At 48.8% G+C, this 285,506-nt stretch overlaps 4 protein-coding genes across 9 annotated transcripts in view; all 4 read right to left on the reverse strand.

The window, feature by feature from the left end:
• Positions 1 to 5,985: 5,985 nt before the first annotated feature.
• On the reverse strand, positions 5,986 to 184,249 carry PDE4B (phosphodiesterase 4B). 5 transcript variants are annotated; one of them, XM_066555724.1, is made up of 17 exons: positions 183,962 to 184,249; positions 162,892 to 163,000; positions 161,032 to 161,282; positions 66,393 to 66,587; positions 64,533 to 64,569; positions 64,375 to 64,445; positions 59,824 to 59,873; positions 33,360 to 33,472; positions 18,303 to 18,396; positions 14,748 to 14,926; positions 14,278 to 14,376; positions 13,981 to 14,145; positions 13,646 to 13,745; positions 12,769 to 12,923; positions 12,551 to 12,673; positions 10,947 to 11,129; positions 5,986 to 8,010 (listed from the first exon to the last, which is right to left on the reverse strand). In XM_066555724.1, the coding sequence occupies exons 2-17, from the start codon at positions 162,931 to 162,933 to the stop codon at positions 7,645 to 7,647; spliced, it is 2,223 nt and encodes a 740-aa protein (XP_066411821.1). In that variant the 5' UTR covers positions 162,934 to 163,000; positions 183,962 to 184,249; the 3' UTR covers positions 5,986 to 7,644. The 5 variants fall into 5 exon arrangements, with proteins under 5 accessions (XP_066411821.1, XP_066411822.1, XP_066411824.1 ...); XM_066555725.1 differs by lacking the exons at positions 161,032 to 161,282; positions 162,892 to 163,000; positions 183,962 to 184,249 and adding an exon at positions 145,108 to 145,445; XM_066555727.1 differs by lacking the exons at positions 161,032 to 161,282; positions 162,892 to 163,000; positions 183,962 to 184,249 and adding an exon at positions 93,202 to 93,463.
• Positions 184,250 to 195,101: 10,852 nt separating this feature from the next.
• On the reverse strand, positions 195,102 to 222,193 carry LEPR (leptin receptor). The gene is made up of 18 exons (XM_066555627.1): positions 222,138 to 222,193; positions 219,798 to 220,091; positions 218,698 to 218,815; positions 214,182 to 214,387; positions 211,377 to 211,522; positions 210,379 to 210,523; positions 208,168 to 208,464; positions 206,323 to 206,437; positions 203,998 to 204,197; positions 202,291 to 202,442; positions 201,516 to 201,675; positions 201,352 to 201,434; positions 200,573 to 200,789; positions 199,667 to 199,849; positions 199,053 to 199,148; positions 198,575 to 198,677; positions 197,805 to 197,880; positions 195,102 to 196,765 (listed from the first exon to the last, which is right to left on the reverse strand). Exons 1-18 carry the CDS (start codon positions 222,175 to 222,177, stop codon positions 196,016 to 196,018), a joined length of 3,381 nt encoding a protein of 1,126 aa, XP_066411724.1. The 5' UTR covers positions 222,178 to 222,193; the 3' UTR covers positions 195,102 to 196,015.
• Positions 222,194 to 238,041: 15,848 nt separating this feature from the next.
• On the reverse strand, positions 238,042 to 242,966 carry LEPROT (leptin receptor overlapping transcript). The gene is made up of 4 exons (XM_066555397.1): positions 242,892 to 242,966; positions 242,596 to 242,671; positions 241,629 to 241,815; positions 238,042 to 240,436 (listed from the first exon to the last, which is right to left on the reverse strand). The coding sequence occupies exons 1-4, from the start codon at positions 242,905 to 242,907 to the stop codon at positions 240,320 to 240,322; spliced, it is 396 nt and encodes a 131-aa protein (XP_066411494.1). The 5' UTR covers positions 242,908 to 242,966; the 3' UTR covers positions 238,042 to 240,319.
• Positions 242,967 to 244,045: 1,079 nt separating this feature from the next.
• DNAJC6 (DnaJ heat shock protein family (Hsp40) member C6) overlaps positions 244,046 to 285,506 on the reverse strand; it is a 42,375-nt gene continuing 914 nt past the window's right edge. The window contains exons 1-20 of one of the 2 annotated variants that reach the window (XM_066555359.1): positions 277,365 to 277,548; positions 265,680 to 265,830; positions 264,884 to 264,933; positions 264,642 to 264,790; positions 261,099 to 261,221; positions 259,002 to 259,135; positions 257,585 to 257,779; positions 256,754 to 256,871; positions 256,131 to 256,210; positions 255,766 to 255,959; positions 255,588 to 255,668; positions 254,478 to 254,960; positions 252,493 to 252,645; positions 251,655 to 251,723; positions 250,910 to 251,044; positions 248,977 to 249,234; positions 248,374 to 248,519; positions 247,150 to 247,326; positions 246,172 to 246,273; positions 244,046 to 245,160 (exon numbers count right to left, since the gene is read on the reverse strand). In XM_066555359.1, coding sequence (XP_066411456.1) covers positions 246,172 to 246,273; positions 247,150 to 247,326; positions 248,374 to 248,519; positions 248,977 to 249,234; positions 250,910 to 251,044; positions 251,655 to 251,723; positions 252,493 to 252,645; positions 254,478 to 254,960; positions 255,588 to 255,668; positions 255,766 to 255,959; positions 256,131 to 256,210; positions 256,754 to 256,871; positions 257,585 to 257,779; positions 259,002 to 259,135; positions 261,099 to 261,221; positions 264,642 to 264,790; positions 264,884 to 264,933; positions 265,680 to 265,830; positions 277,365 to 277,548 — 2,982 coding nt within the window. In that variant the 3' untranslated portion in view covers positions 244,046 to 245,160. Of the gene's footprint in view, positions 246,274 to 247,149; positions 247,327 to 248,373; positions 248,520 to 248,976; positions 249,235 to 250,909; positions 251,045 to 251,654; positions 251,724 to 252,492; positions 252,646 to 254,477; positions 254,961 to 255,587; positions 255,669 to 255,765; positions 255,960 to 256,130; positions 256,211 to 256,753; positions 256,872 to 257,584; positions 257,780 to 259,001; positions 259,136 to 261,098; positions 261,222 to 264,641; positions 264,791 to 264,883; positions 264,934 to 265,679; positions 265,831 to 277,364; positions 277,549 to 285,506 lie in introns of those variants that run through there. The other variant, XM_066555360.1, reaches the window with a different exon arrangement.

Genomic DNA, 285,506 nt, shown 5'->3' on the forward strand with positions numbered 1-285,506 from the left:
GAACCCACAAAGCTGCTCCTGGAACGGGCTCTTCCCATAAAACAGGTGGCACAGGGAGAGCCTGGAGCATTCCCGTGTCCCTGGGGAGGGGGGCAGCTGCCGCCAAACCCCTCTTCCCGAGGCAAAGCCGATGTTCCCAATGCTGGAATTCGCCTTCCCAACGCCCCCCAGCCCCGCTGAGCCACCTCAAGGACAATTCCCACGAAAAGCCCTGGAAATCTCCAGCAGCTCCCGAAGGAGAGGCGTGAGGAGCTGCCGGCAACAGATGAAGTCAAGGGCCTGAAGATTTAAAAAAAAAAAAAAACAAAACAAATAGAAGCGGCAGCAAATAGCAAATGAGTCACGGCGAGCAGAGCATTCATTCCTCATCTGCGGGCAGAGTCAGCCGCGGCTCCATGTGACAGCAGCGCCCGAGGAGCCGCCCGGGCCCGCACCGCGCCGGGATTTGCTAAATAAAACCCCGATCCTCAGCACGGCCCGGCCCCGGCAAATCCCCGGCGTTAACGGCAGCCAGGGATGGTGGCAGCGCCCCTCAGGATGGGCCGGGATCGGCCCCGCGGGATGGAGCTCCCGGGCAGTTCAGCCTTTGCCTCTTCCCTGTAAAACCGGGGGCACAGGGGACAAGGGCAGGGACACCTCCCACTGTCCCAGGCTGCTCCAGCCTGGCCTTGGGCACTGCCAGGGATCCAGGGCAGCCACAGCTGCTCTGGGCACCTGTGCCAGGGCCTCACCATCCCCACAGCCAGAATTCCCAATATCCCATCTAAACCTTCCCATTTTCAGCTTAAATCCATTCCCTGTGCCCTGTCTCTCCAGGCCTTGTCCCCAGTTCCTCTCCAGCTCTCCTGGAGCACCTTTAGGCCATACAAGGGGCTCTGAGCTCTCCCTGGAGCCGATTTCCAGGATTCCTTCCTCAAAGGATCTCCCTAGCAGGGAATGAGGCTCTGAGAGGGGAAAACCTCCAGGAGCAGCTGAACCCGACCCTCCACAAGCTCAGGAGGGCACAGAGGGGATCAATCCATCCCCCAGGTCCTGAAAACCCAATGGCACCACCGAGATTCCCAGGTGCCACCCCCGGGAGGCTGAACCCCACGAGGCTGCACCCCAAACACTCCCGGGCAGCCCCACCTTGTGCTGTGGGCAACCAAAGCATTTCATGGGCATCCAGAGTGTCCCAGCAGGAGCAGGGCTGGAGAATCCATGGGAACAGCCCCTGCCAGGGGTGGGAAATCCATGGGAACAGCCCCCGCCAGGGGTGGGAAATCCATGGGAACAGCCCCTGCCAGGGGTGGGAAATCCACGGGAACAGCCCCTGCCAGGGGTGGGAAATCCACGGGAACAGCCCCTGCCAGCCCCCAGCTCATGCCAGGGGGGCAGCTGCTCCCAGCTCAGCCCCTTCCTTCCATGAATCCTCGGTTTTCCCAGGCACAGAGAGCACAGAGCTGCTCCCAGGAGGACACAGGGATGTGGGAATGAGCCCCCACCCCGGGGCACAGCAGGGAGAGGAGGAGACCTGGATGGGGCTGGAGAACAGCACTGGGAAAAAGAAATTTCTGATGGAGGCACTCACTGCACATGCTGGATTCCTGCTCCAATCCCCACCACAACCAGGCCCAGGAACACCCACTCACCATCAGCCCCCAAAATCCCAAAGGAAGGTCCCTGCATCCCCCTCAAGGGATCCCACCTCGCTCTGCTCCTGCTCTCCCTCCCGAGCTCCAGGATCGCCCCTGGCCCCACCCTCAGCCCTGATAACAGGGGCAGATCCGGGCAATCAGCACCGCCCCCGATGGGCACCAGGTGCAGCTGCCCCGGCTGCTCCACAATGTTGATAATTAATTAATCTTTAATTTTTTGGGGCAAAAAAAGGCGTTCAGGAGCACTGGCAAAGCCCTCATGCAGGGCTGGGGGCTGCAGCCAGCACCCCCATTTCACACCATGTGCCTCACCCGAAATGTTATTGAGCCCATCTTGGGTTTGATCCCTGGCAGCACCAGCCTGGAATGTGCCTTAGGTGGGGATGGATCCGTGCCCCTCTGCCCCCAGCCTGCTGCAGGAGCTCATCCACCAGTAAAATTTCACAGCTGTGTAAAGAAACCCAGAGAAACAAATTCTGCCCTGACATAATCCAGAGCTTCAGAAATGCCAGTGGAGTCTTTCATTAAATTAAAATTTAAGGGGTCTTTGGGTATTGCCCTGGAGTGTCTGCCTCCAGCTGTGTGGGATTCCAGCTGTGCCCGGCTCCAGCTGTGCCGCCCGCTCCGTGTGAGCCCCGCAGGGCCCGGCCCGGCCCCGCCGTGTCCCCGGGGCAGAACATTCCCCATTCCCGGGGCTCTGGAGCGTCCCGCGCCCTGCGCAGCGCCCGGAGCTCGGCAGATGGAGCTGTGCAGCTGCGCAGGGCCGGGCCGGGCCGGACAGATGTGCAGGGGCCGGACAGACGTGCAGGGGCAGGACGGGGCCGGACAGATGTGCCGGCACCCCGCGCTCCCCTGGTCCTGCGGTGCCCCCCGAGCCCAAGCGGGCCGAGCTCTGCTGTCCCCCGTGTCCCCAGCAGTGCGGGACGGAGGTGGGGACGGTGCCACTCCAGGGTGGCAGAAACGCCCTCAACAGAGCGGGACATTGGGCACCAGGCTCGGGCAGGGAGACCTTGGGAGTGGCAATTCTTGGCTTTGGGCTCCTTGTGTCACCCCAAAAGGGACATTGGGGAGAGCCAAAACACCCAACCCAGCTTAAACCCCATCAGCAGAGCCACAACCTGCCTGTGCTCCCTGGCCAGCCCCGTGTCCCCGCAGTGTCCCCAGTGCCAGGCTGGCAGTGCCACCTCCCCTCCCTGGGGGCCCTCCGCCCCGCTCCAGCCCCGATAAAATCCGGGCTTTGTGCCTGCCCCCGGCTCCTTCCTGTTTTTCACTGCACAACTGTCAGAGAAACTTCCCATTTTCACTTCTCCTTTCTCACCCGCTGCAGTCCCAGGTGAACTCTGCTCCAGGGGCACCCAAATCCCCTCGGCTGGCAAAGAACTCGCGGCACTGTGCAGATCCTTGTGGCTGGATCAGGACCTGGGAATGCTCCATCCCAAACAGAGGGACACCAGGGACAGAAAGATATGGAATCACTGAGGCTGGAAATGCCCTCTGAGGCCACCGCTGAGCATGTCCCCAAGTGCCACATCCTCATGGACTTTAAATCCCTGCAGGGATGGGGACCCAGCACTGCCCTGGGAGCTGTTCCCATGCCTGGCCACCCTTCCCATGGAGAGATTTTCCCAAATATCCAACCTGAGGCCATTTTGTCCTGTCCCTGGTTCTGGCTCTGGCTCTGTCACACATTGCTGGTGAGCCACATTCATCCCCAGCTCCCAGGGAATGGGGAGAGAAAAGGACCTGGAATTCCAGCTGCACCCCCAGGAGAGCAGGCTGAGCTGGGAAAAAGCAGCAGGGCTGGTTTATTATTTTATTTCTCTGCATCACAGTCTCTGTGAACAACGGTGACCTCGGGTCAGAAGTTTCCTGGCAGTGGCAGGGGCTCTGTGGGACCCTTGTCCCCCCACCCTGGGAAGGGCTGGATCTGCTCCCACTGCTCATCCCTGGGATTGATGCCCTGGGTGGGTTTAGGGTTGGTGGAAATCCCCTGAAATCCCAGCTCCATGGCCTCAGTGGGAAATGATGTCCTTGGGGACAAGGCCAGCTGTCACTCAGGGGCTCTGGGTGACATCTGTGGTTAATGGTGGCAGCACGGGGGGGACGGATCCGTGTGCATCCCTGTGCATCCCTGTCCCAGGACGGTGCAGAGCCCGAGCTGGGGTCCCTCCCCTTCCACCCCGCACACACCAGGAGCTGCTGGGAGCCCCTGGAAGTGGCCTGGGGACCACCAGGGAGGGGGAGCAGCCCCACCGGCTCCGCTCCGGAGCAGCCACATCCCTGCTCCACCCTCCCATGCCGAAGGAACCCGCGCCAATCCAGCTCTGGATGTGAGGGTGGTGCAGCAGAGCCACGGGGAATCCTCATCCCCCGAGGAACGGAGGACACCGAGCCCGCCAATGTCCCCGGCTGGGATTTCCCCCCTAAAAACAGAGGGAAAGCAGAAGGGTCCGGGTGGGTTTTCCCGGCTGCTGCTGCGGGGAGGGAGCGGGGAGAGGCGGCTCCTCCAGCTCCAGGGTGCCTGGATCCCGAGGAAGCTGCCTGGCAGAACTAGGTCAGGAAGGGACGGGAATGAGGAGAGCAGGGGCTGGGGGGGAGCGCGGACAGAGCCCCGGGCACCCACCCTGGCACCCCCTGCCCTGGCCCAGCCTCACCTGCAGCCCCGGCACAGCTGCTCTCTCCCGGCCCTGTGCTTTCCCCCAGCAGTGCCGGTGCTTTTCCAGCCCCATCATCCCTTTCCCGTCCCTTTCCCATCCCTGCACATCCCTGGGAGCCGCGGGCAGGACACGGCTGCCACAGCCCAGGGATGTGGGAAGGAAGAGTTGGGGTGAAGGGGGGATGGTTTAAATTGAAAGAGTAGAGATTTAGATGGGATGTTGGGAATTAGGAATTGTTCCTGTGAGGGTGGGCAGGCCCTGGCATAGAATTCCCAGAGCAGCTGTGGCTGCCCCTGGATCCCTGGCAGTGCCCAGGGCCAGGTTGGACACTGGGGCTGGAGCAGCCTGGGACAGTGGGAGGTGTCCCTGCCATGGCAGGGCTGGCACTGGGTGGGATTCAAGGTCCTTCCAACCCAAACCAGTTCTGGGATTCTCCTAACTGAGAAAGACAAATCACTACGGGCCCTTCAAGGAGTTTCTACCAGGGAATTTTCACCAAGGAGTTTCAGAGGTTCAAACCCCGGGGAAATTCCCCCAGGATCCACGGGCTGGAGCCCCTTCTGCTGGGACAGCAGGGGTGTGACAGGAGGTGGCCCGGCCCCACGGAGTGCTGGCTGGGAATGCAGGATGAGATCCACGCTCGTTTTCCCGTGACTTCACTCGGAGGCAGCGGATCCAGGGAAAGGCAGCGGAGCCCCAGGGGACACGGCCGGTGTCACCCGCGGCGGGGGCGGCAGCGCGGCCCCGCTCTCCTGCCCTGGCACCGGATGTTTTTTACTGGAAAGTCGCTTGTTTTGGGTCAGGCCGGGACATGAAAGCTCCCGCGGGCCGGGCCAGCGCTTCCTGTCTGCGCTGCCTTCCTGTCGCCTGCGCTGCCACGGCCACAAAGGAAGGACGAGGTCCCGGCGTGCCAGGGACGGTGCCCGTGCCCCCGGGAACGCTGCTGTGCCCGTCCTGAGGAACGGCTCCACCAGGGCCACGGGAATGCAGGCTCTGGGGCTGGGGATGGGAGGGCCTGGGTTTGGAACATGGGGACTCTGGGTTTGGGACATGGAAGGGTTCTGGGTTTAGGGCATGGAAGGTTCTGGGTTTAGGACATTGGAGGTTCTGGGTTTTGGATGTTGGAGGCTCTGGGTTTAGGACATTGGAGGTTCTGGGTTTAGGACATTAGAGGTTCTGGGTTTAGGACATTGGAGGTTCTGGGTTTAGGACATTGGAGGTTCTGGGTTTAGGACATTGGAGGTTGTGGGTTTCAGCCACGGAAGGATTTTGCATTTTGGCAACAGAAAGGTTCCGAGTTTTGGCTGTAGGAAGGTTCTGGGATTGAGCCATGGGAAGTCCTGGGTTTAGGACATGGAGGTTCTGGGTTTCAGCCATTGGAGGGAGGGTTTGGGGTTTTGGCTCCAGGAGGGTTCTGGGTCTCAGCTATGAAAGATTCTGGGGTATGGCCACAGGAGGGTCCTGAGCTTTGGTCAAAGGAAAAGGATTTCAGCTGTGGGAGGCTCTGAATTTCAGCTGGGAAACATCTTGGATTTTGGGTGTGGGAGGTTTTGAATTTTGGCCAAAGGAAGGTTCTGGATTTTAGCCCCAGGAGGGTTCTGGGTTTGGAGGGTGCCATTTTCTGTCCCCTGAGCAGTGGTGACACAGCCCACGCTGTCGTGTTGACAAAAGTCCCCCCCGAGAGCCGCAGGCTGGGTCATGCTTTCATTTATTCACTTCATATAAAAATCTCTTTAAGAATGCGTCTGAACACAATATAGAATACTATAACATACATAGTGTGAAACTTTGGGGAACAATAAAATAACCACCTGGAACAATGCAGTGTTCAACAGACAAACAAACCCATTGATCATGCACAACTGTGCTATTGTCATGAACTAATTAGTCACGAGTTGGACCAAAAAGCTTGAAACATATTTTACAAACTGAGATTGACACCGCTCACGATGCCGGACAAGCTTTGTCAGAGGAAGTTTCACAGCACAATTATTACATCAGTTCACATTTTTGTTTTGTCATAGAGATTCACATTGGGTTGTTCAGAAATTGGAACATTGTGACATTGAAAAGCCGGCCCGGGCGCGGGGAATTCTTTGTTCGGTTCCCCCTCTCTGCGTTCCTGGCAAATTCCCAAATTCGCTGCCCTGGGATGCGGAGTCCCCTCCCCACGGGCGGCTGCCACCCGAATGCCCTTCCTGGGTTGTGTCTGTCTCTTCAGCTATGTTCAGGTTCTTGGACTTTATGCAATACAAAAGGTTACAAGAAAAAAAGGCAACTCTTATTCCGAGTTTTCTACCCCATTAACATCGCCGCCGACAGGCGATGCTAATTCATATAAATTAATAACTTACAAAACATTACAGTATGTACAGTAGGTAATAAATACACTGTTATAAACAGTAATGGAGGTGGTAGAGCTCGAGGCAGTGCAGGAGGAGGAGGATGGTGGACCTAAACCTAGAGAACGTGGACGAGAGGCCAGAGAAACACAAATATCTGAGCGTGCAAATTCCAGGGAGCTGCCGAGGGGGAAGGCATGTCACACACTGCCTTGCCACGCTTACTCAGGGGTGGACTGAGCTGTGCCAGGGAAAAAAAACCTGCCCTCTGTCCTGCTCACCACAAACCCAAACCCCGGGGAGGAAAAAGATTCCCGCTGTTCCCAGCAAGGGAACGGTGCCCGACGGCACCGAGTGACTCCCAAGGGGTCACCGGGGGGATTAAGAACACACTGAAGGTGCAGTAATGCAAAGCAGAGGGTTTCCCCTTCTGTTTAGTCTGTCAAAGTGATTAACTGCAATAAAGTGACAGGTATTGCCCACGAAAAAAAAGGAAGACTGCTTCTGGTAACAGGAAGAATCCAAAACGTAGCCGTCAATTCCGAAACACCTTGTGTCGCTTTTGAACTACCAAGCTCCGTGTGTTGAATTAAGAGACTCTTGAAAAGACATGAAAGTGTTTACAAAGAAGGCACACAGGTCTGCAGACAGGTGGACAGGTTGGATATGAGTTATTGATCAGTAGTTTCTATCAGTCTAACTGGTATAAACTCCAAAACTAACAGTATAAAATCTCTCAGTTGTGTGTCAGCGCCGCCTCGGCCCGACCCAAGCCAGCTCCAGGACAACGCGGTGCTCTCGGCTGACGAGGCTCAAACCACAACGCAAATCACCCGTGCATTTCCTGAGCAATCACTCCCTACCCCATCTGTAACCCTGACTCCAATCTCAAGTAGCTGGAGGATCTGCCAGCCCCGTGGCAGAGGCTCAGCCCCGGCTGCGGAGGCTGTCGGAGACCGCTCGCAAGCTCCGCAAGTGTTTAAAAGCCACTCCCGCGGGGCCAGGCCATTATGTGTCCACAGGAGATGTGTCTTCTGTCACAATCTCGATGGTGGCCTCCCTCTGGGGCTCCTCCCCCCCGGGCTGGGCCACGCAGAGCGTCTCTGTATTGCTGAAGTAGCCGAGGCTCTCGCCGTCCTTCTCGGGCCCGTCCGAATCCTCCTCCTCCAGCGTCAGTTCAAACTGGAACTTCTCCATCAGGCCCTGGCAGTCCTGGCCCCGCTCCTCCAGGGGAGGGGATGGGCTCTGAGGTATCATGCTCTGGTACCAGTTCCTGTTGTCCTCCAGAGTGTCCAGGATGTCCTGGGCGTCGGGCTGCACCAGGTCAGCCCACGTCTCCCAGAGAGGATGGACGATGTAGTCGATGAATCCCACCTGGAAAACAAAGGGACACACACACTTAGGGCAAGGGAATAACCTGCAAAAGGTGGATGTCTGAAAAGTTCATATTATATTGGTTTTACAAGCAAAACACCAGGAGCAAGTCCCCAAACCAGCACAGCCTAAGGATCACATTATCACACCCAATTATCTGATACCCAGAGCTGCACCCGCACATTGTTGGGTTGGGCTGATGTCTTGTCCAAAACCAAACCTTGGAGGAAGTTTCACTAAAAGCAGGAGCCAGCAGGAAATTCAGGGGACAGAGCCCTGGGCTGATCCCCCAGTGTGGGCAGCGGAAAAGGAGAGGGGGAATCCTGCTCCTCTGCCCTGCTCAGGTGAGGCCCCACCTGCAGAGCTGTCCCAGCCCTGGGGCCAACATCAGCAGCACCTGGAGCTGCTGGAGAGAGCCCAGAGGAACCCACGGGGCTGCTGCAGGGCTGGAGCCCCTCTGGAGCCAGGCTGGGACACCTGGGGGTGCTCACCTGGAGAGGAGAAGGATCCAGGGAGAGCTCAGAGCCCCTGGCAGGGCCTGGAGGGGCTCCAGGAGAGCTGCAGAGGGACTGGGGACAAGGATGGAGGAATGGCTAGATGGATGCTGGGAAGGAATTGTTCCCTGTGAGGGTGCTGAGACCCTGGAATAGAATTCCCAGATTTGCTGTGCCTGCCCCTGGATCCCTGGCAGTGTCCAAGGCCAGGTTTGGAGCAGCCTGGGACAGTGGAAGTTGTCCCTGCCATGGAGCTGGAACTGGATGGGGCCCTCAGCCCTGAGTCTGCTCCTCTCAGACAGAATTCCCAGGTGACTGGGAACAAGGCTGGTGCATTTATAGTGTTATCCCAAGATTCCCACACGACTGACAGCTGGCAATACTCCAGTGCTCCCAAGGGGAGCAGCCTTTATGGTCTGAAGTTCCAACATTGGGTGCATTTTCCTGTGGGGAGCAGTTTGTGCCTATCCCAAACCTTCCACGATCCTGCACTTTCAACATTCCCATTTTCCTTCTCCCCAAGCAACCCCACGAGAGATTTCCTCCTCGGGAGGAGCGCAGCCAGCGGGGCTGCTCATCCCGGGAATGCTGCCTGGCCCCCGTGGGGTGACGTTGCAGGGCTGGAAAGAGTGAGGGATGCTCAGCCCTTCCGCTGAGCTCAGCCCTGCCGCGCTCCTCTGACTCAGGGAGGAACCGCGTCCAGGATGGAGCCGGCGGAACGGCCAGAAAAGGGATTGGAATTCTTCCCTCTTGGCAGAGCCCGTCCCGCCCCACGGCTTTGTGTGGAGCAGGGAAAAGGCTCTCCCAGGAGCCGGGCTCCAGGAGCAGATGTTTGCTTTGGAAATGGCTCCCGGCTCCCTCAGACACAACAGGATGTCAATAGCACCGTGAGCATCCAATTGGAACGGGCCGGGGAGGCAGCTCCAGCAGAAAGGTGATGAAAAGTTCCTGTTGCACTGGGAAAAAAAGGGTTTGGGATGGTTGGAAGCCAAAATGTCCCAGGGCTCCACGGCGCCGATGGGTAAAAATCAGCACTTGTTAATCATCGTTTCTTTAAAATCGTTGTTTCTTTAAAATTGTTGTTTCTTTAAAATCATCGTTTCTTTAAAATCATTGTTTCAGGTCTCCTCTAAAAGCATCCCAAATCATGGAATAATTGGCCACGTGGCTCTGTGCTGAGCCTAAAATATTGAGAGGGCATCTCAAGCTTTGAAATATTTGCATATTATTTTCTAATCTACTCCTTGTTTCCCTCCAGCACGGACACTTTGCTTCCCTTTCTGCTTTGCCATTCCATGTTGGCCATCTTGTATAATTCCTGTCTTTTCTGCACAGCAAAAATGTCATTTGGAAACCTCCAGCACGAACACGCCACCTCCCTTTCTCCTTTGCCATTTCATGATGGACATTTTGTGCAATTCCTGTCTTTTTTTGCACGGCACAAATGGCATTTTGAGGCCTCTGGGAAGTGCAGATGTGAAGCAAGGAATGAACTGGAGCTCACATGTGGAGCACATGGGCAAGCCTGGCTGAAGGATTCATTTCTTGTTAGGTTAAGAAACCAAACAGATTTTTCCAACAAAATCACCACGCGGTTGAGCGAATAATTTTGAAAGCACTTGGCCGAGCCCAAGAGGACATTTGGAAATAATTATCATCAATTTTGTTACTTATTCAAGCTGAAAAACCTCAGTGATGACTTGCTGGAGTCATTCAAAAACAACAACCAAGACAGCATTATATAAAGGTTGGAATCTGTTTGGACAAACATAAATTCCTGGTTTCATTCCAGATTATCCAGGAGAAATTTTATGGCCTGTGCTACACAGGTCAGAACAAAATCTGACCTTGAAACCATTTTATGAATCAGAACTAGGGACGAGCCAGTTCATCCCCCCCACAAAAAAAGAGGCAAATCCAGCTCCTTTTAAGTTTTGCAGGGACATAAATGAATATTTCTGGGATTCACCCTGCACAGGGCAGCTCGAGAAGCCTCTAACTCAACTGCACACGAGCAGTGCAGAATTGTCCTGGATAACGAGAGACAGCCAGAGTTTTTCAGGGTGCTGAGGGGGATCTCAGGTGGGAGAAGCCCCCAGTCCTGCAGATCAGTGGGGTGAGCAGGGTGTGAGGGCAGGACAGGCTGGTGAGGGTGGGCAGAGCAGAACTGCCCTCTCCAGCCTGGGGAACAAAAGGACCCAAGGCCCTCTGGAAACTGGGACACGAGCAGGGGACGAGGAGATGCCCAGGGGGATGGAGAGGAACTGGAAGAGCCTCCCCAGCCTGTGAGAGCCCCAGGCAGAGCTGGATGTCAGGGTGATCAGAAGGCACGCTCTGAACCGCTGGCTCCTCTCCCAGTTGTGCTGCAGGAGCAGCTGAGCTCTGTCTGTGCTTTGAAATGCCAAGCTCAGGCAGGGAAAGCTGCAGCTCAGGGCCAGTTACCTGGGATTTTTCCACGGAGGCCGTGTGTTTGTCACACATGGGGCTGATTTCCATGCCTCTCTCCCTCTCCTTGTCTCCCTGCTGGAAGAACTCCTCCATGATCCTGTCTGTCCACTGCCGGTAGAGCTCCAGGGACTTGGTGGGATTACTCAGGTCTGCACAATGCACCATGTTCCGGAGAACCTGCAATTACAGCCACCAGGAAACTCATAGCATCAGCTGCAAAAACAGGAGGGTTTCGGGCTGGATCTGCAGAGCATTGCACCAGAAGAGTCTCTGATTATGAAACAGACCATAAAAACATCAGAAACATTGCATGGCAGCACGTTAAAGAGCTGGAGCTGCTGGAGAGAGCCCAGAGGAACCCATGGGGCTGCTGCAGGGCTGGAGCCCCTCTGGAGCCAGGCTGGGACACCTGGGGGTGCTCACCTGGAGAGGAGAAGGATCCAGGGAGAGCTCAGAGCCCCTGGCAGGGCCTGAAGGGGCTCCAGGAGAGCTGCAGAGGGACTGGGGACAGGGATGGAGGGACAGGACACAGGGAATGGCTCCCAGTGCCAGAGGGCAGGGATGGATGGGACATTGGGAATTGGGAATTGTTCCTGGCAGGGTGGGCAGGCCCTGGCACAGGTGCCCAGAGCAGCTGGGGCTGCCCCTGGATCCATGGAATGTCCAAGGCCAGGCTGGACATTGGGGCTGGGAGCACCTGGGACAGTGGAAGGTGTTGGGTGGGATGGAATGAATTTAAAGTCACTCCCAACCCGAACCTGTCTGGAATTCTGTGATTCCCTCTCCACGGATGAGCTGAGCTGCCCCAGCCCCAAAGCCAGACGTGCTCTCTGGTGCTCACACAGCCCAGGCCTCACACCTGGAGCAGCTGTGCAAGCGTCAATGACATCACACAGGTTTGTTTGGGGATCCAGCTGCTTCCCACCATTCAAAATCCACTTCCATGCTCTGAGGGAAAGAGGTGAAATGCTCCCACTTTATGGAATGAGTAATATCCCTTCCACACACGCACAGAACAGGCCTGACTAAGTGGCCACAAGGATTCAGGCAGCACCAGTGTTTGAAATAAAAAATTTACAGAGTTTTCCCAGGAGCCTGCTCTTAAGGAGTTGGTCATCAAAGTGAGAGCAGAGCAGGATGTATCTTGTCCTGCTCACTGCACAGCCCTGTTCCAGCACTTTCTGGTCACTTCTGTAAACCAAGGATTAAATTATTGAGGGAACAGACTGTACAGCAGTAACTCCAGCTCACTCTGAGGTGCTTCAGATGTGAAGTTCTGAATGAAATTCTTGCAGTGTTGTAACAGGAGAAACAAATGGGAGAAAGCAGCTAGGAAATCTAGGAGCCCTCAAAACTTGACCAAACAAGAATGTGCCACGTTTGTAGTTCCAAGTGTTAAAAAATCCTAATTCTGGGTTAAGCACCTAAAAAATAACACCTAAAAAATATGGGACCGCCTTGTGCTTCTATTTAGAAGGAAACGACTGCTGAGAATTCAGCTTCTCTATGTGCTTGATTACAAAGCCACAGCAAAAGCAGGAGTGTGGCTTCCTCGTCCTGGCCAGAGCACCCAAACCCAGGGAATTTGGCTGCCTCACCTGTATTCTGTCCGTGTAGTTGTCCAGAAGCAGAACTCCTGAACTGGTCACCTTCTTCGTTTCCACCATAGTCTTCAGATCAGCCAACAGACTCATGTGCTTGGACATATCAGTGGCCAACACCTTTCCAGAATGGAGAGAAAAACAGGATTTCAGGAGGGGAAGCCACAAAAAACCGACCATTTTTGGTTGAGAAGAGGAGGAGGGAGTGGCCATACCATGTCAATCACCATCTTCCTGAGGGTCTGGCGCTGCTTCTTGGTCAGGTTCTGGAAGATGTCACAGTGCTCCTCCTGGAGCAGTTTGAAGCCCACGGCCAGGTGGTGGTTCTCCAGCACGGATTCATCGTTGTACATCAGGGCCAGCTCGGAATCTGGGGAAGGAATGCCAAGTGTGGGACTCCAGGCTGGGAAATGTGGGGTTTCCAACAGCCAGCAGGAGCTTGTTTGGGGCACTGAGAGGTTTTAGTGGGGGGAAGTTTCTTTTCCCATCCCTGGAAGGGTTCAGGGCCAGGCAGGATGGGGTTTGGAGCAGTCTGGTCCAGGGGAAGGTGTCCCTGTCCATGGGATACTGGATGATTTTAGGAATCTGGGATTCTTTTTAGCTCCATGAGTGCCAGCCCCAGCACTCCACAGCCTTTGCTCAGTCCCAGTGACAAAATAATGCTCAGCTGACTCAGTTACAAGTCACTGGCAACAGAATCCTGCAAAAATCCTTCCCAAAACACAACAATCCCCATATTTTGGAATCCAGATCCGTGCTCAGCCTGTGGCAGAACACAACACAAAGGCCAATATTTGGCTTTCTGGTTGTCAATAGCAATAGGATTATTTCTCTTATCTTAATGGTAAAGTTTGCACTCAGGGCTGGCAGAATTATTATGTGCTAGCAAGTAGTAAATATTGACTTTACAAATTGTGCTACAATGGTTCCCTTTGTCAGGCATTGCATTTTAATTCCTGCTCGAGCCCAAAATGTCTCAGTCCTCTACTGCATGAGAGGGCATCACAGCCTGCAAGCTGTCATTTGTGGCAGGTAAAAAGCATTCCCGTTGCTTTCAGGGTGGAATTCGGAGAGATTCAGAACAAAACTCACTTGTGTTAATCAGGAATTGATTGGAGACCCCGGGGTGATCCACATCATGGATTGCAGCTGCAAAAATGGCAGCGAGGATTTCCAGATCCGTGAAGACAGCCTAGGATGGAGCAACAGGAGCCTGTCAGAGGGGTTTTACCTCTCAGCAGCTGGGGAAGCTGATTGAGGGGAACAAATTGTGCTGTTTCAATTGGTTTTCTGGGACAAGGCCCTGCGGGAAGGTGAAACAGAGATCCCACATGCCGAGATTTCCTAAGGATGGGGGCGAAGGGAGCGCCCGGAAGAGCCACCAGTGCCCACCCCACGTTGAAAGGCGAGCCAAGCAGGGCACTCACATCCAGGGCAGGGGTGGAGAGCAGCACATGGGTGGACTGGGCCACATCAGCAGCGTGCAGGCTGTTGTGGTAGGCCACGTCTGAGTGGTAGTGGTCCTCCAGGGTCATCATGTACGTCACGAACGTGTCCGACGAGATCTTGAAGGTTTTCAGCAGGTCCCGCTCCTGAGGGAGCAGAGCACAAACACACCCAGCTGAGTGGCAGCTCAGGCTGGAGCAGGCAGGGAAGCAGAGGGGAGCTGGACAGGAGAAAAGGGCTGGAAGCAGCAGGGAAGCCTGCCCTGCAGGAACACCCACCTGGAATATGGCGTACATGATGCAGGTGAGCGGCCGGTTGTGGGAGTACCTGGCCACGTTGAAGATGTTGAGGCCCCACTTATTCAGGTCTTCCAGCTCCTTTGGAGAGCACCAAAAAAAATAATGGTTTGAATGGTTTTCCTGGCAATTCTGCATTTCCCCAAAAAGTTCACAACTATGCAAATGTAATGGTGATTTGAATTATGTAAGTGCTGAACGTGTGAGGTTAACGAACACAGAGTAACTGTGAAGGGCTGATTTGTGTTTCATAATTGCTCTCCTCAGCCTGCACCACCTTTTTTCCTTTTTATTTTAGGGCTACTTGCATGTATTTTTAAATACAAAACATGCTCTTGAGGCTACCATTAATTACAGCATTTCTAATGGCCACGTCACTTCAGGGATACTAATTCCAAGGAAAGGAACAATCCATTTCCAGATGCTCCCAGAAGAGCAGGAATCTCCCCTACCTTGGCCAGGTGATCTTCCTTCTCTGTCTTCACCCCAAACCGTGAGATGCTGGTGTTGTTCAAGCTCGAGCTGTGCATTAGTTTCTTCACCCCGCTGATCTGTGTCATGAGCTGCTGTTTTTTCTTCTTCTCCCTGTCCTTCTGGGTGGGAGAAGGGATCTCCACATCGTTCTGTTTGTCTGCAACAGAGCAGGGGGAAATGAGTCAGCACAACGTGAGCTCCCAGCACATCCCCCAGAATCAGCCCTCGAGCTGCTGCCTCTGCTCCCCACTTCAACCCCAGGGGGTTTTCTCATTTTGGGATCCAAAAATTAAAAAAAAAAAAAAGAAAATCCAGTCACAAAAGCTCTGGTTGCTCTCTTGTAGCCACTGTGTGGTTTGGGGACACTGGACATGTCCAGGGATGTCTCTCTGTGCATGGATGTGGCACTTGGGGACATGGATTAGTGCTGGGAATGGTTGGACCCCATGATCTCCAACCTAAATGATTCTGTGATTTTTCCATGCCTGAAAGGCACCAGGTTCTCCTTGGGGATAAACCACAATTAATTTTATTCCCTATTTGCAGGAAAATAAAAGATATGTTCAAACAACACATTTTTTTCCTGAATAAGGTAAAACCACATCTATTTTCCCTGCTTTCACTTTTTAGGGTGAATATATCCCCTTCTCTTAAAACCAATAACAAATGGGTGTCGCTGATTCATTAAAGATTTTTCCCTTACAAATATCTATGGAATAACATTCAAAGCACAGACTGAATTTCCATTGCCATCCTCAGGGATAATCACAATTTTATTGCACATGAAGAGGGCCCAAACCTGGCTGTGGAGATGTATTTAGCAAATAAATAAATCTTAAAACCACGTGATATTCACTGCCCTACAGCTGATTTATAAAAGCACAGATCCAGTGGCTCATGACTTCCATCCAAACCATTTCTCATGGATTGTACCCCAACCTCTGAGCACCTTGAGGAGCTCCAGAGGGATGAGGCCTCCAGACAGGACTGACTTTTGCCTGGGTTTAATGAAACCCCTGTGAAACCCCCAGCAGCAGCAGCAGCAGCAGCAGCAATTAGGAAAGGAGCCATTATTCACAGTACAGCCGGGCTGACATCAGAGGGTGTTCCCTCGATTTTGCTGAACCACCGAAGGACTTTCCTCCCCATAATCTCCTTAGCAGTGACTAAGGCAGCATCAAATGGCCACTCTGGAGCATAAATCCCTGATTTGTGGCATCAGTGTCCCCGCGGGGGTGGCAGTGGCCCTCGGGAGGAGCTGTGACCCACGGGCAGTGGGATGGTCCCTCTGAGTGCCGGAGCCTCTGCTGCTCCTCTCTGACCTCCCCAGCCCTGTCCTTGCTGGGAATGCAGGGCTGGACTCCCTGCTCCTTCTTGGAGCCTTCCCAGACCATTTCATCACGGAATTACAGAACGAGTTGGGATGGGAGGGAGCTTAAGGATCCTCTGGTTCCACCCGTGCCAGGGCAGGGACACCTCCACTGTCCCAGGCTCTCCAGCCTGGCCCTGGGCACTGCCAGGGGTGTTGGGCACCCTGTGCCAGGGCCTCATCCCCTCCACAGGGAGGAATTCCTGCCCAACATCCCATCCAGCCCTGCCCTCTGGCAGTGGGCAGACATTCCCTGTGTCCTGTCCCTCCTTGCCCTGATAAAATCAAAAGGTTGAATGAAGTCACATGATCTGGGTTTAATATCTCTGAATTATCCCCACCTTTGGAGGTAAATTAGTGTCCTACCCACACATTTCTTTTTGTTTGTTCAACCTCCTCACTTGCAGACTCCTGTTATTTTGGGTGTACATTTAATTTAATTAAATTTTAGGAAGGAAAAAACTAATTTATAAAACCCATACCAGCACGACTTCCTGAAACAATCCTTTTAAAAGCTTCTCTCATTTTTCTTTTGCAGATGAGCAATCAGGCTGCAATCTGGCCCAATCTGGAGAGCCCGTCCCCCTCAGCAGTGCCAGGCCCTGAGTGGCCTCACAGGGGGATGTCACTGTCACCAGGCACAGGAATGGACAGAGCCTCGTCCAGCCCTGCCAGGGGACATGGAGCTGCCTCAGCATGGGATAGCAGGAATTCAGACCTGGAGCTGCTGGAGAGAGCCCAGAGCAGGCCCTGGAGCTGCTGCAGGGCTGGAGCCCCTCTGGAGCCAGGCTGGGACACCTGGGGGTGCTCACCTGGACAGGAGAAGGATCCAGGGAGAGCTCAGAGCCCCTGGCAGGGCCTGAAGGGGCTCCAGGAGAGCTGCAGAGGGACTGGGGACAGGGGATGGAGGGACAGGACACAGGGAATGGATTTAAGGTGGAAATGGGAAGGTTTAGATGGGATATTGGGAAGAAATTCCCGGCTGGGAGGGTGGGCAGGCCCTGGAATATAATTTGCCCCTGGATCTCTGGAAGTGTCCAAGGCCAGGTTGGATGGGGCTTGGAGGAAGGACAGTGGAAGGTGTCCCTGCCTTGGCAGTGAATGATCCTTATGGTTCTCCCCACCCCAAACCAGTCTGGAATCCCATGAATAAAACAACCCCAGCAGCAGCTCTGGCTCATCAGTCCCTGCTGGGATTCAGGCTCCATTAACCTGAGCGTTTGTGGGGTTTAGTTTTGGTTGCCACATTGGCAATTCCTGCTCCACACTCACGTGGCTGCTGGGCAGAGCTGCCCACCAGCCAAATCCCTGGATTAGCCCCTTTGTGCATCCCAATCCAGCTCCATTCCCTGCTCGAGTTCACGCTCTGGGTTCAGCTGAGCAATAAAATCAATGCATCCCCACAAAGCAGCTCCCAACTTCCATGGATTATTAATGCTGTCGAGTGTCCTAAATGCAGGCAGCAGTTCCAGCTGCAGCTGGATATTGGAATCACTTTAAAACCCTTAATGGGAATAATTATGTGTCACACAGGGAACGCATTCCGGCCGTTCCAGCCTCGGGGCATGAGTCCCCAGCACCCACAGCACTCAGCCTTTGGAGCTGCTGGATTCAGGGATGTCCATAAATATGAGGCTCCTCATTTTAGAAGCAAATGGTCACAAATCCTGAAGCTGCTTCCTGAGAAAATCCCATTTGTCCTAATAAACGTTGACAAAGAGGAGTCATTCATGTATGTGGAGCTGTGAGCTCACACAGAATGAATGAAATGCAAAATATTCCCTCTTTTTTTCTGACCTCTTGCGCCAAATGAGCAGATTTACACAAAGGAACGGATAAGATTTTGAGGATGATTTAATCTGAGCCTCATCTCCGAGGGGAAGGTGCAGCTGAAGGAGGCAGTGGCTGCAGCTGGCCCTGGGTGACTTTGTCCTTTCCATAAGGTCACCACAAAACCCCAGCGTTGCATAAGGCAGCCACCACCAGCAGCCTCCCAAAACCTACCGAGGCTCGGGAAGGAATTCCTCCCATCCAAACACCACTCTCCCCCTCCCTGCAGCCCTTTGAAAGCGAAAACCCAAAGAGGGAAGCTGTGAATGGGGGCAATGGGGCTGCCCTTAACCCTTGCCCAGCCCCAGACACCAGCTGGGGACGCATTCCTTACCCAGGAAGGTGTTGGAAATGTACTCGGACACTTGGTTGCCGGAGCGGCTCATCTCGGACAGGTGGGTGAGCTCCCGGTTCAGCATCCTCTTGAACTGCGAGGGGGAGAGCACAGGAAAATGGCATTTTTATGGAATCCTCTCCCAGACCCGCGTTAGCACGGGAGACTCCCCCAGCAGGCAGAATTCCGGGGATATTTGGGATGGAGTCGGCGACAGATGGTTTCATTTCCACCCTGCTCGGCATCTCCGTGACTGGGTATTTCTTTTCAGCCCACGGAATAAATTTTCCTCTAAAGATGCTCATTAGTTGCTACCGTCACAAACGAGGAGAGAACGTTTCACACAAACCTCTCTGAAAGCTCAGATTTTTATCTCAGGTTGAGATTCCCCATCCCTAAACCTTCTTTTGTTCTGGATTTTCTAAATTTGCTCTTTTTGTATTAAAAGGCTGCATATCCAGAGGAGAAATATGCCCTAAATCTGAAGATCATACAGCAAAATGTGGGATTCAGGCATGATTCCCTTGGATATTCATGCTGTGATCCTGCTGATTTTATAATCCAACATTTTCACTGCTGCATCATTTTAACCTGCAACACCGAATTCCCCCAAAAAAATGACATCCATGGACTCTGCATGCACACTACACACATGATTAGCCAAAACACACAGAAATCAGCATTTTTAAAGCATATTTTCCTCACGGAGGCTTTCTCAGAGCAATACAGCACAAAAAAAAAAAAAAAAGCAGCCGTTAATAATTCGGTAATTAGCAATCCTTCAGGAATTAAACCCACCTTAATGTAACCCCAAGACACAGATAACAAATAATTGGCTTCAGGCATTTTGGAAAGCTCCTGGCAAGCCAGCACAAATCCTCCCGGAGAAATCGCCGCTCCGACGGGAGAGGAGCCTTTCCCAGTCCCAAAAATTCAGCGTTCATCCGAGGCAGAGATCCCGCAGGCAGCGGCAGCCGCTAATCCCAGCGTAAGCCGAGGCTGGCGGCGCATCCTCCGGGCTGCCCGTGGGTGGATGCGCCCGCCCGGCAGCGAGGGCTGGGATCCGGGAATGCACAAAGGAGCGGGGATGGAGGGATGGATGGAGGGATGGATGGAGGGATGGATGGATGGATGGAGGGATGGATGGGCACGGGGATGGATGGAGGGATGGATGGAGGGATGGATGGGCACGGGGATCCAGGATGGTGCTGCTCGCTCAGCTCCTGGAGGGGCTCCCCGCTCCGCAGGAGCCCGGCTCAGCTGAGCCGCGCCTGGGAGGGGATGCTGCTTTAGCCAGCCCCACTAACACAGCCATGTTTTATGGGAAAATTAAAATGGAGGAAGCTCCGGGAATATTTAAATAAAGGAAAAAGCAAGCAGCAGTCTCCTCTCCATTCCTGCTTTGCTTTAATCCTATTCCCTACAGGGACTTTCAAAACATTCCCAGCTGGATTTTTAAAAGCGTTTTTCACATTTTCACTGTGATTGGGTTTTTCCTCCTCTGTGGTAAAGGGCAAAATGCAGCAACGCAGCAAAATGACCCTTTACAGACTGAAATACCCTTCAGATAAGGGTATAAAAAATAACCACCTTAAATCTGTAACTGCAATTCATAAATTCATACATTCATTCTTAAAAGCACGCATCTGTCGTGTTTCTGCCCAAGGCAGGGGGAGGAACGAGATGAGCTTTAAGGTCCTTCCCAACCCCAGCCATTCTGTGATTCACAATCCAGATTTCAATATTTAATCAGTTCTGCAGTTTTTGTTTCAAACACCCAAGCAATGCCTTCAGGAGGAAGCTGGAGCCGTCCTTGACACGGAACCCAGAGAAAATCCCCTTGTGCTGCGCTCCCAGCACGGGATCAGCGGGATGTGCAGCTCTCCCGCTGCTCAGGACGTCCTTGGCGCGATTGTGCTGGGAATGCAGCACATGCCAGAGGCCAGGATTCCCAAAATAAAAGGGCCATCTTTGCTGTGAAAGCCTCTCCCGTCTCCAGCTGCCTCCCCAGCCCCTCCTGGGGTGGTGGCACGAGGCTGCCCCGCGTGCTGAGGCACACGTGAGGCGTGGGCACAGCCCAAAATCCTGGTCCTGCTCCCTCTGACAGCCCAGGCTGGGCAAGGCACAGCTCCAGAACCTCCAGATGGGATTCCAGCCCAACCTTTGGCCATGTGGAGCAGAGGAAGATGTGACCCATCTGCTCCTCTCCTGAAATGCAGGATTGGCAGAGGTGGGAAGCTGACGGCACCTCCCTTTCACCTGTGCAGCCCAAAGGTGAGGTGTGACCTGCTGGGACAATGCCACCTCTGTCCCTGCTGTCCCCTCCCACAGCAGCCTGCCAGTGCCACAGAAACAGGGAATGCTGGAATGGCTTGGGTTGGAAAGAGCCTTAAATCCCACCCAGGGCCACCCCTGCCATGGCAGGGACACCTCCCACTGTCCCAGGCTGCTCCAGCCTGGCCTTGGGCACTGCCAGGGATCCAGGGGCAGCCCCAGCTGCTCTGGGCACCTGTGCCAGGGCCTACCCACCCTCCCAGCCAGGAATTCCTTCCCAATATCCCATCCAATCCCACTCTCACCATCACACTGTGAGACCTCACATCCCAGGTGAAACAAGCAGCTTAAATCCTGTCCCATGGGATACAGGAAGGAGAGGGATGTGGAGGTTGGCATCCCATGGGATATGGACAGAAATGGGATGTGGAGGTTGGCATCCCATGAATACAGGAAGGATTGGGATGTGAAGGGTTCTGGCTGCCCAGGAACACACCCCACAGCACTGTGCCATGGATTTTGTCCCACAGGGTCCCCACTCCACCTCCTGCCAAGCACGAGGGACAAAACCCTTTTGAAGCTGGCCCGAAAAGGCTCGGGGAAGAGCAGGAGGGGCAGCAGGGGTGGGAGCTGGGGCAGGAAGGAGCCCTGACCCCATCTCTCCTGCCAGTGACGTCCGAGCAGGGCAGCAGCGGCAGCAGCATCGGGACACGTGAGCCCTCCCTGCCACAGCCTGACAGCCCAGCATGTGCTGCAACATTTCCCTGCAGCCCGGCCCCCATCGGCACCAGGAAATCGCCGTCAGCAGATGATGATCACACGAACCACCTCTCATCTCTGGGGTTTCCTCACAATGGCCCCTTTCAGGCCAACGAGCCCGAGCGCTGCTGGACAAACAGCTGATAAAAATGTCTTTACCTCACAAGTGGCCTCACAGAGCACAAAGGGCGGCCGCTGCCTTCCCACAGAGGCACACAGTAATTAAGTGGCCGCCACAAGGTCACCCGAGGCATCTGCAGCAGGGAAAAATCCTCGGGATTCTCGTATCCCATCTGGAAGCAGGAATCTGCCCCCCACAGCCTTAATCTCCCTCACTTTTCCAGCCCTTTAATCAGCAGCGTTTATAAACACGGGCAGCAGAACCACAGCACAGTGAGGGTCAAACCCAGCTCAGCTTCCCGGAGCTCTGGGAATTCCCACAGGATTTGCAAACTTTATTGGGATTTATTATCACCCCAGCGATGCTGGCACCTAAGCAGGATTTACTTTATCACATCCCCCCCTTCCAAAACCGCCGGGGCAGCCCGGCTGTTCCGCTGCTCGTGGCGGGTTTTTGGGATTTCTCCCCGATGCCGGGAGCGGCGCTGCTTCCCGGGAATGGCTCCGCATGGAGCAGGCAGGCGGCTGCCCCTGCAGGGATCAGTGCCTCGTGTCATGTGCGACCTCCCCGGAGCAATCCCCACCTTAAATCCGTGCGACAGCCACGGGGAAAACAAACAGATTGCAGGGAGCGAGGAGAAAATTCCAACTGGAGCAAACCCGGGGATCGGGGCTTTGGAGAGCGCCGCCCGCAATTACGGTACCGCGGCAGCACGCGGTAATTACGGTAATGCCCATTGCGGCACGGGGTCGCGCGGCTGTTTTCATCAATTTTCCTAATTAATAATCATCCCCGCGCCTTTTCCAAAGGAAGTTAGCACTGATAAACTCACCAAGAGATGGGAATTAGGAGTGTAGGGATGAGGAGGGGATGCTCACCCCAAATCCGGGGGGTTTCCCTTAAATAGGAGAAAATCAGGAAAAGCTCAGTTGCTCCCTTCCCTCCACCCCAAACTCCGGCCACAGGACCATGCAATTAACACCTTTAACGGATGGAAGGAATGCAGCTAACACCAATAAGATGAAGCCCAGGTGCCATTTTCCATATCCAAGGGCACAGCAAACATTCCCAACTGGAATGGTCTGGAAGCACCCGGAGCCCCAGCATCGTGTGGAGCTTTCCTGTTTTGCCTGCTCTGAAGCAACTGCAGAACTCATCTGCACCAAATTAAGTCTCCCAGAACTGAATCACTCTTGGATTACCAGCAGTGACCCTACTCCATGCATCCTCTGCTCCAGGGAATCACAGCTCCCTCCCAGCCCTGCGTGCGGGTGGGAATTTCCCTGATTTCCAGTGGCAAAGTTCACTCCCAGCTCCCTCCTGCTGCCCACAGCAAACCCTCCCTGCTCAGGGCTCCTCCCCACCTGAAGTCCTTTGCTGAGCTCTGGTTCCAGGCACAGAAATCCTGGGAGAGGGGTCCTGGCAGGGTGGTGACGTTGGCACCAAGGGCATGGAGCCACTCGGCAGCTGCCCTGTCACCCCTTCCTAACCAGATGTGCTCCATTTTTATGCAGAGGAAGAAAAAATGGCCTAATTTATGATTGAATTTGACAGATCGAGGGGGCCAACCATGTTGGGGGGTTCAGGGTGACCCTACCATGACCTTCCAGGGCCTGAAGGGGCTCCAGGAGAGCTGGAGAGGGACTGGGGCCAAGGCCTGGAGGGACAGGACACAGGCAATGGCTGGAAGCTGAAAGTGGGAAGAGTTAGGTGGATATTGGGAAGGAATTCCTGGCTGGGAGGGTGGGCAGGCCCTGGGATGGGATTCCCAGAGCAGCTGCGGCTGCCCTTGGATCCCTGGCAGTGCCCAAGGCCAGGCTGGACACTGGGGCTGGAGCAGCCTGGGACGGTGGGATGAGATGGGCTTTGAGACTCCTCCCAACCCAAACCAGTCTGGGATTCCGTGATATGACCCCGATGGGGACTGGGAAAACCCCACTGATGATTTAGTGTGGAAATTCCCACTTTTCTGGCTCTTTATGGAAAGAACAACTCTGTTCCCCTCCTGGGGAGGGCCCTGAAGAAGCACCCAGAGCCCAGCCAGTCCCACAGTGACTCCAGGGATGGATCCTGCTGCAATTCCTGCTCCTGTCCCCTCTGGAGTTTGGAGAGGTGCTCCTGGCGAAGCACAGGGAGAAGAATAAAGACAGGAGCGGGGATCTGCTGCTGATGGAAATCCTTTGAAGTCGATCTAGCCCGGCTGGGGCTCCCCGAGGCCAGGAGTCCTTATGCAAAGAGGCCGCTTAAACGCAGCAGGAGCCGTCCGCAGGAGCTGAGGGCGATTTGCAGATAAAAGAGCAGCTCGGATGCAGGAGAGGCTCTGCAGAGAGGGATCCTGCCCCGCACTTTGAAGGAGGAATCTCGCTGCGCATCTCCAGTGTTTACAAACTCTGTTCCCGACCCACCCTTGTGACGCAGAGCTCCCATGCCCGAGACATCCCCAGAACAAAAGGGTTCGTGGGCTCAGGGTGACTTTCGCTGAGGCAGCCGGGCTGAACCCTCCCCGCTTAATTACCCGGGTAATTAGTGCAATCAGACCTTGGTGGGACTGCGTGGAGCGGCTCTTTTCCCGGGAAGAGCCGCCCCTCACCTGCCCGAGCCCCGTCAGAAATGGTTTACACACAGGAGGGAAATTACTCATCCGAGCCATCGGCAGCGGGGCAGACAGGGAGGGGGGAACGCTTCTGTCTGGGATGGGGATGGAGGCGACACTCCACTCCAGGTTAAAACAAATGGCATTAATGCCACCCCGCCGAAGGGATATTTGTAATTTGCCCAACTCTTTCTTCCTGACACCTCATTCCTCCAAACCAAACTGCTGGATTTTGGAATTGAGGCGCATTTCTTCGAAGGTTTGGAAGCCAAGAGTTAAAATTCCTGTCTTGGAGCAGCAGCAACTCCGCTTATCTGTGTTTTCCTGCTGTTACATCACTTACAGAAAGGACCGTGGCAAACAGATTTGCAGCTGTCCTTGTTACTTCATAATTCCCATCGATTTTCCTTGCTAGGTACTCCGTGGAGAATGATGGGAGGTGCATTTAATGCTTAAACAAGAAAAAAAAAAAACCAAACCGAAAAACACGAGCCTGTTTCACACCAAACAGCACAAAAGGAGAAAGTTTTCAGCCCTATTTCAGTGCCTGGAGAAAAGTGGAATGGTTGCAGTCAACTATCAGTCATTAAAAAAATCAAATTTCTTTTGCAGCTCTTTCTAGTTCTTATTTCCTAAAACAATATCACGTTTAATGCGCTAGAAACTCTTTTTAATGAGATACAAAGTACTATTTGTTTTTTGGGTTTTTTTTGTTTTCCCTTCAGCTGATTTTGGAAACCCAAAAGTAAACACAGGCTTATGAAATCTCCAATTTCACATCAAAGCAGCCTTGATTTATAGAGATGTTCAAAGGAAGACTTTAAAGGAGCAACATCATGACCAACTTGTTGGCCTGATGTTATTAGAATAATTTAGAAATCCACAATGTAAATGTTGATAAATAAATAGCAGGTTGCCATAAATCAGCATGTGGCTGCTCATGAAAGCGAGAACATCTATCTGATGTAGACAGAACAATATTCAGATTTTCCTCCCGTGAAGTTTAGCATTTCTGAGAGCGGCAGAACCTCCCTTGGGTGGGACGGGATTTACGCAACACGGGGCTTTAAAAAAGTGATGAATTGGGAGCTGGAGCTGAGCGTTTGCAGCACTGGGGCATTTCCAGCTCGTTTCCAGCCAAATGAGACTCGAAATATGCAAATTGCTCCGAATGCCGGAAAGGAAAAGCTCCCTGCAGGAGCCTTGCCCAAGGAGAGCGCCGGGGGTTCGCGCTGCTCCGCAGCCAGACTGGATTGCTCCATTCCCGAGAACTCCGGGTGTTACTCAGCGCTGAGGCAGGAAAATCCCCTCGGCCGCCGCGGGGAAGGGCTCGGGTCATGGAGAAAGCAGCGCTGAGCTTCCCTGAAAATCCGTGTGTGTCATGTGTGGGATGGGGCTGGCACCTGGAGAAATCCCCGAGTGCCCTGCGGGGCCGGATCTGCTCCTGCCTACTCCCGGAGCCCCTGATCCCAGTCCTGGAGAGTCCAACAGCACTGCCCTGGATCCCATCCATGGATCCCAGTCCTGGAGAGTCCAACACCACTGCTCTGGATCCCCATCCATGGATCCCAGTCCTGGAGAGTCCAACAGCACTGCCCTGGATCCCATCCATGGATCCCAGTCCTGGAGAGTCCAACAGCACTGCCCCGGATCCCAATCCATGGATCCCAGTCCTGCAGTGTCCAACAGCACTGCCCTGGATCCAACTCACGCATTCCAGTCTCAATATTCCAACACCCCTGGCCTGGATCCCATCCATGGATCCCAGTCCTGGAGAATCCAACAGCACTGCCCTGGATCCCATCCATGGATCCCAGTCCTGGAGAGTCCAACAGCACTGCCCTGGATCCCATCCATGGATCCCAGTCCTGGACTATCTAACATCACTGCCCTAGATCCCACTCTCAAGATTCCAGCACCCTGCCCAAATACTTGGGCTGGGTTTCCCTTTGGATTGATGTGAAATAGCAGGACTGGCAGGGTTTAGGATTCCAGAGAAGCCCACACTGGTTTGGGTTGGAAGGGACCTGGAGAATCGTCTCCTTCCACCCCTTCCACCATCCCAGCTGCTCCAGGCCCTGCCCAGCCTGGCCTTGGACAGTTATTTCTCGCTGTGTGATGGCACAGAGGACAGATTGCTGCTCTCCTTGGGTGGAAGAACCCCAGCAGGGAGGTCTGGCCCAGTCTGAAGCTCTGGGATCCTTTGAGTTTCTGCTCCATCCAAAATGCTTTCCCAATATCCAGAACAGATCTCTCCTACCCAATTGTTTTGGCAGCTACATCTGGAGTGTACAGCTCATCTGGTTGGCTTTTGTATGGATTTCCTCTCTCTCCCCCACTGAAAGGTGCATTTTATAGCACAAATGGCTCTGCTGGGAGGAAGAAGCACACAAAAGGCACATCCCAGGCCAGGGATGACTCCCCAGACCTGTCCCACCTTTCCCAGAGCCGCACGGTCAGTGCCCGCACCAATTCCTCATCCCAGCACTGCTTTTATTCTTCCCCCTCGGGAGAGGTGAGTAAACAAAAGCAGAAACAGGCCCAAACACTGGCTCTGCAGTGTCATTTGTAGACTTCTACCAGCTGGAAGAACGTTGGATGTGCGGAGAGCAAAAGGAGACTGAGGAGGAAGGGGAGCTGCTGAGAAGCAGCAGCACAGACCTCCAGCAGCTCCTTTGCTGCCACCAAGGTGATTAAAGGAAGCCCTGACAACATCTGTGGGCCCAGAGAGTGCTGCAGGAGCTGCAGATCTCAGCCCCAAATCTTGTGTCAGTCACACCCTTGCAAACCACAGCGGGGCCTGGGTGCCAGAGGAAGGCAAGCGACTGCGTCAGGAGAGCCACAAACCCGAGAGCCTCCCCTGGCTCACAGAGCCAGCCCTGCTTCTCTGGGAATCTGGGCTGGGATAACCTAGATTATACCCTCAATCACAGAAAACACCCCCAAAATAACAACTAACAGAGCATTTGTCATTGAACAAGAGAGCAATGCAATTAAACATGGGATTTTGCTAATCGTATGAAGCAGCAATTTAAATTTAATTTAAATCTGAATCAAGCTCTGCAGTCATCATTTAGGCAAATCCAGCTGGGGTTTTACCTGAGTAGGAGAACAGGCTTTGGAAAATTCAAATAACTTTGTGCCCTGAGAAGACTTTTCCAAGATGCCTGTGTTGGAAAAAAAAAAAAATTCTGGCAAATTTGAATCAACAGAAGTTTGTTTTCTTCAGAAAACACGGGATAAAGAGGAAGTCCTGGGAAGAGGGCACTGAAAATCCAGGGAATAAGTTGGTGTAGCTCAGCATCCCCCCAAAAATGTGGCAGCTGGTCCTGCCAAAATGAAAATGAGCCTAATGCAAGCATCAGACCCATACAGAAGGCACTAATTAATGGAGATAAAATTAAATGAAAACTCCTTCTCACACAGAGATAGGCAAATGCTCCTCAGAATCCTTTTGCTGCCGTTGGCCCAGCTGTGCTAAACCAGCAGCAAGGTGAGGCACTTCTGGTTTGTTTGCTTTAAGCCAGGCTTTAATCGGGGGAAGCTCTCCCTCTCAGAGCTCTGAGGGTGAATCTCCATCCCAAACCCTCTCCACAGCTTGTCCTGCCTTTGATAACTCGACATCCTTCAATTCATTTCACTCCATGCAAATATTTGGATCAGCCCCGTGGAACACAACTGGGGAGAAAATGAGGAGTTTGGAGTCAGGCTGTGCACAGAATCACTCCAGACCAGGATGAGGATCAGCACTGCCCTGCAATCCTTCTCAGCTCCCTCATCCCGAGTGATGCTGCTCCTCTGGGATGTCACCAGCATCCTTCACTCCAGAAGGGACCCTGCTCCCCACACTTAGTCACTCTCCAGTGCTGCCCTCAGCTCGTGATTCATTTTGAACCTGCCTTTGAGCTATTATTTATTTAAGCCCCACCCTGACGTGTTATAACGTAAAAGTCTGAGAATGCTGAACTTATAAAACCTCATCACTTCCCAGGAACACCAGGACTGGGTAAAGGACATGCCAAAGGCCCTGGGCACAGTTGTGGCTCAGAGGATGGGTGACATCTCCCCAAAAGGCTCCTGGGGAGAAGGATTTGAACCGAAATCCTACTGCCAAAGCCCTGATCTCTGCACCAGCAGTGGCCAAGGGATCCCCCTTGGATGGGTTTTCCCCACATTTTCCACAACATCCCAGAAGATGGGAAAGCACCCAGCACTCAAAATCCCTTTGCTCCAGGAGGGTATCCCAGATGGTGACCCTGTCTCCTAATCCCCACACATCCCACAGCCAATGCTGCAGCCTTCCAATATTTCAATTTTTAGAATATCTGAAGCAGTTTAACCAAGATATCGGGACAGACAGCCCAGAGGGCTGGCGAGGACGACATAATCACATTATTAATTATGTATGGCCCCGATATTCCACCCTGCTTTTGGGGCATATTTGACACCCCCAGAATGATTTACTTTAGAGGGCGATAAGCACGGGAGGAGGACACAGAGACAGCCACCCTAAAGTCCATTTCTGATGGTGATGAGACCGACACGCAGGAGCTGACTGGGACCCAGCTCCCCAGCTCCCGAGGGGATTCCAGCCTGGGTCAGGGCCAGCACCCAGCGCTGCTCCCTCCTGATCCAGCAGCTTTCCCTGGCAGGTCCCTCCTGCTCACCCCTCCGAGCGCCGGTGTTGCAAACCCCGCTCCCGCAGCGCCGGAGGAGCGCGGCGCGCTGTCCTCTAGCGCAAGGACATCCCAACACGGACAAACCCCGACAGATCCCCCCCGGCCGGGGGCAACACCCCAAACCCAGCCAGAGGCAGCTCCTACCTCCTGCAGCATGCCGACGGCGCGGGGTCCTGCTCGGCAGCGCGGCTGCCCGGCCAGGGAAGGGTTAAAGAGCGACGTCAAAGCGGCGCGGGGTGCGCGGGGCGCTGCGGGAGCGGCGCTGCGGGAGCGCGGCCAGCGCGGCCCCGAACCCCGGGAATGCCGGCACCGCGCGGGGCTCAGGGATTCATCCCGCCTTGCAAAAACAGGAGACCTGGAAGCGTCTTTGTTCCGCCGGCTGCCGCAGCGAACAAACCTCTCTTTGTGCGGCGATTAAACAAAGGAAGTTCCAGCGCAAAGCCAGGGGAAGACTAAACAGCTCGGCACCACTTAAGGGAAACATCACGTAGGAAGGGGACAGGGCCGGGGGCTGCCGGGCTGGCCGCGGGGAGGGGACGCTGTGCAGCCCGGCACATCCACCGCTGGCACCGGCAGTTTACATTGGTGGCCAGATGTTTATTTAGCCACCCTCTCCCCAAAGCGAGGTGCGGCCTTGCTCCGCTTCTCTGCCCGAAATGCCCTTTGAAATCCGAGCAAAACGAGATCGGCTGTGTTTATCTTGCGGCTCGCAAGCGAGAGAGGAACACGGAGCAGTTGTGCTGCTGTCCCGGGCCGCTAGCTGGACAAGGCTGGAGTTATCCAGCACTTGGGAATAACAGAAACATCTTTAAGAGTTGCAGTAAGAGAGTTTAAGGATTTGCAAGGAAGAGTCCTCCAAGTAACAGTTTGGGTAGAGTCAAGGGGGTTTGCAAAGTCATGAGAGGACACCACTCACGCTCTGCCTATTTACACTTGGAATATCCCTAGAGAGCAGAAATTCTGTTCTCTGGGCTCAGTGGACTGCACAAAGCTCTGAATTAAGGTCTAATTTAAGGAGAGGCAGGGGTTCAGCTCAGGTCCATGCAGGTATCTCTGTTTGGGCTGCACGGACAGGCAGCACTGCAGGAACAATCCATGCTCTCCATCCCTCCGTTTTATGAGGTGATGGCCCCATAAAACCCTGGAGCTGGCAAGGCCAGCATTTCAGCTGGGAAAAAGACCCGCTCCTTCTGATGATCCAGGGGATGCACTGAGCACATCCTGCCCCAGATCCCAAATTAGGGACTAGAGCAGGTCCCATCTGCAGCAAAGTGAGGCTAAGGACAGCTGCCTAATGCCAGGACAGAAAACAGCCCCTTTTTTATCATCACTGACTCACAAACCCTTCTGACACAGCAGCTGCCTGAGCTGGGAGCTGGACATGGTGATAGATGCAGGAAAAATTGAGTATATGTGTAGGAATAATGTAAATAAGGGTGGCTGGGTCTCTCAAGCAGCACTGAGTGCCTGCAGAGCTCCTTCCAGGTTATTTTGTGTCAGTGCAAAGCTGCAGGGCCCTATCAGCTCCCCGCAGAAGACGTTAGGAAATTCAGTGTTAGGAAAACAACCTCCCTTCATAGCAGCTGCAAACAGGTATTTTTGCAGGTTATTTTTTTTTTTTCCTCTAAACTAGAAAGACAAGAGCGCCGTGCACGGTTAGTTCTGCAGAGAGCCCGGGCTGGTCTGCCTGGAAACGCCTCGGTGCCAGCATCAGAGGGAGCAGCGTTCCCTGTTTGCCAGCGTCCCGCGGGATCCCTGCGGGTGGCACTGCAGGCTCCCCGGGCTCGCCGCTGCCAGCCCAGCCCCGCGAGCTCAGCCGCTCATTCCCCCGCTCCTGCTGCCGCTAACTCCCGCCTAAACGAGCAATACGCACATGTTTGGAGCGCTGCCTTCCGAACCCCATCAGCTCAAAGCCCGGCTGCCGTCCCGCATGGCTCTTCCCCTTCCGCCGCCTCCTTTTTTTTTTATTTTTGCCGCAGCGCTCCTGAGAATCCCCCTGCGCGCACGGATGCCGAGAGCCTCCCTCTCTGCCTCTCTCGGCGCTGTTGTTGCAACTCTGGATTTTCTAAACTACGTCTGTCAGGAAGGAGACAGGAAATTCGAGTCACACTTGCAACAGCTGTGCCATGCCTACTATCAGGCTCAAATGACGTAGTTTGGCTGGGGTGGCGCGGGGCCAGGAACTGGCGAGAGCGGAGGTCAGGAAGATAGGTCAGTGTTTATTCTGCTGCTGCGCTTGGGAGCATGCCGAGCCGATTTGCTTTCTTCCTATCTAGACTGTTTCTCTTTCCGTTTTTTCTTTAATAATGCGCAGCCCAAGCATCCTGTTTTCAAAACATCTGCCGGCTCTGCCGTTCGCCGGTGACAAATGGAGATGCCTCGGAGCGGAGCTGGCGCTGGGACGGGATGCTCGGAGCGGGGCACGCCGGCTGCAGCCTCCGCCCGGAGATGCAGGAGCGACCCCGCACTGCCACGCTCCGCTCCTCGTCTGCCACCAAACGCCCCAAAAAGCCGCAAATGCCCCGAATCGTCAGGCACTGAAACCAAGCTTTCCAAGCCGTGATTTGTGACAATGTTTACAGCTCCACAGCAAAGGCAGCCGAGGTGTGAGGCCATTTTATGCTCCTCTTTCACAGCTGAAAACTGTGAGACTGGAAGTTGACCAAAAAAGCGCAGACATTTCAGAAACGGGTTATGAAAGAACAAAGTTTCAGGAAGTTTTTCTCGAGCCAGCTGCAAGCCATCTGCACCCCGAGTAATCGCAACTTTGAAGTGCTACAAAAGCAATTTAGTTTCACCTTCACGAGGCCAGATTTGTCAGTCAGAGAAAAAAAAAAAAAAGTAACCTCAAATTGAAGGGCACCGTGTTCACACTGGAGGTGCAGCCTGAACCCTCCTCAACTTTCATCCAGGGTTCCCTCAACACAAACTCAAACGAATAAAATAATATTTCTTTCTAGAAAGCTTGGACTATAAAACTTTTACTGCTTCCTTTGCCCCTGCACATCGTGGTAATCACTACCAGAAGAGGAAGCTGAAACAACACTGGATTTCTTTGCTCAACTTTTTCCCATTAATTCAGTTTCTGATTCAGCATTTCTGATTGCAGTCATTTCCAATTACGAAAAAAAAATAAACAAAAAACAAACCAACAGATCGGGTGGTGTAGAATTGGGTTTAAAACCATCGTAACTGGGCAAGGACGTGGATGCGACGGGCGCTGGGTTGGGAATTTGTGTGTGTGACAACCCCAGTGGGCACGGCGGGGCTGGAAGCGCTGTCCGGGAGCCCTGGAAGGGGAAGGCGCGGGCCGGGAGCTGCCAGGCGGTGCCCGGGGCTGTGCCCGGGGCTGTGCCCGGGGCTGTGCCCGGGGCTGTGCCCGGCTCCTGCAGCCGCGGGCCCGGGCGGGGAGAGCCGCGAGGGACGGGCGGGCTCCGGGAGATGCTGGAGCGGAGCTGGGCTCAGGAGGGCTGGAGCACCAACTCCCAAAAGTTGCTCAGAACTCGCGTTTTGCTCTGTGCTGCCTGTCAGGGTACTCGTGGTACTCTGCTCTTCCCCTGCTCCCCTGACTTTAAGCGCCACGGACTTTTCTTGCTTTACTTGAGCACTTTATTCTGTGCAGAGAACATCACAACTCGCCTCTGGCTCCTAGGAAAGCTGCGCGGAGCAGCAGCCCCCGGAGCTGATTCCCTGTCACCATCCCTGCCTGCCCACCCTCACCATGTGCTGCCAAGCGGTGCCAGCCCCACGCATTAAAATCAAATTAAAACGTCATCGAAAGCCAAAACAGCCGTAAAATACCGGAGCCACAATGTTTACAGTTCGCCGTTATTATTATTAAGCAATGAAGTTAATTGACTTCTGGCGTGGTGATTTGCTAAATGCGGGCTTTTGCAGAGTGTTCCTGCTCATATCGGCTCCAAGGGGCCGGCGCTAATTGAAACCTCTTTAATTTTCGGAAATGAGCCTGCGGCAGCGATAGGGCTCTCCACGATACCCCGGATCGCGCCCCCAAGACTATCCCGGATCTCTCCCCGCTCCATCCTCCATCCCGGATCCATCCCGGATGGCTCTCCCCGCTCCATCCTGGATCGCTCTCCCCGCTCCATCCCGGATCCCCTCTGGATCGCTCTCCCCGATCCATCCCGGATCCCCTCTGGATCGCTCTCCCCGATCCATCCCGGATCCCTCTCCCCGATCCATCCCGGATCCATCCCGGATCGCTCTCCCCGATCCATCCCGGATCCATCCCGGATCGCTCTCTCCGATCCATCCCCGCTCCATCCCGGATCGTTCTCCCCGCTCCATCCAGGATCCACCCTGGATCGCTCTCCCCGATCCATCCCGGATCCATCCCGGATCGCTCTCCCCGATCCATCCCGGATCCATCCCGGATCGCTCTCTCCGATCCATCCCCGCTCCATCCCGGATCGCTCCCCACGCCACCCGCCGCGAGTTCTCCCTGCACGCGTCTCCGCGGGGGAACGCGCGCCGCCTTCACCGCAACTAACTCGGAGCTGCTGTCCTGGACAGACGCGAGGAGGGGTCGGGATCAGACTCAGAGCCCCGCTCCTCTGGGCACCCCCGTCCCGCATGCCCCTCCCGCATCCCGGTGCCGCACGTGGGCTCACCTTGTTGGATGCCATCTCGCTGACGGAGCGGTAGGTTTGGATGGTCTCCAGCTGATCCAGGCACCAGTCGAGCTCCTCCAGCGTCTCCATGGCCAGCTTCTGGTAGGGCTCCTCTGCGAAGAGGCACACGGACATGTAGTCGGGCTGGCGCTGCGGCCGCCTCTCCATGGCGGGGCGGCCCGAGCCGCCGCCAGCGCTGCCGGAGGTGCCGCTCCGCTCCCTCATCACGCGGCCGCCGCTGCGCTGCCCCGGCCGCCGCCAGCGAGTCCCCGCCCGCCGCCGGCCCCGGCCCCGGCCCCCGCCCCGGCCCGCCCCGGCCCGGCCCCCGCCGCTCGGGGGAACCGAGCGCCCCCCGGGCAGGGCAGGGCTGCGGCTCGGGGAGCGTCACCGCGGCCCCCCCGCCCCGGCTGCCGCGGGGATCGGCCTCCCCCGCCGCCCGCGGGATGCTGCTCCTGCTCCTGAGCCGGCCCCGCTCCCCGCAGCAGCCACAGCCGCTCCCCGACAGCCCTGAACCCCAAGAGTTCTGTTCCCCAGCAGCCTGCTCTCCATTAATTAGTCCTGCGTCCCATCAGCCCTGCTCTCCAAGAGTTCTCCTCCCCATCAGCCTGCATCCCATCAGCCCTGCTCCCCAACAGCCCTGAACCCCAAGAGTTCTCCTTCCCAGCCTGCTCCCCGACAGCCCTGAACCCCAAGAGTTCTCCTTCCCATCAGCCTGCTCCCCATTAATTAGTCCTGCATCCCCCATCAGCCCTGCTCTCCAAGAGTTCTCTTCCCCAGCAGCCTGCTCCCCATTAATTAGTCCTGCATCCCATCAGCCCTGCTCTCCAAGAGTTCTCTTCCCAACCTCCCTGCTCCCCAACCCTGCCTGCTTCTGCTCCCAAACCCCTCCAGCCCTGCTCTTTAACCACACCAAGTCTCACTCCCCACTAGCTCTGCTCCCCAGCCCTGCCCGGTCCCATTCCCCACTCCTGACCCCATTCCCCACTCCTGGCCCTGCTCCCTGTCCCTCCTGACTCCCCAGCTCTGCTGGCTTTGTCCCCATCAGCTCCCCTGCTCCCCAGCAGAGCCTGCACCCCAAGCCCACCGTCCCTGCTCCCTGAGCTCTCCTGCTCCTGCCAGCAGGACCCGACACTCCCCAGCAGCTCTGGGGTAAAAGTTGAGGTTTCCACAAGCGGATACAGTGAATCATAAAATCTCCCCATGAATGTAACTGCTTCTCATAATCCCGGTAACATATGCTCATCCCATAAATCTGTCAGAGCTAATGGATTCAGCGTTCCTACCGGCAGGTACCAGTGACATCACAGGGCAGGATTGCTCAGACACACTCAGGAGCTGAGCCAGAGCTCCAGCCCGGTCCCCCTGCCCTCCCTGCCTCGTGTCCCTCGTGTCCCAGTGTCCCAGTGTCCCCAGGGGAAGGAGCTGCACCCCGTGCTGGTGTCTCTTCCCAAGGACAGATCCCCTCTGTCATTCACCACATCAATAAAGCAGCACTGGAGAGGGACCTTCCATTAAATGATTGAGAATAAACAGAAAATAAACCCTGCCAAAGGTAACTCAGCAATAAACCCGGCACAGACACCTTTGAAAGGTTTGGTGAACCCAAATCTTTGTGGCATTGGAAGTTAATGGGGTTTTTTTCTGTGCCTGCAGAGCTCCAAACATTCAAAGTTCTCTCATTCCTGCCTAATCACAAAGCAGGTGAAAATAGCCAAAATCACACAAAGCTCAGTGTATTTTCCTTTCTCCCATGAGAAATTCCCATTCCCACTGAGGGAATTTCTCCCATTCCCTCTCAACTATTTCTTTTCCTGTAAACTAGTTGACCCAGAGGGATCAAATCACTTGTTGCAGAAAATCACTTGTTGCAGAAAACAACATTGATATCAATCAACTTGGGATTGATAAAACCAGCACAGGTAAAATAAGTTTAGGAAGAGCAAAAACCCCATCTCAGCCAAACTAAACCCCACATGTTTAAATAAAATCCTGTCTTCTCCTGCTCTGAGACTCCTCAGGAAGCACAGCCATGGCATGTGTGCATTCCTGGAGGAGGAGAAGGAACAGGTTCACAGGGACTCTGACACCAGACCCTAATTTTAGCCTTTTGGGGGATTTCCAGCCTTGCCCAGGTCTGCAGGACCCGCTGCCGCTGTCTCTTCACTTCCAAACTTCACCTCAGAAAGAGCCATCAGGGAAGGCAGGACCAAGAACAGAAATCTGCTCTTGATATTGAAGGACTCCTATTCCCCAGAGCTGATATTCAGGATATTCCTTTACTCTGTAATCTGAGTCTAATGTAATAAAAGGGGGGAAAAAAAACACTAAAACAAGCAAAACTGTATTAGGGATATCGAGGTGAATTAGGAACTTGAGGGTTTAGGGGGTTTGGCTGTAAGTATTTTATATTTATTTTTGGGTTTCAGAAGATGAGCTAAATAAAGAGTGACTATTTTACACATTGGCAATGTTCTCTGGAATTTTTAGCAGGGCGCATCAGGACCCTCCTTCCCTCGGTTTCTGCCTCCCTGCTTCATCCCTGGGAGGTTTCCTGGAGGAATCCTGGGAGCAGCAGGGATCCCTCCATGGTTTACTCATGTAGAACACTGTCACTTGCCTAAGCCTCTGCACTGAAACCATTGAGAGACCAATGGGTTCACGATTTAAACTCAGTTATTTTGAAAACGGCCCCCTGAGATACCTCCAGTCATTTCAACAGCAAAGACACAATAAAGTGAGAGCAAACAGCTCCTGCTAAGGATCATTTCAAGGGGAAAACTATGAGTTCTGCTGCTGTTCCAGGGCGGAAGTGGATTTTAAAAAGCACCATTCACATTTTTCTTTCAGAATTTGCATTTTTCCTGACACTGGCCAGCCGGCCCACAGCTCCCTCTGGTCTTGGCACCCAGCGAGCTGCAGCACCTGCATCCCTGTGCAGCTCTTCTTGGTGTTTTTGGCTTTTGACTCATCCCAATCTTTTATTTTTCACTCATTTTCTCACGTAAGCAGCCTGGTGAAGCGATGCCTGCTGGGTGTGTGCCCTCGGGCTCCTCCTGCCTGCCCTCCGTGGTCGCCGGGCAGTCATTTCTGAACCAGCTGCCTTTGCCGGGGCAGGAGGGACGTCACAGGCACCGCATTCCCGCTCATTTCACGGAATCACACAGGCCAGTCAAGAAGAGCCACTGTCCTGGCCCACAGCAGGAAGAGGGCCCAGCTCAGCCCTTCTTAGAAACTCAAAACTGTCCCTGGAGCCACCGAGTGACGCAGTCTGAGCCCATCACCCCGGAAACCCCAGCTCTTATCAAACTGGCCCTCCTTGGCTGCGTGCAACTGCACGAACTCCCTCTGATGAACTTGGAGATATTTACCAATAAATTGTGAAAGCAGAGGCTACAGTCCCACTCCTAAGGCTAAATTTGCTTTTAAAACCAGCATGTGAAATTAAAATATACCCTCCAAGTCCCCCGTGAAATATTTTAAGATCCACAGCTACCCCAGAATAACAGCCAGATATAGAATCCATTAGGAGTTGCTCTTCTACCAATCTAAAAACTTTGTGTGGGAATGATCTTAAAATAACAAATATTTTCTGGCTTTCCTCATATTTAATATTCATGGATACCAGAGAATGGTTTGGGTTGGGTGGGAACTTAAATCCCATCCAGTTCCACCCACAGGCAGGGACACCTTCCACTGTCCCAGGGTGCTCCAACCCTGTCCAACCTGGCCTTGGAGACTTCCAAGAATCCAGGGGCAGCCACAACTTCTGTGTGAAATCCATTCCAGGGCCTCACATGGGAAAATTCCTTCCCAATATCCCATCTAATTCCATTCTCTAGCAGTGGGAGCCATTCCCTGTGTCCTGTCCCTCCATCCCTTGTCTCCAGTCCCTCCCCAGCTCTCTCGGAGCCACTTGGGGCCCTGGCAGGGGCTCTCAAGAGCCTTCTCTTGTCCTGACTGGCCACCCCCAGCTCTCCCAGCCTGGCTCCAGAGCAGAGGACAGGGATGAAGTGCCCTGGGATCCTCTCCCTGAGTGGTATCTGCTGTTGCTACAGTGACTCCCACAAACAGTAAACACAAGTTTAGATGCTCCATGAGTTGTTCTTTCCCTGAACCCAACGTGAGCATCCCACTGACATCAGCAGAGCAACTCCCCCTGCCAGAAACTGTCCCAAAGGCCGGGCAGTGGCTGACCTCCATCACCTTCCTGGTACAGCTGAGGCACATGGGCACTTTGGAAACACTGCTGCCATTTCGGGATCGGGGCTCCTGGAACACTTGAGGATGCATCTTCAACCATCTCACATTTCAGTTTATATTTGGGGGTTGCATAAGCCAAACCCATAAATGACAGCGGTGCTTTGGTCATGTTTGCTGGGGTGAAATCATTGCTGACACAGAACAGGGAAGTGAGGAACAACAATAGGAGTTTCAGTTTTTGAATCCTACCCGGTGTTTGCGCAGGAGGGCTGGGGCTGGTGGCTCTCCAGCAGGAACTGAGGTGACATTTCCTCACAAGACCTGAGCTGCTGCCAGTCCCTCCGAGGACAGAGGCAGCCCTCGCCTCGTGCTTCTCCGCTGGCACTGGGAATGCTCCAACGTCCTGAAATGCAGCACCTTTCCAGTGCCAGGATTCTGCAAAAACTGCATTTTTGGTAGGTTTTGCCAACTGTTCCTTTGCCAGATCTGCAAGGTGATGGAACACATGGAATCTCTCACTGCAGAGGTGACTTAGCAGCCCCTTTTTAGAGGCTTTTTCCCACTTACTGACATTTCTGTGCTCTCTTTTTCTCACACAATTGTTTAGGTTGGAAAATCCTTCTCAGACTATCCAGTCCAACCATTCCCAGCACTGCTAAGGTCATCACTGACCCACATCCCCAGCTGCCACATCCACAGGGATTTTAAACCCCTCCAGGGATGGGAAGTCCTGGGCAGCTGTGCCAGGGCTGGAGAACCCTTTCCAGGAAGGAATTTCCCCAAATATCCAATCCAAACCTCCCTGGCCCAGTCTGAGGCCGTTCCCTCTGCTCCTGTCCCTGTGCCCTGGAGCAGAGCCCGACCCCCCCAGCTGTGCCCTCCTGGCAGGAGCTGTGCAGAGCCACAAGGGCCCCTGAGCCTCCTTTGCTCCAGGCTCAGCCCCTGCCCAGCTGCCTCAGGGATTCTGCAGCCCCTGCCCAGCTCCCTCAGGGATTCTGCAGCCCCTGCCCGGCTCCCTCAGGGATTCTGCAGCCCCTGCCCAGCTCCCTCAGAGATTCTGCAGCCCCTGCCCAGCTCCCTCAGGGATTCTCCAGCCCCTGCTCAGCTCCCTCAGATGCTCCAGACCCTTCCCCAGCTCTGTTCCCTGCCCTGGACATGCTCCAGCCCCTCAATGTCGTTTATGTCATGAGGGGCCCAAAAGTGGACCGAGGATTTGAGGTGTGGCCTCACCAGTGCTTGGTACAGGGGGAAAGGTGAGAGCTGCTCATCAAGATGGACTTGAGGCCTTTTTTCACTCTTGAAAACTTGGAAAGTGAAAGGTTTTGGGGAATATCCTCTTTTCTGGGAGTAGTTCCGTGTAAGGACAAGCACACATTTCATCCATGTCACAGATGGGAAGGGGGTTAATGGGACAAACTCTCACCCTTAGCTCCCCCCAAACCCCATCTGTGCCATCCTTCTCCCAGCAGAGCTCCTGGCCCCTCGGGGCCTGCAGGGATCTGAGCACGAGGCCAACATTATCTGCAGCTGCAGAGTTCCTCTCTTCCCCCACAAACTGTCCCCATCATGTCCCCAAGTGCCACAGCAAGGCAGGAGGGATTGGTTGCTTTGCCCTCGACTGACGCAGGAGATGAACCGAGCCAGGAAACACTTTGAAAAGAGATCCAAATGCCAAAATTTCAAGTGGGGTTTATTTTCTCTCTCCTGATTCCCTCATGATTCTCTCTTGTCACCCCAGTCCTGATAAATAAAAGCATTAGGACTTCTTCTGGAGGGAAGGGCAAAGGCCGTAAAGCCTCAACAGTTTTAAGACCAAAACACCACATCCCAACCAGGTGAATTAAAAAACTTGGGGAGCAGTTGCAGTTCTCTTTCCAGCTGCCAAAAACCTCAGCTTTCCATAATCCAGGAGGAATATTCCCAGTGGGATTGAGTTGTGAGCAGATTGTCCAATCTGGTGGACAAGAAATGTTGAAGACAAGTATTTGCCAACATCCTTTCAAACTCAGCTCCCCTTAACTGTTAAAGATCAAATTGTGGGCTTGCTGTACTGGTAAAAGTCTCCATTTCTACTTCTGCAAGGAAAAAGAATTCCTTCTGCTGGATCACAACTTTCCTTGTAAACCTTGGGAATGTGGAGCTTAAGACTTAAAAAAAACCCCTAAAAACTCTGATAGACTCTGCCAAAAATTCCAAGAGGAACTTTCACATGGAAGGTTAAAAGCAGCTTCCAGCAGTTTTCCCGACTTTACTCAGTCTATCCATCCTGTTCCACATGTTTACAGTGCCATAAGACATCTTCTAAGTTATTTACTCTTCATTTCATCCTGGCTGCAATAAATTGGGACTATTTATAAAGTTCTTCAGTGTTTGGGGCCGTCCTTCCCAGCCCAAGCTCCAGCTGCCTTTGAAGCAACAACAGCTGAGACTCGAGGTCACCAAAGTAATTTTCCAGCGATTCCAACTGATTTAATAAAATATTATCACTCTATCTAAACCTTACCTCAACAATTTGGACTCAGGATAAAATCTGTTCCTCTAAAAGGAAAATAAATAAGAGCAGTTGCTCCCTTTTGCCTGGGAAAAGTTTTGATGCTGGATTTATTCCCAAATCCAGGGTGTACAACATGGCACTGAAATGTTCCCCTAATGTTGGACAAGCTGGTAAAATTCCACAAAACCTAAAGCAGACAAACACTCATAAACCCCCAAAGATGAAAATCCAAGTGTTACAGGGGGAAATGGTTCCTTCCCTCCAGGAGTGACAGGGAATTGGGTGAAGAGGGAGCAGATTTGGGAACCTGAGCTCCTCCTCCACGGCTCTTGGGTGAGATGAGGATTTTGGAGTCCTGGTGGACATGAATGGCCAGGTGGAAATGTTCATCCTGGTGCATGAAAACTCTGCTGTAGGAAAAGTCTGACAGCACAGTCCCAGACCCCCAACTGCAAAATAAACTAAGGATACAATTTTAAAATGTCCCTAATTCCCAGGTGAAGCCATAGGGCACAAGCCCAGAGTTTGCAGTCATCAGAGGACCTCAAACCAGCCCACTTTTAATTATTCTCTGTTTATGATAGATTATCCCAATTGTTGTCATTACTGCAGATGACACAAAAGATTGGGGAGAGCAGGCAGATGCTGGAGTAGATCATATGGATGGCAGATGATTATTTGGGAGCTGATAGAGCTCATTAATGTCACTGAAGGCCTCATTTGCATCCCTCACTCCTTGGCTGCTCATGACTAAGAGCTCGTGTGGGGGGAAGGTGGGAGAGGGCCCCTGTGGGGGACAGTCCATCCCAACTGATCCAGCAGCTGATCCCACCTGGGCTTAGCTGGGAACTGTGGGATCTTAACTCCTGGGGCAGGGGAGGGGGCAGGAAAAGGGAGGAGGGAGAAGAGGGAGAAGAGAAAGGGAAGGAGAAGGAAATGGAAAAGAGATGGGGAGAGAAAGAGAAAGAGTAGAAGGAGAAAGAGGAGAAAATGAGAAGGAGAAGAAAGAAGAAGGAGAAAGAAGGAGAAGGAGAAGGAGAAGGAGAAGGAGAAGGAGAAGGAGAAGGAGAAGGAGAAGGAGAAGGAGAAGGAGAAGGAGAAGGAGAAGGAGAAGGAGAAGGAGAAGGAGAAGGAGAAAGAAGGAGAAGGAGAAGGAGAAAGAAGGAGAAGGAGAAGGAGAAGGAGAAGGAGAAGGAGAAGGAGAAGGAGAAGGAGAAGGAGAAGGAGAAGGAGAAGGAGAAGGAGAAGGAGAAGGAGAAGGAGAAGGAGAAGGAGAAGGAGAAGGAGAAGGAGAAGGAGAAGGAGAAGGGTGCTCTGAGTGATTTACCAAGGCACTCACATGGCCATGGCTCAGATAAAAGTCCCACAGATCCCTCTCGTGCCCCCCAAAAAAATGGCTATTTCACCTCCCCAGCACAAGGTTCATTAGCAGGAATATCACCAGACATTAATTACTAACCAGTGTCAGAAAATGGCTATTTCAGCCCCACAACATGCGGTTCATTAGCAGGAATACTGCCCCACGTTAATTACTCCCAGTGCCTAGCATCACTCTAAAACCCCAGAGCATGTTGAGTAAAACAGGTTTATCAACAAAGGACGTGCCAGAACTTGATGGAAAAGGGCCCTGTGCAGGCTGGGAGCCGTTCACCCTTTGCCTTCCCTAATGGAGCTGTGGTTGCTCACAGATCGTGTGGACATGTTTACATATTTATCCCTCACAATGCTGAGGGAATAACTGACACCGGGTGATTTATTTGTTTAATGTATCCTGTTAGTGATTCTGAGAGCTATTTCCTTGAATTAAAGCATTGTTCTACCAGATCCAGAAAATATTCCTGTGGAAATCCTTCTGTTGGACAGATTTGGAAATTCACATGGAAAACAATCAAAGGCACAGAGCACAACCCCTGGGATTCACTTCAAATCTGCAATGAATTGTCCAAATCTTACAGCACCACCTCCCAAACTACAAGCACTGAAAAAATCCTGTAATTACAAGTTTCTTTTATAGATCTGATGCCTTGTGCAGGCTGGCCTAGAAGAAAGGCTGGACAGAGTTCCAGAATAAAGCAGGGATTCATTCAAAGCATCTCCTCCATGGATGCACCTTGGGCAGCACCAGAGCCCAGCCAGGGCTGCACCCAAGATGAACCAAAATGGCCCCAAAATGCACGGCCGGGCACGGGCTCTGTCCCTGGGATCAGTTCTGCTCCATTTGCACCTTGCAGTTCATTGTCCCATTCCAGCTTTAGCCCCTGCAGTCCCACCCTGCTTGTTTTTCTCTCTCCAGCCCACGGGGTTTGTGCTCTGGGGCTGAGATTTGGATCCTTTGTCCTTGGTGCCCAGCTGGAGCAGGAATTGTTTTGTGTCCCTGCTCTGTGCACAGAGCTCAGCATCCCCTGATGTGAGCCCAGCCCCACACACTAAAGCAGCACAGAGTCTGAAAAACAGAAAAGCTGAGCTCTGAGGCATCAGATCCCGCATGCACCTTCCAATACCCAGGGAATCTATGAACAGATTTTTTTCCTGAGCACAAGAGCCACATGAGCACCTGAGGAAGGTGTGATTGGAAAGCAGGTGTGATTGGAAAGGTGTGACTGGAAAGCAAGCTGCATCCAGCAGCACCCCCAGCCCCACTCTCTGCCATTCCCAACGCGCTCCCTCCTGCAGCTCCTACGGACACTCACGCTCCCGACCCGCCGGAGCATGGGGCTGGAATGAGGAGCGAGCAAAATCCATGGGAACCACGGAGCCACCAGCTGCACTGCCCCTCCTCCCCACCCTAATTATATCTTTTGCAAAGATAAGTGCAGATGTGCTAAGAAAGGCTCAGAGCCCCAGCGCCCGCGGAACAGGTGGAGCCACGACGCTCTTGAGCAACTCCCCAACAAATGGCCAAGCCTGCCCTTCTCCCCTCGTCGTATTTTTGGGACTCCAGTCCGACCAGTCACTCGAGCTGTCCCCTCTCAGGTTTCTCACACCTGCAGCCTCCCTCCGGCGTGCAGGGGAGGTGGCAGGGAGAGGAAGGGCTCTTTGTTGGCTGTGGAGTGGGGCCAGCGGGTGCCCGAGCTCGGCAGGAGCTGGGGACGCTGCAGCCAGAGCGGGCACGGGCACTGCATGCAAATGAGCACAGAGTTGTCTCACAGTTATTCTTTCAACAAAAAAGCACTTTGGAAATGTAGATTTTTTCCTCTGCTAGCCAGAGTTAATACATGAGATGGGGGCAGAAAGGCCTGGGAAGTGAAATCCCTGCAGAGAGAGGAACGGGATGAACTGGCAAAGCCACTGGCAGGAGGTCACTGAGGAGGTGGCACTGGAGGAGATCCAGCTGTGGGGAACGAGGATGAAATCCTAACAGGGGCTCCAAAGCTCCAGGAACAATGGGGCCTGTATTCAGGCTGGGTTCAGAGATGAGAGGGGAAGATAGAGACAAAAAAATGAAGTGAAAGCTTTCCACTGCTAATTGCGAAAAATGCCAGGAAATGAGTGAGCTGGAGCTGCCAGGAATAATGTGGGAGACTGAAATGGGGGATGAGGGTTTGACATCAGCTACAGCCTCTGGCAAAATACAGCCAAGATTTTGGGGGGCATTTTTATTCTCTTTTCTCTTTTCCAAACAACAGGGAGCAGGAAAAAGGAACTTTTTGGTTGGACTGCTGAGGAGCCTGGCATTCTAAGTTCCCTAATTAAAGACAGGTCCTTTCTGGGACACACCATTCCAGCTGCTGGGAAAACTCAGCCCCAAGAAAAACGGCTCCAGAGCTGCTGAAGACGTCATGGCAGTGATTAAGCAGCGCTCGCCAAGAACATCCAGGACACATCCAGGTTCAAACTGGAAGATTCTGGGAAGCAGGAGGAGATGTCTCACCAAGACAAGGCACAGGGAATGAAAAGGAGAAGGAAAAACCTCCTGGTTGCAGGGAATGCCACAAAAATGGTTGCAAGAAGGAAGAAGCCCAAGCTTCTGTCAGCACGGGGAATGAAAAGGAGAAAGGAGAACCTCCTGTCTGCAGGGAATGCCACAAAACCAAAGGGCTGCAGCATCCCAAGAAGGAAGAAGGCCCAGCTGGGAAGCAGAGGCTCCCAGCGAGGGGAGGCATTGCTGCAGTGTGACTCGGCTGGGCCAGAGGGGCAGCAGAGCCGGGCAGCCCCTCAGTGCCATAGTAGCAGTGATGTTTCTGAGTCAACAGCCCTGAGCCCTGAGCCCTGGGCCAGCTGCGGGTAACCCGAGCAGGACCCTGAGCCTGCAGAAATGTCACTGCCACTGCCTGGGGGCCCAGCTGGGCTATCTTTAGCCAGCCCCAGTTAATCACCTAAGCTCCCTGCACTGCAGTGGAAAGTGGCTGGGAGCTCCAAGGGGTGATCCTGGTCTATTCTCAGTACCCTGGGATGGGCTGAATCACCCTCCGGAGGTGCTGCCACTCTCTGCTCACTGCTCCCCTCTGCCCCAGGCACAGGAAGGGACCCCCAGAGGTCACCTCCCACCCACAGTGGGACCATCCCAGCTGAGCAGCAGCACCAGCAGCTGCAGGGCGCTGTTGGACACCCCACAGCCCCCCTGTCATCAGCCACCAGCAGCCTTCACCCCAGCCTGGCAGCCTGCTGTCCTGCCATCCCCAGCCCTGCCAGCAGCTGCCATGTGGGAACGCTGTGGGAAATGGTGCCCAAGGGCTCCCTGCACACCCACCCACGGCCCTCCTTGTCCCCAGGGCCAGGCCACCCTCCAGCCCTTGGAGGAGGAGGTGGGGCCTTTCCAACACAACTTGCTTTGGCAAGTCTGCATCCACCATTCCCAGTCTTCTTTCTTGTCTTTCATGTGTTTGGAAATAGACTCCAGAGGAAAACGTCAGTGACCTCTCACCGATGGGAAGAGTCTGAGCAGTCCACAGTTCCCCTAATCTGCTCCACCCTTCTCAAAGATGCGCCTTTTCCCTGTTATCACCTTCCTAAGCACCACAGTTTTCATGGGCGACTCACATTGACCTCACAGCTTTTCCAGCCTGATCCTTGTCCAATGATGTGGGCCTGGACACCTCCACCTCCTCTAAGCTGTCCCCAACTGGCTGCTCCCTCCTTGTCCTCCATCCCTTATCTTCCCAGGCAGGCTGGGGGATGAAGACTGAGACAAAAAAATGCTGACTATTTTGGTCTTTCTTGTACCATTACCATTAGGCTGTTTCACCCATGGATCAACACTTTTTTCTGTATTTTCTTTCCCTGCTCCATACCCCCACTGGGGTCCCCTCACCGCTCACAGCTCCATCAGCCTTTGGTCATGCCCCAAGTTTTCCATGCCTCCCTTGTTCCCAGTGTTTCTCACTCTTTGCCTGCTCCTTTCTTGCATTTCGACTCTCTGAGAAGCTCCTTGCTTCACCGAGTTGCCCTCCACTGGAATTCCTGATCTTCCTGCACAACAGGATGGTTTGCTCCCGAGCTTTTCTTCAAAAAGCAGCCATCACTTAAGACTGGTCTATAATTTTTAGGTGGCTGAAGTGGGATGAAATGAATCTTATGACAATGACAGTCTTGAGGGCAAGCAGGACTGGAAGGCCTGGGCAGCAAACAGAGGAGCTCGTGCAGAGCCCTGGTGCTGGCCAGTCCCAGTTTGATCCCAGTTGCTGTGACCCACCCTGGGGTGAGCAGCAGGACCTCAGCCACGGGGGCCCCATGCTGTTTGGGAGCAGAAATGAAGCATTTCCAGGGAGCTGATCCCAGAGGTCAGCCTGGAGCGGGAGCCAAGCCAGAGGAAGCCGGTTAGGGCAGAACTGGACAAACCTGCAGAGTCCTGACTGTACCCACCAGCACTGGTTGGGGTTGGTGGATCACCACCCAGGTCATGAGAATCGGGTCACCGAGGCCACCAGCACGGGCCACTGACTGTTAGAGGAGCCAGGACTGCAATTAGTGCACAGCCCGTGACTGGGGTTCGCTATCTCCAGAGCTGGGGAAGCCCCTGGGTTTGGCCAGGCCTGGTGGGAATGGTGCTTCCCATTGGAGCCAGCCCTTCAGGGCCATCAGCCAGGGGCCCTGGGGTGGGCAGCAGGGCAGTGCCAACAGCATCACCCCCTCCAGGAGAGGATGGGGATGCTGCTTCTGGCAGAGGAGGATGACATGGAAGAGGAAACAGAAGCTGGGAAAAGCACTGGGATAAGCCAGCAGCTGGATCCAAAACCAGAAGCTCTGAACTGATGGAGGAGACACTGTAGTTTTTCAGAGAGACCCTGGGATAGCCCCAGAGATACCTTAAAAACAAACTGAAAAAGACAAAGATGTGGCTACTCAAGTATTGTCTTTCCAAGATCCCAAATGTTGCTGGGAGTGAAGGAGCTGAGCTTCGATGGGCATGACAGAAGATGTTTCACCAGGAATCATCATTCCCACACAATAAACAACACTAACATCTCCAACAGAGCATTGGGAACTCTTGGAAAGCAGCAGCTAATAAAAAGTCTTGCTCCTGAATTAAACCCAAAAAGCACTTTTATATCCATTTTGTGTGTTTTAATGAGTCGGATTGTACGTCAGCCCTGCAAAGCTCAGCTTTGAAGATGCTGCAGGAAGAGATGAAAGCTCCAGATTCCCAAAGCCCAGCTCCACTGCACCTTTCTCATGACAATGAGCTGCAAAAACGAGGCGTGAACACCAAGAACACCTAAAGGTGGCTGATAGAAGTTGATGAAGCTTCCCAGAGAGGTAATTTCTGATGTGGAGATAAGCCTAAAGGTTTAATCTGAAATGCTAACGAAGAAGGAAAACTGGAGACATTCTGAGGAGGGATTTCAGGAGATAGCATCTCCTGTAGGGTGGGATGGTTTTACCACAGGGCAATCCCGTTTCCCAGTGTCCTTCCCCCCGCAGGGAACAATGCAGCCGAGGTGCCACAAATCAGAGGGGTAAGTGACAGTGCTTTTATGGTGCCAAATGGAAGTAACGAAATGCAGGAAGCATCCTGTCAGATGTCACTTAGCAGCGCTATCACTGGGGAATCTGGGAACGGGATTTGCCTGCATAGTAGGAATTCCTCGGTCCTCCGAGAGGGAGAAGCAGAAATGGCAAGAGAGGCGGAATCTAATCTTGGCCTGTTGAATGAATGAAGGATTCCACAGTTCCAACTTTATCTCAGCGTTTGGCACATTATCCTTTCACTGACCACGTCGATTCCTCCTTGCCCGGGGGATTCTTGCCTTAATCACAAGACAGGAGGAGAAACAGGAAGCAAGAGAGGAATTCTCCAACTCAGGGTCTAACAGAGAGTGCAGGAGGTGGACGGTGCGTCAAGGGAGGGAGCTGCAAGGAGAACACTGGGAATGATTTCATAGGGAATGTAACACACTTTGAACGCATTGAAGACAGAATTTCCAAGGTCACGATGGATTTTTACATTAAGTGAAGCTCTGTCACAGCTTTGCTCCCCACGGTCCTCAAAGAGCAGTGAGAAGAGCCCAGGGAGCTGCAGGCTGGAGATGCCCATTGGTTTGGATGGGAGGGAAGCCTCCACCCAGCCCCAGAGCTGAGCCTGAGGATTTCAAATCCAATCCCGATTTCCTGCAAATCACACTGTGATTCTGTTTCTCTAACTAAATGAGGCCAGGCTGGGTCACAGCAAGCACATTTTACTGTGTGAGCAGAAGTGTTTTCTTCAAGCACACGTGAGTGCAGGAGTGTGAGAAAGCCCTGGAAAACTCAGGATATGATGATGCAACGACCTCGGTACCCACCTAGGATTTACCTGGGCACTGCATTATCTCACTTGCTACATGTGGGAGAGCGCTGGGGAGCTCACACGTGCGGGGAAACCAACTTGGATCCTGGAAGCAACATCCTTGTGCTAACGAGGTGCTCCACCTAAACTAATTAGCCCTGCCTTTCAACAGCCTTAATTAGGTGGGGCACCATCCTGGGCTGTTGTGGCTGGACGGCTTCCGGTTCTGGAGCTGGCTCAGCCACAGCCGGGCCCGGGATTCCTACCGGGAGCTGGCTGTGCTGGAGAGGGGCCTGCTTGTGCCAGCCCCCAGGCTCTCCCCGTCCCAAACTCCCTCCATCCTCGCATCTGTGCACAAACACCTCCTGCACCCCTGCAGGCGCCCCAAAACCTCCTCCTCTGAAACCTCGAGCTGACTTTCACAAGAGGCCCACGGCACGGAAGGAACTCCCCAGCCAGACCACACAGCAACGCTCTCAGCTCAACCAGAGGAAAAAACAACCTCAGAGTCTGAGAGATGCACAGGATTAACTGTGCTCTGTGTCACCGTTTCACAAGAAATTGGCAAACCACGGGCAGAAAGGTCCTCGCTTGGATCTGCCCCCAAATCCAGGTGCTGCTTTCATCCCCAGACCCATCTGGAGCCACTAAATCAGGTTTTAACCTGGACATAATAAAACTTCTGGTCTAAAGAGTCTGTCAAGAGTGAAAGTCTTTTGTGGTGAAATAGATCCTGGAGTAGGAAAAGGAGGAGGAACCTCAGGGAAGAATCCTGGAAGTTCAAAGCACAATCCTGGATCTACCTGAAAAGCTCCACTTGGCCACTGGCATTGGATGCAAAGACAAAGTTTATTAATAATCCTTAGCTCTTCATGGGGAAAGTTACTCAGAAATGTTATAAACAAGGAGTAGAGCAAGGCTGCCCACGTCACCTGAGCCACATAGAACAGGCCACTGGTTAAATGTTAGACCTGCTTAAATCAGGTTCATTGGCTCCTGGGAAGGTTCAAAGGTCACAATTTAAGACTAAATTTGCCTCTATTTCCTTTTAATTTAATTTCCTGATGTTTCTCAATATGAAAGTTAAGAATGTGGTTTCAGGAAGCATCCCAGCCATAATCCATAGGAATTCTTTATGACACACAGCACCCTTTGTGTCCCCATGCCTTGCTCGAGACATGGAAAGACAGGTCACAAAGTCACCCCTTACATTCTGAATGAGCATTTCCATTATATTAATTATAAAATATAACAAAATGGTGTTTTTATCATGGCTAAATGCAATTACTTGAAAGCATTATCCTTTAGGATGCCAGCTTAAAAACCTGCTTTAGTTTGGAATTTTAATCTGTTTTCCTCCAATAGGTATTTTATGTACCCAAGGGGAAACGTCAACCCCGTCGATTCACCTCAGCTGAACTTGGTGCCCTTGGTTTGCCTCTCACCAAAATGCCTGGGACTGTCATCCCCCAGCTGAAATCCAGGGATATCTGCAGGGAGCAGAGTCACCCAAGAATGCAGAATGTTGCAAAAAATGGCCCGTTTGGAGCAATTGGGATGCGAAGCGAAGCCGTGAGTCAGCGCTATTGGCGGATCTGCGATTGCAGCGTGGGACACGGCGCGAGCCCGGGGAGCAGAACCAGCACACAGAACCTGGACAACCTCCATTTCCTAATCCACAATCCTCCAGCTTTTAAAAACGCAGGATATTTCACATGTCAGCTGGGTGCTGGCTCCCCAAAACACCCAGGTTTTGTCCATCCCCACACCATAACTCTGATTTTGGGGTGAGCCTCAAGCCCCAGACTCAAACTCCTCAGTGGCTGAGAGCAGAGCTGAAACTTCCCCGTGCTAATCCTGGGTATTCATCTCCCTCCTGCACAGCTTGTGACTCACTGGCCTCTCTGTTTCCCCAAGTGCACGTAGAACTTTTGGAATAATGTGCTGAAAATCACGGAGTGAGTCCCACGGGGAACGGGGTGGGGAGGAAGAGGGAGATGGCAGGAGCCTACAGAGCAGCATCATTTGTTTTGACAGCTTTTAATGTTCCATATTAAACCCTGCACGTGCTCATCTCCACCTGGGAGCTGAGGCCAGCACACCCTGGCTCTTTAAAAGGTGTGTTTAGGACATGGCACCACATTTCCACTGAAATTATCAGGGAAACAACATCAGATTCACTCCCTGGTTATCCATAATCAGAATTTGATATTATAGAACACCAGATATTAATTTATTTGTAAGTTTTTTTCTAGATCTGGACTACTTTAGCCAAATTCTGAGTCCTGTATGACAACATTCCTTAAACCTGGGGTCAGTCCTGACCCAAATCAAGTTTTTTACTCCACAGAGATGCCTGGAAGTGGCAGATGGGGACAAACATGACCCAGTAATGACAGGCAGACTTGAAAGTGTAACCACTCCCCAAATGGCTGCAGCTGGCAGACCTGAGGACAGCCTTTCACTCTCAAAAACCATTTGATTAAAGCCCTCAAAATACAGTGATTTAAGCACCTCAATCTGAGTTCAAAGAAATCAAAATGTCAGCACTAAAAGCACCTCTTAGTAACAATTCCAGTTTAAATATCAGATTGAATGGACATGGAAATGGAAATGTTCCTCACTGAAGGTCAGCTATGGCTCAGCCTGCTGGGGATTATTCCAGGGCTTACTTTTCCTGCTCTAAGTTTTATACTCCAAGGCATTTTCCAGAATTTCTTACATTTAGCAGCATAAGAGGCACCTGGTGTCAGGCTTGGCCAAGGTCTCTGTGCTGTCACTCACACTGTCAGGAATTCTGTGCAGGAAATTCAGCACAATTCCCAGAGTTTTGCTGAATTTCAGGCTGATTTCCCCACGTGACTCCCCACTCGAGGCAATGTGCACCAGGAGCTGTTCTAGCAGCACTCAGAGCCACATTTGGAAGTGTCACAAAAGAGGGAGCAGCTGCTGCTGGAAAATGTGGTGTGAGCAGCATCTCTGCCTGAGTCCCTCCTTCCTGACCTAGAGAGGGTGAGGAGCAACTTTTTGGCTTTTACCTGCACGGGATGATCCCACTGGAAGGGGAGGGAAATACTGAAAAGCTGTGTGCAGTAGAGCTGAAACCCAGGAAGCTGCAACAGGAAATTTGGGAAATACCCTCCCCAAGGAGCTGGAATTCAGGTGGGGGCCCAGCAGCATTTGAGGAGGAGCCAGGTGGGGATCCTGTCCTATGAAGCCTAAACCAGAAACACTCCAGTTCAACTGGAAACTTCTCCCTGGAGTTCTCTTCTTCAAGAGGATCTTTGGGAAGAAAAGGGAGGAAAGCATTTCACAGCTGTCAAATGCCAGCAAAGTCCATTTCCAACAAACCCTGCACTTGTGTGTGTTTATTCTTGGAATTCTCTTAGCAGGACTGGCCCCACGCTGTGCTCAGTGACAATCCCCACAGAACAGACGTTATCCCACATCCTCTTGGGCTGTCCCAGACCAGCACAAATGCTCCCAGCATGGATCCAAACGTCCTGTTCTCGAGTCAGCTACAGCAGGGACACGATTTTGGGTCACTTCTTGTAAAATCTGTACAAGGAATGAGGCGGGGAGGGAGGGAAGAGGCTCAGGAAAACAGGCTGGCTTTTCCACTTCCCAGAACTCTCCCCTGGTTTTTTCAGAGAACACAAAGATTGCTCTGATCAACTCCTGCTTTTGTCAGCCTAATATCTGGTATTTAAAGAAAAAGACATTGCTTGTAAAATGTGACATTTCAGAAGCATTTTGGTATGAAGTGCTAAGCCTGACAAACCTCCCTAAACACAGGCTTGAGGCACGAAAGGTCTGACTGGATTGCACCCACTTGGAATGGAAACATTGGGGTGTCTGGAATATGCTCCAGGGGCCCTGGCAAGCTGCAGCCAGAGCCTCTCTCCAAGTGCTTGGAACCTGGAGCCTCTGAGGTCCAGGGAAAAAGTCTGCTTCAGAAAGCTTTTGAAGAGTGTGAAGGTGTGGTGGAGGAGTTTAGCATGCACAGATGATTAATTTGCTCCTGGAAAGGGAGATTTCTGACAGCAGGATATTTATACTGGAAGAGCTACATTAAAATGCACAGTCCCTTTAAAATTCAATTTAACCATGGAGTTCTTTAGCACTGAATAATGATCTTGGATCCCAGCAAACCTTGGGTCAGATCCTGCTCCTGGCTCATGTTTGTCACCTCCAGAGGCGCAGTCCTGATTACAAAATCAAAAGATATTAATTGTCAAATCAACACCCTGCAGGATTTTGGAGGGTTTTTTTAATTCTGAATTCCTAAAATGATTCTGAGCTCCAACACACAGCAAAGCCAATCAATGCTACCTTTGGATGTGAGAACATATCCCACAGGGAGAGGTGTATGTAAATAGTTTTTAAAGGCTACTGCTTAAAACATTTAAATGTTGGTAATCATACATATTTACAGTGAACTCAGTGAACTTTGAATAAACTGACAGGTTTGATTAATAACCATAAATAATTAGCAGCTGTTTCCTTTCTGTCAAAAAAGGTATTGCAATTATAGCATCCTTAAGGCTGTCATTTACAGGCACTTCTTGGAGCAAATATTACAATGAAATGTTTCATTAACTCTTAGTGTAACATTCCTCCCCGCTTGCACAATGATGGTTACATTAATTAGCACACCTTGCTCGGCTACAGAAATCATTTTCAGTGCATCAGGAGATGAAACTGGTGATAAAAGCAGAACATTTCTGGGTGATTTGAACATCGAAACGATCAATATGTTCTTTATTCAGTGTCACTGTTTGGCAACTGCTGAGCGTGAATCAGAATGGATGTAATTCCATATGGAATAGAGGGAAAAGTTCCAGAGCAACCTTTTGCTTCCTCTTTTGATTTTTAAAGCTCTGAAAGTTATAATCTTTGTAATTGTTATTTTGTAATTGTAGAGTTAAGTTTGGTGAGCAGACTGTCCCTGCAGAGGACAGGAAAGTCCAATTCTGTCCTTCAGGAACAGCCCTTTCCCCTCTTTATATCCCACTCCAACCTGGAATCAACCCCTGCTCCCACCAAGACTAACAAATATAAAAAAAATATTTGGGAATTCCTGCCCGACTACCGACCAAAGGATTTGGCTGCTGAGAATCAGAACACAGTGTTCGAAACACTCTTTAAAACACAAGAAGAAAGCAACTTGCACTGGGAATCAGGTCCTGCAGAAGGAGCAAGGTTTGGCCTTTGGGGCTGGCTGTGGGATTTGAGCAGAGCATTCCCCTGGGAATGTCTCCACAGGGATTCTGGATGCAGCTTCTCCCATGGTGTGTCCAGGACAGAATGCTCTGCACTGAGAAACTTCCCCAGAGCTGTGGGGCCGAGCTGCTGCCGGGGGCTTTGGGGAGGCCACTGCAGCTCCCAGTGCCTGGCAAGGCTGTGACATGGAAGCGGAAAGGACTCAACCACGGGACAATGTTCATCCCCGAGGCACGCACACTCTGTGCCCTGCGACCTAAAAAAATAACCCGGCCTGCCAGAGGTTTGGTTTGGGTGGTTTTGTTTGGTTTGGGCTGTTTTTCCCTCTGATCCAGGACACAGCTCTCATTCTCATCTGGAACTGATTCAGGGTGCCGAGGAGTGTGCTGTCAAAACCTCCCCCAGCAGCCCTGATGGTTGTGTGCAGCAAACAAAGGAGACACAGATTTTATCAGCGCTGATATCAGCGATGGCAGAGCCCAATTGTCTCCGCAGGGCCCTTGCACAATGCAGCGGGACAGGAGCTGGGAACGGGACCTGACCTGGCCCCAAAGACCAGAGCCGGACAGGGACACAGCGGGACCTGACCTGGCCCCAAAGAGCAGAGCCAGCCAAGGACACAGCGGGACCTGACCTGGCCCCAAAGAGCAGAGCTGGACAGGGACACAGCGGGACCTGACCTGGCCCCAAAGAGCAGAGCCAGCCAGGGACACAGCGGGACCTGACCTGGCCCCAAAGAGCAGAGCTGGACAGGGACACAGCAGGACCTGACCAGGCCCCAAAGAGCAGAGCCAGCCAGGGACACAGCGGGACCGTGCCACCCCGAGGTCCCTTCCCCGCCACCGCGGGGCTGCAGCTGCCTGGGTCACTCGGAAGGAAGGCACCCATCAGATAAAGGCCTTTGATAACCCGGCTGGATCGATGGTTTATCCTACCTAGCTGAGTGTGGGCTCATCGGTGAAATGCCAACCTGACCAAAACCCCAGAGTTTGGCTCTGTGACCCCTCCAAAACTCATTGCTGCTGCTGTTAGAGCAGCCCTGCTCCTCCTGGCAAGGCAGAGCTGCTGCTCCCTGGCTGCCTGAGGATGCCATCTACGTGTGTCCTCAGGGCTCAGCTCCCACTAATGCCTCAGGATTTGGCTTTCATGGGTTTTATAGTTTTAGCTTTTTAAAACAAAATATTTTTCAGATCCGGTGCCGCTTTAGCACTCTAAAGCTCCACAGCCTATCAGCTGCTGTTCCCCCATTTTATTCAGCCAGAACCATTCCTCTCTAGGCCTGAAACTCGAGGGCACCTCACTGTCTCAGGCCCTGAGAGGTCCCTGTGAGATTTACTGTAAACAACAGTGAACTGTGGGGAGCAAACTGAGAGCAAATGACTTCATTAGCTGAAGCTGTAAGTGGAGGATTAACCCCATATGTAAATGGACCAAACTTATAAAAGTGTGAAAAACTGGTGACCATTGCCCAGCCCATCTTGGGTGTAGCCCTGAGAGGCTTTTCACTGCCCAAGGTGTGCCCACTGAATGAGGGCCTCCAATAAATACCTGCTTTCATTCTCTTTAATTTCCTCTAGCTTCTGTTTCAGGTAGCCACTCCAAGGCACCACCAGCCCCTCGGGAGCCTGTCCAGAGCCACTCCCGATGGGAAAAAGGGAGCAGAGGTGCCTCCATCCCTGGGTATCTCTGCATGGCTGTCCCGGGCAGGCTCGGGAATGCAGCAGGCAGCGGGAATGCTCAGGGAGTCCCGCACACTCGGGGCTGCAGGAGGCAGCTGGCCCCGGGGAGTGACAGGCTCCTGATGGCAGCAGCACGTGGAGCATCTTCATGTGACATCCACAGGTGGGGCGGAGGGGAAAACAGTTTTTATCCGTTGCTATGGAGTCATGATTAGCTTGTGTGTCTTCAGAGCCTGCCGAGGAGAAATGAAGGCTATTTTCTTATATAGATGTCATGAAATCAACCCTGGCAGAATTTCGGGAGTCAAAGGCTAAGCAGGTTTGCCTGAATGCCTCCTGTCACTTGATACACAAATAAATCTAGCCAGGGGACCTGAAACAAGTGTCACTTGTCAGCCAGAGCCAAGCACAAAAATGACTTTTTAGTCTCGTTTAGAGCTGTTTATGCACACAGCAACACAACAAACGTGCGTTCAATAAAACACAGCAATTATCCTCACCCAAAATGAGCCTTAGAAAATGAAGCAAAAAACCACCCTTATTGCAAAGGGTGACTTCAGAAGAAACTTTTCCCTTATTCTCTCCAAATGCTAAAAGCAAACCTGATGTTCTTCTTTTAAAATGTGTCTGCCTCTAGCTCTTTGGCACAGGTTTGCTGCTGGGAGGGCCGGCAATCTATTTAATGACTGCATTGACGTCAATAGCATAACTGAAATACTTACTAAGATGCATGAGTCCAACTTTCGGGGGGTGTGTTCGAGGCAGGCGGGCGCAACACGCGGAACGGACTCGCGGCAGGAATGAACTCCCCCCGGAGAGCCGGGAAGAGCCCCGGGATGGCCCCGGGATGGCCGGAGCCGCCTCAGCCCCGCTGGGAAATTCGCCTTGAAACGCTCTTTTAAGCTGACGAGCGGCAAGAATGGCCTCGGCGCTCAGCAGCCCGCGTTCAGGCGCGTCATTGAGCTCATTATCTACCTGATTTCTCACACGGTTTTGGTTCGTTTCTGAATGATCTGCATCGTGCCTGCGCCGCATCCTTTAAAAATATTATCTGTAGGTGCTCACAAGCCTCCATTGTGCATGCAGGCAGTGACTCGGGCTCAGCTGCTCAGGAACTCGTGGTTCCTCTGCACTCCTGTAAAAGCCCAAAGCACCACAGACATTTGACTTTTACAGTCGCTCTCCAAATCAAAAGGTCAGATCTTCAGCCAAACTCCCGGCAAAGAAACAGAATTTCAAAGCGAATCCACTGCTCCGTGTGTGCCCAGAGCCATTTCTGCCCGTGCCAAGCAGAGCAGGATGGCGCAAGAGCAGCAGCTCCGTGCTAATTATTCGGGATACAGAGATATTCGTAACCCAGAGCTCACTTGGATGCACAAGGTTCCCTGGCTCCTACGAAAACTTGAGGCTGTCAGCAGCACGAGCATTATCCAGTCTTTGTTTATGCTTTACACAAAGGTTCGTGCACGAGTCTGTGTACGTCCTACACCCACAGGAAAAATGAAAGAGTACGAGTTTGGAGGTCGTGTAAAGGCATGTGAGAGGAGCAGGCAAACGTGCCGAGGTACAGGAAAGCAGAGCTAAGGCAAAAGGAAGAAAAACACCGACCCTTCCCTCCCATCCCCGGAGAGGAATTTGAACAAAGCTTTAATCCCCTGAGCCCTGAAATGCTGCAGGTGACATATCCCAAAGGGCAGCACCCCACGAGCCTGGGGCTGCGGCAGATCAGCAATATTGTGCCATTAATTAATTGTGAGGAGAATGCCTATCATTAATTGTGAGAACTGCCTATCGTTAATTGTGAGGAGAACTGTCATTAGTGAGTGCTGAGCGTATCCAAGGGGATTTTGAGAAGAGTCTCTGCAAATCCCTCACAGTCAGGGGAAAAAGTCGGTGCTGTTTGATCCACAGCTCTGTGCTTTGCTCCTGTCACCACTGGTGACATTAAATGTGGCAGTGGATCAACCAGGAATGGGAAAACACTGCCCATCCCAGCACTGATGGTGTGGGAGCAAAACAGTTTGGGAGAAGTTTGTACCAAATTTGTGGAAGAATGAGAGGCTTGGACTGTGAAAGGTAATTTAATTCAGAGGGAATAAGGGTCACTGAAGGGAATAAACATGGAAGAAAGAACAAAACCAAGCAGGAAAAGCCAGACCTGCTGCTGGCTAAAGGTGTTATTGGTTGAATCATTGGGTAGGAACTGCAGACCTTTCACTGGGGCCAGGGGAGGGGAGAGCTGGAGGGAGAAGGGAAGGCTCTGATCGATTCCTGAGCCCAAGGTGGCACAAAGGTCACCCAGAGTAACTGTGGCAGAGGCCACACTCAGCAGAAACAAAGGGGGACAGGAGAAAGAAACCTCAGGAGAAGGAGCCCTCAGGGACATTGTGACACCGCGTCTCTCATTGTTCCTGTAAGCCAGAGCTGGCTGAGCCCCGGCCCTGCACAGCTGCTGGGGATGCCACACACCACAGGAACCCCACAGCACTCCCATCATCCTGCCCAGCTCATTAAGGACCGATGGGCTTTTGCTATGGCTTTGTATTTCCATGTTATGGTTTCTCAGTTAATTCATAAAAGTGGTTTGGTGCGTTCCTGTGAGCTGCAGTTATAACAAAATAACAGGAAAAATCTGCCAGATTTACTTCAGCTGATACCAAGGACAAAACACAGGATGTTCAATCCATATTGCCCTTCCTTCTCTGGCTGTGCTTGCAAGGTTAAGAAAGCTCTGAAATACACAGTGACACCAGCAGTGCCTTTCAAAGCCCTTTGTCCCAGGAAAAACCCGGCCAAAAGTTTTTCTGCTTAAAGAAAATGAAAGCAAAAAAAGAATTTCCTCATTTCACCACAGCTCATTTATTCCACCACGGGCCTGGGTCCTCAGTGATGCAACACCAGCAACAGATTTGGCTGTTGTTGCTTGGAAAATCCTGGAATATTCCAGCTGGAGTAAACAGCTGGCGTGTATTCCTTGCAGTGCAAATGCTGGATGTAATTTGCCTCCCTCCGGGGTAATTTTATTAATGCAGCCTCGTTTGCTTTAAGCCCTGAGTTCTGTATTTCTCAGAACAGGATATAAATCACCCCATTAATGACAAATCAAAGGAGACATCCACAAGATGCTCACAGTGATGTCAGTGGCTTGTGGTAAAGCAGTGAATCAACGGGCGACACTGGAGAGTTAAAATCAAATTCCAAGCTTCAACAAATCTCGTGAATCTAAACCCAGTCCATTCCAAATACAGTCTTTTATCTAGAGAGATATGAAGCAGCCTGGTCCCAATCAAAACACGACTGCTTCCTTCTGCAAAACCTTCAGGAAAAACACTCTGCATCCTCTCAGCCGCTGGCACAGAACTGGAAGGGTTCTGATAGGAAAACCTCTCCTTCAGTTCATCATTTCCAAAGCAGAAACCATCAACGGGGGAAAAAAGGTGAAAACACTGAAAAAGTTCCTTACAAATCTCTGTTCTTGCTGAATTAAATGGAAACTTCCTTAGAAAGTCAAGGGTTGTGATTGTTTTCTGCTGCTTGGAAAGGAAGTCAGTGTGACAGTGGCTGTGAAGAGGCAGAGGAAGGCAATGACCTGAATTTAGCCAAGAACCCCAGGATTTTCTACCAATAATGCCAATATTGTCTGGTTTATGTAGGAAATCACACAATTGCCTATTAATCTCAAAAATGCATCTCCTTCTTACCTACAAAGTGTCACAATTTATCACAGCTGCAATGACCCAACTCATTTTTAAAAATTTTACTTGAAGATTTCACCTAAAAGCAGCTAAGATTCATTGTTAAAAACCTATTTACTTGAGGGACCACAAATCCAACCTTTACAAGGTAACACAACACTTGCTCTACAGTTCTGTGTGTCTTCATTACTAAGAATTACTAATGAACACTTCATTACTAAAGGAATTTTCATATATTCCCAGCATTAGAAGCTTGGATCAGCTAAAAAGTACCAAGTGTCCTACAGCTCTCATTGGAAATAGTGTAGAAAAATATGCCCAAAGTGTTAAAAAGTTGAGAGCAATTTTTTTCCACAGAAAGTGTTAAGAAAACAAACCTAAAAATTCCTGGAAGGGCATTCTCTTCTCATTATTAGATTGTCTAACTTACATAAACAGATCCATTGAAGGCCTAGGAAATTTTCCATGGGTTTTTTTGGTTGTTTTTTCACACAGGCACAAATTCAAAGCTTTGCTAGACCCAGCCTTAGATCAGGTGATGAGTTGCATTCCTGCTGGCTGTGACAGAAAGGGAAGGAGTTTAAGATTGTGGTGTCCAGTTTTGTTTCTGAATCAGAGGTTTCCATCTCCCATTAACAAGTTTGGAAGAACCTAACCTGGAAGTGTCCAGGACTCTGTGTGTCCCCTGAGAATAAATAACACACAGCAGGAGAGGAAATGATAGTTATCCAGGCTTCACATGCTGTGAAAATTAAGCTTTATTAGTCCCTCCAAGCATGCAATTATTGGAAGGGCTGAGATTAAACCTTACAAATGGGCACTGATCCAAATCTTATCTCCTTCTCTGCGGAGCAACCTTTGAATTAGTGCAAGTAGGGCCAGCTCTGATCCTGAGCAGGGTTCTACAGACCCTGAGCCTGGCTAAACCCAGGTGTCAAAGCAAATAAACCTGTCCTAAGTAATCAGCTTCTGCTGCTCACCCTCATCCTTCCCCCTGCCTGAGCAGCCCTCACAGTGCTGCCCACCCCACCTTGCCCTGGCACCCCCTTCCCAGCAGGAAGCCAAGGAAGTCTCACCCAGGAAAGGTTTGAGTACACAGATCACATGGAGACAAACTGAAATCAACAGAATAAAAAAAAGACCCAGCTGTGCCTGAGCCTGTTCAAGGCTCGTGGGCTGGGGCTTGTCCAGGCCTGTGCTCCCAGGGACTCACAAGAACAGCAGCCACTGTGGCCATGACTATCAAACCAAAATCATGTTCATCTCCTGTGCTAATACACCAGCAGAAACCCCAAACCAAACCATTAAAATAACAATATTTGGAGCCTGGTAGTTCTCTCCTGTGAGTTTTGCAGGAGGAGCTCAGACCTGCACCGGGGAAGGGGCAGGAGAGCAGCTGTGAGCAGAACTGGGCAATAAATGTTGTGTGCCCTTGGCCTGGCAGCCCATCCCCAAATCCCACACATACCTTGCAGGTTCACTCTGGAGACAGGTGGCTGACTCGTGGCTGGAGATCTCCTAGGAGGGAAAAAGAATTCTCTGTCAGGAGGTGGGATTTTATCTTTCCAAACCCTGTCAGCTCCCTCAGTTAAAAATCCTTTTCCTTTCTCCCAAAAAGCCCCGAACGCTTCACAAAGATTTGTTGAGCAGCATTGACAGATCTGTTAGGAAAAGCCAGAGATGGCTGCTCCCTGCCTGCTCCGCAGGCTGGAAATGAGGAGAAATGTGTCCCATCCCATGCTGCCTTCGCAACTTCGTGCTCAAAATATGCCTGAAGGCAGCAAGGGCCAGGCTCTGGGGTTCTCCCAGGGCCAAGGCCTTTTCCCATAAAGCTTTTCCCTACGGAGTCTGGAATGGACCCTGAAGTGATGTCAAACTGCTGCAAGGCAATGCCACAGGTAAGGTCAGCAATGTGCCTTTAAACCCTCCAGTTAACACTGGAATGCTCCTGAAGTGAGGAAGAGGATGCTGCAGTCACTACTGTTTAGCTTTGGGACAGCTGAAGGACACTTCCTGGACTCTGAGCAACAACCTCAGCAGCAGTTCCTAGATTTTGGAGGGGCCAAAAGCTATTTGAAAAAAAATTGATTCAAGTCAAGCCAACAGGGTCTGACTGGAAAAAGGTGCAGATTCTCTCCAAATGTCCACACAGCTCCCTGTGAGACTTGCCAAACAAAACTGTTACTTTTTCAAGCTGAAACTGTCATCAGAGACTTGTTTTCTGAAGGAGTTAAAAAGAGTTGACACCAAAATCAAGACACTTCAGTTTGGATTGACTAAAGTCCTTCAGGCTGACCAAAAATGAAACTTCGGGCTTCTGCTTCTCTAAAGTTTCAGTTCCATTTTAACTAAAGTCAGATTTCCCCACACTCTCCCTTCGCCAACCTCCTTCCTAACCCCAAATTTCGGAGCCAGCCACTGAACTGCAACATCCATTATTCGCCAGCTCCCCTTTGAAGCTGGAATCAAAGCAGGCAGAGCAGCTCAATTGTGCTGCAATTGTAGCTCCGGGGGGTTCTTCAGAAGTGCTCCGGGAAGGCCTCGCTGCCCAGGTGAGGTCTGGAGCGCAATTCCAGCCCTGCTTCCAGCCCTCCGCAGCCCGCTCCGCCAGGAGCCTCCCTGGCATCCAAAGGCTGTTCTGGCAGGATGTGCAGCTCCCGGGCTCTCTGAAGGGTTCAGCACAGGGCACACGCGCTGGGCGCTCAATTCCCTGCAAATGTGCCCCGACCTGCCTCTGCTGAGCCTTTGAAAAGCCAAATCTCGAAATCTCTAAAAAACAGAAACTCCCCGACAGGGACAGCACGCCGCGGCTGCAGAGCTCCCGGAGCGGAGGGATCCGAGCCCAGGGATCTCCAAGCCCTGAGCTGCACAGACATGCCTTTGGGGGGTGGGGAGGGACCAGCCGCTGCTCCCTGCGCTATTCCCCGCTCCAGAGCCATCCTCAGATCCATGGGCCCATCCTGTTGTGCGGGCAGGCAGCGATGGGAGATGGGAGCTCCGACAGCGCTGTCCTTCCTCGGGCAGCCCCGCGCTGCAGCGGCTGCCGCTGCCCGCTCCTTCCCTCCCGCCGCAGGGCATCGCACCGAGCTGGCTCCGGATGCTTCCCGACCGCGTCCTGGGCTGCAATTGCCAAACTCCGCCACTCCAAAGCCATTAATCATCCTCTCCTCTTTTCCAATCAGGAAACTGCCTCAAGAACCCTGACGTTAAAGTCCAAAAAATATGACTGCCAGTTGTTTTTTTTCCTGCAGGCCTTAACATTCATACTTTCCAGCAAATATGTGGGACAGCATCCTCTTTTTCCTTGCTTGGGCCAGGAGGGGTGGAGGAGGAGGAGGAAAAAAGGGAGAAGAGGAGAAGAAGGGGTAAAGGAAAGCTGAGATTCTCATGATCCCCAGAGCAGAAGTTTAAGTAAAATGTCACATATCATGAGACAGATGATAAAATCATGAGCTGGCAGCATGGCTGCAACCCAGCAGAACTCTTTGGAAACTGTGCAGGAAGCTCCACGGCACCTGGAAGCACATTCTGCCATGGACTGGGATGTTTGGCATGGGAGGGTTTAAAAATTTAATGACTTTTACTTTGGCCAAGCAAACACTTTATACCTCAATCAAATCTGGGAATGTTCTCCAAAGGACACTGTAAGATGCCTGTGTGTCCTACAGGTTACACCCTCGCTTCCTTCCGACCCTGTCCAATTTCAGATTCTTCATTAGGAACTGCCAAAATGCCCGAGCTTTCCAAAAAAGCAAAGCTTAAAAAAAAAAAAAGGAATATTTGAGCCATCTGGGTTTTTATTAACCTCCACCTTGGAATGCGGCGGTTCCTTCCCATCAAAATTTGCCGACAGGAATCAATAGGAGGGAAAACCTCACGCCTGGATAAAATGCTGGGCTTTACATAAAATAAAGACCCTGAGCTCGTGGTGGGCACCAGGTGATGCCACTCACACCTGGCGTGCAGTGAGCCCGTGGCGTCCCACTGCGGACATTCCTGCACCTCATCCTTCCCTTCTGGAGCCAGTGAAGGATCAGTGGGATGGGTGGGTGCACAGCAGACCTCGCCAGGAATGAGTGATGATGGCTTGAGGCTGAACAGCTCTCTGGGGCCCAGCAGGCCAGAGGCTGACGATGACTGGCTCAGTATAAATAGCCAAGGGGAAATGGTGGTTCCGGACAAAGGCCTAAAAAGGAGTTTGTTTGGTTACTCCTGTTCAGCAGGTAGGAAAAACAACATCCTCCTCCTGAGTGCATCACCTTCCTCCTTCAGAGCAATCAGTGTCAAAGGAAGTGATGTGGGATTCATTTCTCTGGGCAGCTCTCTCACAGCTGAGCTCCAGGATGCTGCTTCTGGGAAATCCTTGCTGTTCCCAGAGGCCCAGGTTTGGGGTGCTCCCCTTGACATCTGCCCTTTGGCCATGAACAGCTCATGTGAGATAAGCTTTGTTGGGTAGAGCCTGGTGCTGATAACACCAGCTTTGGGGGTTTGATCCCTCTGTGGGCCAATTAAGAGTTGGACTTAATTCTGCTGGATCCCTTCCAAATGAAACAATTCTGGCATTATTATTGCTCTGTGAAGCAGTGGTGGAAATGCAGGGCAGGACCATTATGGAATGCCTGGGATAGCCAAGGTGGCCACACAACAAAGAACATGGAATTGTTTCGGTTGATAAAGACCTCTGAGATCACCAAGTCCAACCCAGCACTGCCAAGGCCAGCACTGACCCGTGTCCCCTGGTGCCACACCCACAGGGATTTTGAATCCCTCCAGGGATGGGCACTTCACCCCTGCCCCAGGCAGCTGTGCCAGGGCTGGGAAACCCTTTCTGTGAAGAAACTCTTCCTGATATTCAAATAAACCTCCCCTGGCCCAGCCTGGGGCCGTTCCCTCTGCTCCTGTCCCTGTTCCCTGGAGCAGAGCCCGACCCCCCTGGCTGTGCCCTCCTGGCAGGAGCTGTGCAGAGCCACAAGGGCCCCCTGAGCCTCCTTTGCTCCAAGGTGAGCCCCTGCCCAGCTCCCTCAGCCTCTCCTGGGGCTCCAGATCCTTCCTCAGATCCGTTTCCTTATCCCTCTCCAACCCCTCAGTGTGTTTTTTTGTGGTGTGGGGCCCCAAAATGCCCCCATGATTCATAGTGGACATTGCACAAGATGAAACACAATGCCTGCTCCTCAGGGAGGACCGGAGGGATGAGGGGATGAAGGGATGAGGGGATGAGGAGGGTGAGGAGATGAGGGAATGAAGGGATGAAAGGATGAGGGAATGAGGGGATGAGGCTCAGTTAGGGGATGAGGGCATGAAGGGATAAGGGGACGAAGAGATGAAGAGATGAGGGGATGAGGGGATGAGAGGACAAGGCGGTGAGGGAATGAGGGGTGAGGGAATGAAGCGATGAGAGAATGAGGGGATGAGGGGATGGACACCATGAGGGGATGAGGGGACGAGAGGATGAGGCGATGAGGGAATGAAGTGATGAGAGCATATGGAGATGGATGCCATGAGGGTATGAGAGGACGAGACAGTGAGGGAATGAGGGATGAGGGAATGGAGTGATGAGAGCATGAGGGGAGGAACGCCATGAGGGGATGAGGGGACAAGAGGACGAGGCAGTGAGGGAATGAAGGGTGAGGGAATGGAGCGATGAGAGCATGAGAGGACGAGGTGATGAGGGGAGGAACGCCATAAGGGGATGGACGCCATGAGTGGATGAGGGGACAAGAGGACGAGGCGGTGAGGGAATGAAGGGTGAGGGAACGGAGCGATGAGAGCATGAGGGGATGAGGGGATGAGGGGAGGGCCGCCATGAGGGGAGGGCAGACGGCGCCCCCTGGCGTCGCGCGCAAACCGCGGGAGCCGTGAGGCCATGGCGGAGCCTGAGGCACCGCGGCCGCCGCTCCCCGGGCCCGCCGCTCCCCGGGCCCCGCCGCTCCCCGGGCCCCGCCGCTCCCCGGGCCCCGCCGCTCCCCGGGCCCCGCCGGCTCCTCCTGTGTACGGAAGGAGCTTAAAAAGCCAGGCTTACTTGTTGGAGGTGCCTTGTAAATTGGTGAGAAGCGTGAAGTTGTTCCTCACGCTTCTTAGGCTGGCCAGCACCTGAGGGAGACAAAACCGCAGGTGTCACCTTCTCCGCTTTAATACTTTGGAAAAACTATTTTAGAGGCCAATATGCCACCAACTCACCTGGGCAAAAGGTGTGACAATCAGGTCGTCGCCATGCCTAAGGAAAAACGGAGAAAAATGTATAAATTTCTGTACAAATTTACCTTCAAACAGAGTGAAATTCACCTCAGGGAAGGAGCGTTTTCCTGAGGGGGTTTTCCTCATGAACGTACCCACGCAGCATTTAGTTAACACCACATAAAAGCTTGTTCCTAATGGAAAGGTCACCGTGTATATCCAAAACAACCGTCTGCAGCGAGCATTCGGACTGGGAACGCCAGGCAATAAAAGCCAGGAAATTCAAAAGTTAAGGCTCATGCTTGCACCGCGGTGGAAAAAAACCAACCGTAGTGGCGCGGGGAAAGGTCACCTTTGAATTTCCTGGCTTTTGTTGATCTCTGTCGCAGTCTCTAACCTTGTTCAGACGCCGGGTTTTGTCTGGCTGTTTTCATCACGGAAGATTTGAGCAGAAGTTGTGAGCAAAATATACCAGCAATAAGAGGGATTTTTTTTTCTTTTTGCCTTTTTTTTCCTTTTTTTTTGGTATTAGTTATGGCACTTGAGCATGTATGAAACATTCTGTATGATGGACCTAACTGAGAGATGGCAGGGTATAGAATCATTGAAAGGTTTGGCTTGGGAGGGAGCTTAAAGCCCATCCAGTCCCACCCCTGCCACGGGCAGGGACATCTTCCAGTACCCCAGGTGGATCCAAACTCCACCCAGCCTGGCCTTGGACATTTCCAGGAATCCAGAGGCAGCCACAGCTGCTCTGGGCACCCTCCCAGCCAGGAATTCCTTCCCAATATCCACCTAAATCTACCTGCTTTCAGCTTAAATCCATTCCCCCATGTCCTGTCCCTCCATCCCTTGTCCCAAGTACCGCTCCTGCTCTCTTGGAGCCCCTTTAGGCACTCTGAGAAGCAACATTTTGGTCAACTCTATTCTTAATCCCATAATTAATAACAGGATGTACTGAGCAAGGGCAGCAGAACCAGATCCAGGCTGCCACAGGACCCTCTGGAGAGTTCTCCACCAGTGCTGGACCCCTCCAAAGAGGAATTCTCCCTGCTGTGCTGCCAGAGGTCATCCCCTCATCCTCACTCGGGTATCAGCGCTATTAAGTCTAATTAAAATTGTCTCCACACTCATGGAGACTCTGTCCCAAGTGCTAACAGAGCCTCGATGCCCACAGTGAGTGGACACTTCAGCTTCAGACAGCCATGAATTTGGGGGAAATGATGGGATTCCCCCACCCCTGCACACTGCTGGGAATTGTTACAACCCACCGTTTACACGAAACACTATTTGCATAATTTGGAGTTTCCTTCAATAAATATTTACTCAGTTTTAACTCAGCAGGAATATTTTCTCGCAGAATTCTCGTGGATCTGGCTAATATTCAGATTTCCATTTCGTGACAAAACTTTCGCAACAGCTCAACTTTGTTTAACGAGCACTTTTTTTATAGCTGAATGGCCACTTCAAAACTTCAACATGTGCCTTTCAAAATAAGGGGCTGGGAATCCGGGACACTCTGTGGGTATTGATCCTCTCAAGCTCAGCCATCCATCTCGTTTTCTAGGGAACAGCCCCAAAACAGGATGGGGAACAGCAATACTGTATATAAAAGTACAGCACAACTTCTCTGTTATTCCAGGATAGGGCTTTGAAAGCTCTTCTGCTAAATTCTGGAGAAAATGAGAATATTTGAGGGATGGGATGGGATGGGAGAGGATGTTGGATCAGCACCCGTTTTGTGCATTCCAGCTGTGAAATGTGCCAAAACCACCCATAAGCTCCTCTTAACAGAGCTCTGAGGGTTAGCGCAGCACAGAGAGCTCTAGGAGAGCGTAGAGCAGGAGCTGAATTGGTGCTTACTGTTCGCTCGGGAGGGAGGAGTTCCTGGACATGGTCTTTGGTGAGAGGTCATAGTCGCTGTCGGACCTGTAGAGGAACGACTCCCGGCGCTGGCTGTGGCCCGGGAACGTGGTGTGCAGGACGAGTCCCGACGAGGAGCTGGCCTGCGGGTCCAGCGGGCTGCGCCCCGGCGACGGGCCATTCTCCACATCGAAGCTGCGAACGGAACACACACCGCGTGTCACACGCTGCCACAAGAGGGCTCGCAGGGCACCTCAGCGCGGCCCACACCGTGTCACCTCAGCACGGCTCTCTGCCACCGTGTCACCTCAGCGTGGTTCCCACCGTGTCACCTCAGCGTGGCTCTCTGCCACCGCGTCACCTCAGCGTGGTTCCCACCGTGTCACCTCAGCACAGCTCACTGCATCACCTCAGCGTGGCTCCCACCGTGCCACTGGCTGTGGCCATCAGAGCCACTCACCGGCCCATTTCCCTTGAGTGCAAGGAGGACCCTGCGTGGCCAGAACCATTGACCCCGGAGGCTCCTGTGCTGGCTGCCTCTGCTCATGCTGCCTTCAGCACGGATGTCTCACAGCTCAGCACAGCTCTCAGCACGAGCACACAGCAGCTGAAGAGGGCAGGGATAGATCAGAGATGATGGAGAATCCATCCCTGGCAGGCCCTGGCACAGGTGCCCAGAGCAGCTGTGGCTGCCCCTGGATCCCTGGCAGTGCCCCAGGCCAGGCTGGAGATGGCTTGTAGCACCTGGGACAGTGGGAGGTGTCCCTGCTATGGCAGGTGATGGAATGGGATGGGCTTTAAGTTCCCTTCCAGCCCAAACCATTCCAGGATTCCATTATTCTAAACACCCCACTCCACCCTCAATGCCTTTTGCACAAGCCCTGGGGTTCAATTTGCCAAACCTCACTCCAAATCTTATGAGCACAACAGGAACTAAAGGCACCACAATGTAACAACACTCTCCAGCCCAGCCCTGTCCCCATCTGCTCCGAAGCCAAACTTTTGAAACCCTGGAAGATTTGCAAGCACTTGGCAGTTGTGGGAGCTGGATGCCCAAACCATGTTTTTAGCCATTCAAGGTATCGGTTCAGTGAATTTTAAACAGCTGTGCTGTAAAATGAAGGGCTGTTTAAAAACAAAAAAAAAAAGCACAAAACTTTTTGTCACCTTTTCCATTTTACACCCACTCTCTTGTGTTTTCATAGCTTGGCTGCTGTGACCCGTGGCTGAAGTCACCCTGGCCACTCCAGCAATGACACCCCTCGTAAATGCTGAAAATGAGCAGGTTGGCTCCTTTGGGCCTGATAGAAACACCAGATGTGTGACCATGGCCCAGAAAGCCAAGTGAGGTACAGCCATGCTCAGGAGGAATTTCCTTGCCTTTGGAAGTCAGGTTTTGCCTCTTGCAGTAGCAGCTGAGTGCTTGCTCCAGCACCTCATCCCATGCTGGCTGCTGTCCCACCAGGACACCAGGCTGTGGTTCCTGCTGTGCCTTTCTCCATCCCTCCACTCCTTAATCCAGAAGATTCCCTGAGCACAGTGGCAGGGAAGACCCCAGCTCTCCCTCCTCTCTGCAGAGACAGCTTTAACTGCGGCAGGAGGAGCACATGAAGTATTAACGCCTGAACTTGCCTGAATCCTGCAAGTTTTCCAGATTTCTACATCACTGATGAACTGCTGCTGTGGTGAGAAGCCTCCACAGCCAATGCCCAGCTGGAACACCATGGCTGTTCCAGCTCCTGCTGCCCGTGTTCCCCGTTCCAGCACCTGGAATGCTGCCGTACGGATCACGTGGTTAGTCCAACCGAAAAGTGCTTTTATTCCTTTCCTCAAGTTCAATGTGCAGCCACACCAGTGTTCCTCAGACTCCTTTTCCTTGGCCTTCATCCAGCACTCAGCCACCCATGTGCTCAGCCAGAAGTTAACAGAAAATTCCCCAAAAAGGAACTGATCCCAGAGTTTGGAGTTACCTCTGCCAGGAGCGAACAGGCACTCCCAGAGGTACAGCCTGTGAGCAAGATCCTCAAACTCAGGAATTACTCTGCTGTCACTGCTTTTTAATACGTACAAGAACTGGAATATGGGAAAATATTCCCCTTGGATGATCCAGTGTTGGGAAAATGTGACCCGAGATGCGCAGAGCAAGAGTTTAACCTTGTGTTTGTCACCAGTTGCTCCTGGTTTGCACAACACCCACCTGGAACTGTGTCCTGGTACCAAAAGTATCCCTCAAACAAACACTTGCTGGAATTAGTAAGAACTGCAATGGGATTGTAAAGTTGCCCTCTCAGAGCTGCATTTCCCACTATTTTTTTTTCTATTGGAACTTAACTGCTGAGCTCTGCTGGAAAAACTTCATCACTGTGTTCAGAACACTGCACACACTGTGAGATCCTCTCCAAAGTTTGCACACCCCATCAGCTTTGTCCAAGTGGAAAAAAAGCTGCATTTGCCTACTGAAAGATAAGGATGGCAGGGTACAAAGCACAAAAAACCCCAAAATTTCCTTTCTAGTTTATCCCCAAGTAACAGCACTCACAGCAAGACACCCCATTTGCGATAGAAATTGTGTTATCTAATCATATGGGCCAGAAATTTGATATCTAAGGCCCCTATAAATCTTTCATAAATCTCTGTCTCCATAAGAGATCTCTCTAGGACATGTGGGAGCTGCCAGCATTCCCTGCCTGCCTCCAGCCTGTGTTATCAGATCTACTGACCAACATTTCCCAGTGCTGGACACTCCCCACCAAGGGATTCCAGGGAACTGAGCCCTGCCAGAGTCCAACAGGCTCCAGAGGAGGAAAGGTGACAGCAGCACCAGAAGAGCTGCCCAGGGCAGTGGTGGAGTCTCCATTCCTGGAGGGGTTTAAAGCCGTGCAAATGTGGCACCTGGAGACATAGAGGTGGGAATGGATGGATTTGATAATCTTGGAGATCTTTCCCCAGTGATTCCACCATCCCAGTGGGATGGGCCCTAGCCCAGGTGTCACAGGCATCTTTTATGAAAAAGCCTTTCCTTAGGATTTCCCTTCCTGAGAAGCTGAGAGGCCTCAGGAACAAAATGCGAACAATGGTTATCTGCTGCTGTGGAATGCAACAGGTGGGTCTGGGATTGGGTTGTTTCTGATTAATGTGGTTGTTTCTGATTAATGGCCAATCACAGTCCAGCTGTCCAGACTGTCTTGGTCAGTCACAAGCCTTTGTTATCATTCCTTTTCTATTCTTAGCTGGCCTTCTGATGAAATCCTTTCTTCTATTCTTTTAGTATGGTTTTAATATAATATATATCATAAAATAATAAATCAAACCTTCTGAAATATGGAGTCAACATTCTCATCTCTTCCCTCATCCTAAGACTCCTGCAAACACCATCACACCCAGGCAGTGCTGTCTCTCAGCAGTGTGGGGCTGGGAAGGAAGGTGGCCTTGCCCGGGATGTCTCTGTGTGCTCCCCGTGCCGGCTCTCGGGGGATGCAGGAGCAGGGAAGGAAGGTGGCCTTGCCCGGGATGTCTCTGTGCGCTCCCCGTGCCGGCTCTCGGGGGATGCAGGAGCAGGGAAGGAAGGTGGCCTTGCCCGGGATGTCTCTGTGCGCTCCCCGTGCCGGCTCTCGGGGGATGCAGGAGCAGGGAAGGAAGGTGGCCTTGCCCGGGATGTCTCTGTGCGCTCCCCGTGCCGGCTCTCGGGGGATGCAGGAGCAGGGAAGGAAGGTGGCCTTGCCCGGGATGTCTCTGTGCGCTCCCCGTGCCGGCTCTCGGGGGATGCAGGAGCAGGGAAGGAAGGTGGCCTTGCCCGGGATGTCTCTGTGCGCTCCCCGTGCCGGCTCTCGGGGGATGCAGGAGCAGGGAAGGAAGGTGGCCTTGCCCGGGATGTCTCTGTGCGCTCCCCGTGCCGGCTCTCGGGGGATGCAGGAGCAGGGTGCGCAGAGCGGGGAGCAGCGGCCGCTCAGCACCGCTCCCCCACGGGCCGCGGGGCAGCTGCAGCTCCGCTCCCCGATCTCTCCGCATCCCAAAGAAGCCAGGATCTCAGGGAAGCGAGAGGAAGGAGACGGCAGGTGGCAGGAGTTAGCTGCGAGCGGGCACCGGCCCCGGACCTGTGCAAAGCTGCGCCTGAGCCGCGGTAATGAGCAGACAACGGCGAGCCAGGAGAAATCATTGCAAAACACAGCGAGGCTTCGTGAGTCACTGTGCAAACAAAGAGAATTCATAACAGCAACCCCCAGCTGCTCAAATGCTGCAGTGTTACTGTAACAACTACAGGATCAGAGAGCCTCCCGAGATGGAAGCGACTTGCAGGGACCATCGATCCAACTGCAGGCCCTGCACAGACCCCCAGCATTCCCACCCTGGGCACCCCTGGCACCACTGTCCAAGCTCTCCTGGAGCTGCTCTGGCAGCCTCGGGGCCGGGACCATTCCCTGGGGGAAAAACCTTGCCCAAAATCCAAGCTAAACCTCCCCTGACCCAGCTCCAGCCGCTCTCTGGGATCCTGTTGGTGGTAACAGAGAATAAATTGGTGCCTGTCCCTCCACTGCCCCTCGGGAGGAGCTGCAGACCCTGGCGAGGCTCCCCTCAGCCTCCTCCAGGAGGAAGAAGCCCAGTGCCCTCGGCTGTTCCTCCTATTTCCACTCCAGACCCTTCACCAGGTTCAGGAACTGATGTCCCTGGACTGGCATTGCCCACCAGTAGTCTTGGAATGTGGCAAAATTTGGCACAAGGATTGAGAAACAGGAATGCACCACATTTTGGATGTAATTCAGAGTCATTCGAGTCGTCATTGCCAGTCAAGTGGTTTCCATGAGAGCTGCACAGCCCCACAGTTTGCTCTGGAGTATGAAACACAAACACATTCCAGCCCAGCAGACCAGGCAAGCTCGAGGATTTTTGTTTATGTTGGGAATTAACACTTTTCCTGAGGATGATAGCACTGACTCTCAAGAAGGTTCACCATCTGCTTTGCCTTCCCAGAGTCATTCCTGAGGACATTACTCCCCATATCCTAACTACAGTACCACCTTCATGATATCAAATGTTTCCAAAATATTTCCAGAGGTTTGGGCAGGCTTTGTTAATTATAGAGCTCCTTTTTGGGATTGCTGAGTCTCACCAAGACATCCCTCAGGATTCTTAGAACCACGAGCAAGGAAAAATGCTGTTCCTTGCACTGCCTGGCCGCTCTCTAACACTGTGCACCTGTTCCCCATTATCTGAACAGCTTGCTGCTTTTCCTAAATAATCTCCCATGTGGAAAGGGCTGTGCTTGAAACCATCAGTACTTAATGGCCCAGGATGGGACACACGGAACCAAGCACAGCCCTGGCAGGGGCACAGGGCTCCCTGGGGTGACAGCTCACAGCTCCGCAGGCACTACTGACCTTCTTCCCCTCCAGACCTTCTCCCACTTAGGGAAAACACTGTTACTCTTAGGAACAAACCCCTTAGAAGTTCAAACCCCTCTGCTGGGTTTGTCCCTCATGTGGCTCCTGACTTTTTTATCCAGGTGTGGCCCCACCTGCAGAGCTGCCTCCAGCCCTGGGTCCAAAATCAGGAGGACCTGAAGCTGCTGGATAGAGTCCAGAGAAAGCCCCAGAATTGTTCCAGGCCTGGAGCCAGGCTGGGACACCTGGGGGTGCTCACCTGGACAGGAGAAGGATCCAGGGAGAGCTCAGAGCCCCTGGCAGGGCCTGGAGGGGCTCCAGGAGAGCTGGAGAGGGACTGGGGACAAGGATGGAGGGACAGGACACAGGGAATGGCTCCCAGTGCCAGAGGGCAGGGATGGATGGGACATTGGGAACTGGGAATTGTTCCCTGGGAGGGTGGGCAGGCCTGGGATAGAATTCCCAGATTTGCTGTGGCTGCCCCTGGATCCCTGGCAGTGCCCAAGGCCAGGTTGGACACTGGGGATGGAGCACCTGGGACAGGGGAAGGTGTCCCTGCCATGGCAGGGGTGGGATGAGATGACTTTTAAGGTGCCACAGAAGCCAACCTGGTCTGTGGTTCCGTGATGCCACAATCTCCAGAGCTCAGTGTCCCCACTCCAAGGCAGCAGCCCCTGCAGCCCCTCCCTGTGCTGTCACAGCTGCCTGGCACAGGAGCCCGGCAGCACTGACTGAAGTGTTTGTAACAGAAGCTGTCAGCTGCTGCTAAACACATCATTAAGCCTCTGCATGTATCCAAAAGCAAAAATATGTGTTTACTTGACTTTGTAATCTCTGAATAAAGAAGTTCAAGGCCAGGTCGGACAGGCCTTGGAGCAAACTGGGCTGGTGGGAGGTGTCCCTGCCCTGGCAGGGGGTGGCACTGGATGATCTTTAAGTTCCTTTCAACCCAAACCATTCTGTGACTTTAATTCACTCTGTTCCTGTTCTCTGCTCAGTGGGTACAACAGAGACAGAACAACCAGAGCCCCTGCCCTGCTCACAGCCAGAGCCCAAAACAGACCTGAGAGTTGCTGCTGCTCCCTCTGCAACCCAAACCCACCTTCAGCAGAGCCCCGAGGGAAAAATGAGTCCCCAGAGCCCTCCCAGCCCTCAGAACCCATCCAGCAGCACCCTGGGGAGGCTCCTGGTTTGCACAGCAAATGTCAGTGATTGTATCCAGCACCGTGCTGCATTGGAGCAGCCACCAGGAGATAGCTGGAAAAGTACAGCAGGAGGTAAAAATGAGTTTGGATTCTCTCTTAGCACAAAGGGTTCCAAAAAACCTAATCCTTTTAATGTTTACTACAGATAAGCAGCTCGACATTATCCTGTAACAAGTGAACATCATGGGGCTGTTTTAAGTCCCCCAGAGAAGGAATCCTGAGCGCTAAAATCCAGTTGTTATTTTTCCAAATGTACATCCTGGGCTATTTTATACTCTTCCAATTGTTCTCTGCCACTAATCTCTGGAAAATGCAAGGCACAGTCAAACAAAGCAGACACCCCACCTGTATTTTTACTTCCAGAGCTTGGAAAGACATATGGATGTGAGTGTGATCATTCCCAACATGGGCAGCAATGCCATTTCCTAAGGGATTTTTCCTCCTGAAAACATTCCAGCTGACAACTGATGGAGCAGTTGCTTCCCTTCCATCCCAGCTGAGGCATACCAAGGTATGAGTGGCACAGGGTGCCCAGAGCAGCTGTGGCTGCCCCTGGATCCCTGGCAGTGCCCAAGGCCAGGCTGGAGCAGCCTGGCACAGTGGAAGATGTTCCTGCCCATGCCCAGGATGAGCCTGAAGGTCCCTGCCAGGGCAGACTCTCCCAGGGCTCTGTGGAGCCGCTCCCTGTGCAGCACCGACAGCTCTGCTCACCCTCCAGGCGTTTCTGCCCAGCACCTCCAGGCACCCACAGCTCACCAGCACCACATCTCCAGCACCAGCTGTGCTTCTGCTGCATGAAGAACACAGCTGAGTCTCCCCAGGGGGAACAATGCCCCTTTTCCCTGTGGGAAGGGCTGGATGGTTTGTGGCTGGTGGGGCAGGTGGCACAGGGACAGCACGGCGCTCCAGAGCTGGATTTTGGCAGCAGCTGCTCCGTGACACGCTGCTGTCCCACGGCACAGATGTTTCCATTCCAGCCACAGGGCAGCGTTTGCCCCAGCCTGGCCTGGCTGCTCTGCTCTGTTCAGTGTCACTTCAGCTTTCCCAGCTTTCCCAGCTCCAGCCAAGCCCTGTAGCATTTCTCAGACCGTCTCTCCCAATCCACAGCACACGGATGTTGGAGGCTGCCTGCGGTGGCCTGGCTCATGTGACAGGGACGCTGGTGTCTTCTGCTGGGGCTCCAGGACACCCTCCAACCCTTCTGGACAAGCCTTGATCCCTGCCCAGAACCAGCGTGGGGGGGATAATTCCACCCAGCAAGTGGGAACACGGGCTCCAGCCCTGTCTTTCCCCCACTGGGCCATTACTGGCAGCAGAAGGGGAATTCCAGTCCTATATTCCATCTTTTATTGATGCATCTTCAAGGATCTCCTACCCCTCTAAAGTGCAATCTGCACTTAACTCCCTTCCCAGAGCCAAGCCTTCAGCAGGGCTCTCCAGGGTCCCTGCACAAATGCCCTGTGCTCCCAGCACACAGGAAGCATTCCCGGATCCGCACAGAGCTGGAGCAGCAGGAGGCTGCTGGCCAGAGCCAGGCTTGATTCCATCCTGCCCTTAAACAGAGATCCTGGCACGGCTCCAGAGGCACTTCTGCCTTTCCAAGCAGGGGGGAAGCTCTGAGCTGCTTCATTCCGGCCGGCCCCATGGCACAGAGCTCCTCTCATCTGCTGTCAACCGCACAGGAGACAGGAACAAAGTGACAACCGTGGTGACAACTTACAGACACCACAGAGTTTCCATTTCACCTGAGCTGAACAGGCAGCCTTTGAGGTGGAAGATTTACACATTTCCTGCACTAATCTTTTAAATTCCCCCAGCCCTTCCATGGTATCCAAAACTCCAGCAATGGGTGCGTGGAAAGCTGCTGTGCTCGGAAATGCATCCAGCCTTTCCACTTGATTCATGGAATAATTATTTGACCTGGTTTTTGGATTTATCTCCATAATTGGGATCCGTGGAGCCTGTCAGTAAAAAGACAGTGAAATGTCCTAAGATGGTATTCAGATCTTTAAATCCTTTGGAGACTCGGCCTTTAACAATAATTAATCCAGCTGGGTACATTTCAGCAAAATTTTCCTTGCTTCACATCTCTCAAATGCCTGCACTCCCCATCCTCCCTATCCACAGGAAAGGACTCTGTGATAGCAAATGTCAGAGCCCAGGGATGTGATTCCAAGGGCAATCTTTTCAGAGCTCTCATTGATCATTTCAGGGCCAGCAGGAGCTCAGTGCAAAGGTTGCGTCATCCAACTCACGAGCATCTGCCACCTGCTGCTGTTTGAGGGGAAAAGCTGAGGGATGGAAAGTCCTGGCCCTTTGGCACAAAGGGTTTGCTCTGTCTGAGGGGTTTGGCATTGGGGATCACAGCCATGGCTGGGAATGGCACCTGCTGTTCCCCACACAGGGGTGTCACAAGTGCCTGAGGAAAAGGCCACCAGAGGAAATCACCGAAGGACAACACTGGTGTAAAAACAAGAGGGGATAAAATGGACAGGAATAATCTGAGGTTGGAAATCAGAGGGAAATCTGTGCCTCGAGAGCAGCCAGAGCACTGAACAGCTTCCCTGTGGGAGTGATGGGGGTAAACACCAACTTGATGTTATTCCTGGTGGAATTAATAGTGTAACTTATGAAACATTGCTCCGGGGAGATCCCTAAAGGCCATTCCAGGGCCTAGAAGGCCTCCAGGAGAGCTGGAGAGGGACTTGGGATAAGGAATTGTTCCTGGCAGGGTGGGCAGGCCCTGGCACAGGTGCCCAGAGCAGCTGTGGCTGCCCCTGGATCCCTGCAGTGCCCAAGGCCAGGCTGGACACTGGGGATGGAGCACCTGGGACAGGGGAGGTGTCCCTGCCATGGCAGGAACGAGATGAGCTTTAAGATCCCTTCCAATGCAAACCATTCCATGATCCCACAATTCTGTGAAATGCCCAGCCCAGCTCGTGCAGGCAGAGCCAGGGAATACAAAGCCTGCCAGCCCAGACTGTATTTCCATAAATTTGCATTTTTTCCCAAGGCCAGTGAGGCGGAAGGGACAGCTCTGCCTGCCCACACTGCCTCCCCTCCTCCTCGGGCAGCTGCAAAACAAAAGGGGGGAAAAGAGGGTCAAGTTAAACCCCAGATTTTAATTTTCTGCTGTTAAATCACATGGTCTGCAATGAGCTTTAATCACTCAGGACAGCAAACTGGATTTAGCAGAAGGAAAATCTTCTCCAGCGTGGAGGGAAGTCAGAGGTGGTGAGCAGCAAGAACAAAACCTTTTAAAGGAATGATTGTGAGGCCAAAAATCCAGGCAGGACAAAACTCCTGCAGCACATTTCATGTGGTTTGTGCCAAATGGTGGGGTCAGGCAGCAAATCAAACCCTCTTGGGATGATTTCCCTGATGTGAAAACAGATAGAGTGCTGCTGGCACCCAAAATATCATTTAATAACACTGTTAATGTTCCCTAGACCTGCAAATCCTCTCCAGACCTGCTCCAGGGCTCATTTTGATCTTCCTTAATTAATGATCCCTTAGAAGCTCTGTTTCATGTTGCAAATCACTTGCTGGAATCACTGTTTTGGAGTCACTTCCTCCAAACCATAAAGCTTTTCAAAAGAAATAAGAGATGTGGGGGCACTGAGCAAAATCAGCCCAAAACTAAAATCTGAAACAAGTCATCAAGTCCAGGAGCATCAAACAACACAACAAAGCAGCCACAGCCACTTGGAAATTTGGGATAAATACAAGCAGAGCACTTGGTACGATTAATTAATGCTTAATTACACAGAAGGTGAAGTTTGCAGTGTGAGTAAGCACAAATGTGTGGGCCTGGCACAAAATCATTGTATCTGATTGCAGTTACAGCTTCATGCCCAAGCTAATGAGAATTGAGCCCCCCTGGGTGTTTTGGGCTATTGATAAAGGGTATTGATAAAGGGTATTGATAAAGGGGTTGACCTGAGCTCATGGAGAATGAATAGGCAGAGACAATCGATGGCCAAAGTGGATCCATTTAAAAATATTGACTCACTGTGTGGAAACATTTGGGGTGCTGAGACCTGTGCAGAGCAGGCACTGAGGGGTTACTCCCATGGGGGAGAAGAGATGTTGGAGTTCACTGATGGAACACAGGAGAGAAAATACCTGGAATTAGGGAGAAGCTGATTAAAACACCTGAAACTGGTAAAGAGCTGCTGGGAACACCTGAAACTGGTGAGGAGCTGATTAAAACACCTGAAATTAGTGAGTATTTAGTGAAAACACCTGGAATTAGTGAGGAGCTGATAAAAACCACCTGAAACTGCTGAGGAGCTGCTGGGAACACCTGAAACTGGTGAGGAGCTGATTAAAACATCTGAAATTAGTGAGGAGCTGATGAAAACACCTGAAATTAGTGAGGAGCTGATTAAAACACCTGAAATTATGAGGAGCTGATGAAAACACCTGAAATTATGAGGAGTGGATAAAAACACCTGAATTTATGAGGAGCTGACAGAAACACCTGAACTGATGAGGAGCTGCTGGAATAGGTGGTGCCAGACCTTTCAGTGGTGCCACAAGCACAATGGCCGTACATTAAAACACAAATTGCACCTGAACATGGGGAAGAACTTCTTTGCACTCAGGGTGGCAGAGCACTGGAGCAGCTGCCCAGGGAGGTCCCAGAGCTTCTCTCTGGGGATATTCCAAGCCCACCTGGATGTGTCCCTGTGTCACAGCTCTGGGTGACCCTGCCTCCAGCAGGAATCCGTCTCCTTTTGTCCTTCTCGGGCCAGCCCTGGGTTCCCAGGTCAGGAGGTGTTTGTGGCACTGTGTGGATGCTCCTGGGGCTGGCTGCTGGCCCTGACAGCCTCTGGGAGCCATCAGCATGCAGAGCCAGGGTGAGAAGCAAACAGGGGGATTGTCCTGATAGCCCTCAGCCAGAGCCCAGCATGACACTGTCTATTAATACCCCGGTGTCACCCTGCAGAACAGCTGACCCAGGGGACAGCAAATGCCACACAGATAGCCAGGGCCTGCTGGTGATCATGTGAGGAGCAAACAAGATAAGGAGAGGACAACAAAAGCCTCGTGTCAAAGCTGAGCACTCAGCCAGAACAGTTGGGCTGTGCCTTGTGCCAAGGTGCTGCTGTGTTTGGGCAAGGGGGGCTGTGCAGGGCTCAGGGCAGCAGGGAGGGGAGCAGCGTGTGCCAGCCTGGGGAGCTGGGCACGACTCACCCTGCTCAGGTCAGAGGTTTATTGCTGCTCACAACACAGCCATGATGGCTGGGTGTTCTCTGGGATTGAACCTAAACCCAGCAGTGCTTCTCTGAGTGCTGTTAACTCACCGCTCACAAACCCAAATTCTGGCTAAATTGGTACCTGCAGTGAGCAAAGGCATGATGAACCCCAACCCTTCTCCATGATGGGGAAGCACAAAGCCACAGAGAGAGCCTGAGAATGTAACCATGGCCACACTGGTGGCTCTGGTCCCCTGTGACCGTCCTGGGGTGGCAGAGAGGCAGCAGTGCCACCTCAGGCACACGTGCTGAGGGCAGCTCTGGCGGAGCAAAGCTCCCTCCAGCAGCAAGACCTGAAAGCTGCGTGCCTCTGAACCATCCAGAGCTGGCCTAACTCCTAAAGCACAGCAAATCTGTGAGTAGAAAACACAGCCCAGCTCCTGCTTGAGTGGAATGGCTGAGTTAATAAACCCTGGTGCTTCATCCCAGCAGCTCCTGCAGAGCTCCTTGCCACAATCATCTCAATGGATCCCTGCTCCTGAACCTCTTCCCAGCTCAATGGGGCCATTGAAGCCCAGAATAGCTGGACTGCCTGTGCTGCATCCTCACAAGAGGATGAGACTCTTGCTGCAGTCTAAGAAAGAAAAATCACTTAGCACAAATCAGCTCTTTTAAAACCACTGATTAAATAGATATTCACGAGGCAGAGCACAATGGTTTGGATGGAGCCATTGCAACCCATTACACAGCTCCTCATTCATGCCCAGGAGAGCTTTTCCTTTGCTTCTCTAATAACAGGAGAGAAAAAGAAGCCACAGGAAAGATATTAAATTGCATAAAAATAGGTGACAGGCAAATTTACAAACTTGGAGAAGCAGAGAGAGACAGGATTTGGGCTGGCAGTCCTGCTGGGAGCCTGGAGCCCTGCAGCACCAGCCTAAGAAACTCCAGCTCTTCTGAAGGGGGGATGGACGCCAAAGTTTATTGAAGGGTGACATGAGGGGCTGGTCAATACTCAGAAACTCCATCTCTGACTCTGTAAAGATCCAAGGAGCTGCTGCAGGGCTGGAGCCAGGCTGGGACACCTGGGGGTGCTCACCTGGAGAGGAGAAGGCTCCAGGCAGAGCTCAGAGCCCCTGGCAGGGCCTGGAGGGGCTCCAGGAGAGCTGCAGAGGGACTGGGGACAAGGATGGAGGGACAGGACACAGGGAATGGCTCCCAGTGCCAGAGGGCAGGGATGGATGGGACATTGGGAACTGGGAATTGTTCCTGGCAGGGTGGGCAGGGGCTGGAATAGAATTCCCGGATTTGGAATGTTCCCCCTGCCTGTGGACCCCTGCAGCCCCAGCCCCTCCCAGCCTGGATGAAGAACTGACCTTTGTCAGCCTCACACAATTCCTCCTCCACAGCTGCTGTGCTGCCAGGTCAGATCTTATGCAAGGTGACAATTTCTTAGAGCTTTGACAATTTCCTGTGTCTCCTCAGGAAAACGTGGTATTTTTTTTTTCCTTGCCAGAACCCACTTTTTAACACTCTTAATCTGAAATAAACCCATCAAATTCCATCTGTCATCAGCTGGGCTTTCATTCCTGGAGTTAAACTGGTCTGGGAGAGCTGCAGTGAGGGCAGAGTTTAATGGAATAATTCTTACACTGCACAATTTGGATGCAGCAAAGCAAAAGGGGGTCAGCTTGTTCTTCCAGCCTCCACTCCAAACAATTTAATGTCTTTATGGATGAAAAATGTCAGAGCTTTTTGTGATCTGAGGGAAACTGGGACATCCAATACAGCCCCACTTCAAGCCTTCACTCACACACCTCAATTCCTTCAGCCAATATTTATTCTCTGGATTTTCCAGAGTTCTTTCATGCACTTAAATGGTGAGATACAGACAGAGCCTCTCCTTCAGTGCCACTGTGCTCCAGCAAATCTCTGTTCTCGGGAGTGTCCCTGAGTGCCAAGAGCTGGGATCCGGCTGCTCCCTCTGGTTCCAGTGTTCCCCAGCCCTGCCGAGGTGCTCCCAGGGGCCTGGAGAATTTATCCAGCACCAGGACTGAGCTGGGATCACACAGAACCGTGGCTCGGGGCCACCAGGAAAGGTTTGTTCAGGAGAACAAGAAGATTTTGGTGCCAATGCAGTCTCAGACCAAAGTGAGTCCCTCACGGAGCCTCTGTGCGCGCTCAGCCTTTCCCGGCCCCGCTTTGCAAGGCTCGGCTCAGCTGCCACAGCCCGGGATTTTCCCTGGCGTCAGCCTGGAGTGAAATCATTCCCGATCCCTGTGAAGTCACCCGCCCCAATGCCCCGGGGCTGTGGGGAGCCGGGAAGCGCTGACTGCGGGAATTCTTCTTTAGCTGACCCAGGGATGAGCTGTAGAAATTCCTGCCTGCGCTTCCTCGGCTGCCTTGGGATCACCCCCCGCGGGTTTCCGGGCAGAGTTTGTTCAGGCTCAGCCTGCCCCGTTCCCATCCCCTGATCCCGCCCAGCCCGAGGCTCAGCCGAGGCCAAGGAATGTTCCAGGGGTTCCTGGAGCTGGGCACAGGTGGGCAGGGGACACCGAGCCACTGATCCCACGGCTGGCAGGAGGGACTCACAGAGGGAATGGTTCCCAGAAATCAGGAGTGGGGACCAGGGACTTTGAGACCACGGGGATGGGATGGCTCCCTCCTTACCCACCTGGGATACTGGGAACGTTTCTTCAGGGAAAGGTTCTCCAGCCCTGGCACAGCTGCCCAGGGCAGGGTGGAGTCCCCATCCGTGAAGGGATTAAAAATCCCTGGGGATGTGGAACCTGGGGATGCAGGGCAAGGTTGGACTCGATGGTCTGAGAGGGCTTTTCCACCCTAAACCACTCCATGATCCTACATGATCTTGGGGGTGAAAGAAAGTCTGATTTGAAAGAGCCAATAGGAGCTCGAGTGATGCACCTGAGACAGACCCATCCCATCACCACCTTCAGATTCTGAATTAATCTCTCCTTCCAAACTCATTGCCAAGCCATCTTCAAATGGTCTCTTCCTAAGGGAGTGATAAAAATTGACCAGCAAAATCAAAACAGAGCACAGAATAAAGATTAGAGCCAAATTATCCACGATCAGTGTAAGAATAATAGACTTCCCTAGGATAACTGGGCACTGAAATGTGATTTAGAGCTTTCCAAGAGCTCTGCCAGCTCACCCTCCATGTGACTTTTGGAACATGCAGGCTGTGATGAGTTTATAGCACAGTTCTGAGATTATAAATCCAAGGGTGTGGCTTTTAGCTCTTTTATTGGGGATTGAAACTAAGAAATATTTATCCTACCCTTCAGCAAAGCACGAGTGGAGCCTGTCAGGAGCCAGATCCCCACTTCCCTGCTTTCAGCTCTCCTGGATGCCACGGAGCGGGATCCTGATTCCACTGAGCATGGGGCAGAGGATCTGCTTCCCACAGAGTGGAAAGGGACACTCTGGGCTGGGAATGTGCTCCAGAGCTCCAGGGGCTGTGGGTGGCACCAGGAGCACCCCCAGCTCCCGTTCCTGAAGCCTCAGAGGGTTTCACACCCACTTTCCTCTCTGTTTTAGGACACAGGGTTTGCCACAATCTCCCGTCCCTTCTGGGATGGGCAGGCACGGGCAGTGTGGCTGTTCTTGGGAACCAGGAGAGCTGGGGGAGGGCAGCTCTGCCTCCCTGGATCTCCTCACCCCTCCCTGGGATCAGCCAGCGTTTGGGAGGCATGAGGACAACTCCAACAGCTCCAGATCCAGCCCTTCTCCCACCCAGCAAGCCGGGAACTCCCACATGGAATTCCCCTCCTGCCAGCTTCCAAGGCCAGATGATTTCATCCCAAACATTTGTTTATCAACTTCCAAAGCCGTAAACGAGGAGTGAAACAGTTTCACAAAAAAAAAAAAAAAAAAAAGGTGAAGTTTGTGCAAATCCATCCCTGCTAAAGCCAAACAACACAAACATAACCAAGGGAAGATCGAATCTCTCCCTTCTCCTCACATTAAATCATTCCTAGGATTTCATTTGAAAATCCAGGAATGTGCTGCGAAGATTTTGTAATTACAAACCAATAAGAGAAACCATCCAGGAGGAATAATTACATAATTCCTAGCTGAACTGGCTGCTCAGAAGAATTCACAGCCTGGAAAGAGCTGTAATAAATAGCTCCTCATCTCCTGGCTGCTGCTGCAGCTGATGAGTCACGGCTGTTCCCGGGATGGATCCCAGAATATCCTGCTCCTGTGTGTGCTGCATGGACAATCAGCCAGCAGGGAACAGCTCTGGGGCAGCACTGATGTGGCCCTGCCATACAAACACAACTGGGCAATGTTTTACTGCCTGTGGGGAATGGGAATATTTCACTGGGATTCAGGGAATGGGGCACGCCTGGCCTGGAGGGCTCTGCTGCCATCCCAAGGATTGGCACAGCCTAAACTGACCCCAGGGGCTTTCGGGGAATGAGTCCCAATCCCACACTTCTGTCCTGGCAGCAGAGGAGATCCTCCTGCAGTAAAACCATCGAGAGAGAGAAAAACAGCCAAGGGATCAGGAAAACATAAGGGAACAGGTCCAGAGATGGGATTAAAGGAAGAGACTGTCGAGGCTGGGAGAGCTGGGAATGCCCAGCCTGGAGAGGAGAAGGATCCAGGGAGAGCTCAGAGCCCCTGGCAGGGCCTGAAGGGGCTCCAGGAGAGCTGCAGAGGGACTGGGGACAGGGATGGAGGGACAGGACACAGGGAATGGCTCCCAGTGCCAGAGGGCAGGGATGGACGGGACATTGGGAATTGGGAATTGTTCCCTGGGAGGGTGGGCAGGCCTGGGATGGAATTCCCAGATTTGCTGTGGCTGCCCCTGGATCCCTGGCAGTGCCCAAGGCCAGTTGGATGGGTTTGGAGCAGCCTGGGACAGGGGAAGGGGTCCCTGCCAAGGGTGTCCCTCCATCAGGGGTGGAACTAAGGGATTTTTAAGGTCCTTTCCAACCCAAACCAGTCTGGGATTCTATGATAATGCACAAGGAGAGGGGTTTTTATTCATCCCAAAATGAAACCTGGGATGTTCTCAGTGTTGTTTGCAGGGAGTGTGCTGGGAGGTGAAGGCAGCAGCTGCACTTTGAGATGTGCATAAACACCAGGAGATGAAAGAGCAGAACCTGTTTGGAAATGAGGTTGTGACGTCAGGTGGGGAAAGGCCTTTCTCAGCCCTGTCATTCTGTCAGTCTCCCCCACCTGGGGATCTGTCCTACAATTCCCAAGGAATCCTGATATTCCCTGAGAGTGGCAAACACACCTTGGTGTGCCACAGAAGGCCAGAGAACACATGCAGGTACCTGATAGCTGATTACACAGGTATAGGGATTTTAATTGCATTATGGAATCCCAGAATGATTTGGGTTGGGAGGGACCTTAGAAATCATCCCATTCCAGCCCTGCCATGGCAGGGACACCTCCCACTATCCCAGGTGCTCCCAGCCCTGCCCAGCCTGGCCTGGGCACTGCCAGGGATCCAGGGGCAGCCACAGCAAATCTGGGAATTCCATCCCAGACCCTGCCCACCCTGCCAGGAACAATTCCCAATTCCCAATGTCCCATCCATCCCTGCCCTCTGGCACTGGGAGCCATTCCCTGTGTCCTGTCCCTCCATCCCCTGTCCCCAGTCCCTCTGCAGCTCTTCTGGAGCCCCTTCAGGCCCTGCCAGGGGCTCTGAGCTCTCCCTGGATCCTTCTCCTGTCCAGGTGAGCACCCCCAGGTGTCCCAGCCTGGCTCCAGAGGGGCTCCAGCCCTGCAGCAGCCCCATGGGTTCCTCTGGGCTCTCTCCAGCAGCTCCAGGTGCTGCTGATGTTGGCCCCAGGGCTGGGGCAGCTCTGCAGGTGGGGCCTCACCTGGGAGGGCTCCTGCAGGTGCCCCCAGCCCTGCCCCGTGCTGGACCTGCCTCGTTTGCTGCTCCCAGCCCCGAGCTCCTGAGCTGCTCTGCCTTCCCTGGGCACCGCGGCTGCTGCTCCACACGGCCCTGCCCAGATTTCCACTTTATTTCTCACCTTATTCCCAGCACTTCTGGCTTCATCCTCACCTCACCTTCCCTGCTACCCACATCCAGCCCTTCCCAGCTCCCTCTCCTTCTCCAACAGCAAACCAAGGGTTTATTTCTCATTTCTCCAACATTCCCACCCCAGGAACCCCCCTCATCCCCCTGCAGATCGGAATCCCTCCCAGCTGGGTGACCCCAGCTCCTGAAGCTCCTGTCCTGGTGGCATCCCATGGATGCTGTCCTGGTGGGAGCCCATGGACACTGTCCTGGTGGGATCCCATGGATGCCTGTCCTAGTGGGATCCCATGGATGCCTGTCCTGGTGGCATCCCATGGACGCTGTCCTGGTGGGATCCCATAGATGCTGTCCTGGTGGCATCCCATGGATGCCTGTCCTGGTGGGATCCCATGGATGCCTTTCCTGGTGGGATCCCATGGATGCCTGTCCTGGTGGGATCCCATGGATGCCTTTCCTGGTGGGATCCCATGGACGCTGTCCTGGTGGGATCCCATGGATGCCTGTCCTGGTGGGATCCCATGGATGCTGTCCTGGTGGGATCCATGGATGCTCCTCATGGATTGCCCACTCCCATCCCCAGGTCCTGCCCCAGCTCCCCTGATGGGAGCCTCAGTTTGAGAGCTCCAAGTTGTATTTTGTGCTCTCCCAAAAGCCATAAATATCCTGTCAGTCAAAGGCAGCTCCTGCCCCATTCCCTGCCTCCAGGAAGGATCCCACCCATTCCATGCTGTGCTTGGCTCCTGCTGGGGCTTCCCAACGTGGCCCAAAACCCTGGAATCCAGAAGCTCCAGATTCCCCTTGGAATCTGCTGCTTCCAATGGGGCAAATCTGCTTTTCTGGCAGCTATCCATGGCAAAGGTTAATCCTGTGGGAACAAGAATCCCAGCACTACCTGGGCATCTTTTCCAGCCGTGTTTGCTTTTCCCAGTCCTATGTTTTTTCTGTATTCCTACCCAAAAAACCATCAAATAATGCAATAATGCCAGGAGTTTACATCATCAACCTATCATGTTTCATCCATGGCTCCTAACAATATTTTATAAGGGAATCCAACCCTTTGGATTAATTCACCTCACCTCCCATTTCACCAGCAAACCTACACCTATGGCCTCCATCTCAGAAAACAGGGATAAACATCAGGCTGGAATATCCTGGAGCTTGCAGGGAACACAGAGCTTCATTCCCTCACACTGAGTGGGAGCACAGCCCGGGATGTTTCCTAGAATCCCCCAGTCCCTGTGATCCAGCAGCTCCCTGGGGAGCAAAGGGACCTGGAAGGGAATTGCCCTAATCCCAAATTCCACATTTGCCATCTGTATTACAACCCCAAATTTCCTGCTGATATCCAATCCAGGCAAACCTAAACAGCCAGAAAATGAAATGTGGGAATCTTCCATCAGAAAAGTGGGAATTTTCATGAAGTTTCTGTGGTAACCACCACAGAATTAGGTTTAGTCTTGCTGTTGCTCGTTACCGGAATTGTTCAAGTTTATTTGGAATTAACGTGGAAATACAAACACCTGAGGGAACACAGCACCCTAAAACTTCCCACTGCAACCCCAGGGATGATTCCAGAGCCGGGCCAAGCTCTCCCTGCTTGGGATGGAATCTGCCTGGAAAGGTCCTGGAGAAACAGAGTTAATTTCAGGATAAACCCAGGAGCTGATTTGGGATAAACCTTGGAGCTGATTTGGGATAAACTCGGGAGCTGATTTTGAGATAAACCCGGGATCTGATTTTGGGATAAACTCAGGACCTGATTTGGGATAAACCCTGGAGCTGATTTTGAGATAAACCCGGGATCTGATTTTGGGATAAACCCTGGAGCTGATTTTGGGATAAACCCTGGAGCTGATTTGGAATAAACCCTGGAGCTGATTTGGGATAAACCCTGGAGCTGATTTTGGGATAACCCCGGGATCTGATTTTGGGATAAACTCAGGACCTGATTTGGAATAAACCCGGGATCTGATTTTGGGATAAACCTGGGATCTGATTTTGGGATAACCCGACGGTGAAGCCGCCGTGCCCCAGCCCCAGCTGCTCTTTCTGAGCCCAGCAGCCCCCAGGCTCTGCTTTGTTTTGTTTTCTCTCTGCAAAGGCTCCATTTCCCACCTGGCAGGAGAGCCCAGGGCTGGCCAGGAGCAGCCTCTTCCCAAGGAAGCACCCGTGGGTGCTCAGGGATGCTCCTTTGGAAGGGAATCCAGGCGTGGCTGGGAGCCCCTTCAGCATTCCCAAGGGACCCTGAGGGGCGCCAGGAGCCCCCTGGGCTGTGGGAGGTGTCCCTGTCCCAGGATGAGCTTTGGGGTCACTGCCAGGCCACACCACTCCAGGACTCTGGAATGCCTGCCCGTGCTTTCAGCCCAGCCAGGGGCATCCAGTGGCTTTGCAGAGCTCTCCTGATCCTCTCCCTGCTCTCCACCCTCTGTATCCCAGTTTTGCCCCTCGTCACCAGGGTGAATAAACTTGGGGGTTTAATTTTCCATAGTGCTGCAGAGAGTGAAGATAATTTGATTTATCTCCACACGATTTTTCCCCTTTCCTGCCGTGTCCTGAGACCTCATCCCGGCCACGTTTCCCCCACTAATTCCGATTTTCCCAGCATTTCCCACTCCCGTGCCCCGCGGGGGCTGAGGAGATGCTGTCCTGTGCTCAGAGAGGTTCGGATGAGCTGGGACAATCCCTGAAAAGCCCCGGGATCTGTGGGATGAGGGCTCCCGGCAGGAATCCATCAGCTCGGTGTCACGGGCTGCTTCCCGCCGAGCTCCTCTGCAGCATTCCCACATTGAGACAATTAACACGTTTTTCCCAGGCTCTTCCTTCCAACAAAAAGCTAAAAAAAGCGAAACTGCTCTGAAAGGCTCGCAGGCATTTTCTGCCCTAGAATTTAGAGTTACATAAAAAAAAATGAGACTTACAAATCAGAGTTTACATTAAAAAAGCAACAAAAGCACTCAAGTTATTGGAGCTGGGGAGAAGCAGACCCTATAAAATGATGAACAGACCCTATAAAATGATTATTAAACCCCTTTTAAAGCCAAGCAATAATTTCGTCACTTGAAAATTTGCTTTTTTTCTCGCCGGAAAAAAACCGAAAACTCCAGCACGAAGGAGCGGCGTTAGCACTTGACCGCATCCCTGATGCGGCTGCTGTTAATTGTGCCGGACCGGGGCGATTCCCCGGGCGCCGGGGAGGTTTTTGGGAGCAGCCCGGGGCTGGAGCGCAGCCAGGGCAGGGCTGGGATGCGCGGATGCTCCCATTCCGCCGCTCCATTGACGTCAGCGGGAGCTTTCAAAGCAGCCCCGCACGTCTGAACTGGGCGAGCAGAGGCTGCAAAACCGGGCGGCTCCTCCAGCAGCCGCGCAGCGAGGGCTCTCGGCTCTCTCTCCCTCCCGAACCTTTTGCCGCTTTGTTCGCCTCTCTTCACACCCTCCATCGAGTTTTTAAATCGATCAAAACGCGATTAAAATGAGCAGCGAGGGTCAGCCCAGCCGCCTCAGCCTCAGCCCCTGGGATGAGAGGATTTTCAAGGCTCTTTCCAGCCCACACCAGGCTGGGATTCTGTGATAAAGTGAAGCAAGACAATGCAAGGGCTGTGAAGGACACTTTGAGTGCTTCCAAAGGGGATGGAATGGCTCTTTGCACTGGAGCTCACACGGTTTAGGGGATGATTTTCCAGCCCTCATTAAAAAGAACATTTCATAGTGCATGGAATGAAGGTGCTCTGAGATACAAGCTGGGCTCGACCCTTCCAGCTCAGGATATTCTGTGATTCCAGGATTCCGTGATTCCCTGATTCCATTATTCCACCATTCCATGATTCCATGATTCCATGATTCTATTATTCCATTATTGCACCATTCCATGATTCCATGATTCTATTATTCCATTATTTCACCATTCTAAGCTCCAGAATCTTTCTTTCTGTAGTGGCTGCCCTCAGCACGAGCAGCAAAGGCATTCCCTGTCTGGTCCCAGAGCTCAATCCCTCTGCCAGAGCCCCAAATCCCCAGGGAAGAGGGATGATGCTGATGATGATGATGATGGGTTTGGGGTTGCAGTTTGGAGGGAAAGGCTTTTAATCACACCTGGGTTCCTTTGAGAAGTCCTGAGGAGGCTCCTGTGGGGGCCAGGACGGGGAAAAGCACCAGAAAATCCTTTGTTTAGTTCTTAAGATTAAACTTGGGCTGAGCTTTGGGCCTGGGGAGCAGAGGGAACTCCCAACATCCACCTGCCCTGCTCTCTGTTGGGAAGGGAACTCAGACTCAGGGGGCACCTGGATTTATCCTGTGCAGAAGAACCTGAGCACAGTGCCTGGGAGAGTGGCCCAGCCCTGGAAAAGCTCTTCCATTATTCCCACCTTCCAAGGGGATAAATTGCAGGGGCCTGGCCCAGCTGCTCTCAGGATGGCAGAGCTGCAAACCACAAGCTGTGGGGCTGTGTTCAAACAGCACAATTCAATGAACTTTGGGATTCTTTGTGCATGACAAACTCCAGGTCAGCAGGAAGCCCAAATTTCCCTTATTAAATTTTGTTTCTTTCTGCTGGAAAGAAGAAAAGAAACCCCTTTTCCATCGTGGTGCTCACTGAGTGCCTGAGATTGGCTAATCTGTCAGGGAATTGGAGCTAAAAGAAATCCATATCCCAGTTATTAGCCCCCAGAGAAGAGGGTTAGGAAAGAAATCCTGATCAGGCTTTCAGAACAGGAATCTCATTCCTAAGCCTGCTAAGATGTGAGAGTGGAAAAAGCCCCAGAAGTTCTTAGAAATGCTGAGAGCTGAGCTTGCATTCACAGGATCCTGGAATGATTCAGGCTGGAAAAGGCCTCAAGGATCATCCCAGTGCCACCCCTGCCATGGCAGGGACACCTCCCACTGTCCCAGAGCTGCCAGGGATCCAGGGGCAGCCACAGCAAATCTGGGAATTCTATCCCAGGCCTGCCCACCCTGCCAGGAACAATTCCCAGTTCCCAATGTCCCATCCATCCCTGCCCTCTGGCAGTGGGAGCCATTCCCTGTGTCCTGTCCCTCCATCCTTGTCCCCAGTCCCTCTGCAGCTCTCCTGGAGCCCCTCCAGGCCCTGCCAGGGGCTCTGAGCTCTCCCTGGATCCTTCTCCTGTCCAGGTGAGCCCCCCCAGGTGTCCCAGCCTGGCTCCAGCCCTGCAGCAGCTCCGGAGCCTCCTCTGGAGTTGTTTCAGCAGCTCCAATTCCTCCAGGAGTCACAGGAACCCAGGGAAAGCTGTCCTGGCTTTTCCTGCCCCTCCCTGGCTGTCACCTGTCCCAAGGGATGCTCACTGGGGACACCAGCCCAGGCTGGGGAGCAGCTCCTCCACCCCAAGGGGTCTCTGCAGCCAGGGGGGACTCAGACTGAGCCCCTTGGACAAGGCAAGGAGCAGGAGGAGGAAGAGGAGGAGGAGGAGGAATAGCCTGGAAAAGCAGCTGTGTGTGCATGGCAGGCACAGATGTCCAGGAACTCGGCTGAAAAGTTTTCCCATGCCAGTGAATCTCCCCAGATTCTTTCCCTGGAAATGAAGGTAATGAATGGAAATATGGAAATGTAAATACGTCAGGGGCAGCCTCCAACTCTCATCTCCTGCCTTGCAAAAGCAGCGGGAAAACACAGCCAGGAACAACTTGAAAAGACCCAGCCTGAGGAGAAGGGAAAGGTCACTGAATACCAATAATTAAACACCAGCCCCTTGCTCCCCAGAGCCCCTCCACACCCAGCTCCCCCCAGCCGAAGGCTGCCAATTAAACCCCATCACTGGCTCCCCAGCTCCCTCCCAGACAGGCATTGTCTCTGCTGCAGACACAGCCAGAGCTCTTTGTGCTTCCTCCAGGCTCTTGTGAGAGCAGGAGAAATATTTGGCCTCTCCTTTTCTAAATTGTGCCTACAGATTTCAGAGTTCTGTCTCTCAAATCTACCTGCTGCATATAAATCATTGCTTTGTTGGAAATCCTGCCTATTTATAGGAGGCTGTGGAATTAATCCGTCAGGAGAACCAAAATGGCTTAAGATCCAGCTGAAATCCATGGAAATAAGGTGGCTGGAAGTTTAACCCACAGATCTGGAGAGTGTTAATTCCCAGAGCAAACCTTGAGCATTTTGAAAGTCAATACAAAAATAAAAGTGGAATTTGTCCACGAAATGAGGGGGAAATCGGGCTCTGCTCCCAGGGAACAGAGACAGAACAAGAGGACACAGCTTCAAGTTGTCCCAGAGGAGGTTTAGATTGGATATGTGGGAAAATTTCTTCCTTTCCAGCCCTGGCACAGCTGCCCAGAGCAGGGGTGGAGTCCCCACCCCTGGAGGGATTTAAAGGCCCTGTGGATGTGGCACTTGGGGACACACTTGGGTGGCCTTGGCAGTGCTGGGGGACTCGGTGGTCTCAGGGGGCTTCTCCAACCCCAGTCATTCCATGATTATGGTACCATGGAAAGCCCCTCCAGCCTCTCAGCCAAGTGCCACAGCTCAGCCTGAACCAGGGAGCAGAGGGAGCCAAGGTCAGGGTGGCTCCTGGTCCCGTGGTTATCACTGCGCTGATAAATCTGTTTATATCCCAACACAAAGATACTCCTGCCACTCCAGCTGCTATCTGGGAGCTGTGGCCTCTCCAAGATTCCTGAGCTGTCAGAAATCCTGGGATTTGTTCCCACCACTTCCCCTCAGGACAGAGTTTCTGCTCCCCCCCTTGCCCAAGCTCAGCCTCTGCAGCTCCAGTGTCAGGCCTGAGTTTGGGCCATCCCTGTGAACGAGCGAGAATTCCCACATTGCTCCAGCAGGAACTGCTGTGCTGGTGCAATCCCAGCTTCCATTTCCCCAAAATGAGTTCCAAGCCCCACTCCCACCCCGGGCACAGAGCAGAGCCCTCCCCTTGCAGCCCAAAGCAGCAGTGACCGAGGTCCCACACTGCCCACGAGGGATGGAAGGCAGCAGCTCCTCTCCTGGACTGGGGGAGAGAATGTGGAAGATAAAGGTCATCCATGGAATCATGGAAAGGTTTGGGAAACTGAAAGTTCATCTCATCCCACCACTGCCATGGGCAGGACTCCTTCCCCCAGGCCAGGGGGGAAGATCCAGTTCAGAATTTCCTTTTGGATGATGGAAAAAAGGAGGGAGAAGCTCCAAAGAAGCCCAAAATTTATTCCAGAGGGAAGGAATCCCTGAAGACATTTCAATCAGGAATTAGTGAGTCTCACCCCCCGTGTGGGCTCTGAACAGCAGTCAGGAGCTTACACAGGTCTGGTTTAGCAAGGCTCAGCCTGACTCAAGCTAGGCCAGGATGGGGTGAAGAAGAACTGGCTTTGTTTTCACCTGGGCACAGGTGGAAGGAATTTTCTTGGGATAACTTTATCCCTTCCTTCATAAATACACCCTGCCAAGGCTCCCTTTGAGCTGCACAGTTTCCATCACCTGAAACCTCCCTGGCTGATCCCATGGCTCTGATCTGTCCCAATCCCACCCCTGACCATCTCCCCTGGTGGGACTCGGGGCTGCTCAGGGTTTGTTTCAGCTCCTACAGCTAAAATGATTTCTGTTCTCCTGCAGCCACAGAAATGGGGTTCTCCTTTCTCCAAAGGAAATGCATTTTTCCATCACTTCCTGAGCTCTTTGAGTGTTAATTTTATAATTTTATCCATAATTAATGCACAGAATCTCTCCCCTTCCCTTCATTTGTAAATCTGGCAAATCAACACTTCCCACCCAATATTTCTCTTTCTTGGCTTATTCGGGCTCCTCCTCAGGAGGAACTTCCCAAAACAAAGGAACAACTGCCCTGGCTAAACCTCAAGGGGAAGCCATGGGAAAAATCCCAAGATTGGTTGGGTTAGATTGGGTGTCAGGAAGAAATGCTGGGAAGGAATTCCTCCCTGTGAGGCCCTGGGATGGATTTCCCAGGGCCTCTGTGGGTCCCTGGAAGTGTCCAAGGCCAGCTCGGAGCAGCCTGGGATGGTGGAAGGTGTCCCTGGATGGAATGAGATGATCTCCAACCCAACCCATTCCAGGATTCCATAGTTTTAATACAGGCCCTGCATTCTTCCTCTTCTCCAAGCATTCCCCTTCCTGTTCTCTGATCCCAGGAACTGCACATGAGAGGAGCAGGATGTGCTCTGGAGAAGCCAACACTCCCCAGCACCATTCCAAGGCCCAAAGCCTTGGATATTTCTATATATTTGTTTATATTTTATTTATAGATTTATATATCAGGTGATATTTTAATTCCTATATACAAATATTGACCTGTAGGTTGATCCCAGAGCCACAGTTAAACGATTAAAAACCATAATGAGATTACAGAGAATAAATTCTGTGTAAACCCAGAATATTTGTGTGTAGGTGAGACCACAGAACGCAGGATTTGAAGAAGCAGAATATAAAATTATCTCTAGATTCCCACAGATTCCATAGACTATCCACCCTGGAAGACCACATGGACCACAGCAGCCAAAGACTCCGGCCCTGAACTCCACCAGTGGATCTTTACTCATAAAATGAGGTTTTGGTGCCGTATCCCAGCCCCAAGCTGGGAAATGCCTCTGGGATTCCCCTGGGCTCTCCCTGTCCCCCTGCCCTGGCCCAGCAGAGGCAGCAGCAGCTGCTCCATCTGCTCATTAAAACGCAACAGGGAGAAGGTGCCGAGGTGGCACCATGGAATCGCTCCAGCGAGGGACGTTTTAGGGACTCGTTAATCTTTAAAGGAAAATTGAGGTTCATCAACACCTGAGAAGGAAAATAAACCAGGACAATGGGAAATTTTCCATCTTTTCCCCACCCTGTCCCCACAGTCCCGCTCGGAGGCGTCACGGGGGTGCCTCAGATCAAACTCTGAGCAGGGAAGATCAGAGAAGGAAATATTCAGCAAACCCACAGCTCCAAGAACCCCCTTATCCATGTTCCCATCCAGCAGCTGCTTCTCAGCCTGGAAAAGTCCTGATTTCCAAGCTTTTGTGCCCACCAGAAGTGCTGTGATCCGGACAAACCCTTGGCATACTCACCAAATCCACGAATGGCGGCGATTGGGTAAAATATTAATATTTAACATCTTCCCAGCTGATCCTTCTCCTCTATCATCCAAAAAGAGTCAGGACATGTCCTGCCAATTCCCAACTTGGGTCCCTCTGGAGGTGGCTCAGTGGCACGGAGATGTTTCCAGGAGTTTTTATTCTTTGGGATTACATGGCAACTCCCCTTGCAGGTGGATGCCACTTTCCAGAGGAATGCAAATGCCTTGGCAAGCAAAAAGTGGGGGTGCCTGTGGAACAGCCTCTATGGACTCCCAAATTTCTTCATTTCTAGCAGGAGAAAGAAAAAATAAATCTATTTCTGGCACCCCCCCCTTTGACTGCAGCCTCCTGCTCTCATTTGTAAAATCCCTTCCAACGATCCTGAGACAGCGGGGGGGAAAAAGCCTTTTCCGAGCTGCAGCAACATCCCCTTTTTGCCGTTCCTCCTTTCCAGGTCACATCCCTCCTTCCTCCGGAGCCGAGGCAAAGTTTTGTGACGCTGCAGAAGCCCCGCCGGCGGGGCCCTCCCGCGGAGCATCCACCGGGATGAGGTCGGGGCTGCAGCAGGGACGCGGCTCCAGCCGCGGGGTTACGGGGCGGGATCGGGCGGCAAAAGGCCTGGAATGTCCATCCCGCCCGGCAGGAAGGGCAGGAGAGGCGCCGGCTCCCTGCCAGGGGTCACCGCCAGCAGAGAGGGGAGTGCCCCGCGCTGCTGTCCCTCCTCTGTCCCCGCTGTCACCCGGGCGCGGGGCTGCGCCGCCCAGCCCCGTCCATCCCCATCCAGGTGCTGCTCCTGCGGGAAAAGCGCGGAGCCGGGACCGCGCCAGCCGCAGCCTCGCCCCGCGCGGCGCCGCCGGGTTTCTGAGCGTGTGTGTGCCTCTCTGTCTCTGCATAAAATGGAATTTTACAAGATTTACAAGATCTAAATCCCGCCGCTCCACATCAAACCCGACGCGGCTCCCTGGTGCAGCGAGACGTCAGGGGTGGGTGGGAGATGGGGCCGCATCCGCCCGGGAGCGGTTCCCGAAATTCCGGCCCCCCCCGCGCCCCCGCCGGAGCCGGGAGGGGACCCGGGGACAAAGGGAGGGCTGGGAGAGCCGGGGATGGAGGGATGGAGGGATGGAGGGGCGGAGGGATGGAGGGATGGAGGGATGGAGGGATGGAGGGATGGATGGATGGAGGGATGGATGGATGGGAAGGAAGCCGCGCTGGATCGGGAATGCTGGCAGGGCTCTGCCCCACCCGCACCTTGCGGGGGTGACAAAGGGGACCCGATGGCGCCTCCTCCCCTCGGGAAGGACAAAGTTCGGCGGCACCGGACGCGCAGCAGGCACCGGAACATTCTCCCTTCCCCGGGTTCGTTTGTTTGTTTGTTCTCCCCCTGAAGTCTCCAAACGTTTCACCTTGACAACCACAGGAAGGGATTTTATCCATCAGCTGGAATCGAAGGTGTCGGGAAAGGGGGATAAAGGGGATTTTTACAGCTGATGGATTTGTACAGGTGATGGATAAATGGCATTTTATAGATGATGGATAAATGGGATTTCTAGAGGTGATGGATAAATTTCATCAGCCATCAGTGATCCACAACATTCCCTATTCCCAAAGCAGCAGGAGGGGACAGCAGGGACAGAGCAGGGGTCACCCCACAGATCTCAGAGGATCCACAATTCAAGCCCCCCTCCCTGCAGTAAACTCCAAGTTGGAAAGGCAGAACGAGGAGCTGTTTCAGCAATTAAGATGCCAAATCCAATTTAAAAATCCAGGGAAGGGGGAGAGTGGCAGTGTCATTCCATCCCCACTCAGACTCCCCAGCTGCTCTGACACACTCAAAGCTCAGGAAAAGCTTTTCCAGACTGGGAAAACTGTGTGGTTCTCTCCTCTGACTGGGAGATGAGACATAAATCCTTATTTTTATTCTATTGACGTTACTGATAAAAGGATTTAACAAATCTATAAAAATAGGGGCAAATCAAAGGTATAAGGGAAAGATCAGGAGGGAGCATGGATGATCATTATTCCAAAACTTTGCACCTCTCCTTGGCTTTGCTCCATCTCCACTTTGGTTTGGCAGGAGACAGTCTTATTCACAGGGGTGAAGAATTTTGTGTAAACCATGGAATTCTGCTTCTTATCCATGAAAAAGGTGCCCAGTATCCATGGGTGGAGGTAAATAGACAGATACACAGACAGGTCCAAATAATGGAATCATGGAATGGTTTGGGATGGAAGGGACCTTAAACCCACGGAATCATGGAATGGTTTGGGATGGAAGGGACCTTAAACCCACGGAATCATGGAATGGTTTGGGATGGAAGGGACCTTAAATCCATGGAATCATAGAATGGTTTGGGATGGAAGGGACCTTAAACCCACGGAATCACAGAATGGTTTGGGATGGAAGGGACCTTAAATCCCACCCCATTCCATGGCAGGGACACCTCCCACTGTCCCAGGCGCTCCAAGTCCCAATGTCCAGCCTGGCCTTGGGCACTGCCAGGGATCCAGGGGCAGCCACAGCTGCTCTGGGAATTCTATTCCAGGGCCTTCCAACTCTCCCAGCCAGGAATTCCTTCCCAATTTCCTCTCTAATTCCACTCTCTGGCAGTGGGAAGCCATTCCCTGTGTCCTGTCCCTCCACCTTCCATGCCTGGAAACCCCCACCCTGTGGAATGAACATCTGCACATTCTCCTCATTGTTCTTGGGGAAAAAGCCAGAATGAATTCTCTGCTAATTATGGAGCAGCCACTTCCATGAGCTGTTGGTTTTTCCAACCCCAACATGCTGAGTTTGTGCCTTTTCCCTCCCTATTCCCATTTTTCTGGCGTCTCCCTTCACAATCCAGCCTTTCCCAGCATCCCAAATTTGACAGGGGGAATTGCAGGGAGCGGGGCAGTAATCACAGGGTGCTGGCTGGGAAGGAGAATAATCATTCCCTGGCATTTTCCTCCTGGAGTTTCTTAGACAGTTCAGTAATTATCCCGAGTGAAAACCCAGGAATTGCAGGATCAACAGGACAGAAATGAATAAAATCCCAGGGCTGGGATCAGAACCCACTGGGCCTCCCTCCCTCCCACTCCCAAATCCCCAAATTGTTCATTTGGATCTCCAGACTCCATGTATTTATTAATTAGCCTTTGCAAGCCGTGCTAACGAGGAGCCTCCTCCCACTGGGCCATCCTGGCAGCCCCAACACTGATGCTCCTCCAGGGAAACTTCAAACATTTCCTGAAAAATCACAGAGAAACCGGAAAAGCAGCCCAGAATGGGGCTTTTTTTCCACATCTTTCAGCAAAGTTACATAAGGCAGCCTCTGCTCTCCTGCTGAAACTCTCCAGGCCCCCAGCGCTCGGGCACCTTCATTCCCTCAGTCAGCAGGGAAGGCTCAGGAATGTTCCCTGTCCTCACAGCAGCCTGAAAAACACCAGCGGATATTTTGGGAATTTCGAGACAAACCAGAAGCACAGAATACAAAAATAAGTTTATTCCGTGCTCTGTCTTCCCAGATTAAAGACCTCCACTGATGTAATATTGGGGTTTTCACCCCAGATAAAGAAATGGGGTTTCACCCCAGATAAAGAAATCCTAAATATGTTTTCAGGGATATTTTTCTTCCCCCTCATTGCTAATTATGGAATAATCAGGATAACACACAACCACCCCAGCTGATCACTAAAAACCACCCCAAAAGGAGCTTCCCCCACGCTGCTCCTGGCATTTCATTGTCTGTTTTTCTCCACAGCATCGACCCTTTCTCAGATATTGAAATTCCTGGGGTTTCTGCCCCTCTGGGGAGCACAAAGCCATTTATGGGTTTGGGAAGGCTGCAACTGCTGGGGCTCCTGAGCAGCTTTCCATTCATCCCTCCTTGCTGGCCACGCTGATTGAGGATGATGAAATCCTGATCTGCAATTCTAATTCCCTTCTTTTTCCTGAACAGGCTGCCCAAGAGCTCCAGGAATTATTTTACCAACCCTCACAATAAACACCATTCTCCATGAAGTCCTGAACAATGCACCTATTTCAGATCCCAAAACACAGACCCACTCACAATAATTAGCTCACAAACCCCAATTTTCAGATCAGCTATTTTTCTTCAGAAATTGGGGAATTCTATCCAGCAAATAATGAGCTGTACCAACAGCAGGGGGGCTTGAAACCTTGAAACCTGCAGCAGAATTGGTGTGCCAGGTGCTGCATTGTTAAATCATGGAATCCTGGAATGGTTTGGGTGGGAAGGGAACTTAAAGCCCATCCAGTGCCACATTCCAGGGACACTTCCACTGCCCCAGGTGCTCCCAGCCCCAGTGTCCAGCCTGGCCTTGGGCACTGCCAGGGGTCCAGGGGCAGCCACAGCAAATCTGGGAATTCTATTCCAGGGCCTCACCTCCCTCCCAGCCAGGAAATCCTTCCCAATCTCCCATCTAAATTCCCCCTTTTCCAGCTTCCAGCCATGCCCTGTGTCCTGTCCCTCCATCCCTGTCCCCAGTCCCTCTGCAGCTCTCCTGGAGCCCCTCCAGGCCCTGCCAGGGGCTCTGAGCTCTCCCTGGATCCTTCTCCTGTCCAGGTGAGCACCCCCAGGTGTCCCAGCCTGGCTCCAGAGGGGCTCCAGCCCTGCAGCAGCTCCAGGGCCTCCTCTGGACTCATTCCAGAAAATTCCCCTCAGTTTCCAGAGATCTCAATAAAAACTCTCAGGAAATGGCACAAGCACTCGACGTTTTCCAAAAATGGGATCCCTAAAAGTCATTTTCCAGCAGGACTCTGCCATTTCTGAAGTCCTGCTCTGAACCCACCCCAACCTGTGCTCCACAAATCCAGCCCCAAAGTGCCCCCAGGAGCTTTCACCTTCCCCGGGCAGACACCTCCAGCTCCATGCTTCCCACCAACACTGCCCTTCCCAGCTTCCCATGAACAGAATCCCATTTTCCAGCAGGTAATGCTCTGTCCCAGAAATCCAGAGTGGAAGAGGAGGAGTTCCCAAGCAAACCCTGCACCCAGAGGGGCCAAACTGGGAGCCAGAGCCACCAGACTGGGGTGGGGGGAGCGGGACAGAGGCAGGGAAAGCTGTACCAGGAGCAGAGGGAAGGAAAACACGGGGAAAAAAGAAGGAAAATCATCTCATCCCTGAGAAGTTCCTGAAGAGTTTCCAACAGAATGACTCAACAGCGGCAGCTGCTCCGTGCAGAGGGGTCTGGGGCTCGCTGAGCTGGCAATTAATGAATGTTTGGATCTATTTTCCATCAACACCAGCTCTGCTGACATCCTTCCAGCACAGGCTGATGGAGCACAGGGAACCCAGGGCTGGGAATGAGCAGCTCCCATCAGATTCCCAGGTCCCCATCTGGATTAAATCCTGACCTCCTGTTTTATTGCACCTTCAGGGAGCTGGAATTTTATGTTCCACTTTGGCTCCTTCCAGCCTCTGGAGCTTTCACAGTTTGAGGAGAAGCTGCTGCAGGGATGTGGGCTCCCAGCATGGAAGGGATTCCAGGAGCAGAAACCACCACAAACTTTGGGCCTCAAATGACCTTTCTTTGGTGCTCCACACCTTTGGAACGCAGACATTCCCTCAGGGAGGGAAGCAGCAGTGCTGGCTGTTCCCTGGATGAAATGAGGTGAAAGAACAGGGGGAAGGAAAGTGCTGGAATTCATGGAGCCACTGAGGTTGGAAATGCCCTTCAAGGCCATCGAGTCCCAGCTCTGCCCAAGCCCTGCCTTGTCCCCAGCCCAGAGCACTCAGTGTCACCTCCAGGAATTCCCTGGACACCTCTGGGATGGGGACTCCAGCCCTTTCCAAGGCCTGACCACCCTTTCCATGGAAAAACTCCTGCTGATGTCCACCCTGACCCTCCCTCCAGGCCGTTCCCTCTGCTCCTGTCCCTGTTCCCTGGAGCAGAGCCCGACCCCCCGGCTGTGCCCTCCTGTCAGGAGCTGTGCAGAGCCACAAGGGCCCCCTGAGCCTCCTTTGCTCCAGCTGCAAACTCCCTGTGGATCAGGACCCCTGTGGGCATGCTGATGATCTGGGATGAGCCATCTCTCCTATCCAGCATCCTGAGGCTTCCTGAGCTCTCCAAGCTCTGACTGCAGGTCCCTCTCCACCAGGGAACCCCTCTGGAGAAGCCAAAGGAATGCCCAGTGTGGAATTCTCGTCCCTCTTCCAGGCCAGGAGGGAAGCTGAGACCCTGGATGCTCCTGGATGAGTACGAAACGCCCACATGGCATTTCCAGCCCACAGCATCCAGAGCTGGACTTGGATCCAGACCCTGGCACAAAGATCTGGATCTCCAGCCATGGAACAAGGAGCAGGATGGGGGAGGGAAGGCCCTGAGCATCCCAAACCTTCCTGGTTTCCCTGCGCCTCCTCCACTGTGCTGATTTATCCGGGAATAAAATCTCTACCTCTGGAATAGGTCACAATATTATGACTTATAACCCCCACAGTTTTTTCTTCCCTGTCTCCAAGCCCTGAAGCTGCAGCTCTCCAGAGCTTTCCCATCTCCTGGAAAGGAGCAGGGCTGGAATTTTTACACATTTTGTGTTAAAACAAGCAGCTGACAATTCGGGAGCGCCACTTAAGGAGCGATTTCCTGCCAGGAGCCAGGGAAAGCAGCACTTTCCTCGGATTGCTCCTTTCTCCTCTCCCCTAATGCTCATTCCCAGCACCCCTCAAGTTCCTTGGAGCACAAATCCATCTGCATGGAAATGCTGTACAATGTTTCTCAGAGTTTGTGGCAGGGAGGAAGCCCCTCCTGGGGCAGCCAGGGAAGTTTAATCCCTGTTTTCCACAGGTTTCCCCACCATGGCCATGGTGAATTCCCAGGTGAATCCCAGGAGGAGAAGATCCCAGATCTTTGCAGATGGCCATCAGCAGCTCCTGAAGGCTGTCACCACTGTCCCATCTCCAGGTGTCCCATCCAAAGAAAACCCGGGAACACAAGGAGCCTTGGGGCAGGACAGATGGAAGGGACAGGACAGACCTAATCCTAAAGTCAATCCTAGGGTCAATCCTAAGCAATCCTCAGGACAATGCTCTTCATCCTCCTTCAGCAAACTCTCCAGCCCTGGATTTTCACTCCAAAACAGTTCCTAAACCCTGAAAAGTTGGGAATCTTCAACTTCCCAAATCCCTAAAGGAGCAAAAATATTGGAAAACCAATGAACCTTGGGATTCAGTTTCCCAGATCCTTTGGGTGATGAGGTTGGATGAGGCTGGATCAGGCTGGATGAGGTTGGAGGGGTTGGATGAGGTTGGATGAGGATGGATGAGGTTGGAGGGGTTGGATGAGGCTGGATGAGGTTGGATGAGGTTGGAGGGGTTGGATGAGGCTGGATGAGGTTGGATGAGATTGGATGAGGTTGGATGAGGTTGGATGAGATTGGATGAGGTTGGATGAGACTGGATGAGGTTGGATGAGGTTGGATGAGGCTGGATGAGGCTGGATGAGGTTGGAGGGGTTGGATGAGATTGGATGAGGCTGGATGAGGCTGGATGAGGTTGGATGAGGCTGGATGAGGTTGGATGAGATTGGATGAGGTTGGATGAGGTTGGATGAGATTGGATGAGGTTGGATGAGACTGGATGAGGTTGGATGAGGTTGGATGAGGCTGGATGAGGCTGGATGAGGTTGGAGGGGTTGGATGAGATTGGATGAGGCTGGATGAGGCTGGATGAGGTTGGATGAGGCTGGATGAGGTTGGATGAGATTGGATGAGGTTGGATGAGGTTGGATGAGATTGGATGAGGTTGGATGAGACTGGATGAGGTTGGATGAGGTTGGATGAGGCTGGATGAGGCTGGATGAGGTTGGAGGGGTTGGATGAGATTGGATGAGGCTGGATGAGACTGGATGAGGTTGGATGAGGTTGGATGAGGCTGGATGAGGCTGGATGAGGTTGGATGAGGCTGGATGAGGCTGGATGAGGTCGGAGCCTCCTGGGCTGGTGGGAGGTGTCCTGCCCATGGAATGTCAACTGTGAGGTGCCTCCCATCCAAATCTGGCTGGAATCCTGAGATCATTGCTTGACACACTGAAGCTCCCCTATCAATTCCAAATTAACTCCCCTTGACAGTGGGAGAATTTATTTGTGGGGAATTTTGGAAAGAATTTGAGATGGGATTTTTGAGTTCTTTTTTTTTTTTTTTTAATATTTTTTATTTTTATATAGGTAGGAAGGGTGAGTTTGGTTTCTATTGTTATAGTATGGTTTAAAAGGTTTTTAGACTTCTTGTTATACTATTTTTAAGGATTTATTGACTAATAAAATACTGTTAATAAGGATATTGATGTTTTTAACTTAATTTTTAAATATTTTGTTTTATGGACTTATGTTATAGTGTAAGTTTTTTTTTGGTCAATTATTCTATGATATATAAACTTATAGTATTGTATTTTAATTTTTTGTTTATTTTTGTAACTATTTTATTTTTTATATTTTAAACTTTAAAATTTTAAACTTTTAAAATTTAGTTTAATGTAGTTTTGTATTAAATGATAAATTTACATTTTTGTTTTTAATACTTAAGTTTAGAAGTTTTTTCTGAAGTTTTAGATTAAATCTTGTGTTTAATTTTAAGCTTTGGTTTACCGGCTAAAAGCTTTGAGAGTATTTTGCATTTTGGATTCTAACAGACAGCAGTTATTTTTCCATGGAAAACAACTCCCATTCCAACCCCCAGCAGCACATTAATATTCCTTTCTCCCTGCACTCAGCCAAGCCAGGAGATTTTGGCATGCTGCAAACTGTGAACATTGACAACAGCACTAATTTTTAAATAATTTGGGAAGAGTGGAAGTGCCAGAACGTTTCCCAGAGTTAACCGCACGCAGTTAAGCTGAGCTTTGTTATGCAGAGCCTGGTAGGGAAAAACAGAGCCTTGGAGCTGCTCCGTTGGGAATAAAAGTGGATATTCCTTCAAATTCCACCTGGGTGCACCTGCTCTCCAAGCAGGCTCAACAGGAAACCTCAAAAATACAAAATAATGGCTTTGGGGAGTCCCTTTGGATCTGGTGGGAAGTGCTGCTCCCAGAGCAGCGTTCAGGGGGGTTCAGGTCCTTTGGGGGATTTCATCCCAATTCCCAGAACATTCCACATCACATAGCCACACATGGTGAATGTCTGAGTTTAACTGGAATGGAATGGAGTGGATTTAACTGAAATATTGAACTATAATTCCTCATCACTTACATCCCTGACCCTCTAAACATCCTTATCTCACAACAGGCAGAAGAGAGGCTCTTCCCAAAGTTTTCCCAAAACAAAACTCTCCCCTCACACAAAAATGTTTGGACTCTGCCATCTGGACTCTTTCCAAGTTGTTTGCCCATTCCTCTGATTTTCAGACAATCTTATTGCTCCCATTTCCCTAATTTTCAGGGGAATGGTGATGGAATTGGGAAGCCTCTCCCCTTGGTACTGCTCTGACCTTTCCCACATCACACCTGAAACACATAATAACAACTATTCCCAAACTGTTCCCAACATCCTGGAATCCTGGAGTGGTTTGGGCTTGGAGGGATCTTAAAGATGATCCCACTCCACCCCTGCCACGGCAGGGACACCTCCCACTGTCCCAGGCTGCTCCCAGCCCTGTCCAGGACAATTCCAGGGATCCAGGGGCAGCCACAGCTGCTCTGGGAATTCCATCCCAGGGCCTCCCCACTCACACAGGGAGGAATTCCTTCCCTAAATCCCATCTCTCCAGAGTGCAAAATCACTCTGACTTCCTCATTTACTGTGAAAATTTATTTGTGGAAAATTTTTTGAAGTAATTTGAGATGGGATTTTGGAATTATTTTTGATGATGTGGTTTATTTTTTTATTTCTTATATAGGTAAGAAGGGTGAGTTTGGCTTCTATTTTTATAGTATGGTTTAGAAGGTTATAAGATTTTTAGTTATAATATTTTTAAGGAGTCATTCACTAATTAAATACTGTTAATAAGGATATTTATGTTTTTGACTTAATCTTTAAATATTTTGTTTGATGGACTCATGCTACAGTGTAAGCTTTCTTAGCCAATCATGCTATGACACACAAATCCACAGTGCTACATTCTAAACTCTTTGTTACCTTTGTATTTACTTTGATTTTCTATACCTTAAACTCTAAAACTCAAAACTTTCTTTTATTTAGCTTAACACGTCTCTGCTTTAAACTAGAAATCCACATTCTTGCTCCTGGCACCTCAGTTTGGGAGCCTTTCCCAAGGTCTCAGATCAAACCCTGGGTTTAATTCCAAGCTTTGCTTTACAGGCCCAAAGCTCTGAGAGTTCCCTACATTTCAAATTCCAACAATTTCCTCTGGAATTTAATATTCCAGGAGAAAGCGGAGCTGGGATTCATCCCAGGGGTGTCACTCCAGCTGCAAACGTGGCTCCTGCAGCCCCACATCTTCCAAGGGCCCTGCAGCACAAAGTGACCCCATGGAGCTGACGGGGATGGGGCCAGCAGCCCTTCCATGCAATTCCAACAGCAGCTGCATCCAAACACTGCCAGGGCCAGGGAAATGGGAATCCAGGTGCTGTCCCAGAGGTGATGTCCCTATCCCAATGGTGGGCACAAATCCTGAGCTAAGCTCTTAATTCTCCACTGTAATTTGCCAAAACAAGGGGCGGGTAAATTATGAACCCAAACACTGCTTCTGTCTTTACCTACAGCCAAAAATTCCTGTCTTTTCCACAATGTCCCAGTAACTCCTGTGGGAATTACAGCATGATTCCCATTCATCAAGCACATTAATCTGGAAGCTGGGGGTAACAGCTCTGGATCACTGGGGAAGGGGCTGATGGTTCTGCAAACCTTGTGGAAGAGGTTCCACTGGGACTTCTGAGAGCCAGAGGGAAGCTTGGGAGGAGGATCCATGCTCACCCCTGAAAGAATTTCCTACCAAGGTTATTGACATAGAAACCAAGAGAGAGAAGGATAAATAAGAGAAACCTGCAGCTATTCCAATGAGCACATTGTTTGTCTCATGACCAATGAGTAAAGTGTAAACTTCTGAGTTTTGTAAGAATGTATAGAAGTGTACACGCCGTGATAAAAGCAGTTTGAGCCCTTCTGGAAATGGAGTGCATCTGTACTGTCTCCATCTCCGCTGGGGCAGGATCTGATGGATTCCCTGAGCCTTCTGCCTTGGGAGCAGCTCTGGCACTGCTGGCACAGCTCCCACCCTGGGCTGTCCCTCGGCCCCTGCCCTCTCCCAGGAATGGTGGGGGCATTTTCCTGCAGGAGCCCTGGATGCACGCGGAGTGCAGAGCGTTTGTTTCCTTGGAAACAAAACCCTTCCAGCCTCCAGCACACACAATCCTCGGGAAAAGAAAACTCTGTCATTAAACCCAAGGCCTGGATATTTTTAGCCCCCGAGATGTGAAATTCCAACTGTTTTATTAGGAATAGAACCCAAGGAAAACACACTTATCTCGATTATTGGAGGAGGAAATCTTTGTATCCACCCAAACAATAAACCCACGGACTTGTGCTGAGCAAAAGAATTGCTTGGCCTTTGGAAATCAAAATAATTTGGAATATTTGGATTTTGGGATGCTCTGGGCCAGGGTCAAAAGAAAAACTTGAGGTGAGGAACAAGAAAACCCTCAGGTGACAAAGCTGAAAAATCAGGAGGGAAAATGGATTAATTCCCTGGAGGTTGAACTTGATCCTGGAGCTCTTTTCCGACCCTAATGATTCTGGGATAATGGAATTAGATCAAGGAATTGGAGAGTTTAATTGAAAATACATTGGCCAACCCTTTGTGCTGATGATGCAGGTGGTTCTGGAGAAAATCTCTGTAGCATTGCAATTAAAGAGGTGCCAAAGGATTTCTATTTAAAAATCACCTGAAAAGACCAAGTTGGAAGAATTCACCCTGAAATGTAAAAGAAATCACCCTGAATTGTAAAAGAATTCACTCTGAATTTTGAAATAATTCACCCTGAAGTTTAAAAGAATTCACTCTGAAATTCTACTGTGAAGTTGCTGTTTTCTCCAAAGAAGAAATATCAAAAATTACGGAATTATTTCTTCTCTAAATCCGTAATTTTGAGTCATTCTCCAGCCCCATTGTTGGGTTTGATCCTTGGATACTTTCCTAAATTCCAGGGTATTTTTGCTGTGCACTGAGCAGATCATCAAACATTTCTGCTACATTTGACTGTTGGGCTGCTCGGGGAAATAAAACATTAAAAACAAATTTATCAAATTAAAAACCAGATGAAAAACAGGAGTTACAAAATCGTAACTTCATGTTCCACGCAGCAGGAAAGAACCCGGGAGTGAAATTCTTCCACAGCCCCCAAGTTTTATTTGTTCTCTGGAGATTCTTCCCTTGGATTTGGATGGATTTTCCTTTTCCTTGTATAAATGTTTGGAAATGAGGAAGATTTATCCTCTGCCTGTCCCGTTTTTGGATTAAACATTGCATTTTAGGGGTTTTTTTCCACCATAAATAGAGGAATTTTCAATCAAAGGAAGCATCCTGACATTCTGAGTTGAAGCAGTTGAGGTGAAGCACAGGGCAGGGAATTTTCATCTTTTATGGATAAAGATTATTGTGCTTGATGTTGAAAATGAGCTTAAATTTCTTGTTAAAACAGAGTTTTAATCTCTTCATCACCAAAGAAGTGTCCTGGGAACCATCCCAGCTACTGAGAGGAATCAGACCTGGAATGACCATTTGAAGATATAAAACTCCACTGAAATTCTGATTTTTATTTTTATTTTTTTTGGAAGGATGGGGTGCTGAGCTGCTGGAATGTCAGGAATTCCCACAGGATCTGTTGTGCCACGGATGACTTCATCTGGAAGTCAGATAAAACCATGGATACGCAGGGAAGGGAAATGTGGATCCTGGAAGAACAAAACCAGGATCCCTTTGGCTCAGTTCAGCCACTGGAGTTGATTCCCTTTGAAATATCAGGAAAAATTCCTCCCCCAGAGGAACTGGAACAGCTCCCCAGGGAATGGGCACATTCCCAAACCTCCTGAGTTTGGAGAACACTCTCAGGGATGCCCAGGGTGGGATTTCGGGATTGTCCTGCAGGGCAGGACTTGGATCAATTATTCCTGTGTGTCCTTCAACACTCAGTATATTCCCTGATTTCATCATTTTTGCACATATTCCACTCAAAAATCCAAATTTTTCCAACAACTCTCCCAAAATCTCCAATGGGAAGCTCTGAAACCTCCAAGGCTTTGCCACTCCAAGCAGCAATTCCAGTGGGGAGCAGACTCAGCAGCAAAATTATTCCTGAATTTAGGAGAACAAACACTTGGCCTGAGCCTGACTTTTTTTCCCAAGTTTTCCACATGAAGAGCCCACCTAGAAAACCCCAATATTGGTGTGTTTAGCTAAAACTGGGAAAATCCAGTTTTTAGGCCAGGGAATGTTTAATTTTTTGGGATTTGGAGAGCAACTGGAAACCGTTTTGTCTGGAAATGGGACCAAATTCTTAAAATCAGAATCAAACAAGTCAGAATCAGATTCCAGTTAACAAAATCAGATCCCAATTAATAAAATCAGAAGGAAACCAATGGGATGGGATCCCTCCCGAAGGAAAGAGTCACCTCTGGATTAATGAGCTGCTAATTGGACACGACAGGAATTCCACCCAGGGGGCTTCCAGTGGCCCTAACGAGGCTGAGGGGGGTAATTAATTAATTAATCTCCCTGCAGCCCCTCACTGCCATTGCAGCTGCCATGAATTATTCAGTTGGTCGGACATATCCGCCTTCAGATGGATTTCAGTCCCAATTTTGATGAGGAATTTTGTCCTCCCTGTGTGGAAAACTGAAATGGGGAATTTGTTGTGTTTTCAGCTGGTTTGCTCCATTTTTAACTCTTTCTATCTGAGGGAAGCTAATTAATCTAATTCCCTTTGAGTCCAATTAACTCCTGTTGGAACATCACAGAATCTTGGAATGGGTTGGCCTGGAAGGCCCCTAAAGCTCCATTCCCACCCCAGGGACATCTCCCACTGTCCCAAACTGCACCATCCTGGCCTTGGGCACTGCCAGGGATCCAGGGGCAGCCACAGCTGCGCTGGGAATTCCAGCCCAGCCAGGAATTCCACCCCAAAATCCCATTTAACCTTTCAGGTTAAAGCCTATCCCTGGAAATCTGCCCCAGAAAGGCTGAAAATTAGGGACTGATCCATCAGGAATGGTTGGAGATGTGGCCAAAGGCAACTGCTGGGATTCTGAGGAAAACTCCCATTTTCCTAAAAAACAATCCCACAGAATGGATCCCTGTCTCCCAGTCAGCGCTGGAGCAATGGAACACTGGTTAATAAATTCCACTTTTCCAGATTTAATTCCAAATTTCCCCACTCACATCCATGAAATCCAGCTCTCCCAGCATCCTTTGAAGGGCTGGCTTTGCTAATTGCCCTGGCTGCTCGTTAGGGAGTTAATTAGGAATTTCACCCAGCTAGACGCTGTAATTTACAATTACAATGTCCATAACATCCATCCATAACACGCTGTTCTTAGTACAGAAAATGTGCCATGAATATTCAAAACATTCCTGGGAGCAGCTCCTAAAATGGATGGAATTCCAGGAAACTCAATCCCAGGAAAGGGATCCACATCCATCTGCAGCTTCCCTTTCCCAGGAATGTTGTTCACCTGTCTCAGGTTCTGTTTTTGCATTCACCCAAAACCTCTGGATTCCACCCCTATTTTGTGGGATCCTCTAATTCCCACCCCAATTTTGTGGGATCCATGAATCTGGCTTCTCCAGCCACTCCCAGGATCCCATGGAATCTGTCAATTCCCAACGTTTGGGATGAGTTGCTGCACTTTGAGCAGGAATTTCCAGTTAAATCTAAACAAAATCTTCAAGAATAAACCACAACCTCTTCTACTTTTTGTTGGTGACAATTTCATGGCATGAAATGAATATTTTATATTAATTTAATTATTCCAAACAATGAAATTCCAGATAAAATGATGGAAACCGCACACAAGGAAAACATCTAAACAACTCCCAAACCCCAAATCCTGCTCTTTCATCACAAGTTTTTATATCCAAAGGAATTTAAAACCAAATAATTTGATGTGAACTGGGAAGTGGGAGGTAAAAACCAGGATTAAACAACACTTCCATACTAAAATTAAATAAAGTTTATATTTTATGGGAAAGCACAAATACTCAATTCCAAAGCCAACATCTAAAATGAATTTAGAGCCTTTTCCAGAGGCAAATCCTATCCCAAAATCCACATACATCCTGATCCCCTGGCTGGTCACTCAGACAACACCACAAAACCAAAATTCCTCATTGTTTTTTGGGATTCTGGGCGTGTTTGCTCCCGTTCCACAGGAACCTGCTGCATTTGGGAGGCACCAGCTCCGTGTGGGAGGCAGCAAATGGGATTGTGAAGCTTCCGTGCAAACAGAACACAAAGGAATGAAAATAACAGCAGGGATGAGGTGCAGGAGCTTTTTTTTCCCAGTGTTTTTCCAAGAGGGGATCAGCTCCCAGAGGAATACAGGTCTCCTGGGTGGCACCTTTAATTTGGGAAGATCCTTGAAATAATGGCAGCTTCTTCCCATGGCTGGAATGTTGTCCAGGCTGGCTGTCAGGATGGGTTATTTGTGAATTTGGGATCCCCATCCCTGGAAGTGTCCAAAGCCAGACTGGAAAGGGTTTGAAGCACCCTGGGATGGTGGAAGGTGGCAGGATGGAATGGGATGGAATTGAATTCCCTTTCAACCCAAACCATTCTGGAATTCTTTGGAGAGACTCGATGGTCTTGGAGGGCTTTTCCAGCCTCGGTGATTCTGGGTTTCTGGAATTCACAGACAGAAAGCATCCTGAAATTTTCCAAATATTCCTTCCAAACTAACACAAATATAACTCCTCAGCTTCCAGGGAAGCAGCAGCTGGGACAGCTGGAGATTAAATGGTTCGCTTGGAATTTAGAATACAAAATTCTAGATGGGCTTCCTGCAGCACAGGGCTGGGAAAGGGCTGGAATTGCAGCTGACTGATCCGATGGAGTGATGGGGAAGCGAGGCAGGGGTTTGCTGTGCACCTTGCAGGGATATTGAATCATTTCTTTCCCATAAAAGATGAAAGAGTTTCAGCTGGAGATTAAAGACATCACCAAAGGTCTCAATAATAACAAAAATAAAGTTTCTTTTCCACCTGACATCTCTGATCCCGGAATTTGCTGAGCCCGCTAAGGGACACATTCCCCTTCCCAAGGGAAAATGGGTTGTTCCTCTGGATATTGCAATATTCACCTCAGAGTTCTCAGAACAAACAGGAAAGGTTTGACTTCATAAAAATGGGATTTGCTGGGCGCAATGACAAAGCCACTGCTGCTGTCCCTGATTTGATTCAGATAACACCAAAATGAGATTGGGAACACAGAGAGATCCCTGGAATGACAACTTAGCTCCAAACCTCCGCTTGTTCCCGTGGTTCCACAGATCCCGAGGAAGGAGCAGGTGGAAAAGAGCCCACTTTATCAGGAGCAATGGTCCCACGGGCACCGCTCCAGGAATTCCAGATTTATGGAGCTTCCCAGGGCCTGAAGGGGCTCCAGGAGAGCTGCAGAGGGACTGGGGACAGGGGATGGAGAGACAGGACACAGGGAATGGCTCCCAGTGCCAGAGGGCAGGGCTGGATGGGACATTGGGAATTGGGAATTGGGAATTGGGAATTGTTCCTGGCAGGGTGGGCAGGGGCTGGGATGGGATTCCCAGAGCAGCTGTGGCTGCCCCTGGATCCCTGGCAGTGCCCACGGCCAGGCTGGATCCCTGGGACAGTGGAAGGTGTCCCTGCCCATGGATGGGATGAGCTTTAAGGTCCTTCCCAACCCAAACCAGTTCGGGATGGGAAAATCTCCAACTGCACCAAATGCCAAAGGGGAGTCTGAGAAAAAACTTCCCAAGCCACCAAGAATTACATAAAAATTGGGAAACATTGGGCAGAAAATTCTGCCTAAATTAGGGATAAATGAATGGTTTTGAACAGGCTCCTTCCCAGCCAGCTCCTGCTTCCACAGGGCAACATCCATGATCAAAGCATGAATTCCCAGCTGGAGATTTCCCAGTGCTCCTCCCATTTTTGGGGCAAAGGTTGAGCTTTTCCCAGTGCTCCTCCCATTTTTGGGGCAGAGCTCTCCCTGCCCTGTTTTGGGAGCAGAATGAAACCAACTCATGCCGTGGGTTCAGCATCAAGGAGCAGCAGGAACATCCCAAATTCCAAGGCTGATTCCCTGCCTGACCTCATCAGCCCAAACCCACCTCGTCTCCCAGCACAGGAAACCCTTTGTGCCCTCCCCACAATCCATTTGTTTGTGTTTTTCCAGGAATAAGGACAGGAAAGGGGAATGTTCTACCCGTCAGAATTTTCCCTGGCCTTTCCAAGTCCTTCACTCCAGCTCTCCACCACAAACTCTGATTTTCCCTGCAGACCTCCAGGACAAACTCTGCTCCTGGCCACACGTCAGCAGCTGCCAACTCTGGACTAAACCAGGAATTTGGGAAGCAAATCCCAGTTCCAGTGTGAGGTTTCAGCTTTAAATACCTGCCTTGTCATCCCCCCAGCCCTGCTGACATCCAGGCTGCTCTGTCTCCTGCTGATCCACGTTTTCTGCCAGCCCACACACCCGTGGATCCTCCAGCTCCTGGTTTTCCTCTGCTCCGTCATCCTCAGCTTTTCCTGGATCCTCTCACTTCCCCCTTCCTCTTGCTCCAGCAGATCTGCTATGTAGTAATTCCCATTTTCCCCTCATTTCCAAAATTAAACACGGAGTATTCCCGGTTTTGTTTGAGGTTGGATGGGGCCTGGAGCAGTCTGGGATGGAGGGAAGGTGTCACTGCCCATGGGATCATCCTCAAGGTCCTTCCCAACCCACAAAATTCCAGGGTTCTGTGATTCCAGCCAGGGATTAACTCCATAAATCCAAGTACAAATAGAAACAATCTGAATCCAATTTACAAAAACCAGAGATTCCTGATGCCACTAAAAAAACGGGGGGGGGGGGGAAATATCCTGGAATGAAAAAAAAAAAAAAAAGGTAGAAAAAATCTTTGTTTTGTCTCCACAGCCTGATTGTTTCCTGCTGAAAAGGAGGAGTTTGCACATTCCTGTTTCTAGAATTCCCAAATCCCCAGCAAGGTCTCACCCTCAATTTGCATGGAAAAAAGCTTAAAAAGAGTAGAAAATAATTATATCTAGTCTGAAAAAGCTGCAATTGTTCTGTAGCTGCCAAAACAATCCCATTCCTTCTTAAATGCCATTTTTCCTGCCTTAATGGACTTATTCTCCTTCAGACTGACAAGCTTTGCCTTCAATTAGCAGGAATTTTAATTGATGGAATGTTTAATGTGGTATTGAGGTGCTTATTTATATCACACTAAATATTTATCAGCTCTCATCAGCTGATGAAGGGAACCAGAGCAGGAAGACAGAGCACAGAAAGCAAAGGTTTTTGGGATAGAGCAGGAAAAATACTGGATTTTCTGGGAATAATTGAGATCTAAACACAATGAATGGATGCAGAGCAGGATCTGGAAGTGAGGTCAGCTCTGAGCCTTTGATTTGAAAAAGGGAATTATGAAAAACTCCCTGGAGTCTGGTGCAGAAAAATGGACAGAAAGCCATAAAAGCAAAAACCAGCTTTTAAGAGCATTTAGCTAGAAATAGAAAAAATCCATTTCCATGGCAGGGGTGGGGCTGGATGGGCTTGAAGACCCTTTCCAGCCAGATCATTCCATGATTCCAGGATTCCATGCTGGAAGGCACCTTCAAGCCCACTCTGTTCCCAACCCGGGCTCCTCCATGGGGATTTGGATGTTCCGGGGGTTTTCCTCTGGGCCATTTATTCCACCAGAATTCTAAACCCATTGCGAGGCTCCTGTGAAGTCTCTGCTGGTCCCAAACCATCCAGGGAAAAGCCTGGAATGATTTCCAGGATTGGGTTGGGATGGGTTCTTTGGGAATTTGGGGATTTTTCAACCTAAAAAGTTTGCGGACTCTCCTGGATCCCTGGAAGTGTCCCAGGCCAGTGGAAGGAGTCAGGGAGGAACAAAATGGGCTTGAAGGTCTCTCCAACCCAAACCAGTCTGGGATTCTGGGATCTGAGGTCTGAGCATCCTGAAACAATAAAGGATCCCTTCTCCCATCAAAGGATCCCTTCTCCCATCAAAGGATCCCTTCTCCCATCAAAGGATCCCTTCTCCCAACAAAGGATCCCTTCTCCCATCAAAGGATCCATTCTCCCACCAAAGGATCCATTCTCCCATCATTTCTCTGGAGGGATTTCTGAAGTGCCCAAAACATCCCCAGCAACTGAAGCCTTGGAGGTTCTCAGAGAAGGAATAAAGGATTTGAAATCAGAAGAATTCAAGACCAACTTCAGCTCCTCCTGGACCAAATCCAACCTGAGGAACTCCCTGTGCCACCCGGAGCTGTCCCAGGTTGGTGATTCCTTTACCAAGCCATTAAAATCCTAGAAAACACTAAAATCCTACCCAAAAAAACCCAAAATTCCAGAAGGAAAAGGCCAATTTTCGACCCGTTTTTCATGGACAATTAATGATGTGGCTCAGCTACTTTTCAATGTGAAAAATGCTGTGCAAATGATGCAAATGCTTTAATTTTTTTTTTTTTTTAGGAAAATGCTATTCCAGACTTTTCTTTGCAATATAGGAATGCTATTAAAACAGATTCTTGATTACACCAAGAATTTTAATTAAAACGACACAATTATTTTCAACTGGACCAGAAACTTGTTTAAAGGAAAGCCACAAGAATTCTTTTCTTAAGGAATAAAAAGCTCGAAATGTCCGTGTTTCCATGGAGACAACCTCTATCCTTTCATGCTTCCCAATCTATCCTGGGCGATCAATACTTTATGGTAATTGTTTCCATGGAAATTGCAACCAGAATAATCCTCTTTTTCCATAGAAAAGCAACAAGAAAACAACTTGGGGAAGGCAGAGTGGGTCTGCAGCAGCAACAGCACAATGAGCTCCGGGGTCTTGAGGAGAAGAATTCAAAATTTAGGGTTGATTAACCCAGTTCAATAGTTTTTGGGAAGTTTCACAGGGAATGCGAGGATGAGGATGGGAAGCTGGGTTTGTTCAGCACTGGGATCAGTCCTGTGCTTCCAAGTTCAGAAGAACCACACAGGGGTGGAGAGGGACAGGAACGAAGCGGCGCCAGAACAGAACAACAGGGACAAAGGAATGTCACCACCAGAAAATCATGGAATGTGCTGAGCTGGAAGGGACCCACGGGGATCATGGATCCAGCTCCTGGCCCTGCACAGACCCCCCAACAATCCCACCCTGTGCCTGTTTTCCAAATGCTCCTGGAGCTCTGGCAGCCTTGGGAATGGGACCATTCCCTGGGGATCTGTTCAGTGCCCCTCCTCTCCCTTTTCCCAATATCCAACCTAAACTGTCCCTGGCACAGGAAATTCCCTGGATCCTGTCCCTGGTCATGGAAAGATTGGCAGCTGCCCCTCCACTCCTCCTCCAACAGCCAGAGCTGGGGAAAGCAGGGTTTGCTCCCAGCCTGGCTCTGCATCCAACCTGCTCATCCTGAGGATGTGCAGGAATCTGGATATCCCCCATGGAGCACCAAAGGTAACAGCCCCCAGCCCATTATCTCAGTCATTAACTTCCAGAAATGACAATTACAGGCTCATTAGCATTCAACTAAAATCATAAAATCAAATGGGAATGCAAAGTTCACCCTTCACATTAAATTCCTGATTGTGGAAAACTTCCAACACAACCATGAAAATTTCCACGTCCAGGAAAATCCTTCCCTTGGTTTAAATCTATGCCAAGGAACTCCCCAAAAAAGCTTTTCCACACTTTGGGAAAAAAAACCAAAAAGCCATCAAAATTAGCAATTAACAACTGGATCAAAAGATAATTACTTGGAATACTTCAGTTAAATCCTGCACTGGAAGTGTTTGAGCAGTTTCGGATGGTTTTCCATGAGAAGCAGGAGAGGAGCAGGATGAGAATTCATTATGTTGATGATGGATGTGATTACAGGAGATTAAAAAGCATTCCAGGAGTGCTGATCCCAAGGCAGCTCCCAGCAAACCCCTGCCAGGAAAAGGCAGCAGCTCAGGAACTCCAGGATCCATCCCCAGCTGCTGTGAACGCTCTCGTTTGTTTTCCAGGTAAGAAATCCAGAACAGATGGAATGTGGCACTCCCTGCTCCAGCTGTGCAGCATGGAATCTGGGAATGGGTTGGGTTGGAAGGGACCTTAAATCCCATCCCATTCCCATGGGCAGGGACACCTCCCACTGTCCCAGGCTGCTCCAATGTCCAGCCTGGCCTTGGGCACTGCCAGGGATCCAGGGGCAGCCACAGCTGCTCTGGGAATTCTATTCCAGGGCCTCACCTCCCTCCTGATTAGGAATTCCTTCCCAATATCCCACCCAACCTTTGTCACTGGGAAGCCATTCCCCTTGTCTTGTCACTCCCTGTCCCTCTCCAGCTCTCCTGGAGCCCCTTTAGCCCTGGCAGGGGCTCTGAGCTCTCCCTGGATCCTTCTCCTCTCCAGCCCAGAGCTCTGATCCCAGTGGGATCTCTGGTGGCAGAGATGGTGACAGCAGCTCTCAGCAACATTCCCATTCCCTCAGCACCACCAGCTGTGACAATTCCCAGCCTGGCTCTCTCTGGTGGGATCCCACTGGAATAGATCCAACCCTACACCTGGATGAGCCCCGGGAGCCCTGGTGCCACCTCCAGGTGTTAGAGGATGCCCCAAGGACACCTCTGACCCCACAGGGCTCCAGCTGCTCTGCCTCTTCCATGGATGTTTGAAACCACCAACTAATCCATAAAAATGCAAAAAAAAACAAAAAAAAGGGGAACCTTGCAGGGGAAAACTGCAGCAGGGACACAAAAGGCTAATTCCTCTTTCCCAGCAGCTCACCTGCCTTCCAAGGAAGCTCCCTCAGAAGCCCTGAGGCCACGGAGCTGCCAAGTGCAATCCATCAGAGCCTGACCCTCCTGAACCCTGCCTGGATGTGCAGAACACGACATTCCAGAGAAAACACGGCCCAGGGAGAGCTGGGAGCCCTTTCTGGGATGGAATTCATGCAGATTTGATGAGCCCTTCTCTGGAGACGGCCTAAAAATGGCACAGGATTTGTTTTCCCAATTGTTCCCGTGATTGAGGGATGTTTTTCCCCAACAGCTGCATCCTGGCTGTGCATGTGTTTGTCATTCCAGGATTTTAGATCCATATTTATATATTTATATGTATTTTTTTATATCTCTATATAAGAAAATAGCACCTAATTATTATCCTATATTTCTCCAGACTTCTTTGGGAAGAAGCTCAAGGAAACCATCAAATCCCATGGCTGGCAATTTGGAACCTTCCCATAAATGTAAGAAATTTGGGGAAAATGCTGAATATATCAAGTCAATAAAAACACGGATTTCACATTTAGTGTGGAAAGATAAAATCTGTATTTTGTGGAGTGGTTTGGGATGGAAAAGAGCTTAAACCCCATCCCATTCCACCTCCTGCCATGGACAGGGATACCTCCCACTATCCCAGGCTGCTCCAAGTCCCATCCAACCTTGAACACTTCCCAAATATATTTATTACTTGAATAATTTATGGAAAAGCTCTTTTCCAAAGTTGTTTAAATTCTCTAAGAGAACAAAACATCACATTTTAGGTCTTTTAGTGCCTATGGATCAGAATCTTTAAAAATAGAGGTTTGGAAGAGGATAAACAGATAAAGAGTGCCACTGGAATTCTGTGGCAGTTCTGGCAACACCACTGTGGTATTCCCTAAGTTTGGAATGGATACTCTTAAAATTCTTAAAATCTAAATTAAAAAAGACTCTGCTTTATTTGAATTTAATTGAAATTTTGGTTTAAAGGCTTTAAAGAAGCTCAGAAATTTATGAAGCCAGAAAAGGGAAGGAAAAACCTGGAAAATTTGAGGTGGGAACAGAGGAATCGGGAGGTGGGAATGCAGCTTTGCTGGGTGTGACCTCCCATCCAAAGGGAATTTTTTCAGGAAAGATGGAAGCCAGAGAAAAAAAATACAAGTGGCAAATCAATATTCCCAATGGATCTGTTCTGTTTCCGAACTCCCTACCGATAACTCCACCTCTCTCCAGTTGGATATGGAATAAAAAAAGCTCAGTGTGAGTTTTGTAACCATGCTGGAAGTCCCCAGTTGTTCCATTTTCCCCAAATTTCTACAATCCTGCTCCACTTAAAAATCCAGCTGAGAAGTTCCGGGGTTTTTATCTTAAACTGTTGATTTAGGAGTAAAGAACTGCAAAACTCCACTTCCCTGACAGAGAAGCTACCACGGGAAGCTATTTCAGTACTCCCTGTTTTCTATTCACATCGTCTTGCTCAGGTCCAATTAAGGAGCTGTTTCCTGTGCCTTTTTCCTGGGAATTAAAATGCTTTCAGCCCCACTTGGAGAGCTCTGAACTATTAACAAGGAATCCATCAAATTCCCAAGTCCATATGTTTGTCTTCCCCAGTTTCTCCTTGTTAGAGCGCGTTTCTCGCCCTCCTCCTCAGGTAGCAGATGGAGTAGTACAAATCCCACTTCCACACATCCCAGGGAAGGGATTTGAGTCAACCCAGCTCCCTTTTAAAGCTGCAGACACCAGGAATATGGGATCAGGAGGATGTGGAGCTGCTGGAGAGAGCCCAGAGGAACCCATGGAGCTGCTGCAGGGCTGGAGCCCCTCTGGAGCCAGGCTGGGACACCTGGGGGTGCTCCCCTGGAGAGGAGAAGGATCCAGGGAGAGCTCAGAGCCCCTGGCAGGGCCTGGAGGGGCTCCAGGAGAGCTGCAGAGGGACTGGGGACAAGGATGGAGGGACAGCACTCAGGGAATGGCTGGAAGCTGAAAGAAGGCAGATTTAGATATTGGGAAGGAATTTCTGGTTGGGAGGGTGGGCAGGGGCTGGAATAGAATTCCCAGATTTGCTGTGGCTGCCCCTGGATCCCTGGCAGTGCCCAGGCCAGGCTGGACACCGGGGCTGGGAGCAGCCTGGGAGGTGTCCCTGCCATGGCAGGGGTGGGATGGGATAGGATTTAAGGTCCTTCCACCCAACCCATTCCCAGATTCCACGTTTGAGCTGCACCCAGGATGTTCCTCACTCCAAGGCCTCCTTCCAGGCTGGCCCAGGGCTGGCAGGAATCTCTCTGGACAATGACACCCAGCACAAATCCTGGGATGCATCCAGCAGGGAATCACTGCAGCAGCCACTTCCTTTGCTCCCAAGTTTCTGGGTGAGCTCATCCCACTCATCCTCTCTTCCTGCCTGGAATGATTTCCAGGCTGGCAGTTAGGATGGGTTCTTTGTGAATTTTTCAACCAAAGATGTTGTGGACTCCTCTGGATCCCTGGAAGTGTCCCAGGCCAGCATGGCTGTGGTTGTCCTGTGGCTCACTCCAAACTCCACCTTCAGGTGATGCCTCAGGTTTTGGCTTTTCTATTTTCACATTCTGTGCTGCTTTAGTGTGTGGGGCTGGGCTCACATCAGGGGATGCTGAGCTCTGTGCACAGAGCAGGGACACAAAACAATTCCTGCTCCAGCTGGGCACCAAGGACAAATGACCCAAATCTCAGCCCCAAGAGCACAAACCCCGTGGGCTGGAGAGAGAAAAACAAGCAGGGTGGGACTGCAGGGGCTAAAGCTGGAATGGGACAATGAACTGCAAGGTGCAAATGGAGCAGAACTGATCCCAGGGACAGAGCCCGTGCCCGGCCGTGCATTTTGGGGCCATTTTGGTTCATCTTGGGTGCAGCCCTGGCTGGGCTCTGGTGCTGCCCAAGGTGGATCCATGGAGGAGATGCTTTGAATAAATCCCTGCTTTATTCTGGAGCTCTGCCCAGCCTCTGCTCCAGGGCAGCCTGCACAAGGCACCAAAGGGGTTTGCAGACTGCCAGGGAATTCTGGAAAACCCAACGATTCCCAGTTTGGATAAATGATGGAGAGAGGAAGCTTTGATCCCAGGTCACAGCCCCCAAAATCCCAGGATTCTGGCAGGGCTGGGAAGGGATTTACCTTCCTTCTCATGCTGGGATGTGTTTTGCCAAAGAAAACTTGGAATCCTTTGATGTCACCTCTTCCGTGTTGGATTTATTGACTCGAGCCTTTCTTGTGGGGGTTGCCAGGAGTGAAAAGTTTTCCAAGATTTCCTTGCTTTGAAGGATGGCTCAATATTCGGGATGACTCAGCTGAAGATGAGTCAGACCCATCACTCCACGAAGAGGGACTTTGATCTATTGGAGATGATCTGGATGCCCTCAATAAAAAGGAAAAACTTCCCAAATGCTCCTTCCAGCCTGGAGAATCCCAACAGCAGCACTCTCATGGAATCTGGTTATGGATGACAACTACTTTAGGATTTATTGGAATTTTTCTACTAGGAAAAAATGCACTTTGGCTTAAAAGAGAGCAGGAAAGTCACCTGAGCACAGGAATATTCCTGACTGGGAAAGTAATGCCCAGTTTTTAGACTGGAAAAGCCCACGGAATGAAAAGAAATCTTAATTTCTCCAAGATTTCTGCTGAATTTATTCTCTGAAGTAAATTTTCCCTGGACTTCTCTGAGCTGCACAAAAAAAATCTGGGAACTCATTCAAAACTTCATTTCCCTCTCACTACATCAGGAGATAAAATTGTTTAATATCAGTTTACTTCCTGACAATTTATTTTATGCACGAAAAAGCTCTGATAACAATATTTACCCACAAACATGGACAACTCTTTTTTAAAAGGTCAAAATCCAAAATAATAATTAATCTTCCTGCTGATTTATTTTGTTAATTATCAGTAAATTTTCAGTTTTCATGGAAAAATAACTGGAAATTATTGGTAAAATTTCAATTTTCAAGGGGGAAAAAACCTGTTCCTTGGAAGTGGGTTTCAAATTTCCAGGGAGACCCTGTCAGCTTGGAAGGAGACCTTGGAATTTCCTTGGAATGATTTCCTGCTGCTCTGACCTCCTGCCAAACAACTCCACTGCAGATGAGGAGGGATTTCCTTTTTGGGCATTTCCAATGGGATCATTCCTGTATAATCCCATTATTTTTCTTCATTCCACTCCACTGGAACAGAACTGGGAGGCCTTGGCATAAAAAAAAAAACAACCAAAAATTCAATTGTAAGTGTTTTTATGATAAATCCTAAGGCAGCGGCACACAGAGGCCCTCAGGTACAATCCCTGTACCTTGTTAGGCTCTTCCAGGTGGGAAATATCCCAGCCATGGCACGGAGTGGCCGGGCAGGAGAGGGAATGTGCCTCCAGCAGGGCAGCAGGGCCCAGGGGTGCCCCACATTCCCAGGAGCAGAGGATCCATGTGGATCCAGAGAGGATTGAGCCTGGTGCTCCTGCCCCCTTCCCAGCTTTTGGACACCAAACCAGGCAGCAGAATGGAATCTTGGTGGGATGGGGAAGAGGAGGGAGGCCAGGCTGTGGTGTCTGAGCTCTGCTGACCCCTGGCCCACTTTGCCTCCATCCATCCATCCATCCATCCATCCATCCATCCATCCATCCATCCATCATCCATCCATCCATCCATCCATCCATCCATCCATCCATCCATCCATCCATCCATCCATCCACCATCCATCCATCATCCATCCATCCATCCATCATCCATCCATCCATCCATCCATCCATCATCCATCCATCCATCCATCCTTCATCCATCCATCATCCATCCATCATCCATCCATCCATCCATCCATCCATCATCCATCCATCCATCCATCCATCCATCCATCCTTCATCCATCCATCATCCATCCATCCATCCATCCATCCATCCATCCATCCATCATCCATCCATCCATCATCCATCCATCCATCATCCATCCATCCATCCATCATCCATCCATCCATCCATCCATCCATCCATCCATCCATCCATCCATCATCCATCCATCCATCCATCCATCCATCCATCCATCCATCCATCCATCCATCCATCCACCCACCCATCCATCCATCATCCATCCATCATCCATCCATCCATCCATCCATCCATCCATCCATCCATCCATCCATCATCCATCCATCCATCCATCCATCCATCCATCCATCCATCCACCCATCCATCCATCATCCATCCATCATCCATCCATCCATCCATCATCCATCCATCATCCATCCATCCATCCATCCATCCATCAATCCATCCATCCATCCTTCATCCATCCATCCATCCATCCATCCATCCATCCATCCATCCATCCATCCATCCATCCATCCATCCCTCCCTCCTCTCTCCTGCTCCAGCCTCCATCCCCTTGGTCCTTCCCCTCCATGCCATTCCCTCTGCACTGGCATTCCTCCATCCCTCTCTGTTTCCCCCTTTTCCCAGTGTTTTTATTGGCAGGGTCACTCGAGGTCCAACAGAGCCATAGGAGCGATTCTAACAGCACTCCCAGGGCTCTGATGCTTTTCCATCCCAGCTCCCACCAGGATTATTCCAGAGGGCAGGACCAAAGCTGCTGCATCAGCAGAGCCAAAGCACCACTGGGATGACCCTGCCCCGTCCCAGCATCCCCCTGGGATCACCTCCCTGAATCCTGCAATTATTCCCGCGGCTCAGTTAGCAGCTCCCATTTCAATTTCTGCCAGTTAATCTATATGCAAATGAGCGGTGTGCATATGGCAGCGCTCCGCCAGGACCCTCAGCTTTGTTCCACAAATGTTCCCGGCGCTATTTTCCCGGGATGACGTCCGTGGAGTCATGGTTACAACAATGCCGCAGGAAGCATCCCTCGCCTCTCCCGCTCGGCAACAGCTGAGCCGGGCACGGATCCCTGCTGCAGCCCACATCCAGCGGCACTGGAGGGGGCACTCCGTGCTTTAACACCCCGGGAAGCGTCCGAGGGAATTCTCCCTTCCCCATCCAGGGGGGGTTTAGAGAGGGAAGTCACTGTTGTAGTATCCCAGGAAGAATCCAAGGGACATTTCCCTTCCCCATCCAGGGGGATTGGAGGGGGCACTCAGTCTTTTAATACCCCAGGAAGAATCCAAGGGAATTCTCCCTTGCCCATCCAGGGCCATTGGAGGGGACACTCCGTGCTTTAACATCCTGGGAAGGATCTGAGGGAATTCTCCCTTCCCCACCCTGGATCCCCCATCCAGGGGGTGTTTGGAGGGGACAGTCACTGTTTTAATATTCTGGGAAGAATCCAAGGGAATTCTCCCTTCCCCATCCAGTGGGATTGGAGGGGGCGCTCTGTGTTTTAATATCCCAGGAAGAATCCAAGGGAAATTTCCCTTCCCCATCCAGTGGGATTGGAGGGGGCACTCTCTGTGCTTTAATATCCCAGGAAGAATCCAAGGGAAATTTCCCTTCCCCACCCTGGATCCCACATCCAGGGGGGGTTCTGGAGGAGGCACTGGTTGTTTTAATATCCCAGGAAGAATCCAAGGGAATTTTCCTTTCCCTACTCTAGATCCCAGATCCAGGGAGGTTTTTGGAGGGGACAGTCACTGTTTTAATATTCTGGGAAGAATCCAAGGGAAATTTTCCTTCCCCATCCAGGGGTTTTGGAGGGGGCACTCAGTGTTTTAAAATCCCGGGAAGAATCCAAGGGAAATCTTCCCCCACACAGCAGCAAACAAGGAGATGAGCCAAGATGAGCCCTCCTCCCTCACCACCTTCTCATTATATTTTAATGGCTTTGATTATTAAGAACTTCCTCAGCACTTCCAGAGGCTCCTGAGCTGGCTCCAAGCTCTCCTGATTATTCTGTCACTTGTCCCAGTCCCCATCCCAGCAATGTTCCTGACTGGAGGGACACCCAGCAACCCCCGGGAGCCCCAGGAGAGGTCTCGGAACATCTTTTCCTGCCAGGTGTAATTCCAGCCTGCTCTCCATCCTATCTTCCCTCCTTTCCATTTTGCCAAAACATTTCTGAGATTAAGGCCCGAAAAACAGTTCTGGAGTCCAGATATTCCTACCTTTTCCAGGTAGGAATTTCCACAGTTGGCCTTTGCAGTGTTTTTTTCCCTCACAATATTATCTTGTACCTGCAGCTTTGTGTGCAATTTGAAATGTCCATCAGAATTCCCAAATATTTACTGGATTAATACCCAAAACCAGCTCTGGAGTGCAGATAAAAGCCCCTTCCAGGCAGGAATCTCCATTGCTGGATTCTGCAGTGGTTTTCCCTCACAATATCTGCACGTATCTCAGGCTTGGTGTGCAATTTGAAATGTCCATCAGAATTCCCAAATATTTCCTGGATTAACATCCCAACAGCAGCTCTGGAGTGCAGATAAGAGACCCTTTTCCAGGCAGGAATTTCCACATTTGGCCTTTTCCCTCACAATATTTGCCTGTATCCTGGGCCTTGTTTGAATCCTTGTTTCCAGTTTGAAATCTTCACTGGAATTTCCAAACATTCCCCCTTTTCTGTTCCCTGTTGGTCCTTCCCAAGAAAAAATTTTACTGCTGTCAATCTTTTCCTTATTATGCAATTTTCTCATTTTTCTCATTGCTGAATTCACCTGTAATTTCCCCATTATCTGTTTTCAAAGAGGCTGCTTTGGGGTGTGTTGTTTTTTCGGGGTTATTTTGGAGTTAATGACTCCCACCTGTGCCTTTCATGGCAGAAGGCAATAATTAAAGTGCAGAATTTCAAGCATTTTCTTGACACAAGCGTTGCTTTCCCATTATTTCCCAGTTTTTTCCCCCTCCACCACTGTTTTTAAAGTGATGAGCAAGTGACAGACATTAAATGTCACAGGGAACTGGCAGTGACAGCCAAGGATTTGGGACTGAACCTACTCCAGGCCACTCCCTGCCACAGCATCCACACAGTTCAAACCAATTTAAAGAAATTTGAAAAGGCCAAACCCAGATCTTTCTGTTTTCAGCCATTTTCTTGCCCTTTCCACCTTTTATTTGGGTTTTAATCATCAGCTGAATGCCTGGGATGTGTCTGCAGTCAAAGATGTTCAGTCTTTGGCACGATTAAAAATTTAAATTAAATTCAATTAAGACCTCCCAATTTCTGGTAAAATCTCCTTGAATTCCCAAGTCCTGACACTGACAGAACCATTCTCAGGAAATGAGGAGAGGCAAAGCTTGCACTGAAATAAAAGCAAGGAAAATTCCTTGCAAAAGCATCTCAACACTGCTACAACATCCACATTCCTCCATTTAAACCTTTAAAGTTCCTGCAAAAACAGGTTTTAGGATTCCAGGAAAATTGTTTTGATTGGAAGAAATCTCTGAGGGCAATTTCAACCAGGAGATCCTATGGAAAAGGCCTGCCAGAAATGAATATTGTCAGACTTGAAGTAAAATCTGTTCATTCTGATGATTCAAGAGGAGCAGCTCCTGCTTCTTCCAGGGCTGGAATAACATCCAGCATTTCACAAAGTTACCTCAAAGTCAAACTCAAACACATCCAACTGCAGGACAGGATGGAAATTTCCACCCATGGAAAAGCTTAAACAAAGGAATTATTTTAGTGGTAGGCATTTATTTCCTTTATTAGGATCTGCTGATTCCATTCCCCTCAAATAAGGATGTTTTTTCTGCATTCAATGCCCTCTTTGGGATAATTCAACCCCAAATTTGTATTTATTTCTTATTTATTTACAACTGAACAGGACCTGGGTGCTGGCACCTCCTTTAACGAGTGTTATACCCAACACAGGAAAGAAAAAATCCTGTTGGATTTAAAAAGGCAAAAAAAAAAAAAAAGTGTGTATTTAAAGGTCAAAACTGCCAGTGCTCCCTGTTAAAAACAGCACAAAAATCCCATTTTGTGTGTCTGGTTTCAGGTGTCAGGAGCATTTTTCCCTATGAATTATTGCTGGATGGAGAGGGGGAGCCTCAGCAATTGCTCTCAATAAAGGATCCACTTCAAATCCTAATTCAATCTCCCAAAGTACCCTGAATTAGTTCCCATCACTGCTGACCCAGGGAATCATCCAGTCATTCCCTCTTGCTCTGGATTTGCTGGCACTGAACTCTGCTCCACGTGCAGGGAGCAGGGTCCTGCCAACCTGGATCGAGGGAATTGGTTTAAAAATAAGGATCTGCACCCACAGCAGCACACAGAATTCCAGCAGGAAGGAGTCCCAAATTCCCACAGGAAGGTTCCCCAAATCCCAGCAGGAAAGATTCCCAAATTCCCAGAGGAAGGATTCCCAAATTCCTGCAAGGAGTCCCAAATTCCCACAGGAAGGTTCCCCAAATCCCAGCAGAAAAGATTCCCAAATTCCCACAGGAAGGATTCCCAAATCCTAGCAGGAAAGATTCCCAAAATCCTGCTGGAAGGATTCCCAAATTTCCACAGGAAGGATTCCCAAATCCTAGCAGGAAAGATTCCCAAATTCCTGCTGGAAGGAGTCCCAAATTCCCACAGGAAGGATTCCCAAATCCCAGCAGAAGTGATTCCCAAATTCCCGCAGGAAAGACTCCTAAATTCCTACAGGAAAGATTCCCAAATTCCTGCAGGAAGGATTCCCAAATTCCTACTGGAAAGATTCCCAAATTCAGCAGGAAGGATTCCCAGTGCTGGGAATTGCACAGCACTGTGGAGCAAAGCAGAAATTCCTCACTCCATTTCTAAATTCATTTTGTCATCTCATCATGACCATGGAATTCCAGACTGGTTTGGACTGGGAGGGGCCCTAAAGCTCATCCAGCTCTACCCCAAGCCAACCCCTTCCATGATTCCATAATATCCTACAATATAAATGATATTTAGGGGGATTTAAGAAGAGAAGCCGATAGCAAAAAGAAATCATCTTTGTCCGAATCCCTGAAAATGGGCAGTAATTTGCATAACAGAAGAAATAAAAATCAGATTTCTGGTTTTTTAGAGAGAATTCCAGGGCTTCACATCACTGAATGAACTCCTGGGTGAAGGGACAGAGTGTTCCAGGGAGCAAAGGAGCTTTTAACCTAAGAGTAAAGACAAAGTGATGTCCTAATAAATTAAAAATAAAACAATCAAGGAGTACAACTCCTGGGGTGATACCTGAGTGGGAACATTCATCCATTGCCACTAAAATGCTTTAGAAACAAAATAAAACCTTATAAAGGATGTGATGTTCAAATTCTGGGAAGGTCTATCCAATTGTGTCCAGAACAGAATGAGGGATTATCCATAAAATTCGAATTAACCTTGGATCCAGGTCCTGCCTAACATAAAGGGCTGCTTTTATTCTATTCAGAGACCAAAGAATTGGATTAACAACACAAAGATTTATACTTTAGTAAGGAAGGAATACAAAATTAAATCCTGCCCAGAAAAACCCTGCTGGGTTTTGGCATCACAGAGTTGGCTACACAGAATCTGGGGATACAGGCAGGAACTGGAACCATTTCCCAGCACTGAAACCAGGTGAAAATTCCTCTGGCAGAGCTGCACCATTTGCCAGTTCCTCAATTCAATCAAAAAAAAAAAAAAAAAAAGGAATTTAGTAAGTATTTCCCAGATTTCACAGACCACTCATTTCAGTAATTGGAATAAAGCAAACCCAGTCTCACTCCAGTGCTGGATAAGACACAATTCTGGATTTAAACTGGATGGATTAAAAAAAAAATCCATTGCTGTTCCATAAAACCATGGATATGATTTAGGGGGACAAGACTTTTAGGGAAATTTCCTCTTTGGGGGGATGAAAAGGTGGCAGCACCACCTGGAGAGAGGGCTTTGGTCTCATAGGGAGGGATAATGGAATCCAGCTTTTCCAACAATCCAGACATCAATATTTGGAGAAGGGAGGCAGGGGAGACAGAGCTGCTGCAGCAGGAAAAAACAGGGGAAAATCCTATCAATAAAATGAGTTCACTGAACAGACCCGGAGGATCTGAATCCTCATGGAAGCCAATGAGCTGCTGGGAACAGTCCCAGGGAGGATGGGAATGCTGCAGGACCAAAGAATCCTGGAATGGTTTGGGTTGGGAGGGACCTGAAATCCCACCCCTGCCATGGCAGGGACACCTCCCACTGTCCCAGGTGCTCCAAACCCCAACATCCAGCCTGGCCTTGGGCACTGCCAGGGATCCAGGGGCAGCCACAGCAAATCTGGGAATTCCACCCCAGCCCCTCCCCACCCTGCCAGGAACAATCCCCAATTCCCAATGTCCCATCCATCCCTGCCCTCTGGCACTGGGAGCCATTCCCTGTGTCCTGTCCCTCCATCCCCTGTCCCCAGTCCCTCTGCAGCTCTCCTGGAGCCCCTCCAGGCCCTGCCAGGGGCTCTGAGCTCTCCCTGGATCCTTCTCCTCTCCAGGTGAGCACCCCCAGGTGTCCCAGCCTGGCTCCAGAGGGGCTCCAGCCCTGCAGCAGCTCCATGGGTTCCTCTGGGCTCTCTCCAGCAGCTCCAGGTGCTGCTGACGTTGGCCCCAGGGCTGGGGCAGCTCTGCAGGTGGGGCCTCACCTGGGAGGGGCAGAATCCTCCCTTTGCTGCTGTTTTTGGTGACATTCCTGCCATGTTTAACCTTCCACCCCGGCAGTGCAGGAGGGAGCAAAGTGGACCTGTGACTTTGGGAACTGCAGCCAGCGATTTGGCAGCAATTACTTCCCTCCCTGACCCGCAGTTCAAACAACACACACTGAAATAAGGACACTTCTGCCTTCCCTGGGAGGTTCAAGCTTTAATTACAGTGACTAATCAGCCTGTGCAGGGTATCTCTGACACAACAAATTCACCAAAACCATGGATTTTTACAGAAAAAACCTCCAGGAAAAGCAGGGATGTGACTGCTCCAACCCTCCCTTCCCACTGCACTCGAACCCTCTCCAGCTCTTTTTTAGAGCAGATGCAGCTTTTATTCCTTTGGAGTTGTGTGGGCCAACAAAGCCCAAAGAGGCAGAGGTGGGAGGTGGAGTTCTGACAGAACACCCTGGCACTGCTGCCAGAGGCTCCTTTTCCCTGGATTTATGGAGTACAATGAGATTTGTACTCACCTGCATAAAAAAAAAGGCCTTTAAATAGATAAATGAGTAATGGTTTTTAAGATAAATGGTCTTTTATGCTCAGAACTGTTGTTTTACTATTTGTACTACATTGTTATGGGGCAGCTTTCCAGGGCCTTAAGGGGCTCCAAAAGAGCTGGAGAGGGATTTGGGACAAGGGCTGGAGGGACAGGACACAAGGGAATGGCTGGAAGCTGGAAAAGGGGGGTTCAGATGCGATATTGGGAAGGAATTGTTCCCTGGGAGGGTGGGCAGGGGCTGGGATGGGATTCCCAGATTTGCTGTGGCTGCCCCTGGATCCCTGGCAGTGCCCAGGCCAGGCTGGACACTGGGGCTGGGAGCACCTGGGACAGTGGGAGGTGTCCCTGTCCATGGTGGAGGGACTGGACAATCCTGAGATCCCTCCCAACCCAACCTGCTCCAGGAATTCCTTCAGTTCCCCATGGAAGTTCCACTGTCCCTCTGCTGGGAGCAGAAAGCCACCCCTGTGAGGAGCATTTCCAGAATGTTCTGATCTATTCCCACCCTCCAAAGCTGGTCCTAATTAATCCTAAACTTTGCAGCCTCGCTCAGCAAAGCACTGAGGCTCGAGACCTCGCAGTCTGCCCATGGAATGGAGCTCAGCTCCTCTCCATCCTCCCTCCAAAGCTTTTCCAAGTGCCCACACCCTGATTATGTCCCTTGCTGCAGTTCTGGAATTATTCCTGGCCCTGAATGGGAAGAATTTTCCTTCTCCTGCAATTTTCATGGAACTAAGAGAAAGTAATTGCCTGGAGAGTAAATAACACCAATTTTTAAATCTCCCCTGATGTTTTGCTATTTCTGCCTTTTTCTTTTTGGGTGAAAATCTTACTTTGCTTCTTCCTGTCTGCCACACTTTTTTCACAGCAAAATTCTGTAGCAACTCCTAAAATTAACTTGTGAAAATGCAAATTATTTGCTCTGAGGGTGTTTCCTTAGGCTGCTCTGATGCTACATTTTCCATTCTGGACACAGAGGTTACAAATGAAAATATTGCTCAGCCAGCCAAATGAAAAGATGTATTGCAAGAAAAAGCAAATTGTTGTTGTAACAGATTACAAAGCACAAAACAATTCTTTTTTAGTGCTGGAGGCAAAAATATCAATCCTCTCTGCTGGCCTAAAATCAAGATTTGAGTATTAAAGCAGCTCAGCTTTCAGCACAAGGCCGGTGGTGAAGTGCGATGCGCACGCGGAGATCATCCCCATGAAATTGGCTCAAAACCCCCGAAAATTAATTGAACAATTCTAATTGGGAAGATGCAGGCAGATTAATGAATTCCAATTTGTGCTCTGGATGTTTGCTGCAGTAAACAAGCAGCGAGAGGAGCGGAGTGGTTGTGATTCCTTGCTGGAATGCCTCCGCGAACGCAGCCGTGAATCATCGAGCAGTCATGCTCCTCAAAGGGCAAAATCAGCCATGAACAGCCTGAAATAATGGGGAAAGGAATCTCTGCTGGCTGCCAGCTTCCAGAACCCCCACAGCTGCCAGCTGGGGTCTGACACAGAGCAGCTCCACCTGGCAGGTGTCTGCACAGAGTGCCAAAAGCCCACGGAAAACAACAATGGGGTGGTCACCCCAAAATCCCTACAATGGATGGTCACTGCAAAATCCCAGCAATGGGATGGTCACCCCAAAATCCCTACAATGGGATGGTCACTGCAAAATCCCTACAATGGGGTGGTCACTGCAAAATCCCTACAATGGGGTGGTCACTGCAAAATCCCTGCAATGGGATGGTCACCCCAAAATCCCTACAATGGGGTGGTCACTCCAAAATCCCAGCAACGGGATGGTCACTGCAAAATCCCAACAATGGGATGGTCACTGCAAAATCCCAACAATGGGATGGTCACTCCAAAATCCCAGCAATGGGATGGTCACTCCAAAATCCCAGCAATGGGATGGTCACCCCAAAATCCCAGCAATGGGATGGTCACTCCAAAATCCCAACAATGGATGATCACTGCAATATCCCAGCAATGGGTTGGTCACTCCTCCAAGAACAGGAAATTGCCCACTCTGGGTATGATCAGCAGCCAAGAGGAGGCAGAAATCTCCAAATTCCATATCCTTTCCCTCTTTTTTTTTTTTTTTTTCTGTCATAATTTCCACCAGAGCCTGGGAATTTAAGGTAGGTCAAAGAAAGCTTCCACAAACCTTTTTTCCATGGTTTTGACAGGAAAACAACAAACCAGATACACTCAGGGCTCATAAACCCTGACCACACCAAAGTCCCACAGATACAAAGAATTTCTATCTGCAATATTATTGATTCCATTAGGGAAAAACTACTGAAATCCCAAAAGAATTAATGGGATGACTGTGAACATCCATAATAAAGGAAGTTAAGAATGAAACATTTCCTGGAAGCTGCAGGTTCCCCTCACACTGTGCTGAGTTCAGAACTCACCCATAGGCACAGAAAAGAACCCTTGACTAATTTGTGCTGCAAGCAAAAAGAAGAATTGGGATTTATGTTGGAAATTCCTGGGTTTCAGCCTCGTTTTTATCAGATCAACTGCCCTCAATCACTCAACAACTCAAAATTCGGAGTGGCTAAATTTCCACTTCTTATTTCAACGACAAAACTGGAAGAATTTTCACTTGTACTCTGTCGATGCCCTATGGATATTTTCAGCCATTAAAATTTAATGCATTAAACGAAGGAAACTGGAAATTGTTTTCCCAAACTCATAAAATCCAGCTCTCCAAAATCCAAAACACTGCCAGGAATCACAGGTTCCATACAAAGACATTTTGGGAATGAACAAATAAAGTGATCACACTGCACTTTTCTACTGAATTATCCACAGGGGGGCTTATTAAGGGACCAAAACCCAATTAAAACCAGCAGATGAACCTACACATTTTTGAGCGTAATTGCTGCATTCTGCCTGCTCCTGCTTCAAACACAGCGTGGTGCCCTGGAATATTGGTTTGCCAGAAAAAGAAAACCCAAAAAAACCTTACAAACACAACCTGGGATAAGTTAGGACCTCAAAGCCCATCCAGTGCCACCCATGCCATGGCAGGGACACCTCCCACCATCCCGGGGTGCTCCAGCCAGGCCTTGGACACTCCAGGGATCCAGCCATGGCTTGTCTGGGAAATTCATTGCAGGGAAATTCATCCCAGGGCCTCCTCATCCTCCCAGGGGACATTTCTTCCAAATATCCCCAATGTAACCCTGCCCCCTGGCAGTTTAAAATTGTTTCCCCTAAAGTGAAATCCTATTGAACGTGTGGCTCCTTCCCTCTGCCACCAGCCTCCCTTCCCTGCTCCATCTCCTCTCCCGCTGTCCCTCTGGACACAAACCCCTCTGGAGCTGCTCTTCCCCCGTATCCAGAGTGCCCAGAGCTCATCCCAAACCCCCAACACCAAACCCTGCACCCGAGGGATCTCTGGTGAAAGCCCAGGGAGCCAAGAGCCCCTGCCAGGGCACAGCAGGGCCACCACCTCACGGGGACAGCAGGGCTGCCTTGGCAGGGCTCACCCAGAAACAGAGGCCGAAATGAAGGGAAGAGAGAGAAAGCAGTTCTGTTTATTGAGGGGCCTTGGGGTACCTTTAGGGCAGACAAAGCCCGCCAGGGGCTGCACACAAAATGGACCATGGGTCACAGGTTTTCATATTTTTACAAGTTTGGTCCATTTGCATATTGGGGATTAATCCTCCAATTACAGCTTCAGGTAATGAAGTCATTCACCCCAAGTTTGCTCCCCCCAACTAATTTTTGTTTCCATCTCTCAGGGCCTGAGGCAGTGAGGAGTCCCTGACTGCCAGGCCTGGAGGGGAATTGTTGAGTCTGCCCAAAATGGGACAGCAGCAGCTCATACTGAACATGGAGTTCAGAGTTGTGCACTAAAGAATCACTGCAGGAGTTGTGCACTGCAGGATCACAAATAAGAGAAAAATAGGAAAGGTGAAATCCTAAGGCCTCACTGGGACAGTGCTGCCCCTTCCCCTGGGCAGGCTCACCCCACTGGGACTCCAAAGGGACAAGGGGACAGGGACAGCAGCCACCACCTGGATGCTGGTGAAGCCCTGACATCCAGAAACATCCACGCAGAAAATTCCTCCTGCTCTGTCCTCAGGAGACTTCAGCTTGATGACCTGGAGATTAATCTGGTGCAGGGAACGTAAACCCAAGGAGCCCCACACGTGTCCCACCAATCCAAACCAGTTCAGCCAAGGATTAGAGCAGTGACACGAGGGAAAATGCTTTAAAAGCTCAAGCCAGGGCCCTAAAAACATTGAAAAACATGAAGATGCACCTCATCATTCTAAAAACTAGACACTAGATTAGAAATATGACATTTTTCACCTCAGCTTGAGTGCAAATTCATCCATTCCCTATGAGGCCAGGCCTGGTAAAAGCAGGATCAAAAATAGATGTTCCAGCTGATTAAATCCTCAGCTAAACAAATTGTCTACAGGAAAATGCATTAGAGAGATGCAAGAGCAGCAGGACACTGGGATGAAATTGGATTCTTTGGATCATGTGTCTGAAGCATTCCAAATTCCCTTGTTTAGCAGGAGAAATTAGCACAAGAGGGACACTCCAAGCACGGAAATTCACTGCTCACACCTGAAACGTGTGTGAGAAACAAGATGGGTTTGAAAGGAAATAAAACACCAGCATAAACCCCCCCTGGGATTAGAATATAGGAGGATTAAGATAAGAAAACAACCCTCTTTTAGCTAAAATAGTTATGCTGATTGTCAACATTTGTTTGCAGGTATTAATACAAAAAAAAAAAAGAAAAAAAATCATCTTAGAGTGGTAAAAGATGAAAGTATTACCAGGAATAATGGAATGAAATGCAGAATAGAAGTGTGGATTATTAAAAAAAAGCCATTCTAGATTGCTGTACTTACTAAATATCAATAGTCCTGATCATTTGGTGTATTATAAATATATTTAAACAAAAGGTAGATAATAAAAACTACAATAAATTAATATTATGATGATAAATCCTTCAGTATTTAGCCAGGAATCCCAGATTTTGGGCTGAGGGGAAGGAAACCAAGAACAAGTGACTCTGAATTCCTTCAAAGATGATCAATTCTCTATTTGTATTATATCCATACATCCTATTTAACATAAATCCCAAGCTCTATGGAAATGTGATGGATCATTTCCAAAAATCACTTTGTGGTGCTGAAAGGATGACTAAAACCACTGACAAATAAAGCAGCCTGAGAATGAAAACAGGATCTCGTTCCTATGAGACCTGGGACAATTCTTCCATCCCCAAATGATCTCCTGGAAAATACATTTGGGACAATTCCAGATCAGGACTGGCTGCACCAGGTACCTGTTATTCTTTCTTCTCATCAATCTCCAATTTTATAATTGCAAAATCAAGCCAAAAACCCTAAAGCCAAACAACATCCCCCCAAAAAAAAGGTATTTTTGAGCTCGATAATCCAACCTTTGTCACAAAAGCATGAATTAATCAAGATCCCACTTATTAAGCACTAAGAAGCTTTTAATCTTGGTTATTCCTTTCAGTTGAGTCATTACTGGAATATTTTCCTGCCTTCCTGAAATGATTAACAGTGGTGACCTTTTCAAATCGGGCAGGATCTTCCCTGCATGCAAAACAAACCCACAAAAGCTTAATTTACAGCCCCAACCCAATCTACCCAAAAAATCTCTGTCAACAATTAATTGAACATTCAGGAAGTGAAATAAAAACTGTGTGGTTGGTGGTGGCTTTGTTTTGAATTCATTTGTCCTCTTTAATATCGTGCTCAAGGCAGGAATTATTGGTGACAAAACCAGTCACAGATCTCACATCAATTTAATTCAGAGCCTGGGGCTGCACTGATCAATTCTGCACCACAAAATCCTCCCAGCCCAGCTCCCAGATCCACAGGAAAGCCCCGTGGAACAGCAGAGCCTCAGAAAAAAAAACCCAACCCATCTAAATAAACAAATCAATACAATTACACCCCAAAGCCACTGCTGGAGCAGCAAATATCAAGGAAAAAGGGATTTGGAGGAGATGTGTGTCTCAAAAAAGGCCACTGAAGGGACAGCTCTGAAATTCTAAGTAATCACTGCTTTTCTTTTGTCTCAGGTAAAATTACTGGGATTTTTGGAGCAGTTCTCCCTTGGAGAAGGAGCATCCACTTAATTCTTACAAGCTGCAGGATTCCCAAATGGGAATATCAGATAACTCCCTACACTGGGATCAGACTGGAATGGGAAATAAAGGGTTATTTGTCAATGGGAACATCATGAAATGGGAGCATCAGGAAACTCCCTACACTGGGATGACACTGGAATGGGAACTAAAGGGTTATTTCCAAGTACAATGAACATTTTCTGGAGATTTCTGCATTCCTGTAAGTCCCCAGTGCCTCAGAAGTGTCTGCCTGGAAAGGTGACACACGTTACACTCCTCTGTTCTCCAAGTCTCAGGAATTCTTCCCTTGCCTTTGAAATGCAGCATTTCAACTCCTGCCAACGCAGATCAAGAGATCCAGGATGAAAATGGGGCACTTGGAGCTGGGAAAAGCATCTGGATCGTGGCTGCTGCTCCCAGGATTGAACATTGATATCCCTGTGTTCATTCTTGTCCCTCTTGGAGATTTGCTTTTATCTCTCCTATCTCTTTTTAACCTTTCTCTGTGGTAATTGTATTTGTTAATCGTGTTAATTAAGGCTGCGAGCTCACCAGGGAAAATCCTCCCTTTTGTTTTCCAGCTCCAGATCAGGCCTGGCAGAGGGACAGCATCAAACATGCCTCAGATATTTGGATCAACAAAACCATTCCATGGAATTATGGGATGAAGATGGAGCTCCTGAAATCCCCCCTGTGTGCTTGGATCCAAACTTTCCTCCCCATAAATCCTGGAGCTTTAGGAATACTGTCTCGTGGAATTAGAATTACAGCTTCTGGGGAGAGGTTTTAATATTGACTACTACAAAAATCCATGCTAATTAAATTGTCCAACTCTCAGCCAAGAGCTGGTGCCCTTCAAAGGCCCACAGGCTTCAACCCCTGAATTTGCTGTTTAGTTAAATGCTGGGTGTTTGTTATCTTTGTTTACAGCCAAAACCGATGGATTTTAGTCTATATGACAGAGTTCCTAAATTAGTGACCCTGAATTATTCATCAGCTATTTAGCCAAACGCTCTCCCCAAGCCCCCAGTCGTTTTAAACTGAACAAAACTACATTAAATATTCTATTTTTCTCTCTAAACAGTGCATTTTTCTCCCAGATATTCCTTAAGGCATCCTGCCTTCTGCCTGGAGTGATCCCGGGCTAAAAGGCACATTTAATAATCTGTTTCAGTTTCTCCTCTTCCCTTTCCTTGAGCCATGAATGGAAGTGAAAGCAAAACTGGAGCTCGGCTTGTTATCTTTGCAAAAACAAATCCATCCGACAGGGGCTGATGTGCCTCGGGCAATGCCATTCCCGGTTTGTGTCACTGCTCCCCGGCCGCTCCCTGCCCTGGCAGGTGGCAATGGCTGCTGCCACTCGTCCCCAAACCGCTGCTTCCCCAAGGAATCGCTTCCCACCGCGGGACGTCTGGAACCAGCCCGGGGTTCTGCTTGCGCAGGGAGTGTTTGCTTTGAAGCATTGAATAATTCGAGTTTCTTTCTCTTTGCCTTCGTTAAGAGGAATCACAAATAAGCCAAGAGCTGGTTTAGGAGAGCAATTTATCCTGAACAACTCGAAAATTAGATTTGTAACGATAAAACACAGTGGGAAGCACTAAATAAATACAAAACCCAAGCAAGAGACAACAAAATGCCTGAGATTTGAATCTCCAGCTTGACCTCTCTCCCAGTTCACATCAGTTTTGACAATCCAGTCAAGTTTTGTAAATTTTAACTCATAAATTCTACCTGTTCGAGATTTGTGGTATTTCCCTCATATTGCCATGCAACAAACTCTAAATGAGTATTTAAAACATCAGCCCCAAATATTTCTGAGCTTGCTTCCATCCTCATTATTTACACCATTAATGAAGCAACTCTAATTACTGTATTGATTATCTCCTGCTCCTTAAAATCCCGGAACCAGAAATGTTGGAAAACACCCCTAAGATCAAGTCCCACCATGGACATTCCTCTCCCACCTCCCAGCACAGAAGCAAATCCTGGTTTTCACAATTTAATTGTGCTTTTGAGATTTAAATAACAGGAGAAAATAAGTTAATTAACAGTAAAATTAATAAAAAGACTGGTGTGAAATGTGAGTGTGAGTGGTATTTGAGTGTGAATGATGTCCAGTGACAGAAGTGATGGGGATGAGTGATCCAGATCAGGATCAACAGGAATTCTTTGACAAATCCAATTGTCAGCCCAGCCCACGAGGAGAATTCCTCATTTTTCCATCTGTTATTACACAATAGGCCCACGAGCTTAATTCACAATATTTTTCAAGTTTTGCTTTGTGTTAGCGTTGATTGAAGTCCTTTTAATGAATTTTAGCTGATCTGAGCCCACCTCAAGCCCAGCTGGAGGCGACTCCGAGCGCTCCCTGTCAAAGGCTGTTAGTGGGGAAAAGTGAATTCCCAAGAATAGAAACAAACCCCACAAAACAACCTCTCAGGAGGGATTTCCATCCCACAGAGCCCTGATGTTTTTTCCTTAACCTTCCTTGGAGACCTGGTTCTTGTTGCCAAGGAATCCCAGTGGTGTGGGCTCCCCATGGAATTGTTCAAGGATAGGCTGGATGAGCATGCTGGGATACTGGGGGTGTCCCTGCCCATGGAATGAGCTTTAAGCTCCCTCCCAACCCAACCATCCCAGGATTCTGTGATTCGCAGAATTCAAACCCACGAAATCCCAACGCAAAGGTTCAAGGCTACTCCCCAAAGCTCCCGGTGCATTCCAAGCACAGCTGAGGATTATTCCCATTCTGCTCACCCCGGGCTGACCAACTGAGGCATTTCCAAGTTGCCACAACAGCTTTTTCCCTTGTAAAACAACAACTGACAAGGCCAAGCCAAACAGGGATAATCGGCTCCGGCGGATCCCAATCGGGATGCAGACGGCACAGCCGGAGCTGCTTCCTGGGAAAGGCTGTAAAAATAGCAAAGGCTGACATTTCAGCATTTCAGGATTTCTCTCCTTCCTTCTGGAGGCAGCCTGGAAGTGCAGCAGAACAGATTTCCATCAACCTCTGCTAGAAAAACCAAAGGCTGAAGTCTGGGTGACTGGGGAAGGTGTTGTTGGAGGCAGGGTGGGAGAAGAGAACCTTGTGTTTATAGGGAAGGAAAAGCTTGGAAAAATGGCAGCAGCTGAGTCTGGATCCCAGACTGGAGCTTGCCAAGACCTTGGCCTCCAGGGAAACCCTTCCAGATCGGGTTTGTACAGAGTGGGGGCTGCTCATCACCCCAGCTCTCATTCCATGGGCATCTTCTCCATCCCGTCCCACCTTGTCCCTCTTGTTCCTCTTTTGCCATATCCCAACGGGATCACCTGGATCTCAGGAAATCTCCTGAGCCAGCAGGATTGTTCCTCATGGATTCCCCTCAAAATCCATGGATGTTCGTCTGCCAAATATGACTTGCACAACAACGGAGTTGTCTGAGGGTTTTGTGGGTTTTTTTGTGGTGGGGACATGGGACATAATTCCTCCTTTGTTCCCAGTTGTCTTTGTGAGGAAAACCAAATCCATAAATGCTGTCCCTGGCTCTGACTCAGAAATCCATTTGCTGCTTTTATCCACCTCCTGTGGAGCTGAAGGAGGCTCCAGATGAAATCGATATCCAACGGTACCAAACCCAAAGTCATCATTTATGAACAGGCTGTGACCTCTCCGTGAGTTTGTTTACAACGGATCTGGGGGTTCAATCCAGCAGAAAACTCCTGGAAAAGGGGAACACTGAGCCCAGCAGCAGCTGGAAGCAGCTCAGTCCATGGGGGAGATGACACCAGGGCCATTTGTGCTCCTGTCCCAGCCCTGACCTCCAGCAGCTCCTCAGAGCAGCCTGTTAAGGGAGCCAGTCTGACAATCCAGATTTAAAAGGACACATTCCCTAAGGACAAGAGAAAGCTTTGGAAAACAGCCGGATACTCAGCTCCTGCCATCATTAATTTATACTGATCCCAGTTCTATAATTACCAGTTGCTTTCAAAACTTTCCTCCCTCAGTCAGCCACTAAGGAAAAACTCAAATTTAAAATGCTGTCCAGCATTTATCCACCAGCAATTCCAGGATAAACTCCCAGGTTTTGGAGATAAGGAAGGATAAGGAACATGAGTTTCTCATGCCATGAATTTTCCTTATTTTCCCAAGATTTTAGGATGTATGAACAGCACCAGACCTGGATTTACTTGCCATTCTCCCGTCCTCTCTTTGCCTTGTCCCATGCTCCTTGTCAACCCCATCCCGAAATTCCATTTTTCATATGTGATGCTCTTCCATTCTTTCTCTACCTTCCTCAGAAAAAAAAAACAAACCACAGAATAAAAATAATCCCTAGATAAGCAAGAGGACTGTTTATCCAAGCAGGATAAAATCCTGGGACACCACAGGAAGCCACAGGGATCATCCAGTCCAACCCCTGGCCCTGCACAGACAGCCCAGAACTCCAGCCTGGAATCCCAGGGAGTGTTCCCAAGGTTTGTGCATTAACAGCTCTAATTAATAACACATCATTTGACTCCTGTGGTGCTTTAAGGGACAGGAATCTGAAAATACCTTTGAAGCTACAAGGACTGGATGCCTTTGAACGTTCTGAGCTCCCTTAAACCTCATTTTTGTGGAATGGGCTCCGAAATACTCCAGGCTCAGCTCCTGCAGTTAGCTCAGGAATAACAGATCCAATAACACAGAAAAGCTAATTTTCTGTTATTGGTAGGGAAGGCAACTTCCACCTAATGAAGTCATCCATCATTGTGCAGTTTTTACCTGCAGGGTTCATTAAAGCTTCTGGAAACAGAGCTGCAGCACAAAACACTTTAAGAATATACAGAAAATCCTAGGAAAAAAAACAATGTGAGAAAAGGAGGCTCAGTGGGATCTTCTGGCTCTGCACAGCTCCTGACAGGAGGGGACAGCTGGGGGGGTCAGGGGACAGGGACAGGAGCAGAGTTGATGTTTAGGGGGTGTATCTGGGTAATTTCCCATGGGAAAAGGCTGCCCAGAGCAATGGTGGAGATGGCCTGGAGCCACCTGGGATGGTGGAAGGTGGCAGGGGTGGATGGGATGATGTTTAAGGTCCCTCTCATCCCAAACCCTCCCGGTTTCATGATTCCATGATCCCCTGATCCCTGTGGAACCCCTGAGGTGATGCCAGACAATCCAAGTGAAACACTGGGATTATTCAGAACGAAAAAAGCTAAAAAACAACAACAACAAAAAAAAAAACAACCAAAAAGGATCAAGGAATGTCAAGATCTGCAGCGAAGCCAACCCACAGTGCCTAAATGATGATAAACCAGGAATGAGTCTGCCACAATCTGTCCTGGCAGCCAAGTGGAGCCCGGGAGGAGCCAAGTGTACATCCCAAAAACAGCCCGAATGTGGGAAGTGAACATCCCAAAAACACAGCCTGAACGTGGGGATGCTGCCACGAGGGAAATTCCACACATCAACACTTCCAACAAAGCCAAACCCAGCAGGAAAACCTCCTGGAGAAACACTTCTTCTACAGAAAATTTCACTTCAGCTGAGCCCACGTGTGAGTGCTGGAGGCCAGGGATTCTCCAGGCAGGCCTCAGCCACGAGAGATCCTCTGGGAATGTTTATTCCTCAGAGATTTGGACACTGCAAGCACTAAAAAACTTATTTAAAGGGATTTAAACTTATTTAAAGGCATTCAAACTGACTTAAAGATATTAAAACTCCAGAAATAATTTCTCTGAGAAGGAATCTGCTCCCTTCCTCTCTCCCCTTCCCAGGGCATGGCTGAATCCATCAAACTCCAATTATTAATCCAAAGATCTGTTGTGTTTTGCTGGAATTCTGAACAGCTGGGCACTATTTAACACCATCTTTTCCCCCATATGTGGCCGGGGGATGAAGGAAGTTGCTCCTTTCTGTTTCCCATGGATTCAGGCAGGGCTGGGAGCCAATTTCCCTGGAGAGAGCAGATGCAGGGATGGCACAGCTGGTTCTGTGGTTGTTGTGTGGGCCTGTTTGTGTCTCCTCCTCACCTCCGTGTCCTTCGCAATCCCTCCTCCAAGTGCTAAGGAATTCTCCTTGGAGATGGAGACAGATGGGAGAACACACTCAGCCGACAAAAAGTGAGGAACCTTCTGCTTTCCCCCCCCATCCTTTTCCCTACTCCCTTCAGTTTGTTTCTCCTGGAACTTTCAGTGGAGAATTGAGCAACACATCCCATCCAATCCCAGCCCCAGCCTGGAAGAGGAACTGCTGGAAGCAGGAGAATCATCCTGCTTTTTTCCAAACTGGGAAAAGAAGCTCAAAATCACATCAACAGAGGGTGAGAAACACAAGCAGAGCAGCTCATCAAAGCACAGCCAAGGGTGTTTCCAACACTGGGATATGGGAATGCATCCTGCTAAATATGGAGCGCAGTGGAAACGGCTCCAACAGCACATCCCAAAAAACCCCGGAATCCCCGAGGGTGGGAAAGACCTCTGAGATCACCCAGCACGAGTGACAGACACTGGGTCTGCCTCAAAAGCAGGAATCAGCTCCTCCAGGCCAAATCCTGGCAGAAGGTGGCCAGGAGAGCTTGGGTTTGGGATGCTGGAATGCCAGCGCTGGGCAGGGCCAGGTCAGCAGAGCGGGACACACAGGGGGTGCCACAGGGAGCCACCAGGAGCCCCGGAGTTCCTCCACCAGCACCAAACCCCTGGAGAAATTCATGGATCTTATCCATGAATGGGAGCCACCAGGAGCCCCGGAGCTCCTCCACCAGCACCAAACCCCTGGAGAAATTCATGGATCTTATCCATGAATGGGAGCCACCAGGAGCCCCGGAGCTCCTCCACCAGCACCAAACCCCTGGAGAAATTCATGGATCTTATCCATGAATGGGAGCCACCAGGAGCCCCGGAGCTCCTCCACCAGCACCAAACCCCTGGAGAAATTCATGGATCTTATCCATGAATGGGAGCCACCAGGAGCACCGGAGCTCCTCCACCAGCACCAAACCCCTGGAGAAATTCATGGATCTTATCCATGAATGGGAGCCACCAGGAGCACCGGAGCTCCTCCACCAGCACCAAACCCCTGGAGAAATTCATGGATCTTATCCATGAATGGGAGCCACCAGGAGCACCTGAGCTCCTCCACCAGCACCAATCCTCCAGAGAAATTCACGGATCTTATCCATGAATGGGAGCCACCAGGAGCACCGGAGCTCCTCCACCAGCACCAAACCCCTGGAGAAATTCATGGATCTTATCCATGAATGGGAGCCACCAGGAGCACCGGAGCTCCTTCACCAGCACCAAACCCCTGGAGAAATTCATGGATCTTATCCATGATTGGGAGCCACCAGGAGCACTGGAGCTCCTCCACCAGCACCAATCCTCCAGAGAAATTCATGGATCTTATCCATGAATGGGAGCCACCAGGAGCACCGGAGCTCCTTCACCAGCACCAAACCCCTGGAGAAATTCATGGATCTTATCCATGATTGGGAGCCACCAGGAGCACTGGAGCTCCTCCACCAGCACCAAACCCCTGGAGAAATTCATGGATCTTATCCATGAATGGGAGCCACCAGGAGCACTGGAGCTCCTCCACCAGCACCAATCCTCCAGAGAAATTCATGGATCTTATCCATTCCACCAGCACCAAACCCCTGGAGAAATTCATGGATCTTATGAATTCCAGAGACCTTCCAGGAGCACCTGAGCTCCTTCACCACCACCAAACCACAGGGGAAATTAACAGCTCTTATCAATTCCACCACCACCGAAACACCGGAGAAATTCATGGGTCTTATCAATTCCTGTTCTCCTCAGCAATCCCAAGTAAATACTCTCCAAAATTCCATCTTTCTGAAGCACCATTCCATGATCATAAACCAAAAGCCAACACAATAACTGGATCATTTCCATCCATCTCCATGGGATTTTGCAGCTTCCAGGAATTCAAGAGCTCCGTTGTTACTCACCAGGCTTGGAAAAATCTCAACTGGATTGTGCTATCTTATTTAACTCCCTGAAATTCCTCCACGGGAGATTGTTGTGCCATGAAAACAGAGCATGTTTTCAAAAAAAAAAATGGATGGATTTAAAATAAAATTATTTCTATTTGATATTATATTTTGGAAAAGCAATTTGCTGGCTGTGTTTTAGCTGCACTCAGGGGTAACCAAGAGAAAAAGCAGAGCAAAATTTCCTAAGATTTAATTTCTGTTCTGTATTTTCTTCATTCATGAGGTAACAGGTAGTTATTAAATTAATGAAGCTAAATGTGAATTAATTTGGGAAAAATCCACAAAAATCTTAATTAAGAAAGGACAATCAACATCATATTGCAGAAATCCCTTCTTTAAAAGCTCAGCAGAGCCTGAATAAATAAAAATGGAATAAATTATTTCAGTTGGAGAAATATTCAGGGAATTCCAGGATGGTTTGGGTTCAAAGGGATTTTAAATCTCATCCCATTCCCACGGGCAGGGACACCTCCCACTATCCCAAGCTGCTCCAAGCCTGTCCAACCTGGCCTTGAGGAACTATTTATAATTTTGAGGCTAAATTGACCAAAACAAAGGAATCAAAACAAAGTTATAAATTGCAGAGTGCGCTTGGAAAACACTGAACTTTGGGATCTTCCAAGCCATTGCTGTCAAGGACCTTGCTCTGAGGGTAAAATGGATGATTTGAAGTTCTTGCTTGGCAAAAATAAGATGGAAGAGGTGTAAAAATCAAAGATATTTTTTTAAAATTATTCCTTTGGGTTCCTCAAAGTATGGATGGGGTGAGAGAGAGCAGACTGTGGGATGTGGAGTGGGAATGTGCTGGGACTTGGCTGGCAGCAGAAAGAGCTGAGGATCACCTGCAGGAGAGGCTGCTCCCTCTCCAGTCACTCCAAAGGAAACTCGCCATGTCCAAAATTTCCATGGCTCCTGCCTGCCTTTTTCCCCATAAAATCCCCCAAAATGCACCAAGGGATCCGAGGGGAATTATCAAAGGAAGAAGGAGCATTTGGAATTCTGGGGTCTCCGAGGCAGAACTGCCAGATGCAAGACAGGAATGAGCCTGCTGGATCCTGGTGGAGGAAAACCCCAAAGCTACAGAGGTTTTGTGCAGCTCTTTTATGGGAGTGAGGCCTTTGGAGAGGGGATCCAGGGTTGGGAGCGGGCAGGGATGAGCCTGGCACAGGTCTGGGGGTCACTGTGGTGACATGGGGATCGTGGCCAGTGTGGGCAGCCTCTCTCTGAGGAAAAGAATCCTTTGCATCATGGAAACGCTTGAATCATGGCCTTATTCTAAAAAAAAAAAAACCTCAATATTTTCTTTCCTTTTTTTTTTCTGGGCGAGATGTGTCTGGATATGGGAGCAGCCTGTGGTGACACAGATTCCATCAGCACCAGCAGGAGGAGGGAAGTGCCATGTACTGTTAGAAAAGCAGGAAAATTCCTGGAAAAGGCCATTATTTCAAAGGGAAAGAGGAATGAGGGAAGGCAGAAAACCAGAAACAAGGAAAAGCAGCAGCAGATTCCCCAAACAATGGCACTGATGTGGGAAAATGCTGATTTGTCCCCCCAGAGTGACCAAGTTCCCTGGTTAGGAGGCTGGAGAAGTTACAGATTCCATAAAATCCAACATGGATGAATTCCCTGGCTTGGCACTGCCCGTTTATTCCCGAGGCAATTCCTTCCCTTCCTTCCCAGCTCCCACAAAGGGCCCCTTACATAAGTGGCATTTGGCTGGGCACAGGTGAGGCTGCTCCGTGCCCTGCATCCCAACCCCAGAATTGCCCAGCACAGCCAGGGGCTCAGCTGCACCCCACAGCACACAGGGAACACCCTCCAGACACTCCAAAGAAATGCTGGAGCACAGGGAAATATTGAAAATTAATTGAAATATTGAAATTAAATTTCAGCTGGGTTTGGTGCGTGGTTTATGTTGAGGATGTGCTCACACTCAAGCATTCTTGGAAGCTTCTCAGAGTGATTTTCTTAATTTCTACATTTATTTCTTTCTTATCTAAGCTTAAAACTTAAAACAGTTCCAAATCACCTAAAAATTGAGTTGAAAACCTTCCCTTTTTTCCATTTAGAGGAATCCCACCTCCTTTACGAGTTGATCCAAGTTCCATCTCCAAATGAAATATTTGAATTCTTTTTTCACTGAACACCACAGATGCTGAGTCTGGTCCCATCCTGCTCCCCTAATTCCCAGCTGGAGCATCTTTCCCTCATTTCCCTGGATAGGCTGCTGGGATCAGATGAGCTCCATGACAGATGTTCCAGGGAATTAATGTGAATAACCCCAAACACCAGTGACTCTGAGCAATTAAAATCCCCAAGAACACTCTGGAGCTGCTACAGCTCATAACCAGCTTGAGGTTGTTATTACTGCTTGGATTTAAATAAAAAAAAAACCAAACCAAAACAATCAAACAAATGAAAAAAAGCAGGAAATTTGCAGGATTCCAGAATTCTGAAGGAATGGGAAAGTAATGGATATATGGCTGTGCGAGGAAGGATTAAAAAATTCACATTACTCAAAGTTTTCTGGTTCAATTCCCACACTCAACTGGTGCATATTTTGGGATTTAAAAGGTGGATCCTGCAAGAGGAAATTTAGGAAATGAATCAGTGAGACCCTCATGGATTTCCCTGGATTTTATCTCATCTTTTGATGGTTGTTTATGGTTTAAGCAGGATAAATCACCCTCAGAGGAAGCCCCAATCAGCTGTAATGGCACCTAAATGGACTGTTTGGGGTTAGAGATTTGTGGGGAGGGAAAAGAAGCCTCTCAGCCAGGATTCCCATGGGAAAAAAGGTGGAAAAGAGAGAGATTTGTAGCCAGCAAAAACTGTCTCCAAGCCTTTCCCAGGATTTAGCTCCGAGAGTGCCCTGCTCCAATCACCCTGAGCTGAGAGAGTGAAGAAAAAAACGTGTCCTGAAGGCTCTGAGTTCCTGAGCTCTGAGCTGAATTCCTGGGCTCTGAAATGTATTTGGAGATGAATTCACGGGTCCTGAGATGAATCCATGGGCTCAGAAATGAGCCCTGGAATCAATTCACGGGGCCTGAAATGAATTGGTGGGCTCTGAGATGAACTGATGGGCTCAGAAATGAATTGGCGGGCTCTAAAATGAATTCATGGGTCCTGAGATGAATTCACAGGTCCTGAAACGAATTGATGGGCTCTGACATGAATTCCTGGGTTCTGAAATGTGTTCCAAGATGAATTCATAAGCTCTGAGATTAATTTCTGGGTTCTGAAATCAATTCATGGGCTCTGAGATGAATTTCTGGGGCTCTGTCATGAATTCTTGGGCTCTGAGATGAATTCCTGGGTTCTGAAATAAATTCATGGGCTTTGAGATGAATTTCTGGGGCTCTGTCATGAATTCTTGGGCTCTGAGATGAATTCCTGGGTTCTGAAATAAATTCATGGGCTTTGAGATGAATTTCTGGGGCTCTGTCATGAATTCATGAGCTCTGAAATAATTCCATCGGTTCTGAAATGAACTAATGGGCTACGAAATACATTCACAGGTCATGAAATGAATTCCTGGGCTGGGCAGTGAAGCCCCGGGCTCCCCCACACGAGCACAGGCGCCTGGCAAAGTTGCCGCTGCTGCTGCCTTTGTTCCCGGGAATAAAGGGCTGGATTCCTCCCGGAGAACGGCGGCTGAACAAGGGCCGAGGCCCCGCACTCAACATCCCCGGCTGCTTTTCTGCTCCATTCACGGCCGGCAGAACCCACCAACGACCCGCGCTCGTTCTCCCCGCCTCAAACCACAGCTCCACTGGTTTTAAACCCAGTTTCAACCCAGTTTCAACCCGGCAGAGCTTACCATGTGTGTGCCACCGTGAAGCGACGGCGCTGGCGGATGCTTTTATTCACCAGCAACTTTCTGAAGAAGCAGGGAGAGTTCCTGGGCGAGCTGCGAGGAGAAATCTTTGGCGACGTGGGTCTGTTCCCGGGCAGCTTGGGCAGCTCCAGCTCCAGGTGCATCTGCTCCTTGAAAGTCCTGATGTAAACCTCGGCCTCGGGAGTGGCGAGCTCCCGGGAAGGCTCCCTGGCCGTCATCGCTGCGGCGCCGGGCGAGCTGCGAGCGCTCAGCGACGGCCACGGGCGCGCATCCCCCGAGCAGCGCCGGCTGCCAACGCGGAGCTGCCCCCGCTCACTCTCCGGGCAGCATCCGCGGCAGCGGGAGCCGGCAGCGCTGCCACAGAGCCCCGGCCTCTCCTGGCAAGATGCTCCCGGTGTTGTTGTGGCCGCTCATGAAAAATTCATCAGCCTCTGCTCCAGCATCCCGCCCTCCCCGGGAGGGAACAGCGCTGGGATTTCAGGATCAGTCAGGGAATCGCGCACTGCTCCAGCATCCCGCCCTCCCCGGGAGGGAACAGCGCTGGGATTTCAGGATCAGTCAGGGAATCGCGCACTGCTCCAGCATCCCGCCCTCCCCGGGAGGGAACAGCGCTGGGATTTCAGGATCAGTCAGGGAATCGCGCACTGCTCCAGCATCCCGCCCTCCCCGGGAGGGAACAGCGCTGGGATTTCAGGGATCAGTCAGGGAATCGCGCACTGCTCCAGCATCCCGCCCTCCCCGGGCAGGAACAGCGCTGGGATTTCAGGGATCAGTCAGGGAATCGCGCACTGCTCCAGCATCCCGCCCTCCCCGAGAGATCAGGGCTGGGATTTCAGGGATCAGTCAGGGAATCGCGCACTGCTCCAGCATCCCGCCCTCCCCGGGCAGGAACAGCGCTGGGATTTCAGGGATCAGTCAGGGAATCGCGCACTGCTCCAGCATCCCGCCTTCCCCGAGAGATCAGGGCTGGGATTTCAGGGATCAGTCAGGGAATCGCGCACTGCTCCAGCATCCCGCCCTCCCCGAGAGATCAGGGCTGGGATTTCAGGGATCAGTCAGGGAATCGCGCACTGCTCCAGCATCCCGCCCTCCCCGAGAGATCAGGGCTGGGATTTCAGGGATCAGTCAGGGAATCGCGCACTGCTCCAGCATCCCGCCCGCCCGATTTCGGGATCAGCTCCGGGCACGGCGCATCCTGCGCCCGCTCCGCCCGGCGCTCCCAGGCCGGGCTCTCATTGAGAATTATTTTGCCCGCACGCCGCCGGCTCCACCCCAGCCGCGCTCATTGGCTCGGGGTTATTTTGACAGCCGGACTCTGTCCTGCCCTGTGGGGAGCGTGGGGCAGCCCCAGGACATTTTAAGGACCTGCCCAACATCGCGATGTTGCTCCCCCGCTATGGGAGGGATGGGAGAGCGCTAAGAGGGGAGATAAAGGCTAAAAGGGAACAAAAACAAAAGGAATTCTGTTCTGCAGGAACAAAGCACACGGGAATTCCTGCTCCGTGGAAAGGCTCCATCGTCCTGGCATGCAGAGCCAAAGGGTCCAACCTCTGCCAAATCAAAGGATGGGGGAGCTGGAAGCTCCCTGCCAATTCCAGTAAATTTTAAAGTTTATGTATTTAAAACAGAAAAAAAAAAAAAACCCAGGAATTTTATCTCCGTATAAACACCATGAAAGCAAGTTCTACTTTTCCAAGGATACAAAGCAACATTCAGGTAAAGAAGTTAAAGACAAGGAGTGTAAGAGCACAATAAACCCCGAGGGACTTTTTAAACTGGTCAAAATAAGGTGACCAAAAATGCAAATACAAGAAATGTTTTTAAAGGAGGAAGACTCAGGGAGAGCACGTAAGGAAAGTACTCTAGTGGCACCATGCAGGCATCAACTACAGCAAATCCCTGTCCAGTGGGTTTTCCATCAAATACCCCAAAATTCTTGCCAGGAACACCAGCGTGCCTTCCTCAGCTTCCAGCAAAGCCTCATCATAGAGAACTTCCCCAGAGAGGAGTTCGCAGACACCCCACCCAGCCTGCCCTGTGCCCCAGTCCCAGTTACTAAAAACCAAAATAAACCCAAATACCTGCCCAAGCCTCGCTAAGGACACTGGAACTGCAGTGAGGTTTAATCCTGACAGCTTCAGGCAGCAGCACAACGGGACTGTTGGATGATTTAGGAATTCTGACATGGTAGGCTGGGACCTGTTACTCCACTGGCAGGCAGGGAGAGACAAAGGAGAGCCTGGGAGCTGAAAGGGGAATCAAATCCACACAAATGCTTTGGAGCTGGAATTCCCAACAGAAATAAAATCTGGAATTCCAAACAGAAACAAAACAAAAAAAAAATTGGAACTCCAATGGGATTCCTAACAGAAATAAAAAATGAAATTTCCAAGAGAGATAATCAACGGAATTCCAAACACAAATAAAAATTGACTTTCTAACTCTAATGGGATGTTGGAGGGGGTTTGTGAGGATACAGCTGCTAGTGGAGAAATTTCCATGCCCTTCCCTAAAGCTTTTCAAAGGGCAGGGACAACAGAGGAAATCCCATTTCAAAAGCAATAAAGCTGCTTTCCAAAGTGCCCATTAAGGAAGTGCTTCCCACCATTTGGCCATGCATAGATCAGTAATGAACTGTCAGCCCTGCTGGCCAAGGTGCTGCGCTGAGATGGGCAGAGAGATCCCAGAGAACGGAGCTGGTGAGGAGGGAGAGGAGCCTGGGGAGGAAGAGAGGCTCCATTCCCTCGGGGAAGCAGGAGGAGAGGGAACACAGAGTGCCATCCATCGGAATGCCAGAGCTTCTCCAAGCTCAGCTCGCCTTTGAAGGCTCATTGTGAGTACAGGAGAAGCTTCCAGCACCTTCCAGCTCCTGGTGCCGATGGATCCACACTTCCCTGACAAAATTCCCTGGGAAAGGTCCCAGCAGAGCTCTCCTGGAGTTCCAGCTCCCACCCCTCCCAATGCCAGCTCCTGGTGTTCCACACACACAGGACCCTGCAGCCAACATCTCCCAGTTCTCAGGGATTTACAGCTTGGAATTCTGGCCAGACACCCTGCTTCACTCCAGGATGAGCCAAGAGGAGGTGAGAAGCAGACACTGGAGCTAACTGGCAGGAAAGCTGGGATCTGAAAGTCCTGGCAGGAGCTCCCTGTGTTTGCAGGGAATAGAGAGCACCCAGGGCATCAGAACTTCCAGGGGGTCAGGGAATCATGGAATGGTTTGGGTGGGAAGGGAACTTAAATCCATCCAGTGCCACCTCTGCCATGGCAGGGACACCTCCCACTGTCCCAGGCTGCTCCAAACCCCAACATCCAACCTGGCCTGGGCACTGCCAGGGATCCAGGGGCAGCCACAGCAAATCTGGGAATTCCATCTCTGTGCCAGGAATTCCTCATTCCCAATATCCCATCTCAATCTACCTTCTTTCAGCTTCCAGCCATTCCCTGTGTCCTGTCCCTCCATCCCTTGTCCCCAGTCCCTCTGCAGCTCTCCTGGAGCCCCTTCAGGCCCTGCCAGGGGCTCTGAGCTCTCCCTGGATCCTTCTCCTGTCCAGGGGAGCACCCCCAGGTGTCCCAGCCTGGCTCCAGAGGGGCTCCAGCCCTGCAGCAGCCCCATGGGTTCCTCTGGGCTCTCTCCAGGGCTGGGGCAGCTCTGCAGGTGGGGCCTCACCTGAGCAGGGCAGACCCAGCCCAGTCTCACCCACCATCACTCCCAACCCTTCTCCCAGGGCTGTTTCCCATCTGTTCATCCCAAGCCTGGATTGACCCTGGTTTACAAATGAAAATGATTCCCTGAAGAGCCCAGAACACAACACCATGCACTGATCTGTCCATCCCCACAGATTACTGTCTGCAGCCCAAGATGACAATTCCATCAGAAAAGGGAGCAGAAAGATGAAGGAATTGTTGAGGAGGCGGAAAAGATGATTGAAGGAAAGTGCCTGGCAGGAAAATGAGACCTCTTGGAAGAAAAAGGACAATTAAGGAAACTTTCAGAAGTTTAAGTGCATTTGGGTGAGATTCCATCCCCGCTTCCCAACTCGCTGAAGAGTCTGGAAGTGCTGGAAGTTTCAATATATTTGATTAAAAAAACTGATAGGGTGGGAAACAACATTTCCAAGCCTGCAACTCCTCATCAAAGGCTGATCTTGAGTGTGCTGAGAGCAATTGCTAAGCAACAAGAACACATCTTTCTTCCTCAGCAGCACCATTATTTACCTGTTCCCAGTCCTGATAGCCAGGCTGCAGTAAAACACCAGGGCAATGGGAATTCTGGAGTGCCCTGCACGCTCCAGTAGCAAAGGAAAAGCTTTTAGTTGACTTTTCACAGCACTTTCAGCCAGGGCAGAGCAATTGGAAAATTCTTCCTCAGAGCACATTTAGATAAAAACAGTCAGGAATTCCCCTCTCTTACTCCAGCCCCTGTTCCATCCATCCCAAGGGCATCCCAAAAAGGTTCCACCAGCCCCACAGCAAATTAATTAGAGAAATTATTTCAAGGGACTGTGCTTTGCTGCTGCTACTTGGGCTTCTTTTTCCAAGCAAGGAAACCCAGGGGAAAACATATTTTAATCAAGTACAAAGTCTCCTTTCCAGAAATCCTGGCTGACAGATTTCCCCCTTTAACAGGAAAAATAAAATCTTTATTATAAACTTCCAAACAATCTGAAAATTAAGATTTTTCTTTATAAAATAAAAATCACAGATCCCTGCTGTGTGTTTTAATTGCTGCTCAGTAATTTATTTTTTTTTTAATCCATGGAATATCCTTGTGCTCCTGGAGCAACAGGGGCTGTTCCTTCATCAGTTCTGGAATTACTTGCATGGTCCCTCACGCTCAGCAGCATTTCCCTGGTGTAAATCAGGCCCAGGATTGGAAAGGTCAGGAGAGATGAACAATTCCAAACATTTATAAAAGCTGAGGATGCACAAGGGAGGATTCAACCCCTTAAAATCCCTTTTAGACTAAAATTAGACCACATTTGATAGGAAAAAGCCCATTATTGGGCCAGGACATGATGGGGTTTCACAGCACCATCCCTACTTAAGGTGGATTTGTGCCAAATGGGTTGGGAAAGGATCCATGATGGAATTCCAGCAGAGAAATTCCAGGAGCCAAGCAGGTCCATTAGCTCTGGGAGAGATGAACATGAGCCTGGAGAGGAGGCAGGGAAATCAGCCAAAGCTCATTCCCAGCAGGAAATAAAAGGAAAGGAAAGGAGGAATGTCTGGGTTTGGGAAAGGGTGGGAAAATGAGATTTTGAGGAAAAGCAAACCAAGCTAAGGCAGGAGAAAACCCTGAAAAACAACAACTTTTTCTTGGACTAAACCAACACAGAGACTGGAGAGAGAAAAAAAGAAGGAATGAGAGAGCAGAGAACACAGGGATTGTCATTTGTACTGGAAAATAACTGGGTTACAGAGCCAGCAGCAGAGCATGGAATAAATCTGTGGTGGAAATGTCACAGGAGTGACAGGGATGTGATCCTGAGCTCAGCCCCTGAGGCAGCAGCTGGAGCTGCCAGGATGAGGCAGCACCAGGAATAAATCACAGCAACCCCGGCAGTGGAGACAGGCAGAGCGAAGAAAAAGGATCAGAGAGAGAAATGTCTGGAGCAAGACAAGGAAAACATCAAGGAGCTGGGAGCTGGAGGAGGGAAGCAGCCAGGAGAAGAGAAGCCAGGGAATGAGGCTTGAATGTGGAACTGGAAGTGGATTGAAATGTCAGAATAAGGAATGACAGGCAAGGCTTGGAGTGAAAGCAGTGGCTGTGGGCAAAGAGAGGGCAAGGAGGCAGGGATGGGGAAAGGGGAGCTGGGAGCAGCTCTGTGGAAAGCTGGAAAACATCCCCAGGAAATCCAAGGGACTGCAGGGAAGGATGTGTGTGTGGCACAGAACCCTTTGTGGGTGGCACCCACAAAGAACCCACAAAGAACCTACAAAGAACCCTTTGTGTACAAACCCCTTTGTTTGTGGGACCTCTGCTGCAGGGATGGAGCAGCTCTGGAGACACAACAGGAGTGGAGAAAAAGGGAAAAGAGAGGAGAGGAGCAGGGAAGGGACGGACATGAGAGGAAATGATAAAAAATAGAATTCATTTCTTCCCTTATTTGCCTTACATGGCATCCAAGAGATGCCCTGTGCCCATGCCAGGTGACTGCCACTAATTCCAGAACAAGACCAGTCCTAGTTAATTCCACTCCATCCTAGTCCCAGTTTTGCTTTAGCTCCCTCAGAGAAGCAGCAAATCTGCCCCTAGGCCTGACCTGAACACCCCCTTGGCATTTCAACCATCCCACCCAACCCTGGGGATTAAAAAGGTGATTTCACCTGAAAAACAGGAATTCACCAGTGGGATTTGAGCTGCAGTGGACCAGCCACATCTCCAGAACACTCAAACCAAAGCCAGGGTTTAACAGGACAACAATGGAACAGCAAAATGGAACATTTTGGGGAGCATCACCCCTTGACCTGTGAGGATGCTGATGTTTCCCAGAGATCAAGTGCCCAAGCCAGGCTGGATGGGGCCTGGAGCAGCTGGGACAGTGGAAGGTGTCCCTGCCCATGGCAGGAGATGAGAAGATCCTTAAAATCCCTTCCAGCCCAAACCAGTCTGGAATTCCACAGAATAAAAAATCTTCAACCCTCCCTCGATCATCTCCTTTTAACAGAAGGCTGAACAAATCCCAGGAAAATCTTTCCAGCTCACAAGCAGAAGGTTTCATGGTGTTCAGCTGGTCAATTTTTAAGGAAAAAAACTCCCCCAAAACCACCTGCCTTGGCATCTGCTGCCTCACAGGCTGAGCCGCTGAAAGATGGCTCCACAACAGAGAACTGGAAATAAATTACATGTTTAAGGATTTTCCTTCTCCTTCCCTGAAAGTTTCCTGCAGCAAGAGAAGCAGGAATCCATCCCTAATTACAGGTTTAAATGACAAATTCCCCACGTTTGAGAGGCAAAAAAAATATTTAATAACAATCCACTTTTATTTAGATTCCTGTTGGGAGATGAGGTTGTTTTATATCTATTAAAAAAAGATAATTTGAAATTATCAAATAGTTAAAGATATCAAAGACAGTTTGAAATTATCCAGTTTGGATCTCCATTCCCACAGATTTGAGGGGCCTGGAATTTTGGGGAAGGGAATTTTTGGTTGGGAAAGCAATGAAGAACTGAACAAAACCATCCAAAAACTGAACTAAACCAACCAAAAGCTGAACTAAACCAACCAAAAGCTGAACTAAACCAACCAAAAGCTGAACTGAACCATAAGTTTTCCAGTATTAAAACATCCAGAATCTCAACAAGGCTAAGAAAACCGAGAATGATTTCCAGATGAGTCCCAAAAAATCATTTCCATCTTTAGGAAACATTCCCTGGGAGTTGGGAGCGCTTGGGCGCTCATCTGCTCATCACCCTGAATGAATCCCCCACGCCAGGCAGGCCCTGCTGCTGTTTGAGCTGAGCTTTACAAGGTGTTCCCTGGCACAGGAAATTATTTGCATTCAGCACACGCATGAAGGGGTTGGGAAGAACAGCAAACCCAGGGCCTTTCCCCTCCCATTTGCCCTAAACTGGATTTGGAACAGTTTTTTCCATATTAAATCCCCCACAAAACACAATTTATCTGCCAAAAAATACAACTTCATACCACGCTGTGATGCCCCTTTTTCTTACAGGTATTTCTGCTGTTCCCTCCTAGTAACTGGGAATAAATTGATATTTATAAATTCATTATAAATTTATATCATTTAGATTTTATTATCAAATTATATAAGCCACCAGGGTGTGATGTAAGAAGGGAATTTGCTTAGCAACTTGGGATTGTGCCTGATTTATTCCCAGAGAACACTGAAATGCCTTCTCTATATCCAGAGTGAGTAATCCCATATGTCAGAGCAATCTGTATTAATTGTGATTATTTCCTCATTTCACAGCTATAGATTACAGAAGGTATTTGTAATATATTACCACCAAAATTCAACATATTCCTCACAGGCAGAGACCTCTAGGGTGACTCCAGAGAAAGGAGAAGCTGATGGAAAAAATCTGAAAATGTTGTGTATCTTGATGAGAAAGGCTTTGTGTTAAATCCAGAGATGGAGCAGGGAAAATTCCTTCCTGGAAAGGCTTTTCCAGCCCAGGCCAGGAGTGGAATTCCTGGCAGGATTTAAAAGCTGTGTGGATGTGGCACTTGGGGGCATGGATGGATCTGATGACCTCAGAAGCTTTTCCAACCCAAACAATTCCCTGATTTTTTAATAAAACGACAAATACAAAAAAAAAACCCCAAAATATTGCTCTGTCACTCCTTGGTGCTCCCAAATAATCCCCTGGATCTAGTCCAGACACCCACTTTGCCTGGCCATTTTTGCATCCTGCCATGGATTCCCATGGAAAAGAGCCCAAAAAAGGGACAAAAAAGGAATTTTGCAGCACCCTCCTCTTCCTTGCCACAAAAGGACTGAAATCATCTTCACCAGCCCACAAATTTCTCTGCTATTGGTCCCACAATAGCTGAGGAACAGAAAATTCCACCTTCTATCCAAAGTTTTGTATTTCCCTCCTGCTTTCCCAGACTTTCAGCTGATTTACAGAAATAATCCCAGTTTCATTCCAGTTCTTCTATTTCTTTGTGTCTCAGATCATCTCCCCCTTCTCAGCTCCCTCAGATTAACCAGAATCGGGTTCATAACGAGGATTTTTTTTACAGCTATTTTTTCCCCTAATTCCAGGGGAAATTCCCAACATTCCCTGCTCAACAGCTTCCAGCTTTGCCAGTGCCTCCCGTTCTGGAGCTGGGAAGGAGCAGGCTTTGCTGTGCAGTCAGAATTCCCGAGAAGCTCTGTCCATTATGGCTCAATTAAAGGAACCAATCCACAGCCAAAGCTCCTCGAGAGCAGCTCGGTGCCGCTGCCAGCAGAAACAGGGTCAGGGAGGGGCTGGCTGGGCCTGTCCCAGGAAAACAAAAATTCCATGATTTTTTCAGGGATAAAAGGTCTCCAGTGCTGGGTAAAAAGGCTCTGGAGCTGGGCTGAGGCAGCAGCATGGGACAATCCTTCATTCCAATCCTCTGCTTCCTCCCAGGGACATTCCCAGGGTTCTCCAGGCCCTCTGCTCCAAATATTCCAGCAGGGAATTGCCACAAAAGGGAAAAATCTGGAAATATTCCAGGTGGAGGTACTGAAAACACATCAGGAAAGGTCCAAAGGCATTGCAGCCTCCCAGGGCCAGGTGGGCCAAGAGGAATTCGGGAAACTCAGGGAGCAACTTGTCCACAAGTGCTTAAAAATGGGATTTATTGGTGGATTTTGGGGAGTTTTGCTGGGAAATCACAAAATCATGGAATCACAGAATCACTAAGTTTGGGAAAGACCTTTAGGATCAGCAAGTCCAACCCTCAGCCAGCACCACCCCCATGTCCACCACTGACCATGTCCTCAGGTGTTACAAACCAAAACCTGAACTAAACCAACCAAAAACTGACGGAAAATAACCAAAACGGACCTAAACCAACCAAAAACTGACGGAAAATAACCAAAACTGAATCAAACCAACCAAAAACTGACGGAAAATAACCAAAACTGACCTAAACCAACCAAAACTGACAGAAAATAACCAAAACTGAATCAAACCAACCAAAAACTGACGGAAAATAACCAAAACTGACCTAAACCAACCAAAAACTGACAGAAAATAACCAAAACTGAATTAAACCAACCAAAAACTGAATTAAACCAACCAAAAACTGAACTAAACCAACCAAAAACTGGCCAAAACCAGCCAAATCCTGAACTAAATTAACCAGTTTTTCAGTTAAAAAACTGAAGTAACCAGGGTTTTTTTCAGTTAAAAAGCTGAAGAAAACCAACCAAAACCTAAACAAAACCAATCAAAAACTGAACAGAACCAACCAAAAACTGAACTAAACCAATCCAAAACTGAATAAAGCAACCAAAAACTGAACTAAACCAACCAAAAAAATGGAACAAAACCAACCAAAAACTGAACTAAACCAACCAAAAACTGAACTAAACCAATCCAAAACTGAACTAAACCAACCAAAAAAATGGAACAAAACCAACCTAATAAACAGAACAAAACCAGCCAAAAACTGAGCTAAACCAATCCAAAACTGAATAAAGCAACCAAAAACTGAACTAAACCAACCAAAAAAATGGAACAAAACCAACCAAAAACTGAACTAAACCAACCAAAAACTGCACAGAAGGAACCAAATCCTGAAGAACGCCGATCTGATGATGGAACCATGGGAGGGTCTGGGTTTTCAGGGCCTGTAAAGCTCAGCTCAGGCAAAGCCCAGCCCAGGACCCGCCGGGATGGATGTCCTGGAGCAGCTGAGCCCAGCCGGCTGTGCAGGTGAAAACAAAGGGGGTTTGCTCTTTCCCTGGAGATGAGTTATCATTAGTCAGAAAATCCTGTCAACCTCCTGTCTGATTCAGCTTTTCCATCAACTCTATTTCCATAATTTTCATTTATTTTCTCTGCTAGCGAGGGTGAAGTTTGAAGAAAATATTTCAGAAGCTTCGTTGTCTTCTGCTGATTAACAGTGACTCATTTCTTCCCCTTCCACACACACCCCAAGCTGTCTTTTTGCACTCAGGATTGAGGTGTATAATTAAAATTGAATCATTAAAAGCCTTTTTTTTGTGCGCTTCTGTTTTCAACCACTTTTATCTCCAGGCAAAACCCTGCAGCTCTGAACTTAGAGGCTCATCCTTGATAAAATTATTGGGATCACCTTGCAATTCACACAAAAAGGGGATGTTATGTGGAGTATTTGGAGTAAAATTCAATGAATTCAATAAATGGAAAGGAATTAAAAGATTAGCTGGCAACAACAAAATAAAAGTTGTGGACAACAAGTGATTTTGAAATAACCATAATTTTAATTCCTGACCTATGATTAATTCATCTTAAAATTCCTCTGGGTATCTACACCTCATATTAATCATAGCTCTTTTATTTAGGCCTCCAAGAAAACATAAAAATACAGGTTTTTGAAGTTGCAAGAGCTTCAGAAACTGATGGCACCAGCCAAAATCTAAATATAGGCAGACAAAACACTTCTCTGGGTATTTTTAGCTGAGAAATAACAGCAGATTCAAGTCAGAGAGAGCAAAATCACCTTTTTTTCCCAGGTTTTTTTTGGGATAGGTTGGCATTTGGAATGACACAGCAGCAGCGACCTTGGGATATTTGGCCTGCCCACGTTTTTTTTTGGCAGGAAGGATTTTTGGGGTTTGTATTTTGATAGAAGGTCTGCAGGATTTGGGGTGGGATGTCAGATGTGACCCCTCAAAGCCCTGAGTGCCACACGCGGCCATGGCTCGGGGTTGTGCCTCTGACTGAGCCTCAATCCCACATGGGAATAATAACCCCATCCCAACCACACCAGGAATGTGGGATATTCCCTGTGGGAACACCTCAGAACATTGGGAATAACCCCATCCCAACCACACCAGGAATGTGGGATATTCCCTATGGGAACACCTCAGAACATTGGGAATAACCCCATCCCAACCACACCAGGAATGTGGGATATTCCCTGTGGGAACACCTCAGAACATTGGGAATAACCCCATCCCAACCACACCAGGAATGTGGGATATTCCCTATGGGAGCACCTCAGAACATTGGGAATAACCCCATCCCAACCACACCAGGAATGTGGGATATTCCCTGTGGGAACACCTCAGAACATTGGGAATAACCCCATCCCAACCAAGGATATATTCCCTAGAGAAACACTACAAAATATTGGGAATAACTCCATCCCAACCATGGATATTCCCTGTGGGAACACCTCAGAACATTGGGAATAACCCCATCCCAACCACACCAGGAATGTGGGATATTCCCTATGGGAACACCTCAGAACATTGGGAATAACTCCATCCCAACCATGGATATTCCCTGTGGGAACACCTCAGAACATTGGGATTTTTCCCTCAGATTTTTTATTTTTCCCCCCACATGGGAAGCCAGCTCATCTTTTTTTGTTTGTTTGTTTTTCCCTATTCCAAGTTTACAGCACATTCCCTCAGTTCTCATCTCCTGGAGTTTGAAATCCTCTAAGAAATAAAACTCCAGTTTATCAGGGTATTATCACAAAGTCAGAAAAAGCATTGAAAAACCAAAGAAAATTTAAAAAAAAACCCAAAACCACATTTCTTCAAAACATCATCTCCTTCTGAATTTCTGGGATTCATCCTATGGTTCCTGTTAAAGCTTCCCAAATATTTCATTTCATCCGTGGGATATGGAAGGAGCATCAGCTTGCTTTCCCAGCCTGATTCCAGCTTTGTTATCCTTAATTCTCCATGCAAATCCCATCCCCTTTATCATCCTAACTTTCCTTATCTACCCCTCAATTAATCCCCATTTATCTGTCCCTCAATTAATTCCCATTTTATCAATCCCCCAATTAACTCCCATTTTATCAATCTCTCAGTTAATTCCCATTTTGTCAACCCCCCAAGTAACTCTCATGTTATCAATCCATCAATTAATTCCCATTTTATCAATCCATCAATTAATTCTCGTTTTATCAATCCAACAATTAATTCTCGTTTTATCAATCCATCAATTAATTCCCATTATATCAATCCAACAATTAATTCCCATTTTACCAATCCATCAATTAATCCCCACCTATCTATCCCCCAATTAATTCCCATTTAATCAATATCTCAGTTCATTCCCATTTTATCAATCTCCCACTAATTCTCAGCAGCCTCCCAGGGAGGACGAGCTGACTCTGGCTGGAGCCAGAATTCCAAGGAAGGTTTGGAGTAACTCAGTGCCCAAAATTTATCCCGAATTTCGGGCTGATTTAGCTCTTGGAGCTGTTTTTAATTTGCTGCCCACCACCACCATCTGGAGAACAACGGGAGTACTACAGGAGTAGAGACTGAGTAAATTTATCTCAATTCCAGGCGGATGTGGGGAATAGGATCAATCCCTTCATATTTTCCTTACAGATTCTCATCTCTAGGCTCTACAATAAAATTATTCTTGAAGAAAAAGGCCATAAATGAGCGATAATAAGGCAGCAAATCTATATTTTAATGAAGTATTTGTTGCCATATCCCAAATATTTATCAGCCTCTCCAATCACTAAAAAAATGCATTCCAACATTTAATACTAAACCAGATCAACTCCTCATGGAATTCTTAAAGCCTTGATTTCCTCACGCTTTGGGATTCACCATAAATCCCATTTTTGTTTCAACATCAAAATTTGCTGCAAACCCCTTCAAAATATCCAAATATCCCCCGCACACCTGAGGGAAACATGGAGAAATGGTGGGAATGAGCAGGCAAATCTAGCCCAGGAGATGCTAAGGAGCAAAAAAAATTGGGAAAAGAACTCTTCTGGATGCTCCAAGTGTAGCTACAGATTTATTCTTCACACCCTCACTCTTCCCTCCTGCCTGGATTTCCTAACACAAAGCTGGAGTCAGAAAATATGGAGCAGGACTGGGGAAACATTTGAACAACTTGGATGAAAACAGAGGCAACAATTGTGGAGAAGAAGCTTGGAAGACTTCTCCACTCAGACTGTCACCTGAAGATCTCTATCCCACGTGTCTCCTGCCTTGCAGGACCCAGAAAAGCTGTTTTATGGGAATATTTCCTTCCTTTTCCACAGAAAATGCTATTACACCACACCTGGTTTGGAATTACTGCTTTGGGATCAGTCTCCCTTATTTTTCTGGCTGCCTCCAGAAACATCTTCCATGTTTTATCCACTGTTTTTTTCCTTCAAATCTTTGATTAATTTGGGGTTTGGATCACTAATAAGCATTGAGCTTGCAGCTCCGTTGGATTTCTATCCCAAATCCACAATATTCTCCAGCCTTAACATTCCATGATCCCATGGCTGTGCTCCTGAGAAGGTGGCAGGCCCTGAGTCACTGGGAATTCTGTAGGAAGAACTGCCTGGAATGGGGTAGAGCTCAGGGCTAACCTGGTCCAGAACCCCTCAATGCCCAAAACTTCAATAAAAAATGGGAATGTTCAGCCCAGTTTTTACAGGATCAGCTAATGTAAGTGGATAGGGAGGTGAGGATTAGGATTGAAATAAAAAATGGGCATTTGAAACCCAGTTTTTATAGGCTCAGCGAGGTGAGGAAGATGCAGGAAGAGGAGCTGGGACCCAGCGCTGCATCCCAGTCACACCAGCAACTCCCAGTTCCTGTGTAGAACCGGGAATTTGCAGCGCTACAGAAACAGCAACAACCCGAGCAGGGCTGTCCGGGTTCCAGGGAAACCCATCCGCACGGATCCTGCTGAAGCGGGAGAGAGGAGCAGCGACGCCCTCTTGTGTTCCAAGCGATAAATCCAAAATTGTGTTCCATGACAAATCCCGGCAACTCTCCCAAACCATGGACAGAGGCACATTCCAAGCTCAGAGCGAGTCCATCCTTCCGAGCCCACCCCATGTCAGGAATGCAAATCCCTGCCCCACAAAAGGAACATTCACACAATGCCCACCACAAAGGTGAGCCAACCCTTTTATTGCCAAAATTCCCAACCCATCTGAAATTAGGGAACTCGTTTGGTTGCATTTATCCCAGCAATTAATCACAAAACCTGGACAAAAGCTCTTGCAATTCCTCTATCTCAGCTATTCCAGGGCAGTTTAGAAATCCTATTTTCAGCAGGAAAACTCTTTCCAAAGGACTTTAACAAATGGATTTGGGATGTCCTCTAGAGCTGTTCAAATGGAAAGTGCTGAGCTTGACAGAAACCCAGACTCCAACTTGGAATAATGATGGGAGCATGGACCAGCAAACGGAGCCAAGAGAGGAAAGTTTAGAATCTAAAACAAATCCTAAACCCAGGTGCGAGCACAGAATTTCAGGTGCAGTTGCTGTAACCTCAATATTCCCATGAAAAGCACAACACACTTCTTATCTTGCCATAAAATCCAGTTCCAGCACCGAACACCCAAGGCTTTGCCTTCCTCCTCTCCCTCTGGATTAATTCCCTTCTTTTGGCACTTCACCCCAGTTCCAGTTCTGGATCTCACCTCGGAGCAGCCCCCTTGTGATCAGCTCTCTGATGCTTTCTTGGGACTTACCTCGAGCCTATGGGATCCTCTCCAGCTGTACAAATGCAGAGAGCACTGAGCTTAGCAGAAACCCAGACTCCATCTTAGGAACATGAACCAGCAAATGGAGCTGAGAATAGAGCATTTATAAACTAGAACCTAAAGCTGACTCTAAACCCAAAGTTGAGAGCACACAATTGAAGGTCACTCTGATGTCACCTCAATGTTCCTATGACAAGCAGGACACACATCCTTATTTTGCCATAAAATCCAGTTCCAGCATAGGAAAACTCTCCTCTCTCTCTGGACTGATTCCCTTGTTTTGGCACTTCACCCCAGTTCCAATTTTGGATCTCACCTCAGAGCAACCCCCTTGTAATCAGCTCTCTGATGCTTTCTTGGGGATTTATCTCCAGCTTAACTTTAGATCCCAGTGGGGTTTTTCCAAGCCTTTTTCCTCACACAGGGATGGGAAACATCCAGAGAGTCAGAGCCTTTTCCTCAACCCTTTGTGGGAGAGTTTAGCACCATCCTGAACTCGTGTGGGTGCCAAGTTAGGAACACAAATCCTCTGGTTGAGACCAGAATCAGAAGTTTCAAGAGAGGTTTTTAACCAAGTGGAATTTTAAAAAACTATAAAAATAATCTGCTGTATAAACTTATATCTGTGATACAACAACTCATAGAGACTGATTAATCAGATTAATAGAAATAAGATAATTAGATGTGCGTTTATAACAAAAAAGAAGGGAAAAAGCCAATTTGGAACCAGAAAACAAACAAACGAATCCATTAATTACTGCAAGCAGAATGAGATGAGCCTTACCAGTCGTGGTAGGTGGTGATGGCGATGCTGGGAGGCGGCAGCAGGGGCAGGGTGGTGGGCCTGCACACCATGTCGGGGCTCCTGATGTCCCTGTCGGGGGTCCTGGCCCGCTCCGTCTGCCGCTGGGCCAGCGGGGGCAGCTGCAGGTTCCCCGAGCAGCACCGGCGGCCCCGCCACAGGTCAATGCCCAGGGCATGGCTGGAAGTGCTGTAGGATTTGCTGAGCCCACATTCCAGGTAATCCAGGGAGCTCTGCAACAGAGAGGCCTCTGAAATCCCTCCATTCTGAGTTGCAGTGTGATTTCCTGGCTCACCTATCCCAACCCCTCAGGTGTGCCAACCTTTCCTTTCCCCTTTGCCCTCCTGCTAAGAGCTGCCCATCAATCTTAACATTCCAGCAGGCTCGTGGTGTGGTTGGCAGAAGTTCCAAAGATGCCCTCAGCTCCGGGCTCATTGGCCTGTCCCAGTGTCTTTATCCCTTGAGCCTTCCCCTCCTCACACCTGGTTGGTCCCCACCTGTCCCTTTGTCCCTTCCCCTGTCCCCAGGCTTAAAAGGACACGGGACCATGAGGCTGGGATTCTGTTGAGAGCTGTTACCACATTCAGAGTCTGTCAGCCTGGAATAAACTCTGGATTAAAACTCTACCATAGAATCCTCTCCTTTCTCTTCACCGTCCCCTGAACCTTTTCCACCAGAGGTAAACTGAGTTCCTGCTGTGCCTGGATTTGTTCCCAGTGCCCAGCTGCAGCACCCAGCCGGCCAAAGGTGTCTCTGAGGTGAAACACCACAGCTGCTGCCTTTGGCCCAGCAGCAAGGGCCAGACACGGCCAGGCACGTCCCACACCGAAATATTGGGATTAATATTCTATAATTCTGGAAACAGAGCATTTCCTCCACGAGGGTGAAGCGCATTTGATTCTCCAGCCAGAACTAGCCCACCACTCCAGAACTAAATTCTACAAACAAATTGTTTTCTCCATGAGGATAAACCACACTCAATTCTCCAACCAGAACTACCCCGTAACTCCAGAACTGAATTCTACAAAGGATTTCCTCCACGAGGGTAAAACACATTCAATTCTCCAGCCAGAACTATCCCAGGACATGAGAACTCCACAACTCCAGAACTGAATTCTGCAAATGATTTCCTCCATGAGGGTAAACCACACTCAGTTCTCCAACCAGAACTATCCCACAACTCCAGAACTGAATTCTACAAAGGATTTCCTCCACAGGGATAAAACTCAATTCTCCAGCCAGAATTATCCCAGGAGATGGGAACTCCACAACTCCAGAACTGAATTCTACAAAGGATTTCCTCCACAAGGATAAAACTCAATTCCTCAGCCAGAACTATCCCAGGACAGGAGAGCTCCACAGGTGCAGAACTAAATTCTGCAAATGATTTCCTCCACGAGGATAAACCACACTCAATTCTCCAGCCAGAACTATCCCACAACTCCACAACGAAATTCTACAAACAAAGAATTTATTCCACGAGATATTTACACATTAAAAGGTGGGATCCAGAGCAAATATTCCATAAATCTCAGCAGCATTCCCTGCTCCCTGCCCACCCCACACTGCCCAAAGACCACCAGAGCAAAACCACCTGGATAAAACAACTCCAAATCTTTCCAGGGCTTGAGTTGTTCATTTTTAATGTGCAGCTTTTATTTTCTTCTTCCTATCTAAAAATCCTCCAATATTACCCATCAGCAATCAAAGTCAAACCAGTTTACATTTACCAAAGAAGACAAAATCAACTTTTTTAGCTCATTTTCACAATGAAAAAAAAAAAAAAAGGAAAAGGAAAAGGAAAGAAAAATAAGGAAAAATAAACCTTCAGCAGGAGCTCACCTCATCTGCAGTCACTGTCATGACACTTCTGCTTTTCTTCATTATCAAGTTTCAAGTGCAGCCCAGGATAAAAAACTTCAGGCAAACAGAATTTCTTCAGAGGGGCAACCTGAAAGACAAAAATTGTTCTATTATTTTATTTATAAACACATGGAAATTATATATTTATATAATTAAATTTAAATATATGTATACAATTATATACATATAGTAATTATATATAATTATATATCGCTTATATATTTTAAAATTAATATCTATGAATATGTATGAGTTAATTAGAGGTAATCATATATAATATATCTAATTATGTACATAGATTTATATATTATACAATTATGCCTATAAATTCTATACAATTTTATATAAATGGTAATATATGTATTAATTATATATTATAGAATATATATTTATATCAATACACTATTATATATTAATTATTTAATTATATAATAAATTTCTATTAATTATATTAATTAACTATATGACAATCTATATATATCTATATATATATATATATATATATTTGTATATATATATTTGTATATAAATTTTTACATATTTTTGAATACTAAACTGGGTTTGATAACAAATAAGCCACTAAATTCCCAGCTGGTTTATTCCTGACTGCCCATTTGGATAAAATTCTGGAATTTTTAAGGTTGGAGAAGATTTTTAGGCTCACCAAGTGCATTCCTGAAGCAGCCTCACTGCATCCCCAGTGATCCATGTCCCCAGGTGCCACCCCCCTGTCAGCACTGCCTCCCTGCAGCTGTTTCCCCATTCTTATCCCAAATTTTGCCCAGCTCCAGGGGCCCTTTTCCTGAGCACGAGGCTGCATCTCCTCAATCCTTGCTGATTTTCATGGAAAACCATCTCCAATCTGCTGAAAACCCTGCTGGGCACATTAAAAAACGAACAATTCAAGCCCTGGAAAGGTTTGGAGTTGTTTTATCCAGGTTTTTTTTGCTCTGGCAGTCTTTGGGCAGTGTGGGGTGGGCAGGGAGCAGGGAATGCTGCTGGGATTTATGGAGTATTTGCTCTGGATCCCACCTTTCTTATGTGTAAATATCTCAGTGTTTCAGCAGCTCAGCACCTGCTGTGGTGATGCATTTTTTATTTCATCATTACCCTAAGCACCATCAGAATTCCCTAAGAATTCAACTCCAGTTCTCATTCTCTGGTGGGGTTAGGTTTAGGACTGGGATTAAGGTAGGATTTGCACAGCCCCCAGGGTGGGTTTAGGGTTAGGATTAGGGTTAGGGTTAAGGCAGGACCTGCATAGCCTCCAGGGTGCATTTAGGGTTACAGTTAGAACAGTTTGCACAGCCTCAGGATGGGTTTAGGATTAGGATTAGGGTAAAGATTAAGGTTAGGGCATGACCTAACCTTGACTCCAGAGGGGGTTTAAAGTTAGGACTGGGGTAGGTTTGGTGTTAGTGTAAGGGCAGGACCTGCAGAACCCTCAGGGTGGGTGTAGGGTTAGGACTGGGGTTAGGGTAAAGATTAAGTTTAGGGCATGGCCTGTACAGCACCCAGGTTGGGGTTATACCCCAGAGAACTGGAAGGATTGTTAAAAACCCAAAATGTGGAGAAATCCCATCTCCACAAAGCTCAGCTGGCTCCTCATGCACAGTATGTCCAGGAGTGAGGGAACTCTGGGAATTGTGGAATGCCAGCTTGGAAGGGTCCCCCAGGATCTGCTGCTCCTGCTCCAGCCCTCGCTGGCTGCAGCCCTGGCTGGACAGCAGACCCAGCTCCCTCTGCTCCTGAACCTCTCCATGTTGGGAACCCTCTGCTTCCCAGGCCAAATTATCCCAAATGTCCCTTTTATCCACTGGGAAAAATTCCCTCCTTTGCACTTTGAGCAGCACAAAAGTTGTGCTCAAGCAGCAGAACCCAATTTGAGATTAAGTGCAACGATTTTATCCATCTTCAACAATGAACAGAATTTTAAAGCCCTGTTATTAAAAGGATTAAATGATAAATCCCCAGATATCAATGTTAAATATGGCCACAACATGCACCGATAGGGATAACATGGAATGACTGCTCACTGCCAGAAAAAAAAAAATTCCCTTTGTATGTGGACAAAATTCATGGAAAAACCAAAAGGAAGCAGCAGAATGAAGCAGATTTGTGTTTACTCAACTCCAATTTGGGCTTAATAAAGTCCAGTTTGGGACGTTTGTCACTGCCCTGATCTGCAGGGACTGGAATCCCAGAATAAACTGGAGCTGCTTCCTGAAAATGTGGAATTTCACAAGGAAATAAATACAGAAACATCCACATAAAAAAATAAAGAAACATCCACATAAATAAATATCCAGAGCAACTCCTGAGAATCAAGGAATCCTCAAGGCCAGAAAGGACCTTTAAGATCATCAATTCCAACCAGCACCACCTCCATATTCTCCACTAAACCTCAATCCACACATTCTTTGGGGGAAAAAAAAATCCAAAGCAATTGGAATTTAAGAATATTTCTCAAATTTTGCTGAACTCCAGGACCAGGCTGGAGAGCAGGAAGTGGATGTGGAGGGATGGACCAGGCTGACTGGAAGATCATTTCTGTGAAAATCTGACCCCTCTCACACCACAACTTTTTAAATATTTATGGATTTGTCAAAGTTAATTTAAGCAGAGTATGGATAATGATAAAATCCAGCTTTTGCTCTGTGGGAATTGCAGTTCTGAGGCCCGAAGAAAACCCAACACTTCCTTTAGTCATGACTAAATTCCCATTAAAATCTGACTCATTCTTTCCTGTGCCTTCCCAGAAAAATCTGACACCTGGGATGAACATTTAAGGGGAGAATAAACCACAGCAAAACACTCCAAAGAGGCTTCCTGGGAATTCTTTCCTCATGAACATTTTCTCATTGATGCAGACTTTTATTACAGTTCCAGTACCCAAATCCCCCAAAAAAGCTCTGTATCCTAGAACATCAATTGGGTCTGGGATCTGGGAATGCTGAACAGCAGCAAAGCTTTGCATTTGTTAATAAATGGTGAAGAAGAATCAGTGCTGCAGTTGGGTCTGATCCATTTTCCTGGAATATATCCCATGTGGAATATGAATTTTTCTTTTACATCAAGCTTCCACCTGAAGATTTTTGTGTTCTCTGTGGTTCAAAACTGGTGGGAAAACACTCCAGCAATTCCAGAGGGATCCAGCCAGGGGATGAATTAAAGGGTTCCCAAGAAGCAGCTGACAGTGAGGATAAAATCCCATGGATTTTCCTGATTTTCCTACACACTGGTTACAAAAGAGCTGCCCAGCTCATCCAGTGTGAAATCCACTATTTACAGCAATTCCTAAACACATCCTCACATGCAGCTTTGGCAGGGTTTGGAATATGAGACCCACGTTCCATCCTGTGCTTCCCCACAGGTTTGGGCTTCTCCATGGGCAGGGTTAGAGCTCCAGGGGGATGTGAGGAGCAGAGGGACCCCCTCAGCCCCAAAGATCCCCCAGTCCCACAAACACAGCCAAGGCTGGCTCCCATTTATCCCATTTTCCCACTCCCTGCATGAACAGCAGTTTTGGGAAGCAGAGCTGTTAATCCAGTTCCTCTCAGCTTCCAAATCCAGCTCCTCCCACTCTTCATGGAGGCAGGACACAAACACAGAGTGAAACCCAAAGCAAATCCCAGTGAAATCCCAATAACAGCACATCCCACTGTCCCACACCTGCTTCTTCCTCACTTCCACCACAGCACCAGAGCAGGATTTTTCCTCCCAACAAAATGGGGATCCTGAAAACGCTCAGAGATAAACGCCAGGCACCTGAACTGTGAACTACTGCAGAAGCTTTTCTAAGGAAAGGGATGAAGGAGATCATCTGATCCCACAGGGAATTACATCAGTTGTGGTATGGGATTCAAACTGGATTCTCCTTCAAATCCATGAGCACTTCACAGGGAGAGGCACCAACTCAGACAGGGTGACAGCCACCAAACAAAAGTGACAATCTCAGGTCTGGCTCTCCCAGGAGGAACAGATGGGCTCCTGCTTCACATAAAACCATGGAGTGCTGTAGGTTGGAAGGGAAATTTAAATTCATCCCATTCCACCCCATCACAGGCAGGGACATCTCCCACTGTCCCAGGCTGCTCCAACTTCCAGGGATCCAGGGGCAGCCACAGCTTCTGTGGGCAATGAGAAAGGAGGGAAAGGCTGGAACACTTCCAGATGGAGTCACTCCAACACCTCCCTGGACAACTTATTCCAATGCCTCTGCACCCTTCCAGGCAAAATTCGTTCTCCAATTCCAACCTGAACCTCCTGTGGGGCCGTTCCCCCTCCTCCTGTCCCTGTCCCTGCTTCCTGGGAGCAGATCCCAAACCCCTCCTGGCAGGAGCTGTGCAGAGCCACAAGGGCCCCCTGGGCCTCCTTTGCTCCAGGCTCAGCCCCTGCCCGGCTCCCTCAGCCTCTGCTGGGGCTCCAGCCCCTTCCCAGCTCCCTCAGGTGCTCCAGCCCTCCTTGGACACATCCCTAAGAATCTCCCCTTTTTATTATTTATTTGCTGAGGAAAATGTTGTTCTTTTCTGTGACCTTTTCCCGTTTCTTGTGAGCAGCAACAGCTCAAGTGCTCTGTGGAGCTTCTGGCAGCTCTGAGAAATTCCCTCCTCCTCAGCAAACCCAAGCTGTTCTCATTTCCAGCAAAAGCTGGGAAGATTTCACAGAGCTCTGCAAAACATAAGCAAGGGCATCTATTAGCACTAATGGCTGGAACTTGGGAAAAGTGATTCAGAAAAGAGGGATTTCATGGAATCATGGAATGGTTTGGGTTGGGAGGAACTTTAAACCTCATTCCAACTGCTGCCATGGGACACCTTCCTCTCTCCCAGGTGGCTCCAAGCCTGGCCTTGGACTCTGCCAGGGATCCAGGAGTAGCCCCAGCTGCTCTGGGAATTCCATGCCAGCCCCTCCCCACCCTCCCAGCCAGGAATTCCTTCCCAACATTCCACCTGCCCCTACCCCCTGGCAGCCACTCCCTGTGTCCTGTCCCTCCATCCCTGTCCAAAGTCCCTCTGCAGCTCTCCTGCAGCCCCTCCAGGCCACACTGAGCTCACCCCAAAGCTTCTCCTCTCCAGGAGAACATTCCCAGCCTTTCCTCCCAGCTTCCAGAGCTGCTCCATCCCTGGGACCATCCTGGAGATGGAGGATACAATCCCATGGATCCATGGCATGGAGCCTTATTTTCATACCCAGAGGTTAAAGAACAGCTGCCAGCTCATCCAGTGTGAAATCCACTATTTACAGAAATCCCTAAAACACAGGTTTGGGATTCCCAGCCTCTGGATTCCTTCCATCAGCTCCACATTCCTCCTCTGCTGGATTCCACGGGCTGGATTTTCCCTTAGAGCTGCCACAGCCTTCCTCATCTTCTGCCTTTGCCATCCTCATCTTCAACACCTTTGCTACCTGAGACCACCAGCACCACCCAGCTCTGGAGAAGGAATTCTCCCACTTTGGCCTCTCCCAAGGCTCTGGAGAAGGGATTCTCACACTTTGGCCTCTCCCAAGGCTCTGGAGAAGGAATTCTCCCACTTTGGCCTCTCCCAAGGCTCTGGAGAAGGAATTCCTCCACTTTGGCCTCTCCCAAGGTGACAGAGAAGGGATTCTCCCACTTTGGCCTCTCCCAAGGCTCTGGAGAAGGGATTCTCCCAATTTGGCCTCTCCCAAGGCTCTGGAGAAGGGATTCTCCCAATTTGGCCTCTCCCAAGGCTCTGGAGAAGGGATTCTCCCACTTTGGCCTCTCCCAAGGTTCTAGAGAAGGAATTCCTCCACTTTGGCCTCTCCCAAGGCTCTGGAGAAGGAATTCCTCCACTTTGGCGTCTCCCAAGGCTCTGGAGAAGGAATTCCTCCACTTTGGCCTCTCCCAAGGCTCTGGAGAAGGAATTCTCCCACTTTGGCCTTTCCCAAGGCTCTGGAGAAGGGATTCTCCCACTTTGGCCTCTCCCAAGGCTCTGGAGAAGGGATTCTCCCAATTTGGCCTCTCCCAAGGTGATAGAGAAGGGATTCTCCCACTTTGGCCTCTCCCAAGGCTCTGGAGAAGGAATTCCTCCACTTTGGCGTCTCCCAAGGCTCTGGAGAAGGAATTCCTCCAATTTGGCCTCTCCCAAGGCTCTGGAGAAGGGATTCTCCCACTTTGGCTTCTCCCAAGGTTCTGGAGAAAGGATTTTCCCACTCTGGCCTCTCCCAAGGCTGCCCTCAGCTTTGTCCTAATTGCCAGGATGACTTTAAAACCTGAATTTGTTGGTTTAAGCCATCAGGCATCAGAATAAAGTCACAAATTTATCCCCAGGAATAAATCCAATCAATTTTCTTACTATAAAACTGTTAAAGGCAGGAAGATCTTTGTAGGGGCTTGAGAAAATTCCAAGCAAGTTGGGCATGGCCAAAAAACCATCTTGAAATAATTTATTATTAAAACTGTGCCTCAGCTTTAATTAGGAGGCTTCTTCCGAGGATATCAGCAAGATTGCAAGGACTCCTCTTCCTCTGGAGTCAGTCCAAGCATTAAAGCTGGGAATGCCCCTGTCAGTCTGTCCCAGAAATTCCAGGAATTCCTGGATTTCCTGCAGAGGGGACAACCACGTTGTCATTTCTCTTCATTTCTTTCAGTTCCAATTTAAAAAAAAATTCCAGATTTTGCTGTCCTTAGGCCTGACATGCTCTGTGGAATTCCCATGAAATGCAATTTTCAAATTTTACCCATTTTTTTTGGTGACATTTTCCCGAATTTTCACAGATTTGTTTTCCTTGAATTTTCACCAGCCCATTTTTTAGAGGAAACTTCCAGACAAATATTCACAGCTTGAACAGAAAAAAAATTTCTACTTTCCTGATTATGTCAGGGATTTTTAATCTTATCTTTCTAAAAAGCTCATCTCCTATTGTGCAAAAATGAAATGAAATGAACAATCAGCTCTGACAGCTCCAAAGGATTCAGTTCAAGTGTTCCCCACATCAGGACTTCCAAGGTAATTAAGGGAAAAATGAGGCAGACTATTAAAAGATGCAATTTCTCTCCTTCTTGTTCCTTGAGCAAATTATTTGCAGAGCCTCCCACTCCTCAGGGCAGCTCTCAGAGACCAGAACTATTGTTGTTATTATTATTATTATTATCCTTACCATTATCATAGTCACCACGATTATAATTTTTGTCCTTATCATGATTTCTTTTACTTTATCATTATCATTTATTTCTTTTATTATTATCACAATTATTATAATTTTGATCACTATCACTATTTATTAATATATTTATTATTATTTAACGTTATTATTGTTATTGTCTCAATTTTAAAATGCACCAAACTCCAGAAAATTCAGCCAGGCAGATTTCCCCCCTGTAGATTTTTAGGCTGATTTTTTTCTAAATGACACTTAATGTTCCCCCTGTGTTTTTATTGTCATCCCTAAGCTTTGCTGGGCCCCCCAGAAAATGGGAATGCTGTGGATCCATGGGGATTATTATGGGATAAACTCAGCAGAAATAAAGCAGCCCTTGCCTCCTCCTGTCCCTCATTTACTCCTTCCCTTCCTAAACTCTCCCACAGGTTGAGTTTTAGAACCTTTTCTCCAAAAGAAAAGATTTCAAATCCTCAGATCTCCTTCCCCAGGAGTTTTTCTGGGAAAAGCCAAATTGCCTGAAAAGAAGGAAATTTTCCCCTTATTTCTTTTGAATTTTATTTCAGAGCCAAGCAGCAAAGCCACACAATACCCCAAGAACACCAAAACAGAACCAAGGCTACAAAGAGAGCACCTCATCCTCCAGAGGTCTTGGAAAATAGAGAATATTCCAAACCTTGCCCCTTTTTCCTGTTAGAAAAACCACTAAGAACAGTGGGGAAAGATGAAATCCAAAATTAGAGCAGCAACTTCATTTTTAGGCTTTTAAATCCATTTTTTTTTCAGGGTTTTCCAAGCTCAAAGTCCCTTGGGAACTCCACAAGAACACCAGAATTCCACGAAGGAATTCCTGGCTGAATCTCCAGACAGCTCAACTCCAAAATTCCATGTCCACAAGGCCAAAAATTGCCCTAAAATTCACTTTTTTAGGCTTTTAAACTTCCTTTTTATGGGCTTTCCAGGCTCCCCCGTGGGAACACTGCAAGAACATCAGAATTCCATCACGGAATTCCAGGCTGAAACCTCAAAGTGCTTCAACCAAAACTCCATCTTTGCAGAGCCAAAAATTGCCCCAAACTCCCACTTTTTTTGGCTTTTAAATCCACTTTTTTTTTTTTTTTTTAGGAGAACCCTGGAGAACCAAGGGAAAGCTGAGAGCTGTAAGGAAGGGGCTTGGAGTAAGCTGGAAAAATGAGCTTTAAGGTCTCTTCCAACCCAAACCATTCCAGGATTCCCACCCAGAAAATGGGAGGTGAGGATCTGGGCTCTCCAGGATGGAGCATCCTGGTTTTCTGTCCAAAAGGATCCAGCTTTCCTCACATCCCAGAGTGCCAAACACAGCCATGGAACAGCAGCTAAAGCCACTCCCAGGGCCTGAGGAGAAACACCTTGCACGGCCAATCAGAACAAACGCTTCCAATCAATTATCCAGCGTTCCTGACCACAGGCACACGCAGAACCCAAACAAAAAGGGAAAATGGGGATTTGTGCCACGGGAAATTCCTGCTGCTCTACTCTGGGTCCTTCCCAGGAAGAGGATTCTGGAGCAGAGAAATTGCGTTTTCCTCAATATTCATCCAAAACTGCCAAGCCTGGCACTGGGAATATTAAACAGGACATGACAGCACCGTGGTCAACTCCAAATCTGATTTATCCCAGGGTTTTTTCCATGTTAGCAATTTCCAGACTGAAATTTCTGTCTGCCCATCCAATAAAAAAAAAGGAAATTAAGGTTACAGAAAAAGCATTTGGCATTCTGGAAATGCTCCCATGTTTTCCACCAGCCACTTCCATATTTTATTTGAGATATTTGAAGTGGCATCTTGGACAGCACTAATTTATAACAGGAGATGAAAGGGGAAAAACCTGATTTAGAAGGACATTTCAGCTTTCTTACTCCAGGATTTTTTCCTCAGAGCCAAAGCAGATGTTCCTGTTTTTCCTTAGACTGTGGTTGTTTTCTTTCCTTCTGGATCTGATATTTTGCTTCTTGGGCAAATATTTGCATTATTTTTGATGCCAGGCAGAATGATCAGCATTTTTTTAATGAAAAAGTGATTTAGCTCATTCTGCAATTTTCTCCCAAATGAAGAGCTCTGAAGTGAGGTGAAAGTGGCAATTCCAGCATTTTCACCCAACTTCTCCTGGTAATTTCTTTTCCAGTTATCAAAAACTCCTCTAATTACAAGGAGTGATCCTCTTGCTGAACATTTTGGGAAGTTTTTATCCAATTCCATCACTTCAAAGGCTGCAATTAACCCTGTTCAGTAACCCCTGCTCCCAAAATCCCAGCACTTCCCCCATGAAATTCTCATTTCCCAGGGATCAGCTCCATGTCAGGGTCCTTGTGTGACACCATAAAAAAACTAAACCAATCTGCCTCTCCTGGTTAAATAATTCCATGCTGAGGTTGCAGAAGGAATTGAAAAAGTGGAAATATTGGGATGTAGGAGGGTGCCAGGCTGTTCCAAGAGGAATCCCAACCTGGATCCATCCAGCCTCACCAGGAAAATCCCCGTTCTGGAGAGTGACTGTGACTGAAAATGGAAAAAGCTGCCAGAGGATGGAATTCCCTGGAATATTGGGAAGGAATTCCTGGCTGGGAGGGTGGGGAGGGGCAGGGATGGAATTCCCAGAGAAGCTGTGGCTGCCCCTGGATCCAAAACCAGCTTGGAGCAGTTTGGAGTAGTGGAGATTTGAGGATTTGAAATTTCCCTTCCAACCCAAACCAGTCCTGAATTCTGGGATTTTGGAGGCTGAGGCCTTGAGGCATAAAAGAACCATTTCCAGCTAATAGAGGAGATTTTTCCACCCAAATTTGAGGCTACTTGGGAAGAACAGTGTCCCAACACCCAAACACTTTCTCTTTGGGCAAGCAGTGCTGCAAATATAAAAATACAACACAAAAATTCTCCAAGTCACAGGAACGACCCAACTTCTCCACGGGGTTTTCCCATTTTTTTCTTAGGATGTGTTTGCCTGGGACAAAAAATGCAGATTAAGAGGATGCACAGCTCCCAAATCCTGAAATCCCCACCCAGCTCCCTGAATTCCCAAAGCAGCATCAGGAGAGGGGTTTTACAGCTCTCATTTTCAGGATTGCTGGAAAGCTAAAGGGCACTCTTGTATTCCTGGGGGAATAAACACTAGGGTTTAGCTGCTACATGGATTACTTGGGGAGAGTTTTCCCAAGGTTTCCAGGATCAGCAGACATGCAGAGAGACAAAGGGATGGGCTGAGCTGGTTTTCCTGCTCAGGGTTTGGAAGATCCTTGTCCATGGCCATTCCAGAGTTCCCTGGGAAGGGTGAGCAGGGAAAGGGAAGCTCCAGCTCTCCCTCCGTGGGCTCCCACATCCCTTCCCCCAGAGCTGAGTCACTCGGATCATAAATTCCAACCTCACTTCCCAGTTACTATAACAACTTCATGGATTTCTTCTCGTTATTAATTACACTCAGCCCTAATCTGCTGCTCCAGGATCAGGCACTCCAGGAGAGCTTCCCCTCTCCCTTCTCCCTTCCAAAGGTTTTTCATTCCCAGCTCGCTCCCACATTCAGGTGCTCTACTCATGAATCTGCTTCCACTGAGATAAGGAAATGCTGATATTCCTCCCTTTGAAAACTCAGAATAGAAGGAAATGGGTTTCTTCCTCAAAACAAACAAGATGCCCAAAATAAAACTGCAAAATCTGGGCCCTCAGCTGTTTTCCTGCAGCAAATGTGGAACAGGGAACAGCTTGGAATATAATCCAGCCAGCATGGAGGGAATGAGCCCTCTGGAAGCAAAGCTGGGAGCCAGAGCACAGGAGCAGCTGCAATCTGATTAACTGGGACTGAATTCACATCCTCAGGGCTGAACAGGAAACCTCTGCTGCTGGAAAAGGCAGGAGAAGGCAATGAACTCCAGTCCCAAGGTCCTGAGGTGTTGGAGTGAGCACAACGAGCCCTCTGTATTCTCCTCTGGATCAGCTTTGGAGCTGAGGGGACATCTCTACCCAAGAGAACTGAGATTCCCTTTCCCCTTCCCTTTCCCCTTCCCTTTCCCTTTCCCCTTCCCTTTCCCCTTCCCTTTCCCTTTCCCTTTCCCTTTCCCCTTCCCTTTCCCTTTCCCTTTCCCCTTTCCCCTTCCCTTTCCCTTTCCCTTTCCCCTTTCCCCTTCCCTTTCCCTTTCCCTTTCCCTTTCCCTTTCCCTTTCCCTTTCCCCTTTCCCTTTCCCCTTCCCTTTCCCTTTCCCTTTCCCTTTCCCTTTCCCTTTCCCTTTCCCTTTCCCCTTTCCCCTTCCCTTTCCCTTTCCCTTTCCCCTTTCCCCTTCCCTTTCCCTTTCCCTTTCCCTTTCCCTTTCCCTTTCCCTTTCCCCTTTCCCTTTCCCTTTCCCCTTCCCTTTCCCTTTCCCTTTCCCTTTCCCTTTCCCCTTTCCCTTTCCCCTTCCCCTTCCCTTTCCCTTTCCCTTTCCCTTTCCCTTTCCCTTTCCCTTTCCCTTTCCCTTTCCCTTTCCCCTTTCCCCTTCCCTTTCCCTTTCCCTTTCCCTTTCCCTTTCCCTTTCCCCTTTCCCCTTCCCTTTCCCTTTCCCTTTCCCCTTCCCTTTCCCTTTCCCTTTCCCTTTCCCTTTCCCTTTCCCCTTTCCCTTTCCCTTTCCCTTTCCCCTTCCCTTTCCCTTTCCCTTTCCCTTTCCCTTTCCCTTTCCCCTTCCCTTTCCCTTTCCCTTTCCCTTTCCCTTTCCCTTTCCCTTTCCCTTTCCCTTTCCCTTTCCCTTTCCCTTTCCCTTTCCCTTTCCCCTTTCCCTTTCCCCTTTCCCCTTTCCCTTTCCCTCCTTCATGGGATGGGATGGGGAAAATGGAAATGTTTCCTCAGCCTGGAGAGCTGGGAGGGGAGCTGGGAAGGGGAGCAGGCAAAGAGGGCATTTCCTACTCCATTCCCACAGGGATCCAACAGCGCTGACCCCACAGAATCACAGAATTCCAGACTGGTTTGGCTTGGGAAGGACCCTAAACCCCATCCCATCCCAGCCCTGCCGCGGCAGGGACACTTTCCACTGTCCCAGGCTGCTCCAAGCCCTGTCCAACCCAGCCCGGGACATTTCCAGGCTTCCAGAGGCAAAGATTCTCTGGAAAATCTCCTCTTTACCCTCAGTAAGGAATTTCTTCCCCCTCACCACATCCCTCCCACCTGAATTCCCTCGGCTTGGGAACAGCCTGTGCCTCCTCCCAAATGACTGCAGGTCTCTGATGGAAGTTTTGGCAGATCCCCTGAGAATTTGTAAATGAAAATTCCAATATCACTTGATCCGTTTATTTTTAGGAATGTGTCTCCTGCTGGCTGAAAGAAGAGAGTCCCACTTCAAATCCCAGCCCAAAGGCATGGAAACCCCTGGGTGCAGTGGAGAAGAGCACTCCCTGCAGCTGGAGTGGCTCAGGAATGAAGCATGAGGGGCTCAGGAATGAAGCATGAGGGGCTCAGGGATGAAGCGTGAGGGGCTCAGGAATGAAGCGTGAGGGGCTCAGGGATGAAGCGTGAGGGGCTCAGGGATGAAGCATTCCTGCTCTTTTCCCCACTGAATTCCCAGGTTCAGGCGTGGAACGCAGAACTGAACCCATCTGCAGAAGCATCAAAACACGGGAGCATTTCAAGCCCCCAGCCAGATGGAGAACACTCCTTTCCCTCCTCTGCAGGAAAAGGGAAGAGCATCCGAGCCCACAGAATTCCAACAGGGAAAGAAGCCCTCTCCAGATATTTTCTGCTTGAACAAATCCTGGAAATGATGGTTTGGTTCTATTTCCAGTGTGAAAACCCGCGCTGCTTTAGTCACCAAGTCACAGATAAACACAGGGGGAACATTTTTGTGCTGCCTTCAATTTTTTCCATCTCAAATGACAAATTTCCATTAATTCCATCCCTCTGATTAAAGGGCAGTTGTTACACACCTACAGATACCCTTTAAAAACCCACCAGTGCAACCACAATTCCCCAAAAAAATTAATGGAAGTGTGGATCTGAAATCCAAACCAAAGCAGCTGCAGAGTTCCCAGCATCAATCCAGGCTTGCTCCCAAGGGCACAATATCAATAATAAAAACCAAAATAGCTTTGGTTTGCTGCAAAGTTAAAGAAAATCTGGTTTGTCCAACTAAAATTGTAGGAATTGCTGTACTGGGAAGGAAATGGCCAGCACCAAACTGGTGTTGGATCCATGAGACAAAAAAAAAGGAATAATTCAACAACTCTGATGAGTAAAATGGGAAAAGGAACAACCAGGAACAGCCAGGAATATTCCAACTTGATCACACAGTGAATTATGGGAAGGGAAAAGGGAATTTTGTGGGATTGGCTGCCATTCCATAAGGGGATTTGGGGAGATTTCTCCTGCTTGCTCCTGTTTATGAGCAAACAACCCCAAAAATGCTGCCTCAATTTCTCCAGCAAAATCCACACCAAGAACACCTCAGGTCATGGAAAAAATCCAATATTTCATTCAGGAAAACTCACTGAAACTTCTTAAAAGTCAGGAAGAGTCTGCTCAGAGCTAAATCATTATTTTTTAATCACAAAGCTTCTCTGGTTTTCCACAAGTCTAAATAAATCCCTTATCCTGTGCTTAGGAAATTCTTCCTGAATTTTCCAACACAGTCCTGACTGGAGGAATTAATTGCAATTATTTCACATGACAGGAGTTTTGCACTAAATATTTTTATGCTGAGAGCAGGTGATTAAAAAAACAAGGAAAGATGACAAAAATGTGGTTTTCTACTTCCTTTCAGTGCCTGTGACTGGATTCTTTTTCCCTTTTTTAAATCTAACTGGATTTCTGGGAATACAGCTCCAGAAGGAAATGAAGAATGAGGTGAAATAAATGTTTATTTTTATAGTTCTTCTGCCTGACTTCATTTGAACACTGCCTTGTTCTTGCTTTTCTGGGAAAAAGGCATGGAAAACTTTCCATTTTTAATGGAATTGATTCATCAGTGACCCACAAGCTGGGAAAAACCCCACAATGTTCCTGTGGCTCCTGCAGGAATAAGGAAAATGGGAAAACCACGGCCCCAGTTCTCCCCCAGAACTGGACCCACACAAATAACACCTCCAACAATGGCAGAGATTTCATGGATTCCTCAGCAAAGTGCAGGGAAAGGGGCTTGGAATTGGAATTTTGGGATGAATTCCAGAAAGGAAATACAGAATTAAGAACTGAATGTAGAGGAAAGAAAGAAGGCAAAGAAAAAGCCACAGGAAACCAAGAGAGGAATATTGCCTTGTCCCAGCCTGGAAGGAACCAGTGGGAAAAGGCATCCCAACAATTCTTCTGGATGAACAGTACCAGTTATGGCAGGGGGAGACACTTCTCCTGCAATTCCAACTGGGAAAGAAGCCCTCTCCAGATATTTTGTGCTTTAAAATATCATGGAAATGACGGTTTGATTCTATTTCCAGTGTGAAAACCCACGGTGCTTTAGTCACCAAGTCACAGATAAACACAGGGAGCATCTTTTGCCGTGAGGAGCCTCTTTTGGAATTGTGTCCATGAATCCCATGGGATCCCTGGGATCAGTAGGATGCAGGAACCCCAGAGCTGCTGCTCCTGGAGAGGCCTCTCTCCAAGGATCATCTGGGACAGGCTCCCTGCTTTCCTCTGAGGATCCCAAAAGATCCACACAGAGCTTTTCCCAGCAGGAAGGAAGAGCAGCACGTCTGGAAGGAGCAGGGCTGTGATTCCAAGCTCTCCAAGTGACATCCCACATTGCAAGCTCTCCAAGTGACATTCCATCCCTGCTCTGCTCTCCCTGCCCCGTCCCTCATCCCTGAGATCCTGGAGAAGGGGATGACAGCCTGGGACAGGCTCCCTGCTTTCCCCTCTGAGGATCCCAAAAGATGCACACAGAGCTTTTCCCAGCAGGAAGGAAGAGCAGCACGTCTGGAAGGAGCAGTGCTAGGAATCCAAGGTCTCCAAGTGACATCCCACATTCCAAGCTCTCCACAGAACATTGCACACCCTGCTCTGCATTCCCTGCCCTGTGCCTCATCACCGAGATCCTGGAGCAGCCTCTCTCCAAGGATAACCTGGGACAAACCTCCTGCTCTTCCTGGGATCCCAAGAGATCCAGCAGGAAGTTTTCCAGCAGTAAGAGCAGCACCCCTGGAAGGAGCAGTGCTGGGAACCCAAGCCCTCCAAAGAACATGTCACATCTTGCTCTGTCCTGCCCGAGCTCACTTCTCCTGCAGCCCACAGGACAATGGGAACGCTGCGATGCTCCTTGGCTAACCAACAGGGAAAGCTGAGGGGAAAATCCCAACAGGGAATGCCAGAAGCACAGCAGGTTTTATAGGAAATCTGGTCTGAACTCCACTCATCTGCAATCCAAAGGGGTTTTGCCCACTTGGCTCCAGCCCCCAGAGCCCCCAGCAGCCATTCCCAGCTGTGACATGGAGAATGCTGTGCTGTTCCAGTGCCACTTTTCCAGTGTTCAATGGGATGTTTTTCCTTCCAGGCAGGAGTGGGTTTAGCCCCAGCCCCACAGGCCCTGGGAGGCTCCTGATCCGCATTCCTGAGCACGCTGGGCATCCGAGGATCTGCTGCTCCTTGAGCAGAGTCCCATCAAACAGAGCAGCCTGGCCCTGCAGGCTCCCCATGTCTCACACTGATTTTCTCCTCCAGAGCTCCTGTGCTGCTGGATCATTTTCTGCTCTCATTTGAGCTGCTGCTTTCAGAAACGGTGACTCCCGAGGGTTCCTCCTTTTGGATTCCTCTCCTCCCCAAGTTCCTGCTCCCACTATTTATAAGCACCCTTGCAAGTGTCCCTGCTGCAAGGAGCTCCTCTCCCGATTTATCCCCCACATTTCCCAGGAGCTCTGGCAATCCCAGATTTTCTGTGCTGTTTATTCCAGTGGGATCCTGGCTGTGCCTTCCTCGAGCGATTGCTGAATTACAAAAGCGTGAATGGGACAAAAATCAATGGCAAGAATTTATTTTTCCATCTGAGCACAGTCCTAATCCTTCCCCAAAGCTCAGGAGGGATTTATCCCTCGGTGCCCATCCTGCAGGCAGCAAATATTCAACCCAGATCCATGGGAGTGACTCAGAAGCTGAGCTTTGTTTAGCAGCAACAAGGTTAGAGAAGGTTCTCCTCCATCAGGGAAAATTTTTCCCTTTTTTTTCTTTACATTTCAGATTTTAGACACCAAGGCTGATTCCAGCACATCAGTGAGAAAACTCCAAGTCTCAGATTCCTTCTAAGCTCCAGGCTGAGCCTTTCTTTGCCTTAGCTCCCAGAAGAAACACAATTCCTTGGATGTGCCAGAGGCACCTGAGCTCACAGAGGAGCCCAGGCAGAAACAAAACTGAAAACCTGGTGCTTATTTACTCAAGCAAAGGGGCAACTTCTTGTTTCCAGGTTCAGAACCACTGACATGAAAGCACAGCATCCAAAAGAATCCTGAGGAGCAAATCCTCTGGCAGCTCCACTCAGCTTCCCTGTGCCAAAAACACCCAGGGACTGTTGTCCCTACAGCAGGCAGAGATTCCCTGTGCATTTAGGAGAGCTCAGGGGAATTCTCTGGCTTACAAACCCCCCTGGCATCAGTTTATTCACTGTCCCCTCTGTGCTGTGCTTCCCTGCCTCTCTGGAGTCTCCAAGGCTGGATTGTTCCCTTGGATTTATTTTAGTGACCTCTCTTTCCCCTCTTGTCTCTTCCCACACCTTCGCGTGCAGCACAGCGAGCTCTGCCCGTTGTTCCACAAGATCTGCCCTGAACAGTGAAAATCAAATCCTTTTATTGCCAACACTCCTTGTCCCACTTCCTGCAGGCTGGGAGGGCTGGGGTGAGGAAGGGAGCAGCACCTGGAGCAGAGTTTTGTGTGTTCACTGCGTCCCCTGGTCCTGAGCTGCTCCCCAACACCTCCTGCACGGGAGGCAAAGCCTGTGCCAGCCTCAGCAGCTGCTCCCACCAAATCTGCTGCCAAAATCAGGTCAGACGTGGGGTATTATCCCCCAGCAAATTAATTAGAGAGCAAACGAGGCTGAGTTAACTCTCCAACAGCTCAGAGGAACGTTCTCAGCAGCTGGCTGCAAAGGAATATTCCAAATATTCCTCAGAAATGCCACCTCAGTGTGCACCCATGGGAGCAGAGCCCAGCTCTCCCACAGAACACGGAGCCACTGGGGAGGTTTCCACCCTGAGACGTGGGGCAGAGACACCTTACACCAGTTATAGAGGCCTTTTCCACAAATCAATTATCTTCCAGGACACTCTGAAAAATGAGGGGACATCAGTGCCCTCAACTGCTCTGACATGGAGGATCCTGGGGGTTTTTGCTGCTTTTCTGTCACTAGAAATTCACCTCATTCATCCACTGAAGTACTGGCATCTCCTCACTTCTCCTGCAGCCCACAGGACAATGGCAATGCTGTGATATCCCCTGGGTAACCAACAGGGAAAGCTGGGGGGAAAACCTCAGTGGGGAATGCCAGAAGCACATCGGGTTTTAATGGGAAACTGGGTCTGAACTCCAGCTCATCTCCAATCCAAAGGGGTTTTGCCCACTTGGCTCCAGCCCCCACAGTTACAAGACCATAATTCAGCATTTTTCCAGTGTTCAGGCCTGAAGTTTTATAATTTTGTTCTATAAAATATCTCACTCTATGCAATATCTTTGCTCCACATTGTCCCAGTTCCCAGCCTGTATTTTCAGCACCACCAAGATTGTCCTTAATTTCTCCCAGGCCCTGGATCTGCCTCGGTTCCACTTCATTCCCATTGGTAAAAATATCCACAACCCTCTTTGCTGCCAGAGAGGAGAGAAATTCAGGAAAGAAAATGGATGGAGGAAAGGAAAGAATCCCACAATCCACACACAAAACCCCACATGGTCAGACAGAAAAGGGAAAAACAAAGACCAAAAAAAAGGGAATTTTCTGGATTTTCCTCCCCTGAGTTCTTTATAAACAAAGTGTATCCTTAAGTGGCCAAACACGAGGAAAACCCGAACTCAGGGTGCACAAAATGACATTTTTTAAGCACCTGAATAAGCACGGATTTAACCCAGCCTCATCCTCTAATCTATTTTCTCATCACTGCCAGCAGTGCCAGATGCTGCAGCAGAAAGTGCAGGAATTCCACTGGAGGCAGGCAGGGAATAATCTGCTCTCCCAGGAAGTTCCCTCTTATCTCTCAGCTTGGTTTAAAATACAAAGGATAAACCGTTTTATCTTTTTCTTTATTGTTCTCAGAAATTGTCTTTTTCCATTTGCGAAGTTTCTCAGCCTCCTGGAGACCTCTGTGATGGGCAGGAATTATTTTGCCCTGTTTCGTGCTCCAAGAACACGCTGGCAAATGGACCCTTGGTCCAATTAGACATCTAATGAAAAATTAAGTTAAAAATAAAATTCAAAGGCTTGGATTTTTCAATTTTCCTGCATAACCAAGAGCAAAGTTCTTCATTTACTCTCTCTCTGTACCATTCATCAATCTCTTTCTAAGATTTTAACCTGAATAATGGATATATCCTTGAATTATTTGGGATGTGAAGGGCTCACAGATGGATGGAACACTCAGAGATGTAACGGGAAGCACAGCCAGGCTTTCCCTGCAGGTTTTAGCACAACAGGATGGTATCAATTTGTTCATTTTTTGTAAAAACAAGCTTGAAGCTGAGAGCTGGTTTCAGAATTAGAGAAATTCAGCTGGAATTCACCTACCCCAGCTCAAGCATCCCCCTGCACCGCCTGAAACCAAAACACTGCAGCAGCAAGGAGCCCAGAGTGAAACGGACACATTCTTTTCATTCTCTAAACTGAGGGAAAAGGGGAAAGAAAACCCCACAGCCTGAGTAATAACATCAGGCTAAAATCCTTCTCCTTCAAAGCAGTAGTTCATATAAATACCCACTCACCTGTCCGCAACAGGCATCAAGTTTAAGGGAGTTTTTTCACCTCATTATTTGTCCTACACCTTCCCAGTGTTTTCTTTTTTGGGTTTTTTTTTTTCCCCATCTGCCAAGGCTGTATTTATCCCACTGCTGTAATTATCCAATTTTATTTGCTGAGGGAACCACATAAAGACTGAAAATCTGAAAGACAGGCACTTAATTTAAAGGAATAAAGGTGTTCCCAAGCACTGTTTTGTCACTATTTTTCCCAAATGTTTAAAACTTCCCCCATTTCTCCAGGACAGCTCCACGTGGATCATTCCAAGGAAAGGATTTTTGGATAAAACAAACCATTCCAATTAAAAGCTGCCATTTTAGGCAGGATTTTCCAGCTCTACCCGTGGCTATCCATTTCAAATATGGAAATTCCAGGGATTTGGTTGGAATGACTCTTTAAAGGAGCCCTGTGTTCCCAGAGACGATTACTCAGCTAATCTGGGTTAAGCTTCCTGATGGATAAATCAGGATTTGAATGCTGAATAAGGAGAGGTTTCCATGTGACGTGGGAAGAGCTGGAAAGTAAATACACAAGTGGTGGAGAAAAAACCTGAATATGTTTTTGGAAAAAAACAGCCAAATAGGCTCAGTACCGTCCTTTATTTCAGCTTCACATTAAGCCATTGCACTAAAACTTATTTCCTGGAATCTAAAATGTCCAAAAGCAAGAATAAAGTAGGATACAGCTGTACCTAGAGCACCTGAGCAGGCACAAGGAAACACTAAAATAGATGAGATGACAAGAGAAACAGAGAATTCCGATGAATAATCTGCTGGGAAAAGCACTTGTTGTGCTAACAAGCTTTTACTCCAGATGATTTATAGATCACAGATTTGTTCAGAACCTTTTTAACCATCAGCTCCCTCTCTGGAGCTGATAATGAGGGACACTACAATTGAGCATCTCTCTCATAGTGGCCTAAAAACGTTCCCTGCTCCACTGGATTTATGACCTGCAAATGCAATTATTCAACTTATTCACTGCTGCTTCTTATGGACACCAGGAGTCCAGAGGAAAAAAACAAAAGGCATTGCATGGATTCTGCTGGAAAGAGTCTCGCACAAGAGAGATCTACCGGGAATTCTCTCTTCGGTGGAGGATTTCTTGGGATGTTTCCTGTAGCAACAAATACTGAGCATCACACAAAACAACTCGGTGCCCTCGTGGCTCCATCCTAGCCCCAGAGATAACAGCAAACACCTTGCTCCTCAGCAGAATTGATTTATAACTCACCAACCTCCACCCGAGGAGGGCAAAAAGCTCCTCTTTGTGGAGCCACACCGAGGGAACAACTCCCAGATCCTCTCTGAACTCACAACTCCCACCAGGCTCCGAACTGGGAAAAGGAGGCTCAGGAAAAACAAACTGACTCAAAGCACATGGCAGGGAAATGATGCAGAGGAAATGTCTCCGGCAGAGGAGCATCGGCAGGGCTCATCCCACCCGGAGCGCCGAGGATCCAGGCTGCAGAGCGCTCTGGGATGGGGCTGGGCTGGGTGGGAAGGGGAGCCCGGCAGGGCAGCCCCAGCCCACGGCGCTTCCTGGGAAGGCGCAAATGCCGGGAATGCAGGGATTTGCTCTAGGGAACACCATGGCCAGCATCAAATGAGCGACTCCAACCGAAATTCGAGGCGGAAAGAACACAGGGAGAAATAGAAGGGAAATTAACATACACACAGAATGCCTAGAAGGTGCAGAGGGCGCAGAAATAAAGTAATTTAAAAAACCGATTAAAGTGTACATCCGCTCTCTGGCAAACCGCAACCCTCGTTTGTTAGGGGTTTTTTTCCTCTTAATGCCATGTGATTCCCCACCACAAAACTTAACCGGGGCCACGCGAACACCCCACAAGCGGCTCGGTCCCTGGGCTCCATCGGGCACGGAGCGGGACCCGCCGGGACCCCCTCACGGCAGGGCCGGGCCGGGCCGGGCCGGGCAGGGTCCCCTCACAGCCTGGGGCCGCCTCAGCCCCGGCCCCGGGCGGCGGCCGCGGCCCCACGGGCGGGCAGCGCTTACCTTCGGCGGCGGCTCCGGCGGCGGCTCCCCGCAGGTTCTCCTCCGGTTTCTCCTCCGGTTCTCCTCACGCTCTCCTCAGGCTCCCCTCACGCTCCCCTCAGGTTTCCGCCCTCAGCGCTCCATGGCCCCGGCGCTGGCGGCGGAGCGGCGGCCGCGCTTCCCCAGCGCTGCGGAGCGAGCGGGGCCGGCCCCGCGGGGAGCGCCGGCGGCTCGGCTCGGCTCGGCTCCTCGCCTGCCTTCCCTTCGCTCCCTGCTTCTCTCCTTCCCTTCCTTTCCCTCTCCTTCCCTTCCTTTCCCTCTCCTTCCCTTCCTTTGCCTTTCCGCCCCTTCCTTTCGCTCTCCCTCCCCGCCTGCTCCTCTCCGCTCTGCTCCTTCCTTCCCGTTCCCTCAGCGCTCGGCTCCGCTCTCCCCTCCCGGTTCCGTCCGTCCCGCCCCGCTCCGTCCGTCCCTCCCCCGCCGCAGCCCCGGCCCCGGGTCCTCCCCGGCCGGGTCTGGGCCAAGGCGAGCTCCGGGAGCGGCTCTGCAGCAAATCCAGCACAATTCCAGCCTGGAAAGGGCTGGGAACAACCTGGGCTAGTGCGTGGCGGCATCGCTCGCCCATGGCAGGGTGGGATGAGGGGAGCGCTGCGGTCCCTCCCAACCCAAACCAGTCTGGGATTCCGAGGAATCAAACACAAATTTATCGATATCATTGCATCCACAGGGGCAGAGCAGGAGAGAGGAAGCAGCTGGTGGTGGTTCGAGCAGTCTCCCTAGGGAATGCTGCCTGGAGCAGAGGATGCTCCACAGCCGGGGTAAGCAGCAGGTACAAACCCCGGGCACAGCCAGGCCGGGCTGGGCTGGGATTTTGGGCAGGAATTCTCCCCTGCCAGGGAGGTGAGGCCGTGGCAAACAAGAGCTGCTCACCTCGAAGGTTTAATGTCACATGTCACACCTGTGGGAGCTGCTGCCTGGTCACACCACCCCAGACACCCAGCAGATAAAGGGTAATTCTCTCTATATGGTTGTTCACTTCTGTTTCATCCCAAACATGAGATCTTGGGGTGTTTGGTGTTCTCATCAAAGGCCAAGATTCTGGAGTAATAACATGAAGACTTGGCTCACGTGGTAAAAGAGGAATTTTCTGGTCTTCAAGGCCGAGGAGCAGCATTTAAAAGGCTTATAGAACCCACCCCAATTCCCCAAAACCTCAGAATCCAGCAGGGAAAAATAAAATCTATTCATTATAAAACCTTTTAAATGAAGAGCTAAACTGGTTATTTGTGGATAACACACAGCCCCTTGATTTCTTCCAGGGATTCGTGACTGCAGCCTCTGAAAAGTGAACAGAAGGCTGCTGTGTTGGGATTCCTGCCCAAGTCCCATCCCATGGCCCAATATCCCACAGGCCCACAGGCCAGACCACAGCAGATCTTGATAAACCACTCTTTATGCAATAAAAGAACAATATTGAATGAAAGTTTTGTGCCACGTAATCCTACAGAGGAGAAAAGATTGTCTGTCCAGCTCAGTAAAATTTAGAGTTATTAATTAATGGAGAGATTTCTGTAACATACAGGAGTTGCTTTTAAAATACAAAAGTAATTACCAATCAAATTTCAACATGCCAATACCTTTTACAGAAGTTGGGCTGCAGTGAGGAGAACCAAGGTGAATTTTTGTTCCTCTCTGCTGCCTTGGACACAGATCAAGGAATCTGGTCCAGAGTTTGGTGTGCAAAGGTGTTAAACTTGTTAAACTCCGTGAAACTCCACAGAGAAGTCACTTCTGCAATCCTCCCCTGGATTCTAGGTGTAAACCTTGGGGCTTAGGCTCAGGCAAATCTTTGGAATATTTAGGAGTTGTCTGTAAGGACTGAACAACACAAATTAGGGAAGAATTCCCAAATGGCTGAGAGAAACTTGCTCTTCCAGACTACAAGGCCAGGGAAATTCAAATCCTGCTCTTGGTCATTCCCAGCCTCCAGGCAGCACATCCAAGCTTTTCAGCTCCCTGGCAACAGGAGAGAGCAGCAATCCTGATCCAGGCAGCGATTCAGAGGCACAGATGCAATTCCAGAGGCTGGGAACAGCAGCAGTGCTTCACCCCGCTGGGAAGGACGGGGCTGTTCCTGTCTGCAGCTGGCAGCAGCAGCTCCCAGGGCTCCTCCTCTCCCCCCTGGCATCCTGCTGGAAGCCTGGCTGCTGGGAGGGAGTGCTGAGAGCAGGAGGATGGAATGAAGGCGCTCCTCGGAGCTCCTGCTGGGATCCCATCGTGGGCTCGTGTTCCTCACATCTGCCTCTGCTGAGCCTGCCAAGCCAGCTCCAAGAAGTCATTCCTGAGATATTCCAGCGGCCCTGAGCACTCCTGATCCACACCAAAGTGAGTCCTGAGAGCTGCAGCACTCCCTGCCCTGCTGCAGTCACCAAGTGCCACTCACAGACACCAATTTTTCACTACTGAGAAGCTCTGACCATCCCAAAGGACTCCATATCCATAAATCCAGCTGAGATCCTGGCAGCCTTGGGAAAAGGTCACTTCCCAGTGACCAGCCCTGTGCATCACTGCCTCTGTCCTTCCCACAGCCTGAGCTCTCAGACACACAGCAGCTCTGAGATCAGGTTTGAGGCCATCTGTAAGGTCCTTTTCAACACAAACCCTTCTGTCATTCTGTGAAGTCCTGGAGATTTTGGGTTATCCAGCTTCTCTTCCAGACCAAACCTCCCGTTCCTGGCAGAGTCCTCAGGGAAGCTGCCCAAAGGCTCCTCCAGGAGCATCTCTGTGACAGCACCCAGGGCAGGAAGGAATTCTGCGGGCAGTCAGGAACTGGACAGCTCCCTCCGCAGGAGCAGCTGGGAGGGAGGCACCTCCTCTCTTCCCCATTTTAGCTGGGATCCCGCTGCCTTCCAGGCAGGAACTCCCAGGATCGTGCACAACGAGGCTGAGGCTGCTCCCTGAAGGGAAACATCCCTTTCTCCGTGTTCCTCCCCTGGCAAGGTCCCAAAACCAGGCAGGAGATGAACGTTTGTGGGTGAACTCTCGTGTTCCAGAGTTCTGCAGTGCCAGGACACAGGGAATGGCTTCCAGAGGGCAGGGCTGGATGGGACACTGGGAATTAGGAATTGTTCCCTGGCAGGGTGGGCAGGCCCTGGCACAGGTGCCCAGAGCAGCTGGGGCTGCCCCTGCATCCCTGGCAGTGCCCAAGGCCAGGCTGGACAGGGCTTGGAGCACCTGGGACAGTGGAAAGTGTCCCTGCCCATGGCAGAGTTTGGAATTAAATGGGTTTAATGTCCCTCCCAATCCAAACCATTCAATGGGTTTTTTAAAATGCCAACACCACAGAGATTATGCACAGGGATCACTTTGGGCAGTAGCTCAGGAGGGTTTTTGGGACTCATTGTTGACACAGAGCTCTCACCAGTCCAGGTGATGCTTTTCCTCATTTCCCTGTGACCATTTCTGTCCCACTGTGGTGCAAGATTCTCACATTCCCAATCCTCCAGCCAAAAAGCTGCCTGGTGAGAGGAAGAGTATTCCTGATATTCCTGACCCCTTCCCTAGAGCTGGGCAGTGGAGGGATGGGCCAGCTTTGTTTCTGGAAACTAAAACTGTCTCAGGATCAAAGCTGAGGATGTGGATCCTGTGGGGATTTGTTTTCTCTACTAGAAAAAAAAACCTAAAGTAATGTTTGTGGGAGAGAGGCTGGGGGAAAAGTCCAACTTCCTAAAATAGGAAAACTGTTGCACTCATTTCATTTTTTCTCCTGAGGAGACTGAGAGGGAAAAAAAATAAGCTGGCAGATGTCTGTGGTTGTGTTGAATGCACTCAGATCCTTGGGTGATAAATGTGGCAGGAGAGCTGGAACAGGGCAGGATAAATGGATTCGGTGAGGTCCTGTCAAAGGGAACATTTCCCATTAAAACAGGAAGGGAGCAGCAGGAAATGAGTTTGGAATGAGAGTGGCTGATATAAACAGAAGGGGGTCCTGGTTCCTGTGCCCTCCAGCACCCCCAAGGCAGCCTCAGAACCCCCACTGAGACCATTTTGGGGTATTTTATACAATTTTCTGGGTTTGTTCTGGACTTGGTGCCCTCCCCCCTCCAAATTCCCTCTTTTCAGGAGATTCTTGGCACTGCCCACACCAAGCAAAGCCAGCCAGGGACTCCCCACAGGATTTTTTCCCCTCTGTGCCCTCAGCTCATCAAACCCAAATGTCTTTGTCATCTTCCCTCCTCTTCCATAAAGACCTTGGTGCCAGGAAAAAGGATTCAGGTGAAATCTGAGGGAGGCTGTGGATTGTTGGACAATGGACAGGATGGAAACAGGGAAAGGAAACAAACACCCCAGATACTGCAAGAGATCCATGAATTAATTAATTAGCTGGGCAGAATTAATGAATGTTTGTGCTTTCTTCTCTGTCCTTCCAGCTGAAGGAGCTCATGGATATCAAATAAATGGGAATTAAATGGGATATAACAGATGCTGGGATCAGGCAATGGAATTTCCCCTCCCCATTTCACACCAGGAGTAGGAGAATTGTTGATTTTGATATCAAGAGGGAGAGAGAAGCTGAGCAAGGAGGGAAGAGGTGCAGGGCAGACATTCCATCCCTCCTTTGCTTCCTGCAGCTTTATTGGGGATTTATTTGGGAGAAGTGTGTGGAGCAGAAGCTGTGCAGTGCAGGATGTGTTTCCCACCCTCCAATAAGCCCTTTGGGAGGTGTTGATGAGGTGTTTCACTCTCAGGAGTGGCTGAGGAGGCTGCTGTGGATTCCCAAATCCTGCATGGAAATGGATAAAGCAGCAATCCAGGCAGCTCCCTTCAGCAGGATGGCTTCCCTGAAAAAGACCAACCAGCTTTCCTAGGAAAAGGGCAGGAGCTTATGGAGCCACTGAAGCCTTTTATTACTTTGAAAATGCTGGGCAGTTTTTAAAGGCAGACACTTCCCTGGAGCAAGGCCAGGACTGGAATGGAACCACTGGAATTTCTCATCCATGAAGCAGCAGGCAGGTGAAGGAGATGGGAAGTGGGAAGGATTTGTCATAGTCCCAAAACAATGAGGGTAATTCCATGGACGATTTCTCCTGAAACAAACCTGAAAACTCAAATATGTTGGTTAAAGACAGCAGCAAGGAACATTGCAGCACTTCCTGGGATGTGAGGCTGAGATCTCACATTCCCAATTTTCTCTGTACCCTGGGCTTCAGGAGGGAGGATGGGCTTGAGTCCCTAGCCATGGGCATCATCCCTGACAGAGCTGGGAAGTGCTGGATGCTCTGGAAAAAACCATGGAACAGAGCAGAAAAACCACCAGCAGGAAGCTGGATTAGGATTATGTTATGCCTGCTTTGGAAAAGCTGGATGTTCCCACTGCCTCAGCTCTCCTGGCAGCCCCAAAGGTGCCACCAAGGGCTCAGGTGTTGGTGTAGCAGGAAGCACAGAAAAAGGTGGATTTTCCAAGCAAGGAACTGAGAAATGGAGAAGATTCTGTCACTTTTCTCCTGTGCTGCAGCTTCCCTGGATCAGCACAAGCTCCTCACTCCTCTTCCTCCCCCTCAGCACCAGGCTGGCAGACAGGGAGCTGACTCATCCCACCGAGTTCTTTGGGAGCATCCCAATCCCTGAGAGGGGCCAGGAGGAGCTGTGGGTTAGGGCTGAGAGGTGCTGGGGAATGTTCTCCTCTCTGCTGCCAGCCCTGAGCCCACAGCTTGTCCCCAGCCCAGTTTATCCAGCTGGAGGAGGATTTGTGTCTGGGTGTTGATGTATTCTGGGAAAAAATAGCCTCTGACAAGATTATTCATCCTGCAAAACAGCCAAGGCTGGAAGGTCCTTGGGTTTGAGGAAGGAAGGAGCTAACATTTGGTCTAAATAACCACAAGTTTATATGAACAGATATAAGAAATCCTGACTTTAAATTTCTCATGGAATAGGATCCTGGAATGGTTTGGGTTGGGAGGGAGCTCAGGGATTATCCAGTCCCCCCTCCATGGGCAGGGACACTTCCACTATCCCAGGTTGCTCCAACCTGGCCTGGGACACTGCCAGGGACAGGAAATCTGTGCCAGGGCCTGCCCACCCTCCCAGGGACAGTCTGGGAAGTGCCCAGGGAAGGGATTTTCCTCACTGCAAAGAGCTCAGCTGATTCACATCAGCTGCCTAAAACCACACCAAAGCAGTGGCCATAAAGATTTTAGCCCCTAATCCTAGGACTGGATTGTTTTTTTTTTTTTGAGTGGGAAAAGGGACCTCAAATTGGCAGGAAAGGTTCCACTGTCTTTTTGCCTACCAAAAAAAAAAAACAAACAAACAAAAAAAAAAAAAACCAAACCCCAAAAACCCCAAAACCACACACCAAAAAAACCCCCAAACCCCAAAAAACCAAACAAAACCAACCAAACAAACAAACAAACAAACAGAGCAGATTTTTAAACCAACAAGAAACCTTTCTGTGTTTTAGCCTGGCAACCCTGGCTTGTGTTTCTGGGTGCTGTCACCACTGAAAGGGTCTGGGCAGGTGACACAAAGCAGGACTTGCAGGGAAATATCTTCAGATCTCCTGGATTTCCATCTGTGCAGATTTACCCTCCCTATTTCAGCCAGAGAGGCCACAGAGCTCTGAGGGGCTCAGGGCAATCTGTCCCAGCTCCAGACAGGGAATTGGGGAATTGGATTGGAGTCCTCACAGGGCTCCTGCTTCAACATCTATTTCCACATCCAGCTGATGGGAAAAAGAGAAAAAGGCTCCCAGAGTCATAAAATCATAGAATCCTGGAACCATTAATCTTGGAAAAGTCCTCTGAGACCATCAAGTCCAATTGTTTCCCAGCACTGCCAAGGCCAGCACTGCCCCGTGTCCCCAAGTGCCACATCCACAGGGATTTTAAATCCCTCCAGGGATGGGACTCCACCCCTGCCCTGGGCAGCTGTGCCAGGGCTCAGGAACCTTTCCATGAAGAAATTTTCCATCATCTCCCAGCTGGACCTTCCCTGGGGTAACTTGAAGCCCTTTCCTCCTCCTGTCCCTGTTCCCTGGAGCAGAGCCCGACCCCCCCGGCTGTGCCCTCCTGGCAGGAGCTGTGCAGAGCCACAAGGGCCCCTGAGCCTCCTTTGCTCCAGGCTGAGCCCCTGCCCAGCTCCCTCAGCCTCTCCTGGGGCTCCAGACCCTTCCCAGCTCCATCCTCTGCTCCAGATCCTTCCCAGCCCCAAGACAAGCAGCAACCTAAACAATCTTTTCAAAATGCTCTCACCTGAAAACAAAAAGGAGCCCAACACCTTTCACTTCAGCTGGAGCTGTTGGAAGAAATCTCTGTGGAACCATCCCTGCTCCAGCCAGAATTTGTCTCCAGGGAGTGTGGGATGGTTCAGGGGGCAGAAATGGGGAGCAGGGCTGAGCCCATCACTATCCCTGCTGCTCCTTGTGCTGAGGAGGGAGGTGGTCCTCTCCCAGCTGAGTTCTCCTGATGATCCAGCTGAGTTCTCCTGATGATCCAGCTGAGTTCTCCTGATGATCCAGCTGAGTTCTCCTGATGATCCAGCTGGAGTTCTCCTGATGATCCAGCTGGAGTTCTCCTGATGATCCAGCTGAGTTCTCCTGATGATCCAGCTGAGTTCTGACCACCCAGCTGAGTTCTCCTGATGATCCAGCTGGAGTTCTGACCACCCAGCTGAGTTCTCCTGATGATCCAGCTGAGTTCTCCTGATGATCCAGCTGGAGTTCTCCTGATGATCCAGCTGGAGTTCTCCTGACCACCCAGCTGAGTTCTCCTGATGATCCAGCTGAGTTTTCCTGATGATCCAACTGGAGTTCTCCTGGCCACCCAGCTGAGTTTTCCTGGCCACCCAGCTGAGTTTTCCTGATGATCCAGCTGGAGTTTTCCTGATGATCCAGCTGGAGTTTTCCTGGCCACCCAGCTGGAGCAGAGGGATTCCAAGCTGTTCCTGCAAACAGCAGCTGGTCTCTGACAAGCTTCTGACATTAGGCAGGCACAAGATTAAATATTTCTTTCCCTGCCAGATCTTTAATCATCGTTGGAAGCTCGAGATGAGGCTCTGAGTGCTCCTTTGCAGCCTGAGCTGGGTCTCCTGCCCACCTGTGTGTCCTGGATGGATTTGGGGGGTCTGACAGAGCTGTTCCTTGCCTTTGCCATCCCATCCATTCACAGAATTATAAAATCCCCTTCACAGAATTCACAGAATTCTAGAATCCCACAGTGGTTTGGATTTGGATGGAGATTAAAGCCTGTTCATTCCACCCAAGGCTTGGGACACCTTCCAGCAGCCCAGGTTGCTCCTTCTCCTTTGCCAAGTGCCAGATCCATATGGAAATTGCTTCCTTTGCTGGGAAAGCAGCAGCGGGCAGGTTTGTGTTTGTCACCTGTCCCTAACTCTCCTCTCGGATCTGAAGGTAGAAATGGCTGCTTCTGAACGAATTTTCAGGGATAGGAAATGAGCTTCATTTGCATCCCAAAAGGGCCCACCCAGGACGATGGGAAAAGGGGGGCTGGGTGTAAAAAAGGTGATAAAAAAGGCCGGAGAGAGTCTTTAATTAGCTCAGAACTGCAGAGGTGGCACTGCCGTGACCTTCATCTCTCACAGAGCCCAGAGCTCGCGGCCCACGGCTTTTCCCCAGCATCCAACCCCCCGGAATGTCGCTCCCTCCATCCCCCTGCATCCCTCGGCTTTCCCTTCATCCCCTCCCAGCAGGACCCTGGGTTATTCCGGAGCCACCGGGGCTGTTCTGCAGCTTCCCGGCCCTGCTCTGCTGCTGACAGCTCTGGCACCAGCAGCTCCTGACGAGGAGTCATTCATTAACGAGAGGCCCCACCGACAATTCCCGGTTTTTGTTTGGGATCATTAGCGAGCACAACGGCGCCTGCCAAACCTCCCGCTTTTCCGGCCACAAGGATGCTGGGGCTTCCCAGTTTGGCTCTCCCTGAAAGGAATTTGGGGGGTTTTGGGTCCTTTTGGGGTGGCTGGGGCTGTGTGCCAGCGCTGCAGTGTCCTTGCCAACAGCAGGATCTGGGCACTGGGGCAGGTGCTGAAATCCTGGTGTTTTATTGGGAAAAACCTGGATGCACACCCCTTGCAGAAATTCCCACCAGGAACCTGCATTTTAATTCCCTTTTCTCCACCAAGGAACACAAAATCTGGAACATCCACGACAAAACCTTGGCCTGGGTAAGGATTTGAAGGATGTATTGATCCCTTCTGTGTTTTAAAATCAGGGAATCATGGAATGGCCTGGGTTGGAAAGGACCTTAAAGATCGTGGAGCTCCAAATCCCTGGCACTGGAAGGTTTTGCTGCTTCGAACATCAATCCCAGATTAAAAAAAAAAAAAAAAAAGAAAAAAAAAGAAAGGGGAACTTAACTGTAGCTGCAAGTGACATAGAAAAGGGAAAATGACACATTTGATTCATTTTCTTACATAAAAGAGCTGCAGTCCTGAATGCTCTTCAAAATGAATCTGCAGGATCTTAATTTGTACTTCAGAAGCTGCACATGGCTCCTGTAATTGCTTGGTTCAAACTGAAAAAGCCTTTCCTGTTGAGTGTGAGGCCACGGCCAAAAAATCCCATTTCTCTGCAAAATGCCCAGATTCCCTGGGAATTGGCTGGGGTTGTTTGTGGCACAGGAACATTTCTGGAGAAGCAGCATTTTCCCTGGGAAGGAAACAGGAACTATACTGGGTCACTCCTGTGGCTGCTCTTGGGATGCTCCCAAATGCAACTCCAAAGGTTTTTCCTCCTGCCCCATGCCCAGGGGCAGGTGAATCCCTTTGGATCTGCCAGGCACTGAGCCAGGAGCGGAGGAGACCCCTCAGAGCAGAGCTGGAGGTGAAGATCACCCCTCGAAACCCATTTTTTCCGCAGCACAGATCCTGGTGTGACCCTGTTCCCTACTTTCCCCCTGCTCCTGGTTCCTTTCCCAGCTGTCCTGCCAAGAACCAGAGCCTGGGAGGGGCAGCGAGCACAGATTCCCTGCTCCAGACATTTTCACATGGAACACAGCCCCTTCCAGCCCTCCCCAGGGTGACACCTGCGTCCCTTGCAGGGACGGCTCTGGAACGAGTGGGCAGCTTCTTGTGGCTCCATCAAAAACTGCCTTAACCTTCCAAAATCCCCAGGCACTGCACATTCCCATCTCCAGCTCAGCCAGGAATGAGCCAAGGAAATTTTTCTCCCGTGGCTGCAAACACAGCAATCCCCAGGGCCTGGGAAAGGCTCAGCTGTGAGAAACAACCTGACCTGAAGGTGAGGGGAAAAATAATGATGGAAAAGAACCCAGCTCCCAATCTTGCCCAGCTCCCAGCTTTCCCTCCCCGAGGCAGCTGCTGCCCGAGGGAGCGGCCGGAGCTGTAACCCGAGCCAGAGGCAGCAGATGGAGCATTCAGGATATGCAGATTTTGGCTTTCTGTGGGAGCACGGAGAGGTGAGGAGCAGGATCGAATGTCCCTTCCATCAGGGTGGAAATGCCACTTGCAGGAATTATTTATGGAGCTGTGGGGCAGGACCTGGATCTGCAGCATCCTCAGGAGCACTGGGATTGCAGGAACAGGACAGGAACAGCCCAGGAAGGATCCAACCCCTTGGTTCTACACTCAACACACCCCAAATCTTCTGTTTTTGCTGAAGCAGCTCAGATTTGCTGTATTTCCTGCAGGGTTTTTGCAGAGGAGATCCTTTGGTTTCCCTGAGGAGCACCAGCTGCTCTGACCATTAGGAAAATCATGGGGTGGCAGTGGGAGGATGGGCTGAGCTCCCAAAGGAGGGGAAACCTGGGAATCTGCCATTGAGGAGAGACCTCCTGCACATCTCCTAACTCCTGAATTTTCCATGTTCCCAGGAAAGCCTTCCCTGGTCCCTCAGCTGATCATTCCCATGGGTAAGCTCCCCCTGTTCATATGGAGTTACTGGGAAAGGTCTGGGCAGGCTCAAATCAACACCAGCTTTTGATTTCTGGAGAAAGATGACCTTCAAACACAACCAAATAATTTTTCTGGACACTTCCATGAAAGGATCATTCCATTCTCCAGAGAAATGGGCTTTCCTGTCCCTTCCCACCAGCAGGAAGTGCATCCTAAATCCAGCATCCATCACAGCTTTAGCTGGAACGCCACAGGAGCCTGCAGGTTTATCTCCAACCACAGTGACAAGTCTTGGTTCCTAACACAAAACAGGTTTTAATTCCTCACCCCACACAAGAACATCAGATCTGTGTCACCTCCAGCATCAGAGTCACACAGGAGCCAGGTCAACAGCTCAGACTGGGTTTAAATTCACCCTTGCTCTGGTTTTTAACATCGGTTTTGCCCTTTGGTTTTGTCTCTCTGAAGTTTGACAGAAATATATTCTTTGGAATACACAATAAATTCATCCTCCTTCACTCCTAAAAATAGTTCTCTGAAAAGGCAGGTGTAGAAAAATATTTATGAACTATGCAATAAAACAAGAAAAAAAATAGCTTTGGCTTGCAAATTGGTGTGGGTTTGTTTTCCTGCTTCTCCCAGAAAATGCAGACCTGATTTACTCCCACCCAAGGCTTCCTGGCAGGGCTGTAGAGGCAAAGTGACTTCTCCAAGGCCATGCAGACAGGCTGGATCTCCCAAAATCAAAAATGCAGGGTCCTTGGATCCAATTCTTGTCTTTTCTCCCATGGAATCTTAGGAAAGAGCTTGGGAAGAGATGTCAGTGTAAAACTCAGCATTTGGAATCTTGTGTTCCACAATAAAATGTGGATACTTTACTTTAAATACATCATTTTATCCAATTAATGGAGACACAGGAATTTGGATTCTCTTCCTCTTCCTGCAGCACCCTGAGCCTTTCACTCCTTGATCCATTCCTTGCAACCACATCCAGGCTGACTCAATGTTACAGATCATCCCCAGGGAAATGGCAAATTCCAGCTTTTCTCTCTCAAAAGTATGCCAGGCCCTGGATCAGCTCTCTCACACTTGGGGGCTCCAGGTGAAGCCTAAAACCAGAACAAGCTGGATGAAGCAAGAGAGGGAACACAGAGGAGTGCATCAACACCTGGAAAAACTTTAGGAATATGGAATTTTGGGGTGATTCTGTCACTTTTTCTCCGTGGCCTCCTGCCCTTTGGCTGCAGCCATCCGGAACTGTGGAACATAGGGAACGGTGCCTTTAGGCTTGAGGCTGCTTTGGATAAACTCCTTGACACTGGCTGGGATGTGCTGGAGAAGCTCCTGCTCCGTGAGCAGGCCCGTGCTCTGGGGCTGCCACGTGCCCCTGGAGCTGTCTGTCAGGATGTCCCTGTGTCCTGTGTCCAGGGCTGGTATCCCAAGGTAGCACAGGCTGCGCTCGGGGAAAGCCTCGTCCAAAGGCTCCGAGAGCCCCTCCGAGGACAGCAGGGACAGGGCCCTGCTGGGCTGGCAGCCAGGCAGCACCAGCACTGCCCCGCTGCCAACCTCCCAGGCAGCCCTGCAGAAGGCCCCCAGCACTATGGAATGCTGCCCTAGCAAGCAGCTCCCCGGGCAGGATTTTGGCCGGCAGGGCCCGCCGGAGGGACAGCTGCTGATGACTGTGGCGTATCTGAGGTCCCCCTGGGCCAGGCCTTCTCCATCCTGGCAGCTCCTGCAGAAGCTGCTGCTCTGGAAGTGGCTGCTGGAGCATGCAGAGTCACGTTCCGAGTCCTGGGGGCTTGGAAACGTGGGGTCAATTCCTAGAAAATCCCCTGGCTCTTCTTTTCCCAGGGTTTTGGTGAGGCTGATGTCCTCCAGCACCATCTCTGCCTCCAGGAGAAGTGGCTCACATGACATTGGCTCGGGGTGCTTGGCAAAGAGATGCTCCAGAGTCTCAGGCTGGAAGAAAAGAGGGATTTTAATGCTCATTTATTATGGAACAGCTTTATTTCACTCTCCAGGTTTTATGGATCACAGCATCCAACACCAAAGGTCATTCCCAGGAGCCTGGAATTTTGCCACATTGAGTTCACACATTGTTTTTTTTAAGAATTCATAGCTGAAAATCCCCTATGACAAAATTTCCTTGACAGATTTACCATTGATACATCAGCTGAAGGAACTTTCCCTGCTAGGATTGATCAAATTCAGCCTTTCCATAGGATTTTTGGAGCATTCCCACCTGAGTAGCAGCTGCATGCTTGAACTGAGTGAAACTCCTCTATTTGGGAGAAATGCAGGATTTACTACTCCTAATAAATGCAGATGTAAATTATCCACCAGGATGAACTGACAGCAGCAAGAGAGCGCCAAAGGAAAATTCCCTTGTATTTCCTAATGAATTCAGGACAAAACAGATAAATCCAGTTTTTTGTGGATTAACAAATCATGTTTTACAGCAGGGAAGCTGCCAAAATAATGAGGAAAATGTCAAAATATTCAGAGTAGTGGGAAATCAGAGCAGAGAGTGAAACTCCTGGGCTCTACTCAGTCCAGACTCACTGTTGGTGACACCTGGGCCTTGAACTTGGGATTTTCCCACACAAATCCATCACCTTCCCACAGCAAAATGAACAGGGAGCTTTTAAACAATGAAAATAACATTTTATTCCTCATGCATGTGGTTTATCCCTACAGGAGATGTTTGTGTCCCTTCCCCTCTCCATGGACACCACAGGAAACACAGATTAAAGCCCTCCCAGCCAAGGCCAGGGCTGTTTTGGCAAAGGCCACCATCTGTCACCTATTAAAAAATCAGTTTATTATTTAACAGTTTATCATTAAAAGCAGATATTTCTCATGTCCAATGCATAATCCAGAGGCCTGGGGAATGGGAACCTCTGGATGGAGCCAGAGGGGTGAACGGGGCTGGATTTCCAGTGGAGACAGAGCTGGAGCAACAGCCCTGGGTGGACAGCAGCCCCAGGGAAATACAAACCTGCTGGAAATTAACTCCTTGTGCCCATGAGCAGTTCTTGGGGTTGGGAACATCCTCCCAGAGCAGCTTCTTCATCCTGAAATGTCAGGGAAATGCTGGAGTTGGTGCTGTTCCCACTGTGCTGGGAAGGAATCTCTGCCATTTCACTTATCCACAGCACTGTGGCCATGAAATAACCATTGGAGAGATGAGAAATGCCCCAAATTTAACCTAAACCATCAAGAAGGGACATTCCAGGTGGCAGTTTGGGAAAATATAAAGGGTGCAGTCTGTGCTGAATGACCACAAGCCACGGGGCCTACAGGGGTACAGAAGAGCTGGGGACAAGGGGGAGGGACAGGACTGGGGACAAGGGCTGGAGGGACAGGACACAGGGAATGGCTGGAAGCTGGGAAAGGGGGATGTAGATGGATATTGGGAAGGAATTGCTCCCTGGGAGGGTGGGCAGGCCCTGGGATGGAATTCCCAGAGCAGCTGTGGCTGCCCCTGGATCCCTGGAAGTCTCCCAGGTTGGACACTGGGGCTTGGAGCACCCTGGGACAGTAGGAGGTGGCCCTGGGGTGGCCCTGGATGGGATTTAAGGTCCCTCCCAGCCCAAACCAGTTTGGGATTCTGTGACACCAGTTCAGCAGAGTGGCATCAGTGCAGCTGCAGCAGCTGGATTTTGGATAATAGGAACAAGCAGCTGGATTTTGGATAACAGGAACAAGCATCTGGATTTTGGATAACAGGAACAAGAAGCTGGATTTTGGATAACAGGAACAAGGTACCTCTGGTGTGAAACCAGCAATGCTCCCAGCAGCAGAACTGAGGTGGAGAAAACAATGGGCAGAACCACGTGGAGGGTGCCAGCATTCCCAGCTTCAAATCCCCCTGGAAATAAAGGAGTTCAGCTATTAATGTAGCAAAGTGATTTGTCTGGGAGCAAATAGTTGGCAACAGGGAAATAACAAACAGTAGAAACAACAGCTTAGATGGGGAAATAACCTTGAGCAACAGTTTTATTGCCCATGGACAAACCTTTCCCTTGGGAATAAACAGACAAAAAGGAATTATTTAAAGAGGAGTTTAATCCCTCACTCAGCTCAGCCCACAGAGGGTTTTCAGATTAAAGCTGTTCACTGTTTGTAGGTACACAACAGTGATTTTATTACTAGTTTGGGGGTTTTTTTCAGATAAGACAGAGATTTTACACTTAAAGTTCACTTTTACTTCATAAAAAATAGGGGGAAAGCCCCTGATGGTCACCTTGGGCAAACTGATCGGTGGCTCTGGCTTTGCCAACTCCTCCAGCAAACACAGGGTAGAGGCTGAACTGGTACTTCTCAATCAGGATAAAGTGATCTGCAAAGAGAAATCAGCCTTTGGAACCCACTGTCATCCAGTTTTTAAACAATTCCCCCCACAGAGGCTCTGGGCACAGATCAGAGCTCAGATCAGCCCAGAGAGGGCAATAATGGATCCATCTTTTACAGATCCCTACTTCAAAATCCCAAGATTCCAGCTATTAATCCAGCATTATTCTGCCATGGAATGAACACCTTATGGAGCTCCTGGGATAATTTCCAGGAGTAAAGTCAAAATGCAAAGAAAATGCAGATATTCATTTGAATAATTAACTGGTGTGTTCAGTATTCCAGAACTAATTTTATTGTAGTGCCACAAAATGAACTCACTCCAGAGCTTAAGCTGATTATTAATGCAACAGGCAATCCTCTAATGAGCATCCCAATTTGGTTTATTGCTCAATAAAAGTGATTAGAAACACAGAAGGGGAAAAAGGGCTCACAGCTCAGAAATTCCACATTTTTCTGTTCCACACCAATTAACAGCACAAATTGTATTTTCAAGCACACACTCACCATAAATGAAACATTTCCTGAGGTTTGGAGGAACTCGCAGCCATTTCACCTGCTCCTCTTTGTTCAGGTTCCTCCACTCAAGCACAAAGGATTTTATCCCAGGGATTTGTGGGGAGAGACTCCAAACCACAACCACACAGGTGCTGTTCACCAGGTAAGCACTCAGGGACTGCACAGCATCCACTGGGGAAACAGGGAAAGCACCTGGGATCCACATCCCATAAACTGCTCAAGTGTCACTACTTTATCACTTTAATTGTCTTTTGTATAGTAAAGCCACATCAGCAGAGAGATTTTTTCTTCAAGCCACCAAAAATTTGTGTTACACTAAAGCAGTCCCAAGCACAAACAGATCAAGTTTCTTAAGGACACCAAATATCCCAATTCTCACCTCCAATTCCCTAATTATCCTTAACCAAAAATTTAAAAATTCCCGAATTCTTGGGAATAGATTAAGCAGAGTGCAGCCAAATCCAGGAATTTCTGCTCAGGAAGTGGAGCAGGAATTGCTGCTCAGGAAGTCTGAGGGCTCTGTACCCTGGCAGCCCAAAACACGACCACGTTTCATTTTGGAGACAACAAAACATTCCCTAGCAGGAACATTGGGTGTTCCCAAAACAAAGGAGATGAAAGATCAGTTCTCCAGCAGGATCTTCTTTTTCTTTGATTAATTGCTTTATATTTTATTAGTGAAGACAGCCCAGTGACACCTTTTTTCCCAACCCAAAAATCACGGGATTTTCATGAAGGAAATCTGAGTTTCCCAATAGCTCCGTTGGTGCTGAATTTATCCCCATAAAACATTCCTTATTCCAATAGAGGGAATTTTATCCCAAAGAAAGCTTTCCCCATGAGCATCACCAGGATTCCTGGCATTTCCCACATCCCCCTCACTGCTGCTCTTACCTGTGCTCATTTGCTGGGATAGAGTTAAATTAGAATTAATTGCAGAAATTCCAACTGAATTCATGGCTAAGATGGTGACGGTGTGGGTTGGCTCCATCCAAGGGAAAGTCCAGCTGGTGCCATGATCCACAAACTCCTCCCAGGGCGGGTTCCCTGGGGTCTGGTGCTTTATGATGTACCTGCTCACGCTGCACAACGAGTCATTCTGCATCAGGGGCTGCAGCAATTAATTCATGGGCATTAATTCCTGAATTCCATCCTGATTCCCAGAGCAAAGGTTGTTTGGGCAGCTCCAATTGTAACAAAAACAGGACCCAATAAAGATATTCTGGCTCCTGTCTTTTTATCCGAGGACTGGAGTCCTTTTAAAGGCTTCATTTCCCTCTCTGAGAGCTGACTCTCATTCCCTCTCTTCCCAGCAAAGGGAAGTGAAGGACAAGGAGAGCCAAACTTTCAGATTCCCACAGCAATTCCCTGTTTTACACATCTTTCAGGGTTCAAACCCCAGAGCAGCACATGAGCAAACAGGAATGGGCACTGAGGAACTTTTTCCTGTCCTGCATTAACATTTTAAGGCAAAGAAGGCAAAACCATCTCCCATTGTACCCCAGAATTCCCACCAGGATTCACCTCTTGCCTCTAGGATGAGCCATTGTTGGGAGTCCAGAAAAAGGCAAATCCCAATTCCCACAAGCCTCATGTGCCTGTCAGACTCCCCTCCTGGCAATCCCACCTGGTTTTAGGATCCCAGGGAAAGCCCCAAAGGCAGTTGCTCCCACCTTCCACAGGAGTGTAACATTCCTCTGCTTCCTGGCTGGATCCTCAGAAACCACCCTCCAGAATTCCGGGCCTTGCAAGGGAGCTGCAAAACAACAATTTGGGAGGGACGGTCACAGCTGAGTGTGGCAAGTGCCAGCCCTGAGGATGTCCCTGGAGCACAGACCTCTGATGTCCTGGACGAGGCTTTGGGCTGCTCTGCTCCAGTCGCTCCAGTAGCCGGATCCTTGCAGCTCCCTGCAGCGCACCTGCACCACGTACTGCACACAGAGCTGCTCCACCGGGACCACTGCCCAGCTGCCTGCAGGCTCTGGGACCTCATACAGCTGGGAGACAGGGCAAAAGAGCCACAGTGAGCACAAAGGAGGTTTAGGCAGCTCTGTGATAGTGTTCACTGGGGTCCCAGGATGAGGGAAGAGACGAGGATCTGACTCCATGTTTCAGAAGGCTGATTTATTATTTTATTATATGTATTATATTAAAACTATACTAAAAGAATAGAAGAAAGGATTTCATCAGAAAGCTAAGAATAGAAAAAGAAAGAATGATAACAAAGGCTTGTGGCTTGGACAGAGAGTCCGAGTCAGCTGGGCTGTGATTGGCCATTAATCAGAAACAACCACATGAGCCCAATCCCAGATGCACCTGTTGCATTCCACAGCAGCAGATAACCATTGTTTGCATTTTGTTCCTGAGGCCTCTCAGCTTCTCAGGAGGAAAAATCCTAAGGAAAGGATTTTTCATAAAAGATGTCTGTGACACAGCTCTAGGAGTCAAAATTCCTGAAAATGAATCTCGTGAGGAAGTGGGATTGTGAGGAAAATTCCTTTGTGGACACTGCAACTGCTTTTGCATTTTGTGATTTCCCCCATGGATAAAAAGCAGCTCCACACTCCAGCAGGGCAGTGAGCCCTGCTCCAGGCCAGAGGGAACAGACATACCTGCCATGGAATGTCCTCCCTGCTCTCTGGATTCCAGCGGATCTGGAATGCCAGATCCCTGCTGGCAAAGACAGGCTGGGCCCAGCTCACGTTCAGCAGCCCCGTGTTCCTGGTCACTTCTGCTCCCACGTTGGAAGGGGGCAGAGGCTTCACTGGAAAATGGAAAAATGAAACAATTACTGCAAAGTCTGCACTGGCACTTCCCAATAAATCAAACCATGGATGGCTTCTCCTTGTCCTGAGGGTGGTGGGTAACACAAAGCCTCTGCTGTTCCAGGGAAAGCAGCACTGGAAACACAGAATCCACGGGAATGTTTCCAGGTGTTTCATTTTCACCTAAAGCACAACAGATTCTCTTGTGCTGGCACTTGCCACCTGCCCTGGGATAAAGAGCAGAAGACAGAGCCTGGCAATAAAGGTTGAGGTTTGGGTTGGATATTTGGGAAAGTTTCTCCATGGGAAGGGTGGTCAGGCATGGGAGCAGCTGCCCAGGGCAGTGCTGGGCCCCCATCCCTGCAGGGATTTCAAAGCCCTGTGCATGTGGCACTTGGGGACAGGGGCAGAGGTGGCCTTGGCACCTGGGAATGGTTGGATTCCGTGCTCTCCAGGGGCTTTCCAACAATTCCATTATTCCATTATTTCCATGGGGTCACCCCTGCAGAAAACAGCAGCTCCTGTACAGGCAGGGGATAGACATTGTGCAGTGACTGATGGAAACATTTTTATTTTATTAATTGGAAATTCCCCCCAAATCCAGTTGCTCCAGAACAGGAATCTTCCAAAACCCTTGTTTGTTTATCAAGCCAAATTGAAATAAATTTACTTTGGGTAATCAGATGTGAATGAGGAGAAAACAACAACAGAAAATAAATAATTTTTTTCATTTTGGATGGTGCTGGAATGGGTTTGCTTTGCTTTACCACAATACAGAGCACCCTGCATCCAGGATGAAACATTCCATCCATTGTCACCACATAACAAATGTATTTTATAATTCTATAACTCGAATTTCTTTCATAACTATAAAACTCTTAATTAATTTCATGATTATATAAATGGAATTTATTTCATGTAGCACCTCTGGGGTCCAGCTGCCTTGTTTGCTCTCACCCACGTTCAAATTTGGTTCCAAAAAATACCCAGTGAATTCTCTGTCACAGAGCAGATAAGAAAAGGTGATTTGCACATTTTGGAGTTTTTAAAACATCCAAACACTGCTCCTGCCTCTTGTTTTTATCCAAATTTCAGTGCTCTGTGTGTCACAAAATGTTGCAGCAGCATGGAAGAGCAGGGACAGTCCCCATGATTTGAAATGGATTTATAACTGTGTAAATAATACACTGCACAAATAATAATAATAAATAAATACATAAATAAAGATAATAATAATAATAAACAACTGTGCAAACAATACTGGAGTATAAACTAATTAATTGAAGACAAATCAATCTGAGAAATTAAATAACCAAGACCTTAAAAATGAGCTTCATTTTGCAATATAACACATGCATTTTCTGTAGAGGGAATAACAGGCAGAAGTGGATGTTTCATTAAATCCTGGATGGAAATAACATTTAAACCAATTTTTCTTTAAGGTAATATCAAAACTCTCATGTTTTTATTGAAAACCTATGGAAAAATCCTTGCCCTACACCATTTAAAAATCCAGGGGCACAAGGGAAGAGAGATTCAAGGATCCTGACCTACCCACATCTGCTGGGATGACACAAACTGGGGAGGATTGCAGGGTTCCCAGGGAGTGTTTAAACTCTATCCACAGGGTATATCCAGATAACAGGAAAATGGGCTGGAATGTGCACTCGTAGGAATGGTTTCTCTGCAAAAGGCATTCCTTCACCTCTGAGTCTGGAGATGGGCTTGGAGAGTCAGAGCAATAAATCTGGCTCCTTAAAAGAGGGAAAAAAACCACATTCAGTTGGTGCATTGCAAGTGTAAATCTGGAGGGAATTAAAAGGAATGGAGGCACTGCAAACTCCTGGGATTTTGAGGATTATTTGGATCTTGAACCTGAGTCCGCACTGAAGGGGATAAAAAACCATTTCAGTGTCACTTCTCAAAGCTTTGGCTCTGGAAAAAGCAGGACAAACAACAAAAGCAGCAGGTACAACAAGAGAGGGCAGCTCCAAATCCTCATCAATTGTGGGATTTGAGGGATTGGCAATGAACACAGCAAGGCAAATCTGCCAAGAACTGACTGCAGTCAGGAATGGCTTCCAAAATCCCAACTGGCAACCAGGGGGAAGCTGCCACAGAGACCCAGTGAGGTCTCCAGGACATGCAAATTCCACCAAAACATCAACTCTGGATTAAAAACCCCATGTCCAGTTATCACACCTGGCAACAGAAGAGAGGAGCCTTGGCTTTTGGACAAAATGGAACTGGATAAATTCTTGGAGTGGGAATTTTTCAGCTTTCTCCTCAGACTTGTGAGGAGAGGGGCTGGAGGGGGTGTGAGTTACTCAGAGGAACCACCAGAGTTACACTGGGTACAAGTTCCCTCTTTGTGTCCTCAGGATTAAAGCAGTGCCTGGTGCTTTGGAGGTTGGCATTGGAGCATTCCCTGCTCCCACAGGATCATCCCTCTGGAGCTGTTTCTCCTGGCAGCACTGCCTGCAGAGGAAGATGTAGGAACAACCCAAGCAAAACAAAACCCCACAGGCAGAGCATCACACACAGCACAGCAGTGCTGCACTCCAGCTCCTAAAGGGAGTAGCAGCAGGAATTTTATTGCATTTTCCTCTTTCAGGTCTCACTCTGAACAAATAACCACAAAAACTAGAACAAAAAGAAGGATCAGCAGCATCTGGGAAGGATTTGCAGGCAGTGGTAATGTCATTGTTTGATCTTGCAGGAACACGAACAAATCTCCACATTATCACCTCCTACTAGAAAATCTCATTTTTAGCTAAACCTGAGCAGTGAGGAAGTGGGAATAAAAGGCACCATGAGCAGCATGGGGTTTATTCCCAGCTCCCTGCCCAGCAGTGCACTCATTAGATCCATATTTGTCAAGGCAGAGTAAACAAAAGCTACCTCAGCACTCAGGCAGGCATTAATCCTGCCCCAAAAGCCTCCACTTGAACTTTCCAGCATTCCAGTTATTCCTGCAGTCCACAAACCCCTGGGAAATATTCACCTGGGCAGCAGGATCATTCAGAGCTCCACCAGAGAAGACAGGCTGCCTTTCCAAAGGATTAGGCAGGGCTGATGGAAGCTGTTTGCCAAAATTCCTGCATCTCCAGCCCAGCAGAGTGGTAAAATTATGGGGTTTTTGCCTCAGGAAGAGCTGTCTGTCTGTCTGTCTGTCTGAGTGGTTCTAGGAAACCCTCAAGCTCAACACATCAGGGATGGAATAGGATGAGCTTTGAGGTCCCTCCCAACACAAACCAGTCTGGGATTCTGGGAATTGCTGCAGTCCCAGCTGCTGCCTTCACAAAGCACCATTCCCTTCACCAGCTAAGGTTTGGTTCTCCAAGCAAGACCTTTTCCAACCTTGGAATGAGTTTGTTTCATCCTCTATTTTTACCTGTGTGTACATAGAAAAAAAAACATTTAAAAAATTACAGAAGAATCAAAGACTGAGTGGAGACCTCAGGAGGTCTCAAGTCCCATCTCAGACTCAGAGCAGAGTTAAATCCAGATCAGATGGAGCTGTCAGGATCTGAGAGGCTCCAAGGACAGGGATTCTACAGCTCCACCAGGCCAGACATTCCCACTGGGAATGGGCTCTTCCCTTATTTCCTTACAACTTGTAGGTAGAAGCAACTGGAATAATTTTTTAACTGATCCAAGAAATCTTCTTGAAGAGAACTGGCTCCCAAACAGGTTGAAAAATGCTGAAAAACCCTAGAAATAAAATCTGTTCCATACTCAGCTATCTCTGGTTCCCTTCCTGCACACAGATAAAGAATCTGTTAATTCTATAATTACATTCCTCCAGAATTCTTTGACACTAAAATATTTTGAGCAATGCTTTCCAAACATAAAAAGAGAATTAAACTCCATCCATACCTGTGATATCTTAGCTGCAGACTCCCCAGGAGCAAGGTGGTTGGGTTTGCAGACCACCTGCAAGTCATTTTAGTCAGGTATCCATCAGTCTCACAGGAGATATTAAAATCCATGTCTAATTAAAAGACATAAAAGCTTAATTAATAAGACACAATGGTTGCTACAAAACAAAACTGTGAGGAATTTTTGATGTAATTTGAGATGGGACTTTTGAATTGGTTTTGATCATGTGGTTTATTTTTTTATCTTCCACATAAGTAAGAAAAGTGAGTTCAGCTCACATCTTTACAGCATAGTTTAAAAAGTCACAAAACTTTTAGTTACAAGACTTTTTAAGGAGTTATTGACTAATAAAACACTACCAACAAAAATGTTTATGTTTTTGACTCAATCTTTAAATATTTTGTCTTATAGAGTCATGCTACAGTGTAAGCCTTCTTAGTCAATCATGTTATAACACACAATCTTACAGTACTGCACTCCAAATTTCTTGTTTACCTTTTATTTTTTCTATCTCTTAAACTCTAAAACTCTAAACTTTCCTGTACTTAGCATGTCTTTAAACTATAAATCCACATCCTCGCTTCTAACACTTCTGTTTCCAAAGCCTTAAATCAAATCTTGTGTTTCATTCTAAGCTTTAACCTTTTAACCTTTGTAACTACTTTTATTTTTTCTACATCTTAAACTCTAAAACTCTAAACTTTCCTTTATTCAACATGTCTTTACTTCACACTATAAATCCACAATCTTGCTTCTAACACTTAAGTTTAGAAGCTTTTTCCAAAGACTCAAATCAAATCTTGTGTTTAATTCTGAGCTTTAACCTATAAAACTGAATTCTGAGAATTCCCTACATTTCAAATTCCAACACAAAACGAAACAAAAAAACCAAACCAAACCAAACAAAAAAACCCCAAAAAACAAAAACAAACCCAACCAAAAAACCTCAACAAAAAATCCCAAAAACAAAACAAAGCAAAAAAAAAAACCAAAACAAAACAAAACAAAACACCAAAAAACAAACAGTCATTGTGATATTTTCTGAAAAATCCCTTGTACCAGGATTTCTTCTCCTGGGAAGCTGAGAAGCCTCAGCTTCTCCTGTGTTTGCTGCTCTGGAATGTGGTCTGGAGATTGTTTATCCAAACATGTGAATTGTTTTTACTTCATGACCAATCACCATCAGCTGTGTCAGACTCTGAGGAGTCAGTCATGAGTTTTTATTATTCATTCTTGTTAAGCTTTCTGTCTGTATCCTTCTCTTTCTTTAGTATAGTTTTAGTATAGCAGAATGGCATGGAATGGAGTGGAATGGAATGGGATGGAATGGGATGGAATGGGATGGGATGGGATGGGATGGAATGGAATGGAGTGGAATGGGATGGGATGGAATGGGATGGAATGGGATGGGATGGGATGGGATGGAATGGAATGGAGTGGAATGGGATGGAATGGAATGGAGTGGAATGGAATGGGATGGGATGGAATGGAATGGAGTGGAGTGGAATGGAGTGGAGTGGAATGGAGTGGAATAGAATAGAATAGAATAGAATAGAATAGAATAGAATAGAATAGAATAGAATAGAATAGAATAGAATAGAATAGAATAATAACTCAGCCTTCTGAGAACATGCAGTCAGATTCTCATCTCTCACCTTGTCCTGGGGACCCTCACAAACACCACAACAAAGAAACAAAAAACCCACAAAAACAAAACCACAAACAAACAAAAACAAACAAACAAAACACCCCCAAGGGCAAGAAAGGATTTTAAATGGAAATACTCCATCCTCACCACGACAACGGCCCAAGAGCAGAACGGGCAGTGCCCCCGAGCCTCACCTACGACATAGAGCTCGGCGTAGGCGCGGTGGCACTGGCGGCTCTGGTGGCAGCAGTACAGGGCGCTGTAGAGGAAGCTGCCCCGGGGCTGCGTGGCTCTCAGGTTGGGCAGGGTCACTCGGCTGACGCGGCTGCTCAGCTCGGAGGTCTGGCTGGCCGGGACCGGCTCGGCCAGGTTCAGCCACCACACCAGCTCCCGGGCCGGCACGGGCTGAGAGCGGTTCCTGAACGCGCACAGAAAGGACAGGCTGGAGCCAGCGCGGGTCAGGGTCCTGGCAGGGAAGTACAGCACTGGAGCTGCGTGGAAAGGGGGAAAAAGGGGGAAATCCATTGAGGGTCGAAACTGAACCAGAAAATGTAAAAGCATTTGTTGTTGTTGTTAGTAATAATAATAATAATAATAATAATAATAATAATAATAATAATAATAATAATAATAATAATAATAATAATAATAATAATAATAATAGTTATTGTTAATAACAAAAATAATATAGTGTATATATTACGTACCATATAATAATATTATACCGTATTATATCATTGTTATATTATCTATTGTATTATATATTATGTATTCTTTTATTATTATTATTACTATTGACAATATGATATTATATATTTTGAGAAATAGTATATAATAATATATAATAATTATATCTTATTAATATATATAATAATATATAATAAAATATGTTATATTATTGTATAATAATATATAATATTATTACACTATTAAACATTATAACATTAAAATTATATTATAATCATCATAAAAGTAATATTAATATTAATATTGATATAAATAATAATTTTTATATTGTTATGATTGCTACAGATGCAGAAATGAGCCTTGGACTGCCTCCCTCCATAGCTAAAGTTTCTAAATTCTGATTAAAATAATCTTTAATATCCCCAGGTTACACAAAAGGAAAAAGGAAGGGGGGGAGGATCCATTGAAACTGAAAATGGAAAAAAATATTTCCAACAGAAAATATTATTATTATTATTGCTATTACTATTATTCATAATAATAATAATGGTTTTATTATTTTCATCATCATCTGGCTGTATTTCTAACTTTCCTACTTCTTAATCACTATGAACAGGAACAGAAATGGGCCTTGGTTTGTCTCCCTCCACACCTGATGTTTCTAAACTCTGATTTAAATAATCTTTAATATCCCCAGGCTCATCTGAATGAAAAGAGCAGAAAATCCCCGGAGGGTGCAGTGCAAGCAACACACAGTAGCACAAGGGGAACAAAATAAAATTAATCCATCTTTCCAGGAGCTGCTGTTCCTCTTCCTCCTGAAGTCAGCAGGAGATTGAAGTCCTCAAAGCTGGTTTTACACTGCAATTAACAGCAAATTGTAGCAGTGGTCCAATGCAGGCTCAAATACACTGAATTTTCCAAGGATTGAAAGAAGTTTAAACTCAGTCTCGACCAGTCAGGGATTCAGGGAAGATACAGGTGGAGCTGGAATGGAGCTGTTTGCAAAGAACACCCCAAAACCAGCATTAAATCCTTTAAAGATCAGGTTTGCTTCCCCCACTGAGGAACCAGGCAGGGATTTTTAGGATTTCCCCCAAATTTCCCTTTTGCAGGCAGTAAAGCAACTTTAGGATCTGTTGTTTCAGGTTTTATTAGGAAAAAAGCTCTTTTTCCAAGGTTTAGTTCTTTCTTTGGTGCAGGTGCCAATATAAAGAGTTCAGAGAATTCCTGTGGCAGCACAGACCAAAACGTTCCCAGGGAATTCTGAGCAGAGCATGGAAAAATACAACAAAATAAGCAGAAAGTCAGTTTTGCACAGGGCTCAGCATTACAAACCAGGCTGGACTGTATAAAAAGCACATTTGATTGTGCTCCGGGCCTTCAGTTCAGCTACAAAACCAAAACCAGAAGTGAGAGAAAGCACCAGGAGAAAAATCCTGAACTGAGGGGAGGTTCAGGGCTGCCAGCTGGAACTGGAAATGGAAAAGCTCTGAGGAAAAGAGCTTAGTGTGGGTGTGGGCAGGTGCTGCTGAGGGAGTGCCAGCCCCACAGGTGCTGCTCTCCAGAATTCCTTGTGCCAGCCTGGCCCAGGGAGGGAGCTGAGCCTCAGGCAGGAAAGGCTCCCACAGGATTTCTCATCCCAACTCCATTTCCAACACAAAACCCGCAAAACCAGCGGGAAAATCAGCTTTATCCCAAGCCTGCAGGTGTCCTACCTCCCAAAGAGAGGTTGTAGGGTGAGCTCCAGTCACTCCAGAAGCCTGGAGCACGGAGATTCCTGCTCCTCACTTGCACTGAGGATGGAGAGTCCAGCAGGGCATTGTCCATGGCCATGGAGCTTTCCAGGACTACCTGAAGCATCTGTTGGATTGTCCAAATCCATTATTGTTGTAAAATGAAACAGGAAAACACAGAAGGAACATAAATAAATTGTATGGAGTCAGAATTCCCTGAATTCCCTTTCATGCCTTCTCTTTCAACTCAGTTTTTAAGAAGGATGGGAGCACTGAGCAAATCAATTTGCTCCTTAAAAGACAGGAGATAACATCCTCATATTCTACACAAGGATTTTCTATGTTTTTAGGTAGAAAGCTGGGTTAAAAATCTTTCTTCTTTAAATTTACTGTCAATTTGAGACTGCTGGAAGTTGTCTAACTGTGGAAAATGAGTTGTTTCATTATGGGTTGCTAATTTACAGCTGCTTGTTATTCCAGAGCCACTTGCATGATAGGAAGAGAAAAAAAAAACTATTTATAATAAAATTTATAAATATTAAACACAGATGAGTTACAGAACATATAGAATGCTGAAAGAAAATGGGCTTAGACTTCACAGAATCCAGGATTTCACCCAAGAAGAAAAATGGGAGTTTGCTTGTGAGAGCCAGTAGGAGATGGGGCTTCTCTCAGTGGGGAGAGATGTAAAATCCAGCTTCTCCAGGAACCAGCAGCCCAGCTTTTCCAGGAAACAGCAGCCAGCTAAGCCCAGCTTTTACAGGAAAAAGCAGCAAGTTAAGCCCAGCTTTTCCAGGAAAAAGCAGCCCCCCAGCTTCTCCAGGAAAAGGCAGTGAGCTAAGCCCAGCTTCAACAGGAAACAGCAGCGAGCTAAGCGCAGCTGCACCAGAACAGCCCCACTCCCAATCCAAGGCCCCGGGGAGCGGTGGGAATGCCGGGATTTGGGAATGCCCAGCCCCGCAGAGGGCACAGTGCCTCACCTGGCTGTCCCCCTGGCCCGGAGGAGCAGAGACCCTCACTTGGTGCTGCAGAGGGAAGGGCAGCGGGGCAGGGCTGGACCAGCAGAGCTTCACCTGGCCCCTCTCAGCCAGCTCCAGGTGCAGCTGCACGGGGGCCTCGGGCTTCACTGGAGACAAATTCACCCACAAGTTAGCCCCAGCTTCACCCAGGGCTGCTGGGTTTTACAGAGTCACAATTCGGGCCTTAAACTCAGTTCTCTTAAACTCAGTTTCCAAGAGCTGCCCTACTGCTTGGCACTGTTGTGTACTATCCCTGGAAAAGTCACCCTGGTGCTGTTGCAGTCATCAAGAAATGCTGCTTGACCTCCCATTTCCCTTAAACCTGCAGGAATTCCTTCCCTCTGGCCACAACTTTTCCCAGTAGCCAAGCTCTGGCTGACCTGCCTTGCAGGGAAGAGGGAATGAGCAGGAGAGGGATGGGAATGCTGAGAAAATCAATTTGTTCCTTATAGTGCACACAGGGTTTTCCTAAACATTCCTATCCTTCCACAGGGATGATGGCTGTGAAAGGAGGAGTCCAGGAGAGTGAAAATGGAGAGTCTGGATATTCCCATGGGGATGAAGGGAGCTCTGGATGGGAAATCCCCAGGATTCCATTCCTTGGACACGGCCAAGGAGCCAAGGCCCTGCTTTTCCCTGGTACTAAGACCTTGGCTGGCCCTGTCCTCATTCCCAGCCAAGTTTTGCCCATGGAAGGGTAAAACCCTGCAGAAGCTGAAGGGAAAATATTCCCAAAAATCCTGGGCAGTGGGCAAATGCTCCCCTCAAATCCCATCTGCTCTGGGGTCCAGCTCTCCAAGGGTCCCATTTAACTGCATTACTGGGATGTCACTCAGGAATATCAAATATCTCTAATTATTTTCAGTATAATCCACCAACCAGGTCAGATTTTATTTAGTTATTTATAACAAAATTCTCTTATTATTTTCAGTATAGATCTACCACACCAAGTCAGATTTTATTTAATTTCTACTTCTAGACCATCTCAAAGCAATTAACTTCAGGAAGGCCAGCAGGGAGTGACTGGGGAGAAAGCAAATAAAAGTCAGTGGCTATGCCATCACATTTCCCTCAGTCAGATCCCACAGATAATGATGGTTGTGATGCCACCTGCTCCACTATCAGCAAATAAAATCCACGTGGCACAAGCACTCGAGAGTTTTACATTCAAAATAGTTTTAATTGAGCTAAATCTTGGCAGAACATGTATTAATATTATGCATTTTAAAAACATGCTTCACTAAGCAGAGCTAACTCATTGTGTCATTTTTAAATACTGGCAGACTCCAGCCTGAATTTTTAATTTTTTCCTGCAGCATCATTTCAAACCAGCAGGATGAAAAATGCCACCTCTCATCTTCCAAACCAGCCCACCCAGAGATTTTAACTGGTTCTGTCTGCAGAGCACATCAGTTAGGAGGGAGTTCATAAAGTTCCTAAGTTTTTAAGTTAATAAGATGTTCATAAAACTTTAATTTTTTTCCCCTGCAGCTGACAGCTCCTGCCTTTATGAAATCTGCCCAAATCTGCAATAACTGGGCACGTTGGATAGCAACACATCTCAAATTCATCATGTCAGGAGAGTTTGAGCTTGATCAAACACACAGGAATGTTTTCCAGCTTGGGGTTGCATGGGTGAACAAAAAAACATCAGGATCAGAGAGCTGCTCGGGAAAATGGGTGGGATTTCTTGCTAAGCAACTTTGGGAACAGCTTTTTAAATTTAATTGAAGCCCTCAGCAACAAGCTCCACCACTGGGCCAGTGTTGTGCAGAGAGGTTCTGATTGGAAAGGAAAAAATGAGAAATAACCAATTTTTGAGTGCTTGGGCTGTGCTCAGTGTGGTTTGCACAGCAGCCCAGACAGGGATTAGGGAGCTTTTCCTGCCCTGTCTGTGCCCCTTTCCCAGCAGAGCCATCCTGCTGCTGTTGTGAAGCATGGACAGATGACTCTTCAACTAATTAAAGTTGAAAAGAGGGTACATTTATTACAGTGCTGAAAAGAGGGTGTATTTATTACAGTGCTGAAAAGAGGGTACATTTATTACAGCACTGGACACCTGGGGAGTAACCTCCCAAAGACATGTGTAAAAAGCCACAAACTCCTACTCTCTATTTATCCAAAAAGGTTTTCCATATTCAGATGGTTTCCAGCATGGTTTCCAGGACGCCTGTTACATAAGCATTAACCTGCTCACTTTGTATTTTAATTAGCTGGATGTCCATTAGGGCTGTGCAATTGTCCTCCTTAATTGGCTTGGTGGGCTCTGGGATGGGTCAGAAGGGCCCACCATGGGTGGTGGGCTCTGAAATGGGTCAGAACCCAAAGAAATGGGTTCTGACCCAAAGAAATGGGTTCTGACCCATTTCAGAACAGTAAGTTCTGACTTACTTCCTTTGAAGAGGAAGTAAGGCCTCTTCCTCATGGCAAACTCTTCACCCATGTCAAGCTGGCAGGGCTCCTTGTCCTGCTGGTCCCAGTCCAAGCCTCCTCTCATTCTTAGTTGGATTTATGGCTCCTGCACTCTTTCAATACCTCATACATCACCTGTCATTCCCAAGCTTGTTTCAGTTATCCCACCCGGTATCAATTCATTTCCTTGTTAAGCTCCAATCCCAATGTATGCCCTTGGCTAACTACACTTGTAACCTGACCCTTGATTCATTTAAGCTCTCAGTTACAATCCATCAGTCCCTCTCCCAGCTGCATTCCCAGCTTGACCCCTTGGCTCAGTGTTCCATGGCCAGGGGTTTCAGCCACGCTCACCGATGTCCATGGGCTGCAGGGCCATCAGGGGTGACCCCAGGGCGGTGCCACCTGCCACCATCTCCAGCCACAGCAGGTAGGTGTGGTTGAGGCTCGGGGTGGCCACCAGGCACTGGCAGCTGGCCTGGTCCCTGCAGTCACACGGAGCCACCCTCACTGTGCCCTGCAGAGAGCTCGTGGATGCAGCCCCCAGAGACAGCTCTGACCTGCAGGGGGAGAAAACAAACCAGGAAACAAAACCATTTTCTGTATCTCAGTAAGTGTGGCCATCTGGATATAGTTTATTGATCAAAAAATTAAATTAATTAATGAAAAAAACTAACTTTGCTGCTTCTCCCTTTTTAAATGGTTTTCAAGTAATGAACACAGTTCCATTCAAGAATTCCTACATTTTCTTTAGGCACACCTGTTGTTTTACCTTGCCATGGCAGCTCCTTGCCATCCCAAAAGAGATGAATTTCTAATTCCCATTCACAGGGCACTGAAATAATGTCAAAACAATTTCATGTTCCCTCCAGCTCCTGCTACAATTGAGCATTACAGGGAATATTATACTCATGGAATGGTTTGGGTTGGGAGGGACCTTAAATCCCATCCCAGCCCCTGCCATGGACAGGGACCTTTTCCACAGCTGCTGCAAGCCCCATCCTTGGACATTTCCAGGGATCCAGGGGCAGCCACAGCTCCTCTGGGCAATCCATTCCAGGGCCTCCCCACCCTCCCAGGGAACAATTCCTTCCCAATATCCCATCTGAATCTTCAGAACCAGCAGTTCCCAAAGCATTCTTCATTCTCATCTTTACTCTTCAGCCTCTTCCAGAAACCCACATTTATGGAATTCTGCAGGTATCCAGTGACTAAAGCCTCCCCAAGGTTGGGAATTCAATAGTGCAAATCATTTGTGGCCAAATTTCTCCCAGCAGCAAAGCCAAGACAAACCCTGACAGCTCAATCACCTTGGATTCTTTCCTGCTTTTCACGTTTCATCCTTACCCAAAAAAAAAAATAAAAAGCTCCTGTTTGGAGTTGTTCTGAAGTGATTTTGGAATTATTTCTGTCCAGTAAGGGTTTTGTTTTACTAATTCAGAGAAAGAAATGGAAATTCATGGAATAAGAGCCTTTCAGTACATTTTTCCAATGGTTTTATAGCTGGCATGAGTCACTGGAACACTTGGATTCAGGCAGGGCAGAGATCTCTGCATTGGAGGACAGGGAAGGACGAGATCTGCTGCTTTATTTTTTGGGTTTAGTCCATTTGTTATCTGCTCCATTTATCTGAGAACAGAGCACAGGGAACTGGCCATGATTCACCAATTCCATTTCCATATCCTGCCCTGCTTAGAGAGGAAAAGATCAAAAAACTGAGAAGAATTATGGAGGATGGGAAGAGCTCAGGCTGGGACTGCAGGGAGCACTCCTGGATCACCCCGGCCCCACTCCCCCCATCCCTCACTGATCTTTCTGCATCTTGGGATCCTCTGAGGCTGGAAAACCATGGAATTTGGGCAGCCCTGCCCTCCCAGCTCCTGTGCTCTGCAGGAACAGCCCCAAGCAGGTCCATGTCAGGGTATGCTTTACATTTATTAATGCTCCAGACAGTCCATCCTGACATTCCTGCAAGAATTCTCACCAGGACTCGCAAACTTCAGGACACAGGAATTATCCTGATGGTATCTGGCAGACATGGAGCTCTGAAATTACTTGGAATAATTCGGTTTTTCTAGATGTGGCTCCGCTGTTTTCTCCTGAATTTCCTTTCAAAAACTTTGCAGAATTTGCTTTGAAGCTTCCCTGCCTTCTCCTGTAGCTCACAGATTTTATTGATCTCCAAAAGCCACAATCAATCCATGAAAACATTTTTTTTTCCTTCAAACCACGTCTTTGATCTGATCTATCTGGAAAGTGGTTACCACCACACCAGCCCTTCATCATTCCTAATAATTATTTCAATTTTTAACCTTCCAAATGGACTTGTTTGCACCCCAAAAAAGCAGTTTAAAGGGAGAAAAATGCCAAAGACCTCCTCTCTTGACTTATTAACCCTCACAAGCTGAGGAGATTTGGGCTCCTCCACCTAAATCCTGTCACAGAGAGTTCTTTCAGCCAACACCTTGGAAAAGAAACATGCAGGAAGGTCTAAATGTTTTATATTTATATTCAACCCCCTTCAGAAGGTGATGCTTCTCCTGCTAAATTCACCTGTGGCCTCATGGGGAACTTGGAGACTTTCAATGAGATGCTGCAAAATGTCCTGGCTGAATTTCAATCCTGTTCTTGCAATTGCAAAGAAAAAGTAAAACTCCTTTTAGGGCAAATTACCTGAATTTTCAGGAAAGGTCCATCCCAACCAGGTGGTTGTGAAATAGGGTCACCATTGTAACTCTGCTGTCACAATATTCCCATATCCTTTCCAAGCACTGCCTTGGCTGGGAAAGGATGGAGCAAAGCTGTCTGGGGCTTCCAGGATTTTCTCCATAAATTTTTCCCAATGTTTTTGAACAATGGTAGCTCTAGAAAAATCCTTATTTGAAGAAGCTGCCCCATTAAACTGCAGCAGATCTGAGGGCTGCTGAGCTCATCAGTCTCTAATGAGAGGTTGATTTTCTCTGGCTGGAGAGGCTCAATGCACAACTGATTGAATGATTTATCCTTAAAAAACATGGGGATTTAGGCCCAGAGCTGGAGGAGAGCCTCCCAGGTACTTCAAATAAGTCCAAATATGAATGCAGCCTCATGAGCTCAAAGGGCAAATGATAATCAGTGCTCAAAATTAAACCAAGGGGATCCCTGAGGCTGAAGATTCCAGCTCATGGAATTAACCCTGGGCTTTACAGCATTCCTGGCATCAGACAGCTGGAAAGATGTTTGGTAGACAATTAACCCATTAGTCTAATGAAGCTTTGGAATAACTTTTTCTCTTCTTTTCTGTTCTTTTGGAATAACCTTTTCAATGCCCCATCCTCTCCCTCACTTGAGCCTCTCACAGGGCACTGCCATGGGCACAACAGAACATTCCCATTCCTGCTATTTCCAAGCAGGAAAACTGTGGATGTGGTAAATAAGAGGAGACTTCTCTAATGCTGGGAAAAAAAGAAAAAAAAAAGAAAAAAAAAAAGAAAAATCTGTGAGAGACCAAAGCTTTTCTGTTGTAGATTCTCCTGTATCATTATTTTTGTGCATTGCCCTGCGTGTGAGAATCCTGGCTGGATCTCCAGACTCCCAGGGAGAAACACATGCCAGGAATGCATATTTTTAAAACTGGGAATGTTTTCAAGGTATTTTGGCTCAGGAATAAAATGCTAAGGTATCAGAGAGCCAACAGGGAAAGCTGTCACCTTCCCAAAGGTTGAAATGCTTGTGCTTGCTGCTCCCCCAGAACACAGGGACCCTAAAAGGAAAATATTAATATGGAATGTGGGGAGGGAAATGAGTTCTCCAAGGCTTTGCTTTGCTTCTCATCTTTGCAGCAAAGAGGAATCAAACAGAGATCCTGCTGAGTCCACAGGGCCTGCTCTCCTAAATTGCATGGAGCTCATTGAATTCCCTTCCTAACACAAGGAACCTCTTCAGCCCAGCTGGGGCTCCAGGCTGGTGGCATCCCAAAACAATTCAATGTAGAGATTTCTGCACTGGGATCATTGCAAAGCTTCTCCTGTGAAGCTGAGCCTGGATGGAGCAGAGCAAAGGCAGAGCTGCTTCCCCCACAAACACCCATGGAATGGTATTTCAGGAGTCACAGTCATGAGGAGCACTGGAAATGGGAACCCACCTCAGCAAAAGGGGATTAAAATATTGTGTCAGCTGAACAACCATATTTATTCCTAAATAATACATTTGGGTTCTGCTCTGACTACAGTGATGATTTGTGCCAAATGAGATCTGGCTCTTCAGGAAGTCCTCCTCAATAATTTCAGCTAATTCAACTATTTCAGTTTATCCCATTTCATCAGGAAATGAAGTCTCTGTGTCTCTTCAAAGCTATCAATAATCCAGAAAAAAACAGAGTGGTTTCATGGTATCAAACAGATCTTTTTGCAACCAATGTGTACCAGACCTGCCCATCCTACAGGCAGGAGGATTCCATCTCTCAGCATTCCAGGGAATATTCACCACAGTGCCAATGAGATGACAGCAGCATTTGCCATTGGATCACATGTAAAGTACCACAGTTACCTCAAGAGAGATAATGTTATGGTAAAAAAAAAAAAAAAAAAAAAGCTGAACCAAGACATTGAAATTAAGAAATTCAAACAACAAAGATACTTTAAGAAGTCAATGCTGATTTCATTAACAGATTTTAAGAAACATGGGAAGGACAGGGAAAGGGGATTCTCCATTCCAACCGTTTTTCATTCAAATAATCACAAACTTTCCATCTTATCCAGGATTACTTTTAGACAGGACAAAGTAAAATCTGCAGAGCTAAAGCTCCCACCATGCTGGAAGCTGGAATGTTGATGTTTTAGGAGATGCTTTCAGTTTTCCAGAGGGATTTAACAGTAAATCCTGTACTTACCCAGAGTATAAAAGATTCACCTTCAGGTCAGCTCTCAGGTCCAGCTTCAAAAGCTGCAGGTTACAAACCAACAGGTCCAGCCTGCCTCTAATCCAACACTCCATGTTCCAGCTCCAGTCTGGACAAAAGAAAGGGATCACACGTTTCTGAACTGCATTAAAACAATATAAAAGACTTGGATGGAAGTCACTCACAAAGATATTCCTGAAAGTGAGGCTGCACCACAGATGGGAAAATATTAATGAATAATCTGAGTTGGGCACCTTAAACACTTCCAAGGCCCACAGTCCACGTGGTTCTGCACTGTCATGATTAAAGAAGGAATATTTTTTACCTAGATTTAGGGACAAGGCTGCAGGGTGAAGGAAAATGAAGCTGATGGTGGTTGCTGTGTCCTGGGAAGTGGCACAGCCCCAGCTGGGGATCTGTGGAATGAAATTCTACCCAGTGAGGTCAAGGAGATTCCTGGCAGCAGGATGCCAGCTCCGTGTTCCTCAGAGACAGGAGGAGAAAAAATTCCTTGGGAAAAAAATCCTAATCCATGTACAGACATTTACTGCACATTTATTATTTAAAGCCTCATAATTCATGTAGAAATGATGCCATTTGCTCTCCATCTCCCCTGCCTGCTGATGGAGTTTAAAGCCCACATCCACCAAAAATATTTAAAATATTCCTCACAGTGTCTAAACTCCTTTGAAGATCTGGGTTTATGTCCTCTTATGCAGTGCTCCATATTTTATTCACAATTCCCCTGGAAAGACAGCCAACTTTTTTCTTCCCTTTTGAAACTGTGCTGTACAATTCCTCCATCTTCCACTACATTCTGAGGAAGGATTTTAGCCCCCTGAGAAAGAGTTTTATCCCCCTGAGGGAGGATTTCACCTCTCTGAGGAAGGATTTTACCACAGTGAGAAGGATTTTACCACCCTGAGTAAGGATTTTGCCACCCTCAGTAAGGATTTTATCACACTGTGTTGCCTGGCAAGGATAAAAGTGAATCCCCATTAATCCAACCCACCCCTCTCCTCCCAAATAACAAAAAACCCTAAATATTTTTAGAATAATTAACTCCTTATGCCCTTGAGTGCTAAACCCACCTATTTTCTGAGGAGCAGAGAGATTTATTTCTGAAGGAATAAACTTCCTTGCCTGCATGCTTGCTCTGTACAAAGAACAATCAATGCTGCTGGCACTCCAAAGGCAACACAGAAAATTTTCTTCGTTCATTAAATGCTTGATTTTGGGTTCTCCAAGCTCTCTCCTCAAACCAGACCAGGTCCCAGCTGAGAAAGGGCTCAAAAAGGTCTCGTTCAGCAGCACACAGGGCAGGGTGAAATTCCTGGCAGGAACTGGATGGACCATGCAATGGGCAGCTGCCATCTGAAGGAAGTCTGCAAATATAAAGGGGAAAGCCTTGGAAATAAAAGGAAAAGTTCATATTTTTGAACAAGTAAAAGGGAGTGGTGGATGTGAAACAGAAATAGGTAAAAATCAGGTTGTTTCTGGGGGTTGTTCCCTGAGGTAAAGACAAAATGAATAAAAATATCCCTTCTAGGTAAAGACAAAACCACTAAAAACATCCTCTCTGAATGGTGTCACAGGTGACAGATTCCAGATTTTACCCTACCCTCACTGCACCTAAACTTCTGTTTTCTCAATCTCTTGAAAAAAGGCAAGGGCAAGATTGCAGGCAAAGCATCTCTTTGGGATAAATTGGCTTTTATTAACCAAAACTGCAGTGAATCCTGAACTGGGTGTGAGTCTCATCTCCCCATGCAGGGCTGGAACAGATCCCCTCCAGCTCTTTTACAACAGCTCCATTTCAATACAAATATAATCCTGTTGTAAATATGAAACATAGTCCCACTGTAACTGTGAAATAAAAAAGGACAATATTACTGTGGGTGCAACTGCACAACCCCAGGGCATTATCTGGGAAGTGAGAGGCAGGAAAATGATATTTTTTTTTTCCATAAGACTTAAAAAAAACCCACTCAGAGCACATTTGTTGATGTCATAGCTTGAATTGTGCTCACAATGGCTGAGAGAAGGATGGGCAGGGAAAACACTGTAAAACACTCTGAATTTAAAGATTAAAGCTCTGCTTGCAGCAGGGCATGGGTGCACTTTGCATTCTGGTCAGGAAGGGCAGAAATTTTAAGCAGTTCATTAAATAGAAATTAATTGATGCCCTATGCCTTGCCACAGCCAAAATAAGAAATGCCAGAATATCTCTGGCCCTGTTTGATTAATAGAAGTTCATAATTCTCTAGCACAGAGCACGAGTTAAATAATACCAAAATATGAAATGAGAGCTGTAAAAAAGCTGTTAAAGGCAGAAGATGCCGAGTGTTATTCTGCAGAGGGTTTTGCTTTCCCTCCATACAGATTGTGTGCTGCCAGGCTCCTGCAGGGCTCTGCTCTTCCCTGCTCCCCCACTGAACAGAGTTTGTGCCTCTGTAAACCCCAGCTTCATTAGCCTCCAGCAGGAGGAGTGGAGCAAACAAACTCTCAGGCCATAATCCATGATTCAAAAAGGACAAAAAAGTGACACGGAGCACGACAGAGAAGCAGCACTGTCCCCAGCTCATCTCTTTTTCTGAGGAACTTCCCCCTCGTGTATCACAGATTGTCTCCAGGGATTAATTAAATCTCATAAAGTCAAAAATGCGCTCAGCCCCTTTCTCCAGAACCAGAAAAAATGAGGTTAAAATGACCCAGAGGAAGGCCTGACTTGCAGTGCTGTCCCCAGAGCAGCAGGGCCATCAGATGGTGACAAACTGCCCTGAAATTGCCAGGAAATCTCCCTGGAGCATCCAAGTTTTCCAGTTAAAGCTCCTCAATATGTTCAGATCACAAAAGGTGCTTAAAAGAATTTCAGCAATGCAATATTTGATACTGAGTGGATAATAGTACATAGAGAACAAGATAAAAAGGTGTTTATGTATATAAAAGGTACCTAAATCTAATGATTTTATTCATCTTTTTGATTCATATTTTGTAAAGATGACACAAATTTTCCAAGTAACTCCACTGGATTACAGGGTCTGCTTTCTCCAGCAGAAACCCTTTAAATAGTCCTTATTTTAATTAAAAAAAAATATAAAGGAAGGCAAATACCAGCTGTCCTTGCAGAGCAGATGCCAATATTGTCAGAGGCATTTCCCAGTTTATTAGTGCAGCATTTGGAGTGAGCTGAGCACCCTTTGGCAGCCCTGGGGTGCCCCTGGGAGCAGGGATGGCAGCATCCCCCAGGGGCAGAGGAGCTCTCCTTGCATTCTGGGCAACAAAACAAACTCCCCACAAGCTGTTATCTCATCAACTCTGTCCAGGGCATTTATTTGGATGTGTCCTGACTCAACATGTATTTTTTAACAATGTTCCCTGATCTGAAAAGTTGTCCCCATCAGGGTTTTGGGATATTTTTAGTGACTCACCCATCAGCACAAACATGGTTGGGATGACTTGCCAACACATCTTGTTTTGTAGAGCTGACCTGAAAAACACACAGAAAATTAATGAAGGACTTATAATTATCAGTCTATTATTTAACTTCAGTGCATTTCAGTTCATTTGGTGCTCACACCTTTGTAAGCAGAATCACGGAAAACCACAATGGTTTGGAAAGGAACTTAAAAATCATCTCATTCCAACACTCTGGGATGGGGAGAGACACTTCTGTCTACACCAGGAAAGGAAGAACAGGCCAGAAAGGGAGAAAAAAATCAGAATTTTTCAAGTGCAGCAGACACAGAAGCACTCACTCATTCCAACAGTGAAGACTTCACTAAACCTCACAGCAACATTTCGTTATTGTTCCTTCACTTCAGATACTTTGTTCTTTTGTATTTTCATCCAACAGTTACATAAATTCTGCTAAAATCGAAATTTATTTTTATAGTTAAAGCTCCACAGAGGAGAGTTTGGCTGCTCTTGTAGTCAGGAGCTGAGTGCTGAGTAAAACCCACAGCTCAAGTCAGGCAGCAAATGGCAGGGTGAGAAATTCGAGTCAGGGAATCCCTCCAAAAGGTTCCATTCCTGGAATATTTCTCAGGACAGTTTCCTTGAGAACATCCCTGGAGCCAAAAGAGGCAGTGCCAAGGTTATGTAATGCACTTTGGGGCTGCATGTCCTGGAAAATAGATTTATTCCTACTTTCCATATCTACCTGAAGCACAGCCAGCTGCCCAGGGGTGTCACAATTCCCAGTCCCTGTCTCCTGCCTGCTCTCCCACAACTCCAGCGGAGCTGAATTTCTCCAGCACTGTGCTCTGCAGGATCAGCCACCCCCACCCACCTTCCTCCCCATCCACTGTGCTTTTTCAGCTCCATTTTCAGCTATGAAAGAGGGAATCTCAGACTTTTCCAGTTTCAGGGCACAGTTTGGCTCTCAGCACAGCTGGTAGGTGCCCACCCCACCTCTTCCTTTTCCATCAGTTTATTTCTGCTAGAGAGCCATGAGGGCCAGAGGAATTATGGAGCTATCAGGCCATTTCACAAAGATGCAGACAGGAATTATTTCCAGAGAACTGAAATTAGTTAGATTTTCCCTCATTTCAGAAGCAAAAAGTACCTTTTAAAAGAGTTTATTTGACATAAATATACATTATAAAAAGTACCTTTTAAAAGAGTTTATTTGACATAAATATACATTCGTCACACTATTAAATGATTTAATAAGAAACACGTTTCTTATTAATAATGATTAATAAGCCCGTGTTCCTCTTTCACAGATGCAACAAAAAATCCCTGCCCATCCTTCAACCACTTCCCAGCAGGAAACTGGCAGAGATCACTTCCAAGAAAACTGGACATCCATTTCCAAAACTTACAAAGTTATCCAGAGGCCCTGGGTGTTAGGTTTCCCCCATGAAATACCCATTTACACTGAGAAGAAAATAAACACAGAGCCCCAGAACCCCATACGGAAGGAAAATTATAATTTCTATGTAGTTTAGTGAAGATAAAGGTTTTTTAATTTCCTGATGGAAGGGGGGGAAAAATTAAGGGATAATTTCTTCGTGGAAAGGGTGGTCAGGATTGGAAGGGGCTGCCCAGGGAGGTTTGGAGTCGCCATCCCTGGAAGTGTCCAAGGAACTCCTGGAAGTGGCACTCGGGGCTGGGGACAAGGTTGGACTTGATGGTCTTGGAGGGCTTTTCCAGCCTTAATGATTTTGGGATTCTGACATAAACATGGCCAGACAGAGCAATCAGAGATTAAAAAATCTTCTGATGTCATCATGTATAATTGAATACTTGGAGGAGAAGGCAAAAGCACTTTTCAGGCCAGCCTGGGATCTCCTGTCACATCCACCTAGGCTGGCTTTACAGAGGTGCATTTCCAACAACATTCCTGACCAAAGCCAGGGCTGAACGTGATCAAAAAGCCCTGAAAGCTTCATGGCCACAGCACCAGCCCCTTCTCTGTTCAAAGTTCAGCCTTCCTTGTGTAAACTTTGGGTAAAAAGAGATAAATCCCAGGGCAGGATAAATGCATTGCTGGAGCAGACAGGATTCCCCAAAATCGTTTCCAGTGAGAACAGTGAACTTGCCAGAATTCCTTATTCCACTGTAAGAAAGAGTACAAGTTTTACAGGAACATTTACAGGGAACAGGAAGCTAAATAAAGAGAATTATTACAACTTGTAAGCTCTGTCCTAGAGAGAATAAATGAACACAGCCAGGACAAATTGGTTTATTTGAGGCTGGGGAAGTGTCCATACAAAAGGAAGGAATTTGGGTCCTTTTGAACAAATACATCTTGAATTATTCCGGAACCACTGAGTTTGCTGCTGCTGGGTACAAGAAATTTTCTGATTTCTTATGTAATTTGCCATTGAGTACAATTTCTTTGCCATTGAGTACATTAAAAACCATTCTTAAAAGAGTTCTGAGAAAGCAGTGCACACAAAACAGAAATGAGTAGGACCCACACTGAATAATTTTGCTAATCTTAAAGCTTTAATAAAGGCAGCCCAAGCTGGGCAGAAGCTACAAATCCAACTCTGAACCTGCTGGTGGAGCCTCTCCCCCAAGACTGGACAGCAAAACGTCCCGAACTCCTCAGAGTTCCTCCAGACCGTGGAATTTCTCTTGTTTGTAGTGAAACCGCTCCTCATTCATGCTGTGGATCTGTCCTTCCTTATGAGCAGAGCTCCTGGGATTCCTTGGCACTTAAAGGTTATATTCCCTTACAGGCATGCTTGGAAGTTAAGGGCTCTCAGTGTGTTCATTATAAAATACATTTAGAAATGCTGTACCACTCATTAACTTTCCGAAGTTCTCCTCTATCACAGCTCCCGCAGCATCGGGGACTCACAGCTCACATTCACCCGGATTTATTTTTGTTTTGTTTCCGACACTGAATCTCAGGGAATAGGAGGGAAAGGGCTGAAACCGCCTGGATCTGCGAGCGGGATGTGGAACCGGCTGCGGGCTGTGTTCAGGGGGATGGCTCAGGAAATTAGAGGGGGGGCAAAAGCGGATAAAGAAGAGGATAAAAAGTAAATTCACCAACCTGTTTCTCCTTGCTCTCGGGGTTCCGACTGGCGGCTGAAGCGACGCTGGCACCGCGCTGCTCCGACGGCGAGCCCCGGACGGGCGCTTCCCTCAGCCCGGCTCCCCTCAGCCCGGCTCCCCTCAGCCCGGCTCCCCTCAGCCTCCCTCGGCTCCCCTCAGCCTCCCTCGGCTCCCCTCAGCTCCGGCCCCTCAGCCCGGCTCCCCTCAGCCTCCCTCGGCTCCCCTCAGCTCCGGCCCCTCAGCCCGGCTCCCCTCAGCCTCCCCCGGCTCCCTTCAGACCCGATCCCTCCGTCCCCAGCCCGGTTCTCCTCAGCTTCCCCCGGTTCCCCTCAGCCCCGACCCTTCCGCCGCCCCGCCCCGGCCCAGCGCCCCGCCCGCCCCGGCCCCTCACACGGGATAGCGGGGAAGGAGCTGGGAAGGGTTTGAAACACCGGGACCCTCACACGGGATAGCGGGGAAGGGTTTGGAGCACCGGCACCCTCACACGGGATAACCGGGAAGGGTTTGGAGCACCGGCACCCTCACACGGGACGGCCGGGAAGGAGCAGGGAAGGTTTTGGAGCACTGGACCCTCACACGGGATAGCGGAGAAGGAGCAGGGAAGGGTTGGAAACACCGGGACCCTCACACGGGATAACCGGGAAGGCGCAGGGAAGGGTCTGGATCCCCAGAAGATGCTGAGGGAGCCGGGCAGGGGCTGCAGAATCCCTGAGGGAGCCGGGCAGGGGCTGGAGAATCCCTGAGGGAGCTGGGCAGGGGCTGCAGAATCCCTGAGGGAGCCGGGCAGGGGCTGCAGAATCCCTGAGGGAGCTGGGCAGGGGCTGGAGAATCCCTGAGGAGCTGGGCAGGGGCTGGGCCTGGAGCAAAGGAGGCTCAGGGGCCCTTGTGGCTCTGCACAGCCCCTGCCAGGAGGGCACAGCCGGGGGGGTCGGGCTCTGCTCCCAGGTCGGATCAGAATCTCCTCTTTGGTGTAAAACCACCGATGCTGAGGAGGAGCAGGAAGGATAACAAGGCAGCAGGAAATAAAATTCCTACAGACACAGCAGGAGGGAGAACCTTGGAAGAGTTAAAGCCCATCTCGTTCCACCCTTGCCACTTTCCACTAGACCGGGTTGCCCCAGGCTCATCCAACCTGGTCTGGCACCTCTTAATGATGTTAATTAATTCAAATATCTCAAGACCTGGTTGTGCTATAATGCACATATCCATTATCTGCTGGCTCTAATTGGAGAGCAGTTGATATAAATTACCATTAACTCCACAAGTAATGGACTAAATCACATTTTTGACCCTTTCACACTTCAGCGTTGGAGGAGTTGACAGATGTAAAGCAATACCACGTATTCAACAGGAGCTTGCAATTAAAAAAACAACATCCAAAAATTATTTCAAGCAAGGACTGAGCCCTGCTAGGAAAGATGGACCTTTAATTTTGCTTGTGCTCATCTTTTTGTAAAAGGCAGCAATAATTTAGAACCAGTGAACTAGAGACTGAAAACTCCCAGCCAGGCTCAGCTGAGGGTTTTACACAATGGTTTTTCTTCTCAGCAATATTATTTTAAAAGAAATGCAAACCCACTATCTCCGCTTCATGAGGTATAAAGAAAAATATTTTTGTTTCCCTTTTGCAAGCTCTTCTCAAGTAACCAGACTCAACTATCTTTTGGGTGGTGTAAACACTTCTCCCATGAGCAAACCCACTGATTGGCTTTAATTTATTTATTGACTTTCTGTAATTCACAACCCATTTCCTCAAAGCAGCATCAGCCAATTTCACTCCTTATTAAAAGAAGCATCTCCAAATTGATAAATTCTATTTTTAAAATATTTCCTGATTCTAGTATGGCAGTTTGGGAAATCTGACTCAATACAACTCATGTCTGAGGTTAGGAAGCCACTGAAGCTTTCATATCCCAGACTTTCACAGCATAAGCAAAAGCTGTCAAAAGCTGCCACTAGAAAATCCTTTTATTTAGAATATCTTGAGACAAACATTTGACAGAGTTTTCTTTCACTTCCCCATGTGCCACTGCTGTTCAGCCAGCCAGGAAAAAAAAAATCCCCTACAAAGCCTCCACTAGTGCAAATTTATGTATTTTTGAAGGTTTTTTCCCCCCTGTAACACCTAAACTAAAACTTGAGCTTAATCCTCTTGAGGAAGACAGAAGAGAGGTAATTCCTCCTTTCAGAGGTCTTTGACGTGTGTTCCATTGTGCTTTCACCCTGATCATCCTTTGTGTAAACTGCAATTCCAGTTTATTCTGTCTTTCTTTACAGACCAGCTTTCCTGGAGGCCCCTGAGGCTGAGCCCTGACACGATCTGGGAGCCCAGTGGGATGGGGGAACAGGGACAGGACAGGAGGCTCAGGTTGGACCAGCAGGAATTTCCTCGTGGAAAGGAGATTTGTTTAGATAAATATCCATTTCAGAGGTTATGACATTTTAGAGGAGAAAGTATTTGGTTATAGTTTAAGAGTAGTTATAAGTTTTTTTGTTATAAGGTAATATATAATTCTTTAAAACTAACAGATAGTTGTTATAGAATTTCTTTTGGCTTTTTAATTTATTATTTTTATTTACTTTTATTGTATAGTGATATTTTTATTTAATAAAATATTTTAATATTATTTTAATAAATATGTTCTTTTAATATTATTTTAATAAAATAAAACTATTATTATTATTCATATATAAATATATACTATATATAATACATATATTTGTATATGTTTTTATAATTTTAATGTTTATTATTAAACATTATCTTTATATAAATATACATTTTACATATAAATACATATATTTGTACATATGTTTTTACAATTCTTTATGTTTTTATAATTTAAAAATTTGTAGTTATTTTAAACAACTATATTATATTATAATTTTTATTATTTTATTTATATCGTTTTTATTTGTTTAAGGTATATTTTTATTTATAACTATAGAAATATAAGTTTATGATTTTTTTGTTGAATGTTTGTGTATTGTATTTTTAGATAAGGTCAGGCCTTGGCAGGGGCTGCCCAGGAAGGTTTGGAGTCCCCATCCCTGGGGGTGTCCCAGGAATTCCTGGGGACAAGGTGGGGATCAGGTCCTGCTGGCCTTGCAGGGCTTTTCCAACTTAAATGATTCCAGAATTCTACTACTTTATTTTATTATTATTATAAATTAATATTCTATTATTATTTGACATCTTGCTGCTCAAATGTTTTCATCCCTGTTGTTTCTCTTCATGTTTGAATTAGCTCGGTGAGTTTCCATTTTGCCAGTGCCATTTTGCCTCCAGGATTTTCAGTTTCTCTGTGCTTTATTCACCAGGATATGGAAATCCAGGATGTTCTCCAGCCTCAGCACAGCATCCCCTCTGCTCAGGGCCTCCTCTGTGGAACCAGAGCAACTTTTGGAGAGGCTTTTATTATAAATATAAACAAGGAAATGTTGGTTTTTTTCTCTCAGCCTCCACGTTTCACCTCAGATTTTCTCCCTCAAAGCATTATAAAAATACCAACGGGCCAGAAGCCTTTCAACGAGTTTCATGTTGAAAAACAACAAAACACCATAAAATACCAAGCCCCGAGTGGTTTTGCAAAGCACATGAGAAGATTTCAGTGACCTATGTGCATGTTTTGAATCTAAGTGTGAGCAAGACACACAGAACTGTTCTCCAACAGAACAAAACTTCAGCCTTGAGGGTTTATTTTTTTAAGAATGTGACATTAAAGCAATTCCTTCCACCAATTATGCTGGATACAGTCACAGAGCCTCTGTGTGGCAGATCATAATAATTCCCTGATCTCCTACAAATCAAAACCCCTAATCCCCTGCTCAGCTCTCCTGAGTCCATAACCTCCTGCCTGGTTTTCCATCCACATCGATCCTCTGAGGAGCAGCACAGATGCCAGGCTGGGTTTGGGTTGGAAGGGACCTTAAATCCCATCCCATGGGCAGGGACACCTCCCCCTGTCCCAGGGTGTCCAGCCTGGCCTGGGACACTGCCAGGGATTGCCAACTTCTCTGGAAACTCTATTCCAGGGCCTGCCCCCCTCACAGCCAGGAATTCCTTTGCAATATCCAATCCAAACCTACTTTCCTTTTGTGAAAAATGCGTATTTTATGATTGGCTTCTTGCAAATATTAAAATGAATGTTAAATGTGTTATGTCAGAAAGTAATGCTGTATTAATTTTTTTAAGTAGTGTGTTAAACATAGTTTTAGGTTATAACACAATGTTAAAATAGAAACTATGCTATGTAGGATCCTTTTTTTAAAGAGAGGACTCGCAGTGAGAGAGCAGCCACAGGACACCTGAATCCTTCAGAGAAAGAGAATTTATGGCCCCATGATCAGAAGAAATGAACTTCTTCCTGCCTCAAAGGCAATGTTAGGATTCGGAGGAAGCAGCTGACACTGCCCAGCCAGAATCCTGTGTTTGAATGGAATTTATGCATCATGGATGAGGTGTATGAACATGCAACAGGCTGTTGTTTTTAAGGGTCAATCCTCTGTTAACATGGGTCCCTTTTCGGGCTTATTTTGCCCAGAAAAAGGTACCCAGACTGTCCATAACTCTTTGTTTTTATTGCCTCATATTGTCCTAATCCAAATTGTCCAAATTATTATTACTCTAATTATATTACTATCTTTATAACCATTTTATTACTATTAAACTTTTAAAACTTTAAAAACAAGGGATTGGCGTTTTTCACACTTTCAAGGTGAAGCCATTCCCTCTTTTCCTGTCCCTCCATCCCTTGTCCAAACTTTTCATCGTTTAGGCAAAGAGCACCAGGAGTTTGCACAACAGCAAGCACAGGGAAGTTTCCAAAATGAAAAATATGAGCGCAGAACCTATATATTCACAAGACATGACTCTTCATTTATGCAAATCTGTAATTACTTTATAATCAAAGCATGGTTTGAGAGGCAGAACTGACACTGGGCCAGGAGGGGCAGAGACACAGCAGCTGCTCATGGAGAGGGAAGAAGGGAAAAAGGGAGGAAAACCAAGTGGCACCAAACACCCTTGGCTTCCCAAGGGAAGTTCAGCTGAACCTGTGGAACAGCTGATGAACAGATAATCTTTCATAATATATTCTTTATTTTTCAATAGTTAAGCTCTGTTAGGAATAAGCTTTTGAGGGAGGCAGAAGGGAATGATCTACAAATCAAATTTCCATCCCTTTTTAAGCCTTCACATGGCTGCACAAGAGGTCCCAGGTAATTAGTGCTGTCACCATTAGTGCAGCTTATTTCCCAAGAGCCACGGTGTCATTTGGCAAAAAGAGGATCCTGAGTGCATTCAAGGGGGAAATTTGCAGCAAAATTTACAAGTTTGGCCAAAAAAAGTGGTCCTTGAAGCAGCAGGCTGTGCAGTTTAACTTTCATTTTGACAGGCTGGATGTGTTTGATATGTCTATTTAATGGGCTTTTAAATAAAACCACTGTTACTATAGTAACATTTACATCAGAGGTTGTGCTCATGCTGCCTCTGAGGTACAGAAAACCAATCTGCTCTGCTCACCTTTGTGCTTCACGCCGATATTTTACATGGCAAAGCTGTTTGCTAATAAATAATTTCCTTTTTTCAGAGTATTTTCCTTCTCAGCTTGGAAATGAGGATACATTTGAGCTGGTTGGCTCTGCAGTGACTAAGCCCTGTGTGTGGGAACAGCACTGCTGGTGCCAGGGAGAACAAGGATTGCAGAAAAAGGGATCTGCAGCCTGGGGAAATCCATGCTGCATCCCTGGAAGAGTCCCAGGCCAGGCTGGACTCTTGGAGCAACCTGGGGTAATGGGAGGTGTCCCTGCCATGGGAATGAGATGGGCTTTAGGGTCCTTTCCAAGCCAAACCCTTCCAGGACTCTACAATTCCATCAAATAGGACAAATTTTGCTTTTCTTCTCCTCCTTGAGGTTTCCCTGGTCCAACTCTGCTTTCACTCAACAGCACCAGAACATTTACACAGCAAAACGTGACCCTCTTTAGGTGAGGAAATGAAAGCACCCAGGGTTCTCAATTCCCCTAAAAAGACTTTTCAGTCATGCATGTCCTTGACAGGAATTAGCAGCTGGAAAATAAAAAGGACAAGGGAAGAGTGAAGGACACCTCTCCAAGAGCTTGACTTGATTTTCCTTCTATTTTTCTTCCTGATGAGCATCATTTGCAATCAGCTTTTAGTGCAAACGTGCATGGATGGGACTTTGGAAGAACCCAAACAGTGCTGGCCATGTGAAGCTGGCTTGGCTGATGTCACAACCATGGAAAAACCAGGACTGGCTTTGACTCCAAAGCATTGTTTGGTCTGCTATCCCCAGAGCCCCTGCCAGGGTGACACACTCAGCTCCATCTCAGGCAGGAGAAAGCCAACACCACGACTTTCTCCCTCAGGGGGTGGTGCTGGGGATCTATTTCCAGCAGCACTTCAGAAAAGCTGGCACCAATCTGGGCTCTCAAGTGGGAGCTCACACAGAGACCAGGAATTCACAGCACAGAGCTGGCACAGAGAGAAATGCTGCAGAAAAGGGGAAGGTATTTTAAATAAATGCCTTCATTAAAAAAAAAAATAAAATCTAGGCTTTTTATCAATTTAAGCATTTCTAAATCTGTCAAAAATTCAGTTTGTGATAGTCACAGGCTCAGAAAAAATATCAAATGGGTGGTTTCATCCAAATTGAGGCCACTTTTATGGTTTTGGCTATGGAGAGAGGATTTTACTTAAATGTTTATATCTCAGTGATGAGTTTCATCCAACATGAAATAGAAACCCCATCTACTCATGCCCACAATATAAATGAATCATGGAAGGGTTGGAAGGGGCTATAAAGTTTTTTTTAAATGCCACTACTTTTTCATTAGAGCAGGAGAAGTTTGAAAATGGGTACAAGGATCCTCCCCCACCTTGTCCCACCATCCCAAAAGAGAAAAAAATATTCCTAAATAAGAGACAACCTCACACTTATTTCATCCCCAAAGGGAAAGAAAACATTGCTAAATAAGAGACAACCTCACACATCCTTCATCCCAAAAGGGAAAAAACCATTCCTAAATAAGAGACAACCTCACACAGCTTTCATGGCTCTTTTTTGCTGCATTATTCTCAAAAATCAGATTATTTCACCTAAACATCAAGGGAAGTGCTGGAATAGTGTCCAATTTTAGCTCCTACTAAGCACAAGTTTGGGCACTAATTTTTGGATAAATCCTTGGAAGATTTGGGTTTCAGTGTCCAAAATCTGGCAGCATTTCATCTCTGTTGAGCTGGAGTGCAGATTGGCTGGATCCATCTGCTGAGATGTTGATTTTCTGCTTATTTTCTAGATAATAATAGGTGAGAAGGAATTGCATGAGGGGAAAAAAACACAGGGATATTGAGTGTGTGGTGGGAAAACAGGAAAAAACTGGGCTAGGAAGGGAAGATATGGGAAGAGGCAAGAACGAGAAGCAGATGGATCCTTCTGGGGTGGGAATGATGTGTCCAGATAGTGCTGGCACAGAGCAAGTGTGAGTGAAGGGATGATCCTAGAATTGTGACAGCAGAGAAAGGGTCAGGGACACAGAGTCCCACCAAAAAGGGGTGAAATCTCTGTGAGAGGCACTGGGAGGCTGTGCCCTCAGATTTATGGGATGGTGGGAACACTTGGATGTTCTGAGATTGTTTCCTCTTTATTTGGGAGAAAAATGGGAGCAGCACTGCCTGGGACAGCCATTGGCAGTTTTTGCTGCCTCTGGAGCAGGCTGGGAGCAGCTGGCCCAGGGAGAGGGGTGCTCTGTGTGCCTTTCCCCCCAGGAATTCCACATGGGAATGTTCCCTCAGGCAGCAGCACTGATGCCTTGTGCAGGCTGAGCTGGAGCAGAAGCTGGGCAGAGCTCCAGAATAAAGCAGGGATTCATTCCAAGGATCTCCTCCATGGATGCACCTTGGGCAGCACCAGAGCCCAGCCAGGCCTGCACCCAAGATGAACCAAAATGGCCCAAAATGCACGGCCGGGCACGGGCTCTGTCCCTGGGATCAGTTCTGCTCCATTTGCACCTTGCAGTTCATTGTCCCATTCCAGCTTTAGCCCCTGCAGTCCCACCCTGCTTGTTTTTCTCTCTCCAGCCCACGGGGTTTGTGCTCTGGGGCTGAGATTTGGATCATTTGTCCTTGGTGCCCAGCTGGAGCAGGAATTGTTTTGTCTCCCTGCTCTGTGCACAGAGCTCAGCATCCCCTGATGTGAAGCCCAGCCCCACACACTAAAGCAGCACAGAATGGGAAAATAGAAAAGCCAAACCTGAGGCATCAGCAGCAGCCTTTGCCAGGTGCTCCTGCAGGGGGAGGGAGAGGCCAAGGCACTGCTGGGGCTGGAGGAGTGGGGATGAGCAGGGCAGGGATCAGCTCCCCAAAAGGCAGAATTCCCAGGGAATCAGACAGGAATTCCACACCCACAGTGGTTCACACCACACCAGGCAAGAGCAGAACATTCAAATCCACAACCCACTCCAGCCTCCCCTCACACCCCAGGCCCTGTGCATTTAAAATGTCATTTTTGGACTTTGAGACGCTCTACATCTCCAAACTTTCCCTTATTGATCAGGTATTTGTGGCAAAAGGCCTCCCTTGAAGGCTGCCAAACACAAATCTGATTTGATTATTCAGTGCAGACAGGTTTTCCCTTCAGAAAGGTCACATTTATTTAATTAATTTATTTAATTCCATCCTGGAGCTGGCTGCAGGATATCTGAGCACCCCTGAATCATCCCAGTTCAACATCAGCTCTTTCCCTCCACATCACCACTGCTATTTCTTTGTACATGGGTTAATAATAGATAAAAATGACTATTAAACTTGATTAATAACGCTAATTTCAAAAGGTTTCATTTTGGGGCAGGAGTTTTGAGGTTTAAATGGGATCAAATCCTGCTGCCACACTCAGTCTCCAAATAAAAATACAGCCCTAAGGAATGACCTATTACTGCCATTTAAAAGTTAGCTACTATTCATTTAATGAGATTACTAAAAGTGCTACAGGAAATCAGGTGTTGACTGACCCTCAAAATGAGTTTATCTCATTACCTGCTCATTACAGAGCACAAAATATAATTACTGCAGGAACTTGGAGCACCTCACACAAAAATGAAGAGTTGTGGGCAATAAAAGCACTTCAATGCCAGACAGGTGGCAGAAACTTGGCTTTGCCCTTTGATTTACTTAAAATTCTGCAATGAATCCAAAAGTTTGGCATCTATTTGGAAATAAGCTCCCCAAACTGACTTTATTTCTGTTTTAATTCTTCCCATCACTAAAGGAAAAGAGAGCAGTGCTGTCATTCACAGTGACTTCCATCACTTGTCAGAAGCATCACTGCCTCAACATGAAGATGAGACTAAAATTAAGTTAATTGGGCAATTTTTCACACCAAACCAAAGGCCACACTTTAAAAATATCTCACAGCCCACAAAGCTTGAGCAGCCATCTCAAACCATCACACAGTAAAACAAACACATTTCTTTTCCAAGATAGTAGCAGCGATGAAAGGTTTGTATTTCATAACAATTGTTCTGACATTAAAAACCTTCCAAAGATGACAAATCAACCCCTGTGAAAAGGCAGATACACCTGTGATCATCCTCAGGTGTCCAAAGGGAGGTGAATAATCCCAATCCTAATTGAGGAGATTGGCTGCATCCTAATTAACTTTCCACATTCTCACCTCTGGGACTTCCAGATAAAGGCTGGGCATTTGCAAATTTTGTCTAAGGACTGGCTGGCTCTTAAGAGATCCATGAAAACTGATTTATTTTCTGCTGTAGATTTTAATTAAACAGCAAAATATTTGTTAGGAATGCAGTCTTTAAAGGAATGGAAAGGAAACCCAGCATACTCTGAACTGGTTAAATTAGTTTGTATAATCTGACTTCAAAGATAAAATTTATTTCTGTATGCAGGGGAAATATTCTGCATTTCTTAATCTGTTAAAATTGAACAGAGCAGAGTTTGCTTTTGGGATTTTTATACAGGAAATGGTTTTATCGTCCTGGAGCTGCTCAAGACATCATTTATGTGGTGATAAAAACCTGCCACCCAGGGTGACACTCAGCTGTGTTCTAGGAACAAGGACAAGCTGGTAAATCCTCTCGCCGTGTTTGAGGCAGGGATTTGTGGATCCAACTCCCCATTCCTGCGAGGCACAGGCAGAAATGCCAGTCCCTCAGCCAAGGACAGTGACTGCCCTGACCCAGCTGGGTCAGGCTTTCATCCCCCGATCCCAAATTCCCAGCAACTTCCCCAGGGACAGCTTGAGCAGCAGCCAGAAAGTGACAACTACTGCAGCCTTTGTTTCTGGGTGGTGGAAAGGGCTTTTTTCCCCTTTAAAGATGGAGAACTGGGAACAAAGGCTCCTGTTATACTGGGAAATAGCAGAGCAGCAAAATCCCAACCCCAGATTAAACAGTCCCAACAGAGGGTAAGCAAAACATACAAATGTCACCCTCAATCCTCTTATTCCAAGTGCAGCTTTCAAAGGCACTTTAAACACCCTTCAACTCATCCCCAAATGCCCAAAAAAACCAAAAACACCCAGGCAGCATCTGCCATTTATTGCCATGGACCAAGAAAAGGAAAGCAGCACAGTTAGGGCACTGGAAAATGAAGCTCCAAGCAGGGATAAATCAAAATTCAAATGTATTGATAACCTGAAATGCCCCCCTGGACCTACCAGAGACACCAACATTGCTGCTTGTACCTCAGAATTATTCTCCTTTTAAGGGTTTCAAGTAATACAAAACTCCAGCCTGAATATGATTTCTGCTTTGGTTTTTTAACTCCACAACAGTGAGCAATTCCTTTTCTCAGCATTCCCCAAGAAAATGTGCAACTGGAAATATGTAACACAGGCAGCTTCCACCAGGGAATTTCCACCAGTTTGGCTGGGGGCAAGCAAAGAGCTAAAAAATATTGGGGGTTCAGATCCCAACACCTGGGCTGAGCTGAAATTCCTCTTATAATCATTTCACAGAAGTCTTCCCTGAATGCAAAACTGCAGCAGGAAGGGCAATTATCATATATAATGTGTATTTATCATTAACATCATGTGCATTTATTATTAACATTATGTGCCATTTTGCACAGTTATGCTGACTACATCTAAATTGCTGTATTAAAGAAAGTCATGGGTTGAGTCTCATTTGGAAAACAAATCTTCCATCTGTTCCCCAGCAATTTCCTGAGGGAAAAGAGGGGTGTTTTTATAAAATAATAAATTATTTTATAATTTTATATTTTAAAAAATATAAATTGTGTCCCCAGCAGAGGTGGGCAGGAGGAACTCCAAGTGTGGAATCTCCTGCACAGGCAGACCAGGGGTGGGAGAAGAAGCAGGCACCAAGCAGTCCACTGGAAAGATAAATATCCAGAATATTTGTTACAATCTAGAACTATTCTATAAAAAAATAATAATTCCATTAAAAAAATAAATACTGGTCATGGGGAATAAACACCTGTAACCCATTTTTAATATAACTGAGAAACAGCTGAACCAAACCTCAAAATAAAGGGCAAAAGCAAAGCAATAAAACAAGATAAATACAGAACAGCCTTTTGAGAAAATGTCTCCAGCTGATCTTTTACATTTGATCCCAATTCAGCAGCCAATGCTTCCTCACCCATTTTATCAGATTCTCCCTGGAAAGCCCTGCAGTAGGAACTGGTCCTGTGTTTGCAGGGGCCACTTAAACAAATCAATGGCTCATTAGTACCTGGTGAGCATCCAGCTTAATGAGAGAGTCTGTCCATCCTTTACCAGAGCCCAAAACAATCCCTGCAGAGCAAACAGGATCTGAAAAGTCCTGCTGTGTCAAGAATTGAGATCAGGGTTATAAAACTCATTTTCGAGCTTTCCACCATTTGCAGTTTGTCACCACAATTTGAAATGTGTTTTACCAGGACACTTTGTTTGGTATCACCCCGGTGTAACAAGTTTACACTCATTTTGTGGGATTAAAGGTTTTAGGAAGTTACCCAAGGTGTTAACAACTGCTCAGGAAGGTTACCAGCTTCTGGGAGGACTGAAGAACCCACAAAACCAGAGCCAGACTGGGACCAGCCCCCCTGTTCTGTTTTATTTTAACCCAACCCAGTGGATGTGACAGGGAGCAACTGAAGAAAAACAGCAGAACGGGGTGGGAGGGATAGGAAATCCAGGTTACACCACACAGACAACAGCCCAAATCCAGCAGCAGGTTCAAAAAGGGAGTCAGGACCAAGCCTGGAGCTGAAGGGACTCTGCCAAAGGTGAGCAGCATTCCCAGCCCCTCCCTGTGCACAGATCTGACCCACACTCACCTTCTCCAGAGCCTGCCCTCAGGGCACTGCTGGGAGCAGAAAGCTCCCGCTCTCCCAAACAGACCCCACAAACTCCTCCTCATGGTGGGGATTCAGCAACTCCATTTTCCCAGGCTCTGGGGAGATCAGAATTCCCCACTATAATATTTTCATCACTTTAATACCAGGAATTCCCTGGAAGAGAAGGAGAGCTCTGATGCCCCCTGCATCCCCGCCCTGCTGGCAGAGAATGGATTTCATCCAGACTCCCTGGAAGAAAGGGAAAAGCTCAAGCCCTCCTTACATCCCATCTTTTTTATGGAACGCTTTAAAAACCTCCCAAATTCACCACATACACAAGAAAGAAATGATGATCCTTTACCTTCCCAACACATCCTACATTAATTCCACTTCCATGGCTCCTGGTATTGCCCATCCCACACCAGGAAAGCAGCACTGGACATGTTTTACCTTCCCCCTCACACCTGCCTGTTGTCACCTCTTAAAAAGACAGACAAATCTTTTAAGCATCAGATATGTTTATTAGACAATTCCAAAAGTCAGTTTTTAGTAGGCAACTTGGAAAGAAAAGTAGAATATATTTGAATGTCCGTGTTTTAATACTTGATGATGTTAGGAATATGGCAATCATAAAAAAGTGTTTACAAAAGGTACAAAAGCTGCATTCCCAGTGACAGAAACAGGATGAGCTGGAAAGGAAGCTTTGGGAAATGCAGCCACAGATTTCCAGCTGATCATGGAACACTGATCTTGCCATGGAGGTGCAGCCACAAAAATCAGGCTTGTGAGGAAATTAAGGCACTTTGGATACACAGTATTCACTTCCACACAGGAAAACCATTCCAGAGAAAGCACAATAAGTTCCCATGGGAGGGATGGGACAGGATTCCCAGTACAGACCATCAGAGCTCAGTTTGGTGAAGCTCTGGAGAAAAAGCCCCACTGAAATATTATTTTTTACCATGTTTGATAACAAAGTAAATTTACTTTACAGAGATCCATGATTTCAGCACAATTTTAAACATTTCATGTAAAGTCCATGTGAAAACTGCATGAAATTCACATTAGGGATTAGTGCACGTAGCTACTTCCAAATAATAATACAAATAATAAAAACAATAATAAAAAAAGCATTGACCTTCTCCACTCACCACCCATGAGGTCCCCACCAACCACAGCCCAAAGGGGATACAGTACAATGGAGAAATTTGGCAAAAAGCAATTTAAAACAGCATTTTCTGGCCCTCCTGGTCCCTTTAGATTGTCCTTGTTCACTGCTCCTGTCACACACTACAGAATGATTTATTCTCAGGAAAAATTCAATCTCAGCTGCTTTTCTTCCCCAAAACTCCATCAGCAATTGAGTAGCTTTGTAGATTTCCATCTCAGCCTTTGGTACATAAATGGAGTAAAAGCTTTCCTGAACCCAGCCCCAGTCCAAGAGGAGTTCAATGGAATTGTTAGCAATGGCATTAGGAATTTACCATCAGGCACTGACTGGGTTTTATTTCACTGTTTCACTCCATTACTGAGTGAAAAATGCCACTGTACAGGGATAAAAGGCATCTTCTTTAAAATCACAGCAGGATTTAAACATGGAAATGATGTTTCATCTGAAAATTTTGGTTTCTCACTAAAAGAAGTCATTTTCCCAGTTCCAACAGATCTCATCAAAAGCAGGAAGAAGACACTCAGATAATTTGTTATTCCCAGGATTTTGGTAAAGTTTATCCTGCTATGTCTTGGATGGAGCATTAACATCCAGAAATAAACTGTCCTTTAATGTTAATTCCTCTTGCAGCAGTAATTAATTACTGACCATTCCCTCTACGCTTACACAACTAAAGTAATAAAACTAGATTTTCTTAAATGTGATTATGTGAATGTTTACTAGGATAATGCTATTAAAAATATAGTGTTTTAATGCAATAAAAACCTTCTTCCAGACAAAAAAAACGGGAGTTGAAGAAGGGTGTTTGAAAAGCAAGGAGGAAATAAGAAATCCTACCCAGCAGAACATTCCATTGCTTGCAATTCACACCCATAAAGACAGAGTTGAACACTAAACTGTGATTTTAAGTGTCCTGAGGGGAGTTTCTCCCTTTGTGAACCTTCACAGAAGTCATGTCAGCTTTAAGATGCATTAAAATATGTTATTCCCCGAATTTTTGAACTAAATAGGGACAGAAAATATCTTTATGGGGAGAAAATTATCTTTAAACAAACATAAGTGGAAGGGTTTTGATTTAACCAGGGTTATTTTCTTTTGCTTTCCTCAGGCAGTAAGAGTTGGCATCACTTATGTTTGGCTTTATTGTCATTAAGAAAAATTACAGTTTTTCTCAAATTGCAATTAATGAGATGTAAATTAAATAATAACTGATGCTAATTAAAGCAGAACGATCGACCAAGTTGAACAATCCCAATTAGGATAATCTTCATATTATTCTTTGATTATATGGTTAAAAACCCAACAGGAGTAGTGACCAATGGCTCAATGACACTTCAATAAACCAAAAATCAAGGCAAATACAGTAAAAAATTGGTAAAACTGCTTGTTTTTTGTAAACTTCTTCAATGATAAATTCATAATAATTCCCCATTTCAGTGACTACTTCAAGCCAACTGTCAGCACTGTCCCTTTGGCTGAAGTGCATTTAAAAAAGCAAATTATTACATGATAATGTAAAGCCACACACATTAGAATATCTATACATACACACAGAACAGGGGAAAAAGCTGTGAAATATTGAAAATTACCAGCACCACAGCGAGCTCCTACCACTGCTCCCAGCTGAAGTCATCTCCTCTGCCAAAGACAAGGAAAAAGCCTAAAATGGTCAGGAAAATGACTGCATTGCCAGCCAGCACCAGGCCACAGGCTCCCCATTTGATCTGAAATGCAAGAAATGGAACAGTCAAAGCAGTTCTTGGAAAAGATGCTCAGGACAGTTATTTCTAGGCATTAGATCAGCTAAAACACTAAAAAAAATCAGAATACTACAGAAAGGTGCTAAAAGCAGAACAGGCAAACAATAAAGAACTCAATTTGTGTGACTAATTATTCAATTAGCAGCCACTTGTATCACTAATAAACACTTCAGCCAAGCTACTGCTAGGATTTAGAAGAAAATGATGACTTGCCTTCCAAATCATTAAAACACACCTAAATCAGAGAGAAAGCTGGTGAAATTAGTGCTCTCCTTTCATTGCCAAGCAACAAAATCAAAATATCTCCTTTTAAAGAAGTCACAGGCAGGGGAAATGTGGATTTAAAAGTAAACAGCTTTTTTTTTTTTTTATTCATGAGCTGCAGAAGTAATTTCCTTAAATAAGGAACATTTACTCTCAAAACACACGACTCAGAGTTCCCTCTCGTGGTTGTGCTGCTGCTGCCATGTTCCCCTTCCAAAATAAAAATATCAGGGGAATTGGGCATTGCAAATCAATTCAGAGCAAGTACACAACATCTATAAATGTATTTATAAATGTATTTATTGTGTAAATAAATAAATCCAGAGCAAGTACACGTTTAAAGGAGTGAAAGGGAAACCAACAGGACTGGGAAAATCACTGGGACTGGGGGGATTCTTTGCCTTTCAGACAAATGTGACCAAAATCTCAGCACTGGAGAGCAGAAAGCAAAGAAAGAATTTAGGCAGAGTTTCCTCAGGTTTTGAGAGGCCAAACTTGGGAAATGCTCTGAGAGCCACAAGGGCAGCTCTGGAAGTTTGGCCTTTTGACTCCCAACACTCCCCAGGTTTGCAGCATCCTAAATGGAGAAAGCAGAAATTCCAAGAGAGAAATAAGGAAGTTGGAGCTAGAAGTGATGCAAAGGGTCATGAGACAGAGAGGCATGAGGTGCAGCAGGAGATGTTATCTTGTGCTGGGCCAAAACAAGGCTGGAGAGGGAAAAAACACCAGCTAAAACCTTCTCAGTCATGGGAGTTCTTTTTTCCAGATCAAAAAGGCAAATTTCAGTGGATTATTTTCACCTGGAGACAGCACAGTGATGAAATAAAAGCAGGATTGAAGATGATGCCCCCCAACAAGTGGGGTCTGAGAAGAAAAATTAGCAAGGACTTACTGCTTCCACCCGTGCAAGGATGATGGGAAATCCAAAGGCAGAGACAACAATTCCCGTGGTGAAGAAATAGGCCAGCTCCCTGCAGGCACTGCTGGCTGCATCGCTGTCATCACCCACCCTCTTGGCAATGAAGTGGGGAATGGGGCAGATGAAGTAAAAGATCAACACAAACAGGGGCCAGTACACTCTGGGGAGGGGGAGAAAACAAATGGGCCATCAGTTAAAAGAGATCCTTCAGTCAGAAAGCTGGTGCAAAACTCCTGATGCTGCTTTTTGGCTTGAAAAGTGGATTGATCAGAAGATTGCACCCCAAATGGGGCAATTCCACCTGGTTTTCCCTGCACTGATAGGGCAGCATGCAGCAAGGGTTAATTTATTTTACTTTTGCATTCAGTTTTGAAACATTGTGGTGATTCAGCTCTGACCACAGAGGGAGCAGGAAATGCACTGGAGCAGGACAGGAGCAGCATTCCCAAATTACAGGGATGAAGCAGGCACACCCTCACATCTCCTCTCTGTATCAGAGCTCTCAGGAGCCTCCTGCGAGTTTCTAAAGTGTTTTACAGACAGAGAATCACAGATTTACAGAACAGTCTGGGCTGGAAGGGAACCCAAAGCTCACCCAGCTCCAGCCCCTGCCATGGGTGGGGACATCCCAAATGGAAACCTGTGGGAGGAGGATTGTTCAAAGAAACAGGAAAATTAAGGCAAACGTTCGTGTGAGATTACAAAGCAGGGTGGTACCGCATTCCCTGAGGCAGCACAGAGCTGTCTGCAGTGGTTTTATTTTAATGCAAATGCAAATGCCGCCTTAGGAAGTGATGCTTAAACACAACAAAGCGCCACGTGCCAAGAGCCTGGGAGCGGGGGGCTGCAGGAGGAGCCAAAGAGCCCCATTAAATAATAAACGCTTTAATTAATGGATTTTAACCAGGAGAAGCTTTGCGAAGGGCGCGGGCCCGCTCACCCGTAGTACTCCAGGGCGCAGCCCAGCATGAGGAACGTCAGCCCGATGGCTCCGCTGAAGGACAGGGCCACGAGAGCTGCAATGGCACAGGGCGGCCGGTGAGGCACCGGGCCGTGGGGCACCGGGCATCCCTCCCGGGACACCCGCAACCGCCTCACCGCGGGCCGGGCATCCCTCGGCGGGGCCCGGCTACCACCTCCCCCGGTGCCGGGCATCCCTCCCCGCCTCTCCCGGCCGCCCGCCCCCGCGTGAGGCGCTGCCCGGGGCGCGCTCCCTCATGAGGGAGCCCCCGGTACCTTTCACGCCCGCCATGTCCGGGCTCCGTTGGCACAGCGCAACTTCCGCCTTCTGACCACGCCCCTTTACCGCGCGTCACGTGACCGAGCCTTTAAAAGGGCGGGCGGCAGGCGGGAGGGCCTTTTCTCGCCACGCCCGCGCTCGGGACAGGGGGCGGGGCGTCCTGAGGGGACGGCGGCGGGTGGGGTTTAACGCACGTAAACCTCTCAAAAAAGTGGGTTTGTTTTCATATATAACCCTTGTATGAGGGTAAGAAATGTGTATTTGCGTGCGTTAAATTCGCATCTGTGCCTAAGAAAAGAATATTTGTGCGCAAATGTATATTTGTGTGGATTTGAATCCGTAAACACCGCTTTAAAGAGCCCCCCGCCCCTCAGGCGCTGCCGTTTTGTGGGTACTCCTGTAAACCTCTGTTTTCACCCCACAAAAACAGAGCCGACCCGTTTGCCTCAAACAGGGCCACCTCAGGACCTACATCATACACCCTTCTGCTAATCCACATGTAGAAAGGCACAGCTTTTTTAAAGCTGTGGTTTTTAAGCCTTGGAATTTTTGAGACGACACTTTGGAGCTGCCATTTTTGACCCAAGAGAAGCCTTTTTACCCCAAAACAGCCTTATTGATTCAGCAATGGCCTTTTTACCCCAAGAATGATCTTTTTGGCCCAAGAAGACCATTTTTTGCCCCAAAACCAACCTTTTTGACCCATTAACAGGGTTTTTGTCCCAAGAAAAGCCTTTTAGAGGGAGATTTTGCACAACCTTTTCAATAACCCTCCCCAGGGAGTTTTTTTTCAGACACCTCCCTCCTCAGCTCTTCTCTTTTTATGTACTCTGCTCCATATTTTCCCCCATTTTTCATTATTTTAGATTATTTTGAGCCAGAAGGCTTATTAAAACAGGCTTAATCCACCAAATGCTTCCAAAAAACTTGAAAAATTTGGCTTTGCTGGCTTGTTTGGCTGTGGGTCTCTGAAGGCAGAAGCCTGAGAACAGCAATGCCAAGTTGTTCCCAAATAATTTGGGAAAAGCACCTGGAATGCCCACCTGTGGATAATGACAATGACAAAACCGACCCTGCCAGGGCTCACCACCCCTCACACAGGAGATGTAGGACTGGAACCTCATGGTCACAAGCACAAAAGATAGCTGAATTTGTTAATTTGAGCTTTTTAATGTATATACAAATGTTTTAGACCAGTCACAATTTCATCGAGTATATACCGTATTTACAAAAATTACAGTAATTTAGTCAAACAGTAAACCTGAACATTGATAACCTCTGTCACTACCAGATATGACAAGAATGGATTTTTTTCAGTTAACTATTTGGATATACATACGTCCTAATACTTTCATGCATCCATAAAAACATTAGGGATGGAAGTAATCAAAGCTTAAGTGGGGTAGAGGGTTGGATTTTTTTTTTTTTTGGTAAAGTTTAATGGTGGATTTGTATTTTTGTGAATGGATGACTATCCAGAGTTATGTGCCGTGACAAACTCGATACAAAGCTAATGAGGTTTTCATCATTAAAAAAAGTACGTTATAGTAATGAGATCCTTTTTATTATATAGGCATAGGTCACAATATCTACAAATGTGAATGAGAAACAATAAACCAACAAATCACAGGAACATGATTCACATTCCAGTTATCTCTTTAAATAAGACAAGCACATACTGGATCAAAACATTAATAAATAACATCCAGTTTGTTACTATTATCTTAAGGTCTTTTATATAAAAGGAGACCTATGTGTTGGTTTCACATTTTCAGTTAATGGCAGTAAATAATGGACCAGTACAACAAAAGGATGAGTTTTATACAGAAAGCCATGTACTTTGACACGCTGTCTTTGCAGTAATAGCTTTGCCACTTGAAAATGTAAGTGCAACAAGTAGTGGATTGTCTAGAAAAACCACCAGCCTTAAAGACTCACATCCGATGGCAACCTTTTCCTGAGGCAGTAAATACAGATTATTTCCTGCCCATCTACTGAGTATCCCTCAAACACGGATAGGTGTTGGTAAATAAACTGCTAGCTTTAGTTACTCTACAAAAGAACGCCAGAATTTGGGGTGAAGTTTGAATTTCAACTCGCTTTGGAACTAGGAAAGCTGCTTCAGCTTCAGCAACAGAGAGATTCCCTTGTGATGTCACTGCTTTGGTCCAATATAAACTTTTGAGCTAATCAATTTGCACTGGAGTGACCCCAGAGGTCAGACCCGGTCTGTGGATGTCTGTGCGACAGCTCGTACACCATGATCTGAAAAATGAAGTTGCAACAGGTTTCAGCCTGCCAAGAGCCTTGGCCAAGTGCTCTGGAGCTGATAAAGGCATAAAGGTGATACAAGTGGGCTGGGAAAAGTTCTGAATCCTCAGGAGGGGAAGTGCTACCTAGGAACCGGGAAGCTTCTAAACCTTTCCAGCAGGATTTTGAGTTGTTGGCATTTCTGTGATGGCTTCGAGCTGCTGATGAGAACCATGGGAAATGCAGCACGTGCTCATTCCTCACTTGGACCGGGTGGATTCACCCCCCCTTCCCCCCAAAACTGCTGCTTAACAAACCAGCAAGGGGCTGCTGAGCCAAGGACTCGTTGCTCGCTTTCCAAAGCATTTGGAGGAACTCTGCCTGCACATTTCACTGCAGGGCTGGGAGGAGAAGCACAGCATTCATTAATGCAAAAGCAGCTGCCACACTGACCCAGCCCAGGATTCAGCTTTGGCTCTCTTCAGCCACACTACACTAGATGAGCAATTAAGCAGCAAATGGTGACTGTTAGGAGTGTGCCTAAACCACAGCTGAGCACTTCATAATTTGGATAATTCGATCCAAACCCAGGAAAAAAATAACATACATCCAAGTTTGGGCCTCACCAGCAGTTGTTGAACTCAACTGAAGTGTTGCCATATCACACCTCACAAAAACAAGGTAGGAAATTCACCAGCTACACTTTGTTGGAAACAAACAAGTTCCACCTTTTCCCAGTACGTGTTCTCTCTTGTCCCACTGGAACCCAAAATAAAATAGAAAAGTTACCAGAAACTGTAACCCTGTGGCTCTGGTGGGGCGAGCCAGGTGGCCAGAGTTCCTCTGAGCTCAGGATTCTGGAGACAAGTGTTAGGAAACCTTTCTCATGTTCTTCATGATAAGTATTAGGCTCTTAGTTTTCTGAAACTTGTGAATTTCCAGCCAGAGTTTGGTTGATCTGTGACATTTGTGACAAGAGACTAAACAAGCACTAGCACGGGTCTGGAGTGGAGGCTGAGAAAGTACCTAATACAAAGGTTTTTGTCCTTGGTTTTCAAATTCTGACCAGGCATCGTTCAGCTCCATAAATATCATCTTTGCATATTGTTCATATGGCTGCCCAGTAGCCTGGAATAAAAACAGAGACAAAAGAGGGGTATCAGAGCTCCCAAACAAGCTGGCACGTGAGCAGATTCCCAGGCAGTTCCAGGAATTTTCACTTTTTCCTTGACAAAAATCAGCTACTCTGGAGGGCTGCTTTCCTTAAGAATTTCTCAGCTTTGCTGCTCCTCAGAGCTGACAACCCCCAGAGCAATTCCCATGGGCATAGTAAATGTGACCTTCTAAATAATAAATATAACCTTGGCACTGGGAGAGGATTTTACCTGCATGGAAGGGGAAGAGCTCCACCCGACACGGTTCCTGGATGAAATCATAATTCCTGCACATCCTCCCAAGCCTTGGGACTCCCATTCCCTGCCAAGGGGAAGCTTCCTCCTCCCCACGGGGTGTCCCAGGTGGAATTGTTGCTCCCTGGTCAGCAAGTGGCAGCAGCCAGGGCACGAGCCACGAGCTGGGCAGCCAAACATCCTGGTGGCTCCATTGCAGGAGTTTGATTTGGAACTGCTGCCCAGCAGCAGAATGGCTGAGAGTCCAAGTGAGGGTGACAAAAGCTCTGAATTTCTGCTGCTTGAAGCAGCAGGTTCCAGGCACAGCCTCGGGGCTGGCAGTGGTTTCACAAAACCCCTGACTGCTTTGGGCTGGGAGGGACCTTAAAGCCTAAATGGTTCCACAGGCAGGGACACCTTCTGCTATCCCAGGTTGCTCCAGCCTGGCCTTGAACCCTTCCAGGCATGAGTTTAGAGTTCTCAGATTCCAGAAACCAGCAGAAATCTTGGGCTCCCACTTTCCACGGAGCTGTTTGCAGCAATAAATCAGCGATCCCATCCAACCCTTAATGCTCAATTTTGGTTTCCCCCCGAGGTGGAAGCAGCCCAGCCTTACCTTGTCGGGGTGAACGACGAGCACAGCCCGCCTGTACACCTTCTTCACCTGCTCTGGGGTCACCAGGTCTGCCATACTCACAGGCTTCCACTTGGTCTCCCCTGCCCACAGCACCGTGTGCATGGTGGACAGCAGAGCCCTGATGTTCCTCTCCTTGCCTTCGATCCACTCCAGGACCTGCAGGAAGGAGTGTAAGTCTCTATTTATGCCTCACTTTAGATATTCCACCAGGAGTAAGTTTCTTCATTTGAATAGCCGTGACCCTGAGGAGCATCTTAAATTTCTTTCCATGCTTTAGAAAACCTACAGAAAACCTTTCTCTAATTGTCATTAATTTTTATATCACTGTTTTAAAATTATCATTGATTTTATATCACTTGAAAGTTAAGACAGGCTTTGAGCAACATCCCTGCTAAAAACACTGACTTATTAATGCTTGATGGAATAGCCAAAATGAAGTGTTTAACTGTCTGGTTCTTTAGCAAGGTTAATTGCACACCTCAACTAAGCTCAGCTAAGCTAAAATGTAAATGTGAAAACCAAAGCATAAATAGATTTTACAGTTCCAGGCTGAGCTGCTCCAATGAAATAAAAAGGCATCAGAGCAAAGAAAATTATATTGGGAAGGCCAAATCAGCTGGGAGCTTCAGTGACTCGACAGCTTTTGTGGGGATAAAAATGGGAGCTGGGAAAACTCCTGCCCACTCCATGGCCTGACCTCTGTCCAGCTGTTGTGGCTGATGGTGGTGTTCAGTGTGGTTGCTGTCACTTCCCAAAGGTTAAAACCTTTCCACAAGGCTAAAACCTTTCCACAAGGCTAAAACCAGGACATTTTGAGAAGATCATTCTGTTTTTCAGAACTTTGCTTGGCTTTTGCTGCAGCTTTTCCTCTCCTTCTGTAATTCCAATTTGTGGTCTTATATTTCACATAGAGAGCAGGACAGACTGAATTCCCTTCCCTTCCAAAAGAGACCTGCAGTTTGGCAATTTATCGAGGAGAGATGAGAGAATTCCAAAGCAGGCAGGATTAATGAGGCAGAGGATTAGTTCAATTAGCTGCGCCTGCTAATCAGGGCTGGAGCGCTGTGGAAGAGCAGCAGCCCAGTGACACTGAGCGAGCCATTGTTGGTGTGGTCTGGCTGAGGACAGAAATGTAACCTTGGAGTTTTAAATCTGTTGAGGACTTTGAATGACTGGGAGGACATCACCAAGAATTTTGCTTACTTTTAGTTTTTCGGGGTCCATCTCCTTTGCCATTTCTTCTTTTCTCATCTCAGCTATTGTTTTGGGACCCTTCTTGTCCTTGTGAGCATTAAAGCCTTGACCGGATAATAAATCTTCAAAATCTGCAGACACTTTTGGCTTGGAATCTTGAAAATGGAGAAGATTTGAAGTTATTATCATAACATGGGTGCATTTAACCCTGGCTTTCTACAGAAGATACATCCTTTGGTTAATCACATTAACGATCTCCCAGTGCTAATGAACATGAAAGCTGTTATTTAATGTTACTTTTAAGTTGTTGCTATTATTATTATAGAATCCCAGAATTGTTTATGTTGGAAGGGACCTTGAAGTTTATCTAGTTCCAACCCCCTCCCATGGCAAGGACACCTTCCACTGTCCCAGGTTGCTCCAACCCCCATCCAGCCTGGCTTTGGACACTTCCAGGATTATTTTGGAAGCTCATTTGGAATACAGGACTTCCCAAATAGCCCAGTTCAGCATCCAGGACAGGATAAAGCACCAAATAATCCCCGTGACTGACTTGCTTAGCCCTAACCTGCAAACCAAGGGACACCCAAAGGTGAATCCCAAGGCTCTTACCAACATTAGCAGCTCCCTTTCCGCGCTCGCCCTGTGCGCCCGTGGCCGAGAAGCTCACGTTGTAGTTGGGTTTGTTCTGCGGGGAGGCGTGGGGCACGCTGGGCTGGCCCTTGGGCTGTGTCCCCTGCCAGCTGTACCCCGTGCCCTGCTGCCACCCGCTGCCCCCCATGGGCTGCGGCGGCGGCTTCTGCGGGGACGGTGGGAAGCCCCCGGCCATGCCCGTCGGCGTGGTCGGCTTGCTGGCGAACGAGGGCCCACCTGCAGACAGCAGCACAGGGACAGAGTCACGCTGGGAACCAAACCACAGCTGCCTTCTCTGGAATCGAGGGTCTGCTGGGGTCATGCCATAAAACAAGGGGGGTTCATGCCATAAAGCAAGGGGGAAAGGCTTTTCTAAGCAGTCAAGTTTTGTAGCCACGTGCATATGCCCCAGATCGATTCCACAGTTTTTCTCACAAAGCAGAATTGATCCAAGCAAAGCCCCCCAGGCTTTCGCTTTCAGCTGTGCCACAAACGTTTGCAGCATGGCTTTAGCCCCGAGATTGCTCTGTGAGCTCTTCCTAGGACAGCACCTGGCTTTGAGGGGTTGAGGAATGGGAGGTGGCTTGGGGAAACAGGGAAAGCTGGAGGTAGCTGACAAGGAGCTGCAGCTCCGTGGGGATAGATGGTGGCAACACAGAGTGACAGAATGATTAAAGTTGGGAGGGACCTTAAAGCTCATCCAGTTCCATCCCAGCCTGGCCCTGAGCACCTGCAGGGATGAGGGAGCTCTCTGGGCAGCCTGTGCCAGTGCCAGCACCAAGCTGGTGCTGTTGGAATGGTGTCTCCTCACGCTGTGCTGATTAAAACCATCCACAGAGATGTGTCCCAGCACCTCATTGCTTTAAGGGATGCTCCTCTGGCCCTGGTTGTGTTTGTGGGAGGAACCCAGTGTCAGTGTTTTATTATTTCACACTGACATCCACACTCAGCTCCCAGCTCAGAAATGTGTCATGGAAATTGGATGAAGTGCTTTCGATTTACTCACGACCAACAAAAATGTGCTCAAATATCCAGGGGATGCCAAGGCATTTGTTTTTAAACCCCACCACTCTCCTACAGAATGTGTGTTTTAAAAGGACCTCGGTGGCTCCGACATGGGGCTTGGCACGGTTTTTATTTTGCTCCTGCAGAGCAGCCTGAAATCCAGCAGAGGGAACTGGGAAACCGAATTCCAGAGCCGTGCTGGGACTGACGCAAAGGGGAAAACAAACATCACACCAAACCACAAGGGCTCCCAAAGAGCTGAGGGCAGCAACAAAGGCAAGGAAAATCTATTTACCACACTCAGACAATGCTGGGCTTTAAGGGAAGCTTCAATAATTTCTCAGAACTGCCTGTTAAACATTGGAATTGAGGGTTTGCTGATTTTCTTATTACATAAAACAAGGGGGAAAGGCTTTTCTAAGCAGTCAAGCTTTGTAGCCAGGTGCAAATACCCTATCTTTTTTATAATACTACAAATTAGAGGCAGATCAATCCCACAGCTTTTCTCACAAAGCAGGAAAACAAGTCAAGTCTAGAAGGAAGCAATTCCTCAAGAAGCCCAGCAGCTTTGCAGAGCCAAATTCTCCTCCCAGGCCTGTAGCAGCACTTGAACACAGAGCATCCTCAGCCAGAGCATGTTTGGACTTATCAGAGGCTGTGCTTTGCAATCCATGGAGCCTGCTGAGCTCCCTGCACGTTGCCAGCACATTTTTTGACCAGGGATCAGGAAAAGCAGGGATTTGTGAGAGTTTACAGAGAGTCAGGCAGAAGGAAAGCCTGGCAGCAGCACTGGCATGCAGGTGGTTGTGGGGCTGAGAGGCCCCACACATACCAGGCTGCTCAGCTTATTTCTCTAAAAGAATGCTGGTAATTTATTATTTTCCTTTTTTTGATAGGGGATGCAAACCTGCTAAACTTGCTCCAAGACTTCCCAGATCAGCAAATGGATCCAGTGTTTGGGGTTTAGCCTGATGAGTGGGAGTGCTGTGGAGGGATCCTGTAGGACTGGTGGCAGCAGACTTACTTCCCATTCCTAAACCACCTTAAAAAGAAAAGAAAAAAAAACACATATAAGAGAAAAAAGAACATTTTTCCTTCTGTTTGACATTTTTCCTCCTGTTTGATATGAGTGCAGCTCTTCCCCAGTGCTCAGCCACATATTAGAAGTCTGCTATTAAATTGAGTGTACCATTGTCGGGTTCCTCAGCAGCCTCAGACTTGTTGCACTCCCACTCCCAATTAGGAACAGCAGCAGGAATGTTCCCAGACTGTCTGCACTGCCAGAGGAATTGTGACATGTGCATATATTTTAAGATCTGGAAGCCTTCAGGAAGCAACTTTGGGAGACCATGCACACTCTCCCAAGATCAGAAAGAACCATGCAATCATTTAGTGGCATCCTGGGAATGCACAGCACTCCCCAGATTTTTCCCATGGCTCTTCATGGGATGAAACAACCTCTGGACACCATCACCTCACCAGTCCTGCTCTGGGCTCTTGAGGAAACAAACCCAGATTTTTTTTAATATGGAAATCTTTAGGGGGAACCTGTTCTTTGCAGTCACTGGCAGCATTTCCCCTCTGCCTCTCCCCTCTCAGAGCTCCCTAAAGGTATTTTTTTTGCTAACCACCATGAATTTTATGGCACATACCTGCTTTGTTGGGCCAGTCCCAACCACTGGAAACATCTGGCTGGATGGAAACCGTTGGAGTGCTTGAAGCTAAAGGGAATGACTGATATCAGTATCTCAAAGCAGTCCAGCAAAACCAGCACAGCCCAGTGCCCACCAGGAGCCACTGGGAACCCACAAAGTCCCAGAACCTCACGTGGGAGGTTCTCCCCATGGCAGGGAGCAGGAACTGGATGGTCTTTAAGATCCCTTCCAGCCTTCCAGGGAGATACTCCCAGGGAGCATTTGTTAGATGATCAGGCACAAACAAATCCATGAGTGAACGTGTTTCAGACAGGCTAACACCTTACATTTTGGGGTGAGAAGGAGAAAATTAGGGAACTTTTAAATAAATAGAAGAAAATTCCTTCTCTTCAGTCAAATTCAGCTGTGAATTTGGTCAGGGTTACTATTGGAGCTGAAGAAAGCTGGTAAAAGCCTGCAACTAAAATCACCAAAGGATGTGTGTTTTCTCTAAATATGGCTGTGTTCAGTGCAATTAATAGTAGTTTGCTTCAAAGTCGACCTCATAATCACAGGAATATGAGGGCAGACATTCTTCATGGCCTCTTTTTTATTTATATAAATAGCCTATTAATTAAGTCTCAGACCTGATCAAAACTCAGCTCATCCCACCACACTTCAGATGCTGAATATACTTTAAGTCCAGAGACAAAAAGCTCTTTCCTGTTTCGTGGGGTTTCTGTGGTTTGGAGTCATTTTATGGGAATCATCACTTTGTACTTAATGGTTCCATTTCTATTTCAAAGCAACATTTTGCATTCCTTTAAACACCCTGGAAGAGGCTCCCCTTTCTTACCCATGTGAAAGGGATCACTGTGCACAGTTGGTGAAGGGCTTCTTGTGGCTTGAAGGAAAGGATCCCCAGGGGCAGCTGATGAGCCAAGGAAGGAGCCCAGGAGGTCTGGACCAGTTTGCTTGGGGCTGCTTCCAAAAGGATCAAAGGCAGTGGCTGTAAAAACATATTTGAGGAAACGAAATCATGAACTTGCAGCAAGAATGTGCTTGAGGGTAAGGGAATGCTGTTGGGAGAGGAAATCTGATACCTGCAGGTAAAAAAGAGGAGACAGACTGGGACTGTGGGGGAGCAACTGGAGAGCATCAATATCCCAAATTCTGGGCACCTAAAGAGCCCCACAGCTTGGCCATGGCAACAAACTGAGCCCATCTCTCATTTCCTAAGAGAGGCTGAATTTAGAGCCAGCAAAGTGAGTGTTGAAGTACTCAGACACTTCAGGTGGAGTTTTAACTGCCAGGAGAGGGTGGCAGACAGTCTGGAGCTTGGCATTACTGCCCTGGTGCAATTCCTGCCATTCCTGCTTCCTCTTATGATAATTCCAGGCTGGCAGAGGTTATCCATGTTGGGGGAAAAGGCACTTTTAGAAACAGCTTCAGAACATAATGGATATCTTTCCTACATCACTTATTACAAAACTCCAGTTCTTCCCAAACTGTTTTTGATCAGTTTGTTCAGTCATCTCTCTTCCTTGTAAAACCCCAACAAACTCAACCAAAAGAAAGTTGAGTTTGTTGGGGTTTTACATGGAAGACTTACCAAAAGACTCCTATGAAATTGCTCAGATTCTTGTCAACAAATTTAAGGTTAAAAGCATCCTGAAAGGTACAATCCCTAGAAGCTCTGCACTGTAGTAATGATGCTACTCATTACTTATGTTACTCAGTCACTACTCTTCACTCATTTCCCAAGCTCTTATCCTTGTTTTTCTGACTTGGCACAATTGAGCTGTGTGATTCTGGCTCTGCAGAGCTCCTAAATCCCTAAATCTTTTCCTGATCTGTTGCTGCGCCTCTGTTGTGATGTGTCTGCAAAACCTGCCCCGAGTGAGAGCTCTCAGACCGAGCCTACAGCAAGAGAAACCTTCTACAGGTACAAGTGACCAATTTCTTCCACTGAAGCTTGGATTCTTCTCTCTCTCTGCACTTGCCCTGCTTCATCCTTCAAAAGATCCCTCTCCCTAATATCCATCCAACCACTCCTGCAGCCTGGTCTTGGAACAGACAGAAATTAATTCTCTATTTCCTAGTCCAGATCCCTCTCACAGCTCCAAACCCCCTAAGTAATAAGAGGAATTCAATTCATGGTGCTGTAGGTCCACCCAAACCCCCAGAGGAGTTTTTGTAAAACTCATGTGCACCACTGGACTCATAATGAGAGCAAAACTGAGGCTCTGCAGTGGTTGTTGGTGTGAGGAGCCTCCAAACCACTGGGCGTGCTCCAGTAGGGACTGGTTTGGTGAGGACCAGCCTGGAGCAGAGGAGCTGCTTGGGGCCTCTTGGGATCCCCTACATGAAAGGGAGGTAGCCAAGATCCCCCAGAGGGATCCTCCAAGCCCAAGTCCCCCCCTTTGGGGGGATGCAGTTCATTATATCATCAATTTCACCAAAACTTCTGCTCTTCATTACAGTCAATGCTGCTTTAATCTTCTGAAGGTAATGCCAACAAATAACGATTGTCATTAATATCAAACTGTTGGAAGTTTTTGCTCTGTTTCCTTGATACATGGATGTTTCAAGATGTTATCTTAACTTCCTCAAACACTTATTGCTGATATATTGGTGGTATAATGTGAATTTACTGATTTTTATGATAAGCATTTGTCTTGGTTTGAAAAGACAGGTATCTGCTAAGGAAAGCAGGAGCCTCCCCTAAAGTGGAAAATGCAAACACCCTCCCTTCGAATTGTTATAATTTTGATTTTCAAACCAAGACAGCATTATTTATGGAGTATTGCTATTATATTTTTCTAATAAAGCCACCATTACCTTCTCCTACCCTCGGGGATGGGGACGGGGATGCCGAAGCTGCCGAGCGCCGCGGGGTCGACTGCACAGATCCAGGTGCCCCCACGTGGAAAACCTCCTCAGCAGCAGCAGCAGCAGCAGCTCCAGCAGCTCCAGCAGCTCCAGCAGCTCCAGCAGGGCTCGGGGAGCTCGGCCCTCCGACCCCAAACAAATCATTCAGCAGGTCAGAGTTAGAGGGGGCAGCGCTGGGCTGCGAGGGAAAGCTCTTGCTCATGGGGCTGCCATCCAGGCCCAGCAGGTCCACGTCTTCAGGGGGAGGTGCTGCTGGAGGCTCCTGCTGCTTTTTGCTGTGTTTGGGTGTCCCGTGGGGCTTGTCACCGCTGGCATTACTGTGCTGACTGGAAAGGGACAAGAGTTCGTCATCTGACTGTTCGCTTTCCTCATGCACCAACGCTGCTCGATCCTCTGAGGTGGGGTGAGAGCTACTTTTGTCAGATTTCTGATCTAAATGATGATTGAAAATAAAATTAGGCAGCTGTTAGTTTGGTCATCACAAAGGTCCCGTAAAAATCAGCTTACAAGCAGAACAGAAGGCTGAGAATAGCACAGCAGCATTTGGCTAAAATAATTTTGCTTTTTAAAATAAAAACTGGTGAATTTCTTCCCCTAAAGGGTTTTGCAGCCCTGGCACAGCTGGGGTCCCCATCCACGGGGGATGTGGCAGTTGGGGACGTGGTCAGTGGTGGCCTTGGCAGTGCTGAGGGATGGTTGGACTTGATGACCCTAAAGGCCTTTTCCAACATAAATGATCCCGTGATTCCTTTGCCAAAATGAACCTATATTTTCTCATCAAGGCTTATTTATTTCAAGTTTTAGCATGAAGGAGGCCTTGGGTGAAGGTTCACCCTAGAAGTGTGTCAACAATGGTCCCACAGAGCACAATTTGAAGAGGAAGGAAAGGAATTGAGTAGGAAAGGAATTCCCACTCCATGGCAACACCAGGGTGTGCCCAGCTCTGTGATCTAATGCTACAGTGGGGTCCCTCAGCCTCACTCCAGCTCCAGCCAGGGGAACAGGAGTTGTTTGTGTTCTTTGGAGCAGATTTGACTCTGAAGACCAAGCCTTGCCTACCTTGCCAGCTGAGAGAGGAGAAGAATGCACTCTGCCCAACGTTCCTGATGTTATCCTGGGGGGAATCCGTGGCACCTCTGCCTGCAGCACAGAGCACCAGAGAGGTGGAATGAAACAAAACCCAGCTCAGCATGAAGAAATCAGTCATGGGAAGGCAATAAATCCATGCAGCCCTTACCTGCCAAAGCAAGAGTGTCCTGGTGCTCCTGGTGGGAGGAGAAGAGAATGGAGGGATTGATGTCTTTTGTTGTGAAGTTCTCCCATGGGGGAGTTAATTCAGTTTGTCTGTCTGCAGACTGTATTTCTATGTCCAGTATAACATGAAAGAGCTGAGGATATTTGTCTGGAGAGTCACAGGCATCCAGCTCAGGCCTAAAGGGGACAAGAGTGGTCCAGTTGAAAAGGGAAGAATATTTCTGGAAAGCTATAAAAAGGCTTTCAGTACATTCAGGCTTTTCATATTTCATCTGTGACTGTTCTCCCTCAGCCTTCATCAGGCTTTTATGCATCAGGTTTGATTAATGTTCAGCTTCAAACACTCACTTGGTGAATTTGAGAGTGGTTGTTCCCAGGGCTATGAATCCAGTGTGAAATTGAATTTGGAATATTTGTGTGTTGGTCATCTGAAAAGAAAAAAAAAACAGAGAGAACCAGACTGAACAAGGGCTTAAATACAGGAGTTAGTTAATTCTACCCTAATCTTAATGGCTGCATAACTGAATTCATTCTGCTTGCTCTGCAGGCAATATTCCTTTCTCAATATTCCCAAATATTCCAAATATTTCTATCTGCCTTCAACGCTGCTGCTGCAGCCTCTGTACAGCAGAAAACCTTCAGGAACTGGCTTTCTTTCCCTGCTTCTCTTTATTTCTGGGATCTACTCATCAGTTTTGCAGTGAAATTAAGCTGTTCCTACTGAATACATTGGAGCAACAGGTTTGTGTTCCAAAAAATATAAAACCATTTCACTTGGAGTAGAGGCCTCAGGGAAATGTCATCTACACAGCAGAGGGCACAAGAATGACTGGAGAGGAGGAAAATATTCACTGCCCACTCTGCAACTTGAATATTTAAGTCCATCCTCAAGGAAATAGTAAATGGGGAATAGATTCCATGTTTAGGCAGCTCTTAGCTCCCCACACAAGAGAAGAGAAAGCAGCTCCTACTTTGGCTTGGAGGCGTCCCCCGATGGTGGATCTCATGTGGTAGACAGAGACAACAACATCTCCATGGACAGTGGCTCCCAGTGGGATCAGCACCTTCCCTTCCTGCACGCGGTATTCTCTTGGAGGGGAACAGCAGGAAAGCCAGGGTCAGGCTCCCTCCCACCACATCAAAGGTCTCACCTCCCTCAGGCCAAGCAAGGAGGAGCATTCAATGCTCTGCTTGGTTAGAACAGAAATATTCCACAGGGGGAACCAACAGAGCACTGGATGATCTCTAGGAAGGTATCCACTTCTTGCCAACCTCAGATCCTGATGTCTGAGCAGTTATCGCAATCCTGCAAACCCCAGATCCTGATGTCTGGGGTTATCCCATTCCTGCAAACCTCAGATCCTGATGTCTGAGCAGTTATCCCAATCCTGCAAACCCCAGATCCTGATGTCTGGGGTTATCCCATTCCTGCCAACCTTAGATCCTGATGTCTGTGATTATCCCATTCCTGCAAACCTCAGATCCTGATGCCTGTGGTTATCCCACCCCTGACAACCTCAGATCCTGATGTCTGTGCAGTTGTCCCACCCCTGCCAGGCTCAGATCCCAATGTCTGAGCAGTTATCCCACTCCTGCCAGGCTCAGATCCCGATGTCTGAGCAGTTATCCCATTCATGCCAACCTCAGCCTCCGTCTGGCCATTTATTTCAACCCCAGGCACTAACTCTCAGTGAATATCTCCATTGATCAGCAGCCAGGCCATGACTGCAGCTCAGCTATCCCCAGCAAAGTGGAAGTGGCTGCATGCAGCTGCTGAGGGAGGCAGGGGCCCCAGGACTCACTTCATCCTCTCGTACTCCTGGGAGGTGGTGAGGATCCTGGTCTCTCCGCTCAGGATGTCGCAGAAGGGCCGGCAGCCGTTGCGCTGCTTGTTGAAGCAGGGGACGGGGCTGAGGGTGACTGACTTGATCGTGAGTGGTTTGCAGTGGGGGATGACAGGTTTGTCTGCTATTAGGTCACAAATGTACCCTATGTACCTGCAGGCAGAGAAAACCAGGGCTGAAACCTCCATTTCTTTCATTTCATGCTCAAAATCTGCCTCGAAATCCAGCAGCAGTGCCGTTCTTTTGGAGACTCAGGACTGGAGTTTCCATCCAGTGCTCCAACATCCCTGCAGCTGGCACAGAGCCTGCACTGGCAGTGCTGTTTCTGTGAGGGTGCAGCTGGCACAGAGCCTGCACTGGCAGTGCTGTTCCTGTGAGGATGCAGCTGGCACAGAGCCTGCACTGGCAGTGCTGTTTCTCTAAGGATGCAGCTGGCACAGAGCCTGCACTGGCAGTGCTGTTTCTGTGAGGATGCAGCTGGCACAGAGCCTGCACTGGCAGTGCTGTTCCTGTGAGGGTGCAGCTGGCACAGAGCCTGCACTGGCAGTGCTGTTCCTGTGAGGGTGCAGCTGGCACAGAGCCTGCACTGGCAGTGCTGTTTCTGCAGGGATGCAGCTGGCACAGAGCCTGCACTGGCAGTGCTGTTCCTCTGAGGGTGCAGCTGGCACAGAGCCTGCACTGGCAGTGCTGTTTCTGCAGGGATGCAGCTGGCACAGAGCCTGCACTGGCACTGCTGTTTCTGCAGGGATGCAGCTGGCACAGAGCCTGCACTGGCAGTGCTGTTTCTCTAAGGATGCAGCTGGCACAGAGCCTGCACTGGCAGTGCTGTTCCTGTGAGGATGCAGCTGGCACAGAGCCTGCACTGGCAGTGCTGTTTCTGCAGGGATGCAGCTGGCACAGAGCCTGCACTGGCAGTGCTGTTCCTGTGAGGATGCAGCTGGCACAGGAGAGAGATTCCCTTGGGCCCTGTTAACCACAGGTTCAGCATGGGGTGGTTGGGTTGGAAGGACCTTTAGCAGTGATTTAATCCCACACTCTCAGTGAGCAGAGACACCTCAAATAAAGGAATAATTCAGGCTGGGAGATCTGAAGGTCACCTGCTCTCTGCTCAGAGCAGGAGCAGCTTCACAGCTCCATCTCAGAACTTGGTTTTGTGCTGGGGGTGAGACCCCACTGGGGATCTCCAAGGAAAGAAATCCCAAATCCCAGAGCTGCTCTGGGCAAGCTCTTCCAGCACCTGCTCCCTGCTCATCTCTGAGGCACACTGGGATCTGGACACCTGGCTGAGCCTAGGGGCCAAAGCACACCTGCCAGGGCTTTGGGCAGCTTTGAGCAGCAGGGATGAAGCTCACAGTGCTGAGCCAGGGTACTGTACCTCCTGTGAGATGGCCACAGTACAATTCCAGGTCTCTTTGTGTTCAGCAGCTGCACAGCAGGGCCAGGATGAGAGAAGAGGTGACAGAAACAGAACATTGCACTGACCAGAACTGCTGAGGCTGCACGGCCGTCCTGGCAAGGAAAGGGGCAGAGAGGAAAAACTGTGAGTACCAGAAAGATCCTTTAAATTCCAGCTCTCCACTCCTCCTGAAACCACAACATATGATTTATCCAGAAAAACTAGGATTGAGACCACAAGATGATGAGCAATTTTGAGTTCTGTGTCATTTGTTCAACACCCAGGACTTCAGTGAACAAAGCTAAGATAAAATCCAGGCAGCAGCCAAAGCTGAGGGTGGTTTACACTTGTTTGGAAAGCCCACAAGAACATTCTGGCTGCAAATGTTGGTGTTTCATGGCTGCTCCCCAGATGTAATTCTGTAATTATTTCAAACATAGGCCTGGAAGTGACCACAGGGGTCAGAGTGCACTCATCCTACAGTTGCAGGCAGTCCTCCAATAGAAATTTATCCTGGAAAAGGATAAACAAACAAAAAATCCAGCCCCAGGCTCCTTCACCCCAACACCTCCACAGCTCTGATTGCTCCTGATGGGGTTTTTTAAGGTGGTTATGGGGGAAAGTTTGCTGAGTCACATTGATAGATCAAAAATGTAGGAAGAGCAGGAGAAAATCAATGCATTCTCAGTGCCCTGGGCTCCTGATATACACCCTGCACTATCCCTAATTGCTCCAAATCCCTTTGAACACTTCCAGGGATGAGGAATCCACAGCTCCTCAAGGTCTCACCACTCTCCCTCCTTGCAATTGGTTTTTCAGGCCCCCTTTAGGCATTCCAGCCATTTTCTGTAGGATTTTCTGTACTGGAGCTGATCCAGGCCCCAAGAACCTGCTGACATGAACAGGCTGTTTGCTTCTTTCCAAGTTTAGCCCCTGCCAGTTGTTTCTGGCAAGATCTCTCAGGTTCATATAAACCAAGTGGGTTTCTGCAGCCTTGTTAGAAAGTGTTGGAAAGGACTCCCTGTCCTTTATCACATTATCCTGATATCCGTTGCTCAAAGGACAGGAAAGGAATTGGATTTTTGAGTTGGATTTCCAGGATTGGAGGCATCAAGTGCATCCTTCTCTGTTTGAAGGGAATTGACATCTCTGGCTGTGCTGTGAGAGGCAGAAATGCCAGGCTCACATGGGAGCTCTGTGCAGTTTGGGATCAGTCATTTCCTCCACTCCTCCCAGTTTGTGCTGATCAGGGCTGACAGCCTCCTGGTTTAATTTAGGCTCCAGGAGCAAAGCAGAACTCTGCTTTGGGGCATTGCTGTCAACGGGAAAGGTTGCATGGAGTAAATTAGGAGTGATCCAGGATCACACCACCCTCACACAGTGCAGCATTGCCCAGTGCTGAGTAATCCCTCTGGGGGCTTCCTTCAGCCAGGCCTGACCTCTCCTGATGGCAGGAGACTGCAACAGTCTCAATTTCACAGCTCCACAGAATTCCCAGCTCTGTGGTTTCTGCCCAGTTTCCAGCCCCATTCAGTCCAAAGGCTGCATTTTCTCCTGTGACTACTCAGATTAAAGTGCAAATCACAGAATCACAGAATGGTCTGTGTTGGGAGGAACCTTAAAGCCCATCCAGTGCCACCCCTGCTATGGACAGGGACACCTTCCACTGCTCCAGGCTGCTCCAAGACCTGTCCAGCCTGGCCTTGGGCACTGCCAGGGATCCAGGGGCAGCCACAGCTGCTCTGGGCACCCTGGCCAAGTCACAGCAAGCTGGCAGCTCTTGGGTGAAACTCAAGCCTTTCTCCTCGAGAATGATTTTGACCTCTCTTGCTTTGCATTCCTGCTTCTCATTCAGTCATTCTCTTCCACCTGAGCTTTGGGTGATGATGTCCTTTACTCTGGGTCATTCCCATCCCATCCCATCCCATCCCATCCCATCCCATCCCATCCCATCCCATCCCCTCCATCCCCTCCTCTTCCAGGAGCTGTCCCCAGGCTGTCCCCAGCCTGCAGGCACTCCAGGAGCAGTGGGAGCTGGCAGTGCCAGCTGTGGCTGGCTGCTGTGGGTGCACTCACCATGCAGTGGATGACACAGACGTTTTTGGGGTTCTGCTGCAGCCAGTTGTGCATGTTCTTGCAGACAGCGTAGAGGTTGTGCAGGCTGGGCGCCTGCCGCACGGGCCAGCTGCACTCAGACACCTGCAGGGATGGCAGCAGCACACAAACAGCTTTGTGGGAGCACTAAACCAGCCCTGCCCTGCTAATTCTCCCTGCCAAGACACCTACTTGTCCTTTACAACCCGGAGTTATGTGCTGGAATCCTACTCCACCTCTCCTGGCGCGTGACTCCGCCGTGCCTCCCATGGGTTATGAGGAGGCAGACAAAAAAGCTTTCTCCATGCAATGACATTGGGCTGATGTGTTGTTCCTGAGTGCACATTTTTCAAAATTTACATTTCACATCAGATTATCTGGAGGGGCTCTTTTAGAACGTTCCAGTCTCACCTCAATTTCTAAAGCCTTTGTACAACGTGTCCCTAAAAACTGCTCTGATTTGCACAGGGCACTGAGCATCTGTTGTTCTGAGTCCTTCTCTGGCACAGGATCTCCAAGCCCTGTGTGACAGATATTAAACTGATGAAAGGGAAAGTTCTGTTCAAAAAAATAAATCCTATCTAAGTATGTTAATGTATGAGCCAGAAAAATGAATGGCTCCTTAGAGCTGAAACCCCACAAATCTTAAAGTGTGTCTGGTTCCTATTCCTCAGTGTGCTGCTTCTGGGTCAGTCCTCGCAGTCCCAAGCAGCACATCAACGTCAAATAGCCCTCAACAGACATCTCCCTTTCATCTGGTTCTAATTGAAATGTCTCTTTTTTAAAAGGCATTTCTGGCCAGAAGAAATTTAAAGGAGGAATGTCCTAAGGCTTGTCCTCAGCTGAAGAATTGGTTCTCTCTCTCTCTCTCAGCTGACATTTGGCTGCTGCTCAATGGGAATGGGGAAGGAAGGAGATGATTTGCCCAGATGTTCTTAAACAGCCACATGATCCCCAGAACTGTTTCATCTCTCAGAGGAAGGAAATGCTCCAGGTTTTATAAAACTTGCACTGCAGGTTCTGTCTGACACCTGCACAACATCTTGGAGCAGAAACAGGCACCCAGATTCCAGCCAGAGCCCTGCCAGGCTGTGCTGTGTCCAGCAAGGATCCCAAAGGCTCCCATGGGATGCAGGGCCAGGCCAAGCTGGCAAATTCCATTTTTGTCTCACAGCAAGTAGGATATTTATCTGATTGCTTCTTAGATCTCTGAAAGTTTTGGCTTCCAGAATATCCAGATGTGGCTTTGTGTTGTAGAAGCCACTGAACAGATCAAGCAGTGCTCAAAGTCTGGAGAGCAGGGAGTGACCATTCCCTATTTACCCTCTCCACCTTCTCCTGTCTCCAGAGTTTCTTTCATTCCTTCTGTTGTACATCCTTGGTTTCCCCTGTTACAATTCCTGCAGTGACCCCTCCACTGACAGTCCTCAGAGCAGACCTCCCTGCCATGCATCTGGAAAAGCCATTATCACTTCTCTAGTAAATAATATACATTTCCCACCAGTCCATAATTACATATTTCCATTGCCTCTAATTACACATCTGCCTGATGGTTCACAATTAGGAAATTAAATGTGTGCTTGGTGTTTCTGTCAAACAGAACCTCACCAGCACTCAGCACAGACAACCCTGGGGAAAAGCCACTGGAATTCTCCAGCTCTGGGAATAAGCACTCAGCACTTGTTTGATTTTAGCAGCAGGGACCCACAAGGGCCTTTGAGGTTTGGGTTTGTTTCGTGCCAGATTTGTGTTCTGTGGTGTGAAACTGCTCTCCTCTCCTGCTGGGGACACAGAGGGGACAAGGGAGCACGGCCAGGTCTCTGCTCAGAGTCACACTCTGAGTGGGGTGGAAGGGACCCTGAAGATCATCTTGTTCACACCCCGCTGCCTTCCACTATCCCAGGGTGCTCCCAGCTCTATCCTTGGACACTTCCAACTTTGGGCAAAGCCTTTCCCAGTGGCTCAGCACCCTCCCAGTGCCCTCTGCTCCTCGTCAGGCTGGGCAGCTGGGGCTTGCTGACCCACTCAGCCACAGCAAGGCAGGGAAATGGCCCAGCAGGACACGAATTCACCTCCCTCCTGTGTCACCACGCAGCACAGTGACCCACTTGGATCCTAGGAGCAGAAAGTTTTAAAGAAAGCAGGGACTGAAAAGCTTTTCCTGTCAAAGAACCAGTGTGTATCTCAGTGCAGCTCAGCTGACATCCTCATACCAGCAGAAATCTCACTGGGGTTTCACCTCCTTGAGAGCCCTTTAGTATTTTTGCAAGATGTACAAAGCTCAGCCTGGTAATTATTTCATGTTTTGTGTTGTTCACCCTTCTTTCTAACAAAAAATACTTGGAATCAGAACTTCCCAGCCCATAAACTGAAACCACAATATTTTAATAAAAGATCATTTTATTTTCTTCCTGTGTGAGTCAAGGCAATGGTTCCAAAGCACCGAGCTGTCCTTTGAGAGTGGCATTAAAGTCACTTGTTAAAGTGTTGGGCAGGGTGGGAGAAAATTCCAGGGATTCAGGAATTATGGCCAGCTCACACAGCAATAGATCTTTAATGCTGGGCTTTCAGAAGTAGGTAAATTTTTCTCCACCCAAAAACAGCATCAGTGGTGCACCAAAATCAATCAAGACTGAAGATTCTGAGCTCTTAATATCTCTTAATTAGTCTTCCCTGTTCATTTACTCATTTTTGAAGTCTGGTTACTGATGGCCACAGAGAAATTTGCTTTAAGTGTCAGTGAGTGGTTTCTGGTGATCAGAATTACTGAAGATAAATTTCAGCTACACCTCAAATTAAAACTAAATTAGCCTTAGGTTAGATTCATTTACCCTGACTGAGAGTTAAGCCTGACAAGTGCTGCTGCCTTTTGGGCTGAAGGCACCAAAAAGTTAGAAACTAAAAAAAAAACAGAACACAACACCAAAACACAGCACTCCCTTGTGGGAGAGGGAAATAACAGGAAGTTTTCAGAAAGATTAAATCTAATCTTGCATTTCAGCAGCAGCATTTCATAGAGATTTCCTCTAAAAGCCATAAATGAAGCAGAGCCTCGCAGTGCTCCCTGATGCTGCTCTGGTTTTAGAGAGGGAAACTGGGCCAGGCAGTGCAGGTGGCTTTTTAAAGTCACAAGAGCCAAAATGCCCCTCAGATCCCCTTTCCATCCTGACCTTTGCCTGCTTGATTAAAGCCCAACTGCAAGAAAATCATCTCCCTCCTTCTATTGGTAATTTCTTCCAAAAGCTTTTCATTTTATTCTTTCCCTGCAGCAGCTCCAACACTCTGTAGGAGTGGTTTATTCTCTGATTTATTCTTTATTTCTCTGCAGCCACTCCATGCAATGCCTTTCACTCTCCCAGCCTCCTCACATGAACATTATCCCTGAACTTTCCAGCTCTTTCATCCCTGTGCTCCCAGCTAAAACTCCCGAACCCACCTCTAACTCCTAAATCCCCTTCAATTGTGGGTCCAAGAGGAGCTGCTGCCCCTTTCCCTGGGGAATTTGCTCCCATGGAAGGCACTCACCCTGTTGTGGAACTTGGCACTGCGATAATATTTGGGTGACAAGTTGAACACCGTGTAGTGGTCGGGGTGCCTGGAGTCCAGGAACGTCCTGACATCCTCAATGTGGTTCCTGAACCCCAGCTCCACGCCCTCAGCAGGAAAAGACATCACTGCCAAAGCAAGGAGAGGCCAGCATCAGTGGGGTGGGTGGAATTCTGGGCTTTGGGATTCCGCTACAGGTTGTGTTTCTCCACAGTGCTTACCTATGATCCTTGAGGTAATGTAGGAAATATCCAGCTCTCCCTTGGTGTAACTAAGAGACAAAGCAGGGGACGGAATTTAGGCACTTCAGCAGCACGTTAGGAGTGTTTGCCCAGAAAAAAAATCTACTTATCACACGAGGAAAAATCATCTTAAAATTAATTCTTGAGATGCAGACAGTGACCCAGCCTCCCCCTCTCCACATGCAATTAACTGGATACAAAACCGGTAAGAAAGGTCCCTTTTCCCTTTTGTCATTAATTTTTAGTGCCAGTTTCCAAGAGAAATCTCCAGCAGTTTGCACTTTGCAGATCCCTCATACCCTCCGGGGTCTTGCATTAAATTTCCTTAATTTCCTGTAGCCCCCAATTCCATGGAGGGGGACAACACCAGGAGAGTCCTCAAAGCAAAGTCACCTCAGCCTCTCTTCCATGCCAAGGTGGATTTAGGGATGGGAACATCAGCAAGCACAGCAGAGAGAGGCATCAACACCAGTGACAAAATAAATATTCAAGTGGTGGTTCACTGGAAAGATCCCACAGGGAATCCTCCAGGAACCGGAGACCAGGTGCTCCACTTTCACTGGCATTTCCCAGATTTCAGGGTGCTGATGCTCACTATGAGCTCACATTGTTTTACTTGGGTTTTCCCCACTTCCTTGAGGCCAAACCCCAATTATGAGACAGAACCAAAGAAATTATTTGGGATTTTCCCCTTTCCTCAATCCCTGCGAGCTGTGCTGTGCTCACTCAGTGGGACCAGCAGCTCCTGGTTTTTCCTGCTTCAGGTGCACTGTACCTGGCCACAGACTGCATGACCTTGGAGGAGGTGTCCTTCAGGGTGTCCTTCAGGTTGTCCTTCAGGTTGCTGAAGAGCCTCCCTGCTCCTCCCTTCACCATGTCCAGCAGGCCTCCCCCGTAGCTGGACTCCATGTCTGGTGACGAGGCACCTTCAACACAGCAAAACCAAAAATTACAACACAAGAAAGCCAAAAGTTACAACATAACAAAGCCAAAAATTACAACAAAAGCAAAGCCATCGTCATTGGTTTGGAACAAGCCCCAACAACCCCTCTGCTCTGTCCATACCAAGCAGGTGCCCATGAGGTGCTGTGTGTCAGGCATGAGGAAAAGTGGTTTTCCTCCTCCAAGGGGTGAGGGATGGCTCCTTCCTGCCAGCTGGGCTCAGATCTCCCAGCACTGCGTGCAGGCTGAGTGGTCAGTCTCAGCACAGGGAGGACAACAGGGTAAAAGATCTAAACTGGGGCTTGAACTGCGTGATCTGAGCACCAGCCAGGGGTGCCCAGGTGGCCAAGAGGCCATTGGCACCTGGGCTGTGGCAGAGTTGGGTGGCAGCAGGAGCAGGGAAGGGATTGTGCCCCTGTGCTGGGCTCTGGGGAGGGCACACCTCCAGGGCTGTGGCCAGTTTGGGGTCCCTCAGGACAAAACTGACCCTGAGGGGCTGGAGCGTGTCCAGGGAAGGGAAAAGGGCTGGGAGAGGGTCTGGAGCCCCAGGAAAGGCTGAGGGAGCTGGGCAGGGGCTGGAGAATCCCTGAGGGAGCTGGGCAGGGGCTGCAGAATCCCTGAGGGAGCTGGGCAGGGGCTGCAGAATCCCTGAGGGAGCTGGGCAGGGGCTGCAGAATCCCTGAGGAGCCGGGCAGGGGCTCAGCCTGGAGCAAAGGAGGCTCAGGGGGCCCTTGTGGCTCTGCACAGCTCCTGCCAGGAGGGCACAGCCGGGGGGGTCGGGCTCTGCTCCAGGGCACAGGGACAGGAGCAGAGGGAACGGCCCCAGGCTGGGCCAGGGCAGCTCAGGGTGGGCACAGCAGGAATTCCCCCATGGAAAGGGGGCTCAGGCACTGGAACTGCCCAGGGAGGGTTGGAGTGCCCATCCCTGGAGGTGTCCAGGCCTTCCTGAGTGCCAGGGTGGGCATCAGGCACAGCTTGGACTCTGCTCTGGGAGGGCTTTTCCAACCTAATTCATTCTGGGATTCTGTGATCTTCAAATTTCCTTCCAACCAAAGCCATCCTATGGTTTGAAACTCCCTCACCTCCAACTCAACCCAACCCAGCTGATTTTCTTCTCACAAGCAAGAACCACCTCCTCAGGAGTGAGAAAAAGACTCTTCCCATCCCCTGGGACATCCCTCACAGGGCCCCTTCAGGGCCACCCTCCCAGCTGACTGAAGGCTGTCCAACCCAAATTGTTCTATAATTCCATGATAAAATGATAATTTAACTGCAAAAGCACTCCCCACTGTCAGGCAGCCTCACCCATGGTGAGCCACCCATAAATCCTGAAACTGGAGATTCCATTGGGAAGGTGATGCTGCTCTGATCCACAGCACCTGACCCAGGTCCTAGACTGGTAAAATTAGAGGCCACCTCTCCTCTACCCTCTGTTTTAGAACACAAGATGGCTCCTCGAGGCACAGGAACATTTCTTTTGCCAAACTTTCTGTGAGCATGATTTAAAAAAAAAAAAAAGGAAAAAAGGAAAAAATCAAAGAAGCTTGTTGGCTTCCAAGCATGGAATCTGTGTTTGATCTCCCCTCAAAAAGTTTGTTTTCATGTTATTCTGTGCTGGGAGAGCCAGGGCTGGAAGGAGGAGATGTTCAAAAGGGGCTTTTAGTTCTGCAGGTCAGCTTTTAAAGAAAAGCAAGGCAGAGAAGTGGTAGCTTGGAACAGGGAAAAGGGGACAAAGGATCAGAGGTTCAACAGCACTGGGCAAATTCTTACAGCTGGAAATGCTGTAGGAGAGCAACAGAAGGCTCTGAGAATGTGGAAAACTTAAAATCTTTAGAAATCAATCTGAAGAGAGAGATTGAGAGAAGAGAGAGAGGAGAAACAGAGAGAAGGAGACCTTCACTGTATTTCTAAGAGAAGCAGCAGGAATCGATTCCAGGTTTCCTGTGTCCCCTAAAGCAGAGAATCAGAAAAGATGGCTGAGGAAGAAATGGCTCCCACTGCCACAGGGCAGGGATGGATGGGATATTGGGGAGGAATTGTTCCCTGGGAGGGTGGGGAGAGCCTGGAATAGAATTCCCAGAGCAGCTGTGGCTGCCCCTGGATCCCTGCAGTGTCCAAAGCCAGGTTGGACCATCCTGTGTTCAGAATAAACCTCCAGCAGTCACCAATGCCAGAATCCCAGAATCCCTAAATCCCAAAATCCCAGAATCCCAGAATCACTGAGTTGGAAGAGACCTTCAAGATCATTGAGTCCAACCCAGCCCCAACACCTCAACTAAACCCTGGCACCCAGTGCCACATCCAGGCTTTTTTTAAACACCATTCCAGAACTTTATCACCTTTCTGGAAAAAACTTTTTCCTAACATCCAACCTAAATTTCTCTTGGTGCAGCTCGAGGCTGTGTGCTCTGGCTGTGTCAGTGCTGCTGGAGAAAGAGCCCAGCCCCAGCTGAGCACAGGCACCTTTCAGGAGCTGTGAGAGTGAGGAGGGCAGAGCAACAACCTCCTTCCAAAACTGTAATATGTCAGGTGGGAGCCTTCCTGCCATGGCCACCCTCAGCAGTGAGAGTTCAGCTGAGGGAGCCCCTGCTGACAGCACCAGCCTGGTGTTGGACAGGATGGGAGCTGGAGGGTGTGGAAATCTTAATAAAAGCACTTAAGTGCTGCTTTTACAGAGGATCAGGAGATGGATGTGCAGGAGAACTTCTCCTCCCAAGGCAGAGAGAGCTTTGGAAGAGAGCAGTGATCCAGGGGAGCTCAGAGGGATGTACTCACTACTGGAGTAGCTGAGGGTGGCAAAACCATCAATGTCTGGATTAGCCAGGCCAGAAAACTCATTCCTACCCAGGGAAAGGGAAAGAAACCACAAATCCAGAGGGGAAATACCCCCTCCTGCTGTCCCCTGCAGTGCCACGAGCAGTGTTTGTGCTTATTCTCAACAACCAAACACTTTCAGACCAACCCTGCTTTCAGTGTGGGGGTTTGGAGGCAGAAATGGGAGAGTGGAACAGGTGTGGCCTGGAGTGATGGGGACATTTTGGCCCCTGCAGCCAGAGGTGCCCCAGAGTGACCAGCAGCAGAGGGTCACACCCTGCCACCAGCTGAGGGAGGTGCTCGCTGCTGGAATTCCAGATTTGGAATCTTTCCCTGCAAAATCTGCACTGCTGGAGATCCTGTCTGCCTGGGGAGGTCCCTGAGCATCCCCCCCCCAAGCACAGGGCCTGGATTCCAGCTCTCCTGAGAGCCCAGGGGGAGCCAGCCGACATTTAGCAGGCATTTCAGACTCTGTCAGTCTGGGGATTTGTGCTGATGAAGCAACTCTGAGCCTCGGAGAGGGGAGGTGCAAGGAAGATGCCTGGAAATTGAGGCTCAGCAGAGAAGTGCTGCCTTTCCCAGGTCACTTAGCAGGAGTGAACAGACCCTTTCTGCCTGGAAAGGGCAGACAAAAAGCAGACATGAAACCATAGGAAAGGAAGCAGGTTTCCTTCAGGCTGCCCAGATTTTGTGTAATAATATCTTCAGTGTCAAATGAGGGGGTTTATTTTTGCTCAGGGAGCTGCTGCCTGTGCTTTTGTTAGAGGTGGAGTGAGGAAGGATCTAAATATTCCCTGTTCCTCATAATGGAATCACAGAATGCTTTGGGATCTGAAAGACCATCTCATTCCACATAGAAAAGCATTAAAGCTTCATCTCCCACCTTCCCCCAAAAAATAGGTTTGGGAGTTTTAAATCCCCTCTGACTTCTCTTCCAGTGGTACCACAAGAGCCTGGCACTACAATGGGAAAAAATGTGTTTGTTCCTGTGTTTGTGTCCCAAATTCCCCAACTCTAGATGTTTTTTTCTGCTTGTTGCAGCCTTCTCCCTCCCCACAAGGTATTTTCTGGGGGAAAGAAAGGGGTTTTTGCTTGTTTTATCCCCTAAGATAAAGGTGGAGGCTGCCCTGTGCCTGGGCAGAAATGGCCCTTTTAAAGTTCCCTGCACTGAAAGGAGTCAAGCCACTGTTGTTGTGGCTTCAGCAACAAAGCCTGGATTGTTTTTAAGGAACACTCAGCAAAAAAAAAAGCTGCTTTTTGTGGCTCTCCCCCCCAGCAGGCAGCAGAGCTCACGTTCCTCCCCCAGGCAGCTCTCCCAGCAAAGGCTGCCTCGTGTGGGACGTGCTTTCCCACCAGCCTGCAGGGAGCAAAGCCAGGCTGCTACAACTCCAGCATCACTCTGACATGGTTCCCACTCCTGGGAGGGTCTGCAGGGCAGGAGGAGCAGCCCTGGAGCAGAAATTCCTGCTACAGCTGGGTTGGAGCATCCCTTAAAGGGTTTCCCATGGCTGGAGGGGTGTTGGGTGCAGAGCAGAGACTCCACATCCCTGGGTACCCTCAGCATCCCAGCTCCTGCTGTTCCCCACAGTCCATCTTGCAGAGGATTGCAAAGAGGAATTTCACCTTCCCTGCCCAGGGAAGGGTGGCAGGAGCTCCTAAAAGCAAATCCCTGGGCAGTGGCTCCTCTGCACCCAGTGATAATCAATATCTGAGATATTATCAAAATCAATATCAGAGACCTGAGGGCTTCACCTGCCAGCTGGGCTTGGAACAACCTGGGGTGGTGGAATGTGGGCTTGGATTGAGATGGGCTTCACAATCCCTCCCAACCCAAACCATCTGTGATTCTCTGGTTCTAACGGTGTTTTAAGGGCACAAAATCACATCTTGAAACCCAAACCTTCCCTCCAGCACATATCCTTCATCTGGACAGCTGAGCTTTACCACATTTCAGCCAAGACTAAACCATCAATGCTGTTATAGGCACTTGCATCCTGTCTTGGATCAGACACAGCCCAAGTGTCAGAATCACTGGCTGATGGTTTGGGACAGAAATCACCAGCAGCAGAGGCAACTAAAACAGTGATAAAGGGGCATTCACAGAGAAAACCTTGAAGAAATTACTTGGGGAGTTCCTAAGACTCACACACACCCCAAACACTGATTATTTTTTACCTAATTTTTTGCTACCAGTCCCATCTGTCTCCTCCTCCACTGTCCCAGATTCCTGGTAGAGTTAGGTTCCCTATGAGGCTGAGCACACTTAAAGTGTTATTCCATAAAAATAAGCAGAAAAGCACGTGCAGAGCAGAAGAGGCTCTGCTCATTTGATAAAATGAGTGCTGAGACCCCCAAGCCCAGGTTTCACTCATCCTGACACTTCCACTGTCCCAGGCTGCTCCAAGCCCCATCCTGGGACACTGCCAGGGATCCAGGGGCAGCCACAGCTTCTCTGGGAACCCTGTGCCAGGGCCTGCCCACCCTGCCAGCCAGGAATTCCTTCCCAATATCCATCCAACCCTTCCCTCTGGGATTTTCCAGATACTCCCTCTTCTCCTGTCACTCCAGGCCCTCATCTAAAGGGTAAAACCATGATTCTCTCCTAAGCAGACAATCATGAGGCACAGAAGCATCCCCAGCACTAAGATATCTTCAATAATTTATTCAGCTGAGCAGGGAGTTGTTGCTTATGAGGTTGTTTTGGGGGTTTTTTTACTGCAGATTTCCAGCAGTTCACTGGTACTGCCCCATCCAGGCCTTTGCCTGGAGGAGAAGGCAAATGCCTCAGAACAGGGGAGGTTTAGGTTGGATATTGGGAAAATTTCTTCCCCAAAAGTCTTGTCCAGCCCTGGCAGGAGACATCCCTGGAAAGAGTTAAAAAACCATTTAAAAGTTGGTCTGAGAGGGCTTTTCCAACCTGAGCAATTCCATAATTCTGTGTTTCTGTTGGACAACAAAGAGTCCCAACAAAGGACCTCCTGTGGGAAGCACTCGGAGCCTCTGGCAGCAAACTTTGGGGTAGGGAACTCAAGAACCTCTTTTTGTGCTTTGCTGGGATAAAACTCCAGAACTAACATTGCATGAGCCCAAGGCTTTTTATCCAAAGGTTTGTTTGAGGCTGCTTAAATGCAAACTTAATGGAAAGAATTAAGGTTCTTCATGGAAAGAATTAAGCTTTGCTCTTTCTGCTTTTGCTGGAGAAATGGAAACTGAGGAGTGCAGCTTGCACCAAAAACATGGAGGATTTCCACAAAGAGGGGGCTTTACTCCGTGTTTTTTAGCAGAATAGTAATATTGAGTGGGGAGGGGGGGATTACCACCCAGTGCTTGCCAGATTTGTTTAATTTGTTAAAAATTTCCCCTCATGAAACTCATCTTCATCAAGGCCCGACAGCGAGCCACCAGGCCGGAGCGTAAAATCTGTCTTTGGAGTTGATGGACATTCTCTGTGCTTCTCCCCCCTGTCAAAACAACTGAGAAAAGACAAAACTCCTGCCAACACCCAATCGTTCAAGTGTCCAAAACACACCAAGCAAACAAAGGAGCCATTAAACAGAACCTCCCCGTTTGAAAAGTCAGTGAGGGGGGAACACAGGCCAACATTGTCAGGCCAGGCCTTTGTCCCCGTGCCAGTGACATGGAGATGTCTCTCTTCTGACTCAGAGACAAGGAATCACCAGACCACAAGACATTATGTTTGCAAGTGTAAAACAGCTCAAGAAATCTCAAGTTCACCGCTTGCAGTTTCTTTCAGAGGCTTTTTCTTGGTGGTTACTCTGCCTGAGGAAGCACAGAGCACAAGCAAGTCCATGCCCCAACTCTTTAGAAGCTCTTTTCTATCTTATCTAGATCATAAACACCACAGAACAGCATAGAAAGGGTTTTTTTTCCTTTCATAACAACTATCCTTGCTGTTACTTTTGCATCTTATTTCCTAGAACCTCTTTTTTCAATGCTCAGCCAGCTGCTAAGAAAGCAGAATTGAATGCCACAGCAAAAACCCAAATAAATTGGCTTCTTCAAAATTCTGCCTGGTTCTCATCTTGAGAGCACTTGCAGCAACTTAAAAAGGAAGAGACAGAAGCAGCTCTGGGTAGATGCCTTTCTTGGAATCTGGTTTTATAACTCGTGGTGTTTTGTGTCCTGTGAGGTTCAGCCCAGGTCTCTCTTGGAACCTCCCCTTATCCATTTCCAAACCTCCATCTCAAGTTGGGGCATTTTCAGGAGGAATAACAGGAGCACAGAGGCCCCACTGGAGTTGTGTGCTGTGATCCTGCAGCATTCCACAGAATTTCCCAGCACACAGATCTCCCATCCCTGTGCTTGGGATGGTCCAGAGGAGCCCCAGAGCTGCTGCAGGGCTGGAGCCAGGCTGAGAGAGCTGGGGGTGCTCACCTGGAGAGGAGAAGGATCCAGGGAGAGCTCAGAGCCCCTGGCAGGGCCTGGAGGGGCTCCAGGAGAGGGACTGGGGACAGGGGATGGAGGAACAGGACACAGGGAACGGCTCCCAGTGCCAGAGGGCAGGGATGGACGGGATATTGGGAATGAATTCCTTCCTGGGAGGGTGGGCAGACCCTGGCACAGGGTGCCCAGAGAAATTGGAAGTGTCCAAGGCCAGGTTGGATGGGGTTTGGAGCAGCCTGGGACAGTGGGAGGTGTCCCTGCCCATGGCAGGGGTGACACTGAATGAGCTTTAAGGTCCTTTCCATCCCAAACCATTTCAGGATTCTGTTCAGGACTCAGCTGACCCCTCTGTGCCAGCTCCCTGCCATCCATGAGGAGCTCCTGCCTTCCAGCAGCAACCCTGGGCTTCTGCTTCCTGGCTTTTGATTCTTTTCTCTTTTCACTCTGAGCAACACCAGTCCAAAAAAAAATATTAAGCCAATAATCAGAAGCACTTGGGAGCTGGAGCAAAGCTGCAGCCACTGATTATTTTCCTTGCAGAAGGTGTTTATGAGGCTGCAAATCTGCATTAGGAGAGGATGCTTGAAGATCTAATACTTTGCATTAGTCTAAGGAAATTAATAGAAAAACCAAACAGGAGCCCAGTTCCTCAGCTCATGGGAGCTGGTGACAGCAAACACAGCCCTGTTAGTGAAACCAGCAGCAATTTGCCCCAGAGCTGCCAGTGCTTTGCCTTTAGCACAAACCCTCAGCCATCCAACATGTGGAATTGCTCACTGGTGACCCACACACAAATATGCCACAGAGCAAAGGGCATTTCCCTGTGCCCAGGTGCAGAAGAAATCCAATATGAGGGGAAAGAAGAGAAAGCTTTGATTGTTCAGCTTTTTAACTTCACTGGAAATGGTCTTCAGCTGCAGCAGAGCTGGGGCAGCAGGAGCAGGGCAGTGCCTGTCCCAGTCCCCCTGTCCTGGGGGCACTTTTGGGCCCCTCAGGACAAGGACATGGAGGGGCTGGAGCATGTCCAGGGAAGGGAATGGAGCTGGGGAAGGGTCTGGAGCCCCAGGAGAGGCTGAGGGAGCTGGGCAGGGGCTGAGCCTGGAGCAAAGGAGGCTCAGGGGGCCCTTGTGGCTCTGCACAGCCCCTGCCAGGAGGGCACAGCCGGGGGGGTCGGGCTCTGCTCCAGGGCACAGGGACAGGAGCAGAGGGAATGGCCCCAGGCTGGGCCAGGGAGGTTTGGATTGGATATTTGGGGAAAATTTCTTCCCAGAATGGGTTTTTCCATCCCTGCAGGGATTTAAAAGCCCTGCGGATGTGGCACTTGGGGACATGGGCAGTGCTGGCCTCAGCATGGTTGGACTGGATGACCTGAGAGAAATTTTCCAGACCTGATGATCCCATGGTTGTCTGTTCAGCTCCCCACAAGACAGACAGACAAACCAGTGTCCCAGTGTCCCCCACCACTGGTGGCACTGGGCTCTCCCCCCAGACTGCTCCCCTCCTCCACTGCAAACAGCAGCTGCTCTGCCCCACAGGAAACCATCACTGAAAATCAGGGAAAAAAAAGAAAAAAGGACATAAGGAGCTTGGATGTGGCCAGGGCACCTCAAGGGTTTCACTTTCAGGGTCTGACACTGAATTCCACAGACCACAGGTCCCCCTGTCCCAGCAAAACCCAGCAGCACAGTCTTTTCCCTGAGATGGATTTTACCCCACCCTTCTCCTTCTGAGGAATTCAGATCTCTTTTCCCACCTGAACTATTCTCAACCACTGCCCACCTTGGGAGTTTCAACTTTGGCATCATTGGGAGGAATCTGAAATATTTATAATACCAATATTTTCTCTACTAAAAAAAAAAAAAAATGCACAGAAGTTGGTGGTGTTTTTTCCTTGTTCCTTTAAGCCAAAATCCCAAGCACCTCATTTTCCTGTCTGTGTCTTACACTGCTCCCTAATCCTTGTCCCCAATTATCCATCTGCAGCCTGTGTGAAAGATAAATCATGTCCCCCAGTTCAGGAGCAACTTCAATCACCAAATCACTCGGAATCACAAGCACACCTGAGGGGTGGATTTGGTTCTTTAAGCTGCTGTAATTTCATAGTTGGCAAAGAAAAATGGCTTTGCAGTGAGCTGGGAGAAATTAGGAATTTATCAGCCTGAAGTGCTCAGATGAACAAGAGAGATACAAGTGTGGAGTTTCGATTTGGAACAGAGCATCGCAAGCAACACAGAAAATTTTAAAATTTTGTTTTGAAACAACCACCAAACAGCCCTTCTTAAATAAAGAGGTTATTGAAAAAATAACCTATAAATAAAATTCAAGGGCCACATTAAGACCTGAGGTTTTTTGCTGCTCAAGTGCCAGGTGTGTTGCTCAGAGCACCTGTAAAATTGAGGCAGGGAGAGGGAATTGAAAGGAGAAAACTCTGGCTGAGACAGATCCCTTAAAAATCAGCTCCCAAATCCCAGAGCCAGCCCTTGATCCAGCCCATGTGTTTGGGAAGAACATCCTGGAAACTGGTAGAGGCCATTAATACAATTTAATGCTCTGGGCTAGAATCAGAGGAGCTGCAGAGTGGAAATGGCTGAATATTGCAGAAAACCTGTAAATAAAGGCATTGTCTGGCTGCCCATGAGCAGGGCCTTTTTTGGTTTTTTGTTTGTTTGTTTGTTTGTTTGTTTTTGCTCAGCAAAACCAGAGAACCAAATTGAGCTGCACTCAAATGATAGCCCAGGATGAGGCTGGATAGGAGCCCCACACCTGCCTGGGAGCCACCACCACCTCCCACTGCCCCTCTGCTCCCTGGCCTGGCAGGAAATTCATCCAGGCAATGGCCTTGATGATAGACATTAACCTGCCTGCAGCATCTCACCATCCCAGCAGCTGCCAGGACCCAAATCACTGTAGCACAGCAGCCCACTGTGAGGAAGGAGCTGCTGGCACAGCCTGTGATTATGAGCAATTGCAGCAGAGATGTTGTAGCAGCAAATTCAGAGATGTTTCTGAAGTTTGGGAGCAAAGTAAGTTAGAGAAAAACAAACACCAGCCTTAAAGAAGACTTGGAAGCAAATTCAGATGGCAAAAGGGAAGAGGAAAACATGACTGAAAGTGTTCAAGGAGGAGGGACAGGGCTGGAGCAACCTGGGACAGTGGGAGGTGTCCCTGCCCATGGCAGGGGTGGCGTTTTAAGGTCCCTTTAACCCAAACCATTCTGGGATTCTATGACTCTTGTTACATCCGAAAAAATGGGGGGAAAAAAACCAAGGATAAGTCTCTCCCTGCCCAAGCCCAGCCATGGCGCATTAGGGTTTTTTTTTCCCTCAAAAAGAGGTTACCAGGTTAAAAAAAGAGGCTGTATCTGAAGTGCTTGTGGGGTGCCTCTGGCCCAACCCTGTCCTTCCTGGAACATGCAAGTGTTTTCCTTGGGAATTACAGTGATGGGCCAAGGAGTAAAGGGTTCAAACTGAAATAGGGGAAATTTGGGTCAGATTTACGGACGGAATTGCTCCCTGGGAGGGTGGGCAGGCCCTGGCACAGGGTTCCCAGAGCAGCTGTGGCTGTCCCTGGATCCCTGGCAATGCCCAGGGCTGGGTTGGAGCACCCATGGCAGGGTTGGAATGGGATGAGATTTCAGGTCCTTCCAAACCAAACCATTCCATGACTCTGTGATTCTGTGCTGTAACACTACCCTGGCATGGGTGGCCATGAACCTGGTCCCTCCCAAACACCCAGGGTGTTTCCCTGGCACCACTCTGAGCTCCACAAGTTCCTGCAAAGGCTATGCCTGCTCCTGGAGGTGGGCACAGGTGAGGAACCAGAACCAGAGGGGTCCCTTCAAAGCATGGCCACTCTCCCCACTCCTGGTTAGCCAGGCAAATTTGAACCTTTCGAGGTGAAGAGCTCTCTATCCCATTACCGGCCATAAAGACCATCTGCTCCCTTACTCCCTGATTAAAAAAAAATGGTGCACGCTGCACATCATCCATCAGAATTAATCCAACTCACTTTGATGAGTGCCTTTTAGCGGGGTGGGGGAGACGGGAAAAAAACCAAAAAAACCTCAGGACAATTCTGGGCATCCAGCCCGTGGTGGGGAGGGGGAAACATCCCGGAGCGCTCCATCCATTTTGCCTCCTGCTTCGCACGCTTCATCTCCGGGAGCGGGGGGCTCCGGAGCCAGCCCCGAGCAGCCCGCGGCGCTGCCGCCTCCATCCCGGCGCGCCCGGACAAAGGGCCGCTATTGTCCCCGCGGCCCCGGAGCCCTGCCGGGAGCGGCCCGGCGCCCGCCCCGCCGTACCTGAGCTGTCCATGGTGCTGCTGCCGTCGGCGCGGGGCTGCGGCTGCTGCTGCTGCTGCTGCCGCCCGGGGCTCCGGCCGGGCCCCGCGCCGGCCCCGCCGCGCTCAGCGCCGCTGTCCACGAGCTGCAAGGATTCATAGCCGTCACTGCCGGGCTTTTTCCGGTAGCTCCCGAGCAGGCTCATGGGCGAGCCGGGCGGGCGAGCGGCTCCGGCGCCGCGGCCGGGAGGGAGGGAGGGAGGGAGGCAGGGAGGAGGGATGGAGGAGGGATGGAGGGACGGAGGGAGGGCACGGCGAGCGCTCCGGCCGCCCCGAGGGGAGGGGAAGGGCGGGCCCGCAGCGCGGCCGCCCCCCCGCAGCCGCCGGAAGCGGGCGGGGAGGACGCGGCAGCGGGAGCATCCCGGGGCTGCCAGCCCGGAGCGCTGCCTCCGCACCCATTCCTTCTGCCGGCCCTGCCTTCCGGCACGGAGCCCTCTCCTCCCGCCGCCCCAGGGCTGCCTGCGCGGCCGGGAGAGGCTGAGCGACACCGAGATGTCGGTGGCACGGCACGGGAAGGCGCGGTCCTGCCAAGGTCACCGCCTCGGGGGCTGGCACTGCCCGCTCTGCAGCCTGCGGGAGGACGGCTGGCGCAGCACTCCTGCACCGAGCCCCCAAAACCCTGAGGAGCATCCCTGGGCCGCTGGAACGCCCCGCTGGGCGTGGGCGGGCACCCAGCAGCTGATCCCGGTGGGAGGATGGAGCAGCATCCCAAACCTGGCTTGTGCCACCGCTGCTCTGGCTCCCAGCAGTGCCACCGACTGCTAAAGCCGTTTTTGTTGTTGTCACCCGTCTATTTTTAGCTGTTCCCATGAAAACAGACTCGGGACCAAGCAGAGCGTGGCCCTGAGCGAGTGATGAGCTGTGCCTTGCTCAGATGCAGTTCTCAGCCAGGCCTTGAACATCCTAATTTCATTTTGCATGGAACAGAGGAACCCAGGGATGCTCCAAAGGAAATGAGCACTATTAAACTCTTCTAAGTTGATTTCTTTGTAATTTAAGGAACACTAAAGGCAAAAGGAAGCCCTAACAAAGAGGCATGAGCATGCCTTTGATCTCTGGCTGAAAGGAAAGTTCTCTGCTCAAAAAATAGCCCAGCTTTGTTTCTAAAGCAAAGACGTCAGTAAGCAAGGCCAGGCTGGACAGGGCTTGGAGCCACCTGGGGTGGAGGAAGGTGTCCCTGCCATGGCAAGGGGTGGGCCTGGATGAACTCTAGCTTCCTTCCCAGCCCAAATAATTCTGGGATTCTCTGATTCCAATCGTTTGTGTAGCAACACCCAAACCTTGAGGTATCACTGGCACCTGGCTGAAATTTCCCGGCTGAAATTTCCTCTGGGGCAGCAGACATCTGCTCCAGCCCTACCTTGTCATGTGCTGTTGTTTATGTAACCCCTGAGATTTCAAGGCACGGAGCAGACAAGGTACATCTGTGACCCAGAACTTCCCCAGAAAAACCCCGGCAGATTTACGAGCAGCAAACCAAAAATGAGCTGACCTGACATGAGTAGCTCCCTGCCAGCAGCAGGAACAGCTTGAACTCAAGGCTGGGGTTGTGGTTTCTACCCCCTCCATGCTTTGGTCTGTGTGGAGCAATTCGTGGATTGCAACACGGACCAGCAGGGATGGGCCCCTCCCTCTTGGCACCCACAAGCAGCAGGTTAATAAAATTAAAAATAAACACATTTTCTGAGCCATTTTGTGTATTCTGAGCAACCTGGGCTAGTGGGAGGTGTCCCTGCCCATGGCAGAGAGTTGGAACGAGGTGGTTTTGAAGGTTCTTTCCAACCCAAGCCATTCCAGGATTCCATGATCTTTGCTAGGAATCACATCTGTCAGCCTCTCCTGGTCAGTCTAGGATAAAACAATTCCTGTGCTCTGGGATAAAAATGAGAAATTTGTGGGGGTGGAAGTGAATTTTCATTTGGTTTACTCGCCCAGGTAAAGCCCAAACACATCAAAACAGGTGGAGGAGAAACCTGTCAAGACACAAACCCTGCAGAGCCTAAAACCCATCACTGTGGTGTCCACCTGCACCCATCATCTCCAGAGGCTCAGCTTGGACAAAATTCCATATTCTCAATAACCAGCAGCCACTCCCTCACTGCTGAGCAGCCAAGGTCTGTCTGCCTCAGCTTTTTGTTTTTTGGGAAAAAAAACCCAAAAATTGCCCCTTCTTGTTGAATCTGTTGTTAATTCCTTTCCTTGTCACTGTATTGTCACTGTGTCACCTGTAATTCCTTGGTGGAGGAATTACCACCACAGCCTGGAAAAAGGGGGGTTCTGCAAAGCACAAAGGGACAGAGCAGCCACTCCAGGGGACCTTGGGGAAAGGGGGAGGAGGAAATGACCTCGAAGTCCCACCCTTGCTTGTGCAAACTCAAGGATTAGGGAATCCCGTGGGTTCAGGTGAAGCTGCACTCTCCCAGCAGGAAGTTTAGCTGGGAAGAACATATAAAATAATATTTTCCTCTCTCTCCCTTCTCCCTGTAAGTTGGACTAAAGCAGGTCCACATGGTTTCTCTGGTTTTTGGAGAACTACAGCATAAAAACGCTATAACAACCAAAAAAACCCCAACCAAAATCAAATAACTTTGAATTGCATGTGACTTTCAAAGCTGAAAAGGAAGGGAAGGAGCCCCTCAGAAATATTCATTTATTGAGCAGTGGCTGGTGACAGATCTGAGGGGCAAGGCTGGCAGGGGTCACGAGGGCTGGGGAGGTGCTAAGGAGGATTTTGTGTCGCTCAAGCCTCAAGGGATACAAACCCTCCCCGTTCCTGACCTTGGAAAAATTGATTTGCCAACCTCTGGCTGTTTTTCTCTGTGTGGGTTGCAGCCTCTCCTGGGTAAAGTCTCTCTTTGTAGCTGTAACCAAGCCCCCACTGTCCTGAGGTGCAATTCCATTTTCTGCCCCTCTCCTCCCATCTGCTGAGCAGCTCAGGTGAAATATTACACCCTGAATTCTCCAGGAGCACAATTCATCTGGGGAGTGCTGTTAGAATTGCAAATAGAGCTTGAAAATTAATTGAATACCTGGAGCAATACCTTTAAAACTCCCCGTACCAGACATTTGTTCTGGAGTTTCTCCCCTGGGAATGCTGAACTCCCCCTGCACAAAGGGGAGTTGTGGCCATGCCCAGGTGTGGAGCCACAAAATCACAGGATCATGGAATGGTTTGGGCTGGGAGGGCCCTCAGAGTTCACCTGCCAGAGCAGGGACACTCCCAGCAGTGAGTGCAGAACAGGGATCACCTTTCCTGCCCTCTCACCTGGGCTCATCCATGCCTTGGGCAGAGCCAGCAGCATCCATCCCTGTCTCAGGCTAGAACTGGGGCTGTGTATTCTCTCTGTCAGAGCTGGGGCAGTTATCTCTGTTCATGGGGCAGCTTTCTTTATCTCTCCCACAGCCAATCCTCCCTCCAGGAGATCTCTGCTGTTCATGGGCCATTCATTATTAATTATCTTCTGTCCATGGCCACTGAGTGTCCCTGCAGGGCTGATCCAATCCCATCATCCCATGGGGAGATGCTCCGCCCAGGGGAGGAGCCAAGCATTCCTACCTGGGTACAATCTGAGCTTTGGGACAGCACAGCAGCCTCTGCCCACTGCATTCCCAGAGGAGCAGCTTTCCTCTCCCCTGCATTGCCAGAGGAGCAGCTTTCCTCTCCCCTGCATTCCCAGAGGAGCAGCTTTCCTCTCCCCTGCATTCTCAGAAGGAGCCCAGGCCCATCCACACCACCCCTGGAGCTGCAGGGGAAAACTCCCCCCTTGTGCAGGATCCCTGCTCCAGCAGAGCCACAGCTGGCACTGCAGGAGGGCTGAGCCCCCATGGGATGGGGCTGTGCCACCACCCTGACACACAGGGGGCAGGGCCTGCTCTCACTCTGGCAGTGGTTTGTTTTCTTTTTTTGTATTATTGTATTTGTATTTTTAATTTTCCTGGTAAAGAACTGTTATTCCTATTCCCATATCTTTGCCTGAGAGCCCCTTAATTTCAAAATTGTAATAACTCAGAGGGAAGGGGGGTTTCCATTCTCCATTCCACAGGAGGCTCTTGCCCTCCTTAGCAAACACCTGTCTGCTCAAACCACGACATTCCCCCTGTGCTGCTCTGGGAATGTGGCAGCAGAACAGCCCCAGGATGTGGCTCCAGAGCCAGGAATTCCATCTCCAAGCAGTTTCCAGACTTGTGCAGGGATAAACCAGTGGGGTTTGGCCTGGAGTTGGGGATGGCCACGTGGTTCCTCCCTGTGGATCAGGGAATGGTGTCCCTGCCTGCACAAGGAGCTGTCCCAGCCTGCCCTGCAGCGGTGGCTCCTCAGGCAGCAGAGCACATTCCCAGGCTGGGATGTGGTGCTCCAGGGAAAATCTGGGATGGTTTGTGGGGATCCAGGTGGAGAAAGGGGCATCAAAGGATCCAACCCCTTCTTAACCCCCTGGACGTTCAGGAATTCCAAAGTGGCTCTGCCTGTCTCGTTCATCTCTAACAAGAAGCAAAGGAGGTTCTGAGATGGTCTGGGCTGGGTTTAAATGTTAAACTCGATTTAACCTTCAGCAGAGGAAGCCTTGAGCCTTTGCTGCAGTGAAAGCCAGCCCAGTTCTCAGGGCCTGGCTGCAGCTGGAGTGCTCCCTCTGAGGATGGATGCTCTGGATGACACAGGATGTGACAAATTTTCAACTCTCAATATCTTTTTCCATCCTTTCCTCCCTGTGAGAGCACACCCATTAACTCCCCTGCTGTGTCAGCACATCTTTCATTCCTTGCCTTTCAGTCTCGTTAAAAAGCTGTCAGGGATGATCCACAATTTACTCATCCCAGCCCAGGACTTGGTTTTGGAGTGTTCAAGGCTTTGCCTGGCTCCTCAGGCACGCTGAGCTGCAGAGCTGCCTGCCAAGGGCTGCTGTAGCTGCTAAAAACATCCATGGTTCACAAAGGAAGAGGAGAAAGGGATGGGAAGTGGATCTATAAGAGGCCATTAAATAGGAAATGCTGGCTCAGAAAGTCTCCAGCCTGCAAAATGTTGGAAAATCAGAGGCTGCACAGCCATTCACCATCAGGTATTTTGGTAAAAATCAGATATTTTGCGGCCTAACTGCTGTTTGTTCATCATTTCCCATTCACTGTGAGGAAAGTGGTTAAATCCTGAGGAAAATCTGGGCACTGGGTGCTGTCTGCACTGGAAAATGGCTGGTGGGAAAAACAGGGAGGAAAATTATACAACCAAGTGTCGTGGTGGGGTTGCATCAGCTGCAGCTGCTGAGCTCAGGGTCAGGCCCCAGCAGCAGAGAACTCCATGGGAATGGTCAGGTTGTGGTCTCAGGTAGCTCTGAGCCCTCAGGGAAATCAGATTTTCCATGAAAACTGAGGGAAATGGCAGCTGGGGCTGTCATCCCTTCCCCAGGATGGACAGGGTGAGGGTTTCTGGGGGGGAATGAGGTGTTCTCACTCCAGGCCTCACTGGGATGGATTTTCCTGGGTGGATATTTAAGAGAGGCCCAGGGCAGGAAGATACAGAAGGGTCTGGTAGCACAGGAAAGTTGGCCAGAAACAACACAGCCTCATTAATGTGGTTCTACCTTCTGCCAGAATTTCGGTTTTTACCTAAAACTAACAGGAAAAAATGATATTATTAAAGATTTGCTACTCTGACTGATATAAAATATTCTAAAATTGTATTTGCCTCAGCTTGTGGTGACTTACAGGTCCTGGCTGAGGCAGTTTGGGTTCAGGTTTACAAATGAGAATCATTTCCAAAGGGTTCCTCCAGCAGACCCCACAGGGCTGCTCGTGCTCTCTCCCACATCCTGGTTTTAATCCCTGTGTGCTCTGAGCTTTGGGATGTTGTTCAAGGCACAGACGCCCAGTTTGGTGTGGGAATGGATTTCAGCTGGCACAGGTGCCCAGAGCAGCTGGGGCTGCCCCTGCATCCCTGGCAGTGCCCAAGGCCAGGCTGGAGCAGCCTGGGACAGTGGGAGGTGTCCCTGCCATGGCAGGGGTGGCACTGGGTGGACTTTGAGCCCTTCCAACCCAAACCATTCCAGAATTCCTTGGCTTTGGATGAAAATTCAGCCTGGGGACATCCTTGGGGACATCCCAGCCAGGGATCAGGCTGGGATTGTCCCTCTCCCTTCTCCTGGGGTCCGTCTCCACCAGGACAGGTGACAAACCCCCCTTGAGTACTGGGTGGGTTCCTCAGGGTCACCCTGCTGGGAATGCTCTCCTGGGGTGTCCCCAGGACCCAAATCCATGGAAACCCCCATGGGCACAGAGCTGGAGAGTGCTGACTCAGCTCTGAGCCATGTGGCTCTGAATAGTGCCCTGGGAGCCCTGTGGGGATCCAAAACCTTCCCAAAGCTGGCAGCGGGGAAGGGATGCAGGGAGGGAATGGGAGGAGAGCCTGGTGCACCCCACCCCTCACAGACATCAGGGAATCCTCTGCTGGATGACAGCAACCTGCTCTTCCTGCAAAGTTTTCCATGAAAACTCTCACTCGGAAAAAGAATTCAAATGGTTTTTAGGTTCATTTATTTTTTTGCTTCCAATCATGATCTGGGGAAGTGAATAAATTCAAATTTTCCTCCATGGCAAAAGTCCCAGTTCAGAGGATTTGGAGCAAATCCTGCCCCTGGTCTCAGTCTCCCTGCCTGATTTTGCCCTGCACCCCCAATTTCTCCATCTCTCCCTTTCCCAGCCTTAATTCAGGGATCTAAATTCCCATCCTTATTATTTCTGGCCGCTGAGGACAAGGAGTTATTCAAGAGAAAGAAATCCATATGTTGTTTGTGTCCATCACACAGGGCCTCATCCACTTTTGGGACTGTAAGAGCTCATAAAATACTGTTTGTATCTTGGTATAATAATATTTAAAATTGTAATAAAATACTAAACCCCTTGTAAAAACATTAACATCATATAATTATTAGTGGGAACCATTAATTATTTATCATTTCATATAAATTATAAATTTATATTTTATATATAAATATATAACATAAGTATAATTTTATTTCCCTATTTATGGCACTTTAATTGGAGAGTTTCCCACGGCTGCTTTATGCACTCCTGAAGAAGCATCTATAATCCTATTTTTATGGGATTTACAGCATCTCTGCCTGCTACATCCACCGAATTCTGGGATTTCCAGGCCATGTTCCCAAAAATCTGGGAGCTGTGGGCAGCTCCAGTGGTTTTTAGTGGTTTCCTGGTCCCTGGAGCTCGGGCAGGGCTGGATCAATGGTTGGACTCGATGATCTCAGAGGGCTTTTCCCACCTGGATGATTTTGGGATTTTGGGAGAGGAGCAGCCATTCCTCTGAGTCAGGATGTTTGCCATGGATGAGTTGCATCCTTTGCCACATCCCTGTAGTGGTGCCAATCCCAATTCCCTTCCCAAGGGGAATTCCAGCCCCTGAGCAGAGCCGGGCGTGTGCCCGGGGGGGGTTGAGCCCCAAAATCCCAACTCCCACCCCAAAACCTGCCTGGCACCTCCCAGGCTCTGCCTGCCACAATCCATCACCTCCCTTCTCCCAGCAGCTTTTCCCAGCCACCTTTTCCCAGCGGAGCAGGAGGGATTGGAGCAAATCCTGCCCCAAACCTGCGGCCCCGGGCCGGGATTAGGCTGCGCCGGGGATTAGTTGGGTCAGCAATTCAGCGCTGCCGCCAAGAGCCGGGCTCAAGGACAAACCCGGTGCCTCCTTAAGGGCTGCAGCCTCTCCAAAATGCTGCATCCCTGGGCCGGGAGCGTTCCCGGGATGCAAACAAGGCGGCTGTGCCACGGCTGGCTAAATTTAGAGGCACCGGTGTTGCCGTCGCGCCGCCTGTGCCGCCGGAATCGCTCCGTACGCTGCCTTTAGGGGATTTATTTTATTTTTTTCTCTCTTCTCAGGGAAGGCTATGACTAAGAGAAATCCACGTTTGGAGGGATAGCAGAAGATGGAGGCCCTGGTCCAGCTGCGGAGGGAGAATAAAGTCGGGAGTTTGCAGACCTGAGGGTTCGCCCAAAACATTCCTCACCCTCCTCCTCCTCCTCCTCCTCCTCTTTCTCCCTCTCCTCCTTCCTCCTCCTCTCCCTGGCAGTATCCAAAACAAGACTACGATAATGACAGGCA

Source organism: Molothrus aeneus, chromosome 9 (genome assembly GCF_037042795.1).
Source record: "Molothrus aeneus isolate 106 chromosome 9, BPBGC_Maene_1.0, whole genome shotgun sequence".
Lineage (NCBI taxonomy): Eukaryota > Metazoa > Chordata > Aves > Passeriformes > Icteridae > Molothrus > Molothrus aeneus.

Bases quoted from the DNA above. Each gene is read 5' to 3' on its own strand.
- LEPROT (XM_066555397.1), bottom strand. The intron at 241,816-242,595 runs GTGAGCGGGCCC...CCCCCTCCCCAG, and splicing joins TGCGCCCTGGAGTACTACGG to AGTGTACTGGCCCCTGTTTG. The intron at 240,437-241,628 runs GTAAGTCCTTGC...CTTGCATTTCAG, and splicing joins TCCTTGCACGGGTGGAAGCA to ATCAAATGGGGAGCCTGTGG.
- LEPR (XM_066555627.1), bottom strand. From the start codon at position 222,177: ATGTGTTGGCAAGTCATCCCAACCATGTTTGTGCTGATGG. The intron at 204,198-206,322 runs GTATGGATGGAG...CCCTCTTTTAAG, and splicing joins CTGCAGCTAAGATATCACAG to GAGCCAGATTTATTGCTCTG. The intron at 200,790-201,351 runs GTGGGAGCAACT...TAATTGCTGCAG, and splicing joins ATGTTACACTCCTGTGGAAG to CCCCTGATGCAGAATGACTC.
- PDE4B (XM_066555724.1), bottom strand. From the start codon at position 162,933: ATGAAGAAAAGCAGAAGTGTCATGACAGTGACTGCAGATGAG. The intron at 59,874-64,374 runs GTAAGCCTGGCT...TTTCCCTCCTAG, and splicing joins TTACAAGGCACCTCCAACAA to GAGATCTCCAGCCACGAGTC. The intron at 13,746-13,980 runs GTGAGTGCCCTG...GCTCCATCCTAG, and splicing joins TCTCCACCCCTGCCCTGGAT to GCTGTCTTCACGGATCTGGA.